Here is a 288,358-nt window from a genome sequence, read left to right as displayed (position 1 = left end):
TTGCCATTTGCAATAACATGGATGGATCTGGAGAGTATAATGCTAAGCAAAAAAGCCAGTCAGATAAAGACAAATACCATATGATTTCACTCAAATGTTGAATTTAAGAAACAAAATAAATGAACAAAAGGGGGAAAAAAGGCAAATCAAAAAAACAAGATTCTTAACTATAAAGAACAATAAGAGTACACTTAGGTTGATGAGCACTGAGTAATACATGGAATTGTTGAAATACTATATTGTAAACCTGAAACTAATATAACACTGTATATTAACTACACTAGTGTCTAGTATCCAGAATATATAAAGAACTCTTAAAATTTGAGAATAAAAAGACAACCCAATTAAAAAGTGGACAGGGGTGCCTGGGTGGTTCAGTCAGTTAAGTGTCTGACTTTTGATTTCAGCTCAGGTCATGATCTCAGGGTCCTCGGATGAAGTCCTGCATCCAGCTCCATGCTTGGCACAGAGTCTGCTTGTCCCTCTCCCTCTGACCCTCCCCACTCGACCTCCCCACTCTCTCTATATATATAATAAATAAATAAATACAATCTTAAAAAAAAAAGTGGACAAAGGATTTGCATAGAAATTTCTCCAAAGAAGATATACAAATGCCAATAAACAAATGAACATAAGCACAATTCCTTTAGTCACTAGGAAATGTAATCAAATGTAATGTAAATCAAAACCATAATGAGATACCACCTCACACTCACCTTGATGGCTATAATAAAACAAACAAACAAACAAAAAATAAAATAACAAGTGTTGGAGAGGTTGTGGAGTAATTGGAACTTGGAACTCCCACACATTGCTGGTGGGAATATAAAATGGTGTAGTTGCTTTGGAAAACAATTTGGAAGTTCCTCAAAAGTTAACATAAAGTTACCATATGACCCAGCAATGTCTAGGTATAGACCCAAGAGAACTGAAAACATATATTCACACAAAAACTTATACATGAATGAACATGGAAGCATTATTCATAGTAGCCAAAAAGTTGGAAACAATCCAAATGTTCATAAACTGATAAACGGATAAACAAAATGTGGCATATATAATTGGAATATTATTTGGCCACTGACATACGTACAATGTGAATTAACCTTGAAAATATCATATATAAATATTCTTGTCACAACACCCTACCACCACTCCACTAAATTGATTTCACTACCCAGTAATGGTCATGGTCCCAAGTTTGACCAAACTGGTATTGAAAAATGCCAATCTGGTTATGTGACCAACTAACTTTAACACAAGGAAGAATAATTAAATGCTCAATAGAGGTTGATACTGTGGGAACACAGAAAAAGTTAATAACTTTGATTAGGGTATCCAGGATCCAGCGCATACAACTACAGACTTGGGGGCGCCTGGGTGGCTCAGTCGTTAAGTGTCTGCCTTCGGCTCATGTCATGATCCCAGGGTCCTGGGATCAATCCCCGCATCGGGCTCCCTCCTCCGCAGGAAGCCTGCTTCTTCCTCTCCCACTCCTCCTGCTTGTGTTCCCTCTCTCACTTGTGTCTCTCTCTGTCAAACAAACAAAATCTTAAAAATCTTAAAAAACAAAACAAAACAAAACAAATATAGACTTGAATGGAAATTCAAACAATACAAATTAAGAACTGGTCATAGCTCTCTTCCTCTGCCCTGCCTTCAGAGGTGACAGCCATCTCCTATTCGGCATGATGGCCACCCTCGGACCTCTGGTGAAGCCCAAGATTGTTAAAAAGAAGACCAAGAACATGATCCCAGGGCCCTGGAATTGAGCCCCGCATCGGGCTCCCTGCTCAGCGGGAAGCCTGCTTCTCCCTCTCCCACTCCCCCTGCTTGTGTTCCCTCTCTCGCTGTGTATCTCTCTATCAAATAAATAAATAAAATCTTTAAAAAAAAAAAAAGAAAACCAAGAAGTTCATCTGGCACCAATCAGACCAATATGTCACAATTAAGTGCAACTGGCAGAAACCCAGAGGCATTGACAATAGAGTGCACAGAAGATTCAAAGGCCAGATCTTGTTGCCCAATATTGGTTGCAGGAGCAACAAGAAAACAACGCACATGCTGCCCAGTGGCTTCTGGAAGTTCCTAGTCCATAACGTCAAGGAGGTTGAAGTGCTGGTGAGGTGCAACAAATCTTACTGTGCAGAGATTGCTCACATTGTCTCCTCTAAGAACCACAAAGCCATTGGGGAAAGAGCAGACCAGCTGGTCAACGGAGTCACCAATTCCCAATGCCAGGCTGCACAGCAAAGAAAATGAATAGAAAGCTTACGTGCACATAGTATTTGTGTTAATAAATCCATAAAACTACAAAAAAAAAAAGAAGAATTTGTCATAATTGGTTTCCTTTTTCCTACTATTTACCCAGTCTGGGTGGAAGACAAGCTGCTAAAATATTTGATACATCAACTAACAGCAAAGCTTAGACATAAATTTGAAAGTTATCTGGTTTGTTGCTTAGATATTATTGTTTCTCTTGTCCTTATTTGCTCTCTTCCTCTGGGATGAACAGTCAATCCCATGCAATCACCAGTGCCCAGTGACTAAATCCATTTATTGTCCAAAGTACCTGCCTCTGCGGATTTCCAAGGTACTGAGTGCTCTCCAGTCCCCAATTTTGCCCTACGTCTGTCATATAATTTCCCCACTTCCCCAACACCAAATGGCATTGGTAGGAATTATCAAAACTTGGTCAAAGTCTGCTCTAGATGCCTTGGAGAGGTAAAAGAAGTAATATTCTATCACATATGCATGTTTCATCTTTGCTGAATAGCTAAATTATTACTTAACCTCATTGCTCTTGCCATATCGGGATAGTGGAAGAACTATCAAGTATCTAAAGATTTTGAGATCCATATATGAACAGGCTTCTCAGAATTTTGCCTTCTGTGTATATGTACTATGTACTATATTTTGATTATATACAGAAAATAATTTTGCTGTAACAGGATATTCCATATAATAAAAAAAAGTTACCACGGCAAAATTGTAGGACCATTACTAAAATCACTTTACTATTATCGCAATGGCAGTTACAAGTATCTATTCAGTCATTTATTTAATAATATTGGTCAAGCTCCCACTACGTGTAAGGAATTATTGGGGCCCTATGAAGGAAACAAATAGTGAGGTCCTTGACCCTTTATATAAAAGGAAATAACGTAGCATGAATACAAATAATTTTAGTGCAAGGCAGAAAAAACAAAAGTATAAAGGACAAGATAAAAAGAGTAAGCTTTTCCAACTTCGGTAAAAAATGCTATTAATCCCAATTTTTGATTTACCAAAGTTTAGATCATGTTTAATTAAAAAATTAGTTGATATACCTTTGAAATTGGAAAACAAAATGTCTCAAGAGGTTACTTAAGGAAAAATATTATAAGACATGGGAAAGCATTGTTTGCCCAAGGAAGCAGGAAAGGAAATCCATTTAACTCCATAAAAGGACAGGAGTTGGGAAATGAGGAGGATGGATTTTTCCCTAAATAGGAGCTTAAAATGAATGACCTTCAACATCCCAGACAAATCTACATGGCACTTACTACAACATATTCAAACATTAAACGGTATAATCCAATCTACCTTTTTTTTTTTAAAGATTTATTTATGACAGAGAGAGACACAGTGAGAGAGGGAACACAAGCAGGGGGAGTGGGAGAGGGAGAAGCAGGCTTCCCGCTGAGCAGGGAGCCCGATGTGGGGCTCGATCCCAGGACCCTGGGATCATGACCTGAGCCGAAGGCAGACGCTTAACGACTGAGCCACCCAGGCGCCCCTAATCCAATCTACCTTAAGTATACTTCTCATTTCAAGGATAAGGGTTGAGTTATTAAACCTTTATCTCTTTGAGATATATAGCAAGAGACATTTTTAATGGAAACCTTCCATGTAACTGTAGCTGATTTCCATCCTGTAACTTTGCATGTGTAGCAATATTTCTTTCCAAAGTTTTCAATGAAATCAACACTCTAAACAAAACATTTGGGTTATAAAATACACCCAGATAAATCAGGAGTAGAATTAAAATGAGCATATTATTTATTAAGTATTTTCCAGGAGGTCTGGAGTCTGGTGGGAGTGGGGGATGAAAAGGTGTCCTAAGTCCTGACTGTTCCTTAGGTTCAAAGAAAGCCTTTGCATCTGTGAAGAGAAGAATGGAGGAGCATCACACAGTACCTTGTAAAGGGAATGAGAACATACAATATCAGAGCTAAATAATAGATAAGAACCTAATCATAGTCTGAAACAAATATTACTAAACTTTTGGGGAAAAAACCAGCTTAGGTTTGTGAAGTCAGGCATAGGGAGACAGCAGAAGCAAAAGCATTTAAAGCACTCACGTGGGGGAGTCAGGAAGTAAAAGCACTCTGAAGCGCAAAGCAAACTTACTGGTAAGGGAAGAAGGGAAGGTCCTGCTGGGGAAAATAGTTGGAATTTTGTTTTCTTGTAGTAGAGAAGTATGTCCTTATTATAGATGTTGGAAAAATGGAAGATCTTCCCTCTACCCCAGAAACAAGAAAAACTTTGCTTAGAAATTTAGAAACACTCTCCAAAATGCTTTGATAAAAAGAAAATCAAAATTAAAATTACAAACTTGCCAGAAAACTACGAAGAGGAAAATATTTCCTCCCAAACTTATGGGACACAGGTGAAAGCTATACTCAGAAAAAATCTTATGGCTTCTAATGTACTTCCTATGAAAGAAGAAAAAGGAAAAAGGAAATTAACCTCCTACTCACCTTTAGCAACTAGGAAAAAACAATTAAACAAGCAGAAAGTAGGAACAAAGAAATGAATAAAGGTAAAACTTCAATTAATGAAATAGAAATATCTCAAATAGTAGAATAAAAAAATCTGAAAACTGATTCTTTGACATGATTAATAAAATAAATAAAACCCCTTCAACTCTAATTAAAGAAAATTGAAAGCAAAACATATATGATCAAGAGTATGGGGCGCCTGGGTGGCTCAGATGGTTAAGCGTCTGCCTTCGGCTCAGGTCATGGTCCCAGGGTCCTGGGATCGAGCCCCGCATCGGGCTCCCTGCTCCTTGGGAGCCTGCTTCTCCCTCTGCTTCTCTCTCTCTCTCCCTCTGTCTCTCATGAATAAATAAATAAAATCTTTAAAAAAAAAAAAAGAGTATGAAAGAAATCACAAGCACAGATAAGGACACGAAGATCGTTATAAAGCAATAATACTTGCAAGTCTAGGGTAACTTTCCCAGGCACAATTGCTGCATAACAACCACCCCCCAACTTAGTGACTTAAAACAGCAGGGACTGTGCTCACAGATTGTATCAGTCAGGAAGTGAGGAAGGGCTCATCTGGGGGAACATCTTTCATGTGACTTCACTGAGACGCTAGCAAGGTGGCCGCCATCTGAGGGTTCATTTGGACTGTGTGTCCAAGATGGCTCACTTGACTGTGCTAGCTGACGACTGGGAGCTTACATGTGGCCTCGCCCGCAGGGCGGAGCCCGAGTCAGCAGACTTCCCCCACAGTGAGCACCTCTAAGAACTGGGTGAAAGCTGCGTCGCCTTGTCTGAACCAGCCTTGGAAGTTACATGGCATTGCTTCAGCCAGAGCTCTGCTGGTTGAAACGGTCATAAGCCTGCCTAGATCCCAGGGGAGTGAACAGAAATCCATGTCTTAATAGGAACGTCAAAAGTTTCACAGAAATGCTTTAAAACCACCACCAGCGACAAATCTGAAGCCAAGAGGAAAAGGTTCATTTTCTAGCAAAATGTGAATTCCCAAAAATGACCCATGAAGTGGAAAGCTTGAATAGATCAAATGCCATAGAAGAGACAGGAAAAGTAGTCGAAGATCTAAATGCATGAGGTGGTTTCACAGCTGACTTCTACACAGCTTTTCAAGAAGAGAAGTGCCATGTTAATTAATCTAGGGGCTCTCAAACTTTAGTAGGCATCAGAATCACCTTGCCAGCTAGTAAACATGCAGATTCCTGGGCCCCATCCCCAGAGATTCTGATCCAGTGAGTGTAGGGTGTAGGGCGTAGAAGGAGAATCGCATTTCTAATAAGCATATGGATGACGTTGATACTTTTTGTCCACAGAGTCCACTTTGAGTAGCAGTGATTTCAACCAGAGGCTAGGGGTGCCTGGGAGGCTCAGTCATTAAGCGTCTGCCTTCGGCTCAGGTTGTGATCCCAGGGTCCTGGGATGGAGCCCTGCGTCGGGCTCCCTGCTCGGCGGGAAGCCTGCTTCTCCCTCTCCCACTCCCCCTGCTTGTGTTCCTGCTCTCGCTAGCTCACTCTCTCTCAAATAAATAAATAAAATCTTTTAAAATAAATAAATAGATAAATAAATAAATAAACCAGAGGCTAGCAAGTTCTGGCTTGTGGGCCAAATGTGGCCTGCCGCCCGTTCCTATAAATAAAGTTTTACTGGAATACAGCCATAACCATTCATTTCCATACTGCCTATGGCCGCTTTGGCACTACAGTGGAAAAACAGAGACCATATGACCCACGAAGCCTAACATACTTACTGTTCTGGCCCTTTGCCTCCCAGATGGGCCAACCTTTGCCTTCGGCAGACGTTTTGCTATCCTCTGCTGATTCTGATGGTTAGGGTGCAAAACTGATATGACACATAGCTTGCATCTCACTATTTGCACTTAGTTAGCAACAGCCCGGATCACTATGTTGAAGGGGACATAAGACTGTCCAAGCTCAGGGAGACAAAATGTTGTGATCTATCACGGGCCCTGAAAGAAGTCACCTGAAGCATGGATGGTGTCTATTTGCAGAGCCTGATTGTAAAACATGCAAGGTTTAAGAATCCTTTCAAAAAACTGTTGGAAAACTGCCACAAAATATGGATGCAATGCACACATTTTTAACTACACCATTAACAATGTATCAGATTTCATTCCAACTACTGTGGAAGTTATTGTAATAATATGCAAATATTTCACATTCATAAACAAGAGAAGAAAATAAAATCATTTTGTGATTTTATCAGAGTGTAATACAGACCAATTTTGTCATGTTTGTACACAAGATTTCTGAGATTGATGTCTACTCTTGAAAGAATACTAATAATGTTTCAAATGCTACGAGACTATATTTTATCAGTTGAAAAAGCCCCCATTATTAAGACATCTTTCAAAGATCCTAACTCTCAACCCAGGGGGTGATTTTTGCACATTAACACCATATTCCCATGATGTTATTTCCAAAATAGTGACCCAGAACATATTAACAACAGAAATATTTTAAGATTTGCATGTTTACATTATTATTTAAAAGGGAAAAATGAATTTGTGGTACTAGGCAAAAGAAAAACTGCATAAGAAAATACATGTGTTTGTTGTAGGCAGAAGAAAAATTGCAGATGAAAATTTCCAGTGTGGGCAGGACACAGTTAAATGCCAAATCCCAGTGAAGCAGGAAGTAAGGAGCAGGGCCCCCTCGGAGTCTAAGAATGGTGGCACAAGAGAATGAACCACAGAAGAATGGGGCAAAGTCAGCTGGACACACCCAGACATGGAGATTTTCTCACCATTGTATTATTCCTCACATTAACAAAGCCTGGCACATAGAACTCAATAAATATTTGTGGAAGGAAGGACAGAAAGCAGGAAAGGCGAAAGGGAGAGAAGGCAGAAGTTCACACCACAAAGCCGTGGCTCCATTCTAACTACCAGATGGTGGTTATAAAGAACAGTTGGTGAAGGTGACTGGTGATAAATAAGTTTCTCCACCAGAAATGAAGATGGCCAGAAATCAGCCTGCAGTTGCTAGGGGACTGATATGTGAAGTTCCTAGCAAAGGGACAGCTCTGAAAAGGACACAATGTCTCCTGACCTTTCAGATACCAGTGTGTGTCCTCATGCCCTGACTCTAAATACTACAAAGACAACTCTAGGCCCAGGAAGAATGAGGCTCCTCTGAGACTTTTAACCTTGATATGCAAGAGTAAGTTCTATTTGTCACATAGTTTCTCTGGTCTACAAACCTATATTAATAATATTTAGAAAGAGGAAGGGAGGAAGGGCAGAATATCTGCTGTGCAGTTGATATTTGTCCTGGCATGCTGGGTGAAATCTATCAGGAAAGCAAGATAATTCCAAATTTTATCTAAGCAAAGAAGCTTCTAGAACTAAGGAGTCCATGTTTATGCCTAAAGACTGTGAGTCCCCTGAAAATATATGCAAAAATGTGTGTATGTGCATTTTTTTCTGAGAAGAGATACCGATACTTTCATCAGAATGCCAAAAAGGTCCACAATCTGTCATCCTCTCCTCAAATACTAAGAAGCACAAGTGCAGGGATTTCAAATTGTAAGTCATTTGTGGGGCACAACATTCTAAAATTAAATAGAATAGAAAAATATGAGAGTCTAACACTTGTCCTAAAGGTATTATGTCTTCAAACTGGCTTCAGGTATATGTGTGAATGTACATGTGTCTGTGTGTGTGCAGCAAGATGAATTTTTTCATACTGAGGTCAGGGTTAAAAATGTTTGAAAGCCACTGCTCTAAGGCATGAGAAATGGCTATATACAATTTTGTAACATATTAAATCATCACCCATTGAAAACAATTAGGTGATCTGTGTGGTTCCAGTGGGCATTCTACTGTTTTGAGTGACACCTGATCCACCAAAATGAAATTGCTATTATTAAAGAACTATAATCTGCATTACTCAGAAATAAAAGTATGTCTCCATAAGGTCCTATTGATCTTAAGACCAAAAACTAGGAAGAAGTGGCCTTTGAAAGGACCCTGCATACTGGGCGTCTCAGAGAAAATGTAAAATACTGAATAAAATGTTTAGGAAGAGAAGAGGACAAATAATTCCCTGGGAGGATAGAATCCTCTAAGCACCTTAGGAAGATATTCAGGAAGGGAAGAGTGTGGAAACTCACCTCTAAACCTGGTACAGCAATGAGTTTTATTTTATTTTATTTTTTTAAGATTTTATTTATTTGTCAGAGAGAGACACAGTGAGAGAGGGAACACAAGCAGGGGGAGTGGGAGAGGGAGAAGCAGCCTTCCTGCCGAGCACGGAGCCCAATGCAGAGAGCCCGATGTGGGGCTCGATCCCAGGACCCTGGGATCATGACCTGAGCTGAAGGCGGACACTTAACGACTGAGCCACCCAGGCACCCCCAGCAATGAGTTTTAGAAAAAATATTATATCTTTTATACAAAAGAGACAGAAAAATATGGTAAATTTGCCAAGACTGCTTGGGTGTGAGGGTGTCACCGTCGTCCCAGTTACCAGTGTCTGGTATTGTTCTCTACTCTCTTCGGGGCCTCAACACAAGAAACTTAAATGGTCCAAGCACTGAATTATTTGGCTTATTGTCTAAAATGTTGCTAAAAGACTTTACAGATTTGAGTTGTCCCAATCAATGCAAAAACTTCAGAAGTGTCCCTTATATTCTACATAGCCAGACCACTATTCCTCCCAACCCACAAAAGACCAGAAGTCACCCTCTCTGGCAGGTACCTTCTCTGGCTTGGGATGCAAGTATATCTGAGATCAAAAGTGAAGCGCCATACTGAGCTTCCCCAGTTGTCGTCCCCTGCTTATGTGGGAGCCAGGCTTATAGCTAACACACAGGGACCGGGGCTGCCTCACTGGAGAAACTGCCACACACACACACACACACACACACACACACACACACACACACACACACACACACACACACCAGATGTACAGATACTGACATACACGGATTCCTTTCCTGCAGCCCCCCCCCCCCCCGCAAAAAAGGCTTAGATCTTCACCTGCTCACCTTGACTAGCCGACACAGAGCCTGCATGCAACTTTGATACCTCCTTCTTAAGTAGGAAAACACAGGCAAGGATAGCTATACATGAGCGACACAAAAGTGGAAGAGAGCAAAAACAAATGGGGGAAAAGGAACTCAAAGAAAACAGAGGGAAGGCCAGGAACGGAATTATGCCATATTGTAATATTCCCTAAGAGTTAAAAGATATCCTATCCATAAAGTAAGAAGCTACAACGAAAGAGCATTCAGAAACCAGAGGGAGTTCTTAAAATCTTTAAAAAAAAATTAAAAGAGTTATAAGGTAAATTTCAGAAATGTCTTAGAAAATAGACCAGGATGACAAAAAGATGGAAAATGAAAGTGAATAGATGAGAAAACTAAATGATATACGCAGGAAGTCCAACACTTGAATAATGAGTTCAAGCGAAAAAGGATAAAGAAAATGAAAGAGAAGAAATTATCAAACAAATAATACAAATAAAATTCTCAGGAGTAAAGAATATGAATTTCCAAATTGAAAGAGTTCCACAGAGTTCACAGCAAAATTAGTGAAAAATGATCCACATCGATAATCATAAAATTTCAGGACACCTAGAATACAGAAAAGAAAGGTTGGTAAGGGGACTCTACAACAGGGTGGGAGTCAGGCTAACACCACCTGAGCCCACTATCAGTACCAGCTTCACCAAAAGCCTCACCAAAAGCGGGACAACCAGATGCTGTCTCTGACGATGTGGTGTGATGCTCATTATGTGATACAAGAGGAAATACACAGCACCGTCTATGAAGTATTATTATTTAACAGTTGAACTAGAATTTAATTAAGCCTAAATCTAAATACAAGTGATTTTTTTTCAATTGTTGTATTTTTCAGGACTAAAATTTCATTCGGTTTTCTTTATGTCCTCTATTCCTATGCTGAGATGTTCTATTAAGGGAAATATTAAGGGTGAATCTTGTCATTTTAGCAATCATAAGTATAATTTTATAGATTTCTTTGTTGCCACTAACTGAAGAAAAAAGCCAATAGCAGGAAGTTTTCTGGAAAAATGAATTGCTCAGGAACATAGGCAATTTCCCATGAATTTTGCTGAGTGACACATGTGTCCTGCACTAGTGTCTCGTGTTCAACAAATGCCAAATGAATGAATGAATGAACGAACGAACACACGTGTTTGCACGTCTCTACAAACTTTGAACAAGGAGCAGAGTGTCTACTCCTTTCAAAAGGTGCTAAAGAGGGGAAGAATCTAGAGCTACAATCTCCTAACAGAAGAGCCCCTAGAAATCAGGAGTTGGGAAATGTTTCAGGTGATGATTACGGGACAATGAACCACTGCTGTCTGGCCAGTTCACCATTCTGACTGGAGGACAGTACATGAAAACTAAAAGGAATGTTTCCAAATATACTGATGATATAAACTGGGATGAGTAAGTTTAAGAGTCATCTGGAATCTGTCCTCCCTTTGATGCTCAGCCTATCCAAGAAATGTCAGATCTAGCCAGAAGATTTTACTAGTGAATGATATAAGCAAAGTTTATAGAAAAGACATCCTTTTTTTTTTTTTTTTTTTTTTGAGAGACCAAGAATGAGCAAGAAAGAGAAAGAGAGCACATGTACAAGCGGCAGGAAGTAGGGAGGGGGCAGAGGGAGAGAGAGAGAGAATCCTAAGCAGGCTCCACTCAGAGCTCAATCTCACAATCCTGAGATCATGACCTGAGCTGAAATCAGGAGTCGGATGCTTAACAGACTGAGCCACCCAGGCACCCCTAGAAAAGACATTCATATATTAATATCAAGGCCAGTCTTCTGGGGGGCTAGGGGGGCTTGAGAGCCATCACAGGACAGTTCACTGAATCTTAAAAGTTGTTCTCTCAGTGGGGGTGATAGATCTCTCTTGCCCTAGTCTGATGAGGCCATTAGTAATCATCTGGGAGATAGTTTATCTGAATAAGGTGAAGGAGTAAGAGTAAGATGAAGACTAAACACTGACCTGGAGACTCGGTGAACAAAACTTTCAGCAAAAAACAGGCTATACATCCTACAAACAGGCAAGAATCTTTTCACCTTTAGCCTAAAGCAATGGAGCACCCATAAAACATCAATACCAATAAAGGTAAACTACTCTAATTTTGGACGGCAACAGGACAGTAAGAAATTTGGAGAATCTACCTGCAATTGTTTCTTTACGTTAAAGAATGCCCCCTAGCAACCCATGGAATAATTACTTGACATTAACATAATCATGTAATTTATTTGGCACTTAACTAACATGAATATGTGTAAAAGGAACTCAGGGAGGTTATCGTATCCCCTCAATAGCTAACTCATAACTAAAGTAATACACAGAGACTAAAATAAATTTTAAGCTTCTATAGATTAGTAAAGAATATTTGATGTATCATCCTTCAGTGAGCCACAAACTAAAGAAAAGATTATATGATCAATTTAGGTTCTAAACAACGTTTTACAATGGAAAATAGACGAAGCAATTAAGAGCCCCTAAAGAATTCAGTTTTATACCTTAAGATATGAATTGGATTAAATTATATCAATTACTTGAGAAATGTGTACATTTTTCAATGAGCATATTATTTAAAAACTGACCTAATTTACTAATGAAAGAACAAGAGGCTTTTCATCTCTCCTTTTCCATAGAGGTTTTTTTGTTTTGTTTTTTTTCTTAAATAGTTCTCGGTTTCTTGACTCCACGGCATAATACAGTTTTACATTTTCTGCTTTATCTGCTGAAGCAAGATAACTCAGTAGCTATTGTCCAAGTAGATTTTCATTTCACCCAGACCATAGTTTTATACAAAGTAAATTTCCTAACTTCAGAGAACTTAACAACTATTCCTCTTTAGGCAATGCCAAGAAAAAAACCCATGAAAGAAATTCTGCTTAAGTACAGTCTGAACAATTCCTTACTAAATAGCTTCTTTTTTCACCAACTTCAGTGCATTAAGTACATTCCATGCATATCTTTCTATCATTGTATATTTTGGAATAAAAAATGTATAAAATTATACAGACCTAAGTCACTTGCTGTTTTATCTTTCATTTGTTTCAAATGTTTCACAACTTAAGTCTGTGATATTACAAGCCCCTCCAGAAGACTTAAATAGTATTAAAATACTGCTTTCAATTTAAAGGACAAAATATCTGGAAAATTAAGGTCACAGTCTTAGAGAGCCTAATGGAGTATGGATTTCTACTTGAAGTACCTCAACCAGAAACCTCAGCAATCTTAAATCTGTCTCTACTGGATATAATAAGTTTTAAAGCTTTGAATGAATTTTCAGAATATGTTTCACATCTCTCATAACTTCAGAAAAGGATGCAGCAGAGAAGCAAAGAGAACAGTCTCTATAATAATGGGATTTTTATGCAGTACCAATAAGTTACAGAGCCTTTAAAACAAAAGATGAATAGGATCATTCTTAAAGGAGGAAAAATAACAGGCATTAGAAGGTTTCTTTGTAAAAATTTGTTCTTAGGCTCCAAAGTACTTTTCAAAAGATCAAAAAGAGTAGATTCTTTGATCCAGGATGTCATAAATGCTATAGAATCATGATTAAATCAACTGTTAATTTTCAAATGTAAGGTTTTTCAGTAGTTCTATAGCTAATATGGCTAGTTCCATATTCCACTGTAACACCTAAGCCATTTTTTTCAGGCAGGGCACGACCTGGGAAATATTGAAAAACCAAATCACATGGAACATGTACAATATTTGATATAGGGAAGCAATGCAAAATGCATTCCAAAAAATTTGCTTTTACAATGTTCATCTAAAACAGTGGTTCTCAATCAGAGGTGATTTTACCCACTGGGGGACATTTGGCAATGTCTGGGGACATGTTTAATTGTCTCTACTGGGGAGAGCACTACAGCAAAGATGCCACTGATGCATCTACAATGCATAGGATGACCTCTCAAAAAGAATTGTCCAGTCCAAAATATCAATAGTACCAGGGCTGAGAAACCCTAAATCAGTATCAAGTATATAAACCAATGAAATCAAATTTCTGAATGAATGAAAGAATCTTTATAAACAAAATGACTTAGTTTCCACCTTTTATATCTTCTTATTACCTCCTTCAATTTGATGCTGCCTAATACAGACTCTACGTCTATTCTCAAGATCTTTATCTAGTCATTCATTAGATCTCTCCATGCTGTCAAATATGACCAAATGAAAATCACATGTTTATCAAGGATCTTGCCCTATGACATAGATCCAAGGAATCCAAGAGAGAGACACTACATTGACAATTTAACTGTCACTCAAATTAGCAGATTAAAACATTTTCAAATGCCTTCAGTGATTAACAGCTCAAAAATATATAGTTTTTAACTATGGGAATTAAAACACTATTATTTTACTTGGCCACATTTGTTGATAAAACAAGGTATTTCAAATTTATAAGACTAGATAAGTAAAACATATTGTCTTTAGAAATACTCATCATGTTAAAAATGTAACTAGAAAAATTTTGAAGGTTCATGTCACATGATCTTCCTAAATAGTAATTCACAATATCCACACCAAAATAATCTTAAAGAACTTTTTAAAATTCTAGGGTTCTCAACTTAATCTAATATGAAAACTGCCTCCAGAGAGGAAATCAGATTTTTATTTTTTTAACCCAGATTTATACATAGTCTTAACTATTACATAGCTAGAGATTGATTTTTATTAACAAACAGCTAGTATGATGATTGTTTCTGAAGGAGAATTATGGATACATTTCATTTTTTTCCTTATAACTTTTTAAAATTTAAAAATTTTTTTACAATTTTATATGAAAAATAAATAATATAGTCAAGGAAAAAGACCCTCTGATAATTCACATACACTCATTAACTTAAACAGAATCATATACTATTCCAGGGCTAAATTTTAAGAACAACAGAGCTAATCATAAAGATGTGGAATTCCTAAATGATTTTTCTTAAAAACAAAAACAACTACCACTTACAAAAGGGGAAAAAAATGAATACAACTGAGACTTATGAAGAAATGCTTCTAGCCAAAACAATAATGTTAATCACAAATACTGAATCAATTATAGATATTTACACATTATTCGGCAACTATACTTTGTTTTAATTGTTCTTGGAGACAAATGTTTCTATGAGAAATATATCATCATCCTGTATATTTAAATATCACCTGAAATAATGTTATTTCAGTAAAAAAAAAATACTCTAAGAATTACATCAACTAAAGCCTTAACATGGGTCTTACAGTCATATGTTGAAGAGCAATCTAAAAGCTGTTCAAATGTTAATTTAGACAGAAGTGAAGGGTACAACTTCTCAAAGGGAAATGGGTTTTAATAAAAAGTTATAAATAGGAAGTTGTTTACCAGAGGTATAGGTCCAAATGAACCAATGAATAACAAAATTCTATATGGGATTATTCCAAACTCATTTAAAGCCACATTCACTTGGAAGACCCAAAATAATCAAAATAAATATATTACCTAGACATGCTTTCAAATCTATTCTCCCCGCTGGGTATCAACAACCAGAGAGGGTGCTGATTTGTTCTTTTCATTCTTTTTTACGGCTAAATGAGCATGCAAACCTTCAAAAGGGAGGCAAAAATGGAAATGACAGCACCACTTATGAATCTAAAATAATCTCTGTGAATCAATGTCACTGAAATGGACAAAAAGACATACAAACATCCCAAACAAGTAGAATCCCTTTGTAAGAAAATCTGAATTTAGGACAACTAACATTACAAAAGATTCTTTTATATGTCAGTCCCCAGATGCATCTGTTTAGAAATCATTAACTACTTTTGAAGGACAATCAAGCAACCAACAATTAACTTACAAATTCCTTCCAAAAATTTTATCTGGAGCCTACGTTTGCAAGGGACTATGTCAGACACAGTGAGAGAAGCAAAGACTTTTCTATCACAGGCTTTGGCCTCAAGAAGCTTACAGTCTAGCTGGGAAGATAAGACATGCCTGCCTAGAAATAACTTCTAAACAAAGTAAAAAGGGAGAAGTGCCTCAAGAGCAGTAAAAATAAAATGTCATAAGAAGTGAGAAGAGAAGGAAGTTACATACAACTGGGGTGATCAGAGAAAGACGCTGAGATTAGATAGTAACGTTTGAGATGGGCCTAGAAATATGCATGGGACTTGGACCAGCTTGCAAGGAGGTAAACACAGCGCAAGGAAAGAGAAGCAACACAAGTGAAGGTGGACATATCAGAAAGAAAGCATCCATGCTCATCCAGAAATTCTGTTGGCTAACACAGAGTACTCCCCAAAGAGGAGTAATTAAAAATGAAGGAGGAAATTGAGACTGGGACCAATTTGGAATAGCTTGGCCACAAGGCTGAGAAGTCTGGACTTTATTGGGTAATTGGGGAGCTGGTAAAGATTTCTGAGCAGGAAAAAGCATCATCAAAGTTGTGCTTTAGAAAGATCAATCTAGCAGTAATTGAAGTAACTGAACATCAATCAAATGCAGATGATATAGCACAGTGAGTATAATGTAAGCCTGCAGGAATTCAGGAATTCATTTATAAAAATGTAATTTATATGCATCTTTTCAGTAACACAGCTCTATAAACTGTCTTGCTCATAGACTAGTACCTAATTATATAAGCATCTAAAAAGGTCATAAGTACTATAAAATGATATCACAAAATCTCTTGCCTCTGCCTGGAAACCCTTCCACCCCCTTTCCCTTCCGGTAAACTCCTTATCCTGTAGGCTCGGTTTAAATGTCACTTCCTCAGAAAGGCCTTCTTTAATCACTTATCCAAATTAGGTCTCCCTGGTTTTTTCTCCTCCAAAGGAACTTGTGTTTTTTGTTGTTGTTGTTGTTGCACTTATCACAATTTATAATTACATATGTTGGTCAATATTGATTAATGTTTCATCTCCCCCACTAGATTAGGGAGGAAAGACAGTACTATTGTTACTCATCGTTACATTCTCCAGATATAAAACAGCACAACCCCTAGTAGGCACTTAACAAATATGTATTCTCTGAAGAATGAATGAAGAAGAGAAGAGGAGACTTTAAGGTCATGGCTGTAATGCCCCTCTGCTAAACTGGCAAAGATACTTTCTTTCAAAGAGAAAATTAAAAGAATTCTTAAATTGCAACTTAAGGCCACACTCTTGTTTTCTAAAGTTAGAGGAAAAGTCCATACTTCAGGGGCGCCTGGGTGGCTCAGCCGGTTAAGCTTCTGCCTTTGGCTCAAGTCATGATCCCGGGTCCTGGGATCAAGCCCCTCATCACATCGGGCTCCCTGCTCAGCGGGGAGCCTGCTTCTCCCTCTCCTCCCCACTTGTGCTCGCTCTCAAATAAATAAATAAATAATCTGTTTTTAAAAAAAGTCTATACTTCAACAAAGTAAATCTTAAACCAAGTATTCAAACCAAACCATACATTCCTACTTCTCATATTCTTACAGAAATAATTCATAAGGCAACTACTGAGTGAACTAGAATAAGGAACAAAATCTGAGTACAGGGTAAGCATTGTAAGTCAGATGTTAAGAAGGTGACTATATACTTGTTGTGACTCCTTGGATCTATGCATATCATGTTAAAACCTCAAAAAGAACTTCAACATTCAACATGAAGGATTTTTTGTTAACCTAAATCATCACTGAAGTAGACAAAACCCTCAAAGAAAGATGGCTAAGCTTCTTCACAAATAAATCATTTCCAAATAATAAATATGTGGTTTTCAATCACATGCTACTTGTATCTCTGTATTTCACGCCACAAACTTGGTATGATATTTTCTTCATATAATAACAAATGTATGTAAAATCAGCAGTGTAATGAAACTTAAGTCATAGAGGTCTAGAGAAGTCCAAAGGAGTTCAACATGTAGCATTGGAGATCTTATTCCAAGATGAAGGCCTCTGCAAAATTTTAATTTAGAAAAATCACCTAATTCACCACTATATGTGAACTATGAAGGCCTAACCAATTGTCAGTAAGGAACTAGAGAAGTTGGCTTAACCCTGGAAATGCTGAGCTAACCTGGTACAGTGGAGCACCTGCAACAAAAGGAAAAGGAAAGAAGATCAGCATAGATTTGTTCAAGGAGGTAGTTATTCTTGCTATAAAGAGACATCTATGTTCCTAAAAATCAGTACACTATAACAATCACACAATAGAAAACACAGGACTTATGAGGGAAATGCAGTTCGGGACACAATACTCAAAAACTTTGTCAGTGACACGCATACAAAAGATAGGGACCTAAGAAAAATGGTAACCCAGCTTTATATATGTGATTGGTTAAGAAATTCATAAATATGTTACCTTATTTTGAAAAAGACCTGAAATTTGCTTGTGAATGTGAGTGTTTGGAAGGCTGTAGTTTATGAGCTAATTGCTAAGTCACAGAAAGAAGGCTATGGGAAATCAGAAGGGAAGGTGTAACACCAGCTGCAGGTGGGTGTGGCTCATAACACTCCAAGTGAGGTAGCTGGTAGATATCCCAGGCCTGTGCATGTGCCGTTTTGTGTATTCCTACACGGCTCAGTTCAACTAGGTGCAGCATTCTGTGTTCACCTGCTGTTTCTTGCTGACAAAATTGTGCATAAGCAAATACAAAATTCATTTAGGCTCAGATTGTTTCCTAATATATCAACTGTTCTGCAGCAAATTCAGGTTTTCAAAACAAGCATTAATAGAAGAATTACGAATTTCATTCATATGTGGAATTTAAGAAACAAAACAGAGGAGCATAGGGGAAGAGAGGAAAAAATAAGATGAAATCAGAGAGGAAGACAAACCATAAGAAACTCTTAACTCTAGGAAACTCTTAACTCTAGGAAACAAACTGAGGGTTGCTGAGGGAGGGATGGGGTAACTGGGTGATGGGCATTAAGGAGAGCACATGATGTGATAAGCACTGCGTGTTATACGCAACTGATGAATCACTGAACTCTACATCTGAAACTAATAATACACTACATGTTAAGTAATTGAATTTAAATAAAATAAAATTTTAAAAATAGTAGAGGGGTGCATGGGTGGCTCAGTCGTTAAGCGTCTGCCTTCGGCTCAGGTCATGGTCCCAGGGTTGTGAGATTGAGCCCCGCGTCGGGCTCCCTGCTCCACGGGAAGCCTGCTTCTCCCTCTCCCACTCCCCCTGCTTGTGTTCCCTCTCTTGCTGTGTGTCTCTCTGTCAAATAAATAAATAAAATATTTAAAAATTAAAAAAATAATAAAAATAAAAATAGCAGAACTATGTGGATATTTAGAATCAAACAGCCAATGCCAGCTGGATACTGTAATCATTTCCTATCGCTCAAATGTCTTGAGCTCAATGAAATCATAAGATTTTGAGAAATCACAGAGTCTCTAATAGAAAAAAGTCACAATTTCTAAATAGATTTGTGTAAATTATATGGCCAAACTCTAGGAAACGCTAGGATCTGCTTGGCTCCATGAAAGTACAATCTTCTTCATAAAAACATTGCCTTTACAGCAATAATTTATAAGATTTTAATAATAAGAATTTTAATAAGATTTAAACATCCCTGATAAATATAGGATTTGATCAAACCTAGTTTTTGCTCTGAAATACTGGATCTTCTTTTCCTATCACCATCAGTATTATCATCAGCATACCTGCTCACATTTTCTCTACCCCATCAGCAGCCATTATTATGATAACTAAAACCCAAAGCCAATAAACTGGCATAGCTGGATTCACAAAGCTTAGCAAAAGCACTGCTTTTGTCCTTGGTGTTAGTTTCTAGACTGGTATTACAACAACGGTCATGTAGTGAAAATAGTCTTTGCAAACAGATCTCATTTCATCTGGTTTTAACTGGGAAAACACAACCTCTAGGAGAAATGTCTGAATCTCTCTTTATAGCATTTATCATGCATTTTCTGTTCCCAAGGACTGTAAGCATCAGGAAAAGTCCGTTCAGTGCTTCATGCAAAGTTAGGACTTACTTAATTTTTGTTGAATAGTTGACATTACTTGATTTGTTTTGCTATTTACCCCACATAATTTTATTCCCACAATATTAAATTCCATTTTCAAAACCAAGATAGTCACCAGTCACCATCAATGGAAGATTATTTTTCTCTGTTTTTAATTACTATAAAATTAAAAGATGACTGCTGCAATAAAAATTGGAAAACTCCAGACAGTGTAAAATGAAAGCGAAAGTTCATAACATCTCCATTCTCCACCTCAGAGACAACTACTTTTAATGGCTCTTCAGTACCATTCTAGAACTTTTCTATGAATTTATATGAATAAATTATGTATTATTTTTAGTAATAGCCTAGCCACTTTCCCATTATCAGTACATATATTTATATATCTTTTGTTTTAATGGCTATATAATATTCCAAGGTATATAAGAACCTTAAATTATTCAACAAACTCATATCAATAGTTAAGTAAATTGTTTCCAAATCCTTTCTCTTTTAAGCAAGGCTATAAAACAATATCCTTTTACATATATCTTTGTAATCTAAAATAAATATATTTGTAGAATATATTCTTAAAAGTAGCATTGCAGAGATAAAAGGTATGAACATTTCTAATTTTGAAAATACCAAATTGCCCTCAAAAGAGTATGATAATGCCTATTTCACCATGCCCTATCATTAAATATTTTCAAACTTTCTCATCTTTGTGAATTTGATAAGTGAAAACATGGCATCTCGTTTTAATTTCTTCCTCTTTAATTATAAGTGAGACTAAATATTTTTTTCAAATTTTTATCACTTTTTATTTTTCTCTAAAATGTTTGTTCATTTAGATTATCTGTTTTTACCCTGAGTTATTTATATTTTTTGTTGACTTATCTATCAGTATCCCCAAATATTAACAATATCAACCCTTCTTCTGTCAAATAGATGGCTGTTATTCTTCCCTACTTGAGTATTTGTTCATTGATTCTCACCATGGTGATTTTGCCATGCAAGAGTTTCTACTTTTTCCGAGGTCAAGTTATTCATCTTTCCCTTTTTGGTCTCTGGGCTTAGAGTTATGCTTAGAAAGGCTCCCTTGTCCTAAGATCATAAAACTATCTGCCCATATTTTCTCCTTAAAAAAATATATAAATAATAAATAATAGTCATTTTTACTGACTGCTCACTCTGGGCTGGGCACTGGTCGGAGCGCTTCACATACATTATTGCATTTAATCCTCGCTACCACCTCAGTAGTTTGGTAGTGTCATTATCTCCATAACACAGATGAAGATTCTGTGACTACAGATGACATTTAAACTTATCTGTAGTTACACAGCTGGTACATGGCAGCGCCAAGATTTCACCTCAGACCAGTAAATTCATCAACCCGAGGCTGGATCTACTGACTCTCTCTCCACTAAGAAAAATGAGTTCACCCACTTCCATATACCCTTACCTCTTCCACCTTCCCCCACCTTACATTTGTTATAAATCCTTCCTCACTAGTAATTGTATAGCCCTTACATTTTCTTCTGTTTTTGTAAAATGCAGTTATTAAATTTGACTTAGTTCAATATTTAAGAGGATTCCACATGCCCTGCCAATCCCTTCAAAGAGTTATCTGCTTCTCCATTCCTAAGTTCTTTTTCCTTATTTGTGACATAAATGACTAATTTAACTCATGAGGCAGTTTTTCAGGAACTAGGTTCTTGAATATTTGAGAATATTGTTTAATCATAAGCCATAAACATAAACATAAACCATAGCTTGACCAGGTATCAAGTCTTCCCACACATACCCCACCAAACCTCTAGAAACCCTTATCCACCACCTCCTGACTTTGACTATTACCATGACCTTTGAGGGACTCTGATATTCCACCTTTTGAGTGACTCACTTTTTCTGCCCAGATGCCTATAAGATTCTTAAAGTTGAAGCACACTAACTTTACTATCTTGTGTTTACTTGGTATTGATCATCCTGTTTCAGTTTTTCCTAGAACCATGTGCCTTTTTGATTCTACATATTACGAATTTCCTCAATTTCTAAAGGTTTTTTTTTTCATTACCTATCTAAATTTTTTCTGTCCACCAGTTCTGCTCTCTTTATCAGGCACACCAATAATGCATATGTTGGATCTTCTCTGCCTGTCTTTAGATCTATATTATATTTTACAAAACTCTTAGTTGCAAGCATATGGCAGAAGCCTAACGTGAACTAGCTCAGATAAAAGCAATGTATTAGAAGGATAGTGGAGTACCTCACCTATCTTTAGGAAATGCATAGAAAGCATCAGGACCTCAGGGATAACACTCAAACGTCACTATCACCACGCCTTTTTATCTCAACCAGGATGGTTTCTCTCTTGTCTTTTTTTCTGCTTCTATGTGTTCACTTGCTCTTACTATCACAGACAGACCAACTTCCTTCATGAGGCAGGGAATGTGGCTGCCAACAGCTCCAAAGCCTCACATCCCATGACTCTCATCACTAGAAAGGAATTGCCTTCCTTTCCTTAATTCCAATTTTTAAAAATCCTATGTTCCCTTCATATTATTTGAGTGAGCACAGATGCATTTTTCTGGAATTTTTGTTTCCTGAAATAATTCTTTTTTTTTTCCCTGAAATAATTCTTAACCTGAAATGCACTTCATCTGTGTAATTAGAATAAAGCAATTTAGCCAACTTTGGTTTGCTAATTTATTGCTTGTTCATTTCTGTTCATTTGAGTCTGGTCAACTTCTGCAAAGCTCATTTCTTCCTCTTTCTTCCCCCCTCACTTCATTTTAGGTTAGAAGTTGAGTATAAAAAAAAAAAAAATCCTGTTCCCTTATCCTCACCTCTTCCACTACTCTGAGATATGGAACTAGTTCCCCTGGGGATTTTCCAATTTTTCACATGGCCTGCTCCAACTCCTAAACCTCATATGATGGGCACTCAAAGCCCTCCCCTTCCTTTCGGTGAAATCCATACTTCATTTACAAACCAGAGAAGTGTGTATCAGCTTTTAGCATCCTTCCTAAATTTGGTCTGTATTTCACTATACTTCCTAGATACCAGTCCACAGCCTAGAACTGAGTCCTTTCCTAGTTTTGTGGAATTTTTCTTTGTGTTTCATTATACTTGTTGAGTTTTAATTAGTTCCATGATGGGGAATATGGTTAACATGGTTTACCTTTCTAAATGTCTCCTGAATCTTTAGAAGTCATTGTTACTATTAAAATCTACCTTGAAAAACTAACAATCCATTCACTCATCAAATATGCATGGAATGTTAACTATGTGCAAAGCATTTTGAAAGGCACTGAGGATGTATCAATGAAGAAGACAGAAATAGTTCCTACCTTCTAGGAACCTATATTATAGCAAGGAAGCTGGGTTTTAAACAATCACAAGGATAATAGATCAATAAGTGAGTATAGGGGTGGTTGTTAAAGCAGAGATTAAATAGAGTGCCCAAGAGGTATGGATTAAAGTATTTTAGCTAGAAATTTCTGTGGTGCTTCTCAGTATGGGGAGAGGCAAAAGCGTCCTTGAGGCTATTTTTCTTTATTTTGTAAAGAGTCTCTTAGATTTGCCTCCCTCAGTGACAGAATGCAAGATGAGTAAGTACCCTATATCTGGATGTAATAGAATTTTTCTTTAGCTATAGAACCTAAAAATAACTACCTTTTTTCTTGGAATGCAAAGCCCATAGGCCTTCTGCGAGTATTCCTTGGGATTGGAAATTAAGGAAACATGTTGGGGTAAATCTGACATGGCAATGACCAAAGTCTCCTGGCAAGAAGGGAAGCAGAAGTCACTGAAAGAGTACTTGCTAGGCAGGAGCTGTCTGAGTTGGTGCCTCAAGCTCAACTCAAGTGCTCATGAAGGAAGAGTGATGACTGACTCTAGCCCAGCCTATAATCACCGCAACACAAGATGATGTGTTGAGGAACGATGACTTGTGTCTGAGTGTCAACTAATGACACATTCTGTGGTTTGGCAGGTCAACACAGTGTCAGAGATAATTTGCCCCTTTGGGCTATGCAGGATCAGTCTTCAACAGCAAATCTTTATACAGCTATATCGTACTTAACCAGATATCCAGGTCACTCTCTATCTGGTACATGAAACTAACACTCCTTTGGAACCGCCAGGTTTTTAGGCAATACATAAAGTGAAGGGAAAGTCCTCATCAGGGACAAACTGAACTTTCTGACAATAAAAACATGTAGGGAAAAAATGCAATTAAGTTGATAATGATAGGACTACATTGGGATTTCTCTTAAAGAATGACACTTGAGGGGCGCCTGGGTGGCTCAGTCCTTCGGCTCAGGTCATGATCCCAGGGTCCTGGGATCGAGCCCTGCATTGGGCTCCCTGCTCAGCGGAAGCCTTCTTCTCCCTCTCCCACTCCCCCTGCTTGTGTTCCCTCTCTCTCGCTGTCTCTCTCTCTCTGTCAAATAAATAAATAAAACCTTTAAAAAAAAAAAAAGAATGACACTTGAGCAGAGATCTGAAGGACCATGAGCAGTTAACTAGGAGAAGCAAAGAATGTGTTCCATAAGGAGGATCCAGGCAGGAACGTGGCGGACTTGATGAAACCAAAGGAGACCAGAATGGTTGGACTGTGAAGAAGGGCTATGCTATTGTCAGTCCAAGATGGTGAGGGAGGCCAGGGGTCATCTCCTATAGAGCCTTGTAGTCTACATTAAAGATTTCAGCCATCATCATAAGAGCAGTGAGAAGTAATATATAAGTTTTCAGAATGACATTATCTGATCTGTCTTTGTAAAATATGACTTTAGTTGCAGGATATAAGAGAATCAAGAGTGGAAACCAGTAGGAAAGTGGGTTGGGAAACTATTTGAGGAAGAGTGGATGGGTGCAAGTAGGTTTGCAAATTTGGTTGGTAGGGAAATTCCCATCAAATGTCTTCTTTCTCTATGAAATAGCAAGTAGGAGAGAGAACTCGCTTGGGGCATTTATGGATTGAAAACGAATGAGTAAATTCAATCCCAAAAGCCTCTTGGAAGAAAGTAGGCACTTCAGCCTTATAGAATTCTGCTACAGATAAGAAGGGGGTTCCGGCACTTGTGGGTCCAATGTCACATGACACCCCTAAGTTAAGAATTCTATACTATTTTGTCAAAATAAATCAAAGTTTTAACCAAGAGATTAAAAGCTATATAAAGAGATACAGCTTTTGCTCGCCCTCGTACAGTACGTGGATGTACTCTTCCTAAGAGTCACCTTCAAGCAACTTCAGATGAAAAAAGTGAGAGAACTTGGGGAATACTTTTTGCAGTTGACCACAGATAGACCCTGGCTAGACCACAAAAAAAGAGGGCCTTATTAAAAGCATTCTTAGCTGATGGCCCTTTCACCATTAACCAGTCACTTAGGTCAAAAAACAAAAGATAAACGCTATTCTCCAGGTCTGGTGCCACCATCAACATGGAAGAAATGATGAAAGCCCCAGATTATAGGGGAAATTCAGCAACGGGTGCCTTTGGGAGAAGAAAGCTGACATTCTGTCCTCAGCCCTTCAAAAACATATCCCAAGCAGAAAGAGATCTAGGATCAAAGCTATCTTTAAAGGACCAAAAGATCTCAGAAGCACTGCTGCCTGCAGGTGTAAAAATAAAGTGACAAAAGTATACTGACAGACCAAATTAGTGATCCCTAAACTTCCTTTTAGGTTGGCCCACTACTCTTCCTATTAAGACTCTAGAAAGTCCTTGAGAGGGCACCTCCAGTAGTGCCATTTATGAAAAATCAAGCCAACAGAGAGAACACCTAGTAAGATAATTAGTGGATTTTAGGATAGGGAAAAAAAAAAACACAACAAAGTCATGAGAAGTACAAGGGATAGATTCCCCACCACCTAATCACTGCTACATGGAGAATATAGGTCTTTACTGTGAATATAGGAAGAGGTGAAGAAACTTCACATTTTTAACAAAAATATCCCTACTCCCACCTCCCTGGAAGTTATAACCCTCTACTTTTGCTGTAATTGGGGTTTAACTATGGGGTTAATTTCCCATTGGATGTAAGCCTATGACTATGCCTACCCTGCAGGCAGCATAAAACTGAGGCAGAAAAGAAATGCCTTCTGCATCAGGAAGCATAGCTTTCCGGCTTGAGTCACAAAGCCCCGAGTTCAAATCTCAGTCTGGCCATGCACAAGCTATATGACCCCAGGGAAGTTACTGAAACTCTTTGGGCCTCAGTCATCTTGCCTGTGAAAGGGGATTCTAATCTGCCTTATAAAATAAGAGGAAATTGAGATAATATATACAAAGTGTCTCAGCACAGTACCTGACATGTGTTAAGTACACAGCAAGGGAAAGGTAGGAATCACCAGTTCTTACCTTCATGCTCAGTGGTCTCAGGTCTTAGATGTGACTTGTCTCCCTGGAAGCCCAGTATCCTGTCTGCTTCTCCCTCTCTCTCTCTATGTATAGGACTCTCTTGTTCCTCTCTCTTCCAACAGTCCCCCGTACTTAACGTCTTCTCTATCCAGACCTACAAACTCTGCTGACCCACCTTCCTGGGTAACTTCCCTCCCTGGCCTGGCCTCTTCTGTGTGTCGCCATTCATTTCCCGTGTGACAAATCTGAAGTCAAGTCAGATTGTTTCCATTCGTTTGAAGGCTGCCTAAAAGATTTTATTTAACCTACAGGAGCCAGAACATTTCTTACATATAACTAACATTGCTGGTTAAATTACTCTCTACTCAGGACCGTGCTAGAGTCTCCAAATAACTACCTGGATTCCTCCAAAATATGATGCTCCTCTTTTCCAACCACAGAAGTTGCCTCAAAATGTTGCTTCTAAATGAAGACTCCTGGTTTTTTGCATTGTAATTCAATACCTTGTTACTTCTAAAACTTGAAAGCTGAGAAATAAAAGTCTCTAGGCTACTTAAAAAAATCCTCAGACCCATATTGCGTTAAAATTACCAGAGAGTATCTATTAGTGAACACTAAGTAATTTCACTATTTCATTACTCTCAGGGTATATTCTACGTCCTTGAATGAATTAAATGGGACTTGGAGTAGTAGCAACGCAAAATTGGTTTAATATTTAATGTCTGGTTAGTTTAGAGGCAATAAAGAAAGGGTAAGGTTGTTAGCCTTTTCTACACCAGTTATCATCTCCCAGGATATCTTTTTTTTTTTTTTGGTTCCAGTATATCTTGATTAAATTCTGCAAATATAATCTATTCAGCCAATACCGGGTCTTTTAATAGTCATATATGCATTTATTACTATAAAGATGACTCTTTGATTATGTTTCTAATTCAAAAATTATTCTGCTCCCCAAGTCTCTTTCATAGCATACTTCTTTAACTTAGTATACTTGAAATTTTGCACTTCTGAGACCAGGAGGCAGACAATACTGACATTGCCAGGTGATAGACTGACCTCTAGTGGAAATTAAAGAAATTACCAAGCAAGCTTTTTGGAGGGGTGTCTAATATTTGCACTAGTTGAAGCTGTCAAACTTATGACATTGTTAATAATGTTAAAACACTGATAATACAAATTTACTTGGGATTTCTTAATCAATTCAAGCTAGACAGAAAAGAATAGGATTAAGAGCAGAGAATCTGGTTCATAGCTACCTTCTGTCAGCAAAGCTGACAATGTTTGTCTCAGTTTCCATCTGTGAAATGGAAGAAAATAATTATTACCCTATCTCACAGAACTGATGTGAGGATCAAATGAGCCAATACACAGAAAATATCTAGAACACTATGTGGTACCTAGTTCAGTGACATAAAATTATTGATTATGACTTGTAGCTGGAACAACGTATGATTGAAGGCAGGGCATAATTTCAGAGGATATGAAGAAAACCAAGAGTCCTGGCAGGAACACATTTCTTTCAGGATGAAGCTATAACAGAACAATACACCACCAGTTCAGCTAGTCCTCCCATTTCCATAAATACACGAGCTTTGCCTGTATCTGACAGAATGGGGGAGGGGGATCAGACACAAGGGAACACTACCTGATGATCATTTTGTGGGAAATACCGGAAAGTCTTTTTGTGGTCCCAATATGGGCATGATGAAGAACATCACATACTATCTTTTAAAACAAAAACCAAGCCCACCAGGATCTTTCAGGCTTTGAACTCCTTTTGACTTGATGTCTGTAGCACCTACAGTTAGCACTTGGCTGCTCTCTTAAATCATCCTCAGCCTCAGATTCTCTGAACCATGTATCTGGCACTTTTCTACAACTGACTTATTCTTGTATTGTGCTTCTATTACAGAACTCTAAACTTCTAAAGAAACAATATTCTACTGCTTCCAGAGTAATATATCTAATTAATGACTAAAAGATGCCTCCATACAAAGTTAATAAAATAATTTCCACCTCTTGTTCCAAGGAAAGCCCAAATCAGCAATTATTTTCAGCTGACAGAAATGCCCATAAAACTGAAAAATGATCTATAATTCCAAGGTACTTCTTTACCGCAAATAATTGCCATCCAGAGCAAAATGGCTTGTTTTCTCATAAAACAATATGATCACTCTAATAAAATGAATATAGTTCTTAGTTCTTGCCATCACTGTCCTGAGGTGCCCTAATTCATTTCAGTTAATTCAAGTATTTTATTCTGCAAACACTCCAAATTGAAATTAAAAGTTGCAATTCAGTTATTCAATACAAACATGAACCCATTAAAATGACATAAAAGTACCTGTAAGATCTTATTCATAACATGTACATGTATTTACTACAGGAGACTAAAATGACCAATTTATGTAACTGGAATCATAAATTGTGGGTAATGTTTTATATATGTAAAACCACAACTCAGAAATAATTGTGAGAATGAAAATAATTGTGAAAATGAATACTGCAATTTGGTTAGGTAAATTCTAGAAAAAAAATCATTTAAAGTAACAAGAAATGTAACACTATTAAAGCATATATTTCAAGATAGCAGCCAAAAAAATAGCTTATTTGAAGTTTTTGGAAAATTCTAGCTCATTTGGAAATATAAAAGCAATAATGCCACTTCATTATAGTATTGATATTTCATTAATTACAGTGCCATAAAAACTGAATATTTCCTTAATATCTGTCTAGAAATTGTAACATAGCAGAAGGAAGACCAATTCTGATACCACAGAGGAAAAAGCTCAATTCTCTTATACATCCTTTGTTGACAGATTTAATCAATGATGTGCTATGTTACTTTCTTGTTTTTCTCTTACTAAATCAACACTTATATTCTCAAGATTGAAACAATAACAATTCAGTACTACTAGAGACACTAAAATAGACAAGGCAACAAATATACTCAGGCAAAGACCTAAAGAAAAGTATTTATTAGTATATATAATAATAATATATGACAGTATATATACTATAGCAATTTTTTAGAAATTAAAAGATATAGAAGTTCAAGTAGAATGAAGCCCAGTCTTCCTAAGGAGTATTTTCTAGAGAAGGCCCACAAAAACTTCTAAGAAACATCAGAAGGCATGGATTTTATCAAGGTCTGTTCTGTGATTCTCAACTTTGCTGCATATTTTATAGAAATTGGCAAACTGTTTCCAGAGTGTATTTATAAAAGAAAAGGTCCCAGAAAAGACAAAACAATCTTAAAAAAGAAAAAAGTTGGAGGAGTCACACTACCTGGTTTCAAGACTCAGTATAAAGGTACAATAATCAAGATACTGTGGTATTGGGGCAAGGAACAAATCAATAGAACAGAACAGAGGTCAACTGATTTCCAACAAAGGTGGCAAAGTAATTCAATGAATTATAAAAGTCTTCTCAACAAATACTGTGCAAACAACTGCCCTAACTAAACTTAAAAGCAAATCTCAAAAGGCTTCAAAGGCCTTCAAGCAACTTAACTGCATGCCAGAACAAAATCCAACACTATGTAAGGAAAGTCAGTTTAATCCATCAACCAACAACATGAAAGTCACAATGTCTGACATCCAGTTTAAAAGCTGGAAGGCATATGGCTCCCAAATGAGAGAGATGATAGATCTAGCAGTTAAGAATGTTAAAACAACTATTATAAATATGCCCTACATGTTTAAAAGGAGAGAGGAATACATGAATATGATTAAAAGGGAAATGCAAGATTTTTTTTAACAATCCAAATGGAATCTCCACAGATGAAAAATACAATACCTGAAATGAAAAATAGAGTAGCTAGGATTAACAGCATATAGACACTTCCAAAGGAAAGATTAGTTCATTGGAAAGCATAATAATAGGAACTGTCCAAAATGAAGCACAGAGAGGAAAAAAAAAAAAAGCCGAGTAAAAATAAACAGGGCGGCAGTGACCCATAGGACAATATCAAGCATCTAGTATACATATAAATGGTATCAAAAGGAGAGGAGAAAAAAATAAATAATGGTTAGAATTTTTATAAACATGATGACAACTACAAACCCACCGATCCAAGAATTTCAACAAACTCCAAACTGCATGCCAGTTTTTTTCAAAACAAAATAGATAAAAAGGAAAAACTAGTAAGTTAACCTCATCAAAATTAAAAATTTTCCTCTGTGAAAGACCCTATTAGGGGCTAAAAAGGCAAAATACAGACTGGGCAAAGATATTTGCAAATCACACATATGACAACAACTTATAGCTAGAAAAATAAAGAACTCTCAAAATTCGACATTAAAACATCCAATTAGAAAATGGGCAAAACACATGAGCAGACATTTCGCCAAAGAAGATACACAGGTGGCAAATAAGCACATGAAAAGATGATCAACATCACTAGCCATTAGGGAATTGTGAATTAAAATCACAATGATATATCACCATCATAATGGCTAAAATAAAAAAACAGTGACACCACCAAATAATGGTGAGGATGTGAAAAATGAGATTACTCACAGGGGTGACTGGCTGGCTCAGTCAGAAGAACATGTGACTCTTGATCTCAGGGTTGTGAGTTCGAGCCCCACACTGGTTATAGAGATTACTTAAATAAATTAATTAAATTTAAAAAAGAAAGAAAGAATGAGATTACTCGTACAGTGTTGATGGAAATGTAAAATGATATAGCCACTCTGGGAAACAGCTTGACAGCTTCTTTTAAAGCTAAAAAATGAATATAAATAAATAAATAAAACTAAAAAATGGACTTACCATATAATCTAGCACTATTGTACTCTTGAGCATTTATCTCAAAAAAATGATAATGTATGTTCACAAAGAAATCTGTTATGAATGTTCATAGCAGCTTTATTAGTACCAGTCAAAAACTGGAAATGCCCCCAATGTCCTCCAACAGGTGAATAGTTTAACAAACTGTGATGCAGCCATACCAAGGAATACGACTCAGAAAAAAATAAAAGAAAACAAACTATTGATATACGCAACAAACTTTGATAGATGAACCTCCAGGGAATTAAGCCGAATGGAAAAAGCCAATCTCAAAAAGTAACATACTTCATGATTCAAGTTACATAACATTCTTGGAATAACAAAATTATAAAGAGGAGAACAAACTGTCAAGAATTACAGGGGGTGTGGCCATCAAGGAGTAGCACAGGGAGCCTTATGGCGATGGTACAGTTCAGCATCTTGATGGTTACAGGTAGTGATGGTTACACAAAACTACACATGTGATAAAAAAAAATTCCACAAACCAGAGACACACACACACAAATAAATGTATGGAATAAGCTCTGTGGGTTGTACCGATGTCGATTTCCTGGTATTGCCATTACACTACAGTTACTCAAGATGTTAATTTTAGGGCAGGATGGGTAAAAGGTAGATGGAACCTCCCTGAACTTTTCTTTGAAACTTCTTGTAAACTTATTGCTACAGGGGCGGGAGCTATTACAGGGACTAGCTCAATCTAAGGAGTTAGCCAATCAGTAGCAAACTTACCTTTGTAGATGGTATAGAAAATGTTTATAGGATGGTGTGTAGAGGTTAGCAAGAAGAAACTAGGCAGCTGAGACAGAAAACGAAGAGAGAGCTCTAAGAGGAGGAGTGAGGGGAGCTAAAACCAAACAGTAGCTTCCTAACCCTCTTCATGACTGCCTCTCACTATCAGCATTTAACCAATGTCTGGGAAACTCATATTAGTGATCATAATTTGCATGGACAACAAAAAACCAGTCTATGTTCTGAGGTGACTTCTCGCATTCAAAGCAAAAATTACAACCAACAATCAAGAGAATATGTTCCCAGACCTCTCAGATTTCATTTCCTTTCAGCACTTTCCAAACTATTTGATGTTCACAAAACCATCTAATGTAATAAGAGGAAATAAATAAACCTGAAATCCATTTTCTGATTATAGATAAAACTCTTATGATACACTATTCTCTGATTAGATGTATGCCATAAATTGTGTTATTTCAACTGCTTGATGTGTGAATAAAACAGACACTAACTTTCTCACACTGAATAATAACAGCTAGCATTATTATTAAACATCCATTATGTGCCAGGAAGTAGTCTAAGTACTTTTCGGATACTGTCTCATTTAATTTTTATAACAACTCTATAAAATAGGTCCTATTAATATCCTTATCTAACAGATGATGAAACCAAGATACAGAGAGGTTAGGTAATTTGCACAAGGCCACACAGCTAATAAATGATAGAGCCAGGCTTCAAACCCAGGAAATCCACTATCGGACCAAACTCTTTTTTTTTTTAATTTTTTATTGTTATGTTAATCACCATACATTACATCATTAGTTTTTGATGTAGTGTTCCATGATTCATTGTTTGTGTATAACACCCAGTGCTCCACGCAGAACATGCCCTCTTTAATACCCATCACCAGGCTAACCCATCCTCCCACCCCCCTCCCCTCTAGAACCCTCAGTTTGTTTTTCGGAGTCCATCGTATCAGACCAAACTCTTAAGAGTAATTCTATGAAAGGAAGCAAGTGATCAATGTTCTAGGCTTCCATCTATTTACAGAAGACTACTGGATGCCTTCAAACAGACCTGACTAGGGAATGTAAGAATTGTTCTACCTCCCGGGGATTTAATATTCCCAAAAAGTCACTGGCTGACTAAATTATAGTAAAATGATTCAAACATTTCAGCACTATACACCAAAACTCAGGCACTGTCGGGGCATCATTAAAAATTAAAATTTATCATTAAAGTAAACAAACAAATATGGGCTTAGAAGATATGTTTTCAGACCTATGAAATGCATGTCATGCAATAACAACATTTTATGTAGAGGCACCACTCTGGGCACTGGAAATATAAGATGAAAAATACAAATAAGGTCCCCACTCTCACGGAGCTTATATTTTAAGAGGGTAAAGAGGGAGAGATAGACAAACAAATCATAAAATGCCTGTGTACTATCATGAAAATAGAGGACAATGAGATTGAGTAACTTGGAAACTTGGATGATAGTTTGAATCATCAAAACAGGCTCTCTGGAAAGGTGATATTTAAGTGGAAGGCTGAATTGCAAGCATTTTTTAATATGTCAAGTATACAGATTTAGTAACTCAGCATTTTACTATATGAAAACTATAATTTATGCCCAGTGAAAATAATTTACCTAGTGAACATTAAGGTGATAGCTTTGCCCTTCTTTCAAAGAAAACCTTAGAACACCTAATAACGTAGGCACAAATATTAAGAATCCTTCACCTTTTTTCTTGTAGTTGTTCTCATTTTCAGATACTATACATTGTGGAGGGGGGAAGGAAGATGTCTGTATATAACATTCTTGGAATGGTAACACTATACAGACATGGAGACGAGACCAGTGGTACCCAGGGGTTAGGTGAGAAGAGGGGGAGGTGGTTGTGGCATGAGGGATCCTACACACACACATATGTAAAAACCGGTGAAATCTGCATAAGGTATGCTGATTGTGTTTATGTCAATTCATGGTTGTGAAACTGAACTACAGTTATGTAAAATGTTACCATTGGGGGAAACTGGATGAAGAGTCCAACAGGATATCTCTCTCTCTCTCTCTCTCTCTATTATTTCTTATGACAGCATGTGACTCTATAATTATTTCAAAATAAGAAGTTATTTTAAAAATGTAGGGTGAACACCAGATACTTATTTAGGAAGTATCAGAATATTGCAAAGAAACAGCTTTCAACAAATTTCATGCACTAATCCATTCATTGGTTTAGTTTAAGAACTAGTTCTCATCAAAGAGTAAAATAGACTTTGAGGCTTATAAACCAAAAAATTAGAAAATGTGCATTTTTCATAGGAGAGGCATCTGTAATCTCAAACTGTGACCTAACCATAAATGACTTCAACATTCACCATTTTCAAACTAAGACTCGGGAAATAAACATACAGTATTAAAAGGAAGCAAGTCACATATACTAAGTAAATATAAGCAACAACAATTTCAGTTTTTCTGTATGTATTTTGTAATTAAACAATGTTAATAATATGTTTTTGGGGAAAAAACACATTTTTGAAACCAGAAATCAAAGATGCTAATTTAATTTTAAAATGGAAATGTTTCCTGAGCTTCAGAATGTATAAGCTATCACTCTACATTCTTTTAAAGTATAAAAAAACATTGGGGGAAAAAAAAGAAATTAAATAAGCCTAGAATCTCCTGTTTTTAAAAGAATTCTCCCACACCATTTTGACAAATTTATGAGAAACAACCAAAGTAGAATGTACCATACGGTATAACTTTTAAATGATCAACTATTTTTATATATCACTATGATCCCTTCCCCCTCCTGATTAACAATCAATGGCCGTGAACAAAGAACGGACTGACAGGGAATTATCTGAAACTACTTAATCAGAGAGACTCAGAGAAGTATGAGCCCATGAGTGGAATAATATTCAGATCCCACTCCTACAGTGCTACTGAACATTCAGTGTTCCCGTGCAAGCTATTTAACCTCCACACCTCGATCTTCTGAGCCATAACATAAGAATCATGACACCTGCCAACTAGTACACAAGGGTGCTGAAGCTTTCACGTAAGATGCTGTGTCCAAGCTCCCACAACCCAATCCCAACCCAACAGTTCTTACTCAGAGATAATCCCCCAGAGTACCGAAGTGAACCCCAAATTCTTATTGCTTTGAAATTCATCTCCAAACCCATGGGTGAACATTGTCAGAAGCTCTGATGAATACCATCAGAATACTATCACTAGAACATTTAAAAGTGAATGCCTGACTCAGAGACATGGTAACTTTGTAAAAATAGTTCGTTTCATGGTGCTTTTATGAATGGATTAATTTGTAATATCAAACTACACGTAAACATAAGCATTCCATAAAACACCACAACCCGTAAAAGAATGAAATAGTAATGAGCTATATGTAGGATCGCATCCTAAAAATGTGTTCACTTCTATTTTGTTTCTTCCTTCTCCAGCAGAGAGAATGCACAGAACAAAGTGAAAAGTGAAGATACAAACAAGGTGGGACCAAAAAAGGACATAGCCAGGCTGGGCCCAGCTGAACCAGAAATTTGCACAGGTAACCTCAGAGTTCGTATCAACAAACTGTGGAAACCTGTGGGAAACAGGAGTTCTTGGACACTGACAGTCAAGTGTTATACACATGAGAACAAGTCAAGCAACACAGATCATAAATTGCTGAAAAGCCTACATGTCAATTAGCCAAGCTTGGTGTAATCAGACTTTGAGGGAGGGCCTCAAACCAGCAATGGCAGGAACTCAGATGTGTCAGAACAGAGGTTGTGGGACGGGAAGACGGTTGTGGGGGTTCCTCCATTTTGAGGAAAGTGCAGGACAGGAGCCCCAGGACGGATCCAGTTCGGAGTTAACAGAAATTAATACTTAGTAACTAATATGATACAATTACCAAAATATGGTGGTATCACTCTTTTGCATATAATGATTATGTTCCAAATGCAATATGAATAAACTAAGAAGCTATAAGAGATTTCACATTTTTATTAATTAAAGAGACTTTGGTCTGCATTCTAGAGTCCATTAACTATAGATTCTAGAGCTAATAACTATGAAACAGAAAACAGCCAGAAAGAAAAACCAACAAAGATACTCAACGAATGCATAATTAATAAATTAGAGTATTAGGACAACAGATCAAACTCAGCTGTGACCCAAATTTCAAAAACTACATGGCTTTTCACAAACTTCATTTATTATTTACTATTTATGTAATGTGCTATAAGCAGAATAATCTTAAATATGTTTCTTGATTCTGCCATGTCACCCTCCTTAAGTTTATTTAGACATATAAATGTATTATTTTTTCTATACTCTTCAGGTTCACTTTAGAATACCTAGAACCATTCCTGAACATAGTAACTGCCCACTCAAAACTCAGAAAAATACAAAGTACTATGTAATTGTATTAATGTTTACCTCCATATTCATAGTATATTCTACCAATGCAGAAGCTATGAAGATGTAAGTATATAAACCACTTGCACTCCATCTTATAGCTCTGCAGTTTTTTATGCACAAGCTTACTTTAGTTTTCTTCACTTTACATATAGATCTTAAAAATTCCCTTTTGCCCATTTCCTGGATATACTCAATGGCAACAGAGACATTATAGCCATTTTATATGGCAACTTTCTTAAGCAAGAATCGTACCATAATCCTACTCAGGGTCAAATGCATCAGTGCATCTCTGGGGAAGTTCTTCCATGCAGTAATGAGCCATTTTTCTTTAGGAATGAAATTTTCACTCTGTTGAGTAAATGTCTGCTCATATGCAGGCATCTCTCACCCTGAGTCAGTCAACTATGCCATAAGCTTGTTTTTTCTAATTTTCTAAGTCTACAAGCCCTTACATATATACAATTACAGTGCTTGATGTAGAGCCCTGCTGACAGAAAAGCAGTCACATAGTTAGTGATTATCACACACCTGTATACTTGGAATAAAAAACACCTTCCATCTTAGTAAGAAAATATAACTCTTCCTATAGAGAACTTCACCATACTCTGAGCAACCCCCTAGGTTCTTGTTTAGCATATACAGTGGACTCGCACATGCACAAAATAACTCCAATTCAAAGTTCTTTATATCTTTATGTCTACATTGTTTGTAATAGCAAAATATTGGCAAACACTCAAATGTTCTTCAATAGGGGACTAATGGTATATGCATACAGTGGAATATTATACAGCAATTTAAAAAATGAAGAGCCCCCTTTTTTTAACTAAAATAATCTCCTAGATATTATTAGGCAAAAAGAAAGAAAATCAAGGAGCAGGCCTATAGTATACTACTGCTTGTGTAAAATGGGTGACATTTTATTTGTATGTAATATACCACATGGATATTATATATGCATATTTTTATATATTTAATTTACAGTTACACATACATACAGAACATCTCTGAAAGGACTCTCATTTTAGGGAAATGAGTATCCGGAGGACAGGGTCAAAAGGAAGACTTTTTCACTGTATGCCCTTCTGTTTTTAAATTATACCATGTATAAGTATAATCTAATCAAAAATAATTAAACTTTAAACCAAAAGAATATATAGTGTGCTAGTTACATGCGAGGCTCTGTGGATAAGAAGACGTGGGCTTGCATCCCAGCTCTGCCATTTACCAGTGTGTGACCTTAGGCAAGTTTTCTAAGCCCCAGTTTGCTCATCCATAAAATGGGAGTACTGATAGTTAACTGTGAGAATTAAGTCAAGTATATAAATCGCTTCGCACAGGCCCTAGAAATCATTATTATTACGTAATGTTCTCCTTCAAATGGTACTGTGGACTTGGAAATCACAAAGTTACAGTCATCACCAATCTCTTTTTCTCTTTCTTATTTTCAATGGGCAAATTTGGCTAGTTCCTCTTTCAAAAAATCTATGACATCCGATCATTTCTGTTTGTTTTGTAGCTGCCAGAGATAGGCCCAGACCCCAAAGAATCAGCTCAGGAGTTTGAATTTCATGAGCAAAACAATCAGGAGCCATTGCACATTTGCCACTATCTATAGACTCACGTACATAATCTCTACAAAATACCAGGGGCCACTAATTCATATTTGTACTCTTACTTTACCATTGATAAAGTATGTTTAAACACTTGAGTTTAATTCCCACAATAAGAATCTCAGAAACAGAAGGTCCATGACAGGACATTCTAATTTTCAACAACTATGAGGCAAGCAGAGCAGATATGTTTATTCTTTTATAGATGAACATTTTCAATTGAAATGTAACCTATTAAATATGAATTTAAATGATTTTAAAATAATGAAATAAATAAATGAAATGAAAGCCAACGAGGAGTGATTTGCCAAAAGTCACATGCTTGACAAGAAAAAAAATGCCTAGAATTCAGATCTCATTTCACCCATATTCTTTTTTTTTTAAAGATTTTATTTATCCATTTGAGAGAGAGAGAATGAAAGAGAGAGAGAGCACATGAGAGGGGAGAGGGTCAGAGGAAGAAGCAGACTCCCTGCTCAGCAGGGAGCCTGACGCGGAACACGATCCCAGGACTCCAGGATCCTGACCTGAGCCAAAGGCAGTCGCTTAACCAACTGAGCCACGCAGGCGCCCTTCACCCACATTCTCACCAGGAAGTGTCCACTCTTACCAGGAAGTCATCAAGTATACTGCTTCCCTCATCTAGAAGGCTCCTACCTATGCAAACCAAGACCTGGTTCACAGAAGCTGTTCTGCATCTGGTAACCACAGGTCTATCTCTCTCTCTCAGAATCCCAGAAATCATGAGCAGTAATACTTATCCTGCAAAGCCTCTGGAAACAAACAAAAAATCTATTGTAGGAGATGTTCTAAGGACATAAAATAAAATGCATGGCCAACTATAAGTTCCACCACACTGAACTGAAATGCCTCAAATCAATGCCTAAAAATTCATGCAGATTAAACAACACAGGTTAAACAAAAAAAATTAATAAATATTCAATCATACTTCTGCCTTACCAGTCAATGTTCATTTCTCTTATTCTCCCCACCCCCATACACAGAGCTTAAGTTTCTCTATCCTCCATACTTTGCAGCACTGTATCCCTAGTTGTCAGAGTGTACTATTTTGATCACACTCCATCATATTACTTACCTACCTCTCCACCCCCAGACCAGCTCTTGAAGACCGTGATCCTATCATAATTCATCATTGTATCCTTCAGGCTCTCACAGTGCACTTAGTAGGTATCCAGTGTTTGTGAAAAGGAGAGAAAGAGGGAGGGAAGAAAAGAAAGGGAAAGAGCAACCTATTTACACAAATAAGCCAAAAGGTAGCAGTGGAAGTGGTGGAGAAGTCCCACGGACGTAAGGAAAAGAGGGCTGAAAGAGGTGAAATTGCTGAGCATTAACATTCAGATAATTCAGTGCACTTTTTAAAAGTTATTACTAGGAATTAATAACAGCAACAATGACTACTCAGTCTCATCCCATTGGCACCCTACAAATAAGTTTATGAAGTAGGGATCTCCGTAGAGAGTTCTTTTTTTTTTTTTTTTAAGATTTTATTGATTTGAGAGAGAGAGCACAAGCAGGCAGAGGGGCAGAGGGAGAAGGAGATGCAGACTCCCCGCCAAGCAAGGAGCCTGATGCGGGGCTGGATCCCAGAACCCTGAGATCATGACCCAAGCAGTTCTTTTTACATCCTGTGTAAAAGCACAGAGGCGATAAAAAGGGGGCAGGCCAAAAAGGGAAGAAGAAAAGAAAAAAGCTGCTCTGCAACCCCAGCTTCGTGTCTAAAGGCCACAGTGATTCAAATACTTCAAAAACGGTTGTTCATGGCCAATCTTATTAATAATATTTTGAGAAAGATGCATGAAGATATTTTGCTATTAAGAGGAGAAAAAAGGTTGGATATTTTCAACAGAAATTCATTATATTTTCACTTAGCAATGTGACTCTAAAATGTTCAAACATAAACGGATAAATTCATTTGCTCACTATTTGTAACAGATACTCAAATATTTGAAAAATCATGATTTTGACATTAAATATCACTATTTACATTGCACAGTATTCAGGCTGCCATTAGAAGAAGAAGCTACCCAATAGAAGATTTAGATTTAGCAGAGTCAGAAGATCTGTTCGTTCTCTAAGACTGCCGAGGCTTTACCTTGCTCCCCAATGAACTTAAGGACATTCCCCATATTCTCTAATACCAATGGCCTGGGCTGCATAGGAGTTCATGGAAGAGAGATGTATTTGTAAATCATATGCTTTGGGGTCTTTAAATGAAAAGTATTAAAGAATTCTAAAAGTCCTATAAAATGTAAATCTTTCTCAGTGGGGAAATTCTCCCAGCATGATGACTTCCTTTCCACAATATCAAATCAAAAGCTTTAATAGCACCCACATTGAGCTTAAGTTCATGCAGAAAACAGACTTCTCTAACACCTTACCACTTCAGAAGAAAGCCTAGTCTGAAGGAGAACCATCCGTCCCTGGAGAATGAGCCCATTCCAAAGAGAATCTAGATATGTATCTTCTCATAGTTTATTAATTTATTGGCATGGTAACTTGCATCAATTTAAAGGCATTTCATCTACAATGAGCAAACTGTTTGAAAGCTAAATGCACTAAATCTTCTTCATGGGACCCGTAAGTGTTTTTTGAACTCTTAGTGGTTTGCATTTAGTGCTTTATTTTAAAATCAGATTTAATCATTTCATAAAGCCAGTAGTTCTTAAGGAAAATGGATTTCACTTTACCTCTATATCTATTACCCTAGGTCAGAATTGTAATGAATTGTGATGCCCTTTGAAACCACTAATGCTGCACTCAACAATCCAATTAATAAGTAAGTCTAAAAACACAATTTTCCAAAATGACTATAGTGTTCTCACTTCCTATTCTTGAATCTCTAAGACACTAATTGAATGTCCATACAATTTTATTTGTAGATCTTTCTCAAATAATCTCACAATAAAACCACCAGTTTTTAATTCCTACTCCCACGAAGTCTCTTCATTAGCTCTATTTGGAAAACTTAACAGAGCTGTATTCTTTAAAAGTCAATTTGATAAATAAATGTCAAAAAAATTGCTTCTTCTGAGACTCAGAGGTCTTTACAGCACATGATATTTTATAACAATAGGAACAGAGGACAAAACCATGAAAGTATAATAACTCTCCATTATACAAAACAGATATATAAGTATATATGTGCACATGGTATAGATCCACTCTGTGAATCACCTACATGGTATAGATCCACTCTGTGAATCACCTACATGGTATAGATCTACTCTGTGAATCACCTACAGGGTATAGATCCACTCTGTGCATCACCTACATGGCATAGATCCACTCTGTGAATCACCTACGTGGCATAGATCCACGTCGTGGATCACCTACGTGGCATAGATCCACGTCGTGGATCACCTACGTGGCATAGATCCACGTTGTGTGAATCACCTACATGGCATAGATCCACGTTGTGGATCACCTACATGGTATAGATCCACGTTGTGGATCACCTACATGGTACAGATCCACTTTGTGGATCACCTACATGGCATAGACCCACGTTGTGAATTATCACGTCAGGCAGTTTATATCTACCACATCATAGCCTTCTGTGCTATGGTTGTTCAGGAAGATTAACTCAATCACGTGCAAATCACTAAAGCAAAACGTAGAATGCAGAAGTAGCCACATCATAGTATCAGGAGTCGGGGGAGGCAACCACAGAATCCAGGAACTGGAAAGAACACCAAAGGACATCTGGTATATGGGATTTTTTTTTTCATGGAAGATCAGATGTATGCTGACATAGACACTGTTAAAAGTTTCCCAACAACAGGGAACCCATTCTTTACTCTCCCCAAAACCTCATTTTAATGGCCACCCATGATGGAATGTTTCTCTTCATATTGAGCCAAAATGGTTTCCCTATAAATTTTCCTACAGGTCACGACTGGTCTGTCCTTCCTACAGATATGCCTTGTCCCTCTTTAGTAGATCTCAGTCTTCTAGATATGAAGAAAAGGAGCATGTGTCCCCTTGATCATGTTTCCTAGAGGCAAACCATCTTTTCTGTATCTCCAGCACCCTCAGCCATCCTTCATATCATGTAAAGATGCTTCACCATCCCAGACCCTTCACCTTCCTCTGGGTGAAACATGACATCTAGAACTAAAAATCATAGTTTACAAAGTATTACCAACATTTATTCACTAGGAAACATATTTTGGGAAGAGTCAACCCCAAGAACCCTCTACTTGCTCGGGAGCAAGTCTTGACATATACTATGGCAATGGTTAATTGAACAGAAAATATAAATCAATGCTATCCAAAGACAGTGATGAGAAAAGTGGGGGGAAGGTAGTGAAAAAAATAGTGTCATCAGGCTTTTTGTTCTGAAAGAAGTTAACTACCCTATATACTAGTGCACAATCTAAATTATCTGATATACTGGTAATGCTAATGTAATATGGCCAAAGCTTTCTAAATTCACAATAAGCATAGGTATACAGAGAGTAGTCATAGTCTTTAAAATAAATTACTTTTAATCTCATCTAAAGAATCAAATGAAATCAAAACACTAGATGTAATTAAGACTGCCTAGTTTCCCTGGAGATTATGCCAATCAGACGTGTTAAGCATTCTAGGAATGAAACATTTGATACAATTAAGGAAATCCTATTGAAAAAAATTAGTCTGTAAAACAGAGATAATACGGGGCTAAGGAATGGTTTATTAATAACTCATTCAATTCTGGGTATAATAAATACAGCTATTACAACTTCAATTCACTAGTGGCTGAGCCCAAAACGCTAAAATGCTGCCACTCAATCTGCCTCAAGAATCCAGATCTAATCAGTAGAGGCACTGCCTGATACATTTATTAAATCACAGAATTATTTTAGGCTTAAAAGAATTTAGATTAAAAAAAAAACAAAGCTAGTAAGAGGTAGGGCCAGAATTCCAGACCAAAATCTGGCACCTTGTCCCCTATCCTTACCCAACCCTTCAGATACCTGACAGTAGCTGTCTTGCCCTCCGTTCTCCCTTGCACCCCTACCCAATCTTTCCAAGGCCAGTTTCTTCAGTGATTTCTACAGTAGGGAGGATCTCCGAACAAGGCCCTACATAAGCGACCTCTGGAAATTCAGACGTGTTCTCTCATGTCGGAAAAGCCAGCTTGGACTGTGTCTTGAGGAGATAAGTGACTGGATGTGTGGAGTATGACTGCCACTGACAAGGCGAAGATTCCTGAGCTTCGGGGCCACTCTCCAATCCCTCAGTGACTCAGAATAAGGCAAAGCAAGAGAGGCCCGAGGGCCACAGCCCCGAAGCAGAGTCAGTCGGTGAGAGACTATGGGAGAAGAGTAGGAGGGAGGTGAGGTTCTGCCAACATCAGAAGCGTCAGCCGACGCTTTGTCTAGTATGTCTAGTTCCGGGGGCTTTCCCATGTGGCCAGCCCTCCTCTGACAGCCCTCTCTCTACCACAGGGTGGGTCTGAGTCCCGGGGCAAACAGGAGATAGACTCTTCCAGAGAAAGCATGCTGACACCGAGGGAGCTCTCCAGGAGTTATCACTCCAAAGTAGATAGGCTGGTAACCCAGGACGATATCAAAGCAGCCGGAGGCTATATGAAGAGAATCACCAAGGCAAAAGCCTAAAATAGCAGATGCTTGGGGAACATGCCAAAGACAAGAGACAAAGAAAAGATTTTTTGAAAGCTAGGCTTAGAATAAGAACAAAACCAAGATAGATGTTAATACTTTTTTTCTAATTTTTTATTGTTATGTTAATCACCATACATTACATCATTAGTTTTTGATGATAGATGTTAATTCTTAACTACAAATTGTGCTTCAGTTTTCTCCCATCAAAATGGACCTCAAATCTCAGCCCAGCCTAACAGGCTCTTGGTAAGCTGGGCACTACTATCCCATCTAGTTACTGTCTCTGATTATTTCCCTGGGGGTCAGCTGCATCAAAGAATACTCTTTCCCACATCCAGGCCTTTGAGCCTGCTGTCTTCCTGCCTCAGACTCCTTTCCCCTTTTGCTCATTCTTCCCTGACTCCCACGAGCAGACTGGGGGTGCTCTCCTCCCCCTCCCACAGCACCTGTCCATGTGCCTCTAACAGCACCTCCCACAGGATAGGATCGTTGCTTGGTGTACTTCGCCCTGCTAGAGACCATGAGCTCTCAAAGATGGCGTCCCTGCATTCCAAGAATCCATGGTACTGTCTGGCTCATCATTTCATGAGGGATGAATCAAATGAGAGAAGTGAGGATGAGTGAAGTGACAAGGATGCATCAGGCCTGTGTCATGTATGTCTGTCATCTCTCCACTGACTTCTGACAGACAGAGAGAGAACAGTGTCTGAAATAAATAAGTGATCGATACTAACGAAATAAATCAAGTAAATAAACATGAGAAGAGCTCTGACAGATTCAACAAAGTGTTATAGTCAGAAGTATGAAGGTCCCTTCCAACTCTTAGATCCTATGGAGTTTTTTTAGAAACTGTATTTGTACAGATTTATACAAATTTCCCAGGAAATTTGGAAAAGAGAGAAGGGAAACTAGCATTTACTTAGGGGCTACAAATTTGTAGGGACTTTGCATATGATATTTGATTTGTTTTTCATAATCATCCTGGGAAACTGTGATTATAAACCCCATTTTATAGACAAAGAAACCCAAGTTCAAGATGCAGAACCAAAATTTGACCTCAGGTGAGCCTGACCCCAATCCTAAGCTTTTCCCAAAATACCACCTGAATCTCTGGAAGGAATGCAAAGCTATCTTCCTTATCATTCCATTTCAAGGAAAAGGAGTTCCGAAATCAGCCAAGGCCAAATTAGGTCATAATTCCAGAAAGAGGAGCTGTCAAGGGGAGGCACAGAGAGGTGACAAGATTTGTCTTCCCTTGAGGATCACCCCCCCTTTCCTTTGTGGAAAGGTTCACGTGGCTCTTCTGTTCCTCGCATGAGGCTTGAAGGAAATTTTTAGGGCCTTTCTAAAGAAGGGAGGAAGCAACTTCTCCTTGGCTCTTCTTTCCCCAGAAGGTCAGATGGGAATCAGGTTATGATTCAGAGAAAAGATGGCAAGGAGGCAGCCACATAGGTCTACTTAGAGGCCTTAAGGGAGATTAGAGAAGGAAGCAGCCCCGAAGCTTGCATTTCCTACAAGCCAATTCACCAAGTTACAAACCTACATAGAAACGTGGAACTAAAGTCCTAGTTCCTAGCTAGCAATACATATGTTCCTTTGTCTCAAATGTCCAAGGTGTAGAATGGTGGCATCCAATTGAGATAAGGAATCAGCCAAAGTGTTTCCCCAAAACCTGACTCACAAGTTGACTTGTGAGGTGTGCAGCAAATGGTGCTGGGACAGCTGGATACCCACACACCAAAGAACGGATTTGGACACCTACCTCACACATACACAAAAATTAACTCAAAATGGATCAAAGGCCTAAATGTAAGAGCTAAAACTACAAAATTCTTAAAATAAAACATACAGGTAAATCCTTGTGACCTTCAGTTAGGCAACAGTTTTTTAGATATGACATTGAAAGCCAAGCAAGAATAGATATACTGGACTTCATAAAATTAAAAACTTTTGTTCCTCAAAGGCTACTACCAAGAAAGTAAAAAGACAATCTACATAATGTGATAGTTGTAAAACATCTGTCTGACAAGGGTCTAGTATCCAGAATATATAAATTAAAACTCAACAATCTAAATAAAAACTAAACAAAGGATTTAAATAGATATTTCTCCAAAAAAGATATACAAATGGCAACAAACACACGGAAAGATGTTCAACATCATCAGTTATGAAGAAAATGCAAATCAAAACTATAACAAGGTACCTCTTCACACCTACTGGATGGCTATAATCAAAAAGACAGACAAACAAGCACTAGTGAGAATATGGAGACATAAGAATCCTTGCACATTGTGGTGGGAATGCAAAATGGTGCAACTACTTTGGAAAACACCTTGGCACTCTTCAAAAAGTTAAACACAGAGTTACTATATGAAGAGCAATTTCACTTTCAGGTACATACACTCAAGAGAAATGAAAACATATGTTTACACAAAAACTCGCATGTAAATATTCATAGCAGCTTCATTCATGAGAGCCAAAAAAGGAAACAACCCAAATGGCCATCTACTGATGAATGTATAAATAAAATGTGGTATACCTATACAATGGAATTGTACTCAGTCATAAAAAAGGAATGAAGGGGTACCTGGGTGGCTCAGGAGGTTTAGTGTTTTACTCTTTTTTTTTTTTAACTTTTTATTTATTTATTCATGAGAGACAGAGAGAGAAAGAGAGAGAGGCAGAGGGAGAAGCAGGCTCCCAAGGAGCAGGGAGCCTGATGCGGGACTCGATCCCAGGACCCTGGGATCATGACCTGAGCCGAAGGCAGACACTTAACCATCTGAGCCACCCAGGCGCCCTAGTGTTCTACTCTTAATATTAGCTCGGATCATGATCTCAGGGTCGTGGGATCCAGCCCCATGTCAGGCTCTGTGTGGAGCATGGAGGCTGCTTGGGATTCTCTCTCTCCCCCTGCCCCTCCCCCCACTCACCTTCCCTCTTTCTCTCTCTCTCACCAAAAAAAAAAAAAATACTACAGCAGAAATGATTCTGAAAAACACTGTGTTAAGTGAGAGAAGCCAAATGCAAAAGGCCTCATATTGTATGATTCCATTTATGCAACAGGCAAACCATAGAGAGAGAAAGTAGATTAGTGTTTGCCAGGTGCTAGGGGAGGGGAGAAGGGGGCGGTGACTGCTAATAGATGTGGGATTTCTCTTTTAAGGTGAGGACACCTTCTGGAATTAGATAGTGGTGATGGCTGCAAACCCTAGTGATACACTAAACACTTGAGTGTACACTTTAAACGGGTGAATTTTATAGTATGTTAATTATATCTCTATAAAAAAGGTGCAACTATAAAAATGAGCTAAGTGTACACCTTGTGACATATGTACCATCAAAGAGATTTGACAGAAAAGCAATTAAGTTAACTTGAAAATCACTGCTGCACATTGGTGTTTACTTTCATAATAACAAATATGAAAAGCATTGAATTTTATTGCCATAAACTGAACACCAACATAAACTGAACACCAACAAAAAGGTTGGGAGGAAAAATTAATTTGATTTCCATGAAAAACATCCAAGGATAAATATTTGCTTTCTTCCCAATATCTCAGCTGGTTGCAAGCTGAGCTCCCTAGAGCAGAGAGAAGAGCCTCTGTGTTAGATCTGCTAACAGCAAACAGACTTGAAAGAATTCAGGTATAAGAACCTGAGCCTCAGATGCACTGCCTTTGGTAAATGGTGAACGATTCTCTCCCCACCAGCTCTGCTGCTGCAGATGAGCATCCCACCATGGTGACGACAATGTTAACAGAATAGCACTTCCAATTACCAGCATCTCAACCTCGGAGACTGGATGAACATTTTCTATAAGGCTTTTCCTAGATTCCCTGAATGAACATGCGTGAGTCCAAATGACCAATTCTTCCAAATAAGCACAGCTCATGTTAGGAATATTGATTCACAAGCAAACTTTGTACACACACTACGTAAAAGTGAAAATATAATGCAATATTCTAGAACTGTGCCTGGAACATCATACACACTCAATAAATATTTGAATGAGTATTTATAATAGTTAATAATGTTTACCAAATTGTTTAGGTCAAAAATTAAGGCAAATGGTAACAGTATTTCTAAATTAACTTATCTTCATCAATGGAAAGCTGTTTCTTTTTGCTTTATCTTCCTCATGTAATACCACATTCTCACTGATACTCAAATGGACACATCAATGGCTATTAAGAAAGATAATTAGTCCATTGTAAGTAGAAAAGATATTCTGATTAAATATAAAAGTCACTGCCCCTCACCTTATAAACTTTTCTGAAATAAAAGAACTTCAGATGTGAAAAACTGCAGGAGTTTGTGAGGTGATCAGGTTCTCTACAATTTGTTGTAGTTAATAAACTAAGGAAGGATATATCAATGAGGTTTAACAATAAGTTGTCCACTCTTTACATTCTGGAACCCTAAGACAGATCCGAGCAAAACACAATTTGCCTCACTAATCCATACTGAAGCTCGGCAGAGAGGAAAATTCTTTCTGAAACTCATCTTAAAACATACTAATTTACCAGCATCAAGGTCAGCAATTAATTTTACATTACATTTTCCTTTTTTTAAGACTCTTTTAAAAACAAGGAAATTATTTCTCAGTATCTAACAATTGTGAGTGCTTGAAATACTATATAGGATCATATAGAGGACAAAAGAAGCAGAAAGAATCTTCAGAGATCACATTTTCTCCTTTCAGGACACTTCTAAAAGTATCTCAGGATATGATTCTACAAGTTCACCATGTGTGACAGACCCCGTCAGAAAAAGTCTTCCTCGGCTCGCCTGGAGCAGTGTAGGTCTTCCTCAAGGAGACATGAAGACGACATGAGGATCTCCCTTTGTATCAGCATCTTTTAGGTTTGGGATGGAAATCACACTACTCAATCCTCTTTTACTTACTTACATTAACTCTTCCTTGATATGCTGACATCACAAACTAGCATTTTTTAAGAAAACGCAGACAGTTCTTTCGTCTCTGCATGGAAAGGGCTTTCTAAGCATAAAAACAATGAATCAAAGAGGAAAAGATTACTAGGTAGACAACATAAAATTGTTTTAGTTTCTAGAAATCAAAAACCATCATCAATTAAATGAAAGGGCAATTGTGGGGGGATGCCCCCATAGGACAAGCAAGGGTTAATATCCTTACTCTAACAAGAACCCACACACATCAGTGTCCGGCCAAGACAGTACCCCCAGCATTGCCCTCCTCAGCCTCACAAGAAATTGCACGGTCCCCACGAAAAGGAGGTAAGGCTTCTCCCTCCCAGATTTCAGAATCACTCTGCCTCCTTCTTCTGCCTTGGCCATTTGCCTCCTACCTCCTGCCCTCTTTCTTCCAAGTCCTGTGAGACTGAAGAGTCAGATAAACACACAGTCAGTTTCTGGTCCTGATTTCAGATTTTCCCCAGGGACCTAGCCTCTGAAACACAGCTTTCCAAGTTGCTCCGTAGCTTGCAGGCAAGTAAGAACTCGTCCCAGCCTCCAGGGATACCTACCCAACAAATTCCAGCCGAAGCCCAGCATACTGATTCCTGCCTGGGCTGGGGGAGGCAGAAATCAAACAAACAACTGATTAAAAAAAAAAAAAAACCTGAGACTCCAAGATAAAAGCCACCATTGAGTTTGTGCAGGTGATCCACAGAAAAGAAATATCTGATAGCCAACAACAAGATTTTTTTAATGCTTAAAAACATCAATAATGAAAGATGTGAGTTAAAATAAGGAGGTGCTGGTTTTTTCTGTGAAATTAGCCAAGATTTCTAAAAATAATAATGCTAACGCAGGTATCACAAAACTGATGGTGGGGTGGCAAACGGGTATAATCTTTCTGAAGGCGGCCATTTGTTTCAAGAGCAGTCACAATGATCCTGCACTTTGACCCTAATTGCTTTTTTAGGAACTGATCTTCAGTTATCAAAAATCTAGTCAAAAGACTTAAATATAAAGACTTTTTCTCTTCATTTTTGTACTTGAAATATAAATATCCAACAATAAGTAAATTGCCATAAGTAAATAAATAATGGTTCATGCACAATGTGGATTATGATGAAGTCAACAAAAATGATATAATAAGAGTTGACCCTGCTATAGCACTGACTAAAGACCATTCACTGTTCTAAGCAGTTAACATGTACAGTTGACCTTCGGACAACACAGGTGTGAACTGCGCAGGTCCATTTCCATGTGGATTTTTTCCAATAAATACAGTATAGTACTGTAAATGTATTTTCTCTCCTTATGATTCTATTAATAACATTTTCTTTTCTCCAGCTTGCTTTCTTGTAAGAATACACTATGTCATACATCAATTAATCAATTGTTTATGTTACCGGTCAGACTTCCGATCAACTATAGGCTATTATTAGCAGTTAAGTTTAGGAGAGTCAAAAGCTATACATGGATTTTCGACTGCGTGGGGGATTGGTGCCTCTAAACCCCATGTTGTTCAAGGGTCAATTTATATTAACACATTTACTCCTCACAACAACACAAATGGAACCTGTGGATTAGGTTCCCCTCTAACCCTCTCCATTTTACAGCTGAGGAATCTGAGGCACAGGGAAGTTAAGTGATTGCCTCAGGGTTACGCTGGGACAGACTCACATGCCCTTATCGGAAATCCTAAAATCCAAAAAGTGTTTGCATCAATTTGTAGCAAACTCATTTGTTGGCAAAACCTCACCTGAAGCGATGCAAAACTATGTATAACCTTTCTCTCAGTTGGAGTGACATCATCTCACTAAGGAAAAATCAATGGGTTTGATTACATGGTGCTGCCCCAGACCCCACTCAGAAGGGATACAGTATATATGCCATGTTATCTTTCTATAATCAGAAACACTCTGAACTTTAAAAGACAACTAGCCCCACAGGTTTCAGATGAGGGAATGTGGGGGAGCTGAAATTCAAATCTAAACATCCATCTGTCTAGCTCTGCAGTGTGGGCTCTAAACCACTACGTGATATTTCCAGAAGCTAATGACATGGGAAATGTCTATAATTCAAATATTCAAGTATTTATTAACTACATACCATGTACCAGTCACACAGACAAATAAAATTGGAATTGTGACAAGTGCAAGGAAAGAGAACTGGTGTCAGAAGAGACTATAGCCAAGGGGGTCTGCCCCGGCCAAAGTGGTCAGAGGCAATTTTCCTGAATAAACATTTGATCTAAGATATGAAGGATGAGCAAGAGTTAACTAGACTAAAGAGAAGAGGCAAGGAGAAGAGCACACGCAAAGGCCCTTGGTAGGAGGGAAAATGATGAGAAGGGACTGAAAACGAGCTGGTGTAACTGGAACCCAGAGAACCAGGGGCTGGAGAAGAGGAAGGTACCCAGGGCCTTATAGGAAGGGTTCCAATCCCCATGCAAATAACAACACTGTATTTTACTCTCAAAAGTATCTTGGTCTGGATGTTAAAGTATACAGTCACACAATTTGTAGGCCACATTAAGGAGTTGTATCTTTATCCTAAGAGCAATGAGAAGTCATGATGGATTTTAAGCAGGGGGCATTGGGGGAGAAGAGAGGTATCATAATCAAATTTTAATTTTTAAAAGACTCCAGCCACAGGGCAAAGAACAGATAGAAATATTAACAGGACAGGATGAATACCTTTGAACCAGTTAGAAGGCTACCACAGGAGACCCAGCAAGAGATAATGGTGGCTTGGTCTATGGTGACAGTGGTTAAGGACAGAAATAAGTGGATGGATTTGAGATTGGTTTGAAGAAAAAATGAACAGACCTTGATGATGATTTAGAGATGGAAGGAGAGGGAAAGGCAGGTGTGAAGGTTGAGTCCAAGATTTCTGGCTTGCAAATTAGATGGAGGATGGTGTGATTCACTGAGATAGAAACACTAGAGGTCAGGGCACCTGGGTGGTTCACTCAGTAAAGCATTGCCTTCAACTCAGGTCATGATCCCAAGGTCCTGGGATCGAGCCCCACATTGGGCTCCCCACTCAGCGAGGAGCCTGCTTCTCCCTCTGCCTGCTGCTTCCCCCTACTTGTGCTCTTTCTCTCTGTCAAGTAAATAAATAAAATCTTGAAAGAAGAAAGAAAGAAAGAAAGAAAGAAAGAAAGAAAGAAAGAAAGAAAGAAAGAAAGAAAGAAAGAAAGAAAAAGAAAGAAAGAAAGAAAGGAGAGAAACGCTAGAGATCTTTCCTCCATTTTGAGTCTATTTTTGTGTATGGTGTAAGAAAGTGGTCCAGTTTCATCCTTCTGCACGTGGCTGTCCAATTTTCCCAACACCATTTGTTGAAGAGACTGTCTTTTTTCCATTGGATATTCATTCTTTCCTGCTTTGTTGAAGATTAGTTGACCATAGAATTGAGCATCCATTTCTGGGTTCTCTGTTCTGTTCCATTGATCTATGTGTCTGTTGTTATGCCAGTACCACGCTGTCTTGATGATGACAGCTCTGTAATAGAGCTTGAATTCTGGAATTGTGATACCACCAGGTTTAGTTTTCTTTTTCAACTTTCCTTTGGCTATTTGGGGTCTTTTCTGGTTCCATACAAATTTTAGGATTATTTGTTAAAGGGTTAGTATCCAAAATCTATAAAGAACTTATCAAACTCAACACTCAAGGATTAATCTAATCAAGAAATGGGCAAAAGACATGAACAGACATCTCTCCAAAGAAGACATACAAATGGCCAACAGACACATTAAAAAATGCTCAACATCACTCAGCATCAGGGAAATACAAATCAAAATCACAAGAGATACCCCCTCATACCAGTCAGAATGGCTAAAATTAACAAGTCAGGAAACAACAAATATTGATGAGGATGTGGAGAAAGAGGAACCCTGTTACACTGCTGTTGGGAATGCAAGCTGGTACAGCCACTCTGGAAAACAGTATGGAGGTTCCTCAAAAAGTTAAAAATAGAGCTACCCTACGACCCAGCAATTGCATTGCTAGGTTTACCCCAAAGATACAAACGTAGTGATCCAAAGGGGCACCTGCACCCCAATGTTTATAGCAGCAATGTCCACAATAGCCAAACCATGGAAAGAGCTCAGATGCCCACCCACAGATAAATGTGAAACATGAGGTACACGCGTGCGCGCACACGCGCGCACACACACACACACACACACACACACACACAATGGAATATTACCCAGCCATCAAAAATGAAATCTTGCCATTTGCAATGATGTGGATGGAACTAGAGGATATCATGCTAAGCGAAATAAGTCAATCAGAGAAAGACAATTATCATATGATTTCACACATATGTGGAATTTAGGAAACAAAACAGAGGACCATAAAGGAATGGAGGGAAAAATAAAACAAGATGAAATCAGAGAGGGAGACAAACCAAAAGAGACTCTTAACCATAGGAAACAAACTGAGAGTTGCTGGAGGGGAGGGGAAGTGGGGGATGGGGTAACAGGGTATTGGGCATTAAGGAGGGCGAGTGATATAATGAGCACTGGGTACTATATAAGACTGATGAATCACTGACCTCTACCTCTGAAACTAATAATACACTATATGTTAATTAACTGAATGTAAATAAATTTTTTTAAAAAGGACCAACTTTTTTTGTAATCTCAGTGCCAATTGTAACCTCAATGCCAAGCATGTAATAGACCCTAAATAAATGTTGCTAAATGAAAAAAACAAAAACAAACAAACAAACAAACTCTAGAGATTTACAGGGGCTAGAAATTTAAAGGTGTGAAGCAGCTGTGTACTGGTTGTAACTTGAAGCCATGGGCCTGGCGGAGTGCAGAAAGTAAGGGAGAAGTTTAGGTTCAAAACCTGTTGGTGTTTCTTTCCATTCACAGAGCCCTCCTCCGACACATGATCACCCTATTTTCCGGTTGGATATTGGAGCTGTTTGGTGGTCAAACAAAAAAAGTCTGTCTTAGCTGGTGCTGTGCGACCAGGAGGATGAAACCACTGGTAGCATGCAAATATCCCTAATGACTAACTCTCAAGTGCTTTACATTCACGGTTCACAAAGCAGTTTGACAGACAAGCTCCAGCGAGCCCACAACTTTGTCAGAAATTACAATCTACATTGTCGGACGAGGAAAGAGAGAAGATGCTGAAGTTACCTTTCCACCTAGCCAGTAAGGGGCTGCGCTTAGGCCATACTAGCTCCTCGAGTTGCATCTACTGTGTGCAAGAGACTAGATCCAGTGCTGTAAGAAGTACCATATAATGAGGCCCTACTAGGAGCCAGGCGCTAGGAGATTAAAAAAGAGAGAAACTTGTAAGGTCATGCTCCTTTCCCCAAATCACACTTACCCTACAGTCAGTTCGCTTTAAACTTCCAAAAAGGGTCAGGTCCCAGGATGGGTGAGGTGTGAAGGTGGAGCTGAACGGGACCACCCCAAACCTCGGACCCCCAGGGAAAATGGGGTCCCAACGGCTGGGCCCGGGAAGACACTGGGAGGGGAGGCGGGCCCGCCCGCAGCGGGAGGCCCTGCGGCCCGTTTGCCGGCGCGTTGCCACAGCAACGGCCCGGACCCTGCGGCGCGGCGACGCGGGGGACCAGTCACCCGGCCCCAAGGGCCGGCCAGCCGCAGAGGGGCGCGCACGCTCGGCGCTGGGGCGGGGGGCGGGGAGTGAGGGGCAGCCGGCGGGGGGCGGAGCCGGGGGGGCGGAGCCGGAGGGGGCGGGGAGGGCGAGCGCGGAATTCCGCCCCTGGAGAAACTTGGCGGCCCGCCGGGCGGCCGCGGGAAGGTGGACTGGGGCCGCGCGGGGATACAGCGCGGCGGCAGAGGCAAAGCCTCTTCGCCCGGCTGCCGGACTGAGGGAAGGCGCCCGCGGGCCCGGCAAGCAGTCCTCTCAGGGACCGGCCAAGGAATCCTGGCTCAGGGACAGAGAAGCGGCCACCCGTGACACACGAAATGAAAGCTTGCTAACAGTGCCGTCCCGGTACCGAGGTGAGGCCCAGCGGCTATTCCCAGGCGGAGCTCGGGCGGCGGCGGCCCCCGGGTCGCCCTGCGGCGCGTGCGGAGCTGGCCCCGAAAGATGGAGAGATGACCCCAACGTCAGGGCTGCGCGGAGGCCCGGGGCGAAGGGTAGTAGCGCTCCTCACTGACCCAAGGACAATTCCCAGAGAGAAGTTTTAGCCACAAACCTCTGCGGAACCGTCTGAATGCAGGCCCCCTGCAGAAGTGGCTAGAAGTGGGGGCTCCCGCTGAACGCTAATGTACTTCTTGACCTGCATTGGGAATGGCTCCTGTGGACGTGGGTCCTGCTCTCTAGCAGCGGGGGAGGAGAAATGCAACTCTCTTACTACTGGCCTAATTATTTCAGGCAGACATCCTGTAAAAGTTATTTGATTAATAGCCAATAACTTGGTACAGCAGGTCCATTCATTTTATTGCTTAGAAGTGGGGCTACCTTTGGCCACTGGTTCACGCTGTCAGGTTCGTTAGAAAACTCAAAATGGCCAGGGTGGGTAACTTTAACTTCAGTTTTGCAAATTTAGGAAGCGTAAATAATCCCCACCATATCCTGAACTGTAGAACTTTGGGGCCTTGTTCTGGAGAAATACAGAACTATTGTTTAACAAGGGTCTGGAATAGCCTGCAAGAATTTTCTCTTTGTTCTTCCCCCTCAACGCTACCCCATCCCAGCATGAGTAGTGGCACAACGTCCAACCAAAGAAGATGAACTTGGCCATCTGTTTCATTTAACTGTGAAGTGTACAGATTTATTTCTCTTTAATCAGCAGCGGTAAAGCCTTACATTCCAGATCCTTACCAAGAAATACATTTGAAATGTTTACCTCTTTTTTTTCAAATTCAGTTTCTTTATTATATTTGAATAAACAAACTATAGCTGAATGTCATAAACACCCCCATTCACCTAGCCACAGTGAGAATGTCAATTATGTATTCATTAACTTCTTAATTTCTGTCTTATATTCAGAGCTTACCCAGCATGAAGGTGTTGTTGTCATAAAGCAAAATAATTTTTTATATTAAATAAAAGTTTCAAGAATATCCTCTGGGGTCAATGTCAGTTTGGGGATACTTTATGACTTTGAGAAAAAGGTTTGGATTACTCTCAAACCTCCAGAATTTACCTTACATGAAGACTCCTTGCCTTCAAATAAAGATTCAGCAATACCAAGAGGGTGTGTCAACGTACCCAGGAGAAACCAGTCTGAATATGGCATTTCTCTTCTGTGTCACAGAATTCTCCCCACTCTGCCCAATGAAAAGCCTGGTTGAGAGAAACTGCAGTTAGGACAATTATTTAAAAGGTATGCAGATGACGTTTCCTCTATATCATCTCTGGGTTAGTGAGTCCCAAACCTGACTACCTATCAGAGACATCTGGGGAGTTCTGTTTGTTTTGCTTTATCTTGTATTCAAATACAGGTTCAAGTTCGAAGGTTACACTTACAGGAATTCTGATTCGATAGATCCCATGAAATCATTTTCAAGAGGTCTTCAAGTGAGCGTGATGTCAAGCCAGATTGGAAACCACTGGACTATATTTTAGCCTGAATTAAGCCAGACAAAGACCACTTTATCATCACCCTTGCAAAATTGCCTGTACCAAGTCATGCTTTATCCTTATGCCATCTGCTTATATTAAGAAACGCTGTTAAAAAAAATACTCATGACATTATTTTATAACTCTATAACAGAATCCTACCAGATTGCCCATCCCAGAGTTCCCCAAACTTTTTAGACCATAATCCACCCAAAGAAATACATTTTATGTTATCATCCAATACATATGCACCTATACCTTTAATAACTGAAATGTTTTATAAAATATCCATACCACATGCTATGCACCCTGATATTTTTATCTCTTTTTAATGTTGGTTTAAACCCATTAAACAGTTTCTTGACCCCCTACATGAGTGTATTTAAAAAACAGCAGAATGGTGTCTTTTTCTGGAACCTAGCCTTGGATCCTCAGACAAGGTAACTAGGCCACTAGGCTACAGTCGATTGCTCCAAGTAGGTACCTGACTCAAGCTGAGCCAATCATCTCTCTCTCCCAGGAATTTGGAATTAGGACTGAGAGATTTCAGTTTTTCTCTAGGTAGCTAACAAGGAAACATAGAAAATCAGTTGATGTCCACAGACATGCTTCCCACCACATGACCTGTAGAAATACAGAAGACCAGGCTGCAGGAAAAATGTGAAAATAGGAAGGATGGAAAATATCCACAAAGAGAAAGGAAAAGAGACCAAAAAGAGTTTTGACAGTTTTCTATCCGCAATCCTAGTATTTCCTGAAATGAGCTGCATTCCTAGAATTCCATGGTATATTTCAAATCTCTGTATTAAAGTGCCCTCTTTTGGTTAAGCTAGTTCAAGTGGCTGAGTGTCTGTTATTGCATCCAAGATGGATCTAATTATACTAGTTTTATATGGCTGTTGTAACAAATTATCATAAAGTTGATGACTAATACAATCACTTTATGTTCCTTATAGAAAAGTCCACACAAGAAATGTATTTCCATCCTGAGTGCCAGGAAAAAAAAAATCTTTTTCCCCTTGAAACACTGACACCTCTTTTCCTTATGAAGAAAACATACCATGAAATCGGTCATACTGCCCGTCTCACCTTGGCTTACAGGAAGATAGGAACCAAAGTTGCAGCTCAACTCTGATAACTTTGCTGAATATTATGGCTTGCGTACCAGCATTATGACTTTCCCACCAGCATTATGACTTCCCTGTGTTCTCTCTCTTCCATTTTCCCTCATTTCTACCTTTGTCTTTTTGTATTTTTTCCTTGTATTGACTGTATTATTTTAAGCTGCTTCCAATACCATGCACGTACTATTTCCTCTACCTACTAGGATCTGCCCCATACCTCCCCAAGGCTGGTTCTTTTTCATCATTTAGATTTCAGCCCACTAGCCACCTCCTCAGGGAAGCCTTCCCTGATCCCTATATCTAAAGTAGTCCCACCTCGAAAGTCAATCACATTACCCTATGTTGTCATCTTAGAGCACTTAACACCACCTAAAACAAGCTTGTTTATTTTCTTTCTTTCCTCACCAGAAGTTAAGCTCCAACCTCTTTGCTTATTGCTTGTTCCCAATGCTTGGGACAGTCCCTGGCACTTAATAGTTATTTAATAAAATATCATGGCATTAGTAAATGAAAGAATGGAAGGAAGGAAGGAAGGAAGGAAGGGAGGAAGGAATGGAAGGAAGGAAGGAATGGAAAGAAGGAAAGAAGGAAGGAAGGGGAAGGAAAGAAGGGAGAGAGGGAAGGAGGGAGGGAAGGAAGGAAGGAAGAAAGAGAGGAAGGAAGGAATGGAAGGGAGGGAGGGAGGGAGGGAGGAAGACTTTGTAGAACATGGTAAAATATAGACGAATAAATAGGTAGATAGGTAAACTGGACAAATAGACAAATATTCATTTCTAGTGTGCAAATAGCACTAACATTTGTAGAGAGGACTCAGAGAAACTACACAAGGAAATAAAACACAACTCCCTAAAATGTGTACATAGAGGTACTGGGTTTTCCCAGGAACACTTGATGTAAATGCCTTAGAGAAAAAAATTTTTTCGAAGTTTTCAAGTGGCTCAAGGCAGCTACATTAAATATTATGGTTAGTTACCATAGCTGAAGTCATCAGATCTCAGTGAGGTAATGGATTGCAACACCATGACCACCAACGTGACAAACTCTCGATACTGCCAAGGGAACTCAATCTATTGCAGGGGTCATTACTACACAACAATCTTTTCTCAGTCTCTTCCAGTAATTATTAATGTCACTGCTGGCAACAAGCATTATATGCTGTTTACTTAAACCCTCCATGTGGTAACGTCATTGTTAAAGTGCAATATCAAGTTTCTTGTCATTTAAGGAAGAGGGATCAGAATTGAAGTTTGTCACCATAACAAAACATAGAAGCAATTAGTACAGTTTGTTCCAGGGTTTGCTGGCCCTGTCAGTAAAAATTCCAAAGCTTGGGGGAAGGGATGGCCCTCAGTTTTCTTAAGACAAGAAGAGTTGCTTTATGCATTAATTAGTATGTATCTCTGTTATTCAAAAGATTTCTGAGACACTCAACATCACAAAAACCATCCTATAATTTTTCTGTTCTATAAGATAAATTCAGAGATGTTTAGATCATCATGTGTTATCTTAAGATTTCTTGAATGGGTACATGTCCTTGAAAACTATATAATGCAAAATGTAACTTTTTCTTAATGAGATCTATCTTTAATTATTGGTATGATCTACCAATTTATACAAGTCTTTCCATCTTTTCTCTTCTCCTACCTTCACAAAAGTAGAAGTGTACCTTATCCCCACGGTTCAAAATGAAACACTTGACAATTAACTCAGTTTTTCTGATTGACTGAGGATGTCTGACCCAGCCTCCTTATCAAATAAATCTAATTAAAGATCAGGTTAGTGCACGCCAAAACTAAATTAATGTTTATGGACTGGAAGACTTGATATTGTTAAGATGATAATAATCCCCACATTTATCTACAAATTCAAAATTTCAGATGCCTTTTTTGCAGAAATTGACAGTCTGATCCTAAAATTCAGAGGGAGATGCAAGAAACCCAGAGCAGGGAATACAATATGAAAAAGAAGAACAAAGTTGGGGGGCTCACAATTCCTAACTTCAAACTTACTATAATGCTACCATAATCAAGACTGCCAGACTAGGGGCATCTGGGTCGCTCATTCAGTTGGGCATCTGCCTTCTGCTCAGGTCATGATCTCAGGGTCCTGGGATCCAGCCCCGCATCCAGCTCCCTGCTCAGCAGGGAGTCTGCTTCTCCCTCTCCCTCTGATCCTCCTCCCTACTTGTGCTCTCTCTCTCTCTCTCTCTGTATCTCAAAATAAATAAAATCTTAAAAAAAAAAAAAAGAGAGAGACTGCCAGACTGGCATAAGGATATAGAACCAATGGATAGAATTGAGAGTCAAGAAATGAACCCATGCATCACTGGTCAATTGACAAGAGTGCCAAGATAATTCAATGGGGGGGAAATAGTCTTCTCAACAAATGATGCTGGGCAAACTGGATATCTACATGGAAAGGAGTGAATTTGAACCTGTACTTCAGGCCATATACATTGGCATATCCATACAATGGAATTTATTTGGCTATAAAAAGGAATGAAGTACTGATACACGGTACAACATGGATGCATCTTGAAAATACTATGTTAAGTGGATGAAGCCAGATGCAAAGGTTCATATATTGTATGATCCCACTTACGTGAAATGTCCAGAATAGGCAAATCTATATATAGGGAAAGTAGATTATGTGGTTGCTAGGGACTGTGAAGAGGTGGGAAATGGTGAGAGACTGCTAACAGGTATGGGGTTCTTTTTATGGTGATGAAAACGCAGACTCGACCTCCCTCTCCTCTGAGAAGGTCTGGGTGAGAGTCAGGCCCAGGCAGGTCCCAGCATGAGGATGAAGGGAGGAAGGCCCTCTTATTCACATTTGAAGTGTATGGAGCCCGGGAAAACACCACCAGAAGTCATCCCAGGAAGAAGTGCAGGGTCAGACTTGGGGGTCAGCGTCCTACCTCCCTATCACCAGACATCCCATGTTGCCGATTTAATGCAAAGGAGATCATTGGAAGATTGGAAGGACTCCTGAGGAATCAGGGGTGTCCAGCATGCCAGACTCAGGAAAGAAAACGGATTGTGTCACTTCCAAGAAACTGTCGGCAGAGGGAAAGGATCGTGAGGCCCTCCCTGTCCCAATACTGCCAAGGCTCTTCCCACACCCAGCCCAGTTGAGCCCCCCAGGTACCAGATGCCTCATCAGAATGGCTGGGGAAACCCAGCCTGAGCCCGATGGCTTCCAACAAGCTGATCCCACAGATAGCCTCAGGCCCCAGAGGCCAGAGTCGGAGTGAAGACAGGACTCAGAGCCTTCCACTGCTTCTCCACATCTCCTTACAGAGACCTCAGTGCCTTTCCCAGCCATGCACAGAGTAGTTCTACCCCTTTGCAGCTTCAGCTTCAGCCTCAGCCTCAGGGGCTGGAAGCCAAACTCAGTCCTTTCAGAAGAGAATGACTGAAGCAAGGGACAGCAGAAGACACGCTCGAGGGAGGCAGGACGCCAGCTCTGAATCGGGCAACAGAAACAAGGGCGGCAGAGGAGGTGTCTGCAACCACCATCCTTCACTTTGGTTTTGCTTCTTACATGTTTATCTGGAAATAATTTCAAAGTTACAGAAAAGTGGCAAAGATAAAAATAATAAAAAGAATATCCAATAGTAACAAGAATAGTTAAAAAGTGAAAATAGTAAAAAAGAATCTTAACCCAGATTCACTTATTAACATTTTACCCCATTTGCTTTATTTATACCTATATATACAAATATATATTTTTCTAATTTCAATATATAAAGTATATACTCCCAATATATAATACATACTTTCTATATTTAAATATACATATAAATAAATATATATATATATTTCCTGCACCATTTGAGGGTAAGTCTCATACACTATGGCCTTTTACTCCTAAATACTCCAGTGCATATTCCCTAAAAATAAGGATATTCCGTTATATAACGTTATATAACAACAGTACAGTTACCAGCTGTAGTATATTTAACAGCAATACACGAATGTAGTCTACTGTCCATATTCCAGTTTTGTCAGTTGACCTGATAATGTCCTTTATAGCATCTCCCTCCACTACAGGACCCAGTCTAGTCTCAGGTATTGCATTCTGTTGTCAATTCTTTAGCTTCTTTTAATCTGGGACATTTTCACAATTTTTCTTCGTTGTTCGTGACGCCATTTTTTAAAAAAAATCCAGTCCCCTATCCCCTGGCCCTAATATAACATTTCTCATTTTTAGCTTGTCTGATGTTTTTCTCATTAGATTCAGGTTGTACATTCCGAGCTTCAATACTGTATAAGTGATGTTGTGTCCTTAACAGTGTATCACTTCTGGACTCACAACACGTCCATCTGTCCCTCATCCGTGATGTTTTTTTGATCACATAGTCAAGGCGTGGATTTCTCCACTGTCTAATTACTGTACATTTTTTCTCCCTCACAACTAATGAGCAGTCGGTAGAGAGACAACTTAAGACTGTCAAATATCCCGCTTCTCATCCAAGTGTGCCTCTGGAGTTTGCCTGTACCCACTTTTTCCCTTTCCCTAGAGCTAAATGAGTGCCGCTGGCGCCACCTAGGGGACTTCCGGCACACTGCAACAAGGGGAATGCACTGTGCGTCCTCTCTCACTCTTGCCACCTGCCTGGTGCCCCTGGAGCTAGTTCAGCCTGAGACATTTTGAAAGAAGAGCCTATAGAGACCTGAGTCACAAAGCCTGAGTTCTAGTTCTAACATCGCCACGAACTCATGAGGGACCTTGGACAAGTTCTTCACCTTCTCAAGACTTCGGAGTGCCGGGTAAAATGGGAGGTTGGATGACTAAGACCTGAGTCACTCATTCATCCAACACATAGCTATTGAGCAACTACAAGGCACTGTTCGAGGGTCTGGGCTAGATTTCTGCTCTTGGGAAGCTTACATCAGATAAGGGGTGATCCAGACAATAAGCAAGAAAACAAGTGACATAAAAGGATAAATAATATAGTAGTAAGTGCTAGGATGACAATAAAACAAGATTGTGAGAGAAAGTGCTGGGGGTCCACTTGGTTAGGACAAGCTCTCTGAGGAGGGGGCTTTGAGCTAAGACACACAAGATCATATTTGAAACATTCCATGATAAAAGTTTATATATATATATATGTAAAATATATATATATATAATATAACTTTTTAGTGCAAAGCTTGGAGAAAAGACAACCACTGGCAACATTCTAATATATTTATATCTTTTTTCTTTTATTTTACATGTAATTCTGTGTTCTGCTTTTTTTTAAATTGGCATCATCTCATAAGTATTTTCCATGATGCTGTTCTAGGGGCATGCTTCATATTTCATTTATTAAATTTGCCCTTTGCTTCCCAAGAACAGTGTAATGAACACCACATAACCTTCATCTACCTTTACCAATTGGTAACTTTTTGCCACATTTCCTTTAATAATACAACACAGAGTTCTTCTGAACCCTAAAGAGTTGCAGGCAACATGACCCTTCATCCCTAAATACTTGAGCATGTATCACTGAAGAACAAAGCCATTCTCCCCTGTAATCACAGTTCAAATTCTCACGCTCAGGAAATTTCATATTAATACAAGTTACGGACCCATACTAAAATTTTCCCACTTGTCCCAAAAATGTCCTTTACAACTGGGTTTGTTTGTTTGTTTGTTTGTTTTTTGATCTAGTATCTGGTATTTGATCTAAGTACCAGGTATTTTATGTAGTTGTTCTTTTCTATATTATACACTTAAAATTTCTTAGACAGGAAATTTTGTCTTAAAGTGAAATGATAGAATTTTAGTGCTCAGTTTTGAAAATTTAGGCCATTCTAACTGCTAGTGAAAATCAACCCAGTCTAACTAACACTAAAGACAAGAGAGTGTTACCCTCCTGTCCGGTGGGGAGAGACTGCATGAAAGTTTCTAACAAAAAACAGAGCAGGATTGTTCAGTGAGCCTTGGAAATGTTATTCATACAAAAGCATCTTTTAAGAGGCCTGTGCTTCAGAAGGTGTTATGATGTTCTATAAAAGGTAATCTAATCTGCAAATCTGTTTGCTTGTATTAATGATTTATTCCTCTTTTGATAATTTTTTAAACTGACGTCTCTGCTTTCAGAAATAAGAACTTTGGAATTTTCTTCTCCCTTTATGCATCCCATTACTCTGTTGGATTCTTAATCCAAACAAAGACTTTGAGAATCTTTGTCTCATTTAAAATATGCCCTACAGACTCCTTAAATATCATTTAAAATTATATTCTATTAATTATTTAACCATCTTCTACAGGCTTTTCATTGTTTCTAATACTCTACTATAACAAACCTTTATAATGCCTAAAAAATAAAAATTTAAAATAACAAATTCAAATAACATAAAAAATAAGTTTTTAATATCATCAAATATCCTGTTAGCGTTCAGCTTTTCCCAATTATCTCGTGATATTTCTAGTTTAAATCAGAATGTAAGTAAGTTCCATACTTTGCAATGGGTTTATATGGTTTTTAAGTCTCTCTTTTTTTTTTAAGATTGTATTTATTTGACAGAGAGAGACACAGCAAGAGAGGGAACACAAGCAGGGGGAGTGGGAGAGGGAGAAGCACACTTCCCATTGAGCAGGCAGCCCGATGTGGGACTCGATCCCAGGACCTTGAGATCATGACCTGAGCCGAAGGCAGATACTTAGTAACCGAGCCACCCAGGCGCCCTGCTTTTTAAGTCTCTTTAATCTATAGGTTTCCTGCCCATCCCACTTTTACCCCCCATGCAATATATTCGTTGAAGAAACCGGATCATCTGTCCTATACGTTCCACAGACTGGATTTTGCTGATTGTATCCTTGTGATGTCACTCAAGGTGTTCCTCTATTCTTTGCATTTCCTGTCATTTGGGAACTACATCTGTTAATTGGCAGTTAGACCCAGGGGTCTGGTTAGGGTCAGAACATATTTGTCTGGAAACACTTCATAGGTGATAATGTGTTCTTCAATCAGGAGACATGTAATGTCTAGACGTCTCTCCTTTTTGTGATATGGGTGGCCGTGCATGGTCATTACCCAGATTCATTCATTCATTAGGGGTTGGAAAAATGGCAATATTCCAGTCTATCAACCCTTCAATTATTAGCTGGAATACTTCTGCAAGAGACACTTCCCCTCATCAAATATTTGGTTACCCAGAGATACATTTCATACAGGAAAGAGAGGATAAATGCTCCATTAAGCTAATTAATAAACTTGAAAAGTCACAGAGGCTCTGCCCTGGCCCAGCCTTTGCCATGAAGGGACACTGTCAGCGGACCACACCTGGGACTTCACTGGAACAAAGGACAGAGCCTTTCTCTAGAGCTCTAGTGAGGGACAGCTGTTTCCACCAGCCCCAGGCCTTAGTTCTTTGGCTGAAGCATGGCTGCGGCTATGGAGTTCATGTTTCCAAGCCTCCTCTAGAGCTGGCTGTTGCCTTATGAATAAGAGCTAACCAAGCGATTTTGAGAAGCAGTGATGTATATGACACTTTCCAAGACACAGGTTTTTTGTTTGTTTTTTCTTTTCTAAACCAGGTTTTATCCATGCAACTCTATCGTAATACCATCCCATTAGCATGGAACATGTGGATGCATGGAAGAAATCTAACAATAATCTTGATTCAGAGCTCATACTTAAAAATATGGAATGCTTCATGAATCTGCATGTCAGAAGCAGTGATGTGTACAACTTCCAAGACACGGGTTTTGAATGAAATTGCTTATTTCCACTTCCTCTCCCTTTACCTTTCCTCCAGACAGGAACACGGATAAGCTACTGCTCAACCACTTCAATCCCACAGATGCAAGTGACATCCTAGAGAATGGTAAAAACGGACCTATAAAGAACGTGGGCTCTGACAATCTCACAGAGCAAAGCCATCTACCTACCTTAATCTTTGCTTACCTCTGGGACTACTAACCTGAAAAAGAAATACATTTCTATTTTTTAAGCCCCTTTTTTTGGATCTTTTTTGTTGTCATTACACCAGTGGAACCTATACTCTTATACTGAAAACAGAGCTTTATTTCCCCCACTGGACTGAAAGGATATTCCTAAGCTTCCTGGGGGTTGCTGCACCCCTGGCCTCCAGCTGTGCAGGAGAAATGTTATGAAATTGTTATAAAATTAACAATTAAGGGGTTTAACATTTAGATACTGAATATTTATTTAGGTTTTGTTATTTTTAAATTTTCTTAGGACTTATTTTTATCAGGCCCTGCATACTCTTCCTATACTGCCAGTGGATAAAACAATCCACAGGCCATGTGTGCAGAAGGAAGGGGTCTGCTGCAGGCCTGCCTGCCAGTGTAGGGCTTGCTCTGGGGAGTGGGCTTGCTCTGGGGAGTGGGCTTGCTATAGCAGCTTGTTGTGGAAGCTGAGGAGTGGGGAGTAGTCGGGCTGTATGTCCCTGGGACCTGGAGAAGGATAGCATTGGAGGACAAACAGCAGAAAGCTCGGAGCAGGTGTGGGTAAGGTTTTGGGTATTTGGGCCACTCTGGGAAGGGTGGGGGTCCGAAAGACTTCCAGGTCTCATCTTAAGCATTAAAAGTGATGATCATCTGGGGCGCCTGGGTGGCTCAGTGGGTTAAGCGTCTGCCTTTGGCTCAGGTCATGATCCCAGCGTCCTGGGATCAAGCCCCATGTCAGGCTCCCTGCTCAGCAGGGAGTCTGCTTCTCCCTCTACCTCTGTTCCTCCCACCCACTCATGTGCATGCTCTCACTCTCTCTCTCTCTCCCAAATAAATATTTTTTTAAAAATGATCATCCTTCCTTGAAACACAAACTTCTCTGACACCACATCCCCCTGGTTTTCTTCCTAGCTTCCGAGATAGAGACTACATAAGGAAGAATACATTAAGGGTGCTGGGGACTGACTAGTATGTCAGGTGACGTTGAGACACCGAAGTGTACGTGTCCAATAGACCGCAGGACTCTGGAGCTCAGAGAGTGGGTCGCTGACTTGATAAGATTCTCCGAGATTTCTGCATCAGTTAGGGCGCTTATTTCCAATGAAAAGAAACCAGTTCTGGTTCATTTAAGCAGAAAATGATTCTATAAAATATTTGTTGAGAGATTTCACAGAATTGTTGGAAAGGCGAGAGAATTAGGAGCTAATGGGTCTACTGTGGAAACCAGCACTGCCATCAAGCACCAGGGGCTTCAGCTCATTCTGCTGCTCTCGCTGCCATGGAAACCTCACCTCACTGCAACCAATACCATCACCAGAGAAGTCTCTGTGGTCCCTGGTGTTTTTATTGTTTTTTTTTTTTTTATTTTGTTTTGTTTTGTTTTTGTTTTTAATGACTACCATTAGACCTGTATCCTAGCTACAGGGCATGCTGATCAATCAAGATTTTAATATATTTAGCTACAGTAGTGAAGAGTGAGCTCTGCTTCCCAAGACTCCTGAAGTGGGGAATTCCGCCCAAATAGGAAAGGGGTTCAGATTCTGTGCAGTCCAAATGAATGAACAATATTCAAAACAACATCCTTCTCCCCCAGATGGCTAGAAACCACAGGCATAGACCGGGCAGAGAGGAGAGCTCAGGCTAGGTGACTGGGGAATATATATAAAAGACATTCTTGAGGTATGAAGTGCCTAGAAGTGGTGGGCACTCAGAAGATGGCTTTCCCCTAACTCTGCCCCCAGACTCATTGCCTGAATCTTGAGGAATGGGCTGTGTTCATGCAACAAGAAGCGGAGAGTTGAGTTCTTCCCTGGATGGAAGGTTTCCCAGTCTATTCTTCCCCATCTTGTGTTCTTCATGATGTGGAGTCCAGGGGCAAGAAGACCATGAAGTAGGTTCGACCATAATTACCGAAGAAACACTCCAGGACACAATTATTGGTAAAGAAAAGTGCTATTTTTTAATTTGTTCTTGAATGTGTAGGTCCTTTTAAGATCAGTGACATTTCCCTTTACAGTATTCCTCCTTCCTGCCCTCAACTACTTTGGATCCAATGGCCGCTTCTGGAAAAGGCCCAAGAGGAACTCACCCTAGATATCCAAGAAAGAGGTGCAGCTTGAGGAATGGGCATATGGCTCCAGAAGCAGCTCAAAGCTGCTTTCCTCAAAGCAGCTCAGTCTAGCCTGTGAGTCCCTTTGTCCTACCTTGGCCAAGACTCCCCAGCTATGTCCTACCCCCATTAATTGCTCCCTGTGGGGCCTGAGCTTTAGAGTTAGAATCACTACCACCAGCTTTCCAGTAGCACGGCCTCTGAGAGATCACTGTTTTCAACCCCCTCCCCCAACCAACTTCATAGATGGGGAAACTATACCCAGTGTCACATAGCTCATAACTGGCAGAGCCAAAATTTAGGTGTTCAGCATCTCAAATCACGTCACTTTCTACTATCTCACCCCATCTCCAAGAAAACACCCGACACCTGCGTCCAGCTCTAAGGAACAGCTGGAGCATGCAGGGGCTGATACCAGCACAGATGGGACAGACCTGGCCAAAAGAGGCCCAGCTGACCTCAGCTGAGCCCCAAGCAAGGGATGAATCCCAGCACTTCTCAGTTTTCCCTTGACCAGACCGTTACCAGTGGCAGACAGCCACCCCTGCCAGGATTCTCCTCCTGACCAGTAGCACAATGACCCATGCATGGAAACATGCTTTATCATGATCCCAAGCGCCTCACCAACTGTGGCTGGCTCTAACTGGTAGGCGGATCATGGCGATGAGCTGCCCACCAGCCTGGGAATCCCGTTTACCAAACTGCTTCTTGATAAGACTCAATCCACATTCTTAGGCTGATTTGGATGGGACCTCTTGGTGAACGTAGCTAAAATCTGTCTCCATGCTACACTGGCAAAGGCAGAGGGAAAGGCTTGCAGATGCTGTCCTCCCAGGAGAGCTTATAAACATAACTGGCATGGGGAGAACAGAGTCCAGGGAGAGAAATGGACTCAAGGAAAACAGGCGGACACAGAGGGTGGGAGGCAGGAACAGCCAGGCTTCCTCCTGACGGCCCAGGGACTGAAGAGGGGAGACCGCAAGGAGCTGCAGATGTGTTCCCTTGTCAAAACTTCAAGAAAGGCTCAGCCTGTGTGGCCAAGAGGTAAGAGAAGAACCCAGACGCCTGCAGTGTCAGAAAAGCCATGTGAATGGGCTATCTCAAAGAGCAAAGGGTGGGTGGCGTGAAATGCTGTGGAGACATCAAGACAGTTGAGGATTGAAAGGTATTCTTTCGATTTGGCAACTGGGTGGTCACTGGTGACTCTTAGGAAAAGCTGTAGAGGGTTGAAAAGTGAAAAGGATTAACAGGAAAAATCCTTTTTTAAAGAAACTTGGCTAATAAGGAAAATGGGTAAGGGGCAACCGACTCTAAGAAGCTTTTGTTTTCGTCTGGGGGAGATCTCTGCTTGCTTAGAGGCTTTGTGGAGCCACTGATGGAGAGGGAGGCTGAGGCCCAGGAAGTACGAGTGGTGGGATGAGGGATAAGTCTTGGAGGCCATAGAGCAGGATTCAAGAAACAGAGCACCAAACGGGAGTGGACGGCAAGGGTCTGAGGAGGGATGCAGACACAGACGGGAGGGAGAGAAGAGCAAGTGGGCGGGGAGGGTCTCACTTTAGGGACTCTGTTCTGTGAAGGAGGCAATGGGGTCGGTCACTTGCTGAGAGCAAAGACGAGGGGCATGGACAGATAGCAGCGCAATTACAAGCCAAAGATATACCCATCAAGGCCGACAGCCCAACTGAGGGTGTCAACTATGAAGCTGCCATGCTTAGCAACCCAAGAGGAGGAATCAGAAAATAAGCAGATGCCAAAAATGGAGAACGGTTGACAGTTTTAGGGGAAGGTTTGAGTTGGGGAGGATAAGAAAGGTCAGGATCCTGATAAAAATGTCCATGGGTGACGGCTCACGGGTTTAGGCGAGGGAGAGGAAGCAGCCCAGGTGAAGGCTGAGACAAAGAGAGGAGGTCAGGGAACTGGGCTAAAGGAGCAGGCAATTTCAGTAAACAGCAGCGCAGGAGTGGGAGAAGAGGAAGCATGGGGGAGGTGACCCTGAAGGAGCAAAGTCTCAGTTCAGGAATTCAGGAGAGAAGACTAGAGGTGACATGACATCACGGAGTGAGAGAGAGCAGAGCAGAGCCTGGGAACAAACGAGGAGAGGTCTAGGTCTCAGGAGCAAGGCAAAGACCTGTTGCTACAGGGAGCCAGAACACACCAAATCTTAGAGCAGAGCCTACAGAGGGTCAGGCAGCTGCCACTATGGGAAGGGGACCTGCAGAGGGGGTGTAGTTGGCAACTGCCAGAAGTCAGGTAGGGCCAGCCTACCCATGTTCTGGAACAGTACTCCACAATTCATCCTGCACCAGTTTTTGCACGAAAATCCCCTTCATATCCACTGAAGCCACTCTGCTCTCCTATTTCTCAGCACATCCAAGGAGCCCCATTTCTCCACTAGGACTGCATTCTGTACTGTGAGGTCCCAGAACTCAATGTATTTCCATTTCATGACTTAGTCAAGGGCCAAAGGACTTGACTGACTTCAAAAGGGGCCATTACGGGAGTAAGTCAAAAGCAGGATCAGCTCAGACGTTAGCAAAGAGCCAATGAGGCCAGTCACTCAGCTAGCAGCTTTTTCTTTTAATTTCTAAAATGTCATGTTCTGTTTTCTGCATGCAAAAACAAAACAAGACCATGACGCAAAATGCTGGTGTTAAGTCCATAGGAAAAGCCCAGGGGTGGGGGTGGGGGCAGTGGTGTGGGGTAACCAGCGCAGGGGTGGTGTGGTGGGTCAGGACCTCGCTCCCTTGCAGGAAAGGACACCCTACGACTGCTCAGGTGCTGAAAGTGGGCCTCTCAGCATGCAGGGTCTCTGCGATGGGAAAGGAATATGTGACTCTCCGCCACATTACTAAGATCTCCTGGCCCAGCACGCTATACATAACAGAAGGGAAGCCAAGCAGTTAGCCAGGCAATTCTGCTTCGTATCTGTGGCCTCTAGTTGGTTCTGTGGAAGGATCTCAATCAGATTTGAGGCTGTCACGGCCCTTACCTGGCTGTCCGGCATATAGCACCATGATGCTCACGCAGGGGAGGTGGGGGTGGGGGCCAAAACAAAGGAAAGGTGACCAAGAGCATGAATTAGTGAGGTAAGTACAGAAGGAACCTTGCCAAGTCAACTAAACAGGGGAATAGATTAAAAAATTGAAGGGGAAGTAGCCAGTGCCCAATCCAGAGAGTCATGTGCACTCCAAGGAGCAGAGGGCTAGGTCTAAAGATTGCCTGGCTACTGGCGCATTAAAGACTTAGTTACCCCAAACTCGGAAACAGGACTATGGAAGCCCGTCTGTGCAGGAGAGCCTGGCAAGGGCTGATGAAAGGATGGCGGGCCAAGGGCGTTGTTGGCTCTGAAGCGAAGACAGCCTCTCAGCCTGGGTGTCGAAGGAAATGAGCAGTACCACCAACTGACAAGGAGAGAAGAAATATTTTCTCCAAGCAGAATGTTCCCATTGACAAAGGCCCTACACACAAGAACTTCCTTAAACTTCATCTCTTAGCAAAAATAAAGCCACGACCCAAGACTCCCTTGAAATTAGCCAAGCCGTGACCAGACCAGAAACAGCAGCGTCTGCAGGCCAGGCCACGGGAGTGCCGGCTCTGCAGCGTCCCCAGCATCATCAGCGGTAGCTTCCTTCTCAACCGAGTCCTTGCTGGCGAAGTAGCCTGACCCCCAGCAACTGCCTGGGCCTCCTCCTCCCAAACACCCTGCAGGGACCATGAAGAGCCATCTCCATCCGAGATGCAGCCTGGAATTCCCATGCCTGTGGCTTCCAGAACACTTCCCTCTGCATTCTTAGAAAAGTAACATCCTGAAGTTGCTTCAAGGTCACCGAAGGACTCTGGCTCCTCACCTCTCAGTTTTCCCCTTCTCCACCCTAGACAGAACATCCCCCCATGAGCGGTTGGATAGGGCTCCTGGCTCACCCTCTGGCCTTCTCCAGCCTCCAACAGAAAAGGGTTACCACTAGAGTCTCAGCTTTTTCTGGGCTGCGGGCAGCCGGGGGGCAGGCGAGTCAGAGCACTCGCCTCTGATCTTTGGCTCTGTGAAAGTGGGGAAGCTGGGGACCAGGGTCTCTAAGAGGGAGGAGAAGCCCAGCAGGGTGGGCTGGTTCTGGGTCAGCCTCCTTGGCCAGCCCCTGCCTTTCAGGTTTCCCAGGCAGAACTCAGGGTCCAGACCTCCGAGTGGAGACACCGAAGAGATGGCCACTGACAGTCACTCCTAGGAAGGCAGGTTCTGACACCGAAGAAGAGCTATGAACCCAAAGTCAGTGGCACAGAGGACAGGCCCTGCCAGTGAAATCCGAGTCTGAAGCTGTCAGCGGTCCCTGCACAGCTACCCGGCCCCATCGAGAAGGCCATACCACCTAGAGCACAGCAGCCACCTAAGTCAACATTGGCAGAGGGGGCATGAGAAACAAATACCCTGAAAACCGTCAGAACCCAAATAGGCACCAATTGAGACCTCTGGCCTCTAGAAGCCTCCATTACCCTGCGCAAGGCAGCGTCCTGTCCGGGCAGGCCTAGCAAAGGCAAACAGTGACAGTCTTTGGCTGTGCTGGGCCGGGGCTCACGGGCCTGCCGTATGTCAGAACCTCTCTCCCTTCTTTTCCTCCCCTCGGGGCCCAGGAGGACTTCAGATATATACACTGCTCCCGAGCCCTGCACGCTGAAAGGTGAGAAAAGTCTGCTTTCCTCAGCAGAGAGAGTCACCAAGGAAGTTAGGTCCTCCTGAGCCTGACCAGGCATGGGCTCGTCAAGTGGACCCTACACATCTGATTTTTCTGGTAATCGGGAACACCTCCCTCTTTGCTGTTTATTACCGAAATCTTCTCTGTAGTGGATGCACTATGGCTCTCAAATGAATGCTGTAAGATGCAAACGGCAAAGAAGAGCACTGCACAGCTCGACAAGACTCGTCTCACATCCACGATCCAAAGAGAATGAGCTGAAAGGTGGGGAGGAGTGGTCGACAGGATGGGGCACCAGCCGCCAGGCTGCTCACACCTGGGAGACACTGCTGGCCAGGCGGAAGGACATTCGTTTTGCTCTTTCGTTCTCCTGAAAGGAAAAAAAAAATGTGTGGCAGTAACATGGCCCAGTGTAACACCTGTCAACGTGACAAGGCCCAGTGTCCAGACCGGGGCTCCCCAGAGCCCAGGTGTTCTGCTCTAGCCCAGGAATGCAACAGCCACCACACATTACGGTGTGCCAAGCACGGTACACACAGGGGGTGGCTGATCGGGCCTGGCACCCAGCAGCCAGGCGGGGCGGTTCAGTGGAACAAAACAGCGCCAAAGTGATGTCTCGAGTCTGCCCACGTGGGACCAGACCCACGGTCAGAGGAGCGCTCTTTGCTGCGAGCAGCACCTCTCCCTCCTTCTCTACACCAAGGGGCCGGAAATATGCCTTCCTTCCTCCCAAACCCAAGCTGAGATCAGACACTGAGACCAGGTGTTTCTCCTTTCCTGGGGATCACAGTGCAGAATAACCAGCCCTGAGCTGCGAGTCGGGAGCCCTGGCTTCTCGCCCTGATTCTGCTGCTTATTTGATGGGTGACCTGGGCAGGTACATCCACCTCTCTGAGTTTCAAGCCTCAGCGGTAATCGAACTTACTGAGCCGCACGCTGCCCTCCCTTCCCCTTAGACTAAGGGGCTGGGAGCGAGGGTTCATTGTCACCACTCTCCTGTGCCTCCCGAGCTTTAGGTTGCCCTGTATGTGCTGCTTGGGTGCCCCCTGCCTGCCCAACTGACCCCCACACCTGCCCACCACCTGGCAGCAACTCTTTACCATATGACGTCGCCGCCTCTTGGGCTGGATGCCCTCCTGCACATAGGGGGGCCATGGGAAGCCCTGGGGAGTGGAATACCCACTCTCGCTAGACACCTCCTCGGAGTCTGAGTCCTCCTGCCTTGGCTGGGCAAAACGTTTCTCCGGGTAGATCTCCTTCAACCAGCCCTCAAAGAACACTTCCAGGCAGCGGCCGGCCTCCGCAACTTCTGAGTCAGGCTGAAGGGGAAGGAGAGCAGTGATGGTCCGGCCCATTTCCGCCAGCCCATCTCTACCCGGTCCCTCAAGAGCTCTACAGAGAGCACAAAGCCTGGCTGGTTTCCTGGAAGTCTAGAATGGGACATTTTCTCCTGAAGACTCAAGATAACCAGTTTAGTATCATCTCTCAAAGCAGAATTGGCCCTGACAGTTACCCACAGATGGCCAACCACTAGCACTCCCCCCTTCTTCCTCCTGAGTCCACGCTGAGAACCAACCGTGGGAGAGCGCTTATAAACACTCACTAGGGGGGGCCCCAGAAAGCCTGTTCCCAGGTCCTCATGGCAATTCAGGACCAAACCTGATATCCCCATCCAGCCAGGAGTCTTGGGGTCCCTGGGAGATAGGGGAGAGGGAAGACAGGCAAGACATACATAGTTAAACTTCGCACAGTTCCAGAACATGAGGCGGACGTCGGACACCACCTCCTCTGGGGTGGTGTAGTGAGCTGGGTCCTTCTTTTGCAGCTTCCTCCGGATGATCGACAGGTCCATGGGCCTCTTGATAATCTGGTAGTAATGCCGGGCCTTGGGGGAGGAAAGAAGGGGAAGCCAAGCAGGAAGAGAGAAAAAGGGGAGGTACAGATAAGGAGGGGCAGATGGAGAAGGAGGTGGAACAGAAGTGAAAGAACACAAGAAAGAGAACAGCAGCAGGAAGAAAAGTGGAGAGAGAAGACAAAGGGAAGGGGAAAGGAGGACTGGCTCACTGTCCAGTCACGTGTGGCGCAGCGGCCGGGGGGTTGGGGGGCCGTGGTGGCCATGGCTGGGACCGCTAGCCCGGGCACGAGTTAACCCGACTTCCAGTGGCCATGCTCTGAGCCCGCCCTGGGTACCCCCGGGACCCGCCCCGGGCCCAGGACCTCGGGAGCCGGCAGAAATGGGCAGCCTTCCTTACCAGCGGGCTAACGGGCTCGTGGAAGGGCAGGCTGAGGCTATTGCAGCACAACGACAGGACCAGCTTTTCACACTTCTGCAGAAACCAGAAGGGCAGCAGGTTACTTCGCCCTGGCCCCACCTCAAGAAGGACTGAAGAGAGTGACCCTGGAAACTCCAGCAGGGTCCGCTCTGTCCTGCAGGGCATGGGCCCCCACGCGAAGGCAGGGCCCAGCCTCCCAGACCAGAGGAAAATAGTTGGCAGGAGGGGGTTCCCCGCAAATGCCCACGGGCCAGGCTGTCAGGCATCGCCCAGCAGAGAGGTACCTTGGAGAGGCTTCCCATCGCCTCAGAAAGACCTCAGCTGCTGGCACAGGGAGGCTGCCGCAGGCAGGGAACACTGTCCCCAGAGACCCCTCCCTACCTTCTGGTCACAGATGCTCAGGCCAGGGGTGGCCCGCATCCCAGGCTGGCAATAGCGGGCATTCTCACAGTCGTACTCCATCTCGGGCTGGGTCAGGCTGCGGCACAAGGTACACACCCAATCTCCCCTGCAGAGACAGGTGAGGCCCAGTGAGGCCTCAGCACGTGGCCCAGAGCCACCTCCCCTGTCCCTCTGCTCCAAGATACCCGGGGCGGGTGGTGGGGGGGGGGGGCAGCAGAGGCGCAGTGGCTTGGAGACTCGGTCCCTAGCCCTGCCCTGTACGGAATGGCTTCCTAACCACCAGCTTGAAAGAAATTCAGTAACTCGGGATGGAGTGAATCCAGAAAATCACAGGACTCAGCAAGGAGCTGCAACAGGAGTATGGGGACAAATCTGTGTGTGTAGGAGGAAGCTGGGAACAGAGGAAGAAAGGAAGCCACTCCAATCTCAAACATCGCCTGTCGGTGCGCACAAGGCACACAGCAGTGGGGCCGCTGACTCGCAGCCTGCAGTTCACAGGGGCCCAGACCGGGCAGGAAGCCCAGCCCAGGGAGGAAGCCCAGCCCAGGGAGCTGCGCGGGCTTGGGAGAGGCCTCCCGGAAGAGCGGCCCGCGAGGACCCACACGGCGCACCCCGGGAAGCCGAGCAAGGCCGGCAGGTGGCAGGAGAGGTGGAACACTTTGGGGCAGCGATCACAGCACAGCAACTCCCCGCCGTTGAGGCACACGGCACAGAAGTCCTCGTTCTCTATGGGTACTGGGGGCCCCTTCTTGGCTCCAGGGGTCCGAGGAATGAGTCTTTGTTCCTGAGGAGATGCACCCTCCGCCTCTGGAGGCTGCTGCCCAGCCAGAGAAGTGACAGTGACCTTTCTTCCCCCAAGACTTGGGGCCTGGACGGCATCAGGCAGGTTGTTCTGGCTGACCTTGGAGAAGAAGGGAGTCCGCAGTCAGAGCACAGCACCAACAAGTTGTGGAGGGTGGGAGAGGACGGACTCACCAGGCCCCCGGGCCAGCCGAGCCCCGGGAACGCTGGGACAGCCCCCTCACAGCCAGGGGTAAGTCCGGCCAGGCTGCAGCCCCACGCACATCAGACTCCGGAAAGGGCCAGTGCCAGAGCCGGAATTCTGACAGAGGCAGAGGGAGAAGAGGGGCTTCCAGGGTGGGCCAAGTTCAAGGACAAGACAGAGCAGAGTGGTACCTTAATGGACATGCTGGAGGACTCAGTGCCGCACTCAATGATCAGCAGGAAGCTCCCATCCTGCTCATTCTTCTGGGGCTTCAACTTGAACACTGGCATCTCTCCCGAGGAGGCCGCACAGATCTTGAGCCGCTCCAGCCGCACGTAGGGAATCTTAGGCTCACTACTGAAGGGCCTGTGGCAAGAGAGACACCCCTGGGTCTCTGGAGGAGGCTCCTCTGACCCCAGCCTCTAAGTCAGCTCCTCCATGATCCCACATGCCACTACTCCAGATCGCAGTCCCACCCTGTGCAGGCCCACGTTTCACTCTCCTGCCCCAGGGGAGCGCTTTGCTCAAAGAAAGGGGAATTCCTAAAGAGGGAGGACCTCACACGGACGGAGTACATGCCCCCTGCTGCCGGAGCCAGGATACCCTCCCACAAGATCCCAGACTCCCAACCACACAGATCCTACTCGAGCATCTGGGAGTTGAAGAAGATTGTTGCAAGTAAACTTCCGCTTCTAGTTAAGTCATCAAGGCTGCTGACTTCCTGTGCCAACCTCCCAGGACATGAAGTTGGAGGGTGAGAGAGGGAGATTGGGCCAACAGCCTGTTACCTGATACTCTGGTTCTCTTTTGCATCCAGCTCCAGGGCTTCTTGCTCAAAACTCTCATGCTCTAAGGCAAAAGACAAATACCTGTGACGTACATTTATGACCCACACCTTCCACTCATATGTCCTACTCATACCGTTGGCCACACACCTGTCACACAATTGTTACCCACACTGTAATCATTCATAAGGGTGGCAATCCTACCATGGCTCTCCTTCCTGAGAGGGGAAGAAGGTCACCTTCTTTTAAAAAGACAAACAGGGGCACCTGGGTGGCTCAGTCGGTTAAGCATCCAACTCTTGGTGTTGGCTCGCGTCATGATCCCAGGGTCCTGGGATTGAGCCCCACGTCAGGCTCCACACTCAGTGGGGAGCCTGCTTCTCCCTCTCCTCTACCACCTCCGTCCCTTACTTGTGCTCTTTCTCTCTTTCAAATGGGAATAAATAAAATCTTTAAAAATAAATAAATAAATAAATAAAAAGAGAAACAGATATGGGGTGCCTGGCTGGCTCAGTCTGAAGAACATGCGACTCTTGATCTCTGGGTTGTGAGTTCAAGACCATGTCGGATGTAGAGATTACTTAAATAAATAAAACTTAAAAAATATTTAAAAATTTAAAAAGTTCGGGGTGCCTGGGTGGCTCAGTTATTAAGCGTCTGCCTTTGGCTCAGGTCATGGTCTCAGGGTCCTGGGATCGAGCCGTGCATCAGGTTCCCTGCTTGGCGGGAAGCCTGCTTCTCCCTCTCCCACTCCCCCTGCTTGTGTTCCCTCTCTCGCCGCGTCTCTCTGTCAAATAAATAAATAAAATCTTTTAACAATAAAATAAAATAAAAAGTTAAAAATAAAAAAAAAAAACAGATAATACTCAGAGGCTATCTAGGGAGGAGTATTGGGTCAGGTGCTGAGGGGCCAGCTCCTCACCTTCCAAATGAGTTCAGAAATCTCTTGTTCTCCATATACTGGTGTTACATGCTCTCAGCAGTGGTTCTGTCCAGCCTCTGCATTTTCAACCAAGTGCTGGGATTTTAGTACTGCCTGAGAGTCCAGTTCAGACTCCATAGGCAAAAGGTTCCCTGCAGCCCTACCCTGAGTGGTGCGGTAGAGCCTGTGTAGATGGGCAGCAGGCGGTGTGCGGAGGAAGGAGGAAACTAGCATTTACCAAGCACCAGGCACTGTCCTCAGCACTTTCCATGGGCAAGCAGGGTCCAAAACATTTAATTGCTTAAAATTTAGGGTCCCATTACTATGCAGTTAATAAGAATCAATATTGTTCAGTTGGTCTTCCAGTCAGTGCGAAAAAACATGGAGAAAAATTATTTCATTTTTGTTTATTAAAGGTATAGGAAATAGAGTGATCATTACAGACTAAACACGTATCATACACTAAACAGAAAAAGTCCCAAATCCTCACTCGGTGGTTGCTTTCAAACTCCCTGACTAGCCCTCGCCTATGACAGAAGAAAGGAAGCCCCACTTGAGGAGGTGGTGTGGGAAACTGAGAAGAGAATCAGAGCCAGTGTCCACTGGTCCAAATTCCTTTTAACCCTGGGGCACAACACAAATCCACGGGACTGCCGGGCACGAGGGAAAGCAAGGCCAATTCTCCTTACTACAGAGAAAGTCATCAAATGGTCTCACTGTAGTTGTTTGTCCCAGTGGTCTATGAAGTAGCTATGATTAGCCCCATTTACAGAGAAGGAAACCAGCTCAGAAAGGTCAAACATAAAAAGACAGAACTGGTTTTCTAAGTGACATATACCTGACTCCAAAGTCAGATATGCTCTTTTCCCTAAAATATTTTGCCAAGGCTAGCCCTTCTGAGATGAGTGCTTCCTGCCTCCCCCACCTCTGACCCAGACCTCCAGAACTTTTTGCATGGAAATGTTACACAAGGCTAAGTCCCAGCCACAGTGAGGGAAACAGAACAGGTCCCAGTAAGTCAGTTCTGGAGGGAGGAAGTGAACTGAGCCTGAGAGAAACGCTGCTCCCTCCTGCCTCGAGCCTGTCTCCTGACCTGCATCTGACCTGGAGTGCTGAGCTCACATCTATGGCCCCCACAAGTGACAGGCTGCTTGCTGACTTGTGCCTCACCTTTTGGGTTCCGGTACTGCTGCAGAGCCATGGATGTGTTGACCGCTGGGACCAGTGGAGGTTTCTTCACAGAGAGGTTAATTGGCTCCTCCAATTCTGCAGGCATAGCCAAATCCTTGGAAACCTCCAGACCCAGGGTTGTCAGGTCTTGTCCCAGAGAGTCAGTGAAGCGGGTAGAATCCTCATTTTCCATCTTTCAAAAGCGAAAGGCCAACAAGAATCAAAGAGATCAAGCGGTTTTGCTGTTAGTAGTCATAGAGCTATGAAGCTAAGGCCAGGATAAGCCCTTCAGGGGCCACCCTGTTGCCCAGTGATGAGCAGAGGAAGTTGAATGTCATTTCCCCGGGACTTACCTTACACAGGGCATTCCCAAGAGAGGGGTCAGCCACATCAGCAGGGCACAGGCTCCCTCCAGCTCGGCCAGAGCCAGGACTGCAGCTGGAGCCACTTTCTGGTTGCATGTCAGCTGCTGGAGGCATGTTCTGCAGAGGACAAGTTGCCAGACTCGGCATAGTCTGGGTGAGACCGGACATCGGGTTGGGCCTGGCCTGCAAGTGATCACTTGCTAGGCTTGGGATGGCCTGGGAGGAATCACTCATCAGACTGGGCATGGGCTGGGGCACGCTGCGTACGAGGCTGGGTATGGTCTGCAGATGACTGGCTGTCAGGCTGGGCATAGCCTGGTTTTGACCGCTCATCAGGCTGGACACAGTGGTGGGCGTGCCACTCAGCAGGCTTGGGACCATGTGGGAAGGGGCAGCAGTCAGGCTGCTCGTGCTCTGGATCTGTGGCTCTAGGGTCCTTGCCAGCCTGGTAGATGACAGCTCCATCTCCAGCGTGTTGGAAAAGCCCATGATGCTCACCGAAGTGGAATGCTGCAGGAAGGAACACAGGGCAGAGTCAGGCTTTTGGCAGGGGATGGGGGGAGGGATTGAGAGATGCAGCCCGAGAGAGCTCCCATGCTCAGATTTCACTCTGGCCTCAGAGTCTAGGAGCTGCAGGAAACTCAGACAACACATGAAGTCCTATTACCATTCCCCTATGCCGAGGAGGCTGCTAGGCTCTGACAGAGAGGCGGACACAGACTGAGGACACTTGTGTGCATGTGTGTTTGTGAGACAGAGATGAAACTGTGGGAGAGTGACCCTGAGGGTGGTACACACACACACACACACACACACACACACACACACACACACAAGAGCCACCATCAGGCCACACCCCTCACCCCCTATCCAGTACCTAAGCAAAGGATCAGACTGTGGGATTGCCCTCCAACTTCACATTCCCCTCTGACTAAATCATTAAGTGCCTTCTCATCCCTTTGGGCATTCCTGCGGACTAGTTTCTGCTACATAAAAATGGAAGGAAGTCCAGAAGCCTCAAACTCTGATCTGCCTCAGGTCTTCTCTAAGATAATGCCAAGGCCTGAGGGGACCCAATCAGCGCTGGGGAACCTGGGCCAACTCGGCCCTTTTCACAGGCCTGTTCAGATCAACTCCAGAACCATCAGCATTAAGGGAAGGCTTTGACCAAGAAGATGTGAAAGTCTTTCCTAGCCCCACTCGATCTGCCAAAGACCTTCTAACCGGAGGCAGAAAACATCAGAGCAGCTAGGTCTTAATATAGCCCAGTCTGGACAATCACTGGATTAGGCCATAACTTCCCAACCCCAAGAATTACTTTCTCCTGTCTAACTGCTTGGTGATATAGGGAGAAGAGACCTAAAGGTTCACAAAGAGAAGTTAAGACGTACAGATTTCTGCACTGGATGCATTCCGTTTCTCAGATTGGAGAAATATATTTGATGGAAGGGGGACAGTGAGAGACTGGTTCTAAATGTAACCTTTAGGAATTTAGAAGCTTGATATCCCTGCCTTTTTTTTTTTAAGACTAAAGATAGAACAATTTGACAGCTTTTGAAAGTCAAAGGGGAAACAAAGAGTAAACATCTCTAAGCTTCCAAAATCAATGTCTTCAGCCTTTCCCTATGAGTAACATATTCAAATTTCCACAGGAAAGTAAATACCTCAAATATCTTCTCAAGTTTCACTATAAAATTAGCAAAGCCATTTAATGGTGAAGAAAAGGCTGTCCTCACCTCAGTGAATGTCACTCCTAGTCACCAGTTCAAGTCAGATGCTAGGAGGGGAAGTATTAGTGGGGCATCCCTCCTCCCTCACCCAAGCTAATTCCAAACCTCATCAATTCTACCCCTTAAACAACTCACACATCTTCCCCCAATTCCTCTCTCTATTGCTGGTGCCCGAGCCTGGGTTATACTCCCGTATTTTTCCAGACTACAGCAGTAGCCTCCTCAGTGGAGAAATATTTTCAAAACACAAATCTGACCACATCATTCCTTTGCATGAAGCCCCACAGGGCACTCCACCGTTCTTAAGACAACTGTGAAAAAGACCACCCATCCCCTGTCCTACCCACGCAACAACCCTCCCGTTCTCTGAGTTCCAGCCACTCAGACATTTTTTTTCAAACCCTGAAACCTGCCAGGCTCTCCTTTCACCTACAACCTTCATCCCCTTCAAACAGACTGCTTCCTCTCCATGGAACATTCTCCTATCCCTGCCCCTGTACCACTTACATCCTTCTAAACTCAGCGCACCTGTGATTTTTTTGTATCAAAGTCCCTTTTCATTCTGTGGCCCAGACCTCATTCCTCTCTTTTACATTCTTTTAACTCCTTTTTTTTTTTTTTTTTTGCTGTATTTTCATAGTTGTGAGACCATTTGATGAATCTCTATTTTCCCCCATAAATTGTAAACTCCACTAGGGCATGGATTTTACCTATTTTGTTACCCATTGTATTTCTAGATCCAGGAGCAGTACCTGGCTGAATAAATGAATTCATGAGCTGCTTACAATTAAAAAAAAAACACACACACACAACAATAATGTGTGACTGTTCTACAAATCTTAAACCGAATAAATAGCAGCTTCGTTCTATTAACAGGATGTATGCATCTCTCTAAAATCATGCTTGTCTTTATATAGCTAACATTTATTGAGCTTTTATTACATGCAAGGAAATTTGCTAAGTGTCTTAGGTACATTTCCTCACTGAATCCTCATCACAAATGTTACAGGGTGGTTGTGAAGGTGACAAGAATGAATCCAGGTAAAGCTTTAGGACACTGTCTGCCACATGGCAGGTACTCAGTGACCCCCAGCTACTGCTGCTGCCCCCAGTATCGTGACTGTTCGTGTTGTTCTTGTGGCCCGAACTCAGTAAGGCATCCGCAGTTTTTTATGTAAGTGAACACATCACTTCGTAAATTTCCATTTCCCTTTATTTGTGCTCACACATAGAAACGCAATTGATTTTTGTAGATTGACCTTGTACCCAGAGACCTTGCTGAAGTCGCTCAGGGAATTTCTGTGCACACAAATCATGTCATCCGTGACCAGTTAAGTTTTACTTCTTCCTTTCCCTGCATGTGTTTTTCAGCCTTACTCTGCCGGCTAAGTACGGCAGGACCAGGTCAAATGGAAGTAATGATGGTAGCCATCCTAGTCTCATTCCTGACCTCGGGGGCTCCTTTCAATAGTTCACCAACTAAGCATGACATGTGATGTGGGATTTTTTACAGGTTGAGAATCCAGATCTCCGGCGCCTACGCCACACTCTTGACCTTGGCCTGTCTGTCTCGGTCCTTCTCTGTACGAACTCCCCCCTCCCACACTCTGCACTTCAGGCTCTGTCCTTCCCTCGCCTGCTCTCCTCGACTTTCTCCCTCTTCCTCTCCTGTTGTTTTTTTTTTCCTTATCATCTCTTTCTCTTCTTTCCAACGCTTTTCCCTTATTATTTCACTGTTTTAGTACAGTTTCTATGTTCTATTCTTAATTCTCAATTTTAAAGGCAGACAAGCTAAATATAAATGCCCTTTGTCTCCCCAAAGAAAAGTTTGTCTTTTCTATGTCCCTTGGCAGTTCAATAGTGTTCAATAAAACGGCTCCAATCTGCTCTACAGTCTAAGTCCCCAGATAAGGAATATCGACGAGAAGGAGGTCCGGGGAGACTACTCAGAGCGAATGGGGTAGAGTAAGCATGGAAGAGCTATCTCAAACGTGCCGTGACCTGCCTTCCTTGGCATCCCCGCTGTCCTGGTTATATGCCACCACAGCTTTCGAAGATACTATCTTTCCTTATCTATGGACACAAATGCCCAGTGATGGCTGCAACCCCTTTTGTAATATATGACAGTCTAAATCCTTTGAACTGGTTTCTTTCACCCTTTCCCCATTTGATATGTATATCCCCTGCAGCTCTGGTGGTCATCTCATCTGCCAATGACATAGATGACTCTCTCTATGAGATCCTTGGTGCCAAGTATGAAGGGCACCCAGGTCTACCTGGGACAATCCCAAGTAATAATGGTCAGGTGTTGTATGTCACAAAATACACAACATTAAATTCCCACAGACAAAAACGCCCCAGATTAGAGGTATGCTGTCTCCACCTCTATCTCCAGATTAGAGGCATGATATCTTTGTAGGATATCAATTCCCTTGTCCTGATTACTTATTGCATATCACGAAATGTGACATAATATAATGATAGAGGAGGGCATGCAGACTGAGCCATGGAAGAACTATGGAAATTCTATAACAGTTTATTTTGAGCTGGGCCTGCTGAACCTGCTCCTATAACACACAGCACACAGCACAGGGTCAATCATATGTCCTAAGATACTGTAGACTAGACTAGTCTTCTTCATGTCCACATCTACAGCCAACCTCCAGGAGACCAAGGCTATCAGGAGGTGGGAAGAGGCTCTGGTAGTGGTAAAAAGAACCTGAGAAATATCCATGGGAGAAGTCTGAGAAGGATCGCAGAAAAAGTGCAAGGAAAGTGCCAGCCCCACCCTATTTCTACAGGCTATACAAATACAGTGGCATTTCGGGAACATAGGTACACTGTGTGTTGGTATTTTTGATACTTCATTTGGCTCTCTGGAGTGAAGAGGTACAAAATACAAAAAGTGAAGGAACTATTTCTTGTGCAGGAGGAAAGAGAGGATCGAGAACCTCCATCCTACCCTGCTGCCAGGGCTACCAGGTGAGTAGGGAGAAGGGGAGGGCCAAATTTCAGGGCTAGGAAAGGAGGCTGGGTCTCCAGGGACTGGAAGGAAGGACGGGGCTTCTTGAGAGCATGCCAGGCTTGGGAACATGGCCACACTTATCATTTGGTGCTGCACACACAGGAGGAGCTCATCAGTCCATGGAGATGATGCTGCCTGCCCTCTCTAGCACCCAGGATTGTTCAGAGGTCAAATGAGAGGAGGCAAAATGATATGGCCAGCTGTAAGGTCTATACAGGCAACCACTTCCAAGTTGTCAGCTACATAACAGACACCTTGCCTTCTTCACATACAAAACCTACAGATTTCATGAGGGAAAAATATGTATTTTGAAGTTTGCAAGTGAAAATAAACTATTTTCTCATTCAGGGGAGGAAGAGAAGTCAAAAATGCCAAAAACATTCACTCTGATAATCAGCTCAGGTCATCGCTGGCGTACGAGGGGAGCTGCCCTGACCCTCCTCACTTGCATCTCCTTACTTGCTCCTAATTTTCTCTCCTTCCCCCGTACTTGTATGTTCTTATCTCTGTCCCTTTCCTCTTCTTCTTTTTCTTCCTTGATCTCTGTTTGCCACCTGCCTGACCTGTGACCTGTCTGAACCACCTGCCTCCACAGCTTGCCTGACCTGTGACCTCCCTGAACCGCCAGACCTTCAACCTCTTCTATTGGTCATTATGCAGTACTTCATCCACCTGGCCTGTCTTCTGTTTGACCTTTGCTCTTCTACCCGCCGCCTCCCTCTCCATCCTCATCATTCAGATCTTGTTCTGGAATTCAGTGGGCTTACATTATTGAGATATATGGCGCATGGTGTTGTCAAAATTCAGAGAAAGCACTGTTCCTTCATTCAACAGAAAAGGAAACTGAGACACAGAGTGATGACACAGATTTCCCAAGCTTATATAGGCCCAAGACTAGGAATCTGGGCCCAGCCTTAAAAATCTACTGGCTGGTCTTGATTTTGTGCCATTAGCCAGAAAGCTAGCAGTCTAGTAAGACATGATAGAGAAGTCAATACACAGACACTTAAAGCACATACCCTGAGTTTAATATAAATTCCAGGTTCTTACAGCAAGATAATATTGCTGGGGATAAAGTAGCACAAATAGGGTGGTGTTCCACAGAAATTAATTTTCCAAATATCTGAAACATATCTCTTTCAGTAACAAAATGCAATTGGCTTTAAAATATCTTGAATAGGAGTACTTCTAAAACTTTACACACCACCTTGTCGTAATAAACAGCGTACAGGGAGCCTCATGAGACCATTCCTTAGTGACATAAAGGAACTTGGATAGACCTCTATCGCTGGAGTGGGCTGTAGTTCAGTGATGCTTTAAGGCCTGTACGGCTGAGCCTGTCCTTTCACCGAATGACCTCCCAAAGTGGCACTTGTCCAGGTGATGTTTCCTGTCTTCTCCCTTGTCATTAGCTGCCATTACAGAAGTCCTGACTTCTTGCTTCTACTCTGCTTACTGCTCTAATGTAGGAAAAATGAAAATTTCCAGAGGAAACTATATAACTAAGCTTGTGGTCAAGACCTCTGACTAGACACCTGAGCATGGACTTATGATCTCATGCCAAATAGAATGTTTGGGGTTTGTGACTTCTGTTCTCGTTGCTGCTCTGAAGCTTCGCCGCTCACTTCTGTTTTTAGGATTTTGCCCCAGTAGTTAGAATTGTCACAGACTGACCACCCTGTAAACGTACAGAGAAGAAGGGAGCAATGACTTGGAAACTGTGTCTTGGAAACACACTAAAGGCCTTCACTCTGGTTGAAGGAAACAGATAAGGAGACAAGGATTGAGGTAAACAGATTTGTGAATTAAATCTTGGAATATTTGAGTGTTTTGACAGCTTCAGATCAGGTAGACTGGCTGAACATTAGTAGATCTTCAAACAACTGAATCAGATACCTGAGGAAAGAACTAACTTTCCTAGCAAGTGGTTTCACAAGTTGATTTTTAATAGCAAAGTTGTTCTTAATGACAGTGACCACTCCCCCCAGCTGAATGAAAAGCTCTTGTACAAATTAAGGCTATTCCTGTGGATGCAACTATGGTAATATATGCTAACTGACCAGAGTCAAATGGGAAAATATTCATGGGCGGTGAAGAGAGAAGAACTGAAGGGTGCCCAGCACCCTGATGATTCAGGGAAGACAGAAAAAGCAAAGAGGATCCCAGAGTCTGAGGGGGAAGGAAGAGAAAAGAATGAGTGGAACCCTCAAAACCCAAGCCTGGGAGACCTAGGAGAATGAGACCAGAGATATTTTTGGCCAGGCCAATGTAAGGAAATTTAGGGCCCGGGAACAAGGACCTGTTTTCTCATGGACCGGGAGACCTTGACAAAGATCTTGGATTTGGTGAAATGGGTGAGTGAAATGAGTGAGTGAAATGAGGCTAGAACTGAAGAAAGAGCCTAGTTCCTAGAGGCTGTAAAATTCAGGGAGCCAGACCTGGGGAATACTTGGCTGGCCTCTGAACAGGACAGAGCAGATCTCTGTACAGTTCTGCAACTGCTGACCAGAACACAGGCTGTGCCCTAAGAAAGCCTCCCGAGGCCTGGGAGGGTTCTGAGCAAGCTCTGCTGTTGAGGCCAGGCTTTGAGGGAATGATCATTGCTGGAGTTGAGAAGCCATGATTTGGCCCACAGACGTGGATCTGGAGACTGTGAAGGCAGGACACCCTGTATTTCCTCACGTAAGCCAGGATTTAGAGTATGAGTTTAAACAAGATACTTCCCATCTCTGGGCTTCAATTTCCTCCTCCACAGGTTAATGTACCTCTGAGTTGTAAGAATCAGATTATGAGCTCAGGCATCAAAGTGCTTTGGTAATGATGTGAATGTTCTTCGTGTGAGTCATTATCCCAACCTCTTCTGCATCACTCTTACTAACATGGACCACAGGAATGCCTACTGCTTAGGCATCATTTGCTAAAAATACATCTCAGACTCCTCTGAAGTCATAAGCAGTATCCTGGTGGTCTCTCAGTCCCCTGTGGAGGATGTGGACCACATGTAAGCAGAAGAGAGGTCCCCCTCGCAGCTGAATTAGGGCTCAGACAGGCTCTCTGTGATGCCTACAGCCTTGACTCCACGAAAGCTTTGAGGAAGAGAGAGTGTGTGTTTTTCAGCAGTTGACTTGTTCAGAAGTACAGATGAAGTCATCAAAATGTCTTCCGGTTTCCCCCGGGATGTAAGACCTTCTGTTGTCACGCTGTAACCATGGTCTCTCTTCAGAGTGGCTAAGCCAAGATGAGGCAACCACGAGGGCCAGACAGATGTCAAAATTTATTCCAGAACACCCCGCTGAACGCAGGGAAGGTAGTGGAGGAAGCTGCTTCTGAGACTACAGAGCTCAAGCCACTAGAAAACCCATTCGAAAACTTCCCTATCTCACTTTTCACCAGCAGCTCAGTTAGCACCAACTCGAAAGTACGTGTGCACGGTTGCTGTGCGGTAACCGAAGTCCTCCTCATGGAGATGGAACGTCAGTCGGCAGCTCAGAGCATGAAGGAGTCCCTGAGGAACACCCACAGAGGAGCCTGGTGCCTCAGCTTCCTCCGGTCCGTGGCCTTCACACAGACTTTTGACTTCCCTGGTCCTCGCAGGTCAGGACAGGCTCAGGAGCGGGCTGGAGGCTAAAACACTTCGACCACACAGAGATAACCAGACGAGGCTGGGTCCTAAGCCTTCTCCCTGGCAGGGCCTCGGGCTACTCCAACGAGTGTAAAGAGGAAAATCCAGCAAGTGAGAGGCCAGATGGAGTCCTCCTGCTTCCCCCACTGCAGTGCTCAAGGAGAGGCAATCTAACCTAGCCCCTGGGGCATGGTCACGGTCAGGAACCCGTGCTCTGGTCCTAACTGTGCCAATGCTCTGCTGTATAGCTCCTAGGTGGGTCACTTAACCTCTCTGTGTCTCAGTTTCCACATCTTTCAAAGGGGAATATGAAAGTGGCTTCCTCATAGTACTTCTAGGATAAACAAAGAGATAAAATGGAATAATCCATGTAAAAATCTAAGGGAACAGGTAGAAAAATGCTATGCAAAGTATTATCATTCAATGATAAGATGCTCAAAATGTTGTTCGGTGTCCTCAATCGTCACGCCCTCAGCCATACCCAATCCCAGCTTCAAGGCAATGAATTCCCTCAAAAAGAAAGCCCTTTTTCTTATTTTAGTAGCTTTGGATCTAACCAGTACCTCTCTCAGCCAAGTAGACCCAAAGGCTCCTCTGGGCCAGGATGGCAACATTGAGGTTCCTTTTTTGGGGAGTCCAAACCATGAAGAGGCCTATAAAACATCAGGAAAGGGCCAGGGCACCTGTCCCTCTGAACCTCTCCCTGAGCCCAGGTTAATAAGGGTCAGGGGCGGCTCAAAAAGAAAAGTTAAGAGTTCCTAGGACCTTGACTAACCCCACTGCCAACCCATAGCCACACAGTAGGGCGGCATCCCCTTGATGCTCAGAGAGCCCTGTGGGCCACCCGCACGGGCAGCACAGACTCCATGTTTGCACATGGCTCACCTCCTTTCCTCTGTCCTGTGTATAGGAACAGAAGCAAGCCCCGTTAAAGAAGCAGCGGCATTTTCTGCATGGCTTCTACTACCCCTTGAGCACTGGCAATCCCCATGTTTCCTTCTGAACTACTGACATCCAGAGCTAGCTACCTTCTGGGCATCTTCTTATGTAGCTTCCACAGGAGAACACCAACAATTCAAATTTAACTTTTTCCTCCCCCCAAATAGGCCCTTCTTCCCATGCTCCCATCTCAGCGAACGGCAACCCAGTGGGCAAGACAGAGCTGGGTGTTAAGCCAAAGGACTTTCTCTCCCTCATTTCCCATCACCAATCAGACTCCAAGTCCAAAAGCTCCTGTGATCTGATCTCTTGAAGTCCACGCTTCCTCCTTATACCCATTGTTACAGGTTCCAGTCAACCTTTCCTCATTCCCCTCTGTACTATTTTGGTCTCCCTTCCTACAGCTAAGGTGACCTTTCTAAAATTTAATTCAAACTGTATCCCCTCCTTGCTACGAATTCCTCCCTTCACCCCTCACAACCCCCAAGACTGAACGCTAAACCCTAGAGCATAATTTACAGGGCCTTCCAAGTACTCTGGTTCCATTCCCATTCCCCAGTCCACCTCGTGTTTCCACCAGGCCAAGTCATCTGAAACCCCCTCTAAGTGCCCCAGGCTTTCTCTCACTTCTGGGCCTTCCTACGAGCCATTCCCTTTGATTATTTAGTCTAGCCCTCTCCCTCATCCCCCTTCAGTAGCCTAACTTCTTCAAACCTCAAATCATGCATGTCCCCTAGGAAGTCCTCTGTGAACAGTTTTTCCAGGGTTATGTGTTCCTTCTCTACACCCCAGTGACAATCCCAGCCCTTTATCACATTGTTGCTTATTTAACTGTCTCTCCACTAGTTTGTAAGCTCCAGTGTGAGGCTCTTATTCACTGATACGTGCCTGACCCCTAAGAAAACATCTGGCACATACTAGGAGACGAATCTATATTTTTTGAATATTGAGTGAATAAATAACTGGATGGATGGATAGGTAAGTAGCCCAAGTATAAGAAGTTAAACTCATGAGAGCCACAAAGGGCCCATTTACAGCATCTCTATGGCCTCTAGGCCAAACCGTTTCCTACAGGGCAGGACAGGCCCAGCACAGACCAAAACCCACCAATACCAGAGGCCTACCCGGATTTCAAGAGCCACCAGGGATTTCCAAGTTACAATTTCATCTTTGCCATCCCCTTACTTTTCTGAAGTCTCTTCTCACGTATCACAGGGATAGACTAAGATATACGTGGCGATGGTGCTGGGGGAAATACGGTGAGGGGCAGGGACACAGAACAGTTGTGGACCTGGGGCTGCAGAGCCAGAGCCTTGTGCAGGGCTGAGTGTGCAGGCTGAGGGGTACCCAACACCTGACACAGCTTCAAGTACATGGCTAAGAGGAGGCGCCAGGAGGCCTGAGGGTACCAGACCGGAGAAGGCAACAGGACAGTGGAACAAGGCCAAGGGAGACAGGGAGGGCCGAGTGCGGTTCCAGCTAGGAGGGTGACAGGGGTGAGGGTCAAGGGCAGGGATAAGGGGAGGACAGCCGACGAGTTGTGGGGTTCTGGCTGATTGCCAGAGTAAATGAACACCTGTAGCAAGCAGGTAAATCAGTGGATAGGAAGGGCTCCAGCAGCTTATCTTCAAGAGCTCTCAGCAGCCCTAGCTGCTCAGCCACTCTGCAGGACATCCCTGCAGACCACTCACCCGACAAACTCCGCTGATTCAAATTCTCAAGCCAATCAACTCTGGGTCGTGCAGCCACATAAAATATTTTCCTCATTTTTGTTGCAGAGAAAAAACAGTTCAGTCTTTGGATTCTGACAAACCTTGTTTTAAATAAATGTCAGCCCTTTCATCTACTAGCTATAGGGCCCCAGACCTCAGTTTCCTCAGCTAGAAAATGGGGACGGCCCCCTCACAGAACCGTGAAGCCCCAGCACCATTCCAGGCACAGTGTAAGCGTGTCATAAATTGGCTTTCTTTCCCTTTTCCTTCCCCCTTCCGCTCTAAATGAAGCCCAGTTGGTCCCGTTTTAAGTGTGTGTGGGGGGGAGTGGAAATGGGCCTGAAGGAGGACCTATGCTGCTGACTCATTAGGCCAGAAGGCCTGAGTCAGGGCTGTGTAATACCCAGGGATGGAACGGGGACACTCCTCCCCCGACCCAGTCATCTGCACCCAGGTCCCTGGGGTCTTGGCTGGCAGTGGGTCCCTTGCAGTCAGGAAAAGCAGGCTCCATTAGTACCTTTCTCACCACATTCGGAGAGGGGTGCCGGATGGTGCCGTCCAGTGCGGGTGCACCAGGAGGGGTTTCCTCCCCAGGCGCCTGGGGCGAGCTAGCAGCCGTATTCTTGTCAAGAGGGACAGCTGGCTTTGGGCCTTCCGATGCTGGGGGCTCCTCTGAAGCCTGAAGGAGCAAATAAGAACTTGGGTGGGTTTTCCCGCAAAGAGCAAGAGCGGTGGCAAAGGCTGATGCCCACCCTGCATTGCCTATTGTCACCAACTACGCATTGTGAACTGCTGGAAAATTTTTCAGAAAGAAAGACCCTCTCTTCTAAACTCTTCGTGAGACTACCTCTTAATATGACAGTCTTAGGATAGAACCCAGCCCGAGAATTCTGGGCTAACTCTGTCATATTCACCAAAGTAATCCTAACATGTCTGACTTACATTTCGCCTGTGGTCCTCAATGAACCCTGGACCTTTCTCTGCCATCCTCAGGATGATTTCCTATCTCCTCAAAGGAACTGAGCCTCAGAGGGAGACATCTGAAGCACGATCTGACATTGTCGGTGCTAAAGCATAAATGGGAGGCCTTATATTTTATAATAAAGTAAAAGTCCACAGAGCTGCTTTGAAGATATAAATGTGATTACAGATTTAAAGGAGACACCACGGGGGGAAAAGTGAGAAAGGATAGGGAGAAGGGGAGAAGGGGATCTTTTCTGGAAGAAAAGAAAAGCACAGGTTACGGATGAGGACGTGGAATGCAGCAAAGATCCCAGAGGTACAATCTGCACCTCCTCAATCGGCTCTTAGCGGAGAGAAGAGAGGAGCAGCATTCATCACCCCCCCCAGGGGGAGAACGGGGCCTCTCCTGTTGAACTACAGTCGGCAGACCGGGATCCAAGTCTTGGCTCTGTCACTCAATGTTTTATGATCTCTAGGCGAAGTGCTTGCCCTCTCCAACCCTCACTTCTGTGCCTATAAAAAACAAATGGCAACGCCTGCCTAACACTGTTGGTCGGATAAATAATATAGTATATACAAAACATACCTAGCTTAGGAGGTTTGAAACAAATTTTAAGTCTATAGCTGTGTGGTGTTACAAAGATGCGGCCCACTGGTATCTGATGCATCCCTTCCCTCCCCTCCTTCAGCTCTCCCCTTCCATCTGAGAGTCCTAAGTTCCCAGCAAGGGAAGTGGGAGGTTACAAAGATAAGAGACAGCCTCCCTTCTGTCCCAACAGCGGCAGGAGTCTGGCACAACTCAGAAGGTTCTATTGATGGACAAGGTCCCTAGGGTCATCTAGGAGGGCAGGGCTAAGCCAGGCTACTATGGAGAGTACTGAGCCCAGATCTCTGCCAGGACTACTGTGTTTCCGGGAGCTTTCCTGAGATGGGCAGTGGAGTCCAGGGAGGACTTGAAATGTGAGTGCTGAGTTCAAGGCCACCCTCAGATGAAGAAACCATGTTCCCGTGCCACCCCGTGACTGGGGAGGCTGTGTTTGCCGAGACATGTTCCCCGCCCCCCCAACCCGGCCCCAAACCACCCTGAGGCTCACCTGCACAGCATCCTCTTGGCTCTGGGACTGGATGGGCGCTGGCTGCCTCACAATGTAGTTGATCTGCCCCACAATGGTTTGCTGAAGATGCTGAGGGGATTTGGTCTGGTTCAGCTGTAGGCTGGGCTGTTGAGCCTGAAGGAGAAGCTCCAGGTCCTTCTGCATCTCCTCCAGCTCAAATTTGTGGTGCATTATATCCACGTTCTGGGAACAGGCAGGCCCAGGAGGGCTGCCATGCTGACTAGAAGCCGGATGCTGGGGTGGAGGTAGAGGTGGTGGCGGCTGCTGGGGTGGAGGTGGCGGAGGGGGTAGAGGGGGCAGCTGCTGCGGCGGCAGCTGCTGAAAGTGGCTGAGCTTCAGCTTCTGGTGGTGGCCGAACTGCACTTGGATAGAGGGGGTCTGCAAGGTGGGCTGGGCATGGGCCCCTTGCTGAACATCCTGTGGGGGCACGATGCACACGGGCTGGGAAGTCAGCTGCGGCCCGAGCCGCTGGGCTGGGTTCTCCTGCTCCCCAGGTGGCTGGCTTTCCAGCCAGGGCTGCATCAGCTTTGGGGGCTGAGGATTGCAAGCCAGCTCCTTCTCCCTGGGCAGCAGGGGAGAGCACTGCAGAGACCCCAGTTGCTGCGGTGCCATCTCAGAGGGCTGCCTGAAGCCGTGGGCTGGGTGTATGCTGGCGGGGGTGACCTGGCCTTTGAGGGAGGGTGAGGCTGGGGAGCAGCGGGAGCAGCACGCAGAGGAGGAACACAGTGCTGGAGACTGGAACCTGTGCGAGGGGTGGCTAAGAGGCTCTTGCTGAGCCACTGGGGACTGGTGGCTTTGATAAAAGGATGACGGTCCCTGTAAGCCTCCATAAGCGGGAGTATCTGCCCGGGACAGCTGTCCGCCTTCAGTAGTTATACAGCCTGGAAATTCAGAACAGAGAGTGTTTCCAAAGGTAATCTGCACTTGTTGCCCGCTTGCCGCTTCCTGCTCCTGGGACCAAAGGACATTATCCAATAAACCTGTACCCGGCGCAGAGATTAGCAAATTCAACCCTGATCTCCGAGATTCAGCCTAGAATGCTGCCGGCAAGAGAACGAGTGTGGACCTGTGGGGGCCAGGGCATTCGAGAAATTAGCTCAGCTATTTCCAGATGCTCAGTCTTCACCCTGTTTGTATCCCGCTAGAGAAACCATGGGCTCCTTCAAACAGCACCCACTCCTTTTGAACACAGACTCAAACAAACAAACAAAATCGAAGCTGGGGCTGGGGAGGTAGCATGCTGGGAAACTGCAAAGGAGAGAGAGCCCACCCTGGGACAAAAGACCAAGTCTCCAAATATAGGTCTGGGGGGTTGCGTTTTGGGCAAGGAGGATGGAAGGAGTCAGGGAGCCCCAACATCATGTCCGTGACAAGTGCTAGCTTCATCCTGAGGTCTCCTGGCCCTCGTGCATGAGTCTCCAGCTCAGTCTCATGGTTTCTTCAGCTCATTGTTTTAATGAGGCTTACTTGGGGGAAGACTCAGCAACTTGAGGGCCAGAGTTGTGTTCTATTCACCTTTGGTCCCTTAGCGCCCAGCATGGGGTGCGGGCCCACAGCAGGGGCCCACCAAAGGTCTGTTGAATTAAATCAAAGGGGAAAGGGAAGCAAAAAATAAACCTAAATATTATGCTGCACTCTGTCAAGTTCAAGAAACTTTCCTGGACATTAACCACCCAGATGACGGCAGCCAGTGGCCACTAGCATAACAAACCTACATCAGGCCAGCCACACAGGTACAATCTCAAGTTGTCTACACTCTGCCTAAGACTGAGCACCAGGAAATCACTGCAGCAGGGAAGCTCAGAAATTATCTGCTTACATTCTCAGCTCCAAGGGGGGGTGGGGGGGTGACATGGCCCCTCTCCCTCCCTCCCTCCCTCTCTTTAATGCCGATACCCATTTTGTGCCTACACACACGAATACCCCTGTAGGACCACAGAGACACACATCCAGCATTCTGGAGAACAGGGCCACTGTCTTGTCTCCTCTCCAGCAATGAAACCAAGGTAACAGGGCACTCATGCAGAATGGAAAGCTCAGATTTCAACTGGTCCTGTTTACAAGAGTCCTGGGTTGCCACTGCTATTGAAGTTGTCCCCTCTCCCCAACACCCTCCTCCCCAAACACACACGCAGAGGTCTGTGAGTGGCTCCATGACCACTGGCAGTCTCAGGGAGTGCTTTCTCTTGGGCCTACGCTGACCTACCCAGTAAGCTAAGCAGATGCGCTCTACTCATTTTTAGCAATTATGTAAAAGCCCACAGGGTGGGCTCTGGCTCACCAAGGGAAGCCAGCTGCTTGGTCCAGAAGTTAGGCTCCCAGGTGAATCTGATACTCCAGGGGGAGCCCGGATCTGTGTTACAGTTTGTCTCCAGCAATCGCTGCATCTGAAACACAATCTGACAACAGCCCAAAAGGTCATTTCTGTGGACGTCTTGCATCTGAACGACAACTCCCTCTCTCTCACTCTTCGGACAGGTTGAAGGGCTGGGAGCCATGGCTCTTTAGCCTCAGGTCCCCCATATGTTCACTTCCTTGTACCTTGGTACCTTCACTTCCCTTCCCCTGCTCTTGTCCCCTCCCCCTACCAGCTGATTCCCTTCCTCTTATCCAGGTTTCTGGATCCCCTATACTCTTATCTGTTTCGGGCCTTGAATGGTTGGTAATTCTCCCTCAGGATCACCTGCCTGGCGGCCCTGTCAAGAGTTCCATTCATTCTACCATAACCTCAGTGTGAAAGCTTGTGGGGGCCGACTTTCTCTGAGCTCCCCACTGCTGTCCTTTCACCACATGTAAAACCCCCATCCTCATCAACTGCCCTCCTCTCCCCTCATCCCTTGCATCCATCTCCTATCATCAGCTCTCCCATGCATCCAGGACTTGGGCAAATGTCCAACTCGCCCTGCCAGCATCTAGTTAACCAACGTCCCAGTCACCGTCTTGGCCTCTTCTTACTCCATCTCTTTAGTGCCAATCACCTTCACCTCTCTTTTCAGTTCGCGTACCGTAGCCCAGACCTCTTCTCCGTCTAGAGACCTTCATCCACAACGACTGACCCCCACTCTAACTAGCTCTCGCTCTTTCTGAGCATGCTCTCCAGCCTCACTGAACTCCCCAAGCCCCGCTCCATCAGTCCCTAGGGCCGGCCCAGCTTCCCGTCATTTCCAGTAACAGTATCACTAGGGCCTAATTCCCTCCGCATCACGCCTGTCCATTACCCTTAGGTCAATCCAGCCATCCCAAAGCCATGCTATCTGGGGTCGCTTCAGTGACCACTAACCTCGGGGGCACCCTGCTGTCCTTTCTCTTATCATTTCTTTTCTTGTTGGCTTCCTCTTCCACTATCCTCAATGACTAAAGTCCTCACTTCTCTCCTCAGTTCCACTTACTCAGTGCCTAACTCTCTCATCACCTCCTACTTCAGAAAGGACAAGAGACACAAAAGACAAACTGCCCCAAACTCGTACCCTGCCTACCTCCAAACATTATATGGAGACCTTCCTGTCCTCCCTCCTCAGAGGAAGTGCCTTTTATGTTTAGGGTCAACTGGTTCCCCCTGCCTTCTCAGCACACTCATTCTACCACACATCTCTTTTCTCTAACATCAACCTCTTCTCCCAAATGCACTTGTGCAAATGTCTTCCATACTTAAAATCAATCCCCCAACTCTGTCTGCTTCTCAAGCTACCTTATGTCCTTTCTTTTCACTTCTGTTTCTACTTCCTCCCCTCCCCTCGGTCCCCCCCATTCTAGCTTTTCATCCTCCTGTTTTGCTGGGATTTCTTTCAAAAGATCACCAGGGACCTCCTGATTCCCAGATCTCAAAGCTTCTCTTCACTACTCATCCTCTTTTACCTAGGTAGCAACGATAACATTGACAACTTGAAATCTGAAATTCTGTTAATTTCTATGCACCACCCCCTCCTACTTTTCCTGCAATCCATCTTGGACTGTTGCTTCTCACCCTCCTTCATTCTTATTCTTCCTCTGTCTCTGTTGAGAATGCTATTATTTCCCTCGGTTCCAGATGTCTTGTCTTCTTCCTTCACACACTCTTCTGAAGTGACACCACCAATACCCCAGTGACTCCCACATCACTATCCCCAACCCTGACTTTCCTTTTGACTTCCAGGCCCATCAGTTGAAACAGATTTTGGACATCTCCTTTGAGATGCCCTGCAGGCACCTTAGATTCGACATATCCCAATATAAACCCCACCAACTTCTTTCAAAATTCTCGCTCCTTCTCCTGGTCTTCACCACCCTCACAAGCCGAATACCTCAACATCATCCTCCATGCCTCCTTCCCTCTTAGCCCCCATTTAAATACAAACAACTGTCCCTGGGATGTCCAGAACACTGCTAGTGTCCAGGCTTGTGCCCAAATCCATGACCTAACACAGAACTACAAAATTTCCCATCTGACTTGCCTCGCGGAAAGCAAGACCATTTCGGCACCTGTCCTTGGCACTGCGGGGTTTGGTAAAAGATAGGTTTCACTTACTAACCCAAAAGCAGTGATTGATGAGTTGGAGCTCTTACCAGCTCTTTGCTGAACAGGAAAGGGACACTGGTTTTGCTACAGACGGCCCAATTGATGAAGTTCTGCACATGTTCAAACTGACGGTTGAGGACCATGATGCTCTGTAACTGCTGCTCCAGCTTCCGCTTTCTCTCATTAGTAATGCCCTGCGTGTGGACAGAGAAGACAGAGTCTCTCATCCTGTTCTTGGACTTCAGTCCACCTGTCTGGGGAGTCTGGTGGTCCCGTGTCTCAGTGTGAACCCTGATGGGGTCAGACAAGACTGTGCCCCTGAGAGGGTGACAGTGGGACAGACTGCTACCATGGGCGGCAGAGGGACGCAGGAAGGAAGGGAGCATGGTGGGCGGATTTTATAGTGCCAATAGGGAATGGATGATAAATGAATGAGGACATGAACAAATGTCCACATCTCTCGGGCATAACTTGTTTCACGACCCTCTCTTCTGAGGCTAGAAGCCTGCACAGTCCAGGAAGGCAGTTGCCTTATAGCACTGATGGGAGTTTCAACTGACTTTCTGGCCCTTAACGAGCCATGCTCCCCAAATGAGACTGGACACTTTAAGACATAGGGAACAGCAGAGAGCTATGCAAACTGCACATCCAAATCCAGCTCAGGCATCTCTGAGCCCTGGGACTAGTTTGCCTGGTTTTTGACCTAGGGAGAACACCAGCCCATCCATGTGACCCATCTGTCCTCATCTACCTCCAGCTCCTCTATGAGCCCGTTGGCCTGTTTGTTCAGCTCATTCATCAGAACCATCTTGGCCATTTTGATTTGGTTTTCCACCTTTCTGTGTTGATGCTTCACCTCAAAAATCCTATAAACAGAACGGGACAGGGCATGGTGAGCTCCTCTCTCCAGGCCTATGAGGGCCTAGAGAGAGAAAACATAACAGCCAACAACTTAGAGGCTGCCTATGAAGATCAGGGCCCAGCAGGCACCAAATATAAAGAAATGAGAACCTTTCTCCACCATCCTAACCTTGGTACAACCCAGCCCACTCGATCTAAGTGGGCCAACAGCCCGAAACTCAACCAGGTTTTCTCTAGGTAAAGCTCAGGTCCATACTCAGGTCAACCCAGCAGCTCACTGGTTACACAGCACTGGAGACAGCACAGAGAGAGTGAGTCATGTCATCTGTTGTGTTAAAAAGGTGGATATCCATTAAACAATGCCATGCAGTAAAAATAGCATGGGCTAGAGTAGTCTACCAAAGTAGACTAATGGTTGCCAAGGGCTGGGGATATTGCGGGGAATGGGGAATGGACTACTAATGTGTATCATTTGTCTTTTGGGAGTGATAAAGTATTCTAAAAGTAAACGGTAATACTGATTTACACAACTCTGTGAATATACTGAAAACCACTGAATTGTACATTTTACAAGGGCAATGTTACGGTATATAACTTATATCAATAAAGTTTTTTTTAAAAAAGAACATGGGCTTTGAAGTTACACAGATCTGCCTTCCAAATCCAGTTCAGTCACTGACTAGCTGTGTGATCTCAGACAAATCACCTGACCTCTCTGAACCTCAGTCTCCTTACCAGTGCAATGGAGATAATCCAACTCAAAGAATTATAAGAATTGTACAAAATCATGCATGTAGGTGCCCTACCCAGTGCCCACCACATGATGAGAGCTCTTAGTACCTACTAATTCCTTTTCCCACATTAAATATCAATGGTTCCATACCACTTGTAGATTTATATGGAACACACTGGGAAAGGGTGGATAAAGGGCAGATTGCCACTGACTTACTGCATCCTTGTGATAAACCCAGAATCTGCTTTATGCCCTCATTCTCGAGGACCTACCTCTGGCTATGTCATGGCCACGTTCAGAAGGCATGTGCTTAGGCCCAAACTCACACTGATCATCCTGACTGAGCTTGGTTCCATCTACCAAGTCATGACCCAAAGCCCTTTCAGTGGCCACAAGACCTCTAAGTTCCAAGGCATATGCCTTCTGGGACATATGCCCACATCTGCTTAACCTCCGGCATTCTTCATAAGTACTACATCTCATAGCCTGGTATCAGGATCCAGGATGTCAGGAAATGTAGCATTTCCAGCATTGGCAAGGGGCTAGTGTGTGTTACCTGTCCTCAATTTGTTTTGCAGATGTCTGTAGACTAGATTTCTTATGAGCCACCTGTGTAGTCACACTTTCTAGAAGCATCCTCTGGTTTTGCAAAACTTCTTCAAGATGTCTGCACCTAAAGAAGGAGACAGAGAAAAAGCTGAAGAGGGCCGAGTCTTCTGAGCATGCCAGCCAAGCAAGAACCCCCAACTGTGTATTGTCTCAGCCAGGCGCACAGAAGCTAGCATTACATCTGGGGAAAGTGCTGAGTCTTGGCCCTTCGAGCCTTCTCCAGAGAAGGCCCACAGCAGGAACAGAGGAAAAACTTCAGCCTCAGGGCCCCAGACTGGCATAAGCAGGGAGAACATTTTGACATGACACACTGGGAGCCCAGCGCTAGCAAAGCGGAGCCCAGAGCCCTCCTGAGCCCCCTTTGGGCAACCAGGCAGCCACACCTGTGTTCTTTGTGATCCACCATGAGGCAGCTATGGCACGTGAGCACATCACAGGTCTCGCAGAATAGCTTGAGCACTTCCTGTGTGTGTAGAGGACAGTACAAGGCGAAGTCTCCAGAACCACCACTCACTCCTGCCAGAGAAGATAGAGAAAGTGGGCTTCTCTTGCTGGGGAAGACTCTCAGGTAAGCTCCACTGAGCCGCCCTCACCCTCAATGGACACAGGGGAGACCCAGAGTCGGAAGGAAGGCGGTGCAGACAGGAGAGGCCTCTCTCTGGGCCAGTGAGGTTTTAGAAGCCCAAGGAAGAATGCGAGCTGAGCCTGGCAGGATTTGCCCAGCTGTGCAGAACTCACACATCGCCCAGCCCCACACACCCCACTGCCTGCCTACAGCTGAGGAAGGTGCTTGCTGCTGCAGCAGCACACAGATCTCCTACAGAGTGATGGATCCTCTAAAATTCAACTTAAACCTCTTCATTCATCAGGATGCTGGTGGGGGGTGGAATCGGAGTGGGGGGGCTCCAGGCCAGATCACATGGATCATTAACTCTGGTTCCTGTGGGGGTCACAAAGGTTAAACCGCCCCCACAGTTCAAAGACCCCGGGCAAAGACGGTCAAGAAGACTGTCATTTACAAGAGGCACTGGATGGACAAATGGATAAGCCCTGATCTGGGCTGTTTAATTAGGCAAGTCACTAAACAGAAGTGAGGCATGACTGCTCTAAATGGAGGTGAAAGTAGGGAACTCAGCTAGCTCCCATGATAATTTATGACTACTCCTCCCTGCACATCTTGTTCACACCCCCCCTCCCCCACCCCCAAGGGAGAGCCCAGCATGAACTTGTCCTCTGGGAAAGGCTGGGAGGCCACCCCTACCCGCACCCCTAGTAGGGAAACAAGGTGAGAAAGAGCCACTCTCCAGAAGTTTGCAGTCCGGGCGCTGCTTCGGGGCGCGTGAGCCAGCAAAGACTGCAGGGAGAGCTACCTGGCGGTCCCTTGTGGGCCCGAGAAAAGAGCGGGCCCCCGGGGGCAGGGCCGTGCCGGTGCTCCTCGGTGCACGAGCTGCACAGCCAGCGGTTGCAGTAGGTGCACAGGATGTGCGCCACCCTCTTCTCCTTGCACTCGGAGCAGTTCTGCAAGCACAGAGGTCTGCGGTTACTGACCTGATCCTCCTCCAGGGCAAGGGTGGGGGGGCGGCCTCTGTGAGGGGCTGGGAGCCTGGAGGGCTGTTCCCTGGAGGGCAGTCAATTCTGGAGAGCCGCATGGCGGCTTGTGAAGCAAAGCATCCTCTGTGGCTAAAACAAGAGTGGCTTCAGGGGCTATTCCCCCCAGGTCCCATGCTGCAGATGAGGACACCCGAGTAAGTAAGGCAAAGGGGGGCTCCCCAGGCACATACAGCCCACATGGAGTGGCAGCCGGTCATGGTCAGTGGGAGATGCTGTGATAAAAGGCCACAGCAAGTGCTAAGGAAGCAAAGTGGGGTTTCCCAGGGGCTCAGCCTCGGAGGTGCCAGGAACTAATTTCATGAGGAGGTAACTTCTGATTGGATAGGGCATGACAAGTGGAAGTCTGCCAGGCAGACGAGAGAGTGAGATGGGAGAGCACAGGCAAAACAGAAAATTCCGTGTGCCTGCAAAAAGGGGGCAGCCACAGTTGTGGGAGTACAGAGAGATGATCACATATGGCCAAGAAAGAACAAGTACAGACCAACTCTCAGAGCCGTGCTTCCACAGCTGGGGCTTGCTGCGCCCAAGAGAACCTGGTCCTCTCCTAGTCCAGATGTTCATTCATTCGGTCAGCAAATATCTTGCAGGGCTGATGTAAAAACATGAGTAAAAAAGGAGATTTGGAAAAAGTTGGCCTGTCTGGGCCTAAATAAGACAGGCCATCAAAATGACGTGGATTCTGACAGTGCCCTCGTACTGGCATCTGACAAGCCCACACTGGGGGGAAATAAAAGAAGAGAAATACAAGTTTTACTAATTAAACTATGAATTCCTTGAGAGTTAAGAACATGGGTGTCCATCTCCCTAGCACCTAGCACAGGGCCCGGCATGTACCAGACATTCAATAAGAATTAGATACAGGATCAAGTAAGTTGATTGGCCAAATGGATCAAATGCAGTGGCAAGGGTACCCCAAAGGGGAGAGGAATAGGAGGTGCTAGTCAGTAAGTGATGTGAAATTTTAGAAACTCAGGAAGAAGCTATTAGTTGCTAAATACAGGCAAAATTGATGAACCCATTTAGTTAAGCTGGTGTTTAAGTTTCAACTCAGGGGGAGAGAAAAAGGAAATAAAAGCTCCGTACTAATATTTTCCAGTAAGAGCTATAAGAAAGAGAAAAAATACCCCCATTTTACTTTCCCCAACTCAAATATTTTGATACTCTGTGGATAGAAGGAAAGAAGGAAGGAAGGAAGGAAGGAAGGAAGGAAGGAAGGAAGGAAGGAAGGAAGGAAGGAAGGAAGGAAGGAAGGGTGGATGGATGGAGGGGTGGATGGATGGAGGGGTAGATGGATGGGTCTTTGGATGGGTGAATCGATGGGTGGATGGATGGATGATTAGGCAAACTGATGGAGGAGTAACAAGTCAAATGAAGTGATGGGTGAACAGGTGAATTTATGAACAGGGGCCCCAAAGATTTCTGAAAAGGATCAGCTATTTCTTTACTTGTCTGGACTTACCCTGGCCATCTTGGATCACCCAGTAGAAACACACTGCAGAAAAAAATGTTCAGTTACATCCCTGGTAAGGTATACTCGCTTACATCCAGGACAGGAGATGAGTTCTGGGAGAGGGGCAAAAAGGTAGAGTCAGAGCAATATGGCAGATTATACATAAGGCCTAGACACAGGGCTTTTTAACACACAACACCAAGGTATGTGCCAATACCACTTATGCCAAAATGAACTACATTTGACGTCATGGCCTGCACTTACCATCTGGGTACTCTGGACATGACCATCCCAGTAGGGGCCAGCCCTACAGACCTCCTCGCTAGTCCTACTTTCCTGCCCTCCTCACAAGCTGTTCTATCACAGGCCCAGCCCTGTTCTGGTTCTGAGAACCTGGGTGGCTTCCTGCTGCTCCCACTCCTCATTCCCCAGCTCTGAGAGCCCAGCTCCTGTTACTGCCTAAGTTCCAGGGTTTCAGTTTAGCCCAGGGCATAGATCCAGCCACTAAGGTTCCCACACAGCAGAACAACTTTAAGGATCTCACAGCTAGAGCTTCGAGCAAGCTCTCCCCAGAGAAAGCAAGGTCTCCCTGCCTGCTCATCTAGGAGGTATTTTTCTCTTACTACTGCCAATACCAATCCGTCTGCCCCATGGGGCTCAGAGAGTTTTCGCTGGGCCTTCTCCATCCAGCCATGTTGCATGCACTGCACATGTGTATCTCTCACCTGTGAACATGAACATCTTGTCCTACCCCCCCTTTCCCTAGAGAAATGTAACTGTCTCCAACACTTTCCTCAGCATAGGGGGTACCGGGACTATATAAGCATCATGGAGACAAGAGTGCTCTCTGGGCCACCTCAAGAGCATGAAACCCACTGCATGCAAGGAGATGAGGCTCCTGAGTAGGGCCAGGTGCCTGTACCCAGGCATGAGGGCCACCTGGAAAGCAGTGGCTATGGTAGCGAATGCAGCACGACCACCACAATCTTCTCGGCCCCATATCATCAAAATGATACAATGGCAGTTGCAGTCAGACCAACCAAAGTCTAAATACCAGGTTTATCAACCAGTGACCTTGGTTGGGCAAGTCAGTTAATCTCACTTAGCTCCTCTGTGCTCCAGTTTCTTCAGATGTAAAATCGGAAGGGAAAAGAAGAGTTGCCTTGAGGTTTAAATTCTGTAATACTTGAGAATGCACCTGATCCTCCACAAATGTTGACTGAATTAAAAAGACTTCTCGTATCCCATTCAGGGCAAGGCCAGGACCTCAATTATCAACTCTCCCGGGTGATCAAAGTCAGAGTCGGAGAGGTCGAGCGAAAATATGGCCATAAGTTCTTCCGCCCCTGCATCCATGCTCGTCCAATCCTAACCATTAAAAGGTGGAGTCTATCCTCCACCCTTGGAAGCTAGGCAGCCTTCGTGACCTGCTCTGGCCAACAGAGCACAGCCGAAGTGAGACTGTACAAGTTCCAAGCCTAGACCTCAAGTGGCTTTGTATGATTCTGCTCTGCTCTCAGAACTCCAAGATTGTCCACATGGACAACCCCAGGTTAGATCTGCTGTAAGATGAGAGACCAGCCAGACCAATGCCTTGGTTGTCTCAGGGGCTCACTCATAAACCAGTTAGACCCAACTGACTCGCCAGCTGAACACAGACACAGGAGTGAACACAACCGAGGTTAGCCAAGCCCAGCCCAGCCTAGCCAAGCCCTGAAGAACCACCCGGAGAGTCCCAGTCCAAATTGCTGACCTATAGAATCATCAATAAAATACAGTTTTTGTTAAACACTAATTCTTGAGTGTCTCATAATGCAGCAAAAGCTAACTGATCTATCCTGCAAAAATCAAAATCTACAACATCATGCAAAGTAATAATTCAATACTCTTTCTCCCCTACCCCTCCTTTAACCTCCCCACTGAAGAAACTCTCCCCAGCCTTCACAGAGCCATCTCCTAGATAGTCTCTTGCCTATCAAGAACAGTGGCCAGAGGTGAAGAAAAATGCTCTTCCCTGGGGAATCAGGTGACTGTCCCTCCCTTCCCCTTGGCTCGTCCCGGGGAGACCCTCCTCATCTACCCTGGATTCAGAAATGCTGCTCTATTTGTTGAAAATGATTCCCACAAGGCTTCTAAGCCACTGGCAGCAGATGCCCAAACATCAGTCTCATAAGCATCATGAAAAAAGAGAAATAACTGAAGACATCAGACAAGGCCTCATAGCAAATCCTCCACTGCCCCTGGCCTTAAATGCCAAAGTCCTCATCTTGGTGCTCACGGCCCCTCCCAAGCTGGACTTACCTCTCTCTAGTCTCATCTTCCACTTCACCTGCCGCACACCCTGTGTCCTTGCCAGGGCAACTATCTCTGCTGTCTTCTGAATATCAAACCTCTGCCTAACTCTGTTCCCTCTCCCCTCCTTTTCAGATAAACTCCTATTCATCCTTTCAAACCTGTTTGAATGTTCTACCTCAGAGAAGCAGGGTTGATTTCCCTCAGGATGAGTTAATTATTCCCTCTTCTGGGTTCCCACAGCACCCTGAACATCCTTCTAGTATGACAAATATCACATTGCATTTTAACTATCTGTTCATATGTCTGCATACAAAAATAATCCACAATTGGCACTAAAGGATACTGCATGATTTTTAGCAGATTGGACAATTATACTCCTTTTGGGTTTGGGTATCCTGTGCGTATTCCTTGCACTCACAGCCACTGAAAGTGGTAAAAAGTCATCTGGAAGCTTTCAGGGTGATGAGAAAAAAAGCCAGCCAGGATAATAAAGAATCAGGTCCAATCCAGAGCAGGGGTGTGGTGCTTGGGAAAGGCTGTGAACTGGGAGATGTGGCTTCCAGGCCCAGGGCTGGCATTATCTGTGTAACCTCAGGTAAGTGACCCCTTTCCCCCTGAACCTTACTTTCTACATCCTTAAAATTAAGGGAATGGGAATAGCAGGGAATTGTGAATTATCCAACCCTCTTCCTCTGCTTCCTGCACCCAAGTATCAGAAGTATTCCCCTGGGCAAGACTGGATGGGGCAGAGAGCCAAACAGTGACCTGCCTATCACCTTTGTGAGCAAGTCAGGGGACAGGTTTATGGCTTAGGAGAGGCATACATCTCAAAGCTCATCCCACTGAAGAGGGGCAGCTGCGGCGAACAGCAGAGCTGGAGCACCATGGCAGTGATAATACGAGCAGGTCCCAGGGAGGCTGTGGGGCCCAGAGTGGACACAGAGGACATGGGCTCTCTTTGGGTCACAACCTCTTTTTTTTTTAAGATTTATTTATGTTGGGGGGGGCAGAGGGAGGAGAGAGACTCTCAAGCAGCCTCTGTGCTCAGCACGGAGCCTGACACGGGGCTTAGGCTCACAACCCTGAGATCACGACCTGAGCTGAAACCAAGAGTTGGAAGCTTAACCAGCTGCACCGTCCAGGTGCCCCGGGTCACAGCATCTTTGTCCAGAAATGCTTATCTTCTGTCAGAATGTCCCTAACCCCCAACAGGCTGTGTTAACTTTGAGCTTTTGTTTCAAGAGGGTTCCCCATTTTTCAACATGAATACCAAAAACAGTGGGTTTTTTTTAATTTTTAAATTTTTTATTTTTTATTAGGCTCCATACCCAGTGTGGAGCCCAATGCGGGGCTTGAACTCACAACCCTGAGATTAAGACCTGAGCTGAGATCAAGAGTCAACTCAGCTGACTGAGCCACCCAAGTGCCCCCAAAGTTTTATTTGGGACAACTGGAATACGTGAACCCATAGGGCTGCAGATGTATATATAAAATAACCAAACATCTGCTTATGATATTTAATGCTTCATATTTAATACTTAGTTATTAATACATATTTAAATCACATATTACATAAAATATTTATATACACTTCCCTTTCTCTGTTTGGATTATTCAAATGATAGCCTTACGCTTTTATTTCATACACAAGAATATCAATTCTGAGCAATGTAGAGCCAGGATCCAAAGGCCACACACAACCATCCCTATAGGAAGTGGGGCTTCTGCCTCCCAAATGAAGGAGTCACAGGCACCAGAGTTCTCCTGGGGACCTAGGGGACTGAGAGAGAAGCTCTGAAAGCCCAGGGTATTCAGTCTGCCTGTCATAAGAGTGAGCACTCTGGTCCCTGGGAGGTGTGGGGCAGATGATTCTCTTACCACCAGTCCCTGCACCAGACCTCTATGTGTGTTATTTCATTCAATCGTCAAATCACCTCTGAGAAGCAGGCATTATCCCCATTTCATAGCTGGGGAGACTGAGGCTCTAAGAAGTTGCCTCCTGGCAAAGATCATACAAAACAGGGGCAGAGCTATGACTGGAATCCAAGTCTCTCTAGTTCTAAAATCCAGCCCTTTCCATTATGCTATAGCTCTCTAATTCAAGTGTAAACAAATTAATTAATTTGATAATTTTATTATAAGTAAAATATTCCACAATAATGATCAGATTCTAACTTTGGATTATGGGATCCAGAAGGAAGGAGCTGGGAGCCAGCCCCATCTGTGCTTCAAGTTTTAAGAAATATGATCTTTGAGGAAAGGTAGGTGAAGAAGATTTTTCCACCTGGTACTAAATCTGGGGATAGTTTCATATTATAGAACCAGTGATTCTCAAACTTTGTTACATATTTGAATCCAACGGGGCACTTTAAACATCCTGATCTCCAGTCCATATCAATTAAATTGAAGTTTTAGGAGGTGGAATCCAGGCATAAGTAGTTGTTAAAATTCCCCAGGTGATTACAATATACAACCATGTTTGAGAACCAGCACCTTAGAGCATCCCCTGCCCCTGTACCTGAGCCTGATAGCTCTTTCCCCGTACCATGCAGCTGAGAAGGCCTGGATCACCCAGTTTTAAAGAGGCTCCTCAAAGTTAGGAAACATACTGAATGCAGCTGTGATGTATCTCCCCTATGGCAGGGAAGGGAAGAGGGCAGATTCCTGACAGACAGCAGGGTGTCCTGATACCTGGGTACCCTGGGGATTGGTGGTGAGTTGGAGGACACATCCTGCCTCCCCTAACTCCCAGCTCCACTGAAGGACCCACAGTCTAAGGGCTTGGGAGGCTGCCTGAGCTTTGGCACTACAACCACTGCTGCTGGGGCCTAGAGTGTGCTGAGCTCAGGACTTAGTGGGGCAGCAAAGGAGGGGGGGTCAAGACTGGGTAGTCCACCCCTAGACATGGGAAAGCAGCGCCAAGGCAACCTGGGGACCAGGGGCCTAGGCTGGGAGAGAAATCCCAAGGAGGTTTAAGAAAGCTAGCATTGGGTCAGCTCAGCCCACCAGGTAGGGACCCATAAACCCCAGACACAGAAGCCTGAGCCCGGTGCTACGCAGCCAACCAAGGGTTAAGAAGTCCTTCATTCTACAGCTCCTGTCCATGACTCCAAGGAACTTTACAGCTGGGGCCCTAGCTCTGACACCCACAGGGCAGTGGCATCCTCGGAAGCAGCCTGACACGCTCCCTGCCAGGTCTCACCTGTAGAACCAAAGCTGGACAGACCTAGCTTTTTGCATGTAGCCAGATCCCTCACCATACAGATGGTGACATGGAGGCTCAGAGAGAGGGAGGGACTTAGCTGAAAGCCACGGAGCCCTTATAAAATACAGGTACTACCTCGAACCACTGAGCAGTCCCTGATTACCTACCTCTGTAACCACGAGTAAGACATTCTACCTCCTCATGCCTCTGTCAGTCACTAGACAGGGAGAAAAAAAAAAAAAAACCCTCTGGTGGTAGCCTCTGGCATGTTGGCCATCCTCACTACCCATTCCTGCCCTCCCACCCAAGGGTAGCCCAGGGTTCTAGGCACCAGCTAAGCCCCCCACCACACAAGCCCCTGCAGCCTTCCTCTAGCCCGTAACTCAAAGCAGCACCCCCGTCTAGAAACACATTGCACCCATTCCCGAGATGCCTAGTCCCTGCTAGAAAGACAGACTTCGATCCTACAGGGACTGCTGCTCCTGCCCCTGGCTGCCAGCAGGCTTGCCCGTGGCCCTGCTGCCCTGTGATGAGAGCAACACCTGGGAGAGAAGTCAGAAGAGCGACAGGTGAGACCACCACAGGTCCCAGAGGACCGCGCTCACCAAGTGCCTGGGCACACCCACCCTGCGTGCTGCAGCCAACTGGGCTGCAGGGCCTAACCCTTGGGGAACTGGGTCCTGGATGGGGTAAGGGGAGCACCCTGGGTCCTCTCCTTTCTCTGATGCATCCTCAGCCAGGGCTGCATTTCTCCAGCTCACCTGAGACGCTCCTGCAAGAAAAGGTTGGTTGACTCCTCCTGTTCCTGTTTATCTCGAAGGCTCTGCAGCAATTTCCCAAACTGAACAGCAAGAGGGAGACCTCAAAGAGGCGACTCTCTTCCTAGCTGCATCTCCTTCCTAATCCTCTGGGTGCCTTGGAATAGAAGCTCAGAAGGAAGAAAACGAGATTTTCAACTTTCAGGAACTAGCTCTGCCGCCCTCTGCACGGCTCAGGAGGCCATCACTCTCAGCCTTTTAGGACTCGATCCAAAAATCCTTCAGCCCTCCATGTTCCCCAAAATGACAGTGCTCATGTATGGCTGGAATCTGCCCCGATCCGGTAGCTCATTTAAATAGAGCTCATCACAACAACAGTGTTGGTGGAGAAGTGAGTAGCTGCAGGGCCCTGGGGACCCCCTGTTTATACGTAGGAAGAATGATGCAATCTGGGTATCAAAATAGCAATCCAGAACGGAATAACAGGCTCACGCAGCAGCGGTGCCTGCACACCCAGAGCTCAAGTTGACACACTCTGTCAGCCCCACACTGCTGCAGCACGCAGATGCCAGGCACACGCTCTCACCGCATCATTTTAAAAATCAGCAGGAGCCCGAGATAGCCCTCCGTGCCCCCGGCACAGAAGGAGGGTGTGTGGGGGGGAGACCTTCGACAGACATTAAAATCTATCTCCTACACACTCACCTGCTCCTGCCACTTCACCTGAAGTCCTTATTCTGTGACGTCACAATCAGTTGCCATAGTGACCAATTGTCCGTCACAAGTGGAGGATTAGGACTTCGGATGGGGAAGACACACATTTATGATGCACAAAGGTCCTGGAGGTGTCCCTTGGCAGCTAACTCTACCCTCCCCGCCCCCACCCTGGGGAGATACAGTTGAACACAAGCAGGGAGAGAAAAGGGAAGGAAAAGCAGGGTCGAGTTGGAGGGAAGACATTAGGAGCAGGCAAAACTACAAGTACAGGAGAATTGTAAAAGCACAGAGCACAGGAAAATTGCAAAAGCATTGGGTGGGGAATGGCAGGGAATGCGCTTGGAAAGACTGGCAGGAGAGTAAGCTCCCTGAAGGGCCCTGAATGCTAAGCTAAGGAGCTTGACCTTTATCCTAAAAGCAGAGGCTCTGGAGAGGGACAGAGCTGGGCTTTATGATTATCTTGATGCACAGGGGACTCCCGGGGAGTCAGGGAGAAGGTTTGTCCTGTTTAGCAGTAGTGGGATCCCAAACAAGGGCAGCAATGGAAAGAAAGGGACAGAAGAGTTGTTTCATAGAGAACCAATAGGGCGTGAGCAAAATAGGATGTGGGAGGGAGTGGTGTGTGAAGAATAAGGAGTCAAATGGAGGGGCTGTCAGAACCAGAGGTAAGAGTGGGGAGAGGGTGGGAGAGTGGTTGCCAAACCCCGTCTCACATGTGCCCTACTTTCTCTGACATCCATAGCCTCTTTAGGTCAGGCTGCATCCTGCTTTGCTGGACCAGTGATTCACCAATCTGGAGGGTCTGTTAGAAATCCTGAATCTACCAAATCCAAATCTCTCAGGTGTGGGTGTGGGACCAAGAATCTATATTTTTAGCAAGTTACCCCAGTGATTCTTAGGCATTCAGACTGGCACTGGCTCAAGGACCAGTAAGCTGGAAGCAATGGCCAGGACAACTGCAGGGGCCGCCCAGCAGGGCTTTCTGCATCCAGTCTTGTCTCCTCCAGTCATTCTTCTCACTAAGCCCGAATAACTTTCCAAAACTACAGATCTGATTGTATTCCACTGACCAAAAATATCCAGTGTCTCCCCACTGCCTACAGAATAGCTGAAATTGGTCATGACCCTTCACAATGTGTCCCCAAATTTCCCTTCCAGAGTTCCCACTTCCCTCCTTCGAACAATCCTAGATTGCGGCCAAAATTAACTCCTTCCTTTTCCTCCTGCCTTGCCTCCATATGCCTCAGCCTAATACTATTCCCTCCCTGCATTTCCCTTCCAGAGTCTGGCCCTGTCTGGCTCCTACACAGATATTCCTACTTGATGCCACTCACAGGTTCAAATCCATCCAATTTCCCCAGGCTGAGCCTAAACCAGGGGTCAAATAACCACAGCTTGCCCGTTTTTATAAATAAAGTTTTACTGGAACACAGTCATGCCCATCAATTCCCGAATTATCTGTGCTGCAGTGGTGGCACTGAGTAGTGGTAACAGTGCCTGTAGGACCTACAAAGCCAAAAATATTTGCTATCTAGCCCTTTACAGACAAAGTTTGCTGGTCCCTGGCCTAAAGCAATGGCTACTTCAATTGTTCTAGCCTCACCCTTGGGGGTTCAATCCTGGTAATGGGGATCCTGCTTGTTTCCAAGTCTACCTCCATCCCTGTGTGCTCAAGTTCTGATAACTGGGTCATGCTTGAGCCAACCTCCCATTTGGGGTAGGACGTTAAGATGAAGCTCTAAAGTTAGTTTGGAGTCAGATCAGGAAGAGCCTTGAAGGCTATGCTAAGTGTCTGTTCTGAACCGTAAGCAATTGAGGGCCTCTTAGGTAGCTAGAGCTGCAGACCCACAACAGAAAAGAGTGATCAGGGTTGAAGCTAGAGGATTTGAGAGCATAACGCACAGAGGCAAGAGGTAAAGTGAGGTTAGGCAAGGGGATCCAGAGAGTGTGGGGCAGGGCCAGGTGGCCCATCTGAGCCGGAGTCAGAACACAGGCATGAAAGCTAAGGGATAGGCTGAGGCAGGAGATGGTGGTCCACAGCTTTCAGAGCTCATGTTCATAGGACCACCAGACTGCGAAACAAGCTTTCGGGGCCGAGAAAGAGCCCATAGCCGAATGCAGGGGGCACAGGTAGAATGGAACTAGGCTCATCTCATCTGATAGACTGGCACCTCTATTTCTTTCACTTCAAATGTCAAGAGTCAATCCAAGGACTGCACTGACATACTCCATGCAAAACCACTGTCCCCATTTCCAACTGGGTCTGGACAGAGAGACAATGGGAGAACCAAGGGCAGCAGCCTACTCTAGGTCTGCAGTTCCTACTGGCCCTCAAGTCCAGGCAAGCCCCGGGTTGGCAGGCAAAGGAGCTGAATTTTTTTTCAGGCTCTGTAATAACTATGGCATTCAGCAGCCTCTCAGAAGGCTTTCTGGAATCCTGATGCTCCCTTTATGTAGTAAGGGATTAGAGATAATCTCCAAGGCTCTTTCCTGCTCTCTAGCCTCCACAGCAGTCAACCATGACTGGTCCCCCTTGAATGAGAGAGTTCCAGTAGACAAGGGGCCCCTCCAAGACCCTGTCCATCAATCACGGCTACCTTGAACTGAGGGAAGCCTCAGCAAATCTACTCTAGCTATATCCTTCCGAGCAGTGCTGGCAGCAGCTAGCACATCCCCCAGAACGCAGCTTGCCTCCTTCCCCGTACCAGGGGATTTGTTCTCCCAGTAACAGGTACCATTCTGAGGTGCCAGTGCTACTCCCGGGGCCCTAGAGAGCCAATTAAGGTGAGGAAACTGTTCATGAACTAAAAAGCCATTGGGCTGATAAGGCTTGGGAGCTCCAGCTTCTGCACCTGCTGCACACCCAGCTCAGTCCAGCTCAACTGCTAGTCTTCTACCTAGGAGACTTGAGTCACTGCCCACAACAGACCCCACAATGGTTGGACACACCGTTCAGCACCTGGACTGAGCAAATAGCAGTCACCTTGCCTTCCAGGCTCCTATAGCTGAGATCTCACCCACCCCCCTGCCTCCCACCCTCACCTCAGGCCATTAGAGCCCCTCCACCTGAGCTCTCATTAAGATCATCATTTCTTTCTCTGACTCTGAGGTTGTAGCATCTTGCATCAGTTCCCTCACTTTGGATCTTCCCAAAGTCCCAAGGCCTGCCCACTGAGGGACAGAGATTGCTCCCCCTTTCAGCATCTGTAGTTTACAAGAGACATGCTGTCACCCATCATTAGCTTCAGGAAGCATGAGGCCATGGTGGTTGTTTGGTGTTCTTAGAGCTCTTCAAGTCCAGCCCTGAAAGCCAGAGAAGACCTGGGATTGCCCAGTCAATTAGTGCTGGAGTCCAGACTGAGCTCCAAGGGCCGTGACTTCCAGACCAGGGTTCTGCCCACATCTTGCACATCACTCACATCGATAACAGGAACAGTATCTACTAAACAAGTAGATTCTAAAACTTTAATATCAGAATCAAGGTCTGTCAGCTAGGATTTGTCTTTCAGTAGATTTGAAAAGGAAAAATAATGACCCTTTTATTTACCTGAGGAAGTAAAACAACAACTAGAGCTAGGGGAGTCCTGAGAATTTTGAAGACAAATGCAGCACATAGTAAATGTCAGTTTCAGGCAGCCAGGTCCCTTCAGAGCTTGCTACATTAAAGTATCACTTTGCCACTCAGTGGCCAACTTCTCCAATAGAGTTTGACCTGGGACCATTTTCAATTAGGCTGAAAAGCAAATAATCCCATGTATATTGGCTCTGGTTGGCTGAGTACACCCATTTCCCATATCCAGCCTTTCTGCACTGAGCCCGCAGTTCCAGTGGTCCCGCTGCATGGCTAAGCCATTGTGTGCTCAGCACACGGCTGCCTTCACTCTGATCCCCATCACTGGCTTTTGAAGACCTTGCCCAGCTGGTCTCCTCAGAGGCGGAGACCTAACACAGACACATTTCCTAGTGCGACAGAGTTGCTGGGGAAAAATCTCCACGAGGCTGTGGCCGCATTAAAGATGTGCACCTGAGGACTCGGGCTGCAGTGCTGGTTCTTTCCTCAAAGATTCTCCATGGAGTCTCCCCACCCATTCAGTGATTCCAGATGAAATCTTCCTCTGAGCAGAGTGCTCACAGTGCTGATCGCGAGCTTTGAAGACAGGTTTGACCTGACCTGGCACTTAACAGTTGTTTTAGACCGGAGACATGACATATTCACAATACCCAGGGTTTTCATCTGTAAAATGGGAATAATACCTAATTATAGGGTTGTTGTAAGATTTTAAAAAAGATGATACAGGCACAAGCACCCAGTACAGTGTCTGCCAACCAGCAGGTGCTTGATAAATATGTTTGCCCCTTGCAAACAGAAATAGAAAGGGCAGCGTCACAAGTAGAACAGTCTGCCTCCCATGTAAGAACCATGGGAGATCTCTGCGATTTCACTGATTCAATCATTTGTTCGATAAATATTCACTGAAACCCCCATCCTGTGTCAGGTTCTGTGTTGGGCTGGGAGGTGGTAAAGATGAAAGACCCAGTCCAGTTAAATCAGATGCCTCCCCTCGTGCCAGGTACCAGCGCAGAAGTGCAGGCCTGGGGAGGCTCCCCTGAGGGATCAGAGTTGAAAACCAGCTGGACAGCCCCCGAGCCCAGGCACCCAGCCTATTCTACACAGTAATGCTCGGCTTTGCCCAGCAACCAGCAGGCCTAGATATATGGAAGTGGACTTACCACCATGCACTGTTGGCCCATCTGGCTAGAGGCACTGAGGCTAGCTTCTTCAGCTTCTATCCATCTCCTCTCTAGCTGCTCCCATATTTTACTTTTGAAAACACCAGACTGGCAGAAATAGGATAAGCCTTTTAGCAAGTCTGGGCCCCTACTCTGCTGGATAAAGTGGCAGTGCTAAAAGCTCTTTCCAAAGAACCAGACTCCCAAAGCCTGGCTTCTCAAATTGTGGACCAGAAATCAAGTTCAGGTCTTGGGTCTCTCACTAGACTTACCAGAGATAGACGATAGCTCTCCTTTTCATGAGACAGTTCATTTGGGTACCATTCTTTCAGTTCTTCCAAAAACATTGAGTAAGCAACGGATATCCACCAGTCCTGGTCCATGGAGAACCTCCTAGAGGTATTGCTTCTTTGCCTGAACTTTACAATCTTCTCTTCACATCCATACCACACCATATTATTATCATCTGTCTGGTTATCTGCCCTTCAACAGAACAGGAGTTCCTTGAAGGCAAGGGCCCTGTCTTTTCATCTCTGTACCCTAAATGCCAAAGAGCCTGGTACACAGAAGTCAAATACCTGTGAAGAAGACAGACATAAACAGACAAACCAACTAACACCCGCACAGCATAGAGTCCTAAAACCTCCAAGTAGTCATGGAAGCTGATTCTACTCTTCACCCATAAATGCAAATATGGAAGGTAACAATGGCCTGGCCAGACCATAGGATATACTAGAGAATATAAGGTGCCACATATTTAAGAAATTGCCTCTCTTGTTGCAAATCAGGCATATTCACGTCTGACCAATTTTTTTTTCCACTTCAGTTTTAAAAGTTCCAAATAATAGTATTTTCTCATGTTTCTCGGCTTCTTACTATCTCCTATGAGCAGTACAGAATGTTCTACGTATACATGAGCATTTAATCTTCCTAACAATCCTATAAGGTAATTACTACTATCACCATCCCCGTATTCTAGGCGAGACAACTTGCCCAAGATGCACAACTAGTAAGTGGCAGGCAGATTAGAACTCACACTCTGATGCCCAGACATATTAACACCAAAGCTTAGGTTTTTATTTTCCATTTTACTTGGAATAACTTGGTGAATAAACACAATGATTCTAATAACTGTCATTAGTATGACTTGGTTTACTGACTTTAGAGCCATACAAAGCCTTGACACATGCATAATTAGTTCATGTTAAAAAACCTAAATGAGGTAGTCAGCTGCCGCGAGCAGGAAGTGTCCGACGGCGGGCGGAGACTGCACGATGGCCCCGGACCCCTGGTTCTCCACGTACGATTCTACCTGCCAAATTGCACAAGAGATTGCTGAGAAAATCCAACAGCAAAATCAGTATGAAAGAAATGGTGAAAATACAATCAGGCTTACCGTGACAATCAGAACTTTGTTGCAGAATCTGAAGGAAAAGATCGCCCTTTTGAAGGACTTATTGCTAAGAGCTGTGTCAACACATCAGATAACACAGCTTGAAGGAGACCGAAGACAGAACCTGCTGGATGAACTTGTAACTCGAGAGAGACTACTTGTGGCATCCTTTAAGAACGAGGGTGCAGAACCAGATCTCATCAGGTCCAGCCTGATGACTGGAGGGGCTAAGCGAGGAGTCCCCAACCCTTGGCTCTTTGAGGAGCCGGAAGAGACCAGAGGTTTGGGTTTTGATGAAATCCGGCAACAGCAGCAGAAAATTATCCAAGAGCAGGATGCAGGCCTGGATGCCCTGTCCTCTATCATAAGTCGCCAGAAACAGATGGGGAAGGAAATTGGGAATGAACTAGATGAACAAAACGGTGTCTGTAGCTCTTCTTCTCAAAGAGACTTCTTCAAAGCAGGCTTCACAGAAGGATGTTTGCATTGCTGGTGCCCCAGTCAGTCTCTACCTGAAGGCCTCTCAAGCTGTTTATTTAGTTAGCACTTTGATAATAGAATTTAGTCTTGTATTAATGAAATAAACGTGTGGGCAGTTTGGTGAAGGAATCTTTTTGCGGTGTATCCAGGATCAGAATTTCCCGAAGTGTGTTAGGCAAGGTGATTTTCGAAAATATGTTGAGAAACACTTTCCATTTTAATAGTTGCATATTTCAACGAAATAAAAATGACTAACATTTGAAACCTGTAAAAAAAAAAAAAACCTAAATGAGATCAAAGACTTAAACATAAGAGTTAAACTATAAAACACTTAGAAAATACAGGGGGAAAGCTTCACGACAATGAATTTGGCAATAATTTCATGGCTAGGACACCAAAAGCACAGGCAATGGAAGCAAAAATAGACAAATTGGACTCAGCAAAATTAAAAACTTTTGCACATCAAAGAACGCTATTAATAGAATAAAAAGACAACCCATGGAATGGGAGAAAATATTTATAAATCATATAGCTGATAAGGGTCTAGTACCCATAATATATTTTAAAAAACTCCTACAACTCAACAACAACAAAACCCCAATTAAAAGGTGGGCAAGACTGAAACTCTATACCATTATACAACAACTCTCCATCCCCACCCCCTTGTTACCCCCCAGCCCCTGCCAGCCACCAGGCTACTTTCTGTCTCTATGATTTTGACTACTCTAGGTACTTCATGCGAACAGAATCATAGACTATTTGTCTTTTTGTAACTGGCTTATTTTATTTAGCATAGTGTTTTCAAGGTTCATTCACATTGTAGCATGTGTCAGAATTTTCTCCCTTATTAAGGCTAAATAATATTCCACTGTATGTATATACCACATTTTGTTTATCCATTCATCTGTCAATGGACACTTGGATTGCTTCCACCTTTGGCCATGCAAATAATGTGGCTAGGGACATAGGTGTACAAATATCTCTTTGAGTCCCTGCTCTTAATTCTTTAATTCTCCCTGGATATACCCAGAAGTAGAATTGCTAGATCATATGATAATTTTATTTTTTAATTTTTTGAGGAATGGCTGTACTGTTTTCCACAGAGGCTGTACCATTTTATATCAACACCACCAACAGTGTACAGGATTCCAATTTCTCCACATTCTTGCCAACACTTGTATTTTCTGTTCTTTTTTTCTTAACAGTAGCCATCCTAATGGATGTGAGATGATATCTTGTTGTGGTTTTGATTTGTATTTCCCTAAAGATTAGTGATATTGAGCATCTTTTTGTGTGCTTACTGTCCATTTGTATATCTTGTTTGGAGAAATGTCTATTCAAGTACTTTGCCTATTTCTAAATTAGGTTGTTTTTTATTGTTGAGTTGGAGAAGGTCTTTATATAGTCTAGATATTCACCCAACAATGTTGGAACTTTTTAAGACATATTTAAGATTCACCATGTTTATAAATTTAACTTAGATTTCCAAGTGTCCTTTAATTAGGAACATTTATTTGCTAGGCAACTGAAATACTTAAAAAGAAAATAAAATATGTTTAATTTATAAAAGCAAATATTAGCTAGGTTTGTAAATATGTTCAAATATTAATAAAAACCCCTTTAAAAGTGATTGTTAAAATTTGCTACATTTATAAATAGAGTAAGACATGTAAGTTAAAATTTAGAAGTTTTAAGGAAGGACTAAATTTAAATTTAAAAATCAGACATTAATTTTAAAAATCAAACTAGATCATCTTTTCTGTGCACCAAACTCACCAAAGAGCCCAGGGAGGTCACACAGCTTGCCCAAGGGTTTAGAGGGCCCCAAATTCATAGCTAAAGACAACTGTGCTGCTATAATGCTTCAAAGCACCTAGCCTTGGGCTACAAATCACTTTAATAATACTGCAGACAGCAAAACAAACAGAGATGATATTTCTAAACGCTCTTAACTTGTTAGACCTTCTGATCCTCCAAGTTCCTTCAACAGAAACTGCACCTCCGTTACAGGCCCGTGCTAGAATGCTGAGCTGAAGAGACCTGGTTCACGCCTCCAAGGACTCACAGTCCTCAATGAGATTGTTCCCTAGGAAACCTGATATTCGGAGCAAGACACAAGCTTCAGGGCACCTGGGTGGCTCAGTCGTTAAGTGTCTGCCTCCAGCTCAGGTCATGATCCCAGGGTCCTGGGATCGAGCCCCGCATCGGGCTCCCTGCTCAGCGGGAAGCCTGCTTCTCCCTCTCCCACTCCCCCTGCTTGTGTCCCTCTCTCGCTGTGTCTCTCTCTGTCAAATAAATAAATAAAATCTCATAAAAATAAATTAAACAGTGAATGGTTCACTAGTCTGTGTGAGTCTGTTCAAAGTCAGTTCCCGACCAATCCTAGGGGGATAGCAACTCTCCCTCTGCCTGGGAAGTTTAGTGAATCTGGACAGTGTCCTCTCCATCTGGGGAATCAGCCAAACCTTGAATCAACACCTTCCCAGGTTTCTCAGTTTGCCACCAACTCAAGGAAATCCCAAACATGCAAAGTCCCAGCTTACAAAATAGATATAGTAGGCATCAGGAGGATTGCTTTGTCTCACAGATTCCCCAAAGAATTGCGTTCGGCAATGAGTCTCCCTTGGGCATTTGAATTCTGGTTCTTTCTACACCTGAAATTCGGTTCCTATGAAACAGGAAGAGACCGGTTATGTGGAAGGAGGGGAAGGGGTGGTACTTTTGTACTTACCATCTGGGATAGTCCCAAGAAACTTGGCCACCTGCCTCAGCTCCTACACCAAGCCCTGGAAGCAGTCTTTAACAGAGCGAATGCTGACCGGGTAGGAACCGGGCCCCCACATTGTCCAGGTCCTGTAGGCACACTGAGCAGGTCTGTACCATGGCCTCTATCTGACCACTCGTGTGTTTCTCGTCAACCAGTGGCAGCCCCATAAAGCTCATGCCCGTATTGGCGCCCATGCCCCTGTCTGGGCCCGAGGCTCTTCCAGTGATATCCTCAGGTGTGAAGCAGCGCGTAGAGTGAGCAAGCTCCACTCCCTGAAGTGAAGCACAAAGCAGAGGGATTCATTTCTTTTGGGTGGGGGATGTTCCTGGACAGGCCGGGGAGGACTCAGAGCACCGGAGGCTCGCGCCCTGCAGCCCGCAGGCCTCAGCCTCACAACCTCACTTGAGCCCAGAGAGAGAGAGAGAGACTCCAGCATCTCCGCCCTAAAAAGCAAAGCCTGCAGAGGTCGGCTAGGCTGTGTGTTTCTTACAGGGTTTGTTTGCCTTCAAAAATGTCTACCTGTGCTTCTCTTTATTAGTGGACAAGCTTGAGCCAAGATTTCATTTTGGAAAAGAGAAGTAAATGTATTAAAAGCCAAGTGTATGCCAGGTGCTTCCTAAGCTTTATCTCAGTCCTCACAACTACTCTTGGAGATATAGGCATTACGATACTTTACAAATTAAATAAAGCCATGAGGGACAGGCTGGGGAAACCGAGGCTCCGAGAGGCCGGGTAATTGTACAAAGACAGATGGTAAATAGCAAAGTTCAAATTCAGATTCAAAATCAGACTCACATCCTTACTACTGAAATATTTCTCAAGCTGAGGTCCACACACAGATTTTCAGGAGTTCCCCCTAATTTTTTTTAATTAGTATTCATTCCAATAAGAAGGTTTTAATGTATCAATATTCTTATCCACCACCATGAGATTTTAGAGGCCGTGCTAAGAGTTCAGGAGCTAATTCACACCATGCAGTATTAGTTTGTCTCAGGCTAATGAGAAGAGAAAAGGGGCAGCCTTAATATGTAAGTGATGCATTCTTGCCACGTGAAGGCTTAAGAACAGTGTGGCACGTGGTGATGACTGCTTCATGGTACTTGGAACAGAGGAAGGAGGTGGGGAAATTAAGCCATCATCATTGCGGCAGACGTTGGCCAAACCCAGCCACACGGGGAACACCACATTCAAGTTGTACTAGCAATGCAGTTTAGCGACACATCATCTGCAAATGAAATCAATATTGTTAATTTGATTGTTTTGCTTTTTTTATAACCTGTAAACTGTATTCAGTTTTATACTTGTATAAGAGCAAAAGAAGTGTACCTGGTTTTATATTTGTACTTAAGAAAGAAAACAAAAATCATTTAATTCAAATCTGGAGCTCTGTAATTATTGCAGATTTGATTGAACTTTCATTTCAGGCTGTAGTCTTTGAGAGCCAAACCCATTCAGGACAAAGAGTGACAGGGCTAGGAGAGGCCCCACTGCTTGGGGGCCCAGCAAAATGTCACTAAATAAAATAATGGATGTACTTTCACCTCTGATTCAGTCTGGGGCTCTAAGAGCACTTACTTCCCAGAGGGCAGCATAGTAGCCCCGTGGAGGTAAGGCTAGTCTGTCTTCGAAGGTTCAAGTGTAGCTGAGTTTATTTCATTAGACTATGAGAATATCAAACTCTTTGGTCTCGAACTCCTTTACATTTTTTAATTATTCAGGACCCCAGACATATTTTATTTATGTGGGTTCTATCTACTGCTATTTACCATATTATAAATGAAAACTGAGATAACTTAAAACTATTAATTCATTCAAAAACAATAAACCTACTACATGTCAACTCGAATAACATACTTTTTAGGAAAAAATTAACTTTTTTCAAAAAATAAATTCCGTAAGAAGAATGACATCATTTTTCCTTTTTGCAAACCTCATTAATGTCTGTCTTAATAGGAGACCGCTGGAATCCCATACCTGCTTCTGCAGTCAATCCCCTCTATGTCGTTTTGTTTACGGTATATGAAGAAAATCCAGCCTCACGGGGCTGTACAGTTAGAAAAGGTAAGACTATTTTTAACAGTCTTATCAGGTAATTGTGGACATTCTTTGATTCTACAACTGGTAGCTTCTAAAAGGTTAGTTGTAATATGGAGTCTGAAACTACATCAGTGAACATTTCTCACCGTTACATTAAAATCCATTAGCCTATCTTGCACTGTGAACTGCTCTTTTACCCAGGCATCATTTTATAACACCAAGCATTTGCCATTTGGAAAATACTGGTTCAATGACTTATGCAGATGCTCCAAACATTGGCGTTTCATTAGACAATAACAAAACATCACACTCTTTCACATCACCTCGAATCTCATTGAAAAATTCTTTACAAGGAAGATGTCAGACTCAAATAAAGATGTCAAACTCAGCTATACCTTTACCAGAATTTTAATTTTTGCTGGGAACTCTAATTTTATCATTGGCAACAAATACTACCAGGTTTTTTTCCTTGAAATGACAGGCTCACTTCGTTTTTGAGAAAATACCTGCCAAATTCCCAAGGCTGAATAACCACAGTCTGTCAGTTGTTCTTTCAAGTAAAACTGGTGTCGTACAAAAAACAATAACAACTCCACAACAACAAAACCAGGCTAGTTCAGCTTGCAGCTCACACTACAGCACAAGTATATTCCTCACTTTGATAAGTAGAAGTGCTTTATGCATTCTTCCAGTTTCTTCACATGGAATATTAAAAACATGTGTGTTCAAGGACTGAAATGTAGTGAAACATTTACTGCTTCGTCATGGACACTCCGAAGTGAGACAGGCTTTTTCCTTCCCTTCCCATCCTTTCTCTTTTCCTGCAAATGCCTGGCAGTGAAGAATACAACGACTTATACCAGCACCTTTGGCTTTTTACACACCATCTCTGGTTTTTGCTTTGGCACCACCAGGCTGAATGCCGACCCAGTGAAAAGGGCATATAACATCTTACTATTCATATAAAAATGGTTTTGACCCTGTGGACGCTTGTGATGCTGTGGATACTTGTAACCCTGCGGACACTTGTGAAAGAGTCTCAGGGACCACCCCCGTCCCCCCTGCCACCTACCCATCCTAGGTCTACAGATGGCACTTTCCAAACTGCTGCATTAGACTTTAAATAACAACTCTGGGGATTCAAGGAGGTGGCATGGCTTTCCAATGCCAGTGGGCACTACTCGGGATGAGTATATATAAATATTTCATTTCTGTCTTAGAAGAGCAATTGAAGTGACTCTATGAGGGTAAAGGTTAAATTAAAGGCACAGCCAAGCAATGGAGTCTCTGATTTGAGGATTGGGGCGGCGGCGGGGGGGGGGGGGTGTCAAATGACGTGTCTTCTATCCCCTTCCTCTGGCTGCTTTTCACTACCCCCTTAGCCCTTCCCTCTCCTTCCTATCTCCTCTGACCTGGGGAAGGGGATAGAGGATGGCAGAACATAGTTAAGCCAGGGGTTGCAAATTCAAATGCCTACAGGGGCCAGCGGTATAAACAGTGAAGTACTCCACCTAAAAGAATGTGGGTCCAGTGTTGCCAAACCTTAGTTTTCCAAAACGCCAGAAATCCAACTTTTTACTTAAAACTCTGAAACGTTGGCAACTAATTACATTTTAAAAACATGAGAAAACAGCATGAGTCAAACAAAATAAACCAGTCATCAGCCTGCAACCTCTCTTTAAGTCCCGGAGAAACGTGGACTAAATGAAACATCATGTGAAAGTCTGGAAGGACAGAAAACCTCACATATAAAATTACCTTGCTCACAGATCCCTCCTTTGAACACCCCACAGCCTGATTTGGTTTCTACAGCCTGGCCAAGGAATAGGAGAGGGAGTCATTCCATGCCACCCTGGGAGTAAGAATTGCCAAAGACTGTTTGCATGGGAAGGACAGAACAAATTGATCATCAAAGCAGTACTCCCTTCTGGCAAAAATGGGGAGAGAGACACACTAGGTAAGGAGAGAACATCCACTCAAGCTAGACGGTGTTGAGTGATACATATGGCCTGTGTCCCTGTTTACTGTCTGTCTTGGACACAGTCCTAGGACAGGACTTAGTCTTTCTTGTTCACCCTTGTCCCTGCTCCTCACTGCCTGGCATGCATATATAGTGTCTGAACATGGCATGCACTCAATAAATATTTCTAAAAATGAAAGAATGAATATCAGCGTTTTTCATTATACAAACAAGAAAACCAAGATCCAAAGAGAATATGCTGTTTGTTCAATATCATTTGGCTAGTTGGGAAAGGAACCCAAACTTCTGTGTTCTTTCTGCTAATTTTATCATCTGAAATTAAATGAAAACCCAAATTTTAAGCCCTTCCTTGTTGTGCTATTGGATAAACTGCCCTTCAAGATCCTAGAATTCCTCTCTTTGCATTTTGCTATTCTGAGTTTAATGGCAGCAAGGTTTTCCATCCTAGCTTCCAACAAAACTTCTAGGAATGCATTTTCCATGTAGTACCATGATATTTTTAAAAAATCTATCCAACACAGTATGGAAAGACTCCCAGAAATTAGATTAGTTTTACTTTGTGCTGAAGACAACCCTGTGGTCCTATGGATTTTCCTCTAAATGCCATATTGCCATATATCAACAACTACCAAGAGAGGCAAAAAACAACCACAACAAAAACAAAACAAACAACAACAACAACAAAAACCCCTGAGCCTGGTGTAGTTGAAAGTGGTAATTATACATGCTGCTGGTGCATAAATTGTTCCAATCCATTTGGGGGGGAAATAGCATAAAATGAATCATAAAAATGTTCATACCCTATAATACAGCAATCTCACTCCTGGGAATTTGCCCTAGACAAGTTATTCAATAGAAGAAAAAAACCACAGACACACAAATGTTCATTGCATCACTAATAGCAAAGGACACAATAAGAACAACAACAACAAAACAAACAAACAAACTACAGGAGAAAATGGCTTGGTAAATTATAGTACCTGCTGAAGATTAATTAGTCTTAAGCTGTTAATAATAATAATCATGAGGACCAGGTAGTGATACAGAAAAATGTCATGGTATTAAATGAAAAGCAAAATACAAAAGGATTTGTGTGCTATGATCATCAGCTTTGTAGGGAGCTATGTCTCCATGTAGACAAGAGCTGAAAGGTAATATTCAGACATAAAAACAGCATTGTAGGTATTATGATTCAAGATGTTTATACCTATATTTTAACATTTTCTTTAATGTTTCACTGGCTTTTCTATTCCATGCAATTTTTAAAATCCTTTCCGAAATAAATTTGGATTTCTGAGTTTTTCTAGAATTCTCCCTTAAAAAGAACAGAAACCCTGGCTCTTCCCATCTTAAATTAACAATCCTCTACTTGAAAAAGGAATGATGCTGTGGATACTTGTGACCCTGCGGACACTTGTGAAAGAGTCTCAGGGACCTCCCTCCCTCAGGGAAACAGGGAGTGGTCACTGAGGTAAAAGCAGATCTGGAAAGAGAAGACTAAAGACTAGGTAGGCCCAGGCTCTGTATCTTGGCAGCTCTGTAGCCTCTGGCAAGTCACTCAACCTTCTGTGCCTCATTCTCTCATTCTTATTCATAAAATGGGGCGGGTAGTGTTGACCTCTCAGGCAGATGCATTTTGTAAACTGCAAGGTATATTTGCCTATTATCACTGTGGACTGCAGAGTTCTGGGAAGAAGCAGAATATAAGGTGGGCCTTAAAGGTTGAGGAAGATTCAGGATATCTGCTCAGGAAGAAGATGACCACTACAGGCATGAGAAATAGCGCTAGCACAGGCAAAGAGGCGGAAGGGATGTCTCAAGTCTGGCTGCCGTAGAAAGCTCGGGTAAGAGGAGAAGCTGAGGTTGGTTTGGAAAGGCAAGTGGGCTGTGTTCTGTGGGTAATAGGGAGCTATCCAACTTTTTGATCAAGTAAGTGAAAGGATGAAAGTTACGTTTTGGGAAGGTTAACCTGGCAGAGGTGTGAAGGATGAAGGGATTGGAGGAGAGTTAGAATGCAGGCAGGGTGACCACAGGGTGACTCAAGGTAAGAGACATGATCAGGGTCTTAATGAAGGCAGCGGCACAGGGGCTTAACAGGAGGAAGAAGATTTGAGATACAGAACAGAAGGATATGGTGACAGTGTATTAGGGGAAACGAAGGCTTGGGAACAATTTTTCAGGTCTCCGTGACATCACTATCTAAGTGGACAAGGGTGCCATTCACCAAGATATAGTATAAAGGAGAAGGCACCAGTGAGCAAGGAAGATTGAAGTCTTTTGAACACGTTTACCAAGTTTGTCTGTAGAACGTCCAAGGAATAATAATCAGAGATTAAGTAAATACATGAGTGTAGAGCTCAGCAATAGAGATGTGAATTGAGGCCACCCAAAATAAGCTCACCCAAGAAGATTGTGTACTGTGAAAAGTTAAGAGAGGCAAGGACCAGAGGCTGAAGATCAACACTTAGCTGGTGAATAAAGTTATAAGAACCTGAAAAGACTGAGAAATGGCCAGAGAGTTAGGAAAAAGGCAAGAGTTTCTATAAAGAAGTGAAAGAGGTGAAGTACAACAGAAAGGAGAGAACAAGTGGTGAAAGGAATGGGAAGAGTTGATTCAATTTGGCATTTGTTTAATTGATGATCTGAGTAAGAGTGGTGTGCCTGAGGGCTAGATTGCAGTGGATGGAACAATGAATGGGAAATGAACAAATAGAATTCACAGAGTACTCTTTTGGGGAGCTTGGCTGTAAAGGAAAGAGCAAGGGTGGTGGGTAGAAAGCAGTCAGGGAGAATTTACGGTATTTTAGCTAAAATATATTTTAGCTGACAGGAATGGGGCAGGGAAAATACACACACAGAGTAATGGAAAGAATGGGATTTTGGACACCGGTTGAGACTTGAGAGATGGCTCTTCCACTGAGTGAGGTGAGAGTAAGTACATTCAGTCACTTAATCATTTGTTGAACATGTACTACATGCCAGGAACTGGGAGTGCGTCGGGAGAAGAAGATAATCCTGAACCATTAAGGAATTGGGTCAGGTAGGGAAGACAAATGCGGTGGACAATTATATGTACTAGGTTGTGTGGGGCACAAGTGGGGAGAGTAGCAACAATGACTGAATGGGTCAGAGAAGTTTCACAGGGTCGAGGTTAAGCAGCGGTTCTCTGGTCCAGGAGAGAGGATCAGGCCATGTCAAGTAGGTTCAGGTGAAAATTAAAATTTGGTGGTTAGAAAAAGTATTTACAGAGTCTGGATTAAAAGGACCATAAAGCAACCAGGTGTACAGGTCCCTGAAGTATGAAGGATTGTTCAAACTGGGGATGCCCAGGATGATAGCACAAGGGCAAAGGGGAAATTAAGACCGAGCACCCCCTCGGGAATGTGGGTGAGCAGGTGCCGGTGGGTGGCAGACACCTAGGGAAGGACTTCAAAGGGAGCAGAGCGAGACACCCGGTGGGCACACCGAGGGTCAAACAGGGCCTCGCGAATCCTCACTGCGGCCAGAGGACAAGCAAGCAACAGCTACCGCCAGAGCCGAGCAGACCACAAAAAACGCGAGGCCCGGGGGACGGTTCAGAACTTGGGCGTTTGGCAAGGAGCTGAGATACGATGGCCTAAGCGGGTTCCAGGGCCAAAGCGCCGCGGCGGCGTGCACCACACAGCGCCCCAAGCCGCGGATTCCGCGACAGCTTTCAGACTCTGAGCCTGAGGGAACGAGGACTAGCGGACAGAGTATCCCGACCGCCACCGCCACCGGTAAAAACAAGACATCCCACAAAAAAAGGCGGAGGGCCGGGCTTGCAGCCACGCGAGACCAACGAGACCCGCGAGACCTGCGAGACTCAAGAAACCCCGCCCTAGGCCCGGCCTCCCGGCCGGAAGTGAGTCTTGTTGGCTCCGCCCCCGTTATCGGTACCTCGCGAGATTTCGCAAAGGCCTCCCTTTTCCGTCTGAGCTGCCGACATGGTAGGTGGTTTGTTTTGTGCGTCCGATTCGTTGGTTGTGCAGGCCGCGAGCCTTACTCGCGTTGCACCCCGACCGCCTACCCCCGATCTTGGCCCGGCTTTCCAGGCCGCGCATGGCGAGCCTCAGGGCAGGGTGGCCGGCATGGGCCCCGTAGTCTGGGGCCGCGTGTTCTGCCCGGGGTTCGGATCTCTGAGACACGCGGGCTCAGCGCGCTTGGGCGCCGCCCTGATGAGGCCGCGTGGCCCTGGGCCAGTCCGTAACATCACCTTTGCTGAATGTGACCCGAAGCAGATCCTTGACCCCCCCCCCCCCCCGAGCCTACAGACCCTTCGCAGACAGTCAAATTCGCATTCTGTCCCACCTCCCTTTGGCCTTATCACCAAGCACCTTTTTCCATACAGCCATCCAGACTGAGGAAGACCCGGAAACTTCGGGGCCACGTGAGCCACGGCCACGGCCGCATCGGTAAGTGCCGGCATCCCATCCTGGTCGGCTTTGAGCTCTCCCCGCCGGGTGCTTACCTAGCCGGGAAGTGGGTAGGGTAGAAGTGGGTTCGCTTTGTGCGGTCAGTCGGATTGAATTTGACTGTTAGCGGTTGATTATTTTTTTCTCTTGGAATTCTCTACAGTACTCCATTTTAAGAGAATTTCACATCAATTGGGGGGAGGAAATTTGATTGGGGTAAAGTTAATTTGTCGAAGGCATGGAGTACTGTAGATAATGTTGTGATGTGGAACATTACAAAGAGATGTTTCACCCGGAAACTTGAGGGAATAGCAGTGGTTAAAGAGGAATTGTAGACTGGGAACAAGGTAAGAAATACGCAGAATTGTGGGAAAAGGAGAATGGAGAAGCTGGAGAAGGCTACGTTAGCCATGTAGCTTTGTATTCTTGCAGGCAAGCACCGGAAGCACCCAGGAGGCCGGGGTAATGCTGGTGGCATGCATCACCACAGGATCAACTTCGACAAATAGTGAGTGTTTCTTGGCGTATACTTACACTGGCACTGACAGTTTGGAGTTAGGGGCAGAGGGCTGGCTCAGGACACCTTCAGTGGGAAGAAAGCCTCTTAACACTGAAAAACCTTGTGTTGCTGGGTTTTACGAAGTTAACGTTTGATGTGAACTGAGAACTTGTCATCGAGGCTAGAGTCACGCTTGGGTATCAGCTTATTGCCTTAGTGTGCTAGAGTCCTCGAAGAGTAATTGCTGACCTTATTCACTGGCTGTGACCCTCATGGCATAGTCAGTCACCGGGTTAGTGACATCAAATTAACTATGCACCTGCTAGATTGACTTATGCCCCCAAATTTGCTTAGAAAAATCTCTCTTACAAGAATGTGTAGAATTTCCATAAAATGCTGTCAAGTGATATGGAAGACCTCTGGTCTTGGCATTGTCTTTGACTTTTTTTTTAAGATATGATTTATTAGAGGGAGAGAGCGCATTAGTACGGGGAGTGGCAGAGGAATCCGCAGAGGGAGCGGGAGAAGCAGGCTTCCCACTGAGCCGGGAGCCCGATATGGGACTTGATCCCAGGACCCTGGGATCATGACCTGAGCCAAAGGCAGATGCTTAAACATCTGAGCCACCCAGGTGCCCCATGTCTCTTGACTACTTCGCTGACTTCTGATTCCATGAAATAAGGCTAGTCTCCTACTCCTGAACATCTTTGGTGGCTTTTTTTTTTTTTTTTTCAATTAGTTCAACAATGAATGGAGTACCTGCTATGTCACTGTTGTACACCAGTGAACAATTTACACTATAACTGGGAGAGATGAACTATGAAGATGATACACTTCTTAATTGGAGTCAGGTTATGAACGCGATTGCCCTTCTCTTCCTAGTCACCCAGGATACTTTGGAAAAGTTGGTATGAGACATTACCACTTAAAGAGGAACCAGAGCTTCTGCCCAACTGTCAACCTTGATAAACTGTGGACCTTGGTCAGTGAGCAGACACGGGTAAATGCTGCCAAAAACAAGACTGGAGCTGCTCCTATCATTGATGTGGTGCGATCGGTGAGTGAAGGAATATTTGTTGACTATGTGGTCCATGCCTCAGAATTCTGGATAATCTAATGTATTTGATCTCCTACCTGGAATTTCTACCCAGTTACCTACTAGACTACCTACCTACCTACCTAGATTACCTACTTAGACTACTCCGTCTTTTGATAGCATTTCCAGAGGTAACACAAGAATTGAACTCTAGTTTAGTTGTAATTCATGCAAAATATTTGAAGAAGAAGAATCTTTCCATTCCCTCATTCATTCAGTTACTTTGTTAGTTCTTGAATGTTTCCCAGTCAGTAACCCATCCCCACAGTTTCTGCCCTGATTTGTACAGGTTTGCATTTCTGGCCTAAGCTTTTGGCAGTATCTCCCCTCAGCTGGCTCTGGTCCCTCTTACACAACCCTGCTTACGGGAGGCATGGCTCCTGGCCATTTCTGTCCCTTACAGAATAAAATCCTAAGATGTTTGGTGGTTATGGATCTGCATTATCTGAAAGAGATTTCCGCACACCTCAAAACAATGATGACAAAACATTTTTTTTTAAATATAGATTTTATTTGTTTATTCATGAAAGGCAGAGGGAGAAGCAGCTCCCCACACTGAGCAGGGAGCCCGATGCGGGGCTCTATCCCAGGACCCTGGGATCATGACCTGAGCCGAAGGCAGACGCCCAACCTACTGAGCCACCCAGCCGTCCCGACAAAGCATTTTTGTATGTTTTTTGGAGTCCTTGTGTCAGTTTTACCTCCCATGGGTGTGGAGGTAGTCTAAATCCTAAAGGGGCTTTTGGTTAAGTTTTAAATCCCTTTTCCCGTCCTACTTAACAGTCCTTGAGCAATTTTGATGGTGAGGCCCTTCTTGGAACATTGCTGGGAATGTGGTCTGTCTTTCTGCTTATCACGTGGTAATTGAATAGGGTGGGTGTGCTTTGCTTGAGGCTAGAGTCACATCCTGACACATCTCTTGTCCTGGTGTGCTAGAGTCCTCAGAGAGCATCTGCTGGTCTTGATTCACTGGCGAGGGCAGTCAGTGCCCCCGGTAGTGCCCAGATCAGAAACATGCCCTCCCAGCTCCTAGATGGTGTAGACTGGCAGGCATCTTTCTTCATACCAGGGAGTTGGTATCTGCTGTGGTGTGTATTAAAGTTTGTTTTTTTGGTTTTTTTTTTTTTTTCTATTACTCTAGGGCTACTACAAAGTTTTGGGAAAGGGAAAACTCCCAAAACAGCCTGTCATCGTGAAGGCCAAATTCTTCAGTAGAAGAGCAGAGGAGAAGATTAAGGGTGTCGGGGGCGCCTGCGTTCTAGTAGCTTGAAGCCACATTTGAGGGCGTTCATTAAATGCTAACAAGTGCTTTTCTCTTCTGGTCTGGGTGTAAATGCTTTAGCACCCCTACCTCCTTACCTGTACATCAGAAATCCACCTAACAGATTCTAGGAGTAAGGGTATGAGGGCCTGAGACCCTCTGCCAACTCCCCTCAGAAAGTGTGAAAGAGAGCACCAGCACTTAGAGGACTTGGCCCAGTACCTAACTTGAACATTTTCATTTATAACATGAGAATGATAGCACATGTAGTTGAAAGGCCAGTTTGCATTGTATATTCTGAATTTACAATGAGGGGGGAGAACACACTTTTTAACTGTAGTACAGGGCGCCTGGGTGGCTCAGTTGGTTAAGCGACTGCCTTCGGCTCAGGTCATGATCCTGGAGTCCCGGGATCGAGTCCCACATCGGGCTCCCTGCTCAGCAGGGAGTCTGCTTCTCCCCTCTGACCCTCTTCCCTCTTGTGCTCTCTTTCTCATTCTCTCTCTCTCAAATAAAATCTTTAAAAAAAAATAACTGTAGTACATGGTTCAAAGGGGAAAACTCGGTTTGTTATGTTTTGTTAAAGTAAGCTCTCCACCCAACATGGGGCTTGAACTCACGACCCTGAGATTAAGAGTTACTTGCTCTACCATCTGAGCCAGTCGGGCACCCCAAAAGGGAAGACTCAGTTTTGATGGGGCACATTCTAAAACGTGGACAGAATGATAGGATTAAAGTGAATTTGAAGGATTAATTTCTGAACCTAAAGTTTTTCCTCCTTGACCCCCCCCATTATTTACCATACCATTCCAGAATCTTGAGGTGGGGCCCAGCTGTCTGAATGTTAAAACACACCAGGGCTTTTACACATGGAAGTGGTTTGGAATCTAAAAAGCATTGTCACGATTTATGTATCCCTGTGCATTAATTCAAAGAACTACATCATGAAATGCTAAAGATTCTAGTCTGAAATGTATTTAGCATAGAATTTGGAAAAAGCTAGAAGCTGGAATTGGGTTTTCTAGGGTTTGTTACCTCCTACAAAACCATAATGATGACCAGTGCTTATGTGCATATAGGACCTTCAGATCTCAGGGTAAATTGACTAACAGTTTTTCTAGTTCTTCACAGAACTTAACAAAGTTCTCTTTGGCCCAAAATAAAAGTTGCTTTCTAGAACCCTGTCCAAAGGAATAGGGTGACACTTAAAATATAACTAGGTTTCGTTTGGCAGTGTTGTTTCCTTAGTCCTCGGGTGATACGTGGGCTGGGAACCATGAGTTTCTATGGGACAAGTTTGTGACAACCTTTAGAGGATTTTGCAGACCCTCAAGTAAAAGGAAAATGGACAGCAAACTTAGCTGATGGGTTAAGTGCTGGGAAGGTTTGCTCAGTTGGACAAACAAATGGATAATTTGGATGTGTTCTTTGATGATCAGCCTGATGAAGAAAGGTAAAACTGGTTGTCCTTTACTGTCTTTTGGAGGACATACAATATGGAAGTTGAGGTCATGGATCTGAAATGGGTTGTAGTTGATACTAAGAATTTAATGTCTAAATTGGTTACAGTTAGACACTGAAGATACAAACATGTAGAGTAGATGGGGTTTGAGCTTTTGATCCAAACCTTAACAGCTGTGTGTGGCTTAAGCTTAGTCCAATTTTCTCGTCTTTAAAATTGAGGATTGTGTGGATTAAGTAAAATGGAAGCATTTACTGAACCTTTTTGACTTACGTTGTGAATGATTAAGGGGGCAGACAAATTAATCCCCTTGGTCTGATAAAGTCAAGGCAAAAGGATCCAAGCAGAGGGAAGAGCAAACATGCTAACCAGTTCGGAAAAGTTAAGCAAAATGAGAATGTAGTTAGGGACTTGGCTACAGTGGGAGTTGGGACAAAGAAAATGGGAATGAGAAAGCAAGACGATAGGATTCAGAAAACCCAATGGACAGGACTTGGCAAGTGGATAGATTGGGGTGGGGCTGACAGCTAAATGGTTAGGCTTGGACAGGTGGGATTTAGTGGGACCATACATGAAAACTAGGCCCTTAGCCAGTTTCTTACCAGAAATTATTAACTGTGCAGCGTCACTATCCATAAACAGGATGGGGTTGAGTGGGATAATATTCACTCCAATCTTGTATGCTGGTGTTAATATTGCCAAGGAAGCCAGAAGGCAAAGCCATACTTTGATGTTACAAATGAAGAGTGCAGACATAGTGACCACTTGGCTCTTGATGGGACCAAGCGCAAACCTTAGTTTTGACTTTGTATTTGCGTGAAACGGGCCACTGATACAGAGTCCACGCTGAGGAAACGAAGTTGCCAAGCTTTGATTAGTCTTGTCCTGCAGGCACAGAGGCCCACACTGCTACTGGTCTCTTTAGTGGCTGATAGGTGCACAGGGTTAATGGAAGTCCTCCCAAAAAGGGAGAGCAGAGCTTTGTTAGATGCCTCTGTAACTCCGTGGTCTTCAACCATTTGTTTACCTCTTCAAACTGGAAAAGTCACGTCACCTAGCACATCAGGTGGACATGCTTATTTTCTATAAGCTTGAATTGCTAAGGATGTCTGGCCTAAAGTACATGTGCTTTAGATACATTTTCATCCAAACCTCGAAGCTGCAGCTCTAACAAGTATCAGTTGGCGATATTGGACCCGACCCCATTATCAAAATCCACTAAATCGAATTTAAGCTTTCAATTCAAATATGCGTATTCTTACTTGATGGCTAAGCCAAACGCAGTCAGCCCCTAGCCTGAAAACAAGCCTAAGGGCGCACCATCGGCGGAAGGCGTGCAGCATTGGAAGGCGGACGACGAGGATGGCAGCGGCCAGAGCCCTGCAGGGCCTGGCGCTCTCGCGGCTACCCCTGTGGTTTACACTGTCCGACCTCTGCGACGCTGTCACACAACAGCCCCACTAGTCAGCTCGTCTCGCCTCAGCCCCGGAGAACCACTTCCGGAGCGTGTGAGATTCTGGTTCCGGGCACACGTTAACCTTGCCCGCTCCCACGACCGGAAGCACGCACAGCGCCGGTTCCCTCTGTGGGCTCAGCCAGTTCCGGAAGGGGCGGGGCCGCGCTAGTCGCGCAGCGGAGAGACTCCCGGGCTAGGCGGGAGGTTAAACTCTGCCGGCGCCCGGCGGGCGTGGGCCCCTTCAGAATTGGAGGCCGGGCCAACCTTGAAGCGCTTGAGGTCGTGCTTAGGCCGCGCTTACGGAAACACGGTCTTTATACACACGTGAAAAAGGGGAATTTCCAAATTTCCCAGAATTAGCTTGTTAGTTGTCAAAAAGATGAGCGCCAGCTACGGTGTTCAAGGTGCCTTGGACACCTGTTTGTACATACATGGAAATGGAAATATTCTGGGAGAACATAAAACAAGGCATTTTCTTCATGAGCTGCGGGAGGTGAGGGAGATGTATGTTCTGATAGTTTGCGTTTCTTGCTTAACCAAATTCATATTTATATCAAAAGGCAATATAAATGGACAGAAAATAATTTCCAAGTTACCACTAACTTGTCAGTACCGAAAGTAGTAGTTTCTCTTGGTCTAGAGTTTTCATGACTTTTTAAGTGACACCTACCCCCACCTCCATAGGCAAATAAACAAGATGTTTTGGAATGCATACTACCACTTTGGCTCTAGAAACTAATTTTGTGTATCACCCTTAGTAAGAATAGAAGTTCAAGTGTATGTTTCATTTTGGCTCTATTTTACAGCCCAAGTTTTGTTTTACTTTTATTCCCACTTTGTTTTTTAAATGTTTATTTATCTTTATAAATAAGTCACTTTGGGTACAAGTTACAAGTCTCCATGTAAAATAAAGGGTATTATTTTTAGCAAAAATTTGAACTGAGCTGTGATTGTAATTAGAATGATTTTTGGGGAGCCCTAATTCCAGTATGAGCTGGAGTTGGAATAATATCGCTTTCCAAGGGCACTCCTTCAAAATATTGCCTTTAAGAAACCAGACTCCTCATTTTGACACTATAGTTTACCAGAGCATGCATATTTAGTTAAAAAAAAAAAGGCATTTAGGAGGATGTAATGGCAGCCCGCCCTGCTCTAAAAGTCACCAAACTAAATAAAACCAGGGCCTTTCTCGACTCCATAATAGAGGAAGGCTGACATTCCGTAGGCACTCGGACTTCTGGTAGAGGAGACAGTATTGTCTTGCCCCTGAGTAAGTGCCCTAGGGTTGTCAGAAAGGCAGTTTAAAGACACTTGCTCTCAATGGTGGCAAAACCATCCTCTAGGGGGGGCAGTTTGGAAATGAATGGGCAGTTTTGTCTGTCACAATCATGGAGGGGAAGCAACCAAGGTTGCTAGACATCCTGCAATGTATGGGTTGATTCTAAACAACAAAAAAATCTAGTTTAAGTCTACTTCCATTTTATACATAATAAAAAAAAATCCCCCTCCCCCCCAGTTTTCATATACTTCTTTGTTTTCCAGGATTCCAAATGCTGTTTTAGTCAAGGGAAACCTCATACTGTGTTTTGCTCAGAATATTGCCAAAAGTTGTTCAGTTCTCTGGGGCGCCTGTGTGGCTCGGTCAGTTAAGCATCTGACTCTTGATTTTAACTCAGGTCATGATCTCAGGGTCTTGAGATTGAGCCCCGCGCTGGGCTCCATGCTGGGCACGGAGCCTGCTTAAGATTCTCTCTCCCTCTCCCTCTGCCCCTCCCTACCCTCTAAAATAAAAAGTTGTTCAACTCTCTTACCAATGGTAACACTTACTCAGTAGAATTTGAGTTGCTAACACAACACACTTTTGTCTGTGCATGTGTAGCCGCGGCCTTCACAGTAATTCTATGTACAGGTGTAAGCATCTGACCTCATTATATATTCTAGTACAGCTGTACCCAAGCATTTACATATTTAAATACATGTTATAACAAAATACTTCCTTTTATTTCTCCCCATTTCCCTGAAAGTTAAGGTGTGTTTAGGTTACGTTATCTATGAATTTCATTTCAGGATAGTAAGGGGGGGAGTTAGAGTATTTGCTATAGAAAAGGAGAGTGTTGGATCCGACAGGGTTTAGAACCATCTGTTTAGGGGTTGAGAAATCATGTAAAACAGAACTTGGAAAGAAATCCTGACCACTTTTTGTGAACCCCATACCAGGCCCCCTGGACACACCCTCTTCTATATTCCCCCAAAGTCTTCTGTACCTTGCCCATAGTTCTCACTGTATGGACCCTTGCAGCCCACCCAGAGCCATTATGTGCCAGTACTGATTTTCTGAATTAGGATGAAAGCTGTGGCCATCGTAAGAGGAAGGAATCCTTAGGGTTAATCTTAGGTATCTTAAGATTTTAAAGATACATAAAAGTTTCAAAGTTTATTTTAAAAAAAGGAATTTATACCTATATCTCTTGTGAGCTGATCACATGTCTGTGAGGATTCTTTGGAGTCACATTAAAAAAGAGGGGAGTGGGAGAAGGAAAGGAGAAAGAAATAGCACCTTTTGGAAACTGTAATATTATTTTATTGTTAAGGAATCTACTTCTAGGACTGTCATGAAGCCCAGGCTGGGTTAACAGTAATGCGTCCTGGAGGTAACTACACCCGACCTTGGACTTCCTGGTGATAAGCACTGTCTTCTCTACCTCAGCTGAAAACTCAGACTCACGAGGCCTCAATCTCTGCCTCCCTACGGGAAGATGCCAAAGCCAACTATGTAGGAGGCTTTTTCAGAGGAGAAGATGACCTTGTCTTCCCAGAAGACAAACCCTCTACTTTAGGAGGCAGATAGCAACCCCAAATCCCAGACAGGTTGGGACCTGCGTGGGCCTCAGTGGAAATGGGAAGAAGGAGGGAAGGGAATTCAGGATAGGACTGTCTCCTGTTTAAGTAGGCCAGGGTGGAAGGACAGGAAAGATCTACTCCTTGGTTCAAATCCTGCCAGCCCCAAACTGAATTCCAGTGAAGAGTTCCAGCTTACTGCCTCATATCTCAACTTGGAAATTTTCACGGTCTCTGGGTGGAAAGCATAAGCCACCCATATTCCCCGCCCTGCTTCTCTTCTTGCTTTTCCATGGAATATTGCAGAAGTTTCTGCATGCAAACCTAGGGTTCCAACAGGAGAAAACCAGTCACAGAATGACAGAAGAGCTATAGGCAATGGGCCAGGGCTATGAGTAAGCCTGGGTTGGCTTTCACTGAGCTTCACCCCACCAATGTCAGGGTACCCAATGATATCTTAAGGGCTTCATACTAAATAGGAAAATGTTAAGATTCACCTAACAGTGGAGTTGAAAGCACTGAGCATTCTTTCCATCACTGGGAACACGGAGACAGTCTGAACAGTTGGTTATTGAAGAGGCAAGCTGAACAAGAACAATGACAAGGTATCTTCTAAGACCAGTCATAATGGTTCAAGCCAGAGAACTTGATTTCAGGGGAGGTAAGTGACTCACACTGACACTAAACTCTCAATGAAGTCCTCAATTCCCTGCATGATGGTGTTTCATTCCTGATTGGCCTATCTCAGCCCATCCCCCAGGAGAGAGAACTCTAGAAAATGAAGCCAAGGAACACACAGGTCTCTGGGCCCAAACAACTTTACACTGTTTATTGAGAACACCCGTAGATGGTGGGAAGGAGGGATGCCCTGTACCGCATCGTGGCCACCACAGACTGGGAGCTGGGCCCGGAGAGCACTGGCACTGCCGGGCGTGGGGGGGGGGGGGCTTCCCGTGACTCACTGACCATCACAAAGGTGGGAGGAACAAGAGAAGGCCAGGCCCGAGAGCCTGGTACCACGTTGCAAGTGGGGATAGATTGGCCTTTGCCTTTCAAAAACAGAGGGTTAGGGGAAGGGGACTACTAGAAAAAAATAGAAACTCTAAGATTAAAAAAAAAAAATAGTCCTCCTGTACATAACAAGACAGCATCTGCTCTCCAGGGCCCAAGACTGGCAGCAGGGGCCTCAGGCAGGCAGGCCAGGAGCCTCCAGGGGAAAATCAGTGGTTCGGCTGAGACAGTCAGCTGCACATAATTGGCCAGTCGCCAGCACCCAGCCCCTTGGGAATATACAAATATTTACCAGATTCTCTTTGCTTGTTACAAAAAGAGATAAGAAAGCTTACAGCAGATTATTTACAAACAGTATCCTGGGATATCGTGAAGGCAGAGGTGGGCTGGCTTGGAGGCTGGGGTCTGTGGGGGGAGAGCAGCCACAGAAGCCCAGAGGGCCCCAAGCCAGCCCCCTCCCCAGGCTCCAGGCTCGGCAAGGCACTGGATTCCGTTACTGGGAAAGGGGCTTAGTTCTTCTTGTGGAGGAACTTCATTTTGTTGCCTGTGGGTCAGAGACGGCAAGAGTGAGAAGGTTTCAGTATCAACTCCTGAAACAGCCCTAACCCTCTCAGCGGCAGACAGGGCTAGAAAGCCTGGATTTCAGCTGTGACGGGTCTGATCCGGGGCAGGGAAAATAACACTAGAGCTCTAATTAGGGCACTGGTATCAATCACTCTGGGGCTGTGGGCAAGCTATTTAACTTCTTTGGCCCCAATTTCCCTTTAAACGGAGACATGCTATGATTCCATGATTTAGCTGGCTGAGCTCTTTGAAGGGAGTGGAGGTTTTCAGAGAAGGGCACTCTGGCACCAAGACCTTTGTAGACCCCTTTATGGCCTAGAGAAAAGCTCACTGCCCCTAGCACCCTCATATACACTCAAGAAGGAGCACATGGAAAAAGACCTGGTTTATGTAAGGATCTGTAGTTTCTCCTGGTTCTGCAATTTGGTAAATACTGTACTAAATGCTCTTAAAGGACTGGGCTGGGAACCTCTTCACCAGGGGATCTCTTACAGTTCTGTCTACAGCCCCAATATAAATACCCACTGGCATTGGTTTAGAGTAGTTTGGGTACAGATGCCCCAGCCCCAGCTTCTTGCTGAACTCCTATCTCATCAGTGACCATGCTACTTACCCAAACCTCGGAGAAACTTATTCATCCCACTCTGCTCAGTGTCTGGAAGTTCCTCTAAATACTGTTCCACTCTCTGCTCAAAGAGGCCTGCAGAAGAGGAGGAACAGGGAACAGAACCGTTATTGCAGGAAGGGGAGGGGCGGCCTATTGGGCACAGAGAAACCAGAATCTGCAATTACAATTCATAGGAGCATCTTATTAGAATTCAGACTATCTCATCAGAACTATAATTAATAACATCTCACGGTGCTCACTGCTGAAGCGAGAGACCCTCAAGCACCTCCCGGTGCATGTGCCTGAGCTGCATTCCATAAGACAAAGATGCCACTCCTTGTTTTCAGAGCTGGGCGCCTTCTCTAGGTCCTCTTAGATCACTCTACTCCATGTTGTTCCAAAAGGCTTGTTAGACTAAATGGACAGTATTAGTGGACAGAAGATGTAACAACCCTGAGGTTAGACAGAAGGATCTTGAGATGTAAAAAAAAAAAAAAGTCCTAGAGTGAGCTGAACTGATGAAATAACTAGAGACAAGGTGACCTTCTATTCTGAATGGAGGCTACCACCAACCTCAGAGAGCTAGCTCAATTTTCATCAAGGGCTTCTCCAACCTGTGGTTCTTAGAACCCCCTAAATTCTCAGTCTGGTCTTCTTCTCTGAAGAAGAAGAGCATCTGAAGAGGGGATGGGCTACCAATGGCATGCTGCTCTAGGGTGGAGAGGAGCCCTACCAGCCACAAGGCTCCAGCCTGTGCACAGCCTTGGGAAGGCATTTACTGCGACAGGAGAAGAAAGCTCCCTTGGCAGTTTGTATCAGAAGAAAGGGATGTTAGGAGGCCTGACTCTAGCTGATAGCTAAGAGCTTCCGTCATGGTGCCCAGTTATTCAGGCCTGCTGGTAGCAGAAGAGGACCCACAGCACCCAACCCCAAGCTCTTCTGGCCTTACCCTTTGCCCGACACTTTCTTAGCTCCCTGTCTTGGATGAAGCCTGCAAACATCTGAGACTCCATAAAAACCTCAAGAAAACGGCGGATGCTCTTGGAGGCCACAGACTTGCGGAAGGCCTCTCGCTGAAAGGCCCTCTCTCCCTTCTCGCTCTGAGTCAGGAAGAGGGAGTAGTGCCCAACAGTCTCCACAAAGAACCGGATAAACACCTCCGACACCAGCCCATTGAGGGTATTACATTCTGGAAGAGAAAAGACAAATCTTTGAGGTTCAGTTCAAGAAACGGTCATCTCCAACCTCCAACCCCAACCTCTAGCTGGTATTATCTCCCTCTCCCCAAGAGAATTTCTAGCCAGAACCACTTATCCGTTTTTGAAACTTTATGTCTTGTGCTCCTGGGCCTGTAACTAGCCCCTGAGCTGGAAGGTCAGAAACTGTGCTCTGCACGTGGAAGTTGACAAATATTCACCGTGCAAATGAGAGTGGAAATCAGAGACCAGAGGATCACTTTCCCCATACCCGTCACCCTTGGTGGTATTCCTGGGCTTCACAAGAAGAGGAAGTTCCCTCCATCTCCTGCAGGGACTCAAGGCAAGACCCCTGAGGGAAGGATAACTAGCTTCCTATCAGCAAGAAGAGTCTGGGCGTTGCCATATATCTTTGGGTTTTCTTTCTCAAAACTTCTGAGGTAGAGAAGAATTAGAGGGAAGAGGGTAGCTTTCTAGCCTGGGCCACCCTACAAGTGCCCCCAATGTTGTTTATGTTTCTCAACTCCCTCTGACAAACTACCAAAATACTTCTCTCTCCTCAGGCCCATTACTCCCTGAGCCCATTGGTAGTGGGGCTAGAGAATTCTAGGCTAGCCTGAGACCAAGGTCCTATACCTGGAGCCTCGTCAACCAGAAAGATCTGGTATGTAGAAACAGGGCCCTGGTACCATGAGGCCCGGGGCCAGAGCAGAGGGAGGCCCCGGGCCAGAGCTGATTCTGCCCGGGGTGAGCCTCACTCACCATCATCGGAGTCGCTGTCAGAGTCCTGGGAGATCAGTTCGTTCTTCCTCTCTAGAGCCTGCTCCAGAGCCGCCTGTAGCTTCCTCGGTAACAGTGTGTCCTCATCATCCATCTACAGGGGAAGGAAAATACAGTCATCATGATCACAGACACTGACTGAGCACTTACTATATGCCAGGCCATCCGAAGAGCTTAAATATATAATCTTACTCCTTCCTCCCCCAAATCCTGATACTATTATCAACCTCATTTTACAATGAGAAGCTGAGCAGAGAGAAAGGTTAAGAAACTCATCCAAGGTCACACAGATAAAAAGTGGTGGAAGCCGTGGCATTCACTGCCCAGGACCAGCTCGGGGTTCCTCGCCCAGCACCCTGATGAAGCCTCCCTGGCTCCTCCATCTCCAGCTCCACAGTGGGAAGCAGAGCTGGCTCGGGGCAGGGAAACTATGGCCCAGCCTGGGTCTCAGGTATGAGGTTAGGCTGTCGTTCCTGTCTCTGCATTCTGGTTCCGTGTCTGTACCTTGATGCCTTGTACCCAGGAGTGGCAGCTGTCACTGGTGTGTGATAGACTGTACCTTCCCAGAGGGCACACCAGTGGGTTGTGTTCCTTAGTGGAGAGCCGGAAGCATTTCCATGACTAACAAAGGCTTTCTGAAGTTGCAATGATGATTGCAAACCTCGACAGTCCATAGCATTCTGTGCATCATGTATCATCCCCCAGCAACATTTCAAGGCAGGTGGTGTCACCATGCCTGCTTTAGAGATGAGAACTCTGGCTCAGAGAAGTTCAGAGGCCCGTCTGACATCGTGTGGCTCAAAGGTGGCAGAGCCAGACCTCAAGTGTTCAGACTTCCAGGCCATGCTCTTCACACTCCCACATTCTCATCACACTGGATGATCCCAACCAGAAAGGCAGATCCTGCTGGGGTCAAGACTTCCCAGATCAGTTTCTTCCTCCCCACCCTTGTCTAGTCTGTGAATATGGAGCCCAGAGAGCTCAACAAATAGGCTGTGAAGGTTGAACAACATGTGTAACAGTGTTGGGTGCCTGGCGGCCTGCAGCAAACGCACCTACCCTAAGGCAGGCCATATTCTCTGGTGTCCTGCTCTTTCTTACCTGTCGGATGAATCGGTCGGATCCCAGATTCACCATCAGTGCCTAAGAGAAAGAGTATTAGTGACAGTGATGCAGGGAATGAGCCCCTGCAATGCCCTCTCTAGGCCTCCAGACCTCCTGGATTCCCAGAGTCAGACAACAGGAATAACTCCAACCAGGGATAGAGCGCCCGGGGAAAAGGGACAGGAGCTGGGCAGAGAGGCCCAGGGGCCACAAGTGAGAAGATCCCAGTGGTCTTGGTCCCTTCCTTTCCCCCTCTACCCCTCCCTCCCTCCCTCCCTCCTGGGAGTTTCTGTTCCTTCGGTCCCTTCCTTCCTCCACCCCTCACCCAGCTGGTCCCCCAGACAATGGCCCACCTCCTCCACGGGCAGCTCCTTCAGTTTGGGGAGGGAGCTAGAGAGCAGGCCAACCAGGAAGGGTGTGGGACAGCAGACGATGTCAATCATGGAGGCCGGAAGGACAGGAATGAAGGTGTGCTGCCAGGAGAAGGGGTAGAGCAAGGCCACCACGGCATGGGAGCAGCTGGAGAGGGTACTGGTAGACAGACAAAGACACGCATCTGAGCCCAGGCCCAGGACCTTTGGGGAAGGGGAGTTCGAGCATCCTTTTATGGGTTAAACCACCCAGTGCAACAAAAGTGCTGATGGAGTTCAGGTCAGGATCTGACCCTGCAGACTGGTGAAGCCCCCACATTCCCACCACTCAGGGCCTCAAGGACACTGGTACCGACCTTCTTTGGGACTTGACCTAGGAACAGCCACGAAGGTACACAGCAACACTTAAATTCACAAACGACTCACATACATACCACCAAGGGCCACCCTAATCACAGACAGGCCTAACCTGGTGGGGAAGTATCAGCTCAAGCCAGGGAATATGAAGGTAAGGGGAGCAAGAGTCGATCACAGATTTGTAGTGTGTAAGAGCTGGAAGACCCTCAGAGGTTGTCTTATCAATTCTACATGTTCTAGCTGGGGCCACAGCTACGAAGGGTCAGTTTCCTAAGGGGCCGGCCTGGGACACAGTTGTCCTGTCTCCCAGCCCAGTTGTCACTTGACTACTCTGCCGTCTATCCAACCCTTCCTCACTGTAATCGCAAAGAGTGGTCTAACTGAGGACCACTGACCGAGGTGAGGAGCCCGGCACCATTCCTACCAAGCTGAAAAAAGTGCCCACGCCCACCTTTCTTCTCAGGCTCCAAAAAATAACCTAAGGTCTCAGTGGGGTCATCCCTCTCTTGGCCTAGATGGGGCTCTGGGCCTCTAGACCCAGCAGCACTCCAGGACCAGCCATCTGAGCAGAATGACCAATGCAAGAGGGGAGGAAGCCCTCTAGGGTGCTAGCTAGAAGGAGCAGAAGTGAGTGTGCACTCCCCACGTGTGTTGAGGGCCAGTGTGGGGCACTGGTAAACACAGGAGACACACCTGGCTTGAACAACCCATCTGCTGGGAGGAGAATCAAAGGCCTTCCTCTGGGAACCATATTATGGATGAGGAGGCAGAGGCCCACAGTCAAGTTCAGTTTTAAGCTTGATTTTCCCACTCTGACCCTCTGTCTCTGTTGGTCCTACCTATTAGCCACAATAGACTCTACTTGATCAGCTCCCGTAGGAATTCTCCCCCTTTCCTGATTAATGCCCCACCAGTCAGAGCACATGGTTCCAATCCATGACAGAAACAAACCCCCTTTTCTAGAAGGACCGCTGGATGTTCACAAGTATTTCATCAGCCAGTGCCTTGCTGGGCTGTCCTGCCATCCTACAGACACCTAATAGTGTCGGGCCTTGAGGCAGAGACACAGGTATCCTGGCTCTCACAGCCCTTCCCCTGGGGACAGCAGCTCCCCACACCTCGAGGGGAGCCATCTGGAGAAGATCTAGAAAAGGGCTGTCTCAGCATTGAGGGACACATTGATCTCTACCTTCCCCTCCAATAGGCCTGGCTCTTTGGAGACAGAAGGTTTTGTATAGCCCCTAGGGCTAATCACTGCAGAGCCTGTACACACATACGGCGCACCCCTTCCATATACTCAGACATCAAAACTAGACCTGGAGGGACAAAGGATTTGTGGACAACCTAAAATGTGAGCAACAGAACGTGAGCTGGCTCAGACTCACTGAGCCCTGACCCAGTCCAGGCCGGTTGTCATCACTGGGCTGCTCACCCTGCCCCTCTCCAGTCACAGGCAGACCCTGAGGAGAGTGGGTATCTCTTCTTAGGCCCAAGAGTGGCAGAACTTGAATGCTGAGCCCGGCAAAGAACAGAGCCCTGGGGTACTTTCCTTCCAGAATGGTGCAGCAATGTGCTCAGAGCCCTCCTGGAGCTGGGCTACGGGTGGGGGCGGCAAAGAGGAAGCCCTGAGTGAGGGAATGGAACCCTCAGGAAAAAGAAACCTCCTCAGGGTCTAGGCTTCGGTAGGGACACCACAGTCTGGCCAGACTAGAGCCTCCCTTGTTGAGGGACAGTGAACATGGGTGGCAGGGAGGCAGCAGACAGGGGCTCCACCGGGCTGCTGTCCTGAGCCCCTTCCTGAGGGACCGCAAGACACACACAACTGTGGGATACAGAGACACTGAGGCTGGGGCGGGAAGTGAGGGGCCATTTTCATTTCTAAAGCGGGCCTTCTCTGAAAAAGTCAGCAGCCTGGCATTTCCTCCTCTTCCTTCTCCTGGGCCAAGGGTGGCCTGGCATCCTGCCCAGTGCCCCGTGAGGGCACGCAGGAGTCCCTTTCTCCTGCTCCCCTCAGTAGCCCCTCACACAGAAAGGAAGACCCTAGAGAGCCTGGGCCTACTGAGGACCGTCCTTTTCTGCCCCTCCTATCAGCACATGGCGTACGGTATGGCACAGAGCAGGTGGGCTAATAAATGTCCCAATGACTGAATTAATTCCACCATTCTAAAGAAACCACTTCTTCCCGTGATGGATCCTCTGACAAAAAAATACATAACATGTTGCCAAGATCTCATCCTCTACTTGCCTGTCCACTCCCCACATAGACTCCATGCTATGGTTTAAGTATCCGTGCCCTCCAAAATTCCTATGTTGAAACCCTGAGTCCCAAACATGAGGTGGGGCCCTCGGAAATGGGATTCATGTGCTTATGAAACAGATCCACAGAGCTCCTTCGCCCCTTCTACCACAGTGAGAAGGCTCTGGCTGTGAACCACGAAGCGGGCCCCCACCAGAACGTATCCATGCTGGCACCCTGAGCTTGGATGCCCAGCCTTTGGAACTGTGAGAAATACATTTCTGTTGTTTCCAGGCCACCTAGTCTGGTATTTTGCTATAGCAGCCCGAATAGACTGAGACACTTTCTCGTCAATCTTGACTGCCTAGGAGAGCTCAACTCCTTCCACAACGCCCCATGTTCTGTGGCCCTGCTACCAGCCCCCCCCATAGCCACAACCAGATCTTGGCATCTGGAAGTCCTCTACCTCTAAAATCATAAATGCCAACGTTTCGGACCAAGACCTATGATCCATTCCGCTCTTTTCTTTTTCCTCCTAAACCAGCTCCCCTGCCTCACGGGCACCTCCTGTCCCCGGACATCTTCTCCCTCTCCTGGTTTGACTGGCCAACCTTCCTGCAACCACTCTGCTCCCCGGCACCCTCAGTGCCTCACCTTGTCCTCCACAAATCCCCAGGTGACCTCTCCAGGTGATGCCCTAACCGGCTCCTCCCTGGGGGGCTCAGCGCTCCTCCGACGCCTAGTCAGCGCTCCTGCCCCTTCCTCACGTGGCTCTGCCTAAGAGCTCATCACTCTCCTCAAACTCTGCATCCCGCAGAGATGGCCCGGCCCCCCTCCCAGGGGAGGTGCAGCCATCGGCCAGAAATCTCCTTATCCCGCCTGTCTCCGAATCCACGTGTTTGCATCTCCACACTCTTGGCTGGGGCACAAGAGGAAATGCCCCACTTCCTCCCTCAGGCCACATCCTCCCTTGGGTTCTCAGTCCTGCCACACCAATACCACAGTAGCTGGCACAAAGTAGGGCTCATAAATACATGTCAGACTAACTAGTGGACGTGCCTTCCCCCTCTTCTTCACCTTGCCCTGCTGGGCCTTACCTGAGCTTATCTGCCACAAAAATGACTCGGCGCTCCAGCAGCAGCGAGGCAAAGATTCGGATGAGCTGGCGCACGCTGAGGCAGGTGAAAAGGCACTCGAAGTCCACATGCTCCAGCCGGGAATCCATGGGCCGCCGCAGCTCCAACACCTGCGAGGGGGAAAGTGGGTCAAGGCAGGCGAGGTGGGTGTCACTCCCGGGAATAGCCAGCCCTTCCCTTGTGCCTTCCTTGGGCCTGGCACAGAGATTAGACAGGCTGATAGAGATAGAGGCCAGAATGGTAGGACAAACATGACCTCGGGAAGGAAACTCTAGCAGGAAGGGAGAGGACATGGCAACAAGGACACTAGCATTGCCTTCCGAGAGAAGTGACGGGCCGTGGGTTTCCCTCCCCACCCTCCCTTTTCCAGGTTTCTAATCTACCCCACTATGCAATAAGACCCAGTCTCCCTCTCCCCTCAGACCACAGCTCTGTTCCCACAGTACTCAGACACCTACCTGTGAGCAAGAGGGCTAACTGGAATGTGGGGGAGGCTCCAGAGGGAAGCAGTGGATGAGCCATCCCTCAGGCTCACGGGAAGAGGAGGAGAGGTGAATACTCTTACAGATAAGGAGAATAAGGAGACCACACAGCTCCATCTGTGGGGTGCTCCCCGCCCCCTGGTCCATCTCCCCAAGCAGAGGTCTCGGCGCCCACGCCGACCACATCCCACAACCAATCGCTGCTCCCCAGGCCATAGGAAGAGCAGCACCTCCACATCCCTGGGCTGCCATCTCTCGGAAGGCAATGCCAGTGTCCTTGTTGCCATGTCCTCTCCCCTCCTGCTAGACTTTCCTTCCCGAGGTCATGTTTGTCCTACCATTCTGGCCTCTATCTCTATCAGCCTGTCCAATCTCTGTGCCAGGCACAAGGAAGGCACAAGGGAAGGGCTGGCTATTCCCCCACCATGCCAGGAAGCAGGACTTTATCAGGGCCAGACCTAGCCATCCTCCCTCCAGGGGGGTTGCAAGGCCACTCCCAAGGTTAGTGCTATGCCACAAAAAGCCACTTCCCTGGGGGCAGCCCTGAGGGTGAAGGGTAGCAATTGACCCTAGCAGTGAGAGCAGGAGGAGCTGCTGACTAGCTCAGGCCAGGCCGAAGCAGCTACCACAGGGGCCTGCCTAGTCTTCTCCTTGGTCTCTCAGCGCATGTGGGCAGCAAGGGTGTGCAGGCCTCCTGCTAAGCAGGGTGAAAACTGACGTCCCTTGCACAGCCCGTGGTGTCAGAGCTCTTTTCCAGGGGCTTCTACCCCACATCATCTCATTTATTCCTCAGGGTCGAAGCAAGGAAAGTTTAAACTCCTAGCTCAATACACCCCTCTGGCTCCCAGAGAAGCAGCAGATGGGGCACAAGGTGCCCTAACGATCAGCGGACACTATCTTTCCCACCGATGGTGAACTCCTAGAAGGCCCAGGGATCAGCACAATGCCATGCCCACACAAAATGCTCAGGGAATGTGGCCTGAAGGAAACCCACACCACAAGGACACCAGAGGCCTCTGTATGAGCCCCCCCGTCCTTGTCCCCAGAAGTCACAGTGATGCTCCCCCACACCCCGCCACCCCCAAGAGCCTCACGCAGTCCGACAGGCTCAGCTCTGCAGCACAGCGCCACGCTCCTACGACCCCTGGGGTCCAGGCTCCCCGCAGCGTGTGAGAATTCACAGAAGCAGCTGGTGGGACCTGGGCCTCTTCTCATGCATCCCTGCCCTCAAGGGTCACAGTCCAGTGGGGCCGACTGAGGCGAAGCAACCCCAGCTGTGAGACTGGTGTCCAGACCGAGGAAGCCATGATTCACGTCTGCACGGCGGGGGGGAGGGGGCGGCACGAGGGTGGAGAGGAAGGGCAGCAGCCCCGGTGGAGGCAGGGAGGGGTCAGGGCAGTGGCTCAGAGCCCAAGATACTTCATTTGGGCTGTCCAAGGAGAGAAGGGAAGAGTCTTCAAGGCAAAAGGAAGCAGGGTTCAGCGACAGTAAGCAATTCAAGTCAGAGTGATGAGAAGTGAGGCTGGTGAGAACAGGGCCGTCCCGAAGGGCTCCCAGGCGTGCTGCTGGGCTCTCGGGGCAGGGCCAGCCATCCTGCGCCAGACCTCTCCAGGAGCCTAAAGTCCCTCCAGAGGAGGGTGGGAGAGAAGAGGCTGAGAGAGAGCCCTGAACTGGCATTCACACCACTCCCAGCACACCCTGTGTTTCTTTAGTCAGACCCTCTCCTGCTCTCTGCAACAACGAATTCATTTCTTCTTCCCTCTCCTAAAGCCTAGCACCCACCTCTCACGGAGGATGACCTTCTTTTCCATTTTGAGAAAACTGAAGCCATCAGATGAGAAGCCAGAATCTACAAGCCACGGCCCTTCCCCGCCATCACACAAGGAAGGGCCCATCTCCCCTGACCGAAGCCAGTCCCTCCCTGGACCCCACAGCCCTGCTGCCTCCAGGGCCACAGTCTGACCCGCCCCTCTCCCGACTGTCCCCTTTCACCTCTGCCTCCGCCGGGTCATTCCCACCAGCCTCCAGACGACCACCTTCCGCAAACTCCGCCCTTTCAACCACTGCCCCCGCTTCCCAAGTCCTCTTCACAACCAAGCCTCTCGAAGAGAAGTCTATACAGGCTACTTCCACCTTCTCACCCCTGTTCACTTCTCAGCTCACTCCACTCAGGTATCTGGGCGCCTCAGTTCCTGCTCCGCTGAGATCCACTCTTGTCAAGGCAGCTGGCCATTCCTCCTCCTGACCTCACCTGAGCACCCCTTCCTTCTGAAGATGCCCCCTTCCTTGGCTTCCAAGCCACAGCCTGCTATCCCTCCTGTCTTCTCACTCCTGGGGGTTGCTCCTCCTCTTTTGCAGGATCCCCAAACGTTGGAGTCCCCCAGGTCCGAGGAGGACCAAGTCCGGGCTCTCTTCTCTTCCCTATGTACACTTTCTGCTACGAAACATCTTCTCTTGGGTGCCACCCAGATATCTGAAACATAATACATACAAAAATCCACTTCCCTGCTTCCTCCTCGGAGCCCACTCCCTCCACAGCCAGTACGCCGGCAACTACCCTGAAGCTCAAGCCAGAAAGAAGGCTGGGAGTTAGGCTTAAAATCTCCCTAACACTTACTGCTTATTTCCACTCGACACAAAGCGCTTCTGATCCTAAGTCTAAAATGTATCTCAAGTCCACCCACTTCTTACCTTTTCTACTGCTCCTTAATCCAAGCTACTATCATATCATCTCCTGTCCTACTGTATGGGAGCCTAGCAGGTCTCCCTGCTTTCACTCCGATCCATGATCTCCACAGCAGCCAGAGTGAGCTTTTAAAATTAAATCTCAGATCTTACAACCCTGCTTTACATAAACTCCAAAATCCTTAACTTGGCCTAGCAGGCACACTGTGATGTGGCCCTCGCTGCCTATCCTGCCCTGCTCACCACCCTTTCAACCATCTTGGCCTTTTTTCAGTTCCTTGTCACTTTGCCAACATGTGCCTTTGCAGATGCTGTTCCCTCTCTACCTGGAATAACCTTCTCCCATCCACACCCTTCTCTTTCAGTCTCCCTCCCCCACTTCATTTAGCTGACTCTACTCACCTAAGTCACCTCCTCAGAGGAAGCCTTCCCAGGCCCCCTAACCTAGAGCAGGTCCCCTGTCACACACTCTTACTCCCATGCTTGCGCTTGGCACTTAAAATGTTCAGGAATTATCTACTTAAAAGCAGACATATGTATTTAATATTGGTCTCTCCCACTAGATTATGAACTCCACAGGGACAGAGCTGTGGCCTACTTCAACTTCATGGCTGCCCCAAGGTCTGGCACCATCCCTGACTGTGAGAGAGCACTGTCGGTAAAGGGCTGATGAATGAATAAAAGGAGGGCAGATGGAATGTAGTTGAGTCCAAGCAGGTCAGGGAAGGCCCCCTAGGAGATGCAGGGAGTTGGGCCCCAGTGACAGTTCTGTCATTCACTTTTCCAGTCCTTACTGATTAGCTGTACACACACGGTGACCGAGGAAGGGGCTGTGCTCTGCCCCTCCCGGGGACTGCAGCCTTAGCTAGCCCCCATCCATAGTCTGAGAGAAGAGGCAGCAGAAATCCCTACCTCATTGCCAGCACCTGGAAGAAATGTCTTCACTTTGATGGTCTTCCCTGGGGCAGGGAAGGGCGACTCCATGAGACTTCTCATGAAGGGATAGACCAAGGCGGCAGAGATCCCACGCCGGCGCTCCACCTCATCTAGGACCTGTGCCCAACCACCGGTAGCCCGAAGAGGAAGGGTGTCAGGACGCTGCCCTTCCCTACCTCCTGGGCAGAGAAGAGGGCAGCCTGGCATCTGACCAGCTGGGGCCAAAAGCTAGGGGACAGGAGGACTGTCTCGCCAGCAGCTTTACACTCTAGCCTTCCTGCTTCCCTTGGCACTCGATGACTGCTCTGCTCACTAACTCGTCCTTGCCTCACACCCAGGAGCTGGGCCAAGGAAACACCACTTGCAAGTCGGGTCCCTGGGCACTTGGCTTCCCCAGGTGGCCGGGGGGGGGGGGTCTCTGTCCCCAAGGACTCCGGCTCTGCCCATGGCCCAGGGTGGACTGTGACACTGGCAGACCATGTTGGTGCAGGAGCTGGGGAGATGCCAGCTGGCCAGATGGGGAGCCAGGCTTGGGAACAGGAAAGAGTCCAGGAGCTCCCTGTACTTGCTCTTGCATTCTCTTGCTCGTGCCCGCTCGCTTGCTCGCTCACGCACACAGGTGGTTTTCTCATCTGAGCTGACTATAGATACTCCTGTGGGAGCTGTCAGCTGGGGAAGGGGAGGGAAGTAAGCCAGAGCCCTCTTACCTTGGAAAACAAGCCGAAGCAGCCCAGGCGGCTGATGACACAGTATACCTCTGGCAACCGAGGCCCTTTCCCACTCGGCTGGGTCGGGATGAGGCGGAGGAGAGACAGACAGATACAGAGAAAGCACGTTACTACATCTGGCTCCTTTTCCTGGGGAAGTGAGGACTGAGGACTGATCTTCTAGGGGACGACTGCAAACTTCTTCTAAACCGCTGCTCAACCAGGCCCCCAGAGGAAAGGCTGACACTCTTTGGGGGCAGGCTTCAGCCTCCACTGGGTCTCCCAGCCCAAGGTGCCAGACTCCTGCCGAGTTCCTCCCAGGAGGCCGCTGGCGCAGGAGGAAGCAGCCTGGCTAAAGCTATATGGTGATTCGTGGATTTACATGGCGAAAGCTGGGAATCCAGAGGACACAATGGTCATGAGAGGGACCTGTGTACATTCCTCAGGGCAAGCCGTGGAGTCCCCTGCCCCTCACAGGGGACCTTCCGTAAAACATCCCCATTCTGGGTTCCCCTTGCCTCCCTTCCTCGATCCACCCCATTCTAGTAAGACAAATTGAACACAGATAAGGGCAGCAAACTACTATTTATTGAATGTTTACCATATCTGAGGCCTGGGCTTGGTACTTTACAAAAAGCCTGTGAGAGATAGTACACTGGCACCATCATCTACATTCTATAGATGAGTAAACTGAGTTACAAAAAGAGTAAGTCATTGCCCAAGGGCATGCATCTAAAAGTCATGGAGCCAGGAGTCTGTTTTGGCCTCTGATTTGCTATCTCACCTCTAAAGCATGACAGGACAGAAGGGAAAGGGACGCAAAGACAGAGAACAGAGGTATGCTAGGAGAGGAGAACAAAGGAATGGGGGGGTTAAAAAGGTGAGTGGCTGGAGCAGATGTGCCCTGAGAGCTCCCCAGGCCTGGGGCCCCCAAATGCAGGTTGGGGTGAGGCCACAGGAGTCTATGTCTCCAGCAAGAGGCTGGCAGGGCTCTGTGGCTGCCTCTGGCTCAGAGGCCTGAGTGCCTGGCAAGGCCAAGTAGGGAGGGAGCACAGAGCAGGTGCTGGCCCCTCATGCAGGCCGCTAAGCAAATGCAGATGGGCCCATTTCAGTTTCCAAACCTGCTGGCCGAGCACGTCACAGATCTAAAGAGAAGGCAGAATCTGTTTTTGTCCATATTAGGCCTGAAACTCACTCCTCTCTCTTTCCCTCTCCCCCGCCTCCCCTAAAGCCCCAAGTGATTAAATCAAGTATGTGGGATTTGGGTTAGAATCATTGTGTCCAATCTGCAGGAATGCCGAGCTAGTGCCAGCCCCCTTGGCAGGGACCCAGCCCAGGCCCTCTCTGAGCACGCCAGGACAAACATACTCTTCCCTGGGGGCAGCAGGCCCGCTGCAAAGGAGCAGCTCTGCTCCATCACTATTCCTGCAAAGGCAGCCTTCGGAATGCTCGTCTCCAGGCCCAGGTGAACCTGGGGCATGCTGGCCTCTGCCTGGCTCCCCACCTGGCATCCGTACTGCTCCACATTCCCTTAGCCCTACTCACCGGCCACTCAATATCCAAATATCCCTCCTCCGCAGACTGCCCTCTGGGGCGATCCAAGAGTAGCAAAGAACTTAGAGTCAATCCTGGCTCTGTCTCTCACTGGCTGTGTGATCCTGGGGAAGTTATTCCCCCCGAGTCTTAGTTTCCTAATCTATAGACACTGACCGACACAGTACTACTTCACGAACTCTCCTAAGGATTAAAGAAGTTGACACACTTCAAGCATCTAGCCTGGAACATAACAGGTCCTAAATAATAGTTTATTCCCTTTGTCTTCCCTTCTACATTCAAAGTCTGACCTCCTCTACTAGACTATCTAAAATTCCTTGAAGATTGGATGGGATTCATGTCTAACTCCTTTTTAGGTGCATTTAACATGTTGCCTGACCCTCAACGGGAGTATGGTACCTGTTTCAGAATGAATGAATGAATGGCTCAGAATCCTTCACGTGGGGTCCCTGCCTAGGATTCTTCTCATCTGTGCTTAGACTGGCATCTAGTGAGTCTTTGTCCCATTAAGGCATGGGAACCATGAAACACTGCTGACACCCCAAACCAACAACATCCTAGTGAACTCCAGGGGAGAGTGCAACAGGACTCTCTCTTTACCTTACCTCCACCTGATTATTTCCCAGGACTCATGGGAAGGGAGATGGGGAAGGGCTTCTCTCTCTATAACATGGCTTATATTTTCAAAACCCTCCCTTTCCCCTGTGTTCAAGGCATCTCTTCCAGAATCCCACAGAAGGTACTGCTCTGTCCCTCCTCAGCCTCCAGCACTACCAGACCATGGACAGGATGCCTCCTCACGTCAGCGGGCCAGGTATGGGCATGAGGAAGGTTGTCCTCCACCCCTGTCTGATACACACACATAGCTGGGGTGATAGGATCCTGCACTCCAGCATCGGCAACCAGAGCCCAGGAGCCCGAGAGAAATGAAGGAGAAGAAAAAGTGTAGGAAAGTTAAAACCACAGGACAGCCCAGTAGAAGGTGATCCACTCTCGCTTCTTATTGCAGTTTATCTCAGATCCTGGGGACTGATCAGAGGGGTCACTGTGAGTCCTGCCATCCTAGGAGTGCCTCATCTGTGTGCCTGCGTGTGTGTGCGTGCATGTGCGTGCGTGCGTGTGTGTGTGTGTAAGCACGCGCATGCATGTGTCGGGGGCGGCCTCGAGGAGCACACAAGGAAGCAGAATGTAGAATCCCACACAAGCCAGAGTTGAGGAAGGCGCACACATGAGCACACACACGCGCATGCACATGCACACACACACACGGTGCGGCCCAGTCCCACCAGGGCTGCACGGCTCTACTTACCAGTAAGCGCCTGCAGTAGCCGAAGCGCCTACTGCCGTCTTCCCCAGTCAGCATGAAAGAGAAGGTCTCACTGGAACGGGGAGGGACCTGGCATCAGGGAAGGTCAGAGGACCCAGGAAATAGCGCCCCAGAAGAGGGAATGCCCTCCCAGGGAGGAGGTGAAGGGCCAGCTGGCGGTAAGAGCAGAGGCCAGGACGCCGGCATGTCCTGTGCAGTTGCTCCTGCTGTGGGAGTCACGGAGCCGATGCTCCCTTCCTGCCTCTGGCCAGACCAGGCCAGGCCTCACCTGCTGTACTCCGACACAGGGAGCCAGTCCTTGGCATCAGGGAAGCAAAACTGGGGGATGGCCTTGAGCCTCTCCTCTGCCTCCCGCATCTGCTTGGTGGGTCGGTCCAGCTGCAGGGAGAGGGATTTGGGGAGAGACAGACGAGAGAAGACATGGATCCTGGGCCGGAGGGGGTGGCTGAGAAGCATCTCCTCCCCTAAGAGCTTTAGATGGCATCCGGCCAACTGGCATGCTTCTCAGCAATCCTGTCCCCATTCCCGATTCTTACAGAGAGGTCTGGGTGCGAGCTGAGACATCATGTATTCATTCAGTAGGTGCCAAACGAGTGCTTTCTGTGTGGCACCTGGCACCGTGTCACGCACTGGGGCTACTGATGGAAGACAAAGTGGGTAAGGTCCCTGTCCCTGCACATTCTGGTCAGGAGACTGAGACAACTGACAACGAAATCCCCAAGGGTGCCACAAAGGAAATAAAGAGGGCACTATGACAGAGAGAACTGGACAGGGGGAGGGATACTTTAGGTATCTAGAAAGATCTCCTGGAAGAGGTACTATCTGGGCAGAGAATGAGGAATGAAAAAGAGCCAGCCACCGTGTGCAGAGCTGAAGAAAGAACATTCCAGGTTGAGGCAGAAAGCAAGGAGGCCAGGTTGGCTGGCTGGTGATGGGCAGGGAAGGTGCGGTAAGAGGGAAGGTAGGTGGGGGGATGGAGAGTGACACCTAACGGGGTACACAGTTTCTTTTTGGGGTGACAAACACGTTCCAGGGGCACCTCGGTGGCTCAGTTGGTTAAGCACTCGATTCTTGGTTTCAGTTCAGGTCATGATCTCGTGGTCGTGAGACAGCCCTTTGTCAGGCTCCACGCTGAGCATGGAATCTGCTTCAGATTCTCTATCCCCCCCCCTTCCCCTCTGCTCCCCCCACCCCGCTTGCTTGCACTCTCTCTCTCTCTAAAATAAACTCTTTTTAAAAAAATGTCATAATAATGATTATACAACTCTGAATATACTAAAAGTCATTGAATTGTATACTTTACTTTTTTTAAAATTTTATTTATTTATTTGTCAGAGAGAGACAAAGAGAGAGCACAAGCAGGCAGAGGGAGAAGCAGACTCCCCACTGAGCAGGGAGGCCGACGTGGGGCTCGGATCCCAGGACCCTGGGATCATGACCTGAGCCGAAGGCAGATGCTTAACCGATTGAGCCACCCAAGCGTCCCGAATTGTATACTTCAAATAGCTGAATTAAATAGTATGTGAATTAGGTCTCAATACAGTGGTTGAAAAGAGATAAATAAAGTATGAGAAGTACCTGGGGGCCCTTCTGCAGGCCCCTTGCCATCCCTATAAGCAATTTGGGTTTTATTCTAGGCATACTGGGAGGTGTTCTCTTGTGCCCTCATCCTCTGAACAAGCACTGGCCCAAACCCGTGCCCCGGAAACCCTCTCTTCCCTGCTAGCTGGCAGGCACCATGCTCAGGGCTGTCACAGCGAGGTGAGTGGCTATGGCAGGAACAGGATCTCTCCGGCCCCAGAGATGTGCCGGGCAGACAGAAGGTGCTAGAGGATGGGGTGGGATGGGGGAGAGATGGCCTCACCTTGGGAAACTGGTAGGAGACTTCAGGGAGGTAGGTGTTTCGAGATGGCTTCTTCTTGAGGGACACCACCACAAAGTACTCAAAAAGCTCCCGCTCCTGCCACTCGAGCAGTTCCAGCTCCAGGGTCCGATAGCTGGGTGCACGCTTCAGCATGGACTGGATGTGGACCAGGCGCTGCGTGTGGGCTAGGGGCAGGGTGCATGTCAGGGCACGGACTGGACCGTCAGAGACCCCACATCAGCCCCCTTCCACCCCAGTCTCAGGCTCTGCCTCTGTGGACCACCTCGAAGCGCAGAAGCCTGGCCTGACACCCTCTCGCAGCTAGGTCTGGGGCTGAAGTGGCAGGAGCAAAGCGTCTACGCCTGTGCAAAGGCTCTGCCCTGCCACAGGGAGCGGCTGCGCTGGGCCTTCCGGAGCTTCTGGAGGCCGGGTGGGGACTGACAGGAGTGCCTAAGCCAGGCAAAACCCAGGCACCCACCTACCCCTGCCTAGTACCAACACGCACCTCCACAAAGGCTCTGTCCTGGGTCCCTCTCAGAGTCCTTGGACTTGGACCCTTTGTCCCTGTCCCCAGCCCCAAGTCCATTTGCCCACTTGCCTGGGGGACCAGTGGAGGCGGGAAGGAGGGAGCTAGCTCTCACATACTTTAACCATCCAGGAAAGTCTAGGCAGGTTTCCCAGTAGAGAAAGAACAGAGATTTATCCAAGGCTGCTGGAACGGGAAGTTCCCAAAAACCTTTTCAGGGAGGTGTCAGTCCTCCTCTCTATGGATATGGGGCCTAAGTGGCCTCAGGGCCTCCAGAGGACCAGTTTCTTCAGACTGGCACAACTGTTACAGCCAGAAGAGGTACTTGTAATCTTCTAAACCCACCTCTGACCCTCCAGGTTTGCAGCATTTACCAAGCAAATCTAGCACCCAGTTCCTGTGGACAAGACCGTGGGGAAGTCCAGGTGAAGGGGGACGTCTGAGTTCAACCCTCCCAGGGCTGCCTTGCACGCAGTAGGAGGGGACTCCCCTACAGCTCTTTGCTCTGTTGGCTGCTATCCTGCCTGCCTCTTGCCTCTCCAAAGCAGGCCAACTGGGGACGTTGGAACTATATGTGCAGAGGAAGGGGGTGACTCTACAGCCAGGGCTGGGAAGGGATTCCGTGCTCTCGGGGAGCCACGCCTCACCTTTGAACCTGTCGTCAGAGTCGCTCTCGCTCTCACTATTCTCATCTGGAAAAGTAACAGTAGGAGTGCACGCTTGCTGAGCCGCTGCCCCACAGCCAACGTTTCCTGTGCCCCCCTCCCAGCTCTTCTCACAAGGGATGGATCATACCTCTTCTGGGCCCCCCTGGGCCCAGGGACCCTCTGAGCTCAAACCGCAGGTGCTAATCGCTATACAAACCCCTATGCATCCAGTCCTGCTCTGGGGGAAGCTGCCGAAGGCCTGAGCTGGAGGCCGAGCCAGCAGAGAGGCCTACAGGCCTGGATCACAGGGCCTGCCTCCAGGACGCCAAGATTTGAAATGGGAAACAGACCACAGTTCTCAGTAAGTCTGGCCTTTCCTTTTGCCAGAAGCAGATTCCCACACCCACCTCCCTCATCAGGGCCTCACAGCCCAAAGCCTGAACTAACCCATCCCATGGTTTCCTTCCCTCTTTGGCCCTCCCCTTCTATGTGCCACTTCTGGGTAGGACTCTACCCTCCTAGAAGGCAGGAGGATCCTGGGATTGGCCCACAGAAGGGTAAACTAAAGCTAGATCATGCCTCTCCCTGTTCCTATTGCCCAAGGGCCCCAGACACCTGAACCAGCTCAGACATCAAGGCCTACCTCTCAGTGATGCTGTCTCAATGCTGGACATTGACAGCTTTTTTAATCTCTTCTTTCCCCTCTTGGCATTATAGATGGAGTTAATTCTTTGGACAAGCTGGGTGAGAAAAGCATGGAAGGTGAGATAACCTTAACATCAGCTGCCCCTATTTCCAAGAAGGCTGATTAGTAGCCCTTTCGTTCCCTCAAGGTGCAAGCTTTCTGCCCTCCCCATACTGGACCCAGTACTGGTCTCCCTGCTGCACTGACCCCAAGTGCAGACGGGCCAGTAGCTCTCATCTCCCTCGTACCCTAAGTGGTCTCCTGCCCCTACACAAGGATGTTAAACTTAGCTCCCCAGAGGAAGGAACTGTGATCAAACTACACAGGATGGGAGCTTCTGCGTCCCCAGAGTCACTGAACCAACGGAGACAAAGAGCTCCTCAGACGTAATAACAGGAACAAGGACTGGAGCCTTTCCCTCTAGGCTATAACCTGGGGCCACGACAGGAAGGAGCTAAATTCCCAATATACCCAAGCATTGTTTGCAGGCTAAAAATACCATTTGGCTAAATCCTGCCGCTTTGGGCTGGGGATTTGGGTCTGACTGCCTGTGTGTGCAAATCATTGCTGAAAACTCTCAATTCTGAGAGTCAGAGAAAGGAAGACTCAGGTTTGAGTCCTAGGTCCTTCAAAGCCTGGAAATGTTTATGTGTGCACAGAGCTCTCCAAGTGCACACCCCACACTCACTAATGGGGAGTCTCCTAAAGGACTGGTTTCCGGTCACTCGAAGGCATGGAGTGCTCCTTGGGAGAGAGGCCTGCCTGACCCTCCCCTAACGTCTGTGCACCCATGAATCACTTAATGCATCTTTGGTAATAAGACAGGGAACTAACCAGATGAAAAAGAAAGACCAGTGCAAGGGCCCAGAATTTATTCAAGGAGAACTGAGGAAGCAGCCCCAGATTAGGGAAGGAAGGGAGGGAGAGAGCTGCCCACCTGCCCGCCCACCTGCCCAGCCAGCCCCAGGCGGCTCCTCTGGGGAGGCTACCTTAGGAATGCGGCGGGCCCTGCGGCTGGACAGCAGCTCGCTGGTGGTGCTGAGGCTGTCCTCGTTGAGGCTGGAGGGTGAAGACGGCAGGCTCAGCTGAGCCAGCAGCAGCATGTCGTCATGGCTGTGCCTCTTGGGTAATCGCGGCAGCCGGTGGCTCTTCCTCTCCGACCAGTGCCCACTGCGCAGGGACTGGCTGCTGGGTTTCAAGGAGAGCTTTGGGATGGGAGAGAAGGTGTGGGAGAGGGGTTCGGCACAGATGCCTTGGCTGGCATCCCTGGCTCCCCCGAATCCCACCCTGGAATTTCCCTCTGCCTGGGTTTCCTCTTGTAAGACCTCAGCTGCTAATCAGCAGGTCAGGGCTAGATGAGATATGGGCTTCCACAAAGGAAGCTGAACCACCTCTGCCAGAAAAAAGAAAACAGAGGCTAAGAAAACTGGGCTCTCAACTGAGTGGAAAGAGAAGGACAAGCAGGAATCCTGGGGGCTCCTCCTGAGCTTTGGGACAAGGCTTCTTAGCCTTTGCTCATTATTCAGCCTGGCTGATGGAGCTCGTCTCCCACCCACAGCCCCCGATCCAGTCCTAAAAGGCTTCCTTAGCAGGGGTCATAATCCACATGGCAGCCTGGCCCCGCTCACCTCTTCCAGGCAGAACATAAGGGCCCTCACTCCCAAAGCCCGGCAATGCAGGCCTCACAGCCAGGTAGCTCCTTCACCGCAGCTGCCCCTCCCCAGTCCCCATCTACTCCCTCGGTCGAAACCAGCACCCTTCTGCACAGGCACCTTACTCTCCGCAGATCCTGCTCCCTGATAGAAAGGCAGCACCCCTACCAACTCAACCCGCCTCCCACCCGCTGTCTGCATCTGGCATCGTCTCTCATCCCTCTTCAGCCAGTCCTCCTTCCTCCCGCCCCCCAGCACCCTCTTCCCACCCAATCAGGCTGGCCGCACAAATTCAGTGGAAGCCTGTCTGAATACAGCACATGAGAAAGGTGAATCTTTTATAAAAATGATTACATCATTCCAAAGCCAAAAGAAATCATTTCTATATTCTCCAGCCAATGCTATAAAATGTCTAGGTCCCTCCATTTGCAAAGAGAATCAGAGTTGCCTGGGTAGCTCCGAGAAAGCACCTCCCTTCTCTTGCCTCCTGTCCACCCTGGACAAGGCCAGAATGAGCTCAAGTCTAACGGTCTCCTTTGACTCTCCATCTTTTTTCTCATTCTGCCTTCTATCAGTCCATTCCTTGAAGATTCAGTCTTATTCCCTCCAATACGAGTAGCTCCAGGTCTGGTAGACACCTGTCTAGCTCTCCAAATCTGGTTCTTGGGCCTATGCCTGGCCCCCAAATGCCAGGACTGAGATTGTTTCTGCCAGAGCTGCCGAGTACCAAGACTCCAACCAGGGTCCCGTCTTCCTGTTACCCACAGAAGGGGAGCAGGAACAATGATAGGACAGGAGGCAGCCGGGGCTCATGCCTCCGTGTTGCAGCACAGAGCTCGAGTAGTGAAGGGAAGAACGGAGGGCAGGGTGCCCAGGGAGCACGTCGCGCTTGCCCACAAGGATTTCGACATGGCAGAAGTCCCTGTGTGCAGAGCTCTTTCCTGAGGTCACCTCCTTTGCCAAGCACTAGTGAGGGAAAGAGTGTGAGTGGAAGTGGGCCCACACCCTGGTAGGACAGGCCTCCACTGTGGCCCTTATGTTGGCCCAAGTCGGGGCTGCCATTACCTGAGTGGGTGGGTTGTTGTACTTCCTGTCCTGAGGACCCCACATCCTGTGCAAAGAGTCCAAGGAGTTTTCAGACAGTTGCTGAGATTTTCGCCCTGCTCTTCGGCTCTTTAAGTCCACATCCTCATATGGATTCTCCTTGGGCAGATCTCCTGCAGAGGGAGAGAAGTCAGAGACTGGGAGAAGGGAAGGAGGAAACACACTCACAAATAAACAAGCAGAATTCCTGTGAACCAAAGAGAATGGCTTCTGCCTGGCCCTTCAGCCCATGAGTCATACAGCTGCCCGTCTGCAGTGGGGAGGCTACAAACAGATCCCGGCTCCAAGTCCAGAAGCAAACCCCCCACCCCCAGTTCAGCTCAGCCTCGTCTGGCCTCTGCTTTATAAATTCAGAGATTGCACAAGACTGGTTCAGCTACCCCTGCCCGTGCCCAGCCAGACGACAAAGCCAACACCAGGCTTCATTCCTTGGCTCCAGTCCTCCTGCTGTGAAAGCCCCAGAGATGTACAGTTCAAGGTAGGAAAGGCTTTCAGAGGTCACACGGCTGTCCTGCTACCGATGCTCCCTGAGGACACACTCTGGGGGCTGGGCACGGAGGAACACTACCGAACTACAAGGAGCAGGGGGCTGCCAGGCCTCCCTCTCACTTCCTATACTGTGCACCGACTCTCTCCGGGCAGCTCTGCCATCTGGTCCACAGGTAACCCCACACCAGAACAGGGCTGAGCCAAGTAGTGACAGCTCAGTCATTATCTGCTCCGTGCACTGCTCTCCCTACAGGGCCAGTCTGTTTCTTCCACCTCTGGCCTCGCAACAAAAGATGGTCTTCACTCCCCTTTTGGGACAAGCCCTCCTGCTGTGACACAGGGGAGGTGTGAAAGGCCTGATAGCCATGTGCGCCAAAGAGGTGAGGGTGGGGAGTTTGGGCTTCTCAGGACTAATGGCTAAGAGCCCTGGAAGCAGGCACCGTACTGGCACTCCCAGCAAACCTCAGGGAGCAGAGAGCACAGTCCCTGCCCATGAAAGCATCTCCTTCCCAGAGCCCTACCTGCCTGCCCCTTTCCCCGCAACACAAACCTGGACTTCCCTACACCCCAGAACATGGTGCGCTGGGTCAGATCCGTGGGCACTGTGAGTGAGCGCGGCCCTCTGCTCCCCTTCCCCAGTCTTTCCATATCCGCCCTGCCACAGGGATGCCCCTCTCTGGGGCTGGGGACCTGGCAACCAGTGACCAACATGTATATGCTACTCTCTACTGGGGGAGGCACACACGAAGAGAACAGGGCTCACTCCTCTTCTCTCTGTTCAGCAGCAGGATGGAGCCTGGTGACTGCTGAGCCCTGCAGATGCCCGGATGTGTCTCACGCCCCCCAGAGGAGTTCAGATACTACTTCTCAGGGAGCAGGCAGAGGAAAGAGCAATAGGACTAGAAATAAGGCCACTGAGAGTGTAGGCTTTCCTAAGATGGGACACAGGAGAAAAACCAATCCTTAAATGCTCACAGAATTCTTGATTTCCAAAGTCAAGACTCCCCCCAAACTGGGGGTATCTACTTATTACTACCATGGAAAACTACCCTGAATTTAGGAAATGCCTTCACAGAGGTAGGGGGAGGGAGGAGGTGTGAAGGAAGGATTTCTGTCACAGCTCATCAAGCTGCCAGGGGAGCAACACAAATCCCTTGAAGGTCTTGGTCAAGAATGGCTCAGGATAGGATCTGGGACTGGATTAAGTGATTCCGAGCACCAAGCAGAGTCCAGGCCCCAGCAACTGAGCAGACATTTTCCTGTAACACAGCCATGCTACAAAGATGACTGGTCTCCATTCCAGAGTCCTGACTAAGCAGAGCTGGCCCGGCAACACTGCTCAAGAAGCCAAGCATCAAAACTGGCATCCAGCCTACCCCACTCTGGGCACTTAGAGAGGAGGCAGGAGAGACTCAGTACTTCCTGGTCCTTCTCCAATATATAACGTGTATTGATGGGGTGGGGGGGGGGGCTGGGTCACGGACTCAAGAATGCCAGGACACAATCTTCCTGACCCTTGGGGAACAGGACCAGAGCATCACTGTTCAGATGGAGGCAGGAAGAACATTTATTCCAAGCTCATCAAATCCAAATTGCTTTGGGCTGGGTGACCAGCCAGAGTCCTTATCAACATCCCTGAACCAACAGGATGACCTTGTCTCAACTCCTTTAGATCAGAGTTTCTCCAAAGTACTGACATTTCGGGCTGGATGATTCTCGTTGTGGTAGACTCTCCTGTGCATTGCAGGATGTTTAGCAGCAACCCTGGCCTCAATCCACTAGATGACAGTAGCATCCCCTCAGTTATAAGAACAAAAAATGTCTCCAGACACTGTCAAATGTCCCCTGAGCAGATGGATGGATTGGGCGGGGGAAAGAGGGAAGGATGGAAAGAAAGAGGGGAGGGGTGGGGAGGGAGGATGGGTGGATGGATGAAATTATCCCCCTGCCCTGTTAGGAACCACTGCTTTAGATAGATGTTTCTAAACTTCCTAATAGATTCTGACTGCCATGACATAACTCCCCAGGCAAACTCTCTTTCCTCCACCCTTTCTTCCTTCCTTTCTTCTCCCTCCCTCCTTCCTTCTCTTCCTTCTTTCTTCCCCAGGAATCAGAGCTTTGAACACTGATACAAAATCCAAAGCTCCAAGAAACAGAGGTAGGAGACTGAGGCCCAGGGAAGTAATAGATGCACAACACTGAGGCACATCAATGACAACCTGGGAGAAAACAGTTGGGAACACCAGGGTCTCAATACTAGTATTGCCTCTAGAAACAAAATTTCAGGAAAGCCTCAAAAGCCTGTTCCTCCTGCCTTCCCAGCCTTAACACTCGCCTCTTTCTTCTTCAGCAATGTTTAAAATCCTCTCTGATAGAACCAGGCCACTCATCACTGCTCCAGGAGACGACTGCTGGCCCCAGCCGAAGCCCTGCCTCCCCAGCCTTAGCTGGGACCTCAAAGCCCTCAGTCACCTGCTACTCTCCATGTCCCAGATTGGTCCTGGCCACCGTTCTGGAGCTGTCTCATGGACGTACTCCCCGTCATCCTTCCAGGGAGTAAGGATGCTCAGGGGATGGGGATAATATGCAGAGACCAAGCAGGCCCCAAGGAGAACCACACCTGAACCTGCTGAGAGAAAATTAATCCCAAAGCAATGGCTCAGGAGAGGAGGAAGGCTGGGGAATAGGGCTCAGATCTTCCTTCGGGGGAAGAGGACTACAGCAAGGCTGGAGCAGCCACGGCTGAGTGGAGAGACACAGTGAAGAGTTAGCAGGGGCGTGGATGGGAGACAGTGGCCTGGCAGACCACCAGACTGTCACCTGCATTCCCACCCACACAGATTCCTCAAGGGCAATCCGCACTGACTGCCTGAGGAGAGGAGAGGGAGAAGAGGTAGGCCTTCTTCCCCAGAAGCCCGGCCCTGAGCAGCCCCATCTTATCAAGCCCAGCTTGGGGAAGCCAGAGGTCTCAACCCTTCCCAGCTTTGCTGATGAGATATGGAACAAGGGCATCGCCAAGAATTTCTGCTTTGCACTCTTTTAAAAGGGGCTTGTCAGAGCCCAAACTTATCACACTGATCCTCTTGAAAGAAGAAACCAGCCCCACCCAGCCCTGCCCCCAATCCTCCCCACAGCTCCTTTGGTCATTAACCACACACACCAAACGGCACTCACTCACACACACACAACTAGAAGAACCAGTTAGGAAAGAGGTGTGTAAGTGCACAGACACTGAGAATTTCTCTCAACAGAATCCTAAGCTTCCTGACCACACCCTGGCTAGGGCCCTGGGTCTGTAGCTTCCCTGTCAAAACCTCTCCTGGTTCCAACCAGCTGTTTCTCCTGGTGCTCAGCCTCTTCCCCTCCTTCACGCAGTGGAGAAAGGGCCAGGGTAAAGGCCCAACTCCCTCCTTCCTCCGCCAACACACAGTACATCAGATGGGGAGCTCTAAAGAGCTAACTGTTACCCACCCTCCAAGCCTGGACACCTTTCTCCAACTGCCCAGGCACCAGTCCCCCTGGGCTGCACCTCTGGGCTGCAGCCTCAATGTTGTTAGGTACCCTCTGTTCATTACTACTTTCCAGCCTGGGGACAAATGAGAGAAGATGACAGAGAGAGCAGAAGCTCAAAAAGCTTTGCAATCAGGCTGACTGGCCCTGTCCCCAGCTCCCATCCTGCTCAAGTTCCTGGAAACTCTCCCTCAGCCCCAACTAGCTGATGGGAGTGGGAATCTCTGCAGGAATGCAGTCCAGGCTCCCTGGTCAGGCGCCGAGGCCACTCCACATAACTCCCTAACAAGCTGCTTCCTTGGGTGCATTTTTAAGTGTCAGGCTCAGAATGCAAACGATTATAAGGCTTTGTGGAATAGCAGCATCTTCCAGGGGCAGATGTCAAATTGGACAGGCGAGAATTAACAGCCCCAGGAAGTAACAAGGCAGTTACTTTATTTTTGAACCCCTCTATTGCAAATTAGCAGGATAAACCTCAGCCTGTCTCGGAATATCCCACCCCAGGTCCCCAGGCGTCATGCCTGATGTGGGAGGGAGGCCAGCAAATTCCCCAAGGCCCCTCGTTCAAGTCCACTGCTCATAGAAAAGACATGTTAGTTTCTGGGCCAACTGATCCTCAACCTCTAACAGACCAGAAACTCCAATCCAATCAGCTGGTCCCCATGATGGAGATTTAACATGGGTGCTCCCTGCCCCCCAGAGCCCCATTATCACATACCCAAAACAAAGCTTTGCCTGTCCCTGTGCAAGCAAGGCAGCAGAAGAGTTGGTTAATCCAAACAGAACCAGAAATGACCTTAACCTCACAGAGCACAGGCTGGGCCAAGAACAGAAGAGAAGGCTCCTGGGAAGTCCGAGGCACTGGTCAATCCCAGGCAAAAGTGAAACCGACATTCAGAGTTCAGCAACAAGGGCCCCCGTGAAGCCTCTGGGGGGTCCAAATTCTTGGGCCTGTCTCCAGGGAAGGAGAAAGGGATAGATCAACCAGAATCTAAGAGAAAGAGATATTCTCTCTTATATTGCCCTCAGCCTCCCTGGTCTAGAAATTTAGCCAGTGCTATTGTGGGGGATACAAAGAAGGAAGCTGTGTCCAGGGCAGTGAACTAACTACAGATGCTAAACAGCCCCACACCCCCACCCTACAAGGCTGAAGCAAAACCCAGGTGCCTGTGTCACTCCCTGCCCTCCTTCCAACACCCTGCTGAGTACTCCACTCCTGCCTAATCTGCACAATGCTCCAAATCCACAAGCTAGGGGAGTAGCGAAGGAACACGCCCGCACTGCTGCTTCATCCCATCCTCGCCCTTACCCCTAGCTCTAGCTCATCCGTTCAGGAAGCAGCTACGCTGCTCCGGGATTTCCTTCCCTCCTCGTGCAGCATCCCAAAGTGGCAGAAAGACCCCTCTACTGAGTCTGAGTCTGAGACCCAGACACCCTTGCCTCCCTCCTCCTCTTCTCTCTAACCTGACCGAAGAAAGCCCAGAGAACAGCTCTGTTGCCCAGGACAGCGCCCCCCAAATTCTCATCTCCCTCTGCCCCACCAGACACAGTCCCCAAACAAGCCCAAACAGAGCCTAGGATCATGGAACTCTGGACAGGGAGAAATGGTTAAAGCATCTCTTTCTCTTACTTCAGTTCAGTTGATGCAAAAACATGCATCTCTTCACCTGAAATCCCTGGACAGCCCAGACGGGCTGCGAAGCCTTGTCAGAGAAGAGGGGATCACAGAGTGGGCAGAGACCACCGTGCTGGGGGAGGGGGCTAAGAATGAGAGCCTCGCCTGCCCACTGCAGCAGCTGTACTGGGTGCTCCCAAGGGCCCCGGGCAGCAAGAACACATTCCGATTTCTTCTCAACCAGAGGAAACAGGAATGTACCCTGCAACGGGAGTGGGGAGGAAGATGGGGTTGTGCCTCTGATCCCCACAGCTCTTGACCTCAACTCTGGGGACCATGTGTACAAAGCTTTTTCCCAGTGTTAAGGGAAAGGCCTTCCTCCCTAAACCCTTTTGCTGTTCTAGGGATCCCACTCCTACAGTCTTCCTGTTATGACCTAATTTTGGATGGCTATATACTATGCACTCCATTCCTGGTGAACCAGTGCCTTTGTGGATCCAAGCATTACTGCTATTTCCCCAGAAGTGCCGGCCCAGCAGGTTGTAAGGAGGAAACGATGAAACTGGTGGCTCAAATCAAATGAGGGAATAGATGACCTCCTCTTCTGAAGATTCCCTAGTCTTAGGAGAATCTGGAGGATTCTCCACTAGGGCCACTTCTCTCTCTAATGTGTTAACTAAGACTATGGTCTCCAGCCTCAAGTCCTAACACAGAGATGAGACAGAACCAGAGATGAGAGAGGGGAGGTCAAGTGCAGAAGCACACTGCTTCTCTTCTCTTGAATGATCTACACTCACACACAGCACATTACCTGAACAAAACTGAAGCACCCACGGAAGAGAATGAGGCCAGAATTAAAATGAAAGCCCAAAATAAATGAAAGCCCAAAATAAACCCAACCCACCCCATTCTGTTGGTTTTTCGTTGACCCTGGAACACAGGTTTGCCAACTCCAAATCTTCCCAGTTGAAGGACAATTCTTCATGGTACCTTACCTTTCTGACTTTTGAGCAAGAGGAATGAACCATCCAGACTACTGTTTCAAAGATGTATAGCAAACAAGCTCAGAAGACAGAAAGGAGAGTGTCTCCCTGGAGGGCAGAGGCAGATTTGTTTCCTGACCAGAATAAAGATAACATCTCTCTGTGGGGCAAAGGTTGGGCACGTTTGCTAGCCACCCCCTGAAAATATTGGGGTTCCTTAAGCTTAGAGTTTCTCAGCTGGGACACAGACCCACGGTGCGTACAGTCTCTACCTGGACCTCCTCCACATTGCCTCATGGAACCTGGGAGCAAGGGGAACCCACGTTAACACGGAGCTCATGCTTCCTGCTGTGCCATGAGCAATAAAGTCCTTTGTCTTCGATCCAAGAGTCTTGTGTATTCTGTCAGCATCTGTGAATCTGGGGAGGGCTAAACTTGTTTGCAAGCAGAGTAAAATCTCAGATGCTTTCTTTTTTTTTTTTTTTTTAAGATTTTATTTATTAATTTGACCCAGAGAGACACAGCAAGAGACTGAACACGAGCAGGGGGAGTGGGAGAGGGAAAAGCAGGCCTCCTGCAGAGCAGGGAGCCTGATGCGGGGCTCGATCCCAGGACCTTGGGATCATGACCTGAGCCGAAGGCAGACGCTTAATGACTGAGCCACCCAGGCACCCCTCAGATGCTTTCTTGACACCACTTACTTTAAGGGAAAGTAGGAGACAGATATTAAGGACCAGGCACTGTGCTAGGTACTTTGATAAACATTTTATCTCAGTGAATCCTAACAATAATCCCTTATTGATAATATTCTATTATCATTATCATTGTTAACATCATAACATCATCATCATCACTTTGTAAGAGAAGACAGAGGTCTGAGAAAAGTGATTGCCTAAGGACACACAGCTAAGGAAGGCTTCTGAAAAAAAAAAATAAAAGGATGATGTGGTTTTCCCCTTTTTGTGGTCCCAGAAACCCTTTGGGTTTCAGTTCATTCAAGGTCAGGCTTTAATTTCTCAGCTGCTCAGTCTTTGCTAAGCTGCTTCCTCTGGTGCCCATTTTCTTGAGAAGTTCCAGAAGCTGGGCCAGGTCTGCCCACAGTGAATGAAGTGGAACCTGGGAGTGTCCCTCCTGTTCCTGCTCTGCAGTCCCCAGAGACAAGCCAGCCCACCACCTCTGCCACAGCTTACCCACAATATCTTCATAGGCATTCTCTTCTAAAGTGCTTTTGGATCCAAACTTGGGTTGGCTCTCAGTACCATTCTCAGTTGGAGAAGAGGGGTACAGGGACTGGAGACTGGATGCATCCTCAAACTCAAAGGACTTTCTGTGGATAACAAGAGCATGAGTCATTCCAGCAAAACTAGATTCCAACTGCCTTGTTGGGGGAATGGCCATGGGCGACAGCAAAGTCCAGAGGTCCTCCTCACCAACCAGCTACCAAGCAACGCATCAAGATGGATCAAAACTTACCACTCAAATGAGGAGAGAACGGTCTGAGAGGCCCCAGACTGGGTGCCTGCAAATAATACCTGTAACAACTCCCACAGCTAAGAAGGGTGTCATGTGTCAGATGCTCTATCAAATGCCTTGCATGTGAACCTCATTTATCTTCACAGTGCTGCTACGAGCTGTTGTGCCATTTTATGAATGAGGAGGTGGAGGCTCAGGGAGATGAAGTGACAAGAGGCAGGGCTCACCCAGGCTGTCTGGCTCCAAGGTCTAAGCTTTGACCTGGGCCTCCAAGTCCTGGAGCATGTCATCCTTGAGAAGCACCTGCCAGTACCGTAAGAATAGAGTACCTGTTCTGCCTCTGGAGTCTCCATCACACCTGCACCATAGCAAGGGCTCCTGATCTGAATAGGTGGTAAGGGCTCAACAGTGGACGGGTGGTGCCCAGGGCTGTTTGGGGGTCAGGGAAGCAGTTGGTGGTAGGTGGGGTGTTGGAAGAGGAAGGGCTGAGACTTCCAAACAAACCACACTGCTTCTGAGGTGGAAGTAGGAGGGCAATTTGTAGTCAGAAGCTACTTCCAAGAACCAGCTTCCCTTCAGCTAGTCACCTGCTCCTTCCCACCCCACAAATGGCCATCCCCTCTACTGCAGAATTTTAAAACCACAGCTTGTTAGCTCCTCAGACAGCTTGAGCCCAGAGTACTCTCTCCTCCTCTCCTCCATTAGCTAAGGCGTGACACCGGCTGCATCCTCGCTCTCTCTCCAAGGCAGGTCCTAGCAAACCCCTGGGGAGGGGGAGAAAGGAAAGGCACTGACTGAAGACCTCCTCCCACCCATTAACACCTCCCTCTTCTTTTGGGTAGCATTAGACATCTCAGCCTTTCTCTCTTGTTTAATGAAAAACTCCTGAGAGTCTTGGGGTGCAAGTCAAGAACTGAAGGTGTCCTAAAAGACACATTCTATTCTCGGCTTGCCTGGCTACTCTGGAGCACATGACACAGCTGAACACTCTAAGTAGCATTCTCCTTCCTTCGCCTTGTATGACACAGTCAACAGCCTCTTTGGCAGTTACTTTCCAGGCTCTTGTGAGGAGTTCACCTTTTCTACTTGCTTTTTAAATGCCAGGGTCTCTCAGAGTTCTGTCTTTTGGATTCTCTTTCTCACTCTACTTTCTGGGGGCCAAATACTGATGGCCATCCCTATCTACCACTCCTACCATGATGGCTCCCAAATCTGTCTCTGACCCCGACTTTTCACCCAGTTGAGTGCAGTGGTTCCTGAATGTGGGCCCATAGAAACTGGTGGTCTGAGATCAAGCTCTTATGGATCTACATACAGTGGGGTCAACATCTTTTGCAGGTAGTTCTCAAGTTAGCAAATAAGTCACAAATCATGTTCAGCCAAATTACCCTTGAAAATCGCTCAGAAACTGACTAATATTGTCAGTTTCTCCACAGATTTTTTTTTTAACAGATTTCTTTTTCTTTGGTTGAATACCCAAAGAAATATTTGGCTTGCATTTTTTTTAAATAAAAAGGTGTATTAAATATAAGAATCATACCTGACACAATAGAAACAAACTCACCTGCTCAAGGGAATATGCTCACTATGTGTGAACAGGCAAATAAAAGAGTCTGTGCTTTTTGAATGGTCTTTTTTTCCCCAAGAGCACAGATTTTTAAATTTGCGAAGTTACTTCTTATGTGAAGTGACCCTACCATATATGGTATATGGGTGTGTGTGTGTGTGTGTGTGTGTGTGTGTGTGTGTGTGTGTGTGTGTGTATTGTGTATAAATGTAACGTGTGTGGGAGTATGTGTAAAACCTTCAGGCTGATGTACTCTCCCGCACCCCCCTTTTCCACCTTGCTAACTGCAAATTCTTTGCTCTTCTAAATTTAGTTCAGCAACTCCCTCTATAAGGAGGCTTCGCTCACTCCCCAGCCTAATTTAGCTGCCTCTTCCTTTGGGTCTCTATAGTACCCTACATGGACAGGGATCACGTCACAAAAAAAGAGCATCTAGGATTTATTTGTGCATCTATCTCCTATACCACACCAAGAATGGAAGAACCACATCTTATTTGACCCTGTGTCCCCTTAACCAGTACAAGGTTTGGTGCATGGCAGGCTCTAGATGGGTGTTTAAAGAAATGGATAAAGAACAAAGCAAACACTCTTGGTAGGCTGTTAAAGACTTAAGAGCCAGTGAGCATGCTGGGGTGAGCCAAAACATAGGATTTCCCTTAGCCAAGGGCTCTTCTGGCCCATGGATCTGAAACTTTCTGATATCTTCCTCTCATGGCTGAAGAGTTATCTACATGAGATGGGATATGCTGGATGCAGCCTGAAGTTTGGGGTCCAATGGAAGAATCCTGAGAAGTGAAATAAACCTGAATGCCATCTGACTTTGGTTTAGAAGAGAAAGGCAGTGAGGGAGAGGGGGATAGGCCTTCCCAAGGAGGCAGGCTCCCAGCCTACCCCAATTCAGAGAATAAGACGCCTATCAACTTTCCCGAACCCCAGCAGCTCCAGCTCCCGGTCACTATAGGACAGCCCAGAGAGTCCAGGGTCAGGAATGCGGAGACTGACCAGGAAGCCAATGAGAGTGTCAGGACAGGTCATTCTTGGAAATGGCGAAGAAGCAGTAAAATGTTCTTCGACTTGTTTTTCCATCAGTCTCCCCTTTCAGGATCCAAGGATCCCTTTTCCCTATAGACCCAGGGTCCCTAAATGGCCAGGAAGCCCTCAGGAAAGAGAAAATCACCTTAAATGTCTCAATACTACCGTGTTAAGGACAACATGCAGTATTCAGATGATGCTTCCCTCAAAGAAATAAGTTTCTAGTGCTGGCATTTCAGGTGGTCATGAGGCTAAGATCCTACTACTAGTCCTCAAGGGACTGCCCATTTTATCTAAAAGGAAGGTGGCCCTCCCCCTCCCCCAGGGACCAAGGAAGTTCCAACAGGGCTCAAAACACAGCCCAACTTTCCCCCAAAGGCCAAATCTAGCCCACACCTTCAGTAGACAGCATTTGGAAGAACCATTTTCACCCTCCCACTCACATTCACGTATCCTTCTCCCGGCAAGAGCAGAACAATTTCTTTTTCACCTAACTCAGGTTACCACCTAACAAGGATTCACTGCTTTGGGACCTAGGAAGCACTGCTGACTGCGACCCACAATTACAATCTGCTTTTGCATCTTCCATCGAGGAGAAAGCCACTGTGCCCGGCTGTTAAGACACTGGAGGAGCATTCGTTACCTGCTCTGGGACTTGCGGTGACCACGCATGTCCTTCTTGGGTCTCCGGGTGACTGGTGGGGCTGGGGTGGAGGGCAGGGGGGGTGGAGCAGCAGGTGTGGGCGAAGGAGGTAGACCATTGCTTGGCTTATTCTTGGGGTTCTTGTCAGCCTCATATTCAAAGGTGCGCTTGGGTTTGGGGACAGGGTTCACAGCGGGGTCAGGGGAGCTCTTTGATGGCAGCAGCTGGGAGCTCGGGCTATTTCCAGGGGTCCCTTGCTTAGTGGAGCCACTGCCTTCCCTCTCCAGGGGTGGGCCTGCCTCCCCCCCAACTCCAGCCACTCCTCCTGCCCGGCTGCCAGTGCTCACACTCGTGCTCCCTGTTGGTTCCTCCAAGGTGCCCAAGGTCCCAGTCTTCCTTCTCCCTCGGTCTACACTGTAGCAGCTGCTGGGGAGCTGGGGGAGTCCCCGGCCTGGCTGCTCCTTCAGGGCCTGTTCAATTTTCTGGATCCGACTCAGCACTGCTGAGCTCTCTCTCCTGCTGCCATGCCCCCTGAGGAAGGCGCTGGGCTCACTCCGGCCCGCCCGTCTCTCCGGCCGATAGAAAGAGTCCCGGACAGGGAGCGCCTCTCCCTCCTCCTCGGTCTCAGGGTAGGAGCACTCTGAGAAGGTCCTGCTCATCCTCCGGAGGCCCTTGAAATCGAAGGCTTTTTCTGAGCTGCAGGGGGATGGTGCCACGCTGGGATAGCCCTCACTGAGCGCCCACTCGCCCCCAGAGCCCTCCCGCTTCTCCCCGCACACGCTCATCCTGGGCGAAGCCTCTCGGCGCCCCTCCCATGCTGAAATCTTCTCCCGGATGCCCAGGCTGTGGGCACGGGTGCCAGTGCGGTTCAGAAAGAAGCTCCGTGGGCCAGCTGTTGGCCCTAGGGATGGGGTGCTCTGGGCAAGGGGGAGGCAAGCAGCTACTCCCTCTACATCCTGGGCTGCCCCTTGGACGGTCTCCTTCTGGTCCTCTCTCTTGCACACTGAAGGGCTTCTGTCCAAATAACTGAAGTTGGTGGCCTTGAGGGGACAGATGGGTGGTGAAGTGTCTGGGGAGGGAGCTTGAGGATTTGGGGGTGAAAGATCACGGGGGTGCCAGTCCTTGAGGAGCAAGCGGGAGCTGGAGCGGCTTGGGTACCTGCAGGCTGACGTTTCACTATCACTGAGCGGGTAGATGGGACTCCTCGGTGGGGAGAGAACTGGAGGTGGAGAGACTGACTGAGACCTAAAAGCAACAAAAAAAAAAAAAAGGAAAAGAAGAGAAAATGGCAGTGAGTGGCCTGACAACCAGAGGCATGGTGTTTTGTTTTTGGACCACTCAGTATCTCTTTCCTGCAGGGCACCCAAGCTCGAAGTACTCTATTCAAGTAATACACCTTTCAAAGCCATCCTCAAGGAAAGGAACACTGCCTATCCACAGCTAGCCAAACTCAATGGGTCTCTCTGCCCAGTTCGATCCCAGAGGCCCTGAGTGCTGTCTGGAACAGAGGCCAGCTCTGTGTCAGGTCAGAGGATCCCAAGAAGTTACATCGGCCAGCTAGAGAACAGTAAGGCCAGGGGTGTGCTGCGAAATGTTTAGCAGTCGGCCCCTCTGAAAGAGAAAGCACAGTTCTGTAACATCGGCCAATCTCCATAGTATAAATACTCCCACTGCAGCTGATTTCAAGCTGCCAACATGGCCCCATGGAATGTGGCACTGGGAAGAAATGCTGGTGATCGGTTCCCAGGAGCTGCTAGAAAGCATCTCAAGCATGCTACTTCCTGAAGTACCCCAAATATACATCCAAGCCCTTTGCTCTGTCTCTTTAACAAACCTCTGTCTCCTGAGACTTCTGTTACCGGCACAGCATACTGCACCTCAGCTTGGGTCTTGACCAGGATTCAGGTCCCTGAGAGTCTCAAAGCGTCAGGGTCCCTCAAGAAAGAGTCCTCTCGGCCCCCTCAGCGAGGATGCCCACGGGGAGGAGAGGCCAGCTCCTCAGGAGGCTCTACCCTCCAGCGGTGGCCACTTCTCAGCACTAAATCCACTTGCAGGTCTTAGCCAATAGGGGGAAGAGTTCTAAATAACTGGTTTGACACATATTATTAACTCATTTAGTCTTCACGAAAACTCTACACAATTATTATTGTTTATTATTATCTCCAGTTTACAAATGAAAACCACGGAGGCACAGAGAAGCTAAATATCTCATCCAAGGTCCCTCAGCCGGTGAGGGGAACTTATAAAATACTATGCTGCCCCTCTCAAGAGGAAGCAGTGGCCTCTGCCATCTTTGTGAACTGCCTAGGCTCTCGGACATAACCCGGCAGAAACCCTCAGAGCCCCGTGCACAGCCTTGTCTCAAACGTAGCATTTATAAGTAGCAGGGACCTCTTCTCCTTCAAGACCTCTAGACCTCTTCCCTACCAGTCCACGATTTCTTCCAAGTGGAAGGACACATCCTTAGTATCTGGAAGGTGCTCAGTGAATGGAGGACAAATAAAGGAAAAGGTAAAGGTGAGCTTATTGACAAGAACCCATGAGCAGACTTCCCTTTCAGTACACTTTTCTAGTTGTCTGCTAGGGTCATCACTCTTAACTCTTGGAGCTCTCTGCAAACAGTTTTAGTTCAAATACAGCAGGGTCTTGCCAACGCCGCACGCTATGAAGGCCTACCTGACCCTCATGCCATGGCCCTTAAAGCTGGGCGGGAGCCTCACAGGTTCCAGAGGGCCATGCCATCCACAGGAAGGCAGCCAGATGCCCTCGAGCCAGCCTGCTGTCACTGCTCACTCATACACAGAAAACTGGAACTTGGGTGAGTCAGGGATTGGCCGACAATTCCCTGTTGGGTCATAGCCTCTGGCTGCCCCCGATCAACAGGAAACCTCAACATGCTTAAGTTGTTTTTAAAAGGGCAAGTCGAACAAGAGCCATCCCACGTGTACATGGGCACAGATGGGAGAAATGCAGTGCCCAGCCAAGCCAATGACCAAAGAGACTCTGCACAGCAAGGACGTATGAAAGGAATAAGCCTCAGCACTCCCTAGGGTAGGCAGCAGCAGGGCAATGCGCCAAGCTCGAGCCTGGGGAGATCTCAACCTACTCAGAACGAGGGAGGCCTTAAGTCCCTCATTTATTTCATAGAACCATGGATGCCAAAGGTCATCATCAGTCCAGCCCTGTAAGCCAGCAGTGTCTGGACTCCACAAAGGACTCTGTTTCCATTATTCTCCTTTGGAGGTGGGAGAAGGTGCCGTTAACAGAAAACAACCTGTTTATTCATTCAACAAATACTTAGTGAGCACCTACTATGTACCAGGCCCTGCTCTAGGTGCTAGACACAAGAATAAATAAAAGAGACAAAAATTCATGTCCTCATGAAGCTTAAATTCTAGTGGGCGAGGACAGGCATCTAATGAGACTCAGAATCTCTTAGGAAGCCTCTTGTATATGCCTCATCTCTCCAGACATTCTGATATATGCTCCCCTATGGACGAGTCTCCTCAACCCCCAAGGTAAGAATTCACCAGGCCATGAAGCCACTGTATTTATGGGGGGGTGGGGAGGGGAAGGGTTGGTGTGTATGGCGTATGGCATGGCTCCCACAGGTGGGAAAGAAATATGGTAAGGGTCTCTGGTCTGTCCAATTCTAGCATGGTTTTAGAACAGATGACTCCCTAACTTCCCTTAGTAGTTCCAGCATGGAAAAATCTCCACAAGGTAAGAAATTCTCTCAAAGCCTAAATACCTAGCCTGCTTTAACTAAAGTTTAGTTTCTCTCCTCTCATGAAGGATCAAATAGAGAAGAGACTGGCCCTTCCCTTTAAAGGTGCTGGTCTTTGTATCATTGCTGAGTTTCGGGCAGAGCTACAGAGGCTCCTTGTGCAGCCTCCCCACACAGGCCAGGCTCAGTGTGTTCTAGCAGCTCGGGATGGGAGAAGGGGCCTGCCCACGCTGACCTGGAGCCTAGTCATCCCCAGGTTCATCACAGAGAAGGCAGCACTCACTCACTCCAAGGACCTAGGGATAAATTCGTAAACAATATAGATAAGGCCTTGCCCTCATGGGATTCTCACTTGACAGAAGAACTCACTGCCATCTCTCCATGTTTCTGATTCTACCTTTTTAGCAATGCGACTATAAGCAAAGCCACTCATTCTCTCTGAGCTTCCAGTTTCAATTCCTCAAAATTGTTCTGACTATATCACAGGGTTGTCATAATGGGCAAATGAGACTGGATGTGAATTGATATCATATACTGTAACTTACTATGACTGTTAGTTATCATTAGTATTAAGTTTTTCACCAGGTTATGCTAGGCCAGTTCTTCTCAAGATAGGGTAAAAATATTACAAAGCCTTAGGGTTCACATTTCAGAGTAGCCACTAACAAGTTACATGACCTTGAGCCAATAGCTTTATCTCCTTAAACCTTAGTATCCTGATCTATAAAATGGAGGTTAAAAGAACACACGTCTCAGGGGGTTATTGTAAGGAATAGAGACAACACACATCAAGTGTTGAACCCAGCGGCTAACACACAGTACTCAGTTTTAGCTTGATAATGACTAATATTAACAAAGGGCTCACTATTCAGAATAATCACTTGGCAAACGTTTTCAAAGAGCTTACCTTTGTCCTTGGATTCTAAACATCTGGAGTGGAAGAGAAAGGGAGTAATTTAAAATGGCCATAAATCCTTTGCAGCTCATGATATCAACAGGTGGATCCTATTTTTCTGCCCCTTAAATCTAGGTTCACCTTGCGATTTGCTTTGACCAACAGAATGGAGTAGAAATTAAGCTAAGTCCCAAACTTAAGGCCTCAAGAAGCCCTGCAAAAATCCCCCTTCACATACCTGGAATGCTACCCTGAGACTGTCATGTTAGGAAGCCAGTCTAGTCTTTTAGAGGATGAGAAGCCATGTGGAGCACAACCGAGGCCCCTGCAGCCAACAGCCAGCCCAATGTGAGCTGACACGTGAGTGAGGTCATCTTGGACCCAAATGAATTTGGCTACATGACAGACTCCAGGGAAAACCAGTAGAGGGACTGCCCAGTAAATGCACAGAAACGTGAGAAGTAATAAACTGTTCTAATAGTAAAATGATGCAGGTGGGAAAGGTCAGCCATGTGTATAACTGGCCTGCCCTATCCCAGTGCAGAACCACCGCCCTGAACCTTCCATTCCCATGCCTCTCTCCTCCACTTCCCCACAGAGCAGCTTCCCTGGTCTTGATGTTTGGATCTCACTCTCTCTACTAGGAGCTCTGGCCTGAGAATCTCCTCTGAGCACTCCCTGCAAATGGAGCTAGTTCTGTAATCCCAATAATAGAATCAGCTTCCATCAGTCTTTGCCCCAAGTGGAAGGAGGGCTCAGGACAACCTGTTAACCCAGAAAACAAGGAGGCTTAAGGGGGAACATGATGGGGACTGGCGATGAGGATGCATGGTTCTTTGTGGCAGTGTTCCCATGGCAGGTGGCATCTCCTGAGCATGGATGGGAGGGAGTGCTCACTCACTCATAGGCACCAGTCCCCTCTAGCTATTTTCCAGTTCCTCGAATGCAGGCTGGCAGTGAAAGATAATTCTCCCCTGTTGGACAGTGGGAAACTGTAGACACATGAATGGTGGTGCCTGGATCCAAATACATACCAGGTGCTATTTTAGGCATCATGGATCAGCAGAGACTAAAATTAGACAAAGTCTCTCTATAGGTTATAGTCTAGTGGAGGGAGGCAGTGTGGCTTTATTTGTTTAGATTGAACATACAATAAACAAACCAACACTGAGAGATGGATATGGAGCCAATGAAGAAGAATAAAAAAGGGGAAAAGGAGAAAGATTCACAGTGAGGGAGATCAGGGAAGGCCCCTCTGCCAGGGACAATGTGAATATAGCCTTAAGGAAGTAAACAATGAGTTTATCCAGGCGACAAATGTTGTAGGCAAAAGGAGCAATAGGGCAAAGGCTTGAGGCAAATACATACTTACTGTATTCTGGGGGCAGCAAAAAGCCCAGTGTGGACAGAGTCGAATGAGAAGGGGCAGAGCGCTGGAGATTAGTCAGAGAGGCACCAGAAGACCCTATGGACCAATAATAAGACTTGGGCTTTTATTCTGAGAGAGAAAGGAAGCTCTTGAAGGGGTATGAGCAGAAAAATGATATGCTCTGACTTCACATCAGAGAACGGAGTACAGGGATGCAGCATGGCAGCAAGGAGATCACCTAAAGGACACTACAATAATCCAGGCAAGAAATTATTATGGCTTGGATTAGAATGGTAGCAGAAGAGATGAATCTATTTTGAGAGCTGTGCCAATAGGATTTGCTGATGAACTGGATAAAAGGTATGAGACACAGAGAGAAGTCAAGGATGCTGTCAAGGTTTTTGGCCTGAGAACCTGATAGAATGGAGTTAGGGTTATAAACCTCACCTAGGAGTCATCAGCCGTATATAGATATTATTTAAAACTATATGACCAAGTATGGTTAGTATCGAAAAGACTAGAAAGAACAAGCACTGGCAAGCATACGGAGAAAGGGAATCCTTGTGCACTTTTGGTGGGAATGTAAATTTGGTGCAACTACTATGGGAAACAGTATGGAGGTTCCTCAAAAGACTAAAAATAGAACTACCATCTGATGTAGTAATTCTACTAGTGGGTATTTACCCAATGAAAATAAAAGCAATAATTCAAAAAGAAATATGCATTCCTATGTATATTGCATTATTCACAATAGCCAAACTATGAAAGCAACCTAAGTGTTCATCAGTAGATGAATGGATAATAAAGATGTGAGATACACACACACACACACACACACACACACGTATATACACACATATATGCATACAATGGAATGTTACTCGGCCTTAATAAAGAATGAGATCTTGCCATTTGCGATGATATGGATGAACTAAAGGGCATTACGCTAAGTGAAATAAGATAGAGAGAGACAAATATCATATGATTACACTTATACATGGAATCTAAAAACAAAAATAAATAAACAAGCAAAAAATAAAAACCCAAACAGACCCTTAAACACAGAGTTGCCAAAAGGGAGGGAGATGGGGGGATGGGCAAAATAGGTGAAGGGGATTAAGAGGTTCAAACTTCCAGCTATAAAATAAATAACACAGAGATGAAAAGTACAGCATAGGGACTATAGTCCATAATATTGTAATAACATTGTAGAGTTACAAGACGCTGTGGTGAGCATTGCATAATGTATAGAATTGTCAAATCACTATGTTGTACACCTGAAACTGGCATACCATTGTCTGTCACCCATACTTCAGTAATAAAAGACAGAAAACTATATGACTACATGAGCTCATCTAGGGAGTCAGTAGCCACAGAAAACCGAGGCCTGAACTGGAGCTTTCCAGTGTTTCAAAGTCACATAGAGAAAGGGGGAACCAGTGAAGAAGATTGACTGAGAAGAGCATGTAATAAGGAAAGAAGAAAACCATGAAGACTGATGTCCTGAGACCTTCAAAAAATAGGGAGTGATCAACTAAGTCAAATTTGCTAACAATCAAGTAAGGTGAAGACTGAGAAACAGTTGATCATTAGATATAGCAATGCAGAGGATGCTATGACCTTGAGAAAAGAGATTTTGGTAGAGAGGTAGGAAGGGAAGCCCGACTGGAAGGAATTCAAGAAAATGGAATGAGAAGTGGAGACAAAGAATTCAGGCATCTCTTTCAAAGGGTTTTCCTAAAAGGGGGAACAAGGAAATGAGGTGGTGGGTAGAGGAGAACGTGGTGTCATAGAAGCATTTTATTGGTTAGCTTGAGCCAGGAGATACGACGCAGCATGCTTGAATGATGACTGGAATGATCCAGTTAGAGAGAAAAGCTGCCAATGCAGAATGAGAAAGGGCAAATGCAGGAGCAATGTCCTTAAGCAGGCAGTAAAGGGGATGGGGATCCCATGCCCAGCTAGAAGTGCTGGCCTTAGACAGGAGAACCCCTTTTGCTCTCATTCCCACCCACTTGGGCTGAATGTCTTCTCGCATGTTCTCATCCCTATGCTGTTCTATGCTTCCACCACTGGCCTTTACTGCCTAATGTTTTCCAATGCATTCCACAGAGGAGAGAAAAGGTCCAGATTTGTTCTTTGTTTCCCACTCCTTCAAGCATCTGTACCCAGCTCCTTCCTCAAACACACTGATGTACTTAATGACTAAGTCCTATCAACTCTATAACCTTCACATTTCTCAGATCTGCCCCCTTCCTCCTCATCCCCTCTGCTACTGCTACTCCCTCAGTTCAGATCTGATCTTTCATCAAGACTCTTAAAACAATCTCTTAATTTCTCTCTCTGTTCCAGTCAGTCCTCTCATCTTCTGACATCTTGGGCGCCTGGGTGGCTCAGTTGGTTAAGCGACTGCCTTTGGCTCAGGTCATGATCCTGGAGTCCCGGAATCGAGTCCCACGTCGGGCTCCCTGCTCAGCAGGGAGTCTGCTTCTCCCTCTGACCCTCTTCCCTCTCGTGCTCTCTATCTCTCATTCTCCCTCTCAAATAAATAAATAAAATCTTAAAAAAAAAAAAAGAGTCAGACACTCATCTTTTGACATCTTTCTAAAACACAAAAATCTTCATGCTTGAAACTCCCCATTATCCACAGAAGGAAGTGCAAATTCACTGGCATGGATGACAAGGCCCCTCGTGATCTGTTCCCTCTTTTCACTTTGTCATCTGTCTTTTCCTACATACAACCCCAAAACCACCCACATCAAGCTCCTTGCTTCTCATGCCTCTAGGCCTTCACACATTGTTTGCTTTGCCTATAATGTTGGCTTGTTCCCTTACATATCTCTGGAGCTCTGCTCTGGAATGTCTCTTGACCCTACCCCCCTTTTATCCAGGTGGAGATGGCCAAGTTTTGGAGCCTCCACTGCACCTGGAAAAATGTCTTACGGTACTCGTAACATGTTATTGGACTAGATTGTTTCCTCACTTGCCTCCCTTACTAGACGATGAGTGGGACCTAGTTGAAGGTGGTGACGGTGTCTTATTAATCTTGGTATCCCCTACTCTTTGCACTGCATCTAGAATTTAGTAGGAATTAATATTTATACTGAATGACTAAATGAATGAATAAAAAATAAATAGTTAAAACCTAGGTCTCTTTATGCCTGCCCAGGATATTCACAGACTCCCCTTACCTCCCCCTCTTTGTCACATGTGATCTGAAGAACAACACAAAAAGTTACACAAAGCACTTAGTGCAGACCAGCGTTGGCTGTCAGTTCCCCAAAATCTATAAACCTGGGTTTCCTGTCGTCCCAGTTCCCTCACTTTCCAGATATTCTCCTGGAAAAGTCATCTAAATTCTCTGAGCCTCAGATTCTTTATCCATGGAACAGAAAAAACACTTGCTCTGAGTATCCATATACACTAGCTGTGTGGATAAAATGATGTACACTTAAAAAGTGCTTGGACACCATAAACAGCTCCAGGGAGGTAAAAGAAATATAAAAGCAAATACAGCAGAGCTGAGAGACACCTATGACTGTGCTCTGATCATCTTTTGCTCTTTATTCTAAAAATCCCAGGCTTGCCCCTGGGGAGGCAGACACTGAAACTGGGCACTCATGCCACCACCTTGTCAGCAGGCAGCCAGATCTGCTGCTCATCAGGTGTGGGTGCCAACACTGCAGCATGTGACTGGCCAAAACCAACATTTACAGGAGAAGGAGTAAGATAAACAGATAAAAGGAGAAAGAGAGAAGAAAGGCAGGGGAGAATGCAAAGGAAATTTAAATGAAACAGAGGGGCATGAACACTCACATACAGACAAATATGTAAGACAACTGAGTAGGAAAGAGAGTATGAACTAAGGGTATGGAAAGAGAAATTTAAAGAAAAAGCAACATGTGCCGTACGTGTATAAACAGACAGAAAGTGAGAGTCAAAATGCAAAGTATATGCCCTTCCCTCTGGTATTGTTTCATAAGAACACAACCCAACCCTTCACTTAGTGATCTGAGCCATTCTCCAGGAACACAGCAATAAGCATTCATGCCAAGGGATGCCCCATATATTGCCAAATGCACCCAAGAACTCTCTGGGAGGGAAGGCTATCTTTAGTCCTTGATAACAAGAGGTTTCTGAACTCAGGGCTTCTGAGTGTGTTGGTATCAGGAAGAGGACCAAGTTGGGGCCAGTTAGGGAAGATTCCTATGGGTCCAGGAAATAGCCCCGGAGGTAACAAGATGGGCTGTGGATGCCATGAAGTGAGCCTGTCTGCAAATTAAGGTTACACGGAGCCCAGCTTCCAATATGCTTAGTCTCTACTAAACAGGTGTCTAGCCTGCTCCCCAATAAAACTGCCTGGGAGTTGGCCATTCACCATTCTAGGGCCGTTCAATGAAGGTGGGCCCTTGTTGACCCAGTGGACATCAGCATCCTCCCACCACACAGTGATGCCCTAACTCTGGAGATGACCTTCTCACTATATTCCCTCAAGGCCATTATCTGAGGCTCCCAAGGAGGAGGAAGGAGAGGAAGGCTTCTCCTGAGTCCCATTAGCAAGCCCAGAAGTTTGCTCCCCAGGCCAGAGCAGGGGCTCAGCTCAATAACTCCCACTGACATCCCACTCTGGGACATGGTCCTGATAAAAAGCCAAAGGACAGGGTGACACTGACAACTTGGCCTTCCTGTTCCCAAAGCAACCCCATCTCAAATGGTTGGAAGCCCTCAACAGGGTCCAGGATAGCCTCATCCTCCAAGTGGGGCTATATATGGGCCACCAACTATAGAGACTCTTGAGGTCAACCATAGCTTGTCAGAGTAAGTAGAATGGTAACTAGGGTCAGAGCAGAAACTGAGTCATCTTTTCACTTCCAAAAGTACATCTAAGAATCTACCAAAGCCATACCTGTCTACCTTCCAGCTGATTTCTAGGGAAGCACAAAGAGGATCAGTGAGCTCTTCTCCGGGTGGGAATCCCAAGTCCTCTAAGTAGTAGCTGCAATGAACACAGAGTACTTACAAGACAGAAGTCCTCCCTGCGGCAGGTTAAAAATGATGCCTTACAGGAATATTCCCAAAGCCCTAGTCCAGTAAAAATGGGACTGCTCTACGAAGCAGAACTAGGTACTGTGCAAAGCCAACAGGGAGAGAAATGTAGTTCCAGGAAACCATACTAAAGATACTTGTAATGGTTTTAAAACATGGTCCCCCAATTTTTTGACATGCCTCCTATAAAAATCACCCCTTCTCTTGAATCTGGACTCTGCGACTGCTTGACCAATAGAACACAACTGAAATGAATTGGTGCCAATTTTCAGTCCCAAGCCTCAAGAAACCAGCAGCTTCTACTTCCTATCTCCCATGCTGTGAGGAAGCCCAGGCCACGTACAGAGGGTACATATAGGTGTTCTAACAGTCCCAGCTGAGGTTCCAGAAAGAGCTAACATCAACCCCCAGACATGAAGCAAGACAGGTCTAGGTGACACCAGCCCCTAGTCAATGAGTCACCCTACGCCTTGAAGTCTTTCCAGCCAAGGTGCCAGACATCATGGAGCAGGGACCAGCCATCCCTGAAGTATTCTCTGAATTCCTAAGCCACAGAGTCTGTGAGCATAATAAAATGGTTGTTTTATACCCATAAATTCTGGGGTAGTTATGTCACAGTAGATAAGTGGAACCGATTTTGGTACCTAGAAATTTAGTGCTGTTGAAACAAAATCCTAAATCACTGACTTGGGGACTGAGTGACAGGCTGTCAGGAAAGGTTACAGATAAGTAAGGAAAACATTAGTAGAAGCTGGAGGGAAGGGGACCCTCGTAAATGTTGAAAAGTTTGGTAATTCTCTCCCCAGTGGCGACAAGGAAAATAGGAAATCTACCTAATTCGACCATCCAGCTTAAAGAATCTCCGAGCAGAGTGCTGCAGGTGCCGTCCGACATCTAGCTGCCTATAGGAGGAGAGGAGCCAAAAAAGGGACTGTTCCGTTTTCAAGCAACACAGAAAGGAAACAGAAAGGAAAAAGGGCTTTCTGGGTTAGAAAATAACACTTGTTTCTGTCTCTCTAGATGGGAAAAAATTCTCAAATTAAGAAATGGCTTCCAGATTGTAGTGGCAGTTTTATTGTGTGTGTGTGTGTGTGTGTGGGTGCGTGTGTGGGTGTATGAACTAATCAGACTGTACACTTTTAAAAGGTTCAGTTCAAGTTTAATTATCTGTCAGTAAACCACTTTAAAAAAAAATCTAGAGTAGGTCCAGTCCTAAAAAATCTTTTGTCCAGACCTAAAAAAATGGTTTCAAGCATTCCTCAGAGAATCTTACGGACACACAGACAAAAGGCCTTCTAATGATTTGAAGGGTGGGCCGTACAGATCCTCTGTAAATGGTAAGGCTTCCAAGACTCGTGAGAACCCTTGTCCCCAAGCAGTCTCCCAGGGAACCCAACGCGGGAAGGGGCTCACAGTGAAGTGATCCGTACATGTGCCTTCTGTCCACTGCAGTGGGTTATAAAGGGATTCAGAAGAAACCCACCAAGTTTTAAATGAAGTATATCAGCTGGGACTGGGAAGCACAGAGACCATATAAAATGAAGGGAAGACTCTGGACACTTGAAATATTATGGGCATGAAGCTGACGGAGAAAACTACTCACCTGCACAAATGGGCTACTTTTGATTTTGAAAGAAAAGGAAGAAGGAATCAGAGTGAGGGCAGAACCCAAAGCCCTGAGGGGGGAGGCAGAGACAAGGTAAATGCCTCTGAGGCAATAAAACCACGACTTAACCAAGGCTTCGGTCACTTGTGCCTCACTGGTTGTAAGAATTACAATGGGCCAGTAACCGCTGTGTGGCCTCCGGTTTCCCCCTATGTGAAGAGGGCTATCTACAGTGGTTATTCTGGGCCTGTCCCACCAGGGTATCTTGGGTGGCAGATACATATTCTCTCTAGTTTACAGGTCTTCAACATCAAGAGAAATAGGACTCAAGGAACTGCACACAATGAGAGAAAGGGACTGCACCTAAAGCGTTTCATCTATACCTGAACCTGACTCACATGATGAGATCTTAGACTTCAAACTGATGCCATTCACAAGATGAGACTTGGGAACTTAGAAGAGAGACTGAGTATATTTCACATTGGGCAAGGATGTGAATATTTGTGATCAGAGGGCAGACTATGGCAGACTGCATTTTCCAAAGACAGTGATCATGACCTACCCCATCTCACATGCCCTTCTAGCAATGTGAAGTGGATACTCCTCTCATCAAGTGGGAATTATTTTCCCTCGGTTTGTGTGATGTTTTGATTTATAATAAGAAATACAGAATTGGTATTAGTCCCATTTCTGGCACAGAGCTCCTAAAACCCTTGGAATTGCCTAAGAGATGACAGTGATCAAGGTGTCTTTTGTCATGTTAATGAGTGACTTTTGGACTACACCTAAGCATGGGGGCTGTTTGCCGGGAAAACCAACCTTGTTATTAGAGGCCAACCTTGTGATTAGACGGTTGGAACTTTCAGTTGTTCCCCTCCCCAGAACTCCAGGGAGGAGAGACTGGCTGGAGGTTGAATCAGCCACCAATGGCCAATGATCTCATCAATCGTGCCTATGTAACTGAAGCCTCCATAAAAACCCAAAAGGGCAGGGTTCAGAGAAGTTCCAGGTTGGTGAATCAGAATGCTGCCGCATGCCACTATGCAAGGCCCAAGCTCTCCAAGACAAAAAATCCTTTGTTTGAGACCTCGCCCTATGTATCTCTTCATCTGGCTGTTGATTCGTATCCATTAATATCCTTTGTAATAAACTGGTAATCTAGTGAGTAAATGGGTTTCCTGAGTTCTGTGAGCCACTCTAGTAAATTAGTGAACCCAAGGAGGGGGTCGTGGGAACCTCTGATGTTTAGCCAGTCTGTCAGAAGCACAGGTAACAACCTGGCTTGAGATTAGCATCTGAGGCAAAGGGTAGTCTAGGGCTGAGCCCTTAAATTGTGGGATCTGATGATCTCCCTGGTAGATAGTCTCAGAATCAAGCTGAATTGTAGGGCACTGAGCTGGTGTCAGAGAATTGCTTAAGTGGTGCGGGGGAGCACCCTCACACACACCACCACGTTGGAATTGGGGTGCAGAGCTCTTTACCTTGAACTCAGGCAGAACTTTGTTCTCGCCTTCATCAACTGGGTAAAACAGAAAAGACACCATGCAACTTCGGAGGCCAGGTCATTAAAATGTCATGCATTTCTGCCTAGTTCTCTTGAGATGCTCACTCTTGCAACCCAGACATCATGCTGTAAAAGCATGCAACCAACAGAGGCCACACGTAGGCGTTCCACAGCTGAGGTCCCAGCTGACTGCCAGCATCAGTGGTCAGACATGTAAGTGTACAAGTCTTCAGATGATTCCAGCCCCTAGCCACTGAGTTACCAATGCTGCAAGGAATAGAGGCGAGCTTTCCCTAATGAGCCCTACCCAAACTGCGATTTGTGAGCAAAATAAATGACTGTTAATGTTTTAAGCCACTAAGTTTAGGGCCGTTTGCTATGCAGCAATAAATAACCAGACAAATATTACTGACATCACGGTTGGATTCTAGGAAGCATCTCAGGTAACAGGGGGCTAAGGCCACAGGTCCTCTGGAGAGGTAGCCTGCCACACCAGGACAGGCTCTGCAGCACTATCTTTTACCCACAGCCACCACTCTCAGGAGACTTTCCCTATCTGCTAGCTCTCACCCTCTTCCTGAAATCGAAGGCAGAGGGTCCAGATTGGTGCCCACTTTAGCAGTGGGCCCCCAAGGCCTCTCTGGACTTTACAATATTACAAACCAATGCCTTGCTCTGCCCAGAAACCTACAAATGTGAGCTGAAATTATGGTTCCACAGTCAATTAACTATGTGGTTTTAGCTTCCTTGAATGTAACATCACGAAACTGAATGAATCCCAAGACCCCTCCAACTCTAACAGTCCAAAAGAGTATGTGCTGGGCCTCCAAAGAGTTCCAACAGAGTAGGGGAAATAAGACCCCCATGAAAATCCACCCTATGAGGTACTATATGATAAGTGCCATCTGGAGGCTCCAAATCACGGGTTCTAAGAGTGAATACAGAGGGGAGGGAAATCCTTCTTTGCTGGGTGGTTAAGAAAAGCACTGGGAAGGAAGTAACACTTGCATCTAGACTGGCAGAAGTGTAAGGTTTGCATTAGACAACAGTGAAGGATAAGAGTAGAAAGAAAGACCAGGGCTTTTTATGAAAGCCTTACAAGCCAGGCCAAGTTTGACCGTATCATACTTGACAATAGTTTTTGAGCAGGAAGATCCCAGGGATATTTAGAGGGAGGTGAATGGAGTGGTACAATAAAACAACAGAAGGACCAAGAGAGCTAGCCTTGAGTTCTTTCTCCCGTTAGCTTTGTATTTGGAGGGAGCGCCTCTCCTTTTCTACGTCTCAGCTTCCCAATCTGTAAAAGAAGTGGGTTTGACTGAATGAACTCTAAGGTTCCTTTCAGCTCTGCCCTTCTAAGTGTCTGGGGACTGAATGGAAAGGGAGCCCAAAGTTGGTAAGACCTATGAGAAAGGTACTATGAGGACTCAAATAGCACAGCAGCCTATGCTAGAAGAGACTCCTCTCCCAGACAGCTAATCAACTGGTCAATAAATAGTTATCATCTTCCACATACCAAGCATTGTTCCAGGCTCAAGGTAGATGGAAAGAAGTCAACCAAAGTCCATGACCCCAAGAAGTCTACACTTTTATAGGCACCCAGGTTTCTCACACCTCCATCCAGAGGCAAGGTTCCCAAACACTATACTGATAGCCTGAACCTCCATGGGGCAGTGACCCGGACGCTAGAGGTTCACAGTGAAGAAGCTGTCCAGGAAATCAGCAGGAATGACGAGTCTTCTGAGAACTGCCCCTGCTGCCTGCCAGGCCTTACAGCACAAGTGAAATCTCCTGAGAGCAACACGTAGCAAAGTTCACCCTGTTTAGGTGGCTGAATTAGCTTTAAACATAACACTTCCTTGTTTGCAAGTCACCACACTGCTTCTAGTCTCACCCCAGTCATCAACACCAACATCATAAAACCTGGCCTCTGAAATCCAGGGGAGCGTGGAGAATCTCACCTCCCACTCCCAGAATTGGGATGCAGCCAAATCTTAGGAGCTGGAGTGCGAACCATATGTAGGGAGGGTATATCCGGCAGCTGAGGGTGAAGCAACGTGCCCACGCTGCCTCATCAACAAAGAGAAAGGGAAACCTGCTCCAAAAGACCAAAACCTAGCAAAGAACAAAACTTTGGTGGTCAAATGAAAAGGCTTGGATTTCCTCCTCCTACATACCCTGCCAATCAAAACCGGGCTACAGAGCAAAAGGAAGGAAATATATTAGCAGAATACCCATAAAAGTCAAAAGACAGAATAGAATACAGGCTCTTTAACCCATACTGGCTCAGGTGAAGTCTCACTCAAGTTAAGGACACAAACTTGCAAATACCTATCTTGCCAGTTCCACAGGGTCACATCTGCCCTTCCCACCAGTTTTCCATGCCCCAGAGTACCTCCTACCCCCAGAGTGAGACACAGATGCCTCTATTACCCCTGGGTTCCTCTGCCTCCATGTGGATGATGTGGGGGTCCCCAAAGCAGCCTCGAGTCAAATACCCAGCTTTCCCAGGCCCTAGCACCCTTCCACTCCCCAACCAAAGTTCCCGACACGCCAAGGATCTTTTCCCTTGTGATGATAAAAAAAAAAGGGCCTCAGGTCACTGCCAAACATCTACTGAAAGGTCAGACTAAGAGATTCAGGTGCCAAAGTCATTAATACAGGTTGTACATGCCTTGAAGAAAGAGAAAGGATCATTCTTCTTTCTCCCCCATTGTCCACCACAGAGCCTGGCACCTGAGAGGAAAGCCCTCAGAGCTCACTGACAATGACTTCCTAAATGAACTGGTAATTTACTACCCTACTCAGCCCAAAGAGCAACCCCCAGATATGGCTGGGGGTGAAGACAGCCAGCAAACCCACCAGATGACACTTTCAAAATAACACCCACGGTCCAGCAGTAGCCTTGGAGAGAAGGGTATAGCTAGCCACAGAGGCCTGGGACTCCATGCCAAAAGCCCAGGAAAGAAAATTGGAAAGAAAGCAGAAATATGGCAGAAAGGAAGGGAAATGAAGACCTAGAGGAGAAGCTGGAAGAATGCTTTTTTAAGGCACATCAGAGGCTCAGATATTTACAAATATCATCTATCATGTTATGATGGCACATATGCCAGAAAGCTAAAGGAAGAGCAATTTCTAAAATTATTTAAAACATGTAGGTACATATTCCAAATAGAAACAGGTACTTGTCGGTGGTCCTGATTCTGCTTTGTGACTTAATGTAAAACCTGCTTCTCCCACTCTAACCCCCACATAGTGGAAATTGGGTGGGGGGGGGGGAGAATATTTTAAAAAGTTAGGCCTTGACCCAAAATTGAGAAGCCCTGGTGAGAGCTATACATCAATCTTCCAGCTCTGGAAACTTTTATCCCATCATAGGAAGGGAGTTAACATTTATTGAGAAGCTTTATGCCAGAAACTATGCTAAGCACTGACATATATTATCTCATTTAATCCTCACAGCAACTCTGTGAGATACTATTATTATTATTTCATAGATGAGTATTTAAGATTTTGGAGGGCATAAGAAAATGACCTGAGATCTCACTATCTGGGGAGTAGAGCTTGGATTTGAAGCCAATTGTTTATGATTTCAAAATCTGTGGTTTTTCTTTCATTCTACATTCTACTTTTTAAAAAAAGACCAAACCAGGAAAGTGGATTATAGCTTACACTGACTAAAATTCCCCAAGCTGCTTTGTTTACAGCCCAGCCTAAATTCTTGTAGAACTAGACTTCTGCTTGCAACTTGTGCTAACATGCATAACTGTCTCCCCACCCCGACCCCCAGTGTGGTCAACCTCCCTCACTACAGTGTAGCCTCGCTCAGGCACAGGCCCAAGCTGTCCCATCTTAAGGAAAAGGATATAGCCAGGAGAATGTCAGCTGCTTCTTGCTGGCTCCATTCCTGGAGCTCTAGGCTCCTCCAACAGCACAAAGCAAAGTCTGTTTTAGGGTCCCTTTGCTTTCTCCTATGGACACTTAGAGAACTGGAAAATGGCATAGACATTACAGATGGCTTTTGCTTCATAGTCACCATGAGCTGAGCCCAGATCATTCACCTGGACAACTGTCAGAGTCATGATGATAAGCATTTATACTTTGGACCCAAGCCATTTGGCTGCCTCTTGATGCCACCCTCCAGTGAACTCCATTTCCCTAGAAGTGCTCTCCTACTCACCTGCTCAGAGTCCCCCGAGGGGCTTTAGTGCCTCCAGCTCCGTGGGTGATGCTGGAATTCTTGTTGGCAGTCATGGTCATTTCTGCTCTCGGCAAACCCAGAGCCCTGCAAAGAAATCAAGGCCTATTAGCCAAGTTTCCACGGGCAGCCAAAAGTACCTCAAACATTTCCAGATGACCTCCAAAACTGCCAAGAGGGTTTCTGTGGCGGGTGGCAGGAACCACTTTCCCACATAGATTTAATTCCATGTGTTATAGCTTAAGAGCCTCAAGGGACCCCTGATCTGGGTTAGGCAATGACTCTGTGAGCTAGCAGATAACCTATCACTTTACAGAGAATGACAAAACTCCATTTCCATCCTACCTCTTCTCATTTTTTAAATATTCCCAAACTTCAAGCATGCCATAGAGCCTTGGCAAATTCCATCCTATCTGTATACCTCCTGAATAACTATTTATTCAGTGTTTTTCTTGAAACAACTTGAAACTAACTTGCTTATCTTAAAATATTTAACCTTGTTCTATACAATTAATCATTTAGTCACTCAACAAATATTTACTGAGCACCTAAGTCCTAGGCACTGCCATCCAACAAAGAATGAAACAAAGTCTCTGCCCTTGGGGAGATCCATTACAGGAAAAACAAACAATAAGCCTTTACATGTCACATGTGTGTGATATATCAGTATACATTTCTGTATAATTTGTATGGTGATGATAGGTGGTATGAAGAAGAAAATGAAGCAAGGTAAAGGGAGTGTGAAGAAGATCTGTTATTTGAAGTAGAAGGTTCAGGGAGGAATATTCTAATAGAGTAACATTTGAGCTAACACCATAAAATTATGAACTATCATATTTTTTCTAATATACATTATGGTATTTAAGTACTGACAAAGTGAAAAATGTCCATTCATGTACCATACAGAGTTAGCAAATATATCATTATCCTTTAAGGAACATCATTTTATGTTAAAATAATAAAAGGAAGAAAAAGGTTAAAACTTAAGAGTACATCCAGATTGGAAAGGAAGAAGTAGAATTATCTCTTATTTGCAGATGATATGATCATGTACATAGAAAATCCAAAGGACTCCACTAAAAAACTTTTAATCTAATATATAAAGTCAGGCAAGTTTGCAGGATAAAGAGTAATATTTTAAAAATCAATTTTACTTCTAACCACTGGCAACGAAAAATCTGGAAATGAAATTTTAAAAATTCCATTAATAATTTCAGCAAAAAAAAAAACCTTAGTATTTCTAAGAATACTTAGAAAAATACTTGGGAATAAATTTAACAAAAGACATGTAAGACATGTATATTGCAAACTATAAAACATCATTGAAAGAAATTAAAGAAGACACAAATAAATAGACATCCCATGTTCATGGATGAGAAAATTCAAAATTGTTAAGATGGCAATATTCCCCAAATTGATTTATAAATTGAACAGAATATCCATCAACTGTAGAAACTGACAAGCTGGTCCTAAAATTTTATGGCAATCCAAGGGATCCAGAATAGCCAAAACAATCTTAAAAAAGAAGAATAAAGTTAGAGAACTCAGACTAATTTCAAAACATACTACAAAGCCACAGTAATCAAGACAGTGTATATACACATAAGAATAGAAATAGAGATCAAGGGAATAAAATTAAGAGTCCAGAAATAAACCCAAATGTTCATGGTCAATTGATTTTCAACAAGGATGCCAAGACTATTCAATAGGGAAAGAAGTCTTTTCAACCAATGGTGCTGGGACAACTGGATATTCATAGGCAAAAAATAAAGTAGGACCCTTACCTCATACCAAAAAAATAAATAAATAAAACTGGATCTCAGACCTAAATGTAAGAGTAAAATTTACAAAAGCAAAGCCTAGAAGAAAACAGGGGTAAATCTTTGTAACATCAGATTAGGCAATGGTTTCTTAGATACGACAACAAAAGGACCAGCAACAAAAAAGACATTAAACTATATCATACCAAAATTAAAAACCCTTGTGCTATAAAAATACCACCAAGAAATTTAAAAGACACCCACAGATAGGGAGAAATTATTTGCAAATCATGTATCTGCTAAGGAGCTATATCCAGAATGTATAAAGAATTCTTTCAATTCAATAACAGAAAGACAAATAACCCAATTAAAAACTGGACAAAGGATTTGAATAGGCATTTCTCCAAAGATATAAAATCAGCCAGTCAGCTGATGAAACAAATCACTAGTCATCAGGGAAATAGAAATCAAAACTATAATATAGTATCATACTTCACACCCACCAGTATGGCTATAATGAAACAGACAGATAAAAACAAATGTTAGTAAGGCTGTGGAGACACTGAAACCTTCATTTATTGCTAGCGAGAATGTACAATGGTGCAGCCATTTTGGAAAACAGTTTGTCAGTTCAGAAAAGTTGTACACAGAGTTACCATATGACCTAGCATGATCCACTCCTAGGTTTATATCCAAGAGAAATAAAAATACTGTGTCCACACAAATACCTATACACAAATGTTCATAACAGCATTATTCATAATAGCCAAAAAGTGGAAACAATCCAAATGTCCGTCAATGGATGAATGCATAAACAAAATGTGATATATCCACACAATGAAATATTATTCAGACATAAAAAGGAAGGAGAAGTACCGATACATTCTATAACACGCATGAACCCTGGTGCCATTTTTACAAAATGTAGAGAATAGGCAAATCTGCAAGACAGAAAGTAAATTAGTGGTTGCCAAGGTTGGGTTGAGAGTGGCAGAGCAGAGAATGGCTGCGATCAGTATGGGTTTCTTTTTTTTTTCCTTCTTTAAATTTTTTATTGTTATGTTAATCACCATACATTATATCATTAGTTTTTGATGTAGTGTTCCATGATTCATTGTTTGTGCATAACACCCAGTGCTCCACGCAGAACGTGCCCTCTTTGATACCCATCACCAGGCTAACCCATCCTCCCAGCCCCCTCCCCTCTAGAACCCTCAGTTTGTTTTTCAGAGTCCATCATCTCTCATGGTTCATCTGCCCCTCCGATTTCCCCCCTTTCATTCTTCCCCTCCTGCTATCTTCTTTTTTTTTCTTAACATATATTACATTATTTGTTTCAGAGGTACAGATCTGTGATTCAACAGTATTGCACAATTCACAGTGCTCACCATAGCACATACCCTCCCCAGTGTCTATCACCCAGCCACCCCCTCCCTCCCACCCCCCACCACTCCAGCAACAGTATGGGTTTCTTTTTGAGGTGAAAAAAAAAGTACTGGAATTAGATCGTGGTGATAGTTGCACAACTCTGTGAATAAACTAAAAACAACTGAAATGTGTGCATTTTACAGTATGTGAATTATATCTCAATATAGCTGTTAAAATAAAACTTAGGGGCAAAAAAATATTTTTTTAAGTGCCTTGGAGAGTGGATGTGAGAGAGAACACAACTGAGACACCAAGCATATTTCCAATGTGACTGTACACTCTGGCCTGGACTAACACCCCTTCATGGAAGCTGAATAGCAGTTCTCACTCTGACTGGCATTCCCATCACACTGACCAAAATGAAGTGCATTTGGATGTGAGAGTTAAACATATTTATTTACAGCCTCTGAAGACCTTAATTCTAGAGGCCATCTTACTTATTACCTTGGTGCAAATAGTGATTAGCCTCAATGACAAGAAAACCAAACCTGAGCCTCACTTTTATCCTTCATAAGGTAGAGAAAATCCTTCTCTACCTGTTAGGGGAAAAAAATCTTTATAAACCTAAGTATACAGTGATGATGGTGATGATGATGATAATAATGAGGATGAGGAGAAGTCATCCTGCCACCAGAGCATCTGTGCACACTGGCTCTCATGAGATCTTCTTTATCTGCCCCAGCCCAGTGCCAAGTTAAGCTCTTGGCATATGGCTGTGTGTGCACTAGAAAGGAGGAGGAGAAGAGGCAGCCTCTGGAAGCTCTCCCAGGCCGGTTCTCAGGGTCCTCGGGGAGCACAGTGCTACAAGGAATCAACTGGCTAAGCATCAGCTTTCAACTGTGCCCATGGTAACAATGGTCACAATAACCATCATAACCCATCAAAACAACACTAGACATGCTCTAGCGGCTCCAGGGCAAGTCCTCAGGGAGAGGGCAGAAGATCTGTGGAAAGACCAGAAACTGAAAGATATTAAAATAACATGATAAAAAATATATTCTTTCTTTCCCCGAATTTCCGATCTAAGGAGGGTGGGCCCACTGCTCAGAAATGCTTTTATGTAGTTGAATATGACAACACAGAGCCAACTTAGTAAGAAGGAAAAATACAGATGACTCTGACATTTGCTTGTGCCAAGAAGAAAAATCCCATGAAGAGGTAACCAAGAGAGGAGTGGACCAAAATTTCTACAAGGCCCATGGCAAGGAATCTTGATCACACTTCTGCGAGAGCACAGCTGCAATTCTCAAAAGCAGCTGGGAGTTCAGGCATCTTGGGCAGGCACTGCCGAGAACCCCAGACAGGCCCACTCAGTAAGAAGAACAAGATGCCAAATTGTCATCCTCCCTCCACCTGCTCCCTCTAGGCCAGGTCTATCAGATCAGGGAATAATCTAGGGGCTTGAGGTACTAAGGACCAGGCTAACCCTTTACACCTGAAGCTCAGACTTGCGCACCACGCATGGCTGGCCTTCCTGGGGGACACTGCTTCTTCTAGGGCCCTAAGAGCAACTCCAGGCTCTCAGCTGTGCTTTCAGCCTGACACCTTAGCTAGCCTGACTGCAAGGAGAGAAGATACTCTAGTTAGAGGAAATACCCACTGGGCATGGCGCAGAGAAGGGGGCTGAGAGGCTGTTTCACTAGTTCTCAGGTCCATCGATGACAAAGTCCAGGCAGAAACTGCATGTTTAGAAAATGAAATTGTTCAATTAGCATCTACCACCAGTCACGAGTTGCTCAAAAACCCAGCTGTGACAAATTATAGACAACTATCTGAAGAGTCAGGACTATCCAGAAAAAGGACCACAATAAGGTACTCCTAGACTTGTTCTACAAACTCTGCATTGAGACAAAGAAACCACCATCCCAGGTACTTGAGGTCCAGTGGGAAGAACACCTGATTTGGGGTCAGATAACTAATTCTAACCCTGCCTCTCTCAACTGATAGTTAAGTGACACTGCACAAGTGAGTTTCAAAGACTCAACTTTCTCACTATAAGAGCAATAATAACATGACCTACCTCATGTGATTTCCTGGCACACAGAAGTTTAATAAATGGTTTTTCTTCCAGATCATGCTGCTCTAGGTATTTGGAAAGCAACCAGTCCATTCCCGACCCTGAGTCATTTTCAAATTCCCTGTTACTACGGTCATTCAGTCCATTTGCTCTATGCAAGCACTGTGCAAGGTACCAGGATATAAAAACGTTCAGACAGTCCCTGCCTGGAGGATATAACTATAAAGGGAGAAGAGTCAAGTAAAAAGTGGACCCCAGGAATGCTTCATAGGGAGGTGACATTTGAAGTAAGCGTTAACCCATTTGCTACGCACGGTAAGAGGACCTAAGGAAAAGCAAAGGTACATTTATTAAGACACGTTCCTACATTCTTTATATAATAGCTGAAGTTATAAGCACCTCCCAAGTATTAAATCATTTAATCCTAGTAACAATCCTAAGAAGTAGGTACTATTATTATTTACATGTTACCAAGGAAACCAAGGTACAGGGCAGTTAAATAGCTTGCCTCGAGTCACTTGGCTAGAAAGTGGCTCGGCAGGAATTTGAGCCGATAGCTGGCACCACTGCCCCAGCTTGGAGCCAGGACTCTGTATTACCTCTAATCATCTGCGAATTCAGCTCTCACAGCTCTACAAGGTAGTGATGATACAGACCCATTTTTCCAATCAGAAAATTTAGGGTCAGAGAGATTAATGACTGGCCCAAGATCACTCACCCGGTGAAGGAACAGAACAGGAATGTGGGTCAGCATCCACTCACTCTCCCTCACATCAATGGGACGCTTGTTAAAAATAGTCCCAGTCCCCACCTCCACCTCCTGAATGGAAATCTATAGGAGTGGGGCCTAGGAATTTGCATTTTAAGCTAGTTTATATCCCCAAAAGTGTGAAAGCTTGTGTCCTACTGCTTTCTGAGGACTTGGAAAGGTACAAAGGGTCACTACTGATCGTCTTCCTAAGGTTTCGGAGCTATAAGCAAATACAAGATGGATGTTCCTTCAGTCCCTCTTCCTCCTCCCACCCCTCAGCTTTTTCCGCCCTGCACAGGAACCACCGACCCTCAACGACAAAGGAGCAGGTCCATCACGAGGTCCAGTGAAAGCATTATCAATGTCTCCTCTAAACAGTTCCTCAATTTTCAGATGTGCTCAGTGTTCTTGTATCTCAAAACAATTCTTCCTGCCACCCACCTCTAGTAGCTAACATCTGCTTCTGCACTTTCTCCTCACTTTCAACTCCAGGGAAAAAAAGTTTATAGCCGAAGACATAAGCTGATGGTTTGTAAGAGCAAAAATATGTCTCATCTGGCCTTCTCTTTAAGAAATTTGGATTAGTTATCAAACATTTTTAAAAGTGTGTGGGTACAAATAAAATACAAAGATTCTGGTCTTTCTCTTGAAAAATTAGAAAATCTGACGTCACTGTCTGCCCTGGCAACAGTTGGCTAGGCTGAGTAAAAGTGGCCCATTTAGATGCAGCAAGCTCTCCAATTTACGGCTGTCCCTCCCCACCCAGTGCCTGCAGCTGGCCAGCTTTACTCAGCTCTCCAACCTGACTCTCAGTCAGCAGGTGAGTGCTGCAGCCTAGCCCGAGTCCCAGCAGGGAAGGGTTAAGAGGTACTATACCAGGAGCATGCTCCCTGTGGAGCATCCACAAGAAGCCTCTGGACAGCTGGGCCTGCGCAGTGCAGGGAAGAGGAGCCTATTCTAGTATAGGGCACCGGCTCTTAGCCACTTGAACCGCCCCCCCCCCATCTATTCTCCTCACTGCCACTGGAGGAAAGACCTCTGAAAGGCTCCCAACTTTTGCTCAGGCCAGCCTTCATCTTGCAACTCTCTCTCTCCTGCTCCTTCTCCCTATAATCCAATCCCACGACCACAAATGCTCTCCTAAAGGTCCAGGAAGGGCCCCATCAGGTCAGGCTCTGAAAAGTGCTCCTTCTGAGGGATGCCCAACCTCTAAGAATGAACTTTCCTATCCTAGAGCAAAAAAAGTCCCGCCCTTGGTTAGGTGATATTTCTAAATGTCTGTGTGATACTGTTCCATGGGCCTAACTGTGAACATGACAAGATGCTTTGCCCCTGAAGGAGGAGACATTTGAACCCTGAGAGTAAGCATTTGGAAGGAAGCCTCCCATTCTGCTGGGGTTAAAGTTGCCATGTAGAGGAAACACAGACCCTGCCAAGCACTCTGCTTTCCTAGTCCAGGTAAGAAGTCAAGACACCCAACAAAGGAAACCTCTAAACCATATGAGAGAATTTCTGCTAACAACTACATTCCACTAATTTCTTAAGCAATCTCCCCTGTGGAAGTGGCAGCCTGGAGGGAAGGAAAAGGTGGGAAAGGGAACAGAGCTCTATGTGTACCCTGAGAACCTGGAGACCGCACAGCTCTGTACAGCTGTAGTCTGACCACGGTAAGGTCAACACGCCTACTCCCCGGCCCAGGGAACACCCACTCGGGCCCTCTTTCCCTTCTTACTGACTCCCTCCTGCAACCTTTTCTCATTGCTGGTCCTTGGCCAAGGAAAGGACTAGACAGACCGGCAGCTTCCCCAGAGGAGGGCTTAGGCCTTTAATTTCCTCTTTCAAGAATCCCAGCAACCAACACCGGCACTATCAGCTTCAGGGAGGGTCATCATTTGAATGAGTTCCTTTTTTTTTTTGAATAGAAAGTTTTATTTTTGATATATTCAAATTTATCAGGATTTCACATTATGATTCATACTCCCCTCCCTATCCGAGGTCATTTTAGTGTCATAAAATATCTCTCTACATTTTTTCTATTAACTTTATTTATAGTTTTCTTATGATCAGTTATTGTTCCCAATTATTACTCACCTCTTCAAAAACAGTATCATTAACCCTACCTTTGCCATGTGTTCTTTTTTTATCTTTCTCTGACTTTTTTTTATTATAATGTTAATCACCATACATTACATCATTAGTTTTTGATGTAGTGTTCCATGATTCATTGTTTGCATATAACACCCAGTGCTCCATGCTGAATGTGCCCTCTTTAATACCCATCACCAGGCTAACCCATCCCCCCACCCCCTCCCCTCTAGAACCCTCAGTTTGTTTTTCAGTGTCCATCGTCTCTAATGGTTCATCTCCCCCTCCGATTTACCCCCCTTCATTCTTCCCCTCCTGCTATCTTCTTCTTCTTTTTTTTTTTTTAACATATAATGTATTATTTGTTTCAGAGGTACAGGTCTGTGATTCAACAGTCTTACACAATTCACAGCACTCACCATAGCACATACCCTCCCCAGTGACTATCACCCAGCCACCCCATCCCTCCCACCCCCCACCACTCCAGCAACCCTCACTTTGTTTCCTGAGATTAAGAATTCCTCATATCAGTGAGGTCATATGATACATGTCTTTCTCTGATTGACTTATTTCACTCAGCATTAACACCCTCCAGTCCCATCCACGTTGTTGCAAATGGCAAGATTTCATTCTTTTTGATGGCTGCATAATATTCCATTGTATATATGAGTTCCTTTTAACTACCCAAACCAGAGTTCTCAAAAGTGTGTTTGAGTCTTTCCTTCTCTCTGGCAGAAGTCCTGGCCTTGGGCTAAGGTGGCAATGGCTGTGTCTCCCTTTCCTGTCTCTGCCTGGACTAACAGCTCACACGCTCAGCCTCTCTGCTGTCTGGCATTCCTAGGAAGTTCAGCCATACCGCTCTCCTGCCATGCTGGCCCCCTCTGTCCCCACATGGCTGAGAAAGCTAGAGGGCAATTTTAGCTAGTTCTTCCCTGATGCTCAACTTAATGTTAACTGACTTGTTAACTGATGACAAAAGAGGGTCCCCAAAGAGACAAAAGCAATGGTGATAAAGGGCCCTAGAAATTCCACACTGGCCTTATCCTTCAAAGTGTGCTCCTTCTCTTCCCAAAGTCACAGCTGTTATAAAACTGATGAAAGGGAGTTTTCCAACTGTGGCTGCCACCCAGTCAGACTGTCAATGGCAGGCCTTTCCCTCCCACCCCTCAGCCGATCTCATCCACCTCAGGGCTTTCAATCAATCTTCTCACAAGTGTCCCTATTACTTTCCGGAATGCTACTGCACTAACAGGTTCCCATCCAACACACCCACAAGGAGAGGCTGTTCCTGGGAAACCTGCCTTCATCTCATTCACGTGGGCTTCTCCTCCTTCATCCCCCTCTTCCTTTTCTGATTCATTTCTCACTGGTTATCGGCGCACAACCTGTCTTTGGCTCTGCTGTGCCTAAAAGCAAGGGTTTCCAAGGGAAAGGGGACAGCTCAGAGGTTGGATGGGTGGGCAACAGAAGCTTTAGAAAGGGAGCCAGGAACGATTTTCTCCACTCTATCCCATACTTCCCTCCAAAATGCCAGACCCTGTTTCTCTGTCACTACTTCTGTATACCTTCTACCCCGGAGCTTCTCCATTCCAGCCCCAGGTTCTGGAATTCTAGGTCCAGAAAACCCTTCAAGCAAAAATGTCAAGGGGATTATGAGCTTCGTCAAGTGGCAAGGAACTGAGATTTGTTTTGCTGGGAAGTCAGATTTTACAGGTCCCGGTGAGGCTGAAATCCTCCTCAACCAGCCATGGGAAAAAGATGGGTTTTTTTCAGTTGTTGTTGAATAATAATCAAAAAAATTCAGCTCTTTCCCTCTCTTCACTGTCCATTTATCACTCCCACATCCTCTTTCCCAACCCTCCTCCTCAAAGAGGCCTATAAGTTTGGGTTTTCAACCTCAACCATTTTCAATCCCTTTTCCTGCCAGATGGTCCTTCTCCACTTCAGTACAGATTCTGTGGAGGTTGGAAGCTGGGTTTAAATGTTTCCTGAAAGCCTGAAAAAGGGTGAGGGCTTATTAGGCAATTCTAGGCAAAGGAAATCTGGTGGCTTCCAAGATAGTTTTAAAAAACCCAGACACGGTCTGGAAACTCAGCCTCTCAGCAAGCAGCTGATCGTAGCTCTGCCAGGACAATGGAGACTACTCTGTCCGATGACTTGGCAACACTTGGAAAAAGAAAGTAGAACAGAGGCTTGCCCCACAAAGAGCCCTGCTCCTGAGAGCTAACCACTGCCCTCTTTAGCTTTGGCGAGAAGAGCCTGTGGTCCCGTCATCATGATGCCGATTCAAACCGATCTCACACCAGCGCTTTCCCTCTGGCCAGCTACCGTCATTGCCATTTCCTGCGCATGCCAGGGACGTTCATGCCTTCAAGGCTTTGTTCAACTGATTCCTTCTATCTTAATGTCCTCCTCCCCCATTCTTTCTTAAATACTCATTCAAATGTCAACTTCTGAAGCCTTTCCTGATACTGAATCTTGACCTCCTTCTCACCCCTCCCACGCTCAGCCAGTCTAGCTGAACTCAACCTGACCAATGGCAAGATGCCTCCCCTGCTCTAAAAAACATACCACCCACAAGCCAACTTTCTCAGAAGGGGACTAGGAAATAGTAAGGGCCAAAGGAATTGGCCAAGTCTCAATATTGCCATTCTCCTATCTGTAGCATAGGGAGAAGACCCCACCTCTATAATGAGAAAGAAAATGGAGACCAACAAGAAGCCATCTACAAGAAACAGAGGATACTCAGAACCAAGAGGGAACACACCTGAGGTCTCTAGGCAATGGGTTAGTTTTTCCCCAACTCCCAGCCTTCAAACCTTTTCCCTTGTCCTTACTCTCCTAGCTGATTTTGCTTCCTGTTTCACTGAGAAAACATTAACTAACAGAACACACCCTCAATAAGCTGCCACCGGCATCAGTGCAGATCTTGTCACTTCTCTGCTGAAAACCCCGACATGGCTCCCAATCACTCCAAGTAAAAGCCACAGTCTTTACAATGACGCACAAGGCCCTCATCAGCTGGGGTCCTATGATTTCTTTGACCTCATTTCAACTACTCTTCCCCTTACTCTTTCCACACCAGTCCCACTGTCCCCTTGTCACTTCCTCAAACAGATAAGGCACAGTGCTACCTCAGGGCCTTCAAACCTACTGTGCCCTGTAACTAAGGCACACCCCCTGAGAGAGCCTGCTCCCTCTTCTCCTAGGACTTTGGTCAGATGTCACCTTCTTAGTGAGGCCTTCCCTGACCACACTGTAAAAAATTAGTATTAACAAAACTGCTACTAAAAAACCTTCCTCCAGGCGCCTGGCTGGCTCAGTCAGTAGAGCAGGCAACTCTTGATCTGGGGGTTGTGCGTTTGAGCCCCATGTTGGGTGTGAAGATTACTTAAAAATAAAATCTTAAAAAAAAAAACCAGGGGCAGCTGAGTGGCTCAGTGGGTTAAGCATCAGACTCTTGATTTCAGCTCAGGTCATGAGATGGGTCATGAGATCAAGCCCCACATCAAGCCCTGCATCAGGCTCCACACTCAGCAGGAAGTCTGCTCAAGATTCTTTCTCTCCCTCACCCATTGCCCCTCCCCCCCACACTCTCTTGCACGAGCGCCCTCTCTAAAATAAATAAATAAATCTTAAAAAAAAAGAAATGAAAAAAACAAAAAACCTTCCTCCATCCTGCTGTCCCTCAGCACTCCTATTCCCCCTTTTCTGGTTTATTTTTCTTTGTATCATTTATGGCCACCTAAAATACTCTTTTCTTTTCCACTTACTATGTTTATGTAAGCTAAGGATTTTTGTGTTTTATTCACAGCTGTATACTCAATGGCCACACAGCAGGTCCTCAACAAATATTTTTTGAATGACAAAACATTTGCCACCAGCTTAGAGTGACCCTCCCTGGGCAGGGTGAGCAGCTTTGGGCTCTGTTGTCCAGGCCCAGCTTCCAGCCCCACCAGTCTTCCCAGTTCAGTCTGACCTACCTGCAACAATCATACCCATTCAGAACACTCAAAAGGGGCCAGTCTTCTGGGCACCCAAGAGATTCAGGGCAGGGGTAGCTTCTGCCCAAGAACTCACCTGAAATTGCTCTCTGCAAAGATTACAATGATTTCCCAACTGCAAAATGCAAGCGTCCTTTCTGTGGATCTTAATGAATCACAGGACCTTCCTTTTCTGATGTCCACTGTTTTGGATACAACTCATCAGCCCTGTCTGAAGCACTGTAATGTAATCTTTATGCTCATCAAAAGAGGGAACAGGTTGAAAAAGGCTGGGAAATACTGTGAGAGAAGTAGAGAAGAGGGACAGGTGCAGGCACCCAAGGCTTTTCATTCATTTACTTCCTGGAGCCCTTTGAGAACATCTTCCCAGCCAGGCCCCCATGCTACTGTGCTTTACTCTGGTCCTGGCGCTTGAGCAACTCCCCATCCTGCCCCAGTTAGACTAAAAAGGATTTGGTATGGGGCGCCTGGGTGGCTCAGTTGGTTAAGCAGCTGCCTTCGGCTCAGGTCGTGATCCCAGGGTCCTGGGATCGAGCCCCACATCGGGCTCCCTGCTCGGTGGGGAGCCTGCTTCTCCCTATTCCACTCCCCCGGCTTGTGTTCCCTCTCTCGCTGTGTCTCTCTCTGTCAAATAAATAAATAAAATCTTTAAAAAATAAAATAAAATAAAAAGGATTTGGTACAATGTAACAAGAACTGTGAAAGAAGTATGAACACAGAGTCCTGGGAACAAGGAGAAAGACACCTAATCAGGTGGACAGAATGGATTTTGGGGAGGGCTTCCGGAGGAGACAGGGAGTGACACTGGGCTGAGTCTTGCAGGGCTTGGGAAAGATAAAGAAGGCAGAAGAAGAACACTGAAAGCAGAAGAAAAACCACAAGCAAAAGCCAAGGAGACAGACCTTGGAGCAGGCTGAGATTTCTTGAGCTGAACACAAAGAAGCAATAACCTAATGAAAACACTGATAAATTCAGCTACATTAAGAACTCTGTTCATTTAAAATATGCCACTTAGAAAGTGAGAAAGGGATCTACAGAGTGGGTACACAGGTTACAGGGCTCAGCAGGGCTCAGCAGATCTGGGAACATTTGATACAGAAAGTTATCAAGAATAAAGAGTCTCATACTACAGACCTTGGCCAGATCATTAGGGCTGAATTTGGAGAAAAGCCCTTTGTTTCTCAATTTTGGAAGGTAGTAGAAGAAAGTGCACATATACTGCCAGGCTCTGCTGGCTCTATCAGGCATTTATCTCATTTTTTAAAAGATTTTATTTATTTATTTGAGGGGGGGGACAGAGAGAGCACAAGTGGGGGGAGGGGCCGAGGGAGAAGCAGGCTCCCCGCTGAGCAGGGAGCCTGACACTTGGCTCAATCCCAGTACCCCAAGATCATGACCTGAGCCCAAGTGAGATACTTAACCGACTGAGCCACCCAGCCTCCCCATGCATTTATCTCATGTAACCTAGCTGTCAGTATTTCTATTTTATGGGTGAAGAAACTGAGGCTCAGGTTAAGTAATTTGCCCAGGGTTTCATAGTAAGTGGCAGACACCGGAGTCTGGAGAGGTTGGCACTGAGCTCTATAACTGATACCAGACCACATCTGTCCCTTGGTCTTTGTCATATCTTGTGGCGGGAAGCCATCCTCCATCCCAAGTACAACCCTGCAGCCCAGCTCTAACTGGATAGAGTTAGAAAAGGATATTAGCAGAGGTCCCACTCATGGCCCCCAAATTCTTGGGTGTTTAAACCCCATTTTCCTTAAGCCATCTAGTTCAGAGGGCCCTGAATCAACAGAAAATAAAAATCAGAGATGCTCCTCTATTGCTGCTCTTCAGGCCTTTTCTCTTCATTCTTCCCCACCTAGGGACAGAGGCCCTCACAAACACAGACCCTGGTCAAAGAAAGACCTTCCCCTAAAAATGCAGTCACACTGGAGCAGAGACTGCAAGTAAGGGGACTCTGTCCATCCGTCTGCCCAACTTCTTTAAGAGTCATGATGGGGACAGAATTTGCCTCTTTATCCTCCTTTAAACAAAGCAAGTGTTACTTGGCGATTGCAGGTCTGTGGTTCTCAAAACTGTGTGCTGAGGGACCCTAGAGCACTGCAATGAACTCACAGGGGTGCTGCAAAATATTTTATTTTTTGGAGGGAAACAGAGCAATATTCAACATTTGTTGGACACCCCACAAGTTCACACTTTCAACATCGGATTACACTACATTCTTTTCAGTGATGTCTTTTCTTTGTGAAGCTGGGTTTTCAGCAGCTACAGTGATAAAAGGCAAGTACCATGTGCGAAACAATTTAGAGCAGGAAGTGAGATGGCAATATTCACTCTGATTCCAAGATGTGAGGGGTTTTTTCGACTATAGTTAACACCCAATGTTGCATTAGTTTCAGGTGTACAGCACAGTGATTCTACAAGTTCCTAGAGTATGCTATGTTCACTGCAAGTGTAGCTACCATCTGTCCCCATACCAAGACATGAGATGTTGTATAGGGCCCAGTCTGTCCCATTAGTTAGTAACTGTGATTCTTTAAGAATGAAATACAAATATTTTTCCTTTCAAATTATGTGTATAATTTTTTCAAATGGCGACTCAGTTGTTAGGATATCAGCTCCTTCTACATGGTTTAGACCTAAATGCTTCAAAAATGAAACTTAGGTATTTCTTTTGGCGTATGGACACTGTGAAAAATTTACTGAAACGCTAAGGGCCCAGGAACTGAGAAAGTCTGGGAACCTCTGCAGCAGGTGTTTTTACATCTCTGTATCAAGGAGCCTTGGAGTTCCCAGGGCAGGCCCAACCCGGCCCCACAAGGAGGTGGGCAGCAAGCACTTGGGTCTATGAAGGGCACACTCAGGCACACAGGGGCTGACAGAACAGCTGCACCCCCGCCCCCACCAATGCCTGAGGAGAAGTGGCTGCACACCAGCTCCCTCTCAGCCGAGAGGCTGGGCACATCTGTGTCAGCTTCACCCCAGGCTCCCAGGTTCTCCTCCGAACTCCCTCCCTAAAAACCTCTATTCGGCACTGACCTCGTGAACAAAACCTAAAGCCAGGCCGGCAGGGGACTTCCACACATGCTCAGACTTGTGTCATGTCCACAAACCAAACCATTAATCCAGAGAGAGGGAGCAATGGGAATCTGAGTGAGGGCTTCCACGGAAGACAGCCCATCCACCGAAAGGCCAACTGGGCTTTTTGGGTGAAGATTTACATGAGAATAACTCCTTTGTTCCCAAGGAGTCTCTCGCCTGCTACACTCCCTCCCTCCATTCTTCCCTGAAGTCATAATCCTCTGTTGGTTGGTGACATCACTGCAGTTGATACAATAGCTAACTATTGTGATGTCACAAGACTCAACTTCTGTCACTTTTGGTGAGTGCTGGGGTAGAGAATGGGACAAAGGGCTGGAACAGAATTAAGTTACAGAACTAGAATTTGCTTTTTCATGCTAATTTCCCTGGAAATGAAAAGCAGTGGCTCAGAAAAGGAAAGGCAAACCACGGGCAGCAAGGCTGTATGCAGACTGTCTACATCAACTGGAGAGCAGCAGGGTGAGGGGTGAAGGCAGAAAGGAGACAAAAGAAAGGAGTTTTCACTTCTAGGATTAGCCACGCCAAATGTGAAGACGTTCTCAGTCGGGCCAAGTCCAGGACCTTCTCTTTCCATCATCCATCACCTGGGCCCAGAGCAAGCAGAGAAAAACGGAAACGCAGGAAAGGCTCCAGGCTGGAACGTTCCCTGGAACCTAATGTTTGGGATACTGTGTTGAGTTCTGGACTCCACACTGTCAGAGGGACAGGCTCGGCTTGGACTGAATCTGAGGATAGGGACCAGGACGGGGGGGCACTCAGAGGCATGTCACAGGAGAAATGACTAAAGGAATGGAGAATGTTTACCCTGGAGCAGACAAGACTGGGGATGGAGGAAGCGGGTAATTGCCTTGAGAATTCTGAAAGGCTCTCATGTGAAAAAGGGATGACATGTGTTTTCTATGGCCCCCAAAGAGACCTCAGACATGAGAAGATCTAGAATGGACCAAATGAGGGAGAATTTTTTATTCTTAAATTCAAATTAAAGACTTTAAGTTCTTTTTAATGCCCAATTTCTCCATTACAGACTATGCTCTTGAGGACAAGGAGTGTCTTGGTCACTGTAGTATATCCCAGATCTTAGAGTAAATAGCACACAGTAGGTGCTTATTAATAGTTGTCAAATAAATGAACAAATGAAGCAATAGCAATGGTCTGCCGAAGTTGTGGGTGTTCACAGGGGCTCACTCTTCTGAAAAGTATTTTTTGAATCCCTACCACATGACACTCAATTAAGATGCTGGGGATAACAGCAGTGAATGAGGTAGAAAAGGTAGGTCTATTTCCCCTCTCCCCCTGCTTTGTAATTTAGCACAGATGCCATGTAAGGTCCCTTCCATATTGAGATTCCTTGGTTTTAGAGTTGACTAAAAAACTTGAAACTGAGAGGAAAGAGGACCCCAAAGGCCAGAGATGCACCCTACCTACCACCTCTACTGCTACTTACAAGCTTAGAAATCTAGACTGAGCTCAGGCTGCCTTCTCAGCCAGGGAGAGGCCTCATGCTGAGACAGCATATGCTGGACCAGACCAGAGCAACTGGCTGGGTATTTATTAAAGCCGCCCCCCTGCACCCCACCACCACCAAAGTAGGCTCCTATGTGAACCCAGGCTCCCTTAGTCCAGCAGTAGGTAAGTATGGTCCAGCTAGGTAACATGAAGTATTTTCAGATGCCTTCACTTCTCTTTTAAGGAGCTTATAATTTCCCCATCAGCCTCAGGCATTTATCCTGCTAGAGGACATCTGAATGACAACGTAGTTACTACAGATCAATTTTCAAAGAAATAATTCCAAGATCTTCTTTGCCTAGCTTGTAGTAGGGCTGTAGGCTTGGTTCCAACTGCTGAGGGCTGGAGAGTTATAACTTAGGTAATGAAGCAGATTATTTAACAATAACGATATACAGATTCACAATATACCAGACATTATCCTCTTCAAAGTAGTTCTTAGAGGCTTGAATGTTTATTCCAGTACATTCTCAAAACATTTCTGAAACTCCCATTTGGAAACTGCCCTCAGAGGCTTTGGAACATGATTTGAATTTTCTCTGAAGGAAAATCTGCATTCTTCAAGGGTGGTAACTCATTCAGAGCCATATGACTCCCCCCCCAAAAAAAAAAAAAAACCACAAACTAGAGAAAACCATCTTAGGTTAGAATAAACAGAGCCTTTATATTAAGGGAGATGCATATGGAAACTGCCCCAAATCTCCACTTTTTAGAGTACAGCAGTTACTCACTCTGAGGTCCCAGAGGCCTGTGGCTATCTAATAAACCCCAAGAACTTCCACAGAAAGTTCATGAGAACATAGGTTTCTGTCTACCATTTTAGGGTTTTCCTTTCAGGGGGTTCACAAGCTACTCCACAGACTCATTTTAAGAATCCTTATCCTAACCCATTTTACCTTCCTCATAAATTCAAGGATAATTCTGAATGGAGGTCTACGAGCTCAGCAGATATGCCAATGCTGGGCACAAAGAGAGACGGACTTGCAACAAAGCACCCTGCTCTCCTGAGTCCTTGCAGCACCATGTTTCAAACTCGGACCTCAGGGTGAAAATTAGTAAAAAGAAACCTCATTTAAAATGGAGTCAAGAGGCCAGAAGGGGAAGCTCTCACAACTGCAGGCCCAACAGGAAGTCCATACTACCTCAGCTACTTTCCTATCCCAGCAGGAGGAAAAAAAGGTTTTTCTCCTCCCCCCGCAATAGCCCGGCCAGTGACAGACTGTCACAATTCAGTCAATAAAAAGCCACTACAGGGGCACCTGGGTGGCTCAGTCATTGGGCATCTGCCTTCTGCTCAGGTCATGATCCCGGGGTCGTGGGATCAAGCCTGCATCAGGCTCCCTGCTCCGCGGGAAGCCTGCTTCACCCTCTCCCTCTGCCCCTGCTTGTGTCCCCTTTCTCGCTGTGTTTCTCTCTCTGTCAAATAAATAAATAAAATCTTAAAAAAAAAAAAAAGCCACTACCTTTTGAACCGCCCCCCCAACTTCCCCTTTCCCTCAAGAAAAGAGCATCCCAGCTCCTGGGTGGCTCAGTCAGTTAAGCCTCCAACTCTTGATTACAGCTCAAGTCATGATCTCAGGGTTATGAGATGGAGCTGGGCATGGAGCCTGCTTAAGATTCTCTCTCCCACTCCCCCTGCCCTTCCTCCCTCACCCTCCCCGTTGTGCGTGCTCTCTCTCTCTCTCTCTCTCTCTCTCAAAAGAAATTTCCTCTCCTTTGTTCTTTGGAATTGCCTATGGTTTTGCCATAGCTTATTTGTGGTTGACAATCCACAGTCTACAAACTACTACACTTCACAGGACTTCAGGAGTGTCAGAAATGGTTAAATTCAAGAATGTTAAAGACTCACAAATGCCAAGGGTCCTGGGACTCAAATGTGACATTTCCTAATGTGGTTTATAAACTGGTGCTGGAAACAATTCCCAAAGAGGAACTGGCAGCCACATTCATTTATTTGTAAGTGCAGATACAAAGAGCAAGCTATGGTCCAGCATATATTCTCTCCCCTTTCCCTAAGTCCCCAGTCTTCTCATGGGAAGCACACGGAACACGCCTCCTGTATCATTCTGGGCCAGCCAGCATGCTCACCAAGCAGCTCTCACATACTAACAACCACCCAAGTCACATCTGACTCATGCCATTGCTCTTTGTAATGAGGTATGACATGTATCTAATCTCTTGTATATTTTCATATGTGTAGCCTACAATTAGGCATTTTTGAGGGATGTAGCTGACTAGCGGTTCTGTTCAGCGACCTATAATTATTCACACAGGCATCATGGCCCATCCAGGCAGCTATCAGGCTGGAGGCACTCTGAGCTCAGACCTCATGGAGGAGGCCACTTGGCTCTAAGGATGTCCAGAGAATACTGGTTAACAACAAGCTTCAGAAGGGCCACACTGCTCTTCCTTGGCTGCACATGGAGACACCCCTACTCCATTCCCTTCACCCCTCTTCTTTATCTACTGCCTGGCTCAACATAGCTCACTCTCAAGCCTAAGTATTGGCACGTTTGTGGGCCCAATGCCCACAAAAATGGACCACTTTCTTGGACACAGTCTCCATTATCAAGGCAATAGCGATGTAAATCAATTACTAAAACTCCCCACAAATTTCTCACCTGAGAAAAAACCGGGTCACACCCACCAACCCACAGAATCCTGCAGTCAGTGCTGGGCAGCTGGGCTCTCGGAGCTGACACAGGCCTCTTCTCTGACCCAACCTCTCTACCACCAGCTCAAGTGGTCTCACTGCTCCTGAGGGCCCGACAGAGTAATTCTCCCCCATGCAAATGTCTACCACCCTGCTTCTGCACTACTTCCCTGACTAGGAAGGAAGAACTGGTGAGCCTGAAGAATCTGTTTCTAGTGACTATTCACATATACACTTGGCTCCAATAAAAACTGGCTTCTTGATTCATTAATGACAGCTCAAATCCTGAGTCTAAATATAATCAAAGATGTAGCCCAGGGCAGCCGTGAAGTACAACTGTGGCCCCACACTCAGACCGGCGTACACATTAAGTATGAGCCCAATATCTAAACCACAATTACCATGCAAGTTTCCCTTCTTCCCAAACACTGGCCCCAAAGTACTGTAGAGTACTTTATACGTTTCAAAACCACTTTCACATGTTATCTCAGTGCAGCCTACCAAACAAGCCTCAGAGGTTAAATGCAGTAGGTACTTTCTCCAAATTTTTTTTTTTTTATTAATCTCTACACCCAACTTGGGACTTAAACTCACAACCCCAAGATCAAAAGTCATGCGCTCTACAGACTAAGCCAGCCAGTCTCCATTTTACAAAGGAGACTGAGGCTCAGGGAGGCTGTCTTGCCCCAAGGTCGCTCAACTAGTAAGTGCAGAACCAGGTCTAGAACTACTTTGTAGCTGTGAGACCTCAGTTCTTCATATGGCAACAATGAATACTGCAGCTACCTCACAGGGCTTATTGTAAGGATAAATGGACTCATGTATGAAAAGTGCCTGGAATGGTGTCTGGTCCACAGTAAGGATTATGTCGTTCTTATGTTATGTTATTATCATCGGTGTTGTTAATAATTATTATGAGTATTATCACCACCACCACTAGAATCCCCAATTCCAAACCTAGAGCTCTTTCCTCTCTATCCTGCTGAAGCTTTGCACAAATCACTTAGGAAGTGGCGTCAGATATCTAACCTTGAATGAGTCTAGACTCAATCCTTGTAATTTGCCCATGGAACTTAGAACTCACTGGGCTCTCTGTCTTACCAGTCCTCAAACTTCTCCGTATTTTTGTGCACATACACACATGCATCACCTTTTCCATATATCTGACTCTCGAGTCTCAGGGCCTCTGACGTTACTTCTGCTGTGTGAGCCACCACTCTGTGGCTCGCCCTGCCTGCAGCACCCAACTTTTGCTCACATCCAAGTCCTCATTCATTCACTTCCTTCCTTCAACAATCATTTAAGGAGCACCTGCTCTTTATGAAGCACACTACGAGGTCCTGGAGGAAATAGTCTTGCCCTCCAGATACACCAAGAAGAAGTACTGGAGAGTGGGATGCACAAGGGGGTGATAGCACAGAGGCACCGAAAATTAACTTTGTCTCGGGCAGCACAACAGAGTTCAGAGAAGGCAATGCTGACATGAGTTTGAGAGAGTGCCCAGAGTTTTCTAGGCAGACAAGAGGAGAGAAGGGCATTCTGAGAGGAGGGAACAGTATTTACACAGATACAAATCAGAATCATACAGAGTATAATAATCTCATCATGTCAGCATGGAAGGGCCGTGTATGCATATGTGTGTGTGAGAGAGACGGAGACAGAAACAGAAACAGAACAAGCTATGATAGAGAACAACGTGGGAGGGTGAACGCATACTGCCTGGGGGCGGCAGGCAGCTGGGACAACAAACATCACGTCTGCCTTTCCAGGGTCTGAGGGGCAATCTCGACTCCCCGGGGATGCTCACAGTGTACCAATTTTCAATGCAAGATCCTTTAACAACTGTTTTCTCTCTCTTTCTGTCTTCTCCTCCTTCTAAAGAAGAGCCTGTTTTCCCCATCCTCATTTCTGCCCTGCTCTGAGCCCTGAGTTTTAGTGCCAATGCTTTTACACAAATCCAGTTTCACGTCCTGAGTGAAATATAATTTCATAGGAATGTAATTCTGAAATGATCTCATTGAAAAAGCACATCCAGCAAAGGCCATGAGCAAACTCTGGGCCAGCCCATTCACACCCAGAGCCAAGGAGATTGCAGACCCCTTTCCCTTAAATGGAGAATGTGCCTGGGGCCCAAAACAAAGCACACCAGCTACCCATGGACATTATCCTGCCCACAGCCAGCCTGCCTGCTTGCATACTGAGGCCTGGGCCCAGAGAAGTGACGGCCACAAGACACTGCGCATTGTGCAAGGGCAGACTCAAGAGAGCATCCAAGCAAACAGGCCTCACCACACTGATGTTCGCTGACTCCCTCAGGAGGACTCTCGCTCCGGGCCCTGAAACACCAGCTCAAACTGTTAACACCCCCCATCACAGTCCCATCAGACAGAAGAATGTCCAGGAGCCAAGCTGCTAGGGATCCACCCCACAGCAACCTGCCTTCCCTAGCTCCAAAACTCAACTGCTATCTGATTCTACTGAGAACGTCAGAAATTAGGGTATTTGACTCTGAAACCAGATGTCAAAGCCAGGTCTAGCCTAGTCCAGCAGAGCTGAGACACAGTGGAACTGGGGAAGGAACAATGTACTCTGATGGGACTTTCAAAACTCCTAGCTGAAAAATCTCCAAGTTAGGATCTTTGGAAAAAATGTCCTTACTCCAAAATCGGTATGCCCCCCTCCCCCACCCCATGAATCCTCATAAAATGGACCAGAAGGGGAAGAAAAACATTAATGGCTTGCAGGTCTACAGGAACTCTCTGTACTATCTTTACAACTTTTGTGTAAATCTAAAACTATTCTAAAATAAAAAGTATATTAAAATTAATGGCTTGTCATGGTTTCCTCTATAAGGAATAATGGAAAAGAGTGGTCTTGGATATAAATTCCACCTCTGCCTCTACTAGCTCGGAGTTACCCAACCTCTCAAAACTCTGGTTTCCTCCTCAATTAAATGGAGATGACAGTTCCCACCGTGAAGTGTGGCTGTGCAGATGAAGTGAGGCATTGCGCAAAAAGAATTTACCGCCGCCTGAGGTGCTTTCCTTCTGGGCAGGAACCATTTCTCAGTTCAGTCAGCCTTCACCTGGGGTTGGGTGGGAGGCCCTGCCTCCACTCCACAGTCATACCCGTCTCTATGAGTTACAGCCTCTTCCACATACAGCATAACACTTTAAGCCCACGGTAATCGCCCAAAGGGCTGACGGCTGCCCCACAGTGAGTTCCAACTAGTGAAAGCACACCACAGGAAACATGGTCTTCTCCTTCCTGCCTTCCTTCTTCCAGGAGGATCCAATGTCACCTTTATGAGCTCAATTACTTTTCTAAGCTCACAGAGTTCAACCACAAGGAGAGGCAGAAGTTGAAGGGGCTGAGCTCTGGTATAATTAGCTTTCCATGGTGGGGTGTGAGCAGGAAAGAAATATGTTCTCAAAGTTACCACAAAAGATTCTTCATCCTTGTTATGCTGAGTGAAATAAGTCAATCAGAGAAAGACATGTATCATATGACCTCACTGATATGAGGAATTCTTAATCTCAGGAAACAAACTGAGGGTTGCTGGAGTGGTGGGGGGTGGGAGGGATGGGGTGGCTGGGTGATAGACACTGGGGAGGGTATGTGTTATGGTGAGCGCTGTGAATTGTGCAAGACTGTTGAATCACAGATCTGTACCTCTGAAACAAATAACGCAACAGATTTTAAGAAAAAAGAAAAAGAAGAAGATAACAGGAGAGGAAGAATGAAGGGGAGTAAGTCAGAGGGGGAGATGAACCATGAGAGACAATGGACTCTGAAAAACAAACTGAGGGTTCTAGAGGGGAGGGGGGTGGGGGGATGGGTTAGCCTGGTGATGGGTATTAAAGAGGGCATGTGCTGCATGGAGCACTGGGTGTTATATGCAAACAATGAATCATGGAACACTACATCAAAAACAAATGATGTCATGTATGGTGATTAACATAACAATAAAAAAATTTAAAGAAAAGAAAATCCAGGGGAAATATAATTTGGTATTTAAACTAAAAAAAAAAAAAAAGATTCTTCACCCTCAGCAGCACCACACCATCCACCACCACCATCCACCATCCACACCCTCCCTTACACCTCACTCCCCACCTTGGCCCCACATAAAGCTGGGCTGATAAACCACAAATCCACCAAGTCAATGCACAGAGTAAGTTCCCCAAAGCCAAGAGATAAGTCCCAAGGTTGGGCATGAAGTCACCCCCAAGCCCTGGTGCCAGACTCTCGAGCCTCAGCCACCCTGACTCTTGGCTTCATGATGTGTTATCCAGTTTTTCCCCTGGAAGACTGAGGTAAGTGGACAGGGCCCCATCCTGGTCTTGTAAGTGGATGGTCTAGAGGCCAAGGAAAGAATCAGGTGAAGAAAGGTATGGCTCTGATGTCACGTTCTCTCTGAAAATCACTCACAAGGATATCAGATCCTTAAAAAAACTCTCCTAAACCAAAGGAGAAGTCCAATCTCACCCTGAAAATTTAGTGTCCAAATAAGGGAGCAGTCAGTGCTAGAACAGTTAGCCTGTTCCAACTTGGAAAAGCCCTGTGAGAGAAGCAGTTCCCAGGCTTAAGATTCCAGTGACAGGTTGTAACCCCTGGTCACACTAATGGGCACATTCTAGTGGCTAATTTCTCTGACCTTCCAGCTGGCTGGATTGGGGACACACCCCAGCTGAGGCCAAAGGACATTAGTTCCTGGCAGGGAGTATGCAGAAACTCAGCAGCCCAGCTGAGCCAGATAATAGCCCCAACTCCAGCAGCCTCAAGGACACGTTTTGGGAAGCAGAGCCCAGGAAGAAGATGTCCTTGGAGCCATTTCTTATTTAACCAAATAAAAGCCAAATATAGCCAAATATTAAGAGGCTAACTATGTCATCTTCTGTGCAATTTTTCTCTAGCTTATCACCTCGCACTAAATAAATGTGAAATATTACTATTATCATTACTAGTTTCCCTTTATTCTTTCATGTCCAGTCCTCCCTGCTCATAAATGACAGACTAAGCATCCTGGAACATCGATATCATCATGCCATTCCTCTGGGCTCCTTAACTGCCAATCATACCAGATCCAGATTCCCCAGGTCCTCTAGAACCTTGTCAAATGCTACCAACCAATCATATTGCTCTCTTCTTCCTTCCTCTCTTCCAGAGACACACATACAAATGCACTCCTCTCTCCAGGCAGAATACCTCCTGCTGCAAACATGTCCATTTCTGCCTCCATGTTTTTGTGCTCAAACCACTTCCAGCCTGAAGTACTTTCCTTCCTCTCTGCTTATCATCCAAATCCTATCCAAACTTCAAGGCCCAGTCTAAGGTCCCTCTCAAGTTTAGGTTGGGAAACTGCTCAATCCACAACCAATGACCATGCACTTCCTCTGTGCCAGGCATTGAGGCCAGACACAGTAAGGAAAACAATACAGCCCTACATGCTGCTAACTGGTGGGAAGGGCTTCAGCATCAACCTCTTTGCCCGCTTGAACAGGGCAGGTAGGAAGTCAATGACCAGACCTCACTGGCAACTTGTTGTGATACTTGTGGGGGAGGAGGTGGGGGTGAGAGATGAAGTCCGATTGGACAAGGTCTTCATGCCTCCCCCTTAAGCCTCTCCAAGAAGCCACCCAGGCGTGGTAGTCTAGAACATAGTTTATTGCAAGAACCATCATTCTCTCTGACCACTTGGAGTTAGTACTGCCTCCTGCTTTGGAGTTTTATCAGCTTCAGAGGTAGGCTGAATCCAACCCCACTCGATAATAGCCCTAGTTGACTACCCCTCCTAAGCCAGGGAATGGAGAGAAAGTGACCAAGTCTCCTCAAGAGTTCCCAGACTTTGTGCCACTGTGACTGCACCGCTGATGGAGGTTACATGGGAGGTAACCCCTTGAAGCCCCTCCAGGGTAATGTGCAATTCTCAGACCCTGACAGTAACTCTATTCCTCTCTCTCCTATTCAAAAAAGGCTATCAGTATATAAGTCAGATTGCTGCTATTATGGGGATAATCTTCCAGACTTTCTAAATTAAAAAATGGGTAACCCATTCACCTGTACCTTGATCCTTTAACTCCTATAGGAACAAATGCAGTAACTCCATGTGACACAGCCTATCAATGCAGTTTCTTTCTTTCCCCCTAAACAGAAACAGAAAATGTTCTCCAGATGTAATCTTAGATGCCTTTTGGACCCAGGAATAAAGGAAGAGAGAACACCTAGCCCACCCCTAGGTACATTTCCAGCAATGGAGACTCATTCCTCATTACCTAACTTCCTCACAATCTATCTGGACCTCAAGTCTCGAAAAAGCTCATCTCACATGAGACACAACTATTAGTTCTTACGTTCAGCTCCTGCTGGTAGGACTACCCTCCCCAGCAAGGCTGAAGGGGTCTCAGTCCACGCTAAGGAAGATCACAGCTTTCGGGACATTACCCAAAACACCAGTCACATGTTTAAGTGTACAGACCCCAGGGGGCTTTGACAGGTCAAGACCACCAGAAAGGCCATAGCTGCTGCCGATCAATGTACACCACATGTAGCACCAGAAGGGATCAATGAGCAAAAAACCTTAAAAGAAAGGCAGGACAGACAGGAAGAAGCTGCCACCAGCCTTCACATAACCAGCATCTCCCTCGGAGGAGTGTCTGCCTGAGTGAAGCTTCGCACCCAAGTGTTAACAAACACCTCGTCTTTGACACCTGTGGTATCCAGGCAGCATCTTATCCTACTCAACGGCCCAGGCTCCCCCACTCAGCTACCCTATCGCCAAAGGCTGGAGGAGGACCCAGCACAAACTGAGCTCTTCAGAGACTTAGCTACACGTTTTCAGTCCCCTTCCACCTCAGCCCCTCCTCCTGCCCCCGACAACTCAAATTTTCAGTCTCTACATATGTGTCTATGTGTCTGTGTTTTATTTACACTACCCATGTCTGTTGTTAGCAACAGAAACAAAGTACTTTAAGGCAAAAAAGGCAAGTCAGCCAACTGGCTTGCTGCTTTCTGTCCTGCTTCCAGCTCGGGGAAGAGGCTGGCGAAGGATCCTTCAAGCTCCAATCTACCATGTGTGCCTACAGCTCCTACGTACAGAGGAACTGGCATGGTGCCAGCTTACCCCAAGCTAGCCACTGCTATGTGGGGCCCTGCCATCGGCCCTCCTTCTTGTTCCCTGGAGGCCAGGCCCTGGACACCTCATACCCTCACCTGCCTGGATGCTGAGTACTATTCAAATTCAGAGCTTCAAAAGCCAGAATTCAGGAAACCCACTCTCTTCTCTTGTACACTAGGCGATTGTAAAGATGAACAGGCATTGCCTCCCCAGACCCAAACTCTGGAGAACCAGCCCATGACGAGGTTTGACATTTATGCCCTTTTCCATCTTCAGTTTTTCTGCTACTTACAATCTTCCAAGATCTAGTATCAGGCTGCTTAATAAAAGCAATGGTAATTACTGATCACTGCTTTGTTTTCAGCAGAGGAAAAAAAACAAAAACCCATGAGATGTGATTCTTGCACTCAAGGAGCTCACAGACTAACTTAGGGAGACAAGATAACAGTAGGAAATAATTCAAATGTGAGATACAGAGTAAAAGTACTCTAAAGTACAATGGGTAGGAGTGGAGGGGCTAGAGTAGCTCAGGACAAGTTTTCTGTGGGAGAGGAAATGTGAGCCAGACCTTAAAGGACAAACAGTAGTTGGACAGAATGAGACAGGAGGCTATTTGAGATGAAGAGTTAGACTATGACTCAAGGTCCCAAGGCAAGAAGAATGGCAAATATCATGCCCACATGTTTTCCCATATTCAACTGAGGTTCAGCCCTGGGAGGTATGGAGGAAAAAGACTGGCCTGACTTGATGAAAATAAAACCCTCCCTTCAGGGTCACCATGCTCTCCAATCCCTCTGCTCCTACCTCTGCCAAGAGCATTCTCAGTGTTTCCTTTTTCTGTACTACTTTGAAATCCTCTCCCCTACAGTGCACAGAATGTAGCCAAGCCAACCTGAAATATCCCACTAGAACTCTTGGTACTCAAGGTTCCTGCTCCCACAGTGGGACAAGCTTGGTGCTTCACCCATTGCAATGTGGGTCAGGAGCCTGGTCTATTCCTCTACGGGGCCAGGTCAAGCTAAGTTTGATTCTTTCCTCACTAGAACAGAAGAAGCTGTAGGAAATTTTAAGGACAGTGTCTGGTAAGCCAGGGGAATTCACACTCAAAATCCTTCCATTCACACAATCATACATGCATTCAATTAATACATACTGAACACCAATATGTGTAAATTAATGTACTTGGTGCTGGCTGGGACACCAAAATGCCTCAGGCATAGGTCCACCCTCAAAAAGCAAACATTCCAGTAAGGTGGTTATAACAGAAACATAAATATAATAAATACCAGGAAGACTATTTTAAGGGCCACTGGAGAGATGAAATGCTGTGGTTTTAGGTAGAGGGGGATAACTTCCAACTGAAGAAGCAGGAGGGATTCCTAGAGAGGGCTGCCCTTGCACTCATTGGGCCCGGAAGGTCAAATGGCAAAAGAATAAAGGGGCAATCCTGGGTGGATGGAGCTGCATGAGCACTGTCTTGGAGGCAGGGAAGTAGAAGGCATATGAAAAACGGCAAGATGTTCAGTCTGATGGGAGTTTAACTGGAAGTAGACCAGGGAAAAGGAGAAGTGGAAAGACTTAGAAATGTCAGATCTCAGAGGCCTTTGAGAACTAAATTAAGAGTCTTGTCTTTTCTCTAGGAAATCGTAGAAATTTTCTGAGAAAGGAATGATGGGTAAGGAACGGTGCTTCTGAAAAATGAAGCAGCCCTCAGAAATCCAGGGGCTGTAGCAGCAAAATCTGATTATGGAGCCCATCAGGACTGAAGAGCAACGGGAAGGAGAAGTGAGGGAGGGAACTCCAGGTAATCCAGCACATGACTGGAATTCTTGTCTTTGGGGTTTGGGCTGAAGCGGAAAATAAGCGGGCAATCCTGAGGGCGCTCAGAGGCTCCACGAGCAGGGAAAGGTCAGAGAATCAGCTGTCCAGAGGGGACAATAAAGAAGTGGGGGGGGGGTAAACATTCAGAAGACTGGGGAGCAAAGGGAATCTCAGAGCTTAGGATCCTGAAAGTGGAAGAGCTCCAGGTGATGAGGCCAAAGGTACGGTCAAGCTATGAGATGAGACCATGAGAGGATGGAAGATGAAGTCTTTAGAGCTGGAAAGACTGAGGGTCTGTGAGGCCAGAGCACCGAAGGATTGGCAGTATGAACTTCCAAGCAGGAATGCACAATCCATCACACCCTCAAATCTCTAGCCCCTTCACCGTCCACCGGACCTACTTGTAAAGCCCTAACTCGGGATCAGTTCAACCATCAGCGTTCTTTGTTCCTTCGTGAGGGCGGCTAAATCCACTGGTCAGAAATCAGTATGTCTAAAACATGTCTGAGAGGTCTTTTAGAGAGACGTTGTGAAGTACTTATGGACGAAATGGTATGATGCCTGGAATCTGCTCCCCAAAGTCCAGGGGAGAAAGAGGAGAGGTAAGTAGACAGGGATGGAGATAAAACAAGTACTGGTAACAGCTGAAGTAAGTACTTACTCACTCACTCACTTACAGTAAGTAAGTAAGATGGATATATGGCTGTTCATCTTTGATTTCTCTACTTTTGTGTATGTTTGACATTTCCCACAATAAAAAGTTTAAAAAATAAAACCACTTAAGTGAAAGATTGATGGGGAACAGTGCCAAAGGTTACCCACAGATTATCTGCTGGTTATAAAATGAGAACTATAATTTTACAATGGAGAAATCTCGCTGGCCCTACCTTAAGAAGTGACCAAATTTAGCACCAATAATAGTGGGAAAACCAGACATTATGTGCCTCTGATCTGCTGCATCATTTATAAAGGGTTTCCCCCCCCAAAAAAAAACGCTTACCGTCAATCTAATCAAGCCTCTAGATCTAATCTGCTGTTCACAGAAAATACAGGGGAGAGAGGAAGAATCTACACAATACCCCAAAGAAACAATCAGACAAATCCATAAAGTGCCAAGTGAATTCATGTTAAAAATTTTAAGAAAAAGAAAAAAAAATCTTTTTTAAAAATTAAAAAAAAAGGAATGCCTAAACCAGAACTCATCATTTCCACTCCAGCTCTAATAAACCACTTTCCCCTCCTGTACTTTTTCCACAGCCTTTCTCCACTTTTCCCCAACTCTACAAGCTGTCTCTGACTTTCCCTTCTCCTTCTTCCTCCAGCTCAGTCTGTCCCCAAGCCCGGCAAACCCTGTCTCCTTAATGCCTCAGGTTCACCTCCTCCACTCCCCAGCCACTCATTCACCCTGCTTTTATTATCAATTGCTTGACTTTCTGCCATAATCTCCTAAGAACCATCTCCTTGCTCCTACTTTTACTTTCTTCAAGTCTACTTTCTAAACTTCAGCCAAAGCGATCCTGCTACAGTGCAAATTTTACCAGATGACTCCAGGGCTCAGGTTCTTCTAGCAGCTCCATGGCCCACAAGGGTGCATCCCAGAGCGTGGTAAGGAACTGCAGGGCAGGCCCTCGGCAGTATCAAATCACAAGGTGATCAAGTCTTTCTTCTGCTAGTTCTTTCAAACCTTCTCACTTGATTCAGAAGAAAGTCTCCACTCCCTGCTGCTGTCCCGAGCTCTAACACTCCAGGTCTTTAGAGAGACTTTCATAGGCAGCAGTATCTGGCTAAAATTTTTTGTTCTCACTGTATTTACTTTAAAAGTTATCTTGTGTGTATGGCAAGGAATATTGATTTTCCACCTTAAGAGAGTGAAATAACATTTCCTTTTAAAATAAATTTAAGTTTGAACGTGAGCTAATTCAAACACTATGTCAATAAAAGGTCAGGTATTAAGAGGCCATGGTTATACTGTAAAGATGGTAAGCAATGAATTAAGTTTGGAAAAGACTGCCCTATAGCATAAAATTTAAGTTTCTTTGTATGATTGTGATGATTTCAAAACAAGTTTGCGAACTGTTTGATATTCCTCTCCTTGAGCCAGAAAGGTCCCTCTACCTCAAGGAATAGAAGGTGGCCCATGTGAGAGCGCTTAACTTCAAGGCCAGGTTAGATAAAGGCCACACAACCTCCACCAGCCTCTCTGGGGGCACTGGCTTTCAAGTCATGAGCCCACCATGCTAGAGTGACCCCAGGGAATAATGATGGAGGGTCAAGGAAAGACGGAGTGAGAGCAACAGAGCAGAGGAGCCTCAACTGCTTGAATTTTCCCAGCTCGGGCACCACACATGGGGGGAATCAGTCTTCTGATGACTCCAGCACCAGCCACCGTCTGACTAAAACTACATGAGAAGATCCCAAGCAAGACCCCCAAAACCATGAGAGGTAATAATAAAATTGTTGTTGTTTAAACACCCACTATGTTTGGGGTGATTTGGTATGCCATGGCAGACCCAGCCCTTCAAGGCCTAGTTCCTGAGACCTGCCTCGACAGTCTCATCTTGACACTGCTCATCCTGCCCTACTATGCACAGCCAAAATGACTAACTGGTAGTTAGGTGCACATAACTTTGCACATATTGCTCCACTCCTCTCTGTCTTTGCATATGCTGATCCTCTACCTGGAATGCCCTTCCTTTGGCTTGGCCACTTAGAAAATAACTCTTCATGGTGGTCAAAAGGAACAAACTTTAAAAAAAGAATCTATTTAACCTTCAAAATCTGAATCAGCATTAATTCCTCTGTGAAACCTTGCCCTTCATCGTCTTCCCTCTCTTCCCACCAGGGACCAAACAAACGCTTTCCTCCCGGTACCACAGATACAGCGACATAAATGACACTGCAGTGTGTTGACCTTTTCCGTGTCTCAGCCACTGAACTACTAAGCTCCCTAAGGACTTAAGGGCAGGGACTGTATGTACATATGTAGCCAGTCGACAGGGGCCTAATGAATGTCTGCTGGTCTGAAGTAGTTTTTCCTGCTTCCTTACTTAGCCTATTCCCACTAAAAACATTTCCGCCTAAGCTCCTGGCTGACAAGAACAGAAATGATGCCAGGTCAATGCTGCTCTCTTGGGTCTTTCAAACCCTAACTTCTCTGGTTGCAGGATTTTACTTCCTTTGGCGTTGAATAAGGCTTTCTCTTCTGGGTTCACAACCCTTAGGAGCAGCAACCCTTGGCTGACCCAGCCCTGAAAGGTGACTTTTAAAATACCATTAGGTGGGACCTACTAGTTTAGTAAGCGCGACATAAATAATTATTCCTCTTCCTTCTCTCCAGTTCAAAAATCTTCCTTAATCTTCTAAGCAGCCAACTTTCTTCACACTTCTTCCTGCTGCTCCCCTTGCCCAGAGTCACATCTTTCCTGGGTCTTGTCATAACATCCCTTCAGACTTTGGCCCTTGAGCCTCCTCAGCACCAAACATGCATTTGCCTCTCTGCTCCCACCTCAGCCAGGCTGAGCTCATTTCACCAGGTATAATGTAAGAGCGAAGTTTTCATGTCACACTACCTAGGTCTAATGTGTCAAATATAATTGCACAGAGGATTCACTGTAAAGTTCTTCAGAAGGGGAGTGATGCAATTATCCCCAAACCTCAAGAAAAGGAATCCGGCTACATTGTGTAAGGATAATAGAAAACAAACAAAAACCACGACTCGCAATCATAAGACCTGGGCACAATTCCTTGATCTTGATCTGCCTCTCTCACTAAAGACCCTTATACTGCAAAAAATTAAATATGGGTAGCCTCACTCACAAAAAACACTGAAGTAAACAGACATTTACAAATTTTATATAAAGAGCTGATTTAATAGGAGAAATGTTATTTTTAGGTTTATTATCAATAAAATTTAATTCCTACCTCAATCCTTAGTACAAACTTAATTACAGCTTAATTGGAACCATAAAAACACTAGAAAAAATCAATGAGTTGTATAATTCTGATGAGTGAAGAAAATTCTTCCAAGTATGACACAATATTCAATTCAAAAGTCATTAAGGGGAGAAAAAACAAGCCCTCAAGGAAAATATCATACATTTGCCTAAAGAAAAATTTAACATGTGAAAGGCAAATAATTAGCGAAAAAAAAAGTCAAAAATTAAAAATAGACTGGGGGAAAAAAGATCAGCAACTTACACTAATGTAACACGTATGTAAAAGCTCTTACTAAATCTATAAGAAAAAATAATGACCAAACAGAAAAGCAAACAAAGTATTTGAAACAAAAATTCACAAAAGAATAAGCAGAACTGCCAGTGAGCGTAAAAGGTGTTCAATTCACTAATAAGAAATCCTGGGGCGCCTGGGTGGTTAAGAGTCTTAACTAGTTGGTTAAGCGTCTGCCTTTGGCTCAAGTCATGGTCTCTGGGTCCCAGGATTGAGCCCCACATCTGCTTCTCCCTCTCCCTCTGCCACTCCCCCTGCTTGTGCTCTCTCTCTCTCTGTCAAATGAATTAATAAAATCCTGGGTGGCTCACTTGGTTAAGCGACTGCCTTCGGCTCAGGTCATGATCCTGGAGTCCCGGGATCGAGTCCCGCATCGGGGTCCCTGCTCAGCGGTGAGTCTGCTTCTCCCTCTGACCCTCCCCCCTCCCATGCTCTCTCTCTCTCATTCTCTCTCTCAAAATAAATAAATAAAATCTTTAAAAAAAATAAAACTAAAAAAATAAAATCCTAAAAAAAAGAAAGAAATCCTAAATAAAGTAACAGTAAGAAATCCTTTTCACCTATCAGTTTGGCAAAGATTTGTAACAGCCCTGTTGGCAAGGGTGCGGGAGAAACCTTTACATACTGTTGACGAGAATTACATTGATGCAACTTCTCTGGGAAGAGAAGTTTGGCAAAGTTTACTAATATTTTAAATGAGTATACCTTTGATCAGCAAACTAATATTTTAAAGGAGTATACCTTTGATCAGCAAATCTTCCCTTCTAGGAATTTTGCCAAAGGTAGTACAAGTACTACAATGCTCAGGCAAAGACAGCTGTAGACGGCTGGCTACTGTGGCCCAGCCCTGTTCAGGACAGGAGAAACTGGAAACAACCCGAATGTCCATCAGTAGGGGCTGGGGTAAATAAAGTATGCGACATCCACCTGGAGAAACCCAGCGATGCTGTTAAAAAGTAATGCACTGACAAGGAACAATAGCCGAGGTAAATGACCAAGTGAAAACATTTTCAGGAGAGTGTAACCTTTTTTTTTTCATTTTGTTATTATGGCAAAATATATATAAAGTCCGCCATTTTACGCATTTTTGAGTTTACAATTCAGTGCCATTAATTACATTCACAATGCTGTGCAGTCATCACCACTACCTATTTCTGACACTTTTTCATCACCCCAACAGAAACTCTGTAACCATCATTATGCAATGGCTCCCCATTCTCCCCTCTCCCCAGACTCTTGGGGAACCTCTAGTTTATATTGTCTCTCTGAATTGCCAATTACAGATGCTGCAGATAAAGCAGAATCGTCCAGTATCCTGTCCTTCTATATCTGGTGTGTTTCACTTGGCACAATGTTTTCGAGGTTCATCCACATTGTAGCAGATATCAGAACTTCATCCCTTTTTATGGCTGAATAATAGTCCATTGTGTGGATATACTGCATTTTGTTTATTCATTCATCGGTGGGTGAACACTTGGGTTCTTTCCACCTTTTGGCTACTGTGAATAACGCTACGAATATTAGCATATAAGTATCTGAGTCCCTGTTTTCAATTTTGGGGGTTTTTTACCTAGAAGTGGAATTGCTGGGTCATACGGTAAGTTTTAGCTTTTGAATTTGGCTCTCCAACAGCTGTACCATTTACATTCCCACCAGCAGTGTGTGAGGGTCCTAATTTTTCCACATCCTTGCCAACACTTTTTGTTTTCCAGCTTCGATTAGACTATACTCTTTTTTTTTGTAAAAATAAAATAAATGTTTATATAAATGTATTGTAGGGGGGAAAAATCCACTGTTACCCAACTGTTAACAATGATTATACTCCTGGGGCATTGGTTTATAGGAGAGCCTCATATTCCAACATATATTTTCCTATTGTGTAAAAGTTTATAGAACAAATGTATTACTTTTGTTATTAAAAAAGAAAAAAATCTTAAACAAAAATTAGCCTGAGACAGTTTCATGCGATGCTTACTAATCTGAAATTGCAACACACTACAGTTCTTGCGAAATGCTTACAGAAAGGCCCTGAATCCAAAGTGCAATGACCTGCATCCCTGTCCTCGCTCTGCCACCTCTCTGGGTGCTCTGTTTTCTCACCTCTAAACTCTGACGCACTTGGGACGGGACCAGAGTTCCCAACCACAATGCCAAGAATGGGTTACAGCTGTGCAGACAGAGCGACTCCTTCAAGCCGCAGGGCAGCATTGGGGCTCAGCATTACCAGGAGCCTCCTCCTATTATCCCAAATTGCTTACCAAAATGATAATTTCCTGTGTGTGCAGGGCTATGAAAAAGGTTGGGCAGTGCTAGGTCAGGTAACCTTTCATATCTCTTCCCACACTGAAACAGAATTCTACAACTGTGCTGAACTAATGAGTGAAGCAAAGAAAAGGGGAGCCCCGGGAGAGCCGCCCCCAAGGAGAGAAGCAAGCACAGACAGTGTTTCAAGAAGTAAGAACGCCAAGGAAGAGAGGGCAGCTTATGTTTATTCATGCAAGCATCTCACCGGAAGCCATGGGTCCTGAACTAAATAGCAAGGGGGCAGTGCCTGGAGCCACACTGCTCTGGGAGAAGCACCCCAAAGACACCTGCTTGGGCAGCAGACAAGTAGAACACCTGACCTCTCTGGGAAGAGGCACTGAGGCCTGGATAAGTGAAAGCCAAGTGAAATCCTCTCTTCCAGTTGTTCTCAGCCTTATCAACTGCCAACTGTGGACTTTGCCCTGGAAATTCAACTCCTGGGCTAAAGAGATAATCTCCCAGGCATGTCCTGTGTAAACCTGGTTAATCAACGGGACAACACCCGGTGCTCAGCCTGCCTGCAGTCCCTGAAACAGTCCTGCCAACCAGGGGGTGTGCTAAAGGGCAGGTGGGAGCTTATCCTGACATAAATGTCATCTATCCTAATAGAACCAAGTGCCCAGGATGGGCATTTTCCAAGAAGTCAAACAGCTGTTTGGAGACAAGCACTCAGCTGGAAACCTCATCCGGAAGTGATATGGATACTGTGAGAAGAGTCACTGCAACCGAGGGCGCAAGCCTTTACCAGGCTTTGTTGACATTATGGTGGTAAGCCACCCAAGAGATTCTAAAGTATAGACATGAAATTCTAGGTCACCGAAAGAAGGCATATGGATTACATCTGACCCTCACACCCTCATGTGAATCTCAGTGGCTGAGCCTCTTACACAGTGGTTCCCAACCACCAGCAGCACTTAGAAACGTGTTAAAAATGCACATTCTCAGGCCCCACTTCAGACCTACTGAATTGGAAACTAGCTCTCAGATGAATTGGGGCCCGCTCAAGTCTGAAAACCTGAAACCTGGAGTTCAGACCCTCCAGAATTCCCTCATACTCTGCCTTAAATGAACTGTGAGAGACTGGAATACTCCCCCACTAGCTACACCAGGTAACAGAAGTTTTCTCCCCACTCCCCCCCATTCTATCTTCCACGTGGTCTCACAGGTTTCTTTTCTACCAACCAAATCCAATTGTGTTCCTTTCCTATTTTCAAAAGAAGGACTCCCCAGTGCCTGGAGGGGTCAAGCCCTTTAAGATCTGGCCGAAGCAATCTTCTCAGCCATACCTCTAATTCATCTGTATGTCCCCATTCATGGTAGGGACCTGCTCATGGTCTGTCTAAAGGAATCTTTCCTAACCACATATCTTTTCCTTCAGAAGCAAAGTAGTTACTAAAACAGACAGGGACAGGGGAGACAGGAAAGCAGAATCCCATTACAAAAGAAAATCCCTCTCTGTGTCAAGAATCTATGCTAAAATGAAATTCAATCTTATGCTGCTCTGCCCTTCACAAACTATTCTAAGCTGGCTGACAAGGCTCAACAGAGATCTCATGAACACCGAGGAATGAGAGTTTATAAACAGCCACACATTTTCGTTTCAGAATCCTGACCCTTGATTTATGGAATCCAAACAGGATCAATCCCTCAAAAAAGAAGTAGCCACCAATAGAAACTATTCAATGTTCAATTTCCAGCAAGTGAAAGTTGTGGCCTGATAAATTCCTTTCCTCAAACATTTCCAATAAACTTTGAGACTCTAAAGGAGACCTATAAATTAGCATAGTTCATTTACAAATGCTAGTTTATTGAAAATTAAATTTTCCAAAAACAAATTCTATCTTCTTACTATAAATCAGAATCGTAATCTAAGACATCTGACTACTCGTGGAGTATTGTTCATGAGTAAGACCATCACTCTTCCTACCCAAAGAGATGGGATTCAGATTATCTGTTTCCAAGTCTTGCCACCTACCCCCACCCTCCCTGGTTTTTTATTCGGACTGGCATTCTTCATATTTAACCAGGTACTCCTTTCAGGAAAGCTGAAAAGAACTCATTCAAATCCACAAACATCCAAAATGTATCCTACTTTCCAATGGATAGAAGAAAGAACATGACTAAACAATACATAATTCAGGGGGGAAATGCACATGAAATGTTTTAGATAATTAAGGGGAGGTACATTTGGTGTACCAATCAGAGTGGAGGTATAAAAGGGGCACATGCTTTGGAATCATACAGACTTGGATGTGGATTTTAAGCAAGTTAGCCACTCTGAGTTCCTCATCTGTAGACATGGGAGCATCAACAAATTCACTCAAAGGTTATTGTGAGAATTTACTCAAATGATGCAAGTGGAAATGCCTGGTCTAATACAATGCCAGGAATACAGAAAGCATTCTCTATTGATACACCACAAACCTAAAATCTACAGCAATTTTTTTTTCAAAGATTTTATTTATTTGACAGAGAGAGACACAGCGAGAGAGGGAACACAAGCAGGGGGAGTGGGAGAGGGAGAAGCAGGCCTCCCGCCGAGCAGGGAGCCCGATGCGGGGCTCGAACCCAGGACCCCGGGATCATGACCTGAGCCGAAGGCAGACGAGCCACCCAGGCGCCCCTCTACGGCAATTCTTAAAACATATATTGCTTGATCCCAAGAATTATGCAGAACTGAATCAAACTTACTCCACTTCTTTTAGCTAATCAGCTATGCCTATCCCCACTCCTGATCCCCTCTATTTCCCCATATTCTTTTTCTTGATTCTTCTCAATCAAATTCAGTGTTCCTCTTAGGCAATCATCCCTCTCACATTTTGACATCTTATCCCTAGTTGTGCCGCAGGCCTAGAATATATGCCCCCACCACATTGGTTCTCCAGACTCCTTCCCGCGGCCAAAAGGCTGTACCTGGCCTAGCCTCCACCAACATCTTACACCCTTATAACCAGTGGCTCCTTATATTCTAACAATGATGACTTCTTCATGTTCTTTCAACATGCCAAGCTCTTTCCTACCTCAGGGGCTTTGCCCCTACTGTTCCCTCCTCCAGAAATGTACGTTCCCCAAACGTGCACATTCACAGCTGCTTCTTGTGCTTGAACTTGCAGCTCAAATGTCAAATGTCACATTCTCAGAAACACTTTCTCTAACTTTTCTTTTAATAGCTTTCAAGTTCCTATTACTCTCCCTCTTTTATATCACCACGACTTCTTTCATAGCTCCTATCACTATCTTTATCTCATTTATTGATTTGTTTACTTGTTTACTGACTGCTACCCCCAAATACTTTAAGTTCCATGACACACGGACTTTGCTGTCTTCGTTATCTCCACATCCCCCGTATATAGAACAGTGCCTAGACCAGAATGGGTACTCAATGATTATGTATTGAATGAATGAATGAATGAATAAAAAGTTTCTAAAAAGAGATGCAGAGTTTCACACACACCCCCACACCCTGCTTCTCTACGTGGTAGCAGCCGGTAGGATCTGAGGGAAAGAATGTAAAGTAAAGGGGCGCCTGGGTGGCTCAGATGGTTAAGCATCTGCCTTCGGCTCAGGTCATGATCCCGGCGTCCTGGGATCGAGTCCCGCATCGGGCTCCCTGCTCCTTGAGAGCCTGCTTCTCCCTCTGCTTCTCTCTCTCTCTCTCTCTCTCTCTCTCTGTCTCTCATGAATAAATAAAAAAATCTTTAAAAAAAAAAGAATGTGAAGTAAAAAGAGAAAGGCTATTGTAAATAACACCTCTTTAAACCATAGGGGTGCGAATACCTTTTCCAAATTACTGTTTTTGTATCCTTTGGGTAAATGCCCAGTAGTGGAATTACTGGATCATATGGTATTTCTATTTTTAATTTTTTGAGGAACCTCCATACTGTTTTCCACAGTGGTTGTACTGATTTACAACAGCCAAGATATGAAAGTGTCCAACAACAGATGAATGGATAGGGGCACCTGGGTGGCTCAGTCGATTAAGCATCTGCCTTCGGCTCAGGTCATGATCTGATGGAGCCCCCACGTGAGGCTCCCTGCTCAGTGGAGAGTCTGCTTCTCCCTCTCCCCACCTACCACTCGTGCTCTCTCTCTCTCTCTCTCTCAAATAAATAAATAAAATCTTTTTTAAAAAGATAAATAAAAATTAAAAAAATAGATGATTGGATAAAGACATGGTACACACACACACACACACACACACACACACACACACACACACACCGGAATATTACTCAGCCATAAAGAAGAATGAGACCTTGGCATCTGGGACAGCTTGAATAGACCTACAGGGTATAATGCTATGTGACATAAGTCAGAGAAAGACAAATAACATACAATTTCACTTATACATGGAATATTCAAAACAAAACACAAACAAACATACAACAACAACAAGAAACAAAGTCTTAACTACAGAGAACAAACTGATCGTTGCCAGAGGGGGGTCAAGTGGGAGTATGGGTGAAATAGATAAAGGGGATGAAGAGACACAAATTTCCAGTTACAAAATATATACATCACAGAGATAAAAAGTTCAGCATGAGGAATATAATCACTAATATTGTAATAATGTTGTATGGTAACAGACGGGGACTAACGTCCTGGGGAGCACTGAGCAATGTACAGAGTTGTCGAATCACTATGTTGTACACCTGAAACTAATATAATACTGTATGTTAACTATACTTCGATTAATTACTTAACCATTTTTAAGGCTGAGGAGAAATAAACTCTTGGGGAACACAAACAGTCATCCAACTCCCCTGGTGACAAAACATTAACTGCTCTCAGGGGCTGGGATGATGTCACAGATGTTACAGTCTCCATGGCTTGCTCCCACCCCCAACCCCGCTGACTTTTTCTTATTGTGGTAAATACACATAACTCTATGGTATCCTCCTTTAGTTTCTACAGTTTCCCAGGGCTCAACTTGTTTGAGCAAGCTATGTAGACATCTGACCTTGGGTATTCTTCAGGGAAAAAGAAGCCTGGATAGCACTGCTTTTGAAACCCACCTGGTGGGCGCCTGGGTGGCTCAGTTGGTTAAGCGTCTGCCTTTGGCTCAGGTCATGATCCCGGGGTCCTGGGATTGAGCCCCGCATCAGTCTGCTTCTCCCTCTGCCTCTGCCCTCTCCCCACTTGTGTGCGCTCTCTCTCTTGGACTCACTTGCTCTCTCACTCAAATAAATAAATAAAATCTTTTTTAAAAAGCTTTTCTATTTCTATTTGATGAGATTTAAATAAGACAAACATCCCCAGTTGTTCCTCACTGTTTTCTTTTTAACCTGATCCCCGCCTCTTCCCTTCGGGCACTTTCTCAGAGTTCAACCTACTGCACTTCTTACCACCAGACTCCTCCCAGCCGGCTCTCCCAGCACAAATGAGCAGTAACTCACTCCTGGGCAGCAGTGAGGACACCAACCCAGAGACACGGAGACCCAGAAAGGACAGTGCTACCCACACCACTTCAAAAACAGCAATTTAGCTGGCAGTCTTTCCGTGGGCGTCTGAACCCAGACGGGTGAGTGAATCAGGGGGTTAGAGGGAGGCAAAGAAAATAAAAAATTTCAGTGCTCTCTTTCCTTCCTAGATTCCAAAGCCTCAATTCTCTAAACACAGCAGCTGAGTTAGTCAAGTCACAGACTGCCAACCAAGGTCACTGCCATTGCCAAGTTCACCTCAGCTGTCCCAGGTATTTTCCCGCATACTCAAGGACCACACTTCTTTACGGTTGCTGGGGTCGGTTAGGTTCTTTAGTTTCCTTTCCCTATTTGCATCCATTTTGCCAAGTGACAGAGTACTGTACATGCCCACGTGGGTCTGATCTTCTTTTCCTCAGATCTTTACGAGTGAGTGTAAATACCTATGTGCGGCTTCTATACCATGTGGTCTTTGCCTCTTTCAGTCGCTCCTTCAGAACACACAGTAGGTCAAAAACCGCTAATCAACTAAATGAGGTGAAGATTCTGTTACAACTTTGTGCCAAGAAAACCGACCTCCAATAAGGAGTGCCAGGCATGGTTTTGGCAGCCATAAGGACCATCAAGGCTGAGCTTCTCCGCACCGTACAGGGAGCTACTGTAGAGTCAGAGCTCCTGCCTACAGAAGTAAAACTGCAGAAGAAATAAAATGTTTGAGCCTAATCTGCAGAGTGTGGTCTTCTGAAGCAAAAGGAACCTTAAACTATAAACAGCCTGACTCAAAAGGAAAATCTGTGAAGCACCTACTCCCAGGAACTCCCCATTCTGCCCTAGGGCTGCCTGGGTTCAGCAGGCCCATAAATTGGCACTGTTGATATGACCTTTCCAGGATATATTTCAACAAGAGATAACAACAAAGCTGAGAGCTTTGGTAGCACTCAGAGGAGATTTGAGGGACTTAAAACATGCTGCTAAGTTTAGCAGGAAAAGTTCCTGTTTCTTGCAATTGGAAAAGGAAATCTCTTTATAATTACACTTGTAGATAAGATACACCAGCTACTCATGCTACTCATTCTGGGTAGGAACAGATTAGAACCACCTCATCTCAATCCACCGCTCCTCTGAGATTGATCTGAGTGATCACTGTGGGGGCAAGTCTCACCTGGGGCTGGGAAGTCAATGTGCCTCGTGGGAAGATAATGTGCCAGGAGCTTCTCCATAGGGCTTACTGTCGTAGCTACTACCACTTGCCCAGAAATACTCACCACTCTTCATTACCTAGCTCCATCTCTGAGTTTACACTCTCCCTCAGCCCACTTTCCATCTTGCTCTTTTACCCTGGGTTCTGCCATGTCCCTAACTCCAGTGCCATATAATGTAAGTTACTCATCAGAGAGGGTCCTTTCAACCTCCATGCTCTTTCAGCTCAGATTCCCTTTCTGGTTTATACATGTCTTTGCAAAAACAAAGTACAAGAGCTACGATCTATGCACTGTTTGCAGGACGCTTATTACTGCTCTGCTGATACTAGATGTCTGCCCAAGACAGGAAGGAAGGGGATATTGCCCCAATTTCTCAGAACAAACCAGGCAGACCAGCCACTTGGAAACAAACTCTGCTTGGCTTACAAGGGAATAAGAAATATAACAGGCATTGCTCACATTTCATTCAACACCAGATACGAGGTACTATCCTAAGCACGTGACACTTAGGCCTTACCACAACACTATGGAATAGTATAGTTTCACAGAAAAGGAACTGGGGCATGGACAGGCTACACAATTTACCCAAGATCTCAAAGGGAGTAAGTGGCAGAGCCAGAATGTGAACCCCAACTGTCTGACCCCAGAGCCCAGGCTCTAAGCATCACTCTTTCGTCAGACGGCTCTTCTCCTAACACATGAATTTGTCGTTGAGCACCACTGACTCACTTCAAACTCTAAGGGAGAGAGAGGGTCAGCCAGGAAACACTGCCATTTTTCTCCACAGAGAGTAGGAAACAGTGACAGCAGTATTTATTCACCGGGCTGATCTGAGTCTATACAGCACAACAAATAAGTACCCCAAACATCTGTCGACCAAAATTTTCCCAGCGGCACCAAGTGAAACCCACCTCCTTTCTTACTAACCTGGTAGACTTTCTAACTTAACAAAGGCTGGAGACTCTGCAAGTTGTTACAACCAAGACCCGTGCATCTGGGAACAAGATCCCAAGCTCCAAGTTACAAGAACCAAGTCAAACGCTTCCTAGAATCCAGCTGAAGGGATTTTTTTAAAAAAACTACTGAAATGTTGTTTAAGCATAAACTATATATGTTAGCCACTTTGGGGAGATAAAATGTATAAAATATTATACTTAATTTTATAGAATTTCGGGGAATCTGTTGGAAAGATATGATACATGCACTTAAGAATCAAGTCAGAATGTCAATGACAACACTCAGTCTAAACCTTCCACTTTCTACAAGAGGAAACCAAAGTCTAGAGAAGCCAAGGTTACTTCCCCAAGGTCACCTGACAAGTCACTGATAGAGCCAAGACTAACACTCAGATCTGCTGACTACATGACCAGGGCCCTTTATACTGCTGTATGGAGGCAGAGGAACTCACAGGAGGGAGAGATCTCGAACAACAATCGCAGCGAACAGTTAACCAAGAGCATATCTGTGCCAGCAACTAAGCGAAGTGCTTTATATAAATTCATTTAACCCTTGCAACAAACCTTTGAGATGAGTAACATTACTCCCAATTTACAGATGCAGACACTAAGACACTAAGTCCTTTTTCCATTGATCTTTTAAAAAATTAATTTAACAGGACGCCTGAGCCTGGTTGGCTCAGTTGGTTAAGTGTCTGCCTTCGGCTCAGGTCGTGATCCCAGGGTCCTGGGATCCAGCCCCGCATAGGGCTCCCTGCTCAGCGAGGAGTCTGCTTCTCCCTCTCCCCGCTGCCCACCCCCATGCTCTCTCTCTCTCAAATAAAGAAATAAAATCTTAAATAAATAAATAGAATCCGATTTGACTTTCCTGTGTTGTAATCCCAACCTGATTAAGAGATGCCAGCATTACTCTTCAAAATGCTGCTTTAAGTTGATGATGATAATAAGGGAAAGCATTGCACATTTGCTAGGTGCCAGGCTGGGCTGAGAGCTTTCCATGTATCATTTCATTCAATCCTCAGCACAACTCTCACAAGGTAAGTACTGTTATTATGTCCATTTTACAGATACCTCACAGAAAACAGAGGCTCAGGGAGATTAAGCAATTTGCCCAAGGTCACATAGCTAGTAACTATAATGCCAGATTCTAAACCTAGGCATGTGAGACCCACGAGCACCAGCTCTTCACCACTGCACCTCACGGCATCGCGATGCCCACGATAAGTGCAAATGGTTCGTTCCACCACACACGCACTGAGGATCAAGAGTCAATGATAGATGAACAAACACAGGTTGATTCATTTAAAAGCAATCTATAAAACTCGGTTGTCAGAACTGCATAAGGGAGCCTGTGTTCCAAGATACAAGTGAGCACACCAAAATTCACTTCCTCAAACAAGGCTGAAGAGTGCTGAAAACTAGCTGACTATATAGTTTTCTTTCCAATTTTCCCCTTTCTTTTTTCCTATCCCCCACACCTGATCTGTTGACACTCTCAGAGAAGCTTCAACAGAGACCTAGAACCCTCTCCCTCCTATCTCTAGTCCTTTTTAGTTGGCTCTCTTCCATCATTCAAACAGTGTTTTATATCAGAGTCTAAGAATTAGACGTTCTGCCTTCTTCCCAGCCTGAAGCATGAGATGGTCATTAACCCTACCTGCAAAACCCTAACTTCAGCAGGCCTATGTTTCTTCTCTCTTAATCACAGAGACAGGCTCACTTTGGGGAGGAAATAACCATGATATAATACCTAATGACATGGGACGCCTGGGTGGCTCAGTTGGTTAAGCGACTGCCTTCGGCTCAGGTCATGATCCTGGAGTCCCGGGATCGAGTCCCACATCGGGCTCCCTGCTCAGCAAGGAGTCTGCTTCTCCCTCTGACCCTCTTCCCTCTTGTGCTCTCTATCTCTCATTCTCTCTCTCTCGAATAAATAAATAAAATCTTTAAAAAAAAAAAAAATACCTAATGACAACATCAAGTTCACACTTGATACTATTTAGACCCTCCCCAGCTCTCGGCCCAGACCCTCCATATTCACTGACAAAATGGGTGGACAGACCAAGAGGGCACATGGGCGCCAGAGATGCTTCCAAGCCCAGGAGCAAACAGGGTGTCAACCCCAATGCCAGCCTCCTGGTTGTTAGGAACTACACAACACGGTCCCCTTGGGCCCCCTGGGGGCAGGGCAACCTTCTGCTAAATTGTGAAGGCCTCCTAGAGCAGCCCAGGTACGGCCTTCTATCCCCCATGCTGTTCCTCAGAACTACCTTCCTCCCCCGCCCCCAGTCCCCTTGCCCAGAGCCTCTCTCCTGTTTCCTCCTAGTCTCCCATAACCCTCTGTTCATCTCATTTTCCCAAAGATCAAATAGTCCTGCATTTGCTGTGCTGCTTCCTATTAGTCAACCTCCAGCTCACCTACAAAGCCCTTCAGTGACAAGTCACGCACAAGAAGAGTCTGCATCTTTGAGAAATGGGTAGTTTCATGACAAACCCTTAGAAACGGGTCGGCTTTGGTTAAGAAGGTATCATACTCTAATTGCATATAATTCACCCTTTATAGAGACAATACAATCTAACACACAGGCAATTTTTAGATGAGAAGAATACTGTGATAATTCTGACAGTATATTAGAGCCAAAAATAGTAAGAGAAGGGATCTTTGGAGAAATCCTACAATAAGGTAGTCTAGACTCATTTAACATCCTTCTCTCCCCTCAACACACATACACATAGGAGAGTTTTCTAGGTCTTACGGGGGGGGTTTCTATCAGGCAATACTCCGTGGCATGTTCCCCTAGTTCCCCCAGATGCACCTAGTATTTCACCACACCCACCTACTGAGACAGATGCACACAGCGCCTCCTCCCCAGCAAAAAATAGATGCTCAGCCTCTCCCTCCCCACCCCCAGAAGAAGGCGCTCACTACTGCAAGTTCTCCCTCAGGCTTTACAGAGAAATCTCTGCAGACTATGCCAGACGGTAATTTTTTTTTTCCTCTTTCATGCCCTCCTGGCCCCTTCTCCACTTTCCATGGTTCTTCTAACTCAAAGAACTCAATTATCTGCCGGCAGATTTCCCCTTCCCCTCCCCCTGCCCACCCTAAATACCCTCTTCTCCCAAGCTAACGTAGAGGACCAGAAGGGAGGCCAAGCCAACACTCTGCAGGGCTGATGCCTGTACTCCTCCAGGCTCAGACACGCGTTCCCTGTGCTTGGCTGCCTCAGCAAACTCTCTTGGGCCCAACACTAGAAATCAGGAGACTCCAGGACAGTGACACATAGGAGACAAGAGAAGCAACAGGAAGACATGTTCTTCAGTCTCTCCCCCGCCAACCTGCCTGCAGGGAGGTGCTCTGGCAGTCCCTGACTCAGACCCTCCCACCACCCTCAGGTGCCCAGTGGTGCCCCCCAAAGTAGTTCTTAGAATCAGATTAGGTAGGAAATGGAGCACAGCCTCTCTTACTCCCGGGCCAGCAGTATGGCCATTGATACCTGGAGTCTGGGGCGCCCCTGTAAACTTTATACCCAAGCCCTCCATTCCACAGACAAGGCAGAGACAGCGGAATTCAGGATGCCCTAAGGCCTGTCCTCCAAGGCATTTCAAAGTTTCAACTTCCTTGGATAACTGATTATTCTAATTTTAGAGAGAGGGTGCCCAGTGGGAGAGTGTGCAGGAAGGGGTGTAGAGGAAGGAGAAGAGAGGGAGTGAGAACAGGAATGTTACTTTTTAATCCTTAAAGAACACAGAGGGAGGGCGCCTGGGTGGCTCAGTTGGTTAGGCGACTGCCTTCGGCTCAGGTCATGATCCTGGAGTCCCGGGATCGAGTCCCGCATCGGGCTCCCTGCTCGGCAGGGAGTCTGCTTCTCCCTCTGACCCTCTCCCCTCTCATGCTCTCTCTCTCTCTCGCATTCTCTCTCTCAAATAAATAAATAAAATCTTTAAAAAAAAAAAAAAGAACACAGAGGGATCCATCCAACCTGTGACTCAGCTCTGGGAAGCTGGACTGGAGAGGAGTGGGGAACAGCTGCAGCCCCAACCTAAGCTATGGACAAATTTGCCATCAGGCCTTAGACGCTTGCTGGGCTGTGATTCGCCTGGGAAAGTGACTCTGTTGTTCAACAACAAATCTGCCTCCTTAGGGTCTTCCCAGGGGTTTCCTCCCAGAGCCCAGGGCATGGTAGGCAGCTTCCCTGTCCTACGACAGAAGCTGGGGCTGCAGGTGGGGTGCCGGGTACCTTCCTGTGTTCCCACCAAGCATGCCATGAACCGTACACACTCCCTGAGATCAGATCCGGGTGTCCTTGCCTGGAGTCTCCCCACCCCTTGCTATTCTGTTCCTTGGCACAGTCCCACTGCATATCAAGAATCTCTGCCCTTGAAATTCCCACTTCCTCATTTCTTTCTTTCTTTCTTGTTTCCCTCTAAGCTGTAACCACACAGGTTCCTGAAAGCTGCCCAGCCCCCAAGGAGCCTTTCAGAGAGCTAACTCTTCCTGCCAGTTAGATGCTGCCCACTCAAAACAGTTTCCCCAGCAGAACCCAGCGGAATGAGGGAACCAAACCTGACAACCAGAAGCCTCTCTTCCAGCTAGTGAACTTTATGACACCATAACTGCCAGGTAGCTAGCTGTGGGACACTGGAAAAGCAAAGGGTCTGCTGGAATCCCTCTCTTCTGTACTAAACACAGGACTCAGGTGACCTAAGGGAAAGAAAGTCTCCTTCATCTCTGAAGGATCATTTATGAGGCTCAAAGCCTACAGTGAACATCACTCTATTTCCCAACCCAAAGAAAGCACTATTTGTTTTCTTTAATATCTTAAAGGACTTTTTAAAGGTTTTCCTCATTTTTATTTATAAATGCACAAAAGAAAAGGGCACTTTATAAACTGGGAAACCAGAACAGAGGGGCAAAATGACTATACAGAAGAGAGTGGGGTCATCCTTCAACAACTTACATTATATAGGACTTGACTTACTTAGAATTACTTTTATGAAAATTCTTCCCCAAAGACCTGTTGAAGTAGTTATATCATTATCTCCCATCTCACAGCTAATAACTCTGAAGGTCACAGAGGTTAATGGTCTTGCCGGTAGCCACCTTGATGGCAAGTAGCAGAATCTGACCATGAACTCAAGCCTACGAAACCCAAATCCAGTGTTCATTCTGATTTATCAAAAGAATGATCATCGCTAGCCTTCTTCACATATCAGGGAGGGGGGAGGTGAGCCCCAACCACAGCCACTTGAGCAGAGGAGAACTGAGATTCTGGATTTGCACTGCCTCTTCCTCACACCCCCCAAATTTAATCCCAACCAACAGTGCAATGCCACATCCCCCCAACAAAACAGAGGTTTCTACCAAGCAGAGGATCACTGGAGCATACTAAAAGGAGGCATCACTTTAACAGTGGGCCATCTGAGGTCCAGGGCCACAGAGTTCACCCTTGTGGACCCTTAGGCCATAATACTGATGCATACATGTACACATTCAGGGAGCCCAAACTGGGGACATGGTCAGTGCTTTTATTGGCAAGCTGACCCGAAGTTAATCAGAAGGCCCCCTCATTGTCTGCCAGAATACAAAAGACATTCTGTTCAGAAAGTTCAAGAAGAAAAACCAAAGAGCCAGGACAGCAGCTGTTCCCTCATCCCACAGAGAAACCAAAGGCATCCACAATGTTCCCTGAGGCCCAGGAGTAAGTTTGAGATACAACATGCCTGAAGCGGAAGTACATCTCCTGATGGGTCCCCACTGCAGGGAGTGTCTGCTGCATGAATCCTCCAAATCAGATTACTAATAACCTAGCCACCCCATCACCTATAAAGTGCCTTTCTGGAAGGGTCTCCTCTGCTAGGCCACACTAAGCCCACCACACACCAGGCCTCTAGGTCAGAACAAGTTTTACCAAAGCATAGGACAAACAGAAGAGGAGTGCGCAGCATGGACAGTGCATGCCCTGAGACCGGGTTAAAATATTAACCCAAAGTATCCATCTGGCACAACCACAACACCTCGTGTCTCCACGAGCAAGCTAGCTCTTAGCGGCCATCACTGAGAGCTCACTTGGAGATACCTGTATAGGAAACCTCTTCACAGGCCCCCCAACCCAAAACACACACACACCTGCCAGCCTCCACCCCATATACTTTTTAGGAAAGCCTGTGATGGGCTTTATTAACTCAGGAGAACAGCATGCTTCTTTCCAAGTTACCTGGGAAGAGACCGAGAGTGTGAGTCCCAGCTCAGATATCCCTAAGACGGTCCCTCGGACCTAAGAACTGCTCCAGAGACTGGGAACTCACCACAGGCCCCTAGCTGAGTTAACTGGCTTTTTTATTTTTCATTACAGGTCAGACATAGCAGCACCAAGAGACAAAACAGACAGTGTTCACTAGAACAAACCAAGCCACTCAAAAGACACTGGAGTTTCCATGTAAGAACCTCAAACACAATACTAGAGTGATGATAACTTGCTTTTTCTATAGAAAACACTCTTTCTGTAAAATATCCTAAGCCTTTGTGCTAAATAAAAGATGATGATTTCTACAGAAAGTCTAAACACCTCAGGTTCAGCAAGAGGGAGATCAGCTAGATTTGCAAAGTCAAGAAAATTGGCTGTTTCCCTCCTCCTTAAGCTAATAGAATCCAACTGTTGAAGCATGACATCATTCCTGAGCCCCAAACCCCGAGCAGAGAGTACAGACATTTGCCTGCCTCCCAGAAAACAGCCCAAGACTATGGCCAGGAAAGGAGAAAAAACAATCCAAGCTGGAGCTGACCTTACCTGAAAGTCCCGGTGCTTTCCTGCCCACTCCATTCTCGGCAGAGTTTGGCTCACACCACAGTCTGTAAGGGAGCCCAGGGCCCCAAAATCCACTCGCTTAAGCTCCGATACCTGCTGCGAGCTTCCCACAGCTCCTTCCTCTGACCTTTCGTGGAGCTCCTTCCAGCCAAATGAGCAGAGCTCTTCTAGCCGGCCAGGCCAGTTGTCATGGAGACCGTGTTCTCGCCAGCCAGCATGCTCCTGTGCTCGCGCTTGCTCGCTCTCTCTCACTTGCTCGCGCTCTCTCTCTCTCTCTCTCTCTCTCTCTCCCTCTCCCCCTCTCCCCCTCTCCCTCTGTCTCCTCTCTCCTCTCCCCCTCCGCCCCCCTTCTCTCCCGCTCTCAGTTCTGGGAGGCTTCCATGAAACAGCACTGTCTTTTGATCAGCTCGGGTTCTGCACACATTCCACTCCTCCTACCTCCCTTCTAGTCAAACAAGGGCTCTGGGCAGCTCCTGGGAACTTGCTTCAACAGCTCAGATGGGAGAAGGGGAAAGACAGTGAGTGGACTTGTTTTCCTCCCCTCCAGTGTCTCATTTTTTTTTAACTTGGAGGAATCCTGGCCAGAGGGGAGGGAGCTAGCTGGAGCACTTGGGAGGGGAAGCAAGCCCTTCCTCTGGGTCCCAGAGTGCGGGCAGGAGGACCCAGACGCATTGCCTTGACTTGTTTGTGCACTTGGGATTTTCCGGGCAGCACTTGAGGCGGAAATGCATTCACATCCCAGGAGCTCGCCTGGACTGGCCTCTCTGCTTACCTTGCTGCCTGCCCAGGTTGTGGTGATCGCTTTAACCAGTGCAGGGACTCATGGTACTATTGCTGGTGCCCAAGCAGTCTCTCATCTTCCTGCAATGGAGAGGAAAGACACTAGGTCAGGACCAGTAAGAGTCCTGGGCAAGTCCAGAGTCACAGCCCAAGCAACAGACATGATACAAACACAGCCTCATCGCTCTGCCCGGCTCAGGGCCTGCAGCTAAAGCCCCGGCTGTCTGTGAGCTGCTGTGACAGCCAAGAATACTGTCACTCCGGTCCAAGAGCTAGCACGGTGCCTGGGACATGGCAGGCCCTCTCAATTCAACCCCCCATGTACATTTCTGCTTTGTGATGTTCTTTTATATGCACTATTCTGTCTGATCCTCAAACCATTTGAAATACACTGGACAATATTATTACCATTTTATAGACTGGAAAACCAAGGCTCAGAGAGAGCCAATGTTTAGTCCACAGTTACACAGCTCTTGAGTTAGGCAGTTGAAGAACTAGGAGATTAGGCCACTGTCCTCCAGTCCAGGGCACTTTCCACTAAAGTACACTACCATCTGATCCTAAGAACTAACAACTTTTTTTTTTTAAGATTTTACTTATTTGACAGAGAGAGAGACACAGCGAGAGAGGGAACACATGCAGGGGGAGTGGGAGAGGGAGAAGCAGGCTCCCCACTGAGCAGGGAGCCAGTTGCGGGGCTCAATCCCTGGACCCCAGGATCATAACCTGAGCTGAAGGCAGACGCTTAATGACTGAGCCACCTGGGCGCCGTACTAACAACTTTTTTTGATAGCCAGTATTGAGATACAAAGCTGAGTTCCCAGGGGAAGCCAGAGAAATCTTTCAGTCATCGTGTGTGAGACCTGACTACCATCCAGTTGGCCTGAAGACTCTGTGATAGCATCTATGAGATGTGGAAGGTAATGGTGCACAGATTAGAGGGAAAAGTCCTGCCCCAAAGCTATAAATTACCTTACACTTTTCCCAAGTACCCTCATAAATCTTGGCTTATCTGTTCAACACAACTGACCTAAAAGTTAGGACTGGTATTATCATACTAATTTAACGGATTAAAGAAAATCTCAAAGGGAGGTCAAATGCCTTGCCCCAGGTCACAGAAGCAGAAAATAACAGACCTAGATATACCCTTTCAACTCTCATGTGTGTATTAAGCAGAGGAGTTGTAGAAGCACCCATGGAGCAGGGGTCAGAAGACCCTGGAAGTGTCTGCCTCTTCCACCTATGAAACCTACCCCGTGGGCAACTGATAGGCTGGGATGGGCATAAAAAGAGATGATGTTTGGGAAAGCATTCTCCTTAAATTAGGGAATTGAGCTAAGAACTTCATTCATCTCAGCTGTTCTTTATCATATACAAACAAACAAAAAGCCAGGGCAGTGGGTATCTCTCCCAGAGGAGGACACTGGGGCTCAAGGAAGACATTTTTCAGTGCTGCTTCCTAAAACAGTGCCAGAGAGGTCCTGATGGAATCTTTAATGCAGCGATTCCTTGCAGAATCCTTGTGTTTTTATTAACCTCTGATATATCACAAAATTCTCAAAACAAGATTTTTAATTGACTTGAGTTTAAAAGGTAAATATTGGGCACCTGGGTGGCTCAGTTGGTTAAGCGACTGCCTTCGGCTCAGGTCATGATCCTGGAGTCCCGGGATCGAGTCCCACATCGGGCTCCCTGCTCAGCAGGGAGTCTGCTTCTCCCTCTGACCCTCTTCCCTCTCATGCTCTCTATCTCTCATTCTCTCTCTCTCAAATAAATAAATAAAATCTTTAAAAAAATAAATAAAATAAAAGGTAAACATTTAAAAAAAAAAAAAAGGTAACTACATGTCAGGAGCCGAAGTAGGAAAAGTGTGAAGAAAGCGCAACAGGAACTAACGGGACAGTATAAACTCTAAGTGGTGGTGGGCCCTATTGCTGTAGTGAAGCCATCAGAGCTTCAAAGGGGGCAGGGACCAATCTTCCACTACAGATGCCCAACCTGAGCCAAACACCACCTCAGGAATCCCTCAAAGGCCTTAGTGTCCCACGTCTGCAAAGGAAGACAGGATGAAATGGCAAGTGCAACACCAGCAGGTCCCAAAACTTCTCCCTCTTCCCATTCCCCACAGGCATCCCTCTGTTCTCCTCCTCACCCTGAAAATGCACATTCCACTTCCCAGTAGCCATACTGAAAAAGAGATGATGCCCATGCACTTCTACAACAAGATAATACTGACAGTTACAATATTAGCACCAACTAACATTTACTGAGCACCTACCATATGTCAGGCATTCTTCAAAGCACTATGAGGGGCCAGGGGCCGGGGCCAGGGCTGAGTACTGAAGCAGCTACAAATCTAGTCTCTAAAGTAATCCAGACTTCAAAAAGCCCTCCAGATTGGGCACAAAATGCAGGCCATGCTCCCCCTAGTGGCACCCTGGAGTTCACAGAGATTCCTTAGAGCCTTGTCCTCAGGGGGAAGGGAGACAGTAAGGGCCCCATGATGGAAGAACCGGAACCCCTGCTTCCGTGCTGCTGCAGGTACAGGCTCTTTGAACTAGGCAGGGCAAGAGGACAGCTGCACCCCTCCGCTGCCTCTGCAAGGCTGGATTCAGATCAACCCACTTGACCTTTCCCAAATGACAGGGCTTTTACAGCCTTATGGGGTCTAGGATCTGTTGAAAGGCACGCATACAATCTTGTGCCAGAAATCTAGGAGACACCCTTGCATCTTCCTGCCTCTCCCTCCCCATATCCAATCCATGTGCCAATTCCAAATAATTCTATTTCCAAAATGTGTCTATCCATTTTTCTGCCCTCCACTGCCACCTCAGCCCCTTCCCTTGCTTACTGAAAGCCCTCCTGGATGGCCCCAGCTCCCACTCCTATCCTCCCAGCTCCATTCTCCACGCAGCTGTCTGATGGACATCCGATCCTGTCATTTCCTGCTTGATGCACTTCAATGGCTTCCCACTGCACTTGAGATAAAATCTGAATTCTTACCAGGACCTAGAAGGCCCTGCTTGATCCTTCTCCAGCCTCCTCTCAGCACACTTCCTGCCCTCCACCTGTGTGTGCTAGCTACACAGGCCTTTTTTTAATTCCCCCAAAGGGCCAGATTTTTCCCAAGCTATTCCCCTTGGCCTGGGACACCCCCACCCCCACCCCCGCCCCTAGTCTGCCTAACTGGCTCTTACCTTGCCTCAACTTGCCTCTCACCTCCTCAGAGAAGTCTTCCACGATCCTCCAATCGAAATAAGGATTTATCCTTCATAGCACTCACCATAATCTCCAACCAAAATACATTTCCCTTTTCTTAAGGCCGATGTTCCCTGATGAGCTCCTTGGGAGCAGGAACCTTGACTGTTTTGCCACCACACCCCCTGCATCTAGGATAGGGCCCAGCTCCCAGCTAGTACTCAGTAAGTATCTGCTGAATGAGTGCAAAGAACCCATTTCATCTTGTCCTGCAGGAAGAAGAAACTTAGAACAGCTATTTCATGCCACTCATTGTTTCTTTTCGTAGACTTACAAACTATAATTACATCTCCTCTCCTCATGTGCCTTGCCTGTGGGCTCGACCAAAAATTCCTGTAAAGTCTCCCTGTGGTTTGTTTCCCAGAAATTTCCTCGTAAGGTCACTCTTTTAGGGACGCGCTCCAGGGTTTTATGGCCTCTCCCGTTACCCACCACAGGCACTCCTCCACCAGTGTCACTGCCAAACCGAGCGGGGTGCAGGAATGGCCCAACTCCCATAGATGAGAAGGATCTCTCAGGTCAGCTCCATTCAGGGACAGTAACATTTTTCTCTTACCTCCAACGTGCAGGTCACTGTGCTTATGAAAAATATATTTTTCCTTTAAAAAGTCATCTTATGTTTTATAATTTAACTGTGCCCTTCCTCTCCCACCACTCCCTCCCCGCTGCTCATGCTGTTACCTTAATCGGAGGACCTCCTCCTCCCCAACAAGCAAAATCTTACAAGGCCCAACTCAGTGATCACCTCCCCTGTGAAATATTTCTTGATCTCTTATCAGAATCTGTCTGCTCTGCAATCCCACAGCAGTTTGAAGATGCCTTTATCGTGGTATTCATAGCACTTTATCACTGTCACTCGTATTCATACGGTCATGAGCCCCATAAGGTCTACTAACTTTATTATTATTTCATTCACAGTGGGCAATCTATTAATGTGTGTGGGATAAATCAATCTTTGAAAAAGACTTTAAAAAGCAAAAACAGAAGCTGTACCTGCCATAAGATGAGCGAATCTGAGTGCAAAGACTTATACAGAAACCTAAAAACACAGGAGCAGAGTAAATCTTTTAAAGTCACTCCTTACTTTGGGATCAAAGGAATTCAAGAAAAGTAAGCTGTTGTTTTGATATTTCCTGTTGGATCTCAGAAGGCCTAAGAGATGCAGTGTAACTTCAGCCGCCTCTGGGAGCTGAGCTCCCAGTTGCCACCAGACTGTGGAGTTCAGCCACCTCTGCACAGGGGGCACCTAGTTCTGCCCAAGTAGTGGGGGAATCTGGCATGTGTCCTGCCTGGTTCTGCACTGGGCTCTGGCTGCCATGTGAGCAGGCAGGTTTACACAAGAGCCCTTTAGGAAATGCAGGAGTAGAGAAGGAGTCGGCCGACTGGAGCCCAGGTCCTGGTTGCCAGGGTGGTGAGATCTTGAGCAAGTCCCTGCCCCGCTTGGGGCCTCCGCTTTGCCCTGCACGTAACAAGAGGGCTGCTGGGCTGTTGGAACTAGCTGTTCTCTAAGGGTCCTTACAACTTGAATGTCCTGTTGCAGTTGCCCAGTCCAACTGTTCTGTCCCAGTCACCTAGTCCCACTGATTTCAGGAAGACTTCCTGTTTCAGAGGCTCCAGAGTCTCCTCCAAGACTTTCAGCAGAGCCCCTGGCCTGGGGCTTTGGAGTCCTCTGCCTGGGACCAGATGGAAGACCAGCCCCATAAAAGGCAGCCTCTTCTGGAGGAGAAGATGGGAGATTCAGGCTTCTTGCCTAAAGAAGGCTGAAAAGAGAAGAAAGATGCCAAACACAGGATGGGGAAATTTGGAAATGACCTGAGAAGTGCCTTGGAAGGAGACTGAGCCTCTGCCAGGGACTCACTCCTTAGCCATCGGTCTGAGACAAAGCTGCTTTTACAAAGCAGAGGAATTGGCAATATCTAAGTTCTCCTGAAGATAATATGCCTACTTCCAATCAAGCAGTCTCCTCATGGGCTCTATAGCACCTGTGAATCAAAAAAACAGCTGTCTCCATCCAGATGGCAACGCCAGCCTTCTCCTGACCCTGTCAGGAGCCACATCCAGCAGGACCTCCGGGTACACCAGCCACTCCTACACATACTCTGCTTCTGCTTGCACAGATGAAAGGGCCGTGCTGTGCTCAAGTCCTGGCATTTTATGAGCGGAAATTCTCTGGTGTCCTTACTCCTAACCTAATCCCACCTGCCTCCCACCCAGCACTAAGGCTCTGAACTAAAAGAGTGTGGAATTCAGCCTGTAACTATCCTGGATCCCACTGCCCTGTGACGAAGCAGCTCCTGGACATCTTCATGCTGGGTTGAGCACTCTCCTTTGGTCTGTCGGCCTCCCAGCCCTAGTTCACCTCTACTCAGTTCACAACTCTCAATATGAAACTCAAAATTCAGATCCTCAGGGCACAAGATACTCAGTGGCTTGATCCAATCTCTTGGAGTATCTGTCACAATGCTTCCTAGAATCTCTCAAATCCACAGACCACTGACTACTGTCCCTTGTTAAGTCTGAGCATTTTAACACTGGGCCACATAAACACAGTCTGGGGCCAGGAAAGACCAGACTGAGGAGCCAGTATTCCAGACCCCTTCTAAAAGCACCATTTTACCTTTCCAGAATGGGCTTCTCATGCTTACTTGCCTTAGAACTCTGAGCTCAATCAAGACCTTAACCTGTCATGACCGAAGCTTGATGATAGGGGAGGTAGAGCACAAAGTGGGGGGAAAGGAGATGGGGGAATAAGAAGAATGTGGGCTCAAATGGCTTTTCCATGATATAACCAAAAAAATACCTTGAGCCTGAATGAAAAAGTACCCCTCAGAATAAGATCTGGGCAAAGGTGTGGGAGATGTGGGCCCAGACTGTGTCACCTCCTCCATGTTATCTCCCCTGATTTTCCCTGCCTGGACTGGATTCTCTACTCATAGTCCCTATACTCATTGAAACAGTCTACTACTCCATTGTTAGCCATGCTCACTGCCTTGTATTTTAGTGTACAAGGCTTATTCAACTTAATTCTCCTACTAGCCTATAAGCCTATAATATTCTTTAGAGCAATAACTATGTCTTAACTCTGATTTCTAGTTTAGGACTCTGTACCAAGCACAATTAATACGTTTTTAATCTATGAACTAATGAAACCAACTAATCAATCTAATTAATAAGGGATCAATAATATCACCACAAAACCTAAACCATTTGGTGCTTAGCACCTCAGAGTGGTCCAGGGTTCCCAAGGTATGACGTGTACAGAAGATGACTGATTATAAGTGGTATATGGACAAACACCTTAAAAATGTTAAATACTTTATATTTATCTTAATGTTCATAAGAAAAAAACATAACCAGCTATTAACCCCATTTTCACTGATCTCATTGATTAGACCAATGCAAAAGAAGGTACAGTTAACCCACAAACAACATTGGAGTTAGGGGTGCTGGCCCCCTATGCAGTTGAAAGTTTTCATATAACTTTTGACTTCCCAAAAACTTAACTACTAAGAGCCTACCGCAGACTGGAAGTCTCACCAATACCATAAAGTCATTAACACATATTTTTACATTATATGTATTATATGCCACATTCTTACAATAAAGTAAGCTAGAGAAAAGAAAATGCTATCAAGAAAATCATAGGAAAAGAGAATACAACCACAGCATTATAATGTATTTATCCAAAAACTCCATATATAAATGCACCTGCACAGTTCAAACCTGTGTCATTCAAAGGTCAACTGTGTATGTTTTTTGTTTGCTTTCAGTTTTGTTTTGCTAAAATTAGTGGGTAGAAATTTAAAGAGAAATAGGGAACCTACACAGTCTCAAAGTATCTCTCCCAAAATGTTTATTAATTACAAAGGCATAAATACAAAAACATGATGAGGAAGAAACCTAGCAGACATTATCTCAACCAAGTGATCAAAGGTAACATTACCATTAATAAGACATACTGACATCATGTACCCTGACATGATGCACTGGGAAGGGCATTTCATTTCTGTGGCATTCTTCCCAAAAATCCACACCTCAATCTAATTATGAGAAAATATCAAACAGGGCGCCTGGGTGGCTCAGTTGGTTAAGCAACTGCCTTCGGCTCAGGTCATGATCCCAGGGTCCTGGGATCGAGTCCCATATCAGGCTCCCTGCTCAGCAGGGAGTCTGCTTCTCCCTCTGACCCTCTTCCCTCTCATGCTCTCTATCTCTCATTCTCTCTCTCTCAAATAAATAAATAAAATCTTTAAAAAAAAAAAAAAGAAAATATCAAACAAACCTGATTTGAGGGACAGTCTATAAAATACCTGACTAGTACTCCCTCAAAAGTCTCAAGGTCATAAAAGACAAGGACAGACCATGGAACTGTCACAGATTGGAGGAGACTAAGAAGACACGACAGATAAATGTAATGTGAGAGTCTGGATTAGATCCTAGAATAGGAAACACTAATGAAATCCAAATTAAGTCTATAATTGACATTACACTATTCACTAACTTCTGGTTGTACCATAGTTCTGTAAGATTAGGGGAACTTGTATTGTCTCTGCCGCTTTTCTGTAAGTTTAAAATATTTAAAAATAAAAAGCTCTTAAAAAGCCAATTTAAAGATCAGTAAATAAAAGTATATACAGGGGTGCCTGGGTGGCTCAGTTGGTTGAGCATTTGACTCGATTTTGGCTCAGGTCGTGATCTCAAGGTCATGTGATCAAGCCCCATGTTAGGCTCTGCACTCAGCGTGGGGTCTGGTCGAGATCTCTCTCTCTGCCCCTCCCCCTGTTCATGCACTCCCTCTCTCTTTCTCTCTCTCCCTCAAAATAAATAAATAAAATCTTTTTTTAAAAAAAGTATATGCAGTATAAATCATAGGAATGGGTAAGAATGGCTCAAGTTTGAGAGGAACTACAGCAGTCACTCCTCACACCCTACCTCCAAGAAAAACTGCCCCCAGAATGAGAATTGTGGCTGTAGAAGAATATTTAGTAAAATAGGAAAGTGTTCATTTTATATTACTTTGAGAAAAGTAATAAATTATCCCATTTTGTTAAAAAATATATATCACATATATAATGCATAGAAAAATGTCTGTGTTAAAATTAAAATAACCTATACTAAATAAAATACAGATGGCATTATTAGATAGGAAATGGGCCATAGCTTTTAGAAAGTAACTTGGCTAAATCAATTAAAATGTTCATATTCTTTGACTCAGTATCGTATCCTCGCTTCTAGGAAGTTATCCTAAGAAAAAAACTTCCAAAGTATGACTGGTAAATTTCAAGGATGTTTTGACCAAGACCCAGAGTAAAAAATACGTATGTAATATAGTAATGTTGTATGCACATGTATGAGAGGGCATGTGTGTTGTGTATAAAACTGAACCAAAAAGTTTTCTCAAAACGGTGTTTATCTTGGGCGCCTGGGTGGCTCAGTTGGTTGGGCGACTGCCTTCGGCTCAGGTCATGATCCTGGAGTCCTGGGATCGAGTCCCGCATCGGTCTCCCTGCTCAGCGGGGAGTCTGCTTCTCCCTCTGACCCTCTGACCCTCTTCCCTCTTGTGCTCTCTATCTCTCATTCTCTCTCTCTCAAATAAATAAAATCTTTAAAAAAAAAAAAACGGTGTTTATCTTTACCATGTGTGATGCTATCTTAATCTATTTCATTAAGAAAGCCAACAAAGCTTGTACAGCCCCCACAAAATTGATTTTCCAACCCACTAATGATGACCTGCAGTCTGAGAAACTGCACTGGACTATTGTGCGGCCATTAAAAGAAATGATACAGTCCCCAAGCTGGTGACCACGACTAGCTCTAGGGGAAGAGGAAAGAAGGTGGAGGACTTGCTCTCACAGTACACCTTTTTGCACCCTTTGGATTTACAACACATATATGTATTACTTATTTGAAAATTAACCTTAAGTGATGACTGTGAAGACTTTAACAGCATCAGGCAATGCTAATTGTGCATCACAAACCTATAACTACACTACACTACAAAAACACATACAAGTGAAGAAGGAAGACACTCCAACAAAGTACTGGGATAGGATTTAAGTCAGTCAACTGGACACCTTCCAACTTTCTGAAAAGGTTCTGACATGGAACATACCACTACTGTGGCTTCTAGGGTTTTCCATTCAGAACCTGGTAAGTGGGCTAGCTTCAGCATTCCATTCACACTCAGGACTCTCTCTTCTGAGTTCTTTTGCTTTCCCTCCTTCCCCCACCAAGCCATTGTTCATCCATTCATATTTTTAATTACAGATAAGCTCTTCTGAGCAACAGGATCATTTCTTACTAGCTTTGAATTTCCAACAGGCTATAATGCTGTGCTTTCTTTACACATAGCAAGTACTCAGTAAGTATTTATTAAATAAGCAATATCACAAGCAAAACCCCAGAACAGAGAAATATGAAAAGTGGCAAGGACATGGAGGAGGAAGCACCAGCCACTAGAGACTCAGTACAAGTCATACTAAAACATGTTGTTATTACTTTCATTTAAAAAAAGCTAATATAAAGTTATTATAGAGAATAAAGGAGACAACATATGTGAAACACACAGTGATAGCAAGTGGTCTATAAACAATAGTTTGGGGTTTCAAAAATAATATGCATACCTATTTCCATGATATATATTTGTATATGACATATGTTATATATCATATAAATAAACACATCCATATGCACACACATATATCAAAGAATGCCAGGGACACAATTTTTCTGGACTTCAGAAAAACTCTTGATCTTAAGGATAAAAGAGAAATACACTGGCAGCTGGATGGTCTGGTAACTCAGGACAGCTGGGCCCAAACGGTGCTGCAAAATGGATCAATATCAACTAGGAAGAAGTGCTCTGGAACTCCCTAGAAGTTTGGCCACTTCTCATCTGTTCTAGATCCTATCACGGTTGTTTTTACCAATGACTAGGGGAAGACACGCTTATCTAAAATGCCTATGGCAAACTAAATGGGAGGAATAATTAATATACTAGAGAGAATCAGGAAGAAAGGCCTCCACAAACTGGAACCATAGGTTTAATGTAGCAAGATGACATTTAAAAAAACAAAAACAAAAACAAAAGATACTATTTTACTCTTAAGTTTAGAAAAAAAAACTGCACTAACAACAGGATGAAGATGGTAGAAGTGAAGGAGATTTGAGAAATGATTCAATAGGAGTCAACTGATGAGTCAATGTGACTTTTAGGTTCACCGACTAAAATACAGAGCCCAGATCAAATGAGGTCCATGTCTTTACTCTGCTCCATTCCCATTAGAACAATAGCGCGTTCAGGGGAATACACACTGTATTTGCAGACCCAGGGGCAAATGGAGTCTTAACATCTCAGGCAAGTATACTGAAGGAAAAAAAGAAAATCAAGTCTACGGAGCCCCTTAAGCTGAGAAATAAGCTAACATGTCTGGTTCATGAGGCTCCTAAGTCCTCCTGCAGAACACGAAGATACCACTTTTATCCCTATGGAATCACCTCAGGGGACTGGTGGCTAGATGAGGTAAAGAAAGCTCCTGAGAAGAAGAGCCAGCTGAGCCCTGCCTGATCAGCCCTTTGTCCTTGCTGCTATTCACACTGGAACCTCCCATTTGGGGCTCTGACCACCCAAGCTTTAGTAAGGACACAGAGAAGCTCAGGAATCTCAACAATTCTTAACCATCATCTCCCTGAACTATGGTTCATCATGATCGGAATTACAAAGTGATGTTTTTAACTATTAGAGTGAATTCTTGTGGATCTTTAGCCTTCTATACTAAGTCGTCGTCTGATAGCTGTTGGTGAGCAAGGACTCGGGTTTGACTATTCTAACGGAAACATTTAGACAGCAGAAATGCAGCCTTTCAGCTCCATCAGGCATTGCTGGGATATATACATACCAGCTTATCTCCCATAATGGAAAACTACGATGCTTCTTCTAGGTACCTAAGAAGAATCAGTAAGAGAGAAGAGCAGCAGTCCCTCAAAACCCAGTTCTTATCCTAGGAACATGGAAGGAGGCCCTGGTCTGCAGATGAGTGTCACACTAAATAAACTGCAACATCCTATAGTACAAGATGCCATTTTTTAAACCATTCTCTCTCTTTTCCCCAAGGATAAGAACTTAGGAGTTTCTAGAATGATTAGCTCCTTACCAATACATGCATTAGGAGGGGTGCCTGGGTGGCTCAGTTGGTTAAGGCTCCAACTCTTGATTTTGGCTCAGGTCATGATCTCAGGGGGTCCTGAGATTGAGACCTATGTCAGGCTCCACACTCAGTGGGGAGTCTGCTTCTTTCTCCTCTCCCTCTGGCCCTCCCCCCACTCATGCTCTCTCTTTCTAAAATAAATAAATCTTGGGACGCCTGGGTGGCTCAGTTGTTAAGCATCTGCCTTTGGCTCAGGTCATGATCCCAGGGTCCTGGGATCTAGCTCTGCATCAGGCTCCCTGCTTGGCCAGCAGCCTGCTTCTCCCTCTCCCACTCCCCCTGCTCGTGTTTCCTCTCTTGCTGTCTCTCTTTCTGTCAAATAAAAAAAATAAAAATAAAATAAATAAATCTAAAAAGAAAACAATACATGCACTAGGTGTATCCCATTTTTATGTAAAATAGAGGGAGTTGCCTTTTGTGTACAAAGAGGTACTTTCAAACATTCATTCACTTAGAGATCAATATAGAGGAACCTATGCAATAGGGGGGAAAATTAAGCCCCAGGTTGCAAGGAAGGGAAGATAGATAAGATCGGGGAAACAGGAATGTGAAGGGAGAGAGGAGAGCGATTTAAGGTCCTTGAAGGACAGAAACAGGACGCTTGTTTGTAAGTCTGAGAACAGCATACTTGGGGGAATTCCTGAGCATTACTCCCAAGGATGTCAAGGAACATGTTAGATTAGAGCACCACTTAGCCTTTTGAAGGAAAGAAAGATTTCTGAAAGCCTATTATTCCCTCAGTGCCAGGGTTCCTTTCCCTAGGTTAACACGATTGCCTAAAGCCCCCGTAACTGGTCGGCTAACGCTGCCAAAGGAGGAGGCGAGGGGGCAGAGGACAAAAAACAAAGGGTTAAGGACCACTGTCCCCAGCACAGCAGATGCCAGCAGAAGGCTTCCTTCTCCTAATCTGTGGGACTCCAGAGGCTGTACCTCAGAGACGCTGGCTTTCCTGAAACCTGAGCAAGCAAAGGAAGTCAATCATTCGAGAGTCCTCAAGGTGATGAAAGACTGAAGCCACTCAGGTGAATGACTCAGGCGAATACAGAACAGCTGAGGTGCGTGGGGCACACCTCTTCCAAGGAAAAGGCCTCCAGGAGCTGAGAAGAGGAAGTCTACTTGGGGAAAATTCACCAAGAAGATGAGGCCTGACTCTGTGTCCTCCCAAGAGAATAACCGCTGCTTATTAAATTCTTGTTCCTTTTCAGACTCAGGGGGTGTCCAGACACAGCCAGCAGAAGCACAGCCAGCAGCCAATCACAGAGGGCCACAAACCGAGAGAGAGCTGCCAGAGGGTGACAAACAAACATGAAGACTCTCCTTGGGAGCTGCAGGTTCGCAAAATGCTTCTGAGGACACCAAAGGTGACCCTCATCTCTACTTCTCTTTTTTCAACCATGACCTCTCTCTCTCTGCTCTCGCCTGCTGTATGGGCAATGAGAATGGACACAAGGAAGGAGGACCAGGAGCCATTTTTTTTTAAAGATTTTTTTTTAATTTATTTATTTGAAAGAGAGAGACAGAGAGAGAGAACAAGGAGGGAGGAGGGGCAGAGGGAGAGGGAGAAGCAGGCTTCCCGCCGAGCAGGGAGCTGGATGCAGGGCTCCATCCCAGGACCCTGGGATCAGGACCCAAGCCGAAGGCAGCCACTTAACCAACTGAGCCACCCAGGCACCCCAGATCAGGAGCTATTTTAACAGAAAACAAGAACGTGAAGGATGAGTGACTGTGAAGGTAAGGAACGGTCCAGATTCTGGCTCTGATCACTGGGCACCAGTCACCACATCAGGGATACAGACAAAGCAGGATATTCCACAGTGATTCCACTGCATCAGGATATTCCACAGCTTTGCTATGGTCATGTCTGAGTTCAACAGAGAGGTAAAGTCGCTCCAACACAGGAAGTTGTTTAGACAACCAGACAGACAAGAGTGGAAAGGACAGAGATGGAGGATGGAGTGATGGACAAGAAAAGCAGTAAAGGAGAAAGTATAAAAGAGGAAAGGAAGGAGAGAGAAAGAGGGGAAGTGGAGGAAAAGTGTGTGTGTGTGTGTGTGTGTGTGTGTGTGTGTGTGTGTGTGTGTGTGCGTCTTGTAGGAGGAGAAGGGGAGAGGAAGTGGATAATGCAAACAGAGCCATAAATGTAACTCTGCAAATATTGAGTTCTTGGCTGCTGATTATCACTGCCCATAGTCTACGAACAGCAGAGTTGTGTCCTCCTCAGTAGTTAGGTTCTGTGGTCAGCACATAAGGTGAAAATCACGTGGAGTCAAATTACTCTCAAAATTCCCTTAGAAAAGTACCACACTGGAAACCAGCCCATCTCCCAGCAAACCCAGTTCAGTACTTTTCATATACATTTTTGTGCACTCTCAAGAATCTCAGAACTAAAAGGACCCAAGGAATCCATCCTCCTTGTCTAGTAATTCTCAAACAAAACAAAACAAAACTCTTAGTAGTAAAATCACTCATCTGGTCTGAATGTTTCTGAGTAAGCTTCATTTTGCTCAGAGATGAGTAATCACCTAATGTCACCCAACTAGACAAGACTCTTCCCTGATCCCACATCCTTCCTCCATGTACTCTTCTCTTCAAATTCCCCTAGAAGATAGAAGGCTGAGACTGGAGGCCCAGTTCTACCACTAAATAGCTGTGTGAGTTGGGAATAGCACCTTCCCCTTTCTTAGTTCTAATCTCCATCTGGAAAATGAAGCCAGACTAGATGAGATGTAAGAGCCCACACAATTCTGAGATACTTACTGAATGAAAAAGTGCTTTGAAAAGTGCAAAGCATTTTATAAACAACCACTCGGACAGAGCAGACATTCTGACATCTTCTGCCTTTCCCTCAACTTCATCCTTCACAGCCCATGTCTAGGTCCTACTTGTTCTACTTCTAACTCTTCTCTAGGACTTACCCGCTTCATCTCTATTTCTGTTGCTGATGTCCCATACTCTTTAGTAGGTCTCCTTACTGCCAGTCTCTGTCCTCTCCAAAATTACCCTACTTTCTTTTACAAGAGTGACTGATTTCCACAAAATCCCACCTCCACTGCCTCACTTCCAGCTCCGATGCACCAAGGAAGAAGCTCCAAGGTTCAAATTCCCAGCTCCGCACTGCCAGATCTCCCACTCCCAAGGCAGATCATCACAGTGACCCTGACCATGCCACATTCTATGTTCTTGCTCTTCTCCACCTCCAGAACACTTCCTGCCTCTCCTTTGCTTATATAAAGTCGATCTAACTTTCAAAGACCAGAAGAGTCTACCTACTCCAAGAAAGCTTTCCTATAGTTTTAAGACACAGCTTCCTCATTCCTGAACTATAAATATATTCAGTTAGTAACCAAACACAGCTAAGATCTTTGATATCCTCTAATTGTTTAACAAATTTTGTCTCTCCCTGAGATTATAGGTTCCTTCAGGCAGCAAACAAGCATGATACAATATCTGCATCACAATGCTGGTTACCGCTGGGGAAAAAAAAGTACTAAATAAAGGCTGAGAGGCAAGATCTTGCGTTTTCTCTCCTGCCCTTGACCATTCACATGAAATGTTGGGGGGCGGGGGGGGGAAGGGAAGGGGTGGAATCAATACTCTTCCCAACTCCTGAAGTACCTTCCCTCCTTTTCCTTTCTGCTCTCACCCACTCTGGGGCGGAAAGGCCCTCTCTATCATCACAGGTTCAAATCCACCTCTTCTCTAAGGATGAGCCTGCATGCATCAGGGCAATGTGCACAGCGGTATTTAGCTCCAGTCTTTTTTTTTTAAGATTTTATTTATTTATTTGACAGAGAAAGACACAACGAGAGAGGGAACACAAGCAGGGGGAGTGGGAGAGGGAGAAGCAGGCTCCCCACGTAGCAGGGAGCCCGATGCGGGGCTCGATCCCTGGACCCTGGGATCATGACCTGAGCCGAAGGCAGACGCTTAACGACTGAGCCACCCAGGCTGCCCTAGCTCCAGTCTTAATGTCCTGATCCATCGATGTGATGGCAGTAGCCGCTCACAATCCCTGACAGTGATGGGAAGATAAAGGGAAGAGAGAGACACAGAGGGAAGAAGAGCCAAGACTAGCAACAGTTTTATAATATACATTTCAGATTTGGGGCCTTGAGGTAGGTCTGCTTCAAATTAAGCCCCATCTGTTCTCAAACCCCAAAGAGGCAGGGCATCCATGAAAAGGTTCTGTAACCTGCCGGGGTACAGACACCTCCACAAGCTGTGCCAGTGTGCACTGGCAGCTACAAATGTGCTTCTTCTCATCCTCAAGGGGCCAGGAAACTGGGAGGTGGGGCTCTGGCTGGCCAGCCCACCTCTCAGACCCAGTGCCTCTGCCCCAGAACACTCTAGGCCAGGACCCCTGACAGACAAGAATCACACAGGTATAATACAGATGCAGAGTGGGGAGGGCTATTTTGGAACCAGCTCTATTCCCAGCGGAAGGCATTCATGGCCATCATACGCAAGGTATTCAGCAATGCAAGCAAAACCGAGCATATATCCAAACCCACCTCCCCACGACTACTGGCCTCCAACTACTCTGACACCCCATCTCTGCAAAAATTCCCAGCTTCCGTGTTCCCCACAGCCAGCTTCCCCCATTCCCTCTCCAGATTTACTGCCCTTTCCATCAGAAGTGTTCACCCCCACCCTCCATTTCCAGCCATCACACACACACACACACACACACACAGCTCCTTGGGTAGTATCTGGGCAAGGAGGCTCTCTCTCAGGCTCATCTTCTGCCCAGCATATTCATTCCTTTTTTAACAGGTGAAGGTGGCACCTGCCTTTAAGGACGAGGAGATGCCAACGTGAACCATTCGGCGTCAATATACCCTGACTGGGAAGACAGCCAGCTATATGGCAACAAGAATACAGATTCTCTCACCTGCCTCTAAGCTCCTTCCTCACAAAAGGCATCTGCTGCACCCATCTCCAGTGCCACAGCAAGATCACAGGAAACTGAGCACCAATCTCCCTCCTCCCTCCCTCTCTTACAGAGTGGCAAGGAGACAGGGAAGCAAGTTGGAAAAAGTTTTAAGAAGAATCAGTACCATACCACATCCCATGAAAAGCGAGTTCCCGCTTCCAGGATGGCAAGAAAGGGCAATTCTCCCTTCAAACTCCTGGCTATCTCCAGTGACTGGCCTCCCTGGAACTGCCTTAATATTCCGCATCACAGAGGCCTGAAGCAACCGCGCCCCACAGAGCCCTGGAGGCAGAGAGTTGGGCAGAAAGGAATGTAGACAGCTTCCCAGAAGTGCCCAGCTAAGAAGGAAACCAAGAGCTTACCACAGCTTCCTGGGCCCAGAAGAGGATGATCCAGGCTCTCAGAAGAAGGACTCTAGCAGCTCAGAGACCTTGAAGTTCCTCATATCTGAAAGCCCAAAAGAAGAGAAAAGTACAGCAGTGGGAAGACACCCAGATAGAACAAGCCTGGGCTGGCCCCAGATGGCTTCTAGTAAGCAGTGGCTACATTTGAATGTGAGCAAGTCTCAGAAACAAACCCTAAGCTACGCACAGCCCCAGAGAAACCCAAGGCAGGCCTGGAGTGGGGATGTCTGAACGTCTTAGTGTAAGATTTTGCTGATGGCTTTATCACCTGCTTTCCATGCAGAGGCTTCATTTTTTCCCACGTTCTTAGGGTAGGAGGGTGGAACCAGACCGGGTACCCAACATCTGACAGGAAAGTAAAGCTGGTAAGCAGATGGGCTTCACAGGCTCCAATGGCTTCCAGCTCTATTCCCTACTCTCTCTGTCATGCTTCAGAAGTCATAAAACTTTTTCCATTCCTACTGTGAGGTGCAGGCTTCCCAAGAAGCCCCACTGCAGTTCCCAGAAGCCCATAAGTGAGGCAAGGCTAAGCAAAGAGGAAGATCTTTCTCAGAGAAGTGCTTTTTCTGATTGTCACCTATTATGGCTTCGTGAGGTTCTCTCCCAGGATAAGTTAGGGGAAGGAGGAGAACGCAGAAAGGAAATTAGAAATGCCTTCCTGTTGTATATGAAGTGTCCACGTTAAGAGTATCAAAAGAAAATAATCAGATAATTTTAATTAAGAAACTAGTTAAATCATAAAAGGGTTTCCCTTCGAAGAAAAGGACAATTCCTAATACAAATTCTAAAAAAGGCAGATAATGCTTCCCCATCTCATATCCAACCCTCAGTTCGGAAACCCTCATCAATTGTTAGCATTAACACAAAATGCACAAACACACAGAAACACACATGCATATTCATTCCTCAAAGCTTTGTGCCCACAGCCAAGGCTGCAAGACCCCTTTCCAATTTCAGGTCCCGGCGGGGACAGGAGGGGGCAAGAATGAGAAGAAGCCTTTTCCCAAGCAAAGGCTTTGGCTGCCAACAGGACTGGGGGTGGCATGAGACGCCCCCACGTGCGGGAAGGCGGCTGAGCACCTGGAATCTCCCCTTCCTCCACAGCACCAGTAAACTAGCTGATGTCATCTCTCTGGTAGCCACATGTCCGCCTCCCAGCCCCTGGGATTTTGCCTATGCTCACCTCAAAATTGCACAGTAAGCGTCTGTAGCTGGTTAGTTCAGTTACTTACAGCCTGGTACCAATGAAGCAAAGGTGAAAGGTTTGCTACTTAGAAGAACCATTAGTTTCACCCTGCCCTGAGGCTACGCATTTTATTCTCAAACCATGATCATAATGCATGCTGCTGTTTCAAAGAGAGGAGACGGAAGATGAGCTCAAACCAGCCCTGGGCACCAGAGAATGGACAAAGAAAGAGGAAATCAGCTAGGGAGGAACTTCTCTGGAATTAACTGATGCACACTGTCCCCAGGCAAAAACACACGGATAAGCCTTCCCACTCTGACAGGAAATTCTCAGTCACCTGGAACCTAGTGGAGCTTGGAATTTTATTCAAAAAATTGTTCCATTTTCCCAAAGTGTTCATTCCACGAGGAGATGCTGCAGTTTACATAGAGAGCACAGGGACGTCTTCAGTGTTCATAAATTAGCAGATTTCTCCCACTGGAAATGTACACAGCTTCAAACTAGAAGCTTTCCATTTAAGACCTGATACAGCATCACAACAAGAATGTATTATTTCCCACTCAAAAATAGGAGGGGATAATTCAATTAACTCCACCAAACAACATGTTTAAAGAATGTGGTCCTGTCATAATTAGATCATGATTTTCAAAGTGGGGGTACTTCTTCAGTCCTTAAGCTAAAGTATTTCCTGAGGTGACACACAGTGGAAAGAAAAAGAGCTTAGGCCAAGGCAGGCATGGCACACTCCAGCACCTCTAGCTACCTCCTAGAGACTCAGATAAAAGGCAGGACCAGGACCACACCTTCCTGATCTAGCTCCAGGACTGCCTTGGCAGCACCTCTCTTCTTCTCCCTATGACAGGAATGCAGGTAGCCCCTTCCAAGGCAACGGTACCAGCAGGGGCCAAAGGGTGAAGACTGATCACTCCTTTATCAGTAAGCCATGTTTATGAGCTGAAGACCTTTTCCGAAAGAAAGAATATTAGACATGGTAGTTGGATGCCCAGATAAGCTCATTACCGAATAATATGGCCAAAAAACTGTTGATATATAATAAACCTACAAAAAATACCTGTGTAAATACTAGGAGTAAAACAAAACATAAGAGAAATAAAATTAAATAATTTTTACATATCCAGAATTGTGATCCTAGGAGAAAGACAGATTAATTACAAGATGGGTATTTTTAGGGATTTCAAAAGTCATTCACAAGGACAAGTCGTGTAGCACTGATTTTTTTTTGCATTTTATTTTTTTATTGTTATGTTAATCACCATACACTACATCATTAGTTTTTGATGTAGTGTTCCATGATTCATTGTTTGTGCATAACACCCAGTGCTCCATGCAGAACGTGCCCTCTTTAATACCCATCACCAGCTAACCCATTCCCCCACCCCCCTCCCCTCTAGAACCCCCAGTTTGTTTTTCAGAGTCCATCGTCTCTCATGGTTCGTCTCCCACTCCGATTTCCCCCCCTTCACTCTTCCCCTCCTGCTATCTTCTTCTTTTTCTTTTTTCTTAACATATGTTGCATTATTTGTTTCAGAGGTACAGATCTGTGACTCAACAGTCTGGCACAATTCACAGCACTCACCGTAGCACATACCCTCCCCAATGTCTATCACCCGGCCACCCCGTCCCTCCCACCCCCGACCACTCCAGCAACCCCCAGTTTGTTTCCTGAGATTAAGAATTCCTCATATCAGTGAGGTCATATGATACATGTCTTTCTCTGACTGACTTATTTCACTCAGCATAACGCCCTCCAGTTCCATCCACGTCGTTGCAAATGGCAGGATCTCATTCCTTTTGATGGGTGTAGCACTGATTTTTCACACCATCTAATTTCATTCCCAAACGTCTGACTTTCCTTTGCGAGGTGCTCTGACGTCACGCTTCTCAGCTATGATTAGGGCTAGCTTTTCTTCCACACTCAAAGAGGCAAAGGGACAAGGAGGGTACTTCCTGAGATAACGAAGCAAAATAGGTAGGAGAGAAAGAAGATGGAAGAAGAGAGTTAAAGAGGATATGAGTGGGGTTTAAAAAAACACCTACCTGAGGGGGACAGTATGAGCTATGAACCAGAGGGCTCACGAGGATCCAGAACTGGGGTGGCTGGGAGGACACAACAGGCATCACCTGACAGCTACCAGGTGGGCCATGGGCCTTGGACAATGTGGTTTAAGACCCAATGGGATGCAGGAAAGTACCAAATAGCCAGACACGGGCTCACAACCCTTATCAAGCCCCAAGCCACACCATTATTTTGCCTAGATGTTGTTGACATTCACAATGAACATGTCTACAAAGCCTACAAGAAATGCTTACTGCCTGTTCCCTTGGAGCTGGATGATTTGGAGTATCTAGCTATCTAAAGATTACAGGATCTATCCCAGAGTTCGAGGTCACCTAGCTCTAACAGTCCCAGTAAAGTAGAAGACACCCTCATTCGAGACGTAGGGTCAAGATGGAGTCAAAGCTTACAGAATACAAAAAAATATGGGATGGCCACTTTGGTGTATGTCACAAGGACTTAGAGATAAAGAACTACAGAAGAGCAAAGAAAGTCCATGAAAGTATACAGAGTCAATTAAGTAACACTACTCCCAAAACTATTCCACTCAGTTCTATGTTTCAGGAACCCAAGAGCCTCCCAGGGTTGGGCACAGTAATAGTGCATACAGAAACTTATCACTAACCCCACAGAGACAAGTATCCTCTGTACTCATTGAGAAAAGTTTCTGCTGATTATGTCTGATAAAGTATCACAGGACAGCAAAAGACTCTGGAGACTGTCTTTGTCCAACTCATTCTGCACTGAAGAAACCAATGCAAACCTTTAAATGTAAAGTAAAAGTATAAACTAGGCAAGACCTGATAAAATCCCAGAATTATTTCAGAAGGGGACAGGTAGGGATAAGGGAAAAAATGTAGCTCTGCCTATCTGAGTATGTGTACATGGGGGCTGTGGTTTACATGGGAAGATGTTAAACTACTTTGTTTCTCCTTCAAACACCTGCCTCTCATGAACACCAAGAGGGCATCTCTCAGTTCTTTTGTCTACTTTTATTTCCTAGTTCCTGGTGATAGGATCCCCCAGATTCCCCCCTTCCTGCTGCAATCACCTTTAGGGCACAAGAACTGGAAAAAAGCCATGCACAGAAGGAGTGATCAACAAATGCAGAAGTTGGACATGTTAGGAAATATTTAAGGTTTCTGGAAACTACAACTTCGAAGGACCATTATCCACATGATGAGGAAATCAAAGCCAGGTGAGGATCTGGGCTGAGTTTCAAATACTCCTGGGGTTATAAAGGAGGTAGAAGGTGGGAGGTGGAATTCTGGAACTGAACCCAGAGAAGGCCAAGCCTCCCACATCCCAAGGGTGACAGCAAACAGGTGTAGACCCAGAGCAAGCCTGGGGATGGACAAGGTAATTATCTCCTGAAGTCATCCTGGTCAAGAAATTGCCACCATTTTGTTATCACATTTTAGACTTTTTCAAAGTGATTATATACATTAGTTTTATCTGTATTTGAATGCGTATTTCCTTCTGGTTCCACTAATGATACTCATAGTAATGGTTCTCTACCTCCAGCCTGTCTACTCTCTCCTTGATCCCCCAGACTTACTCGCCGGGTTCCCATCTCATGTCCACCAATTTCCTGTCGTCTTTATCATAAGGTCCTTTTTGACAAAAGGAAATTGAGACATCGAAATGTGCCTTGCACAATATCACACCACAAATTAGTAGTGTAGCAGGGACTAGAATCCAATTCTCCAAACTCTGGTCCAGCACTCTTTCTCCTGACCACAATATCTCTGCTTTAGGAGGAACATCTGCCCTAGAGCACCAAGACCAAGAATCAAAACAGTTTATCTGCATGGCTTCTTAAGCAAAACAACACAGCCAGAATGTTTGGCAGAGACTAACTAAATATTTCCTTTGTGATCTATGCCGGAGAGGAAGACTGTGGGAGTGAGGTAGGCGCAGAACACAGGGAAACTGAAGGAAAGACCACTGCAAGGCCAGCAGATGGGTGGCACAGAAGGAAAACCCAATCTTAAACTGAAGACAAGCTAGGGGCAAGGGAATCAGATTTAAAAAAAAAAAAAAAAAAAAGATTAAAAATAGGATCCTAGATGTAAATGTGAATGTAAATAGGCTGTCATCTAACAACTGACCAAACAGAAATCAGAAGAAAATACATGACAGTACCAAGCAATGTAGACAGGAATCTACGGGTGTGAGATGGGGCCTGGGAACTCAAGAAGACGGAGACAGGCTAGAGGCAAAGAACCACTAGCACAGAGCATCATTAGTGGAACTGGAAGGGAACTCAAGGGACCCAAACAAGGTTCTCCAAAAGGAGAACAAGACCTAAGCTCAATCTGAAGGAAGACATGAGGTCACTGTACAGAACAAGGTCCACTGATTTAAAAAATAATCCTCCCTGAATTATCCAAGAGAGAAAGCCTTCCAAAGTCTGAAAGCTATGAACAGACTGAAAAAGTTATTACCACCAAGTAAAATTCACTTGAGCTTTCCAAGGACTTCTTAAGAAAGAGAACGCTTCAGTGGGCAGATAAGATCCCTCAATTATGTCAGAAGCTCTGAAATCAGGATGGTTCAAATGAACACGAAGAAAAGGGGAGCTAGCACAAAGGAACACAAGAGGTCTGAGGCAGGCCTTGTACCACTGTCCCTCTCGTACCTGCTGTGGGCCACTGTCCAGCACATGATGGAGTCAGCTCCAGAGGGGGCACGGCTGTGTCTATGATCCCCATAGGGCCCACCTCTCCTCTCACATGCCACGACACAGACTGGGGGAGAGGGAAAGAACGAACCTGGAGCTCTTAACCTCAAAGAGTTTACATTTTACTGGAGCAGCCAAGACACTCCAAAGAACAAGGAAATCCGGCATCCATACAACAAGAACCAATAAGTAATCCAGCCTCTGGGCTTGGAAGACAACCCTTTCTTCGGGGAGAGTACTGACAACTAAGGCAGCGACACGCAAATGAAAAAAGATCTGATTAAGTCAAAGAACTAAGCAAAAGAGAATTGAGGAGACAGATTAATTGCTTCCTGGTTGTGAACCGATCTACTCACTAGGCCAAGCCTAGGACACAAGGAGTTAAGCCAAGGACAGTATTTTAATAACGAGGGTGGAGGATGGGGTGGGGAGGGGGGCAGCTCTTCTCCAGGTGGAAAAATTGAGAAAGCAGACAAAAGGAAGAAGTGACCTCCATGGAAGCAGGGAAATCCCCCACCCAAGGCCTCATTTGTAATCAAGGCAGAAAGGACCAAACTAATGTAAACAGGCCAGGGAAGCTAATGTGCCCTTCTCCAGAGAGGCCAAGGCACACACTTCCCCCAGCATGGCCCTGGAAATACAGAAGGTAAGTGTTCCCTTGTACAAGAGAGGCAGGCTAGGAGAGTTGGGGAATTCCCAGGATGCTTTTAGGCTTTTTTTCTATTCCCAGGCCCTTAGCATTCACAAAAACTCCAGGGCATGGAGACCGTGTAGAAGGTGAAGCTAAGACTACACTGCCTGGAGGAAAATGCAGTGTGCCCCAAGTTCCCACAAAAGAGAATAAGAAGAAAACAACCAGGCAGAGCAGCAGGACCACCCCCAAATCTGAGCACCTAGGCCACAGTCCTGTGGGCTTCCCGCACCCTCCTTAGCACCAATGCAATAAACAGCTGCCCTGGAGAAAACAATGGGCCTTTGTCTGTGCCTCTTGCCTTTAGATTATCTTGGAGAACCAAACAGGATAATTCCTTTAGAGGAGTGGTTCCCTTAAATACTGGTCCAGGACATGGTTTTACCATCTACAGCATCCTTCTCAAATAAATTCCTACCTGTTCCATACTGGGCAGTGAGGGGCCCGTGCAGCCCTCGCCCCAACTCTACATGGGAATCAGGGGCAGACAGGTCCTTGCAGCCAGCCCTCTCCCTGTTGCCCTCACCAGTCAGACCCCAGAGTTGCCACTGTGCTTCCTTCTTAGCCTGGCCACAGAACTGAAAGCTAAGAACTGTTCTTACTCCCCTTCTCTCTATTCACCAGAATATTCCATATTGAGTGAATTACACTGACTACTGATACTGTTTTCATCAACATACCTGTTGAAATAGACTATCAGCAGTAACTGATTTACAAATAAAGGTATGAAACAACTGGACAGTCAAGCTTCTCCTAATGCTGTATATCAAATAAAACTTCCAAAACCAACAAACACATCAATAAAGTTTATGTTGTAATTTTTCTTAATTCAAAATATTTTAAATCTAGCCCAATTTTGTACAAGATGAGTACAAGGTGCTTTCTTGGGAAGGGCTGCCCTTTTATTTTATCCTATTTTTTTTTTGCTTGTTTGTTTTTAATTTATTTATTATTCTGGTTTTCAAATGCCGCCGTTTCTTATACAATGTGAAGATAATAGGTTTGAGGGTTTTGTTTATTTCTAGTCTCTTCCCTGAGAAAAAATTTTAAATCTGGGAATACCATGTTGGTCTCAAAAAACAAACAAACAAACAAAAACTGAGTTTTGTGAAATCCCATATCCTTAGAGTATGCTAGTCTTCTCACATTTTCTTTCACAGGGCTTACTAGCAGCAAATGAAGTCAGGAGCCACCTCCTCCAAGCCACCACCAAGGACTAGACGCCACAACACAAAATCCCTTTCCATGAAATAGACAATCTGAAGAACTAGTGTTTCCCCTCAATTCCTCTCTCCTAGCCAGCATTACTCCCCTCCCCAAATGCCTCCAACTAAAGCATTCTCAGAGTTTTTCAGAACAGTTAGCTAGATACCATGAGCTCCCTAATTCAATCGAGAATATTGCTCATTTTCCATGATTTCAGCACAAGGAAGCATGACAGTGTAGTGGAAACGGTTTTGGAATCAAATAAACCTGGGTTCAAATTCTGGATCTTGGGCAAGTTACTTGATTTCTCCAAGTCCTGACTTCCTCCTGTTTGAGACAATTAGTGAGATTTATGAAAGTATTAAGTAGTGAATGGCACAGAACAGGTCTCCTGAACTGACTCAGTACTTCTTTGACAGCATTCTCTCCTACTGCCCCCCACACCCCCAAAAGCAAGGCCTTGCTGGTTATATTTCCCCGGCTGTCCTCAACTCCTTTCCAGGCTCTCCTAGGAAAGGCCCAGGGCATCTACTAAATGGTATAAATCTTCCATTTCTCCTTCTCAATAGCCTGGAAGAATGAATTATTAGCTGGCCTGGGGTTTTCTAAGGGCAAGGCTTTCAGCGTCATCCTGGAAAATATTAAAACGTGGAAAAACCACCCATCTTACCACCTCGTGTTTCTGTGTGGTATCAAATCAACCCATTGATGATTTCCTTTCGGAGTTCATTCAATCTGCTCTACCCAAACACTGATTCAGGGCTCTACCACTTTGTGGAACAAATATTCTAAAAAGGCAAAAAGTGTAATCAATTTTTTGGGGACTATACATAGTCTTATTTTACAGCACTCCTATTTGGCTCCCTATAATGGGGAGACTCTCTATTAACGAAAGCAAAAGAAGTCCCAGTACCAGATGGGCCAGAAGTATGACCTTATGTGCTACCTTTTCTAGGACCAGAGAAATCTTATACAGTCAAATTCTTTATAATAAGGGTGATTTAGTTAAATATATATGTTAAATTTGATTTAATTTGCAGAAGTTTGTAAAAGTTTTTCACATAAACAAATTCACAAACCGGGGCGGGGGGAGGAATTCTTTTATTGGTCCAAGGATCTCAAATTTGCGGTCCAAAAATGTAGTCACCCTTTTTAATAACAAGCTGAAGGCCTCAATCAAACATGCAGCCAGAGTGTGGAAAGAAGCCTTGGACTCTAGCACTAATCTCAGCCTGCCCATCACTACTGAGATACAAAACCTGTAAGAGGAATAGACCCTGGCTGGGCCTCTCTTTTCTTCCCTAGCAGAATATAAACAAGAATCTCTACAGTTCTAAGAATGTCCGGAAGGCAACCAGTAAGAGAAAGAGTCACTAGGAAAAGGCACAATTAATGGATCACACTTGTTCTCACTACCTCCTGCCTGCACCCCCTCACCCCCCACCCCATCGCCTCTGCTTTCCAGGTCATCAAAGTGCACTGTCAGGCTGGCTGTGAATCACCATCCTGCTCATGCCACTCCTGCCATCTCCCGCAAGCTCTCCATGTTCTTTTATACCTCTAGGTCTTTTGCATACACTGTTCCCCCTTCCTTTCCACCTCCATTTTGCTAGCCAACTCCCATAGTCCCCCAAGCTTCAGCTCCAACAGCACCTTCTCTGGTTGCTTTCTCAAATCCTGGGCATCCTTTCCATCTTTTCCTCTGGTTAATTACTTATATCATACTCTCTTATAAATGTTTGTCATATTGCCCTAAATGAATTTTACAAAACAAGTGTTACTCCCATATGTTTAAATTAAAAATTATATTTTTGCATCACAAACAGGAGAGATACACTTTCTGGCATATTACAAATATTGACATTTTAAAATAAATCTACTATATTACTCTCTTTAAAAAACAGAAGATTTTATTTCTTTATTTGACAGAAAGAGAGCACAAGCAGGGGGAGGGGCAGGCAGAGGGAGAGGGAGAAGCAGGCTTCCCGCTGAGCAGAAAACTGGACACAGGGCTCAATCCCAGGACCCTGGGATCATGACCTGAGCTGAAGGCAGATGCTTAACCGAATGAGCCACCCAGGCGCCCCATACATATATTTTTCAATTCTATGATTATAAACTCTTAATGTTCAAAAATTTTTTCTTTTGGATTGAGCTTTCCTTACCTTTATTACTATTATGCAATTGATCAAAATAATCATAGTACAAAATTGTATTAAATACAAACAGTAAAATTTTATTATAAATGCATTAATTTTTCCATTTTTAGTCTATTAGTTGCAAGGGCCAAGAAACTTTTTCACATAAATAACTAGATAGGAACGAAAGAAATTTTGTTATAGCAATATCAATCTTTGCACTCCTTCTGAGTTATATGCTAAAATTACACAGTGATCTATAATCAAAAATTATTTTTAATTCTCTACCAGCTGACAATTTTTTCAATTTTGTTGAAAGCAAAAGCTGGAACCATCTCATTTTGAGAAAGGATTTGTTACTCAGAGTCATTCCTTTTCTTAAAAATATTTCTAATTGTTCCTTTGCTTGCTATCCTGGGAGTTTTCAAACACCAGACACAGAAACGGCAAGAGTCAGAATGAATAACAGCAATGGCCAAGTGGGAGGAGAGTGACTGAGAAAGGGGACAGCATGGGCACCACTGCCTTCACTGACCTGGAGGCTGCAGCAGTCCGCAAGCTCTCCAGAAGCATGCCCAAGCCACGTGTCTCTCAGGCACAAGCCGTGTCTTAGTAGAGAGCTTTCTCCCATCATCATAGGGCTCCTCCTTCAAGTTCATCTTAACAAAGATGAACTGGGAATTTGGAATGTCATTTCTCTTTTACGAAGTCATTTTCCAAAATGGGGGATTTGTAATTAGGTGATCATTAATTAAATTCACCTTCACAAAATAAAAAATGCCTCAATTCCTATTGAGGCTGAAATGGGATCTCAATATATTGAAAAGGACTTCTCACAAATCTCAGTAAATACAGTGCAAACAAAATAGTCTGAAACTATGAAAGAGGAATCAACAAGTAAACTTAGAAAAATGAACAAACAGGAAAAAAAAATAAGCAAAGAAAAAAAACTTAGGGTAGGAAAGAAAAACAAAGCTAATCCCTGTAATGGAATGCCTTCCCCACAGTAAACACTCGATCAATCAATCAAATTTACAAAGCAGTTGGCACTGATTCTCAAGGAGATGAAACAGACCATCATAACAACTATACAAGTCCAGGTTGTAAAAACAGAAGGTCCATCCTAAAGCAATGAATAGATATGAATGTAATAAAAACACTAGCTACTGAAAAAGCTAATCAAGAAAAAGATATAATATGCAGAAATGAATGAAAGAAAAAGAGAGATTCAAGAATATACAAGTTGAAAATCATGAGAAGGAATGCAGGTCAGAGAACCACCCTGCAAATAACAGAAGTCTGAACAAATGGCCTCAAATCTAGAATTAAAAGTTCAATGGAAGCAAACTAACCAGAAAAGAAGATTTTGGTCCAAATTCAAAGGATTTATAGAATCCTGAACAAAATCAACAACCACAGATTAACACTATGACAGTCTCATATTTTTGAAATATAAAGAAAAGAAAAAACTCTGCATATAGAAAAGACCCAAATCTGAATTTCTTCCAATTTTGCAAAGGATACAATTAGGGCCAAGAGATGCATATAAAAGTCTCAGAGAAAGTATTTTTTTAATCTCAAATTATTTAACAAGGTGAGACTTCTTGAGAAAATGAAAAAGAAATATCTATTAGGGCTTTGATCTTAAGAAATTTATCCATTGCATAGCTCATTCCAAAATATGGCTGAAGGAAAAACTTTAAGTGAGACAAGTGTTTAAGTTTTAAAAATACCAAATAGGGGGGCACCTGGGTGGCTCAGTCGTTAAGCATCTACCTTCAGCTCAGGTCATGATCCCAGGGTCTTGGGCTTGAGCCCGTCATCGGGCTCTCTGCTCGGGAAGCCTGCTTCTCCCTCTCCCACTCTCCCTGCTTGTGTTCCCTTTCTCACTGTCTTTCTCTATGTCAAATAAATAAATAAAATCTTTTTTAAAAATTTAAAATAAAATATAATTAATTAATTAATTAATTAAAATACCAAATGGGGCACCTGGGTGGCTCAGTTGGTTGAGCATCTGCCTTTGGCTCAGGTCATGATCCCAGGATCGTGGAATCTAGCTCAGCCTTGGGCTCCCTGCTTAACGGGGAGTCTGCTTCTCTCTCCCTCTACCCCTCCCCCTGCTTGTGCTCTCTCTCACGCTCTCTCTCTCAAATAAATAAAATCTTTAAAAAAATAAATTAAAAAATAAAAATAAGACCAAATAACCAAAACCAACAATTTCTTATTAAAAGAATAAATAAAATGTTAAATAGGGTAAAGTGCAATTGTCAAGAGTATATTATTAGTAAAAATATACCAACATAAGAGGCAACAGAGAAGAAGGGGAGGAGCAGTATCAGAATATGAAGATAAATTAACAAGTAATTTACACAATGTCTTTAACACATAAGAAAAAGCATACCCACCAAAACAAAGTGTGGGTATTATGTGGATCCCAATTCAAAAATCCAACTTAAGTAAAAGACACCTTTGAGACAATTGAGGACATCTGAATACAACCTGGGTAACAGATGATATTAAGGAATTATTGTTTACTTTTGTTAATTGTGTTATGAGTAGCTATATATTTTTAAAGTCCTTATCAGTTAGATATGCTTTCTGAAGGATCATTGGGTAAAATAACACAATCCAGAAATGAGGAGAAATAGATAAAACAAAACTGGCAAAATGTTGATAATATTTGAAGCTGGATGAAGAATATATAGGAGTTCATTATACAGTTCTCAGACTTTTGTGCATATTTGAAAATTAAGGGGCACCTGGATGGCTCAGTCGGTTGAGCGGCTGGCTCTTGGTTTCTCCTCGGGTGTAGGATCTAGCCCTGTCAGGCTCTGTGCTCAGCAGGGAGTCGGCTTGAAGATTCTTTCCCTCTGCCCCCCCCCACACACACTTTGGGCGCAAACGTGCTCACGTGCTCGCTCTCTCTCTCTAAAATAAATGGGTAAATATTAAAAAAAAAGAAAAAGAAAATTAAAAGTTTTTCAAATGAGCATATTCAAATTAGCATATTTCAAATTAGCATGTTAGTTAGCCAAGTATCAGGCACTGCCTAGGTATTAGACACAAAGATAAAATGGCCTCAAGAAAGAAACATAGGAAAGCAAGAGCTTTTAACCTAAGGTTCACCCTGGCAAATATCCATGACGAAGTCACAGGTAGTGCTATTACTATTGTGCTTTATTGCCTATATTCATAATTGAAAGAAACACTAAATTTCAGTCTGGGATCAATGAAAATGATGATGTAATTTTTTCCTAACCAAGTTGCAGACCCTCTGAATTCTATCCATGAACCTCCAAGAGTTACATCATTCTGCAAATATTCATTAAATACCTACAAGGCAGCAGTCACTGCTAGGCACTGGGGATGCAAAGGGGGAGGAGAATACCATCTCTCAGCTACACAAATTAACCAGGACAGACAGCTCAGAGGAACAAAAGTCTAGAAACACACCTAAGTATATATATAAATTTAGCATATGATTAAAACTGGCAATTTCAAAGCAGTGGGAAAAGAATGGATTTCTTAACAAACGACATTAGGACACTGGGAAAAAATTAAGTTAGCAGAGTAGTTAAGGGCATGGGTTCTAGGGCTCAACTACCTGAACCTGAATCCTATCTCTGCCATTTTTACTAGCTGAGCAACCATACCTATATCACAGGCTGGTTGAAAGTATTAAATAAGTCAGTACAAACGAAGCATATGCCTGGCATATAATATGCACTCAAAAAATTAGCTATTATTAGTATTATTATTTAATAACAGAATAAGTTCCAGACTGAGTAAAGATTTAAATGCAAAAAATGACATCAAAAAAGAGGTACAAGAATATATCATGATATTTATCTAATCTTGTTAAGGGAAGACCCTTCTAAGAATGACACCACAGGTAAAGAAAATTATTTAAAAGACCAATAAATTTTACTACATTAAATTATTTAAAATGTTTATATGTGGAAAACAAAGTTAGAAGATAAACGATAAAGGGAGGGAAATTTAAATATAAATTAAATGGCATTAAGCCATTTATGAGAAAATATTCAACCTCAGTAGCAATCAAAGAAATGCAAACTAAAACAGCAATGCAAAACCATTATAATCTTATCAGATTTGCAAATACTATTTTCCTCCTTTTTAGTTTGGCAGAGACAGCTGGCAACAGGCACTCTCACCCTAGCAGAAGTGTAGGCATGTTAAAGACTTTTTTGAGAGTGATTTAGCTTAGCATATCAAAAGCCCTTAAAAATGTTCATCTCTTTCATCTACCCATTTTACTTCTATAAATGTATCCTCCAAAAATAATCAGGGAAGGGAACTGCATTAAAATACAGACAAAATGTTTTTACAACAAAAAGTGGGGGCACCAAATGTAAATAACAGATTAAATAAATATTTTGTATTTTGTGAATGGATGTTTCTTTGTTTTACAGTGTTGGTATATATATTCTGGTATATACATATATATATATGTAAGCAACAGTCATATCTATATAGTGGGATTTGGGGTTATTTTTTTGTTTCTGTTTTCTAAATTCCTGGAGAGAATATGAATTACTTGTGTAAAATTGGGGAGGGGTGAACACCCCACCCATGAGCTCTTGAAAATGATGAGTGGAGGAGAAGACATGTAAATAAGTAACTAACAATAATAATCATGCTTCCAGAGTACACAGAAGGGCTTGATTCAGCCTGGAGCTGAGTTTTGAAGGATGAATTTGCCAGGGAATGAAGCAGAATGTCAAGTACAAAAAAAATGAAAGGGAAAAAGAGCCTATTGTGTTAGTAAACGACACGCAATTTAGGCATGGAAGGAAGGGCAGCTGACTGTGAAGGATTTGAAGTAAAAGCCAGATGACAAACATTTCTGAATGTCAAATTAAATGAGTTTAGAATTACCTTGTCAAAGAAGATTCAATAAAGAGCTCTTATGATTCATTTACACAAAGATCAAGAAAAGGCAAAACAAACGGAGATACAAGAATGGTCAGGGGTAGGTACAAACTTCTAGAAGGTAGGATAAATAGGCACTAGGGACATAATGTATGACATGATGACCATGGCTAACATTGCTGCATGACATACAGGAAGGTTGCTAAGAGTTCTCATCATGAGGAGATAAAATGTTTCTCTCTTTTTGCCTTTTTTTTTGTATTGTATCTATAGGAGATGATGGATGTTAGCTGAACCTATTGTGGTAATCATTTCACAATATACGTAAATCAAAACATCATGTTGTACACCTTAATCTTATACAGTGATGTACAGCAATTATTTCTTAATAAAACTGGAAAAAAAGAATTCTATTTTAAGCAGTTGTAAAGATTTGGGCGGAAAAAAGGCAATAACAAACGGTAATAGAAGAGTGGTTGGGGTTAGGAATGCAGATACTATCTTGGAAGAGACAGAAAGCAACCATCCGGAGTGCTGGAAATGTTCTTTATCTTGATCTGAGTGGGGGTTACATGGGTGGATACAAATGTTGAAATCCAGTAAGCTATATGATTAATATTTGTGCACTTTATGTTATTCTTCATAAAAAAGGAAAGAGTTTTTAGCAAGAAACTATGGTAATTAAACTATTTTAGAACGATCACTCTGGAGAACAGGCTGGGAGACTGACAAGAACATCCAGGGGCAGGCCTTCTGAGACACTGAGGATGCATTCCAGGAAAAAGATCGTCAAATTTCTAACTGGGTTGGAGGAAAGGCAGTGAGGAGGACTTTTGGGAAATGGAACCGACAAGACTTTGAGTACAATTACTGAGGAAAAGGGAGAAATCAGAGATGACTCTGATATCCTTAAAGGAGCTCATGAATACAGGAGAAGAAAGAGCAGCTTTACAGAGGTAAGTACTGAACAGGAAAAATTTGAAATGCCTGTGGGTCATCCAGCTGTCCAGTAGCAATGATTATACACACTAACTACATGCTAGGTCATCTAAGTACTTTACACGTATTAATTCATTTATCCTCACAAAGACCATAGGAGGTAGGCACTATTACTAGCCCTTTTACAGATGAAGAAACTGAAGCATAGAGAGGTTAAGTGACTTGTCCAGGATCACATTTGATAAGTGGTAGAAAAAGGATTTGAACCCAGGACATCTGGCTCAAGAACTCATGCTCTCAGGGTAACCGCCGAGATACAAGTGATGTACCTCTGCCATAAAGGAAAGAGTTGAAGCCCTGGAGATAGCTGAGAGCACACAGGAAGAGCATATACAAAAATCAAGAATAAAAAAACATGCTTCTCAGTGCTGTTGCAAGGGTTAAATGAGATGACATCTACAAACAAACCCCTTGGCAATACACAAGTAACAGAGTCAGCACTCAATTGAAGGAAGCTATTAAGAATAATTCTTCAACAAAATAGTATCATACTAAAGAGCCTAGGTTAGATTAAAAGAAGTTTAAAGGACACAACAACCGGATATAGTGTGTGGTTATAGGTTCGATGTTGGTATGGAAAAAATGATGAAGATACTTAAGGGTCAATAGGGGAAATCTGAAATATGATCTGGGCATTAGTTAAAATTAAAATGTCCTGACCTGGAAAAGTGGAGAAAATTGAAAATAAGATAGAATGAAAAATTGTATGTATGATCTTGCTTTATTCTAAAAACAGAATACATATATATGCCCAGAGAAAGATCGATTAGAGGGTGCACTAAGATATTAACAGTGGTGATCTCTAGGTGATAGGAAAGTGAGTCTTTTAATTTTTTATAAGGTACTACAATGCACATATCATATTGCCTGGGTGGCTCAGTCGGTTAAGCGTCTGCCTTCGGCTCGGGTCATGATCCCAGGGTGCTGGGATCGAGCCCCGCATCGGGCTCCTTGCTCAGCGGAGAGCCTGCTTCTCCCTCTCCCTCTGCCTGCCTCTCTGCCTACCTGTGCTCCCTATCTCTCTGTCAAATAAATAAATAAAATCTTTAAAAAAAAACAATCAATTTAAAGTTGAAGAGAAAGATTATTTTATATTTTGTAACTTTCCATTAAAAGAACTCAGACACGAATAAGTAGAGCAAATCTCAAACAAACAGTGGACAAGCTGGCTCCAGATGCCAAGCAAAGGAGGGGAACACAACCTCACTCCAGTTGGTAATGCAAAGGCTCAATGTAACACTCTTCTGTATCCATCTTCTTTTGCCTCTCTTTTGTTGAGCAGCTGCCTTTCCAAATGAGAAAATTTAGCACGATTGCCTCCCTCTCATTTGTGTCATTCACTCTAAGCAAACAAAACAACATGCACCTCCTGGCATCCCCACAGAGAGCCAATGAAGCAGGCAGAAGTGAAGAGCCTGAGAAATACCAAACACTTCATACCCTGTGTCCACTCCGTAGGCAAAGCAACTTTCAGAGGAAGGAGGAAAGTTCTCATGGAGAAACCTTTCCTTTGGGATTACACAGACAGAAGAGATTCTCCTGGAAACATTTCAAACTTTATGAAAGGTTTCATCAGAGAAGTGCTGGCCCTTAATAGAACTTCACAAATTTAATGGCAAAGAAGTAATTTTCATTTCTCTTAAATTTAAAGATAGGATTAGGGAACAGAGGCAACGCAGACAGGGGAGAACCCAGTATGGGCAGAACAAGTGAAGAGGGATGCACCACTGCTGAAACACTCTCCTCATGGCTAGGAATCCCAGGAAACTGCACAGCTGCCAGATCTACCTGGTAAATTCCAGCAGACCAGTTGAGGACCCTCACCCATCCTCGTTCATCTTCAAAACTGCCTCAGCATTCAGCATATCGCCTCTTACATAGTAAACAGTCAACAAATGAATGCAAGCATAAGTGAACAGTCTGAACTGAGGGTTTATGGACCGAGCTATATAACTTTGGCGGCTAAAATAACTTAACATGAAACAGAACCAAATGTTAATATCAATATCAGTAACACTTGATGCAATATGATCAAAAGATTAAAACTCTAATACTTAGCACATTATGAGTGTTTAACAGGTCCTGCTCAATAAGTATTTGTTGGATGTTAATGCTCCAGGATTTTTTGCAACCCAAACTCTCAGATCCAATATGAGATATTATTTAAAGGTCTGTGCTCTCACTTGCATGCTGACTTTTACAGTTTTTCCTTAGAGATGGAAAAAGGTTCCTGAGGATGGAAAAAACTTTTAGAGTATCATACCCTGTGCCAATATGCTGGCCTGGTAAGGGTTTATCAATCTATTCTCATCAGTTCCAGTTGAAAACTTACGTGGACTGCATGGGGCGCCTGGTGGCAGTTGGTTGAACGACCAACTTTTGGTCTCAGCTCAGGTCATGATCTCAGGCTTGTGGGATCAAACCCCACTTTGGCTCTGAGCTCAGTGCATAGTCTGCTTAGGATGCGCTCTCTCTCTCTCTCTCTGTCCCCCCAAATAAATAAATAAATCTTTAAAAAAAAATAAACTTATGTGGACTAATGAATGGGCCAGGGTTTCAACACAACCCATCCACCCAAAACATTGTAGGCCCAGGAGACTGGTCTTACTTCTGCTGAATGTCCTTTAAAAAAAAAAAAAAAATCCAGTGCCAGGCTGAGGTCCCTGGATTCCTAACTCTCCAGCCGCAATGCAGCAGCTCTGACAGAGAGGTCCACGCCCTCTCTTGGAAGCTGCTCGCATTCATTGTCCAGCTGCAACTTCTGCCCTTCCCCATACCCTCCACCGCGAGCTTCACACCTAGTATAGTGTTACCTTCTATCCCTATTTTCCTAACCTGACCGGGTTTCTTCAGAGGGATTGCCATTTAGATACTAAAATTTCATTTACAACATATACAAAATTGCATAAAGTAAAATACCGGTTCTTATTCCCAAACTCTCTTAGAAATCTGGGTACACACATCTTGTCAGAAAATTATATATCATCTTCAAAAAACACACAATTTCCAACAACAAAAACAAAACAGACTGAAATGTTACTAGGCCCCAAACGATACTAATACCTGGATTGTTATAAGGGCCTTCTAACTCCTCCAAGACTCCAAAGTATTCTTCAATTCTAATCCATTTTCTATACTACATTATTGGTCACCTTCACTGGAGAGAAAATACAGAACAATATTTAAAGTATTTTCACATGCCTCCCTGTCATTCCAAATTTAAAGTCTCCAAGATAATACTCAAGATCTCCAGGATCTGGGGCTTCTGGCTGGCTCAGTCGGTAGAGCATGCAACACTTGATCTCCGGGTTGTGATTTCAAGCCCCACATTGAGAATAGAGATTACTTAAGGGGGGGAAAAAAATAAAGAATCCTCCAGGATCTGGTCTTATTCAGCTTCTACAGCCTACTATGTCTCCCACGGATCTCTTTCATAAACTTGCTGATTAAATTAGGATGACCTAATTTCCATCCCACACAGCCAACATTTTTTCTGCCTCTAGGCCTTTGCTCTCAATAGTCCTAGTCACTTCCTACCCCCAAAGCTCCTCCTTGATTCTGAAGGTAGCACCGTATGGAGGAAAGAGAACTGACCTAGGAATCAAAATACCTGAATTCCAGATACGGTTCTAATAAAACCATGTGTGCCTTTGGACAAGTCCTATGCTTCTCTGGGTTTGGTTTCCCCATTTATAAGCAAGAAAACTGAACTAGATCATCCTAAGAGTCCTTCCTGCTTTAAAAAACAACAACGGGACATCTGGACGGCTTGGTCGGTTGAGCGGCCAACTCTTGATTTCGGGTCAGGTCATGATCTTGGGATCCTGGGATCAGGCTCTGCACTCAGCAAGGACTCATCTTGAAGATTCTCCCCCTCTGCCCCTTCCCCCAATCACTTGTGGGCTCTCTCAAATAAATAAATCTTTTAAAAAATAAACAACAATAACAAATCCACCTCTATAATTCCTATACGCCCAACCAAATTCAATCTTGCCTTCAAGGCCTCCACAAATTTTCTCTCAGCACTCCAGTCCACACTATTTTCTCCCTTCTTTGAACTCCTGTCAGAAATCCAAAATAAATCAAACAGTGCATTCATTCAACTCAGATTTTCTTTCTTTTTTTTTAAGATTTTATTTATCTGAGAGAGACAGAGAGAAAAAAGAGAACATGAACAGAGAGAGGGAGAAGCAGACTCCCTGCTGGGCAGGGATCCCAAAACGGGGCTCGATCCCAGGACCCTGAGATCACAACCCAAGCCAAAGGCAGACATTTAACCAACTGAGCTACCCAGGTGCCCCTCAACTCATTTTCTGAGCACTTTCTTGGCCAGATATTATGGCAAAGCCCTGGTAATAAATGTAAAACCAAGTAAGATCCAGACCTGTATGTATCACCTGTATATCCCTTTCCCCTCTGCTATTTTTATCCAAGTGAAGTCATGTTAAACACGAACATCAAATGCAAATGACAACACTTACTTAACAAAGATTTAAAGAAAACTTTCCATGTACTGTTCTAAAAAGTAAAGATACCAGTAAACAGATGAACCAACTCCCTCATCTCGTGGAGTTTATTTATTTGTGAAAGCAAACAGGAAAAACACACAAATACATAGTATAATTTTAGGAAGAAAAACAAAGGAAGGATTAAAGATTCACTAAGAGCGGTTTGCATAGGATGGTCAGGGAAAGCATTTGAGCTGACACCTGAATGAAGGAGGGTACAAACTAGCACCACTCAAGAAGAGTATCCCAGGTACAGGACAAAGGCTCTGTGACAGAAGAGACGGGGAGGACGGTGGACAGCAGGTGGGAGGCCTAGAGGCTAGAGCACTTCAGGACTTGGCAATTGGACTCTAAGTGTGATTGGTGGGATTCCAAATGAGGGCTGAAGTAGGAGAAAGACATAATACTTTGGTTGCTATGTGGAGAAGACACCGTAAAGGGATGGAGTAGAGGAGTCAAGACCAGTTAGAGGCTATACAGAACCAATCAAGGGCTTGGCATTCAGTCTCTGTCTAGATTCACATCCTGGCTCTTCACCTTTTGCACTATGTGTTCTCAAGAAAGCTCATTTCTCTGTATGCTCACTTATGGATATGTCACATAAATTTCAAAACAAAAATTAATATAATGCACTATGCTTTTTCTTAAAGAAAAAAAAATCTTCAAGGAATGATGTAGGTTATAAATTATTCTCAGTACCACTCCATAATCCAACCATCAGCCCCATCTTAGCAGAGACAGTCACAATGGCCAAAGCAGTTACACCACATGCCATGCCATTTTCCCTTCTGACTTTGTATATAAACTTTTCTGTCCCCTCTTTCCTGGAAATTTGTCTGGGCATAAAGCCTCTCATACCTGGCAACATGTCACACTCAGTGCCCCTATCCCCAGTCCCCATAGCCCTAAATATGTCCAGACACCAAAGCTAGAATATTCCTTAAAAAAAAAAAAAAATAGCATCACAATTTAGGAGAAAAAGAGGGAAAGAAAATGGAAATAATCCAAATACATATCCACAGAATCATCTAGGAGGGTTCTTCTCAACAATGTACAGGAATCACAGCACCTTCAGCTAGTTACAGTGAGTGTTCATAAAATGACCTCAAGTGATAAGTATTTTTTTCTTTTTTTTTTTTTTAAGATTTTACTTATTTGACAGAGAGAGACAGTGAGAGCAGGAACACAAGCAGGGGGAGTGGGAGAGGGAGAAGCAGGCTTCCCGCTGAGCAGGGAGCCTGATGCGGGACTCGATCCCAGGACCCCGGGACCATGACCTGAGCCGAAGGCAGACGCTTAACAACTGCGCCACCCAGGCGCCCCAAGTGATAAGCATTTCTAACGGAACAAAGGTCTAAGTCAATGAGGGAAAAAAAGAATTCTAACTTTTTCATTTCTTTACTCAATTTCCATAGTACTATATGCCCTTCAGTTTTCTTCCTTGTCCCATCCACCCATCTCCCCACACCCATGGCCCTGGTGACCTACCAGGTCCAACCCTTTATATATATATATATATTATTTTTAAGCAATCCCTACACACAACGTGGGGCTCAAACTCACAACCCTGAGATTAAGAGTCTAATGCTCTACCAACTGAGCCAGCCACGTACCTTTTGATGTGGCTTCAACCAAGTCTGAGCCTCTTATCCTGAGATCTACCCTGGCCCTCCAGGGACCAGTAACAGTGACAAATACATGGGAACTAATAAGTAGGCAACTTGAATGTGGGCAGGGCTGGGCACATAATACCGCTCCCAAATTGGCTTTCTTGCTCATATCTAAACCAGGAATAAACCAAAGCTGATAAATGTTATTTTACCAACACCTCTCAGCAAAGCGATTTCAAATTAATTCTGACCACTGAGGTACTAATGGGGATTTTAAAAATGGTTTGAAATAAGATACAAAGTGGCCTTTGCCCATCTCCCATAACTCTACTATCACTTTCCGTATAAACATTTTGGTCCTAATACTATTCTAATTCAAGACAATGTCAATTTCAAGACCTGTCAAAATACAAATGTGGGGAAAAAAGGAGCAAAACAAAACCTTCACAACTGGTATTTCTGATTAATTTGACATTAAGTACACAAATGAACCCTTTGATCTTAAATCCCATTTTTCCATACCCTCCCTAGCCCTATACAGTATTAAATATTCATTTGTAAGCTGGGTTTTCTTCATCTCTAGGTCTCTGTGTACAGATTCTAGAGTCCACTGAGAAACAAAAGCTTTGACATCCCTCCCATACCAGTACAACATTTTAAGAGAACTTCCATTCCCCCTTGGGTCCCAGTGTTAGAATCACTCTGGTTTGTGTAGAAGCCCTTTGGGTCTAAGCACCTAGAATCCATCCTGAAGGCCAATCAGACCTTCAGGAAAACCTTCTCCAGGTAGTCCTTACTACCAACTACCCGGTACTTCTGAATGCAGGAGATATTATGCTAAGTGGAGTTCCTGGCAACAGAAAATGTAATCTGACACAACTGACAGCGAAATAAGTAACTGGGCCCTGTTCACTCACTAAAACATATACCCCCATGTTCAGCCTCCTTGTCAAGGATCATCGCAGCACCTAGGCCAGAGGGCAGAGTGATGTACAAATGGCCACTTCTCAACAGCAGCATTCCAATCAGGAGGTATCCAACACCCACATCCAAAAATAATTTCCCATCTACTTTCTTAACTTTATCCACTCACTGATTCTTCAAACACCTAATATGAAGCATGTTCACTGAAAAAAAAGTGGTGAGAGAACAAACAGACACTTGAAAGCACTAGCCCAGTGCTTTTTCCACAGCGGATAGTCAACAAATGGTGAACACAAGAAAGAGTGCATGAATGACAGTAACACAGATGAGTTGTCTGACAAAACATTCCAAGACACTGACTCCCTGATGAGAGGCACTTTCTGCTCCACTCCAATTAGCCTTTAGGATAAGGAAGAATAGGGAGAAGGGGGGGGAAATCCACAAATATCTAGATTCAAACTTGTCCTTCACTCAGTTAACATCCAAGATCCCAACTTTACACCAAAGAAAGACAAAAAGCCACCAACATTTATACCTATACACTCAAAGTTGGTTTCCAGAACACTGACAATCAGGGTTCTCAGCATATTCTAAGCACTATGACCCTTTATCACAAGAGTCCACTAAAAAAGTTTTTATTGCTTATGCTATTAACAAAGGGTTAGTAGATTCATTCTATCCTATTTGCTTCGGGATCCTAAATTCTGGTATAAACAAATGATTCCCACACTTCTAGAAAGGCCCTGCTTGGGCTAATCTGTTACTTTTAGTATAGTCTTACAAAGGCTAGATTCTTTTTAAGCTCTTAAAGGACTTAGGTAAAATTCTTTTGATAATTTTTTTTAGAAGATCATTTCCGGAGTTTATAGACGTTACACAATGATTCACGCTGATGGGGGGAAAAGCACATTTTATTTCCAAAAGGCTCCCTTCACCGAAAGCTATAATTGCTAACATATCTGATATTGACTTCCTGCATAAAACAAAAAACAAAGCAACAGTTATCATCACAGGTCTAAAAAGAGAGATGTATAAAGAAAAACACAAAGTGCTCAGCTTGGTTAGCCAGACAAAGGGAAAGAAAGGATGAGTCCAGAGGGGCAATCTACACATTTGGTAGCTGCCACTGGAGTCCTTGAAAGACAACTTGTTCATTCTGTGAACATCTGTGTGTTGAAGAGGGATGGGAAAACAGTGAAAGTAAGAAACACTAAAAGAAAACTCCGCTAACTACAAGGAGATAATCTGTAATCATCAGTCTGGAAAGCTCAGAAAATGTTTCCTAGAGAGGTTATGAAATCTCTTGAGAGACAGCAAATCACTTGAGAGAGATTTAAGGGTATTTGGAGGCAGAGTGAGTTAAAATGGTCAAATGGTTCTACCATACGAGGAGATTATATCTGATTACCAAAAGGATATTCCAGTCGCATTTTTCTAAGCATTCAGCCACCTTAGAAAATCTATATCACTCCTTTAATAAATGATAAAAATAACAAATGCTTACCACATATAAAAACATTATGAGTAAGCAATGAACCAAAAATGCAAATAAACATCTCTGACATTTAAATAAGAGCAATGCCAAAGTCACAATTTGAGACCCCAATTCTCAAAACTAACCTCAAGAGCATTCTCACAAAAACTCCTACCAAAAGATCACCGGTCAACTAATAAGGAAATTAGCCATTCTCTAGAGGAAATCCTAGCTGATTTTCCTTTCTGATCTATAACCACAGGCTACAGATAAAACAAAATGGCTTTCAGGTGACACAAGATTACAAACTACGAGAAGGAACCAAGGGACTAGGCAGGGCATGAACTCTGGCTGGACCTGGGGATTACCCTCCTCTAGAAGAACTAGAATAACTGAGCTAAGAGATCCCCCTGACATCAAACTCCAGACACTTACAAATAAAAGTGGCAAAGCTGGAACTTTAACCCATATCTTTGGAGCCTAAATCCCCTACACTGAGAGGTCACATTCTTCTTTTTTTTTTAAGGTTTTATTTATTTGACAGAGAGAGAGACAGCGAGAGCGGGAACACAAGCAGGGGGAGCAGAAGAGGGAGAAGCAGGCTTCCCACTGAGCAGGGAGCCCGATGTGGGGCTTGATCCCAGCACCCTCGGATCATGACCCGAGCCGAAGGCAGATGCTTAACGACTGAGCCACCCAGGTGCCCCGAGAGGTCACATTCTTCCCCAAACTGGGTCACGTCCTCACATGATTAGAGCTGCTGGTGAGAATTTTACCTATCAAAGCCCCATTCAATGGGGCAAGCTTTCTAGTTAGAGACTTTTTAAGGTAAAAATGGGTATAGAGAACTAAGATCATATTTTGGGTTTACATTTTGTAGGTTACAAAAAACTATGGTTGACTCTAGCATTAATTAAAATAAAAATTCTGTAGTTGACAAACTTGATTTTTCTGCTTTTTTTTTTTTTTGCAGAACCCCCTTCCCCACTACTTCATATCCCTTGCCTAAAAACCAAGTCTTCAGAGCACTGACAAGTTCAGAGGAAAAGGCCTAGAGGTTGCGTAAGGAAGAACCAGACATCTAGATTGTATTCAAAGTGGGAGACAATTCTAATAAAATGGCTCCACCCACTACTGCCCTTCCTGAGCCCATTATCTGCAGAGAATCAAAGGGTCTGGCTATAAACTTGGGTATTCAAAGGCCCTGTAAGTTCCCTAGCTGTGTATATGAACAACACAATTAACTGGTAAGAAATGCAGAGGGGTAGGAAGAGCTCTGCACATCTCTAAATCCTGGCTTTCCCATTCCTTCGAAATTCCACACAGTAACTCTCCAGAGGCCTCTATTGTTCCTCCATAACAAAAAGTGAAATAAATGTGCATTTTCTCTTAACTGGTCTTATCAAGAAAGGTAATCTCAATTCATTTTTATCTTGCCAGTACCAAATTTTAAAATTCAGCATTTTTAAAAAACAAGGGAATATTGGGGGATAAGGACACCTCAACTTAAATGAGATCTTTAGGGCAGAGGCCCTGGTTTGGGAGCTCAACTTCGCCACCTAGTAAAGGCTCTTAAACAAATGACAACATTGATCTCTGTCCCAGGGTAGTCGTAAAAGAAAGAAAAACTTTCACCAAAGCATTGCAACCCACATGGGGAGTATAAAGGATAAACTGCCGGCCGTGCTGTTCCACATACATATTCCAGTTCAATGTTTGCCTGGTCAGATCCAGCTCTTTTCTAGATACCCAGCAGCCCTGTGGTCAGTGCAATGAGTTCTTACCCTGGGAATCAAGCTATTGGAGGCTATGGTTAAATGGGGCAGGAATTTAAACACCCAGGTATCTTTGCTACCTTCACGTTTTTTAACCTCCTGAATTAAGAACTTGTACCTTACCTGAGATAAGCATACCACATTGCTGTACCCTGATGTCACCTTAATCTTAAAAACACTGCTTTGCCCATCACTCCTTTTCTCAAAAATCTTTAAAAGCCTGAGAATGTGTATAGGATAAAGTTCCAGCTCCTGAGCCAGAATTCAAGCTGACCAGTCCGCTTCAACTGAACGTCCCCCTACCCATTATTGAAGGCAGCTGTGGAAGCACAAGCTTTAGAGGAAGACAACCAGGAGTTAGAATTCCAGCTGTACCACTCACTGCTTGTGTGATCTTGGGCAGGTTACTCATCTTCTGGATCTCCTCTCTTTAAAACAAGAATCCCCTCTCTCTAAACCAAGAATAACAATACCTACTTCGTATGACTAGAGGATAAAAGAGAGAGCATGGCATGTGGCACAGAGTAAGATGCTCAGAAAGTATTACTTTTCTTGCCAGCTCCAATCCAAATGATCTACTCTCTCTCTCTTCTTGGAAACTCTCCCCAGCAACTCTCCACCAGTTTTAGAGCCACACTTTGCTTTAAGGCCCAACTGAAATCCCTTCTCTTCTAGGAAGCCACCCTAGCTCATAATCCTTTTCTCCTCTGAGCTTCTATAATTAATTCTTATATTCTAAGCCAACAGATCGAAGATTTTTATTCTTCTCTTATGTGTCATTCCTCTTTCTCCAATGAGCCCACAAACCCAAGAGCAAAGTTTTTACTAAATATCAACCAATCACTAATTGATCCATAAAAAATACTTTGAAGAGAATATCACTTCCCATATACACTGGAACAAATCTCCCCCATATCTTGCGGAGTTTTTTTCCAAGGGTGAGAGTTACTGGATAAATGAAAAGGAAGCTTGTGTCTACGTAGTCACAGGGGAACGCTCAGACAAGCCAGCAGAGTCCAGGAAGCCTTTACTTCACTCCCTGCATTCAACAGACTCCTCTTGAGCTCTTGCTTTGTGCAGTCCTTAATTCAGCACTAGAGACAGACTATGAGCAATTTGGTCTCTCTACCTTTGATCAGCTTTCTGGAACCTAAACTATTTCTGATTCTTTAGAAACCCCTGTTTCTGAAAATTTTCATCAGTGAAGGGATTCACCTTCTGAAAATATTACTTGGAGGAAAAAAAAAATAACACAGTCACTTGGGTTTTAATTTTGTGGCCCTATCCCAAGATGGCCAGTCCAAGTGTGTGGATGCAAGAGATAACTCAACACTGTCCTAGAGATGAGATAATGACCCCTTTCCCATTCCCAAGACCCTGATGTCTAAACAACAGAAACACCTGCATAGGGATAAAATCAAGAACTAGACTAAGACATCATTAAGGCAAATTCTCTCACTTAGGGAAGAAACAAGAAGTTGTTTTATTCATATTCAAGGAACTGTAAATGACATTCATATAAAAGATTCCAGGAAAATAATCTCTGTAGAAAAACTTGAAAATGTTCAGTCTCTTGAATTCTACTAAATTACTAAATTCTTGGATAAGGTAGCACAAACACTGGCTAAAGTGTATTCCATTAGTCTTGAGTCACTTAAAAAATACATCTTTAATACTTAGTGCACTTCAGGAGAAGGGCAAAAAAGGAAAGCTAATCATTCATCAATAGTCGCAGTTTAATTTGTTGAAGTGATAGAGTGCAAAGTTAATTTTCCTTTGTTTGAGTTCCGTGTGTGTGTGTGTGTGTGTGTGTGTGTGTGTGTGTGTGTGTGTGTGTGTGTGTGTGTGTGTGTGTGTGTGTGTGTCCCTCAAGGAGCCTGCATACAAGCTACCACAGCTCCAGGTAAGGGCTCCACAGCCACAGCAGTGCAGCTTGGGCGAGTCCAGAGGACCGGGCGCCGTGCCGAGCCCACTCCCAGGCCCGCCGGGACTGCCAGCAGTCTCCTCTAGGCACCGCAGCTCCGCACTTCCCCAGACCCTGGTCTCCCGGCTCCCCACCCCCAACTGCGTGGCCCCAGCCCCGCCGGAAAGCAGAGCCTGTCCCAACCGACCGCCCGGAGGGCAGTCCCCACCAGCCCCGCGGAGTTGTCCCTCCGCCCTGCTCCTCTGAGCCTGCAGAGGCCCCCCGAGTGTGGGCGCCCGGCGCGAATACTCACGGAGCTGGAACTCGGCCGGGGCTAGGAGCGGTGAATAGCGGGGAAAGGGCTAGGACTGCAGCGGCAGGCAGGGCGCGGCAGAGCGGAACCGGCGCCCCTCCTGGAGTAAGGGCACGGGCAATCCTCCCTTCCTCCAACCCCCCCACCCCCCACACAGACACAGACCGGCTGGGAAAGCCGGGGCGGCGGCCGGACGCGCTTACCTCTGAGCTCCCCAGACAGCCTGGTCGCTCGCAATGATGAGGGCTTGTCTGGAGCCGTGCAGCCCGGAGGAGGAGCCGCTCCGGGAGAGAGGGCGGTGGTCGGGCAGGCATCCGCGCCCGGGGCTGTGGCCCGGCTGGAGGGAGAGAGATGGGAGGGAGCACGAATTTGAGTGGAGGGGGGCGTGGAGGAGGTGTGCCTCCACCCGAGATGGAGAGGGTGGGCTGCTGGAACCCGGTGGAGGGGTGTGCTCCGAGGCACTGGAGGGAACAAGAAAACCGCGCTAGGAGTACGGAGTTAGGGGGTAGGGGGAACCGGGGCTGGGAAAATGGGGGTGGGAGGCAGGATGAGGAGTTGGCCCTCAAACTGGTCAGCCCTCACCTCGGCACCAACCGAACAAGAATTGTCTGGATCTGGAGCAAAGCACAAGGGGGTCTGAAACTTTATGTCATTTTCTCATACACACGTGACCCCCCTGCAGTCCAGATGGTTTCAATCACTGGAGGAAAAAAGCGGCTCTGCTGGTATGCATGAAAAGCCGGAGTTGGGAGAGTCTGGGAAAAGCTGCCTGTACAGTTTGCCTGCCTTCAAACAAACCGATGAGCTCTTTCCGTTCTCCCCACCCTTGGCCTGGGGGAGCCCTGCAAAACCCAAAAAGACATGACAAGAAGCTACATTTGGAACTGCAGCAGTGGCGGAGAAACTCTGAAAGCACTAGGGCTCCAAGGAGTCTGATCTGAACCAAAAGTTCAGAGGGCATTCGAGATTTTATTTTAAGTACTCCATTGAGCTTGCAAAACCCAGAACTAGAATAGGGTGTCATTAAATAAGCAATGGAATACTAGCAGTGAGAATCTGTGATTTATTAGTGGAATTCTGAAAGACATTGTTAACTCAGTGTGACAATCCACTTGGAAAAGAAAAACGCAAACCACTTAAAATCCAAAGCCGTACATACTTGGTGGGATGTTAGGAAGCCATGTAACCCAATTTCTCAACCCATAAATCACTATAAATAGACCTTGATATTGTAATGCATAAAATTGACTTTTACAAACCTAGTTACAATTTGAAGGAGCAAATGTGCATGAATGAACATAAACACACTATAAGGCCGAGCCATGTTTCAAAGCCCAAGCCAATTCAATTGTCATATATCCTAAAGAGGGACTTACTGAGCTGCAGGACAAGCATCAAAAATAATGGTGATTTTAAGATTTATCCTGGAAATAAATGAATTTATTCATGATAGAATAGAAATAATGGCAAGAAACAAACTGATAAAGTCTATTGTTCCTTTGCTCAAAAAAGATAACATAAATTACTAGTACTAACGCTTCATCTTAGTAATAGAGTGATGCCAGAAGATACGTTTGGCCTTTCTAGCAGAAGGTCTTATATTCAGTGTGACACAGCTGTCTGTGAGTGAAAAATAATCAGTACTTGGTAAAGTGAATTGGTTCTCCATTAGGAAAACCCAAGACTTTTGTTGTTGAGGCACACTGGAAAATACAGGTGAAAACCTGAAACTAGGGTACATCAGAATAAAGTCTACTCCAAATTCAAAATCTATCAGCAAGTTTCTCCTCTAGTTCAGTGAAGCACTTGAGCCCTTCAGGAGACCAACATATATGGATGGACTTAGCCTTTTCCAGTCTTCAGTCTCCAGTTAGGGTGGTTCTGTCCTCCACAAGCAACAAGAGAACTCATGTAGAAGAATCCTTAGGAAACTCAAGCCACAGAATTTAATAATGTTCCAGGCAAATTCCACCTGCAGCTCCCTAAGCTCTGGAAGGAGGTTCTTAAGTTTCCCACTTGCAAAACTATTAAAATTTCTATCAAAATCCTGTTTTCCTAGTGAGTGACATCTGTAAAGAAAGCCAACTCAAAAGAAAGCATGGACGTTTTCTTCAGGCAGAGCCAGGACAGTAACAAGTTTTCATTCACCTCTAGCAGCCACTGCCTCTTATGCGCCCTAACGCAATGTAGGAGGGCAATAACAAGATGCAGTCACCCCTCTTCTTGGCCAGTGCTATTGCAAATTATGCATAGAGTGTTTTTACTCCTTAAGAAAAACCTTAAGTAGATCTGCTCTTTCAGAAAGCAAATTAACATCCCTTAAATTTTCCAAATACAGGGCGCCTGGGTGGCTCAGGTCATGATCCCAGCGTCCTGGAATCGAGCCCCGCATCAGGCTCCCTGTTCAGCGGGGAATCTGCTTCTCCCTCTGCCCTTCACCCTGCTTGTGTGCTCTCTCACTCTCTCTCAAATAAATAAATAAGATCTTTTTTTTTTAAGATTCTACTTATTTATTTGACAGAGAAAGAGACAGCACAAGTAGGCAGAGCAGCAGGCAGAACCGCAGGCAGAGAGAAAGGGAGAAGCAGGCTCTCCTCCGCCGAGCAGGGAGCCCGACATGGGGCTCGATCTCAGGACCCTGAGATCATGACCCAAGCTGAAGGCAGCCGCTTAACTGGCTGAGCCACCCAGGCACCCCTAAAATCTTTAAAAAATAATAAAACAAAAAAGTTTTCTAAATACAGCCTAAATATTGTCTTAAGTCTAACTCCACTGATGGTCAGTATTAGTCAGTTAATACTGGCCAAAATTTTATTAGAAACACTGACATCTGAAAGGTTTTTAATGCTGTTTTAAATGGTGCTAATTAAGTAATTTGCATTCATCTAATGTCCACATCACTTGACCAAGCTAAGGGAGACATAAGCTCTGTGAGGCCTGGGACCAGATCTGTCTTGCTAATAATTACACCATATGTGCTTAGCACAGTGTCCAGCATGAAATAGGTGCACAATAATACATAAATGCTGTTTGAGTAAATGAAAAGTAAATAAAACCACTCCCCATAAGGTTATAATCCTGTGGAGGCATGTGATTTGTAAACAACAGAATGAAATAACAGCTTTAGGAAGGATACTAGCAACAGAAAAGAGGAAGAGGTAATTAGCATTAGTTGGCTTTGGGCTTTACTCACAATATATATTCAGAAATGTTCAGAGACTGCTACAAATAAAAAGCGTTTATAGGAGGAATTTGGTATATTTAGTGCCTAATTCTGGGATCTCACAGATATACTTTCCCATGTCCCCATTATTCAGTCCCCTCAACACAGAGCCAAGACAAGATTTGAGCATAAACATCCTGGCTCTAATTTGGATAGTATGAATGCTGTTCCTTTCATCCTCTTTCATACATGTCCTCCACCCCCAAGCCATTTCCTCTGTACTGTCTTCTGTCAGTCTAATGAAAGTTTCCTAATCTTTAGAAGCAGTAGCTTTGCTTCTTTTTGTCTGGAGAAATACAATATACTCTGATTACATGGTTATATTCCATACAGATGCCTGGCAACACATCTTATAGCTAAGAGTCTGTTTAATATTTTAACTTTGAGGGACTTATGATTCAACTATTTTGTTATATACCAAAATAGCACTTGACATCACAGAGATGGGCTTTACTTCCTTTCGCTATTTTAAATCCTGCACTTAAACATAGTAGTTTGTGTTTTCTGGTTCATAGATTTTGCTTGGGCATGTTTTTTTCTTTTCTTTGAGGGACAAAGCATTAAGATTTTTGAGGAAATCTTTCAGGTTTGCAGATCTAGTACTCATGAAGCAGTTATTTCCTCCTATGTAGTCTGCCTATAATAGTATAAGTGGTCTTAATTAAAGGGGCAATGGTGGGCTTATCTATGTTTCATGATCCAAATAACCAGGTTTCTCTAAAGCAGGCAACTGGACAAGAAGGTTGTCCCAGATGACCTTTAAGTTTTCTAGGGCATGCGTTTCCACATATCATTTCCTTTTTTAAAGATTTTATTTATTTATTTGACAGAGAGATACACAGCGAGAGAGGGAACACAAGCAGGGGGAGTGGGAGAGGGAGAAGCAAGCTTCCCGCTGAGCAGGGAACCTGATGCGGGGCTTGATCCCAGGACCCTGAGATCATGACCTGAGCCGAACGCAGACGCGTAATGACTGAGCAGCCCAGGCACCCCTCATTTCCTTTTTTAAAATTTTTTAATAAAAATAGTATGTTTTGTTTAAATAGCTAACCTTAAATGCTAAAGATTGAAATCATCCTAAAATGTTTTTTAGAGAAACTAATTACTATTAATCCATAACTTCAACAAGTACTATTTAATCCAATTCTGCTTTCCATTCTCCCTACATTTGAGTAGAACCTCATTTCTAAAGCACCCCATATTTACCCTTGAACTTTTTGCATAAGCTTTAAGACTTCGGGCCAGTTTCAACATAAAACAACTCTGATCTGGGCGCCTGGGTGGCTCAGTTGGTTGAGCGACTGCCTTCGGCTCAGGTCATGGTCCTGGAGTCCCTGGATCGAGTCCCGCATCAGGCTCCCTGCTCAGCAGGGAGTCTGCTTCTCCCTCTGACCCTCCCCCCTCTCATGTGCTTTCTCTCTCTCATTCCCTCTCTCTCTCAAATAAATAAATAAAATCTTTAAAAAAAAAAAAACACAACTCTGATCTATAATCTCCAGAAGCCCAGCATGACGCAGAAGTAGCTACCATGACTGCAAAGGGATGACCCTGTCATTCGCTCTGGCTTTTTACTTTCCAAGACTGTCAAAAGGTGAATATGGCTTACATCCACATAGATGCAACATCAGTGGTATGAATCCTTGTGACTAGTTTTTGCAATCAATAAAGCGTAATAGCATGTACTAGACCACTAGTTCCTAAAGGTGAGAGCCCTTTGGAACCATCTAAGCAGCTTGTCAGAAATACAGATTCTGGCCCTAGTCCCAGACCTATTGAATTAGAATCGCCAAGGTTAAGAAACACTACACTAAATTAATTGTAAGATCTTTGTCAGTTTTACATAGGCCAATTTTCCTTTAGAGGAAAGCCCCTCTATCACCACACACTCACACAGGGTTCCCAAAAGGAATCAAGCAAGATATTACATGAATTGAAACATAATATAGCTCTTTCCTTTACAATAAGTAACTTCCTTAGGCACAACTGCCTTTACAGCCTACCTCAGAAAGATAAAATTTCTTAAACGGAATGTTCAAAAAAACACCAAAAAACAAT

At 45.0% G+C, this 288,358-nt stretch overlaps 3 protein-coding genes, 2 non-coding genes and 1 pseudogene across 10 annotated transcripts; 4 read left to right on the top strand and 2 right to left on the bottom strand.

Annotated features, from left to right (window-relative positions):
- Positions 1-71,899: 71,899 nt before the first annotated feature.
- TRIM66 (tripartite motif containing 66) lies at positions 71,900-117,974 on the bottom strand. Of its 2 annotated transcripts, none has more exons than XM_028116776.2 (20): positions 117,667-117,974; positions 101,366-101,469; positions 99,666-99,813; positions 98,679-98,811; positions 98,243-98,359; positions 96,844-96,958; positions 96,140-96,286; positions 93,879-93,996; positions 91,577-92,478; positions 90,037-90,198; positions 78,480-79,001; positions 78,127-78,319; positions 76,038-76,098; positions 75,441-75,615; positions 74,876-75,165; positions 74,244-74,370; positions 73,842-73,916; positions 73,322-73,474; positions 72,690-72,908; positions 71,900-71,959 (listed from the first exon to the last, which is right to left on the bottom strand). In XM_028116776.2, the coding sequence occupies exons 2-20, from the start codon at positions 101,372-101,374 to the stop codon at positions 71,900-71,902; spliced, it is 3,726 nt and encodes a 1,241-aa protein (XP_027972577.2). In that variant the 5' UTR covers positions 101,375-101,469; positions 117,667-117,974. The 2 variants fall into 2 exon arrangements, with proteins under 2 accessions (XP_027972577.2, XP_087873724.1); XM_088017598.1 differs by having other exon boundaries at positions 117,755-117,968.
- On the top strand, positions 114,313-117,960 carry LOC114219267 (syntaxin-8 pseudogene; annotated as a pseudogene).
- An 8,072-nt stretch (positions 117,975-126,046) lies between the features above and the next one.
- On the top strand, positions 126,047-129,562 carry RPL27A (ribosomal protein L27a). Its single transcript, XM_028116886.2, has 4 exons — positions 126,047-126,153; positions 126,586-126,661; positions 127,535-127,709; positions 128,890-129,562. The coding sequence occupies exons 2-4, from the start codon at positions 126,630-126,632 to the stop codon at positions 129,016-129,018; spliced, it is 336 nt and encodes a 111-aa protein (XP_027972687.2). The 5' UTR covers positions 126,047-126,153; positions 126,586-126,629; the 3' UTR covers positions 129,019-129,562.
- On the top strand, positions 126,827-126,957 carry LOC114219440 (small nucleolar RNA SNORA3/SNORA45 family). Its single transcript, XR_003611379.1, has one exon. It is a non-coding gene; the product is annotated as a small nucleolar RNA SNORA3/SNORA45 family (small nucleolar RNA).
- LOC114219439 (small nucleolar RNA SNORA3/SNORA45 family) lies at positions 128,636-128,766 on the top strand. Its single transcript, XR_003611378.1, has one exon. It is a non-coding gene; the product is annotated as a small nucleolar RNA SNORA3/SNORA45 family (small nucleolar RNA).
- Positions 129,563-136,249: 6,687 nt separating the features above from the next.
- Positions 136,250-197,582, bottom strand: DENND2B (DENN domain containing 2B). 5 transcript variants are annotated; one of them, XM_088018113.1, is made up of 20 exons: positions 197,560-197,582; positions 187,936-188,040; positions 169,609-170,853; positions 166,084-166,220; positions 158,258-158,409; positions 156,530-156,745; positions 155,499-155,595; positions 154,856-154,900; positions 153,683-153,867; positions 152,087-152,196; positions 151,801-151,870; positions 148,938-149,015; positions 148,207-148,347; positions 144,089-144,237; positions 140,381-140,558; positions 140,025-140,066; positions 138,906-139,017; positions 137,897-138,136; positions 136,954-137,040; positions 136,250-136,320 (listed from the first exon to the last, which is right to left on the bottom strand). In XM_088018113.1, exons 1-20 carry the CDS (start codon positions 197,580-197,582, stop codon positions 136,286-136,288), a joined length of 3,447 nt encoding a protein of 1,148 aa, XP_087874239.1. In that variant the 3' UTR covers positions 136,250-136,285. The 5 variants fall into 5 exon arrangements, with proteins under 5 accessions (XP_087874239.1, XP_027972636.1, XP_087874242.1 ...); XM_028116835.2 differs by lacking the exons at positions 169,609-170,853; positions 197,560-197,582 and having other exon boundaries at positions 187,936-188,015; XM_088018116.1 differs by lacking the exons at positions 156,530-156,745; positions 169,609-170,853; positions 197,560-197,582 and having other exon boundaries at positions 187,936-188,015.
- Between the last annotated feature and the right edge of the window lie 90,776 nt (positions 197,583-288,358).

The sequence above is a fragment of the Eumetopias jubatus genome, unplaced genomic scaffold (genome assembly GCF_037043125.1).
Source record: "Eumetopias jubatus isolate StellerSeaLion01/CBP00866 unplaced genomic scaffold, mEumJub1_p1.0 scaffold_13, whole genome shotgun sequence".
Taxonomy (NCBI): domain Eukaryota; kingdom Metazoa; phylum Chordata; class Mammalia; order Carnivora; family Otariidae; genus Eumetopias; species Eumetopias jubatus.
Note: the sequence above shows the minus strand (reverse complement) of the source record. Positions and strands in the feature narration are given on the sequence as shown.

What these genes read in the sequence shown, in the direction of transcription:
- DENND2B (XM_088018113.1), bottom strand. Translation starts at nt 197,582, where the DNA reads ATGGAGAAGCTCCGGGGTAGAAG. An exon ending in CACCGCAAGTCCCAGAGCAG is followed by an intron (nt 166,221 to 169,608) that starts GTAACGAATGCT and finishes TGTTATCCACAG; the next exon opens with AAAGTCCTTTGAGTTTGAGG. An exon ending in ACAACAACCCACCCACTCAG is followed by an intron (nt 156,746 to 158,257) that starts GTAATGGCAGCC and finishes CCCATCCCAAAG; the next exon opens with CTCTCCTTGAAACCCAGCAG.
- TRIM66 (XM_028116776.2), bottom strand. An exon ending in GGCCCACAAGGGACCGCCAG is followed by an intron (nt 98,812 to 99,665) that starts GTAGCTCTCCCT and finishes CTTCTCTGGCAG; the next exon opens with GAGTGAGTGGTGGTTCTGGA. An exon ending in ACGAGCCCGTTAGCCCGCTG is followed by an intron (nt 73,475 to 73,841) that starts GTAAGGAAGGCT and finishes TCCTCCCCCAAG; the next exon opens with GCCCGGCATTACTACCAGAT.
- RPL27A (XM_028116886.2), top strand. Translation starts at nt 126,630, where the DNA reads ATGCATCACCACAGGATCAACTTCGACAAATA. An exon ending in AGGATCAACTTCGACAAATA is followed by an intron (nt 126,662 to 127,534) that starts GTGAGTGTTTCT and finishes TTCTCTTCCTAG; the next exon opens with TCACCCAGGATACTTTGGAA. An exon ending in TCATTGATGTGGTGCGATCG is followed by an intron (nt 127,710 to 128,889) that starts GTGAGTGAAGGA and finishes CTATTACTCTAG; the next exon opens with GGCTACTACAAAGTTTTGGG.